Below are 216,346 nucleotides of genomic sequence, written 5' to 3'. Positions count from 1 at the left end.
GTAAATGTTTTTAAAGTTAATTTATTTACTTACTTATGAAATAATAAACTCTCTGGTGAGTCTTTTAACTCTAAAATGTTATGATATTGTGTGGGACGGCAAGTCCTAATCCAAAATGACTACTCAGAGATATCTCAAAGTGAAGAACAGAAGAACAAAATTCATGAGAAGTGGACAATCCACTCACTGAAGTCTCAGAGAGAGGAAGGTCGGTTTTACAAAAGTGGAAAGATAATTTAAATGGTCAAAAAAGAAAAAAAATTACAGAAACTATTCACCCACCCATCTCCTGTTAATCCTCCCAAAATCATTGGCAAACTTAACCTTTATTCCTTTATTTCTCTGGAATATAGGTGGGCTTTTTTGTGGCACTAGCATCTTGGTTAAGCAATGCCTGTTTCAAAAGAAAGAAAGAGTCTGTTCTGCTTCTAAGGTTAATAATCAATTTAGAGATTTCTAGGGAGACTTGGTTTTATCTCAGGCTTTTCTCAATCAACAATAGAAATTAGCCAGTTGGTAGACTTTTCTGATGGCTATCTCCAGGCCCTTAAATAGTCAGATTCTTCTCTAAGAGGCTATCTCTTAAATGTTTTATTTTGGAAAGTCTTTGTTCCTCTTCCCAGAGCCTAATGATTAAAGCCTTGGTACCCAGTCTTATTCTGAAAAGTCCTTAGTTTCTCATTTCACCCCTGGTTGAAGTGTTATAAAGTGTTATAATGTTTCTTACATTCCAGTTTTGTTACAATGCTTACTCAAACCTATATAGTTGACTTATTACAAATGTTTGCTCAAGTTTAAGTGGTTACAATACTTCACTGAAACTATTTTAAGTTCGTTGTCATGATATTTATACAAAGAATTTCATTTCCTGAACCCATCAATCTACTTGATACATTAAAATCTTAATGGTAGATTCAGTCTACATTAGTGATTTTATGAGAAACCACATAATCCCTCACAATACTGATGATAAGTTTTTTCAAATAGCTTTGTAATGGATTTTTAACACTTTTACCTATATGAATTCATTTAGCCTTCTGATTTCTTGGGGATCTTTGTTAAAGCCTCCTCTCTGCAGCCTTCATGGTACCCCTCAATGAGTGCAGAATCCTCCCTTTCATTTTACTTTATGTTTTCCTGTCCGTGTTCATACCTTCTATTATAGTCACAGTATGGCATAGTATTCACAGTGAGATAATGTTTGTAAAGTACTTAGAACAGTGCTTGGTACTTAATAGCTACTTAATAGATGCTTGTTCCCTTCTTGAATATGCTAAATTATGAATCAAGAAGACCTGGATTCTAATACTTTTTCCAGCATTTGCTAATTGTGTGGCTTCAAGCAAATTATTAAATCGTTCTGAACTTCCATGAGATGGATAACACCTATGATACCTATCTTGTAGGTTTGTTATGAGACCCAAATGAAAATCTGAAGAATGTTGCAAACTTAAAAGTGCTATACAAAATTCATGATTATAATGATGATGATGCTTAAGGGCAAGTACTATTTTTGTCTTTGTTATTGCCAGTGTTTAGCATAATTATCCAAGCAAATAGATATTTAAAAATCGTTAGTTGGATTGGATATCCTTGGATATCAGTCATACTCTCTGACCTCTAATAAAAATTTCACAGAAACTTCATTTTGGATATTTTTTCATCAGAGATTCCAGGGCTCCATTAAGGAACAATTGCAAGTAGTTTACTTGCAATTGCTAATGTAAGTTATATTTTCCAAAAATGTTTTGGACATCTGCACAGGACATTATTGCTCAGAGATCTGGAAAAATTTACAACAACCTTGCCATGTCTGAAAGCCACGCAGAGACCTTCTTTATTGTGAGTGGCAAGTTCCTATGAGGAGAGATTAGGAAATTCCTTAACTTATAAAAATTCTCTTTAATCCTAGTATTTTTTGTTTCCTTTTCAAATTATACCTTATAAATCCACAGTTATCTCAGCTGTTTTCTGTTTCTCAAGCCAAAATACAGGACTTCACAACGAAAACAAAAATCCTTGGCCTTGAATTAAAATTGTGAAACTATGCAACCCATTGTTCAGATTAAAAGTTTACTAATTGAAATGTGTGTTTGGTTTAATCACCAGGGAAAATGTGGTGAAGAAACTAGTCACTACAACTATCCTAGGTAATCCTTTGATCACATTAGTCACCAAAGTTAGAAATTTTGGTTAGTTTAAAGACTGGGATAGTGGTTAAATGTCAGAAGATGGTGGATGCAGTGAGAATAGGAAAGAGAGACACATGCAGCTGGTGAGGTTTGAAGTTACTTCTGCACCACCAAGGGGAGAGGGAGTGAAGAAGGAAGGAAAATGTGTGTGTGTATGTGTGTGCTTCAGAGAAAGAGAGAGAGAGAGAGAGAGAGACAGTGAAAGACAGAGACAAAGAAAGATAGAGAGAGAGACAGAGGGAGGGAGGAGTGATAGGGAGGGAGAGAGGGAGACAGAGACACAGAGAAAAGCGGGGAGGAAGAAGAATGGAAGGAGGGAGACAGAGAGATAGAGAAACACAGAGAGACAGAGAAAGAGAGAAACAGAGACAGAGACAGACAGAGATAGGAAGGTACAAGCATACATAGACAGAAACAGAATAAGAAATACAGAGAAAGAAAAAGAGTCAAATAAAGATGGATAAACAGAGAGAAACACAGAGACATAGAAACAGAGAGAGACAGGGAGAAGACAAAGAAAAAGAAGAGGAGAAGAAAGAAAAGAAGAAGAAAGAGGAAGAGAAGGAAGAGGAGGAGGAGGAAGAAGAAGAGGAGGAGGAAGAGGAGAAGGAGAGAGAAAGAGAGGAAGGAAGGGAGAAATGAAACAAGGGAGGGAAAGAAAAAGGGAGAGGAGAGAGAAAAAGTGAGGAAGGGAGAGACAAAAAAGGGAGGGAGAGAGAAAAAGGGGAGGGAAGGAAGGAGCGATGGAGAGTGACAGAGAGAAAGAGGAAGAGAGACTGGGAAATCACAGGATTTATTAAAATTTGATATCGGCATCCTTGGAGGCTCCAGGAAGTAGATAGACTCCTGGCATATGACAAAATGAATGACTCAGACCAGCCCTGGTCTGAAAGCATGGTTAGAACAAAATGGGAGAGTCAATGCTTGTAGTAAATAAACACTGGGAATCACTTGCCTGAAAATGAACAGAGGGAAGGAGCAGTTAAACACAGGGAACACAATAGTTGTGTAAAAATGTTTATTAATTGATTGAAACATGATGGCAACAGAAACTCAGGTTATTCTCCTTCCCCAGTGTCATTTGTTTTGGTTTATATGTGGTGATGAGTGTTTGTCTTACTCAGGGTACATGCAACAAACACATTGTAAAATAGTGGGGAACAGGCAGTCAACATTAGCTCAGCAGATGCTTATTTGAATGGTGTGAGCTGTTTTTATTTCCAGTACTGGTCCTAAGAGATATATGGTAGAGGTGGAGCAGGACCTAAATGCGAGCTTGCACCAGAGATACTGTTCTTTAGATCCGGAAAGAGAAAAGTAAAGATTTTGCTTTTTCTGTTCAATTGTTTCTGAAGTTGGAAGAACTTTCTCACCTATTGGTGCTTAGGAAGACATGGTGACTTTATAGTTAGAGAACCTGGATTCCAATCCTAGTTTTGGCACTTGCTAGCTGAAGTGCTTTAGGTAAGTCATATAAGTTTTTAGGACTTTAATTTCCTCAACTGAAAATACAAGGGGGTTGTATAAGATGAAAATTCTTCTGAAATTTTATAATATTAAATTTAGCCTGATGTTCCATCCTATAAAGATTATTTTTTGTCCCTTGATTTGTTAAACTTAATGTCAGCTGTCTTTTCTAGTTTCAGACATGTCTATTAGTCAATTGATCTTTAAACCTTTATTAAGCATTTACTATGTGCTAGGTACTGTGCTAAGTGCTGAGATAGATACAAATACAAATACAAAAAAGAAGGTCGGAGGAAGATAGCACAAAAAAAGAAGCTGAAAGGTGGTGGAAAAGTAAGGAAGATGCTACCTTTTATGGGGAAATGTCAAAAGAACTTGGAAAGAGTGGAACATGAAGAGATGAGGATACTAAGGACTAGCTTAGCCCCTTTCCTTAACTGGAGAGTTTGGTCCTCTATGATTTTACTCAAGTCATAGATAAAAAATGTAAGAGTCCAGGGCCAAGCACAAATTCATGGAGCACTTCACTAGTGACTTACTTCCAAGTGAATATTGAACCATTAAGGGCTACCAAATTCTTCAAGTGTTGCTATATGTCTATGAAACCCAGAGTACCATAGTCTACAAATGAGAAATGCTAAATAGGGATCTGAAGTGAGGACAGCTAGAAAAGTTGTCAAGTTTTCTTTTCCTGATCCTGTCAAGATTTAGCAACAAATACTTTTTAATAAGTCAGGAAATAAAGTATTCATAAGATGCTTACTGTGTGCAGTCTTTTTTTTTTTTTTTTTTAGTCATGTCTGACCCTTTGTGGTGCTATTTGGGATTTTCTTGGCAGAGAAACTGAAGTGATTTGCCATTTCCTTCTCTAACTCATTTTACAGATAAGGAAGTGAGGCAAAATGGATTAAGTGACTTGCCCAAGAAAATACAGATATTAAGTGTCTGAAGCCAGATTTGAATTCAGGAAAATGAATCTTCCTAGGCCCAGTGCTCTATCGATTGCTGTCCTGTTGTGTGGCAGGCACCATGTTGTACCATTCTACAAAGCACTAGGGATACATAAAGAGGCAGAAGATAATCCCTGCCCTCAATCTAATAGAAAAGACATCAAATAGACAAATACATGCAAGCAAGTGATGTGCAGGATAAAGAAATAGTTAGCAAAGGGAAAACTAGAATTAAGAGAGTTTGCTACTGCATTCTGATAACTCTGGAGGAAAGAGTGAGGTTGATGACTTTGCACTGCCCTGTATCTCTTAAATCAATTTATTTGCAAATCAAGACATCACCCTTCTGGTGTCATTGGTCCTCTTCAAGAATGAAGGACAAACAGCAACAGCAACAACAAAAAGCTCAGAGGGAGTTTAACTGGTATCTGAAGGAAGCCGGGAGATTGAGATGAGAAGGGAAAGCATTCTAAGAATGGGGAACAGACAATCTACACAAAACTTTTGACTTTATTGAGGAACATTTTGGGGGACAATTGGATGGCCTATGATCTCAAAATAGCAGGAACGTAGCTCATAATGGGAACCAGAGTGCTTTTCAGTTCAGAATATTTCCCCTCGTCTGCAGAGAATCAAGTCACCAAATACAAGCTAACAGCTTGGTTGTGTATTGATCTCAGAATCTTACAGTATCACAAAAGTATGCTTTGGATCTTCTATATAGAAGGATATTGCTTCCTCATGTGAGCTACGATTTGCCTCTCAGCTTCTCTGTCTTTCCAAGAGAGATATAATGCAGATTCTGTAGTGACAAAGGCCAGAGTTATTGTACGTGGTCCATATAAGTACTTGGTACTTAACTTATATAGTGAAATATTTCTCATTTGCCCATATTTTCTAAAAATAGAAGAAAAGTTAAGATGTGTGATATCAAAACTAAGTGCTCTATAGGTGAGAACAGGAAAAAATTGATATAACAATCATTGAAACCCTCTGAAAAAATGACCCCTCAAAAATCCTAGGCACTTTATTTCAAGAAATAAAAACAAAAAGGAAAATTGCCCAGAGACATTAGAATTAGAAGTGGAGATACAAACAATCCACCATTCATCTCCTGAAAGAAACTTTGCAAGAAAAATTTCCAGGAATGTCACAGTCAAAACCCAGAGCAAACATCTAAGAATTATTTAAGTCTTCAGGTACTACAGGTAGGATGTAGAAAACCTGTCAAGTTCTTCTCTAAAGGGGGGTAATTCAGTATTCCAAAAGGCAAAAAAAAGTTATAATCAAGAACACTTATCCTGCAATGCTGAAAATAATCCTAAGGGGGAAAATAGATCTTTAATGGAATAAATGACTTTCAAGAATTTCTAATGAAAAGACCAGAGCAGAATAGAACTGTGAAATGTAAACACAAGAGCTTAAAGAAAACTAGTAAATTTCTTTGAATAATAGGAAGGGGCTATATAGTGATGGCTAACATTTTAATAAGAGAGGGAGAAACAAATGTCTCTTCAGAACCCACATGTCTTCAAGAGGTATTGAGGGAGTTAAATAAGAAAACTAGAGGACCTTATAGGCAGATTCATTTTGTCCTGAGAGTTTGAAAAAGTGAAAAAAGGGAGGATGACAAGAATATACTAATGTAGAAAAAAGGAGAAATGGGACAAAACTTCCTATTTCTCCTAATTGGAGTATGTGAGGGTTTGTAATCATGAAGGAAAGAGTGGAGGACTGGAATCAGATGTACCCCACTCTTATTTACAATGAAAAAAAAACACATAAATAAACAAGTGTAAAAATACCCAAGTTCAACAGGGAAACAAATAGGGAAGGGGAGGATGTGTGTGTGTGTATGTGTGTGAAAAAGGTAGGTTAATACTAGGGAAACAACAGTTGCAAAAAAAGTAAACTTCCTTGTTCTTGGGAGGACATTTAAAAAGGAAAAAAAAAAACCTAGAATCTAAGTGGGGTCAAGTTGCTTATCAATTGGGAATTGTCTGAACCAATTGTGGTACATGAATATAATAAAATATTATTGGGCCACAAAAGACATAATTTCAAAGAATATTTAGGTGGTACAAATTGATTCAGAATAGAGAAAGCAGAACTAGGAGACCAATTTATATAAAGGTAAGAACACATAAAGAAAAATATTGAAACAAACTCTTATCAGTACAATTACTAATTATGTCTCCAGAGGACCTAGCTTGAATAATAATTAATAATAATAATAGCCAACATTTGTACAGTGTCTACTTTGTACCAAGCACATTACAATTATCTCATTTGATCCTCGCAACAACTTGTTTCTCCCCACTTCTCTACAATTATGAATTTCTTCTCTCCCAAACTACTTTGTATATATTAACTTAGATTGATGATATATGTATGTATATATGTATATATAATGTATGTTTACGTATAAATGCAAGTATATACATACATGCATCTTCATCTATATCTATATATCTATCTACACATAAATCTTCATTATTTACTCCATTAAAACATAAACTCATTGAAAGTAGGGATTGCTTCATTCTTTGTATTTGTATCTCCATCTCCTACTATAGTGCTCAACACATATCATGAGTCAACAAGTATTTATTATGTACCTACTATGTTCCAGACACTGCTAAGTGCTATGCATACAAAGAAAGATTTTTTAAAAAGTCCCTACCCTCAAGGGGATTCTTAATAAAGGAAGAAGTCCCAGATGATCGGGGCAAGAGTTTAGATCTGATGTTAGAAAAAAGAACCTTAAAGAAGGTTTGCTGATGATAGTAAAGCGATGGGCTGCATGTGTCAGTGAGGAGTACGAAATAAGATTTTTAAAAATTTCTTTTGACCCAATGTGTAGTTAGGGAAAAGATGAGGTTCCCCTTGTATTGGAGAGAAAGATCAGTGATGTATTATCTTCAAGAGGGAGGTAATGAGTTTTTTCCTTGGCAAAAATAAGGCAGTGAAATCACAGGGGTTTTATAGCTGAGAGACATGGGAAAGACAGGAATGCAGAAAAGGTAGGTGGAACCTTTCTGCTTTAGTTTACCTTTCATTTGGATTCAAATTCATTTGCACATTAAACCAGAGAGATTCCTGGGGATGTGTAACCTCCCCTTCAGAGGTTACTGATTATCAGTGTTGCCTAATCCCAGGCCTTCAGAAATTCCTGGCCACTGTCTCATATAGTGATTCTTTACCAATCATACCCAATCAGAGGTCTTCAGAGATCTCTGGCCACTGCCTCTCTGAGCAGTGGTTCTCACGTCCAACAGAGCTCCTGTACACAGTGGCTTGTGAGCTCAAGACTTTATTCCATGTGATCACATCCTGCACTACTCCTGCACTCTTACTGAACTCCTACTGAATTCCTCCTACTTCTGATCTCCATTGCTTATATAGGGTTTATGAGGTCACACGCACAGCCAACAAGGGAAGGAGACATCTCTTGTTGATGATGTCAATACGACCAGAGCTTCCGCTCTTGAGGCGGTCCTTACTGGCTGCAGAGATCACATCCGGATGCCTCAAGCATCAAAGTCTCTTTACTTCCTCATTATACTACGGGAGGTTCCTCTCGGACCCTTACAGGAATGCCTAATACTAGATTAGATGTTTTTGAAGAGGACCAAAATGACATCTCTGGTTAGAGTTGAGTTAACTCAGAGTGCTCTGCCATAGGTGAGACACAAATAGTCCCTATGAACATTTGAGGTAGCTTCTCTAATTTTGTGCATCTTGGGTTTCTTCTGGGCTAATTCAATTCTGCTTTGTTCATAGAGCACAGCACCTTCTCTGATGAGGGTATGCCCCTGTGACAGGGTCTCCTATGTCATACATTAAATTCTAAAGTTCTTAAGTGAGACCTTGAGAGTGGCCTTGAATTGCTTTTTCTGACCAGTTTGTGAGTGCTTGCCCTGTGCAAGTTTTCTATAATATATATATATTTTTGGAAAGCATATATTTGGCATTTAAACAGTGTGGCCAGCCCAATGGAGTTGTGCTCTCTGCAGTAGAGTTGGAATGCTTGGAAGTTGAGTTTGAGAAAGGACCTCAGTGTCTGGTATCTGCTCCTGCCAGGTGATCTTCAGAATCTTCCTAAGACAATTCACATGGAAGTGATTTAATTTTCTGGCATGATGCTGATATATTGCCCAGGTATCACAGGCACCAGCAATGAGGTTAGCACAATGGCTCTGTGAACTTTTAGTTTGATAGTCAGTTTAATACCTCTCCTTTCCTACACTTTCCTTTGGAGCCTCCCAAACACCTAATTAGTTCTGACAATGTGTATATCAATCTCATTATCGATGTGGACATTCCTGGAAAGTATGCTGCCAAGATAAAAGAACTTATCCACAGCATTCAAAACTTCATCTTTTAATATAACTGATGGTTCCACATATGGATGGTGTAGTGTTGGCTGGTGGAGGGCCTATATTTTCTTGGTATTAATTATTAGACCAAAATTAGCACAAGTAGCAGAAAATTGATCTATATTTTGTTGCATCTCAGCTTCATGCAAAAAATTTCTATCCAAACATAAGGAGTGGAAAAAATGCTTTAACTTTGGGAGTACCCTGCTTTGCTTTTGTTAGCTTAGTGCACACACACACACACACACACACACACACAGGTTTCCTATTTTTTCAGAGGAAAGGATAGAAAAAGAAAGACAGAGAAAGGGAATAAAAACAAAACCATTGTCATGTGTGCAGCAGAATATAAGGGAAGGTTCAAAATATATGGCAATTCACAAAAGCATAAATAACAATAGAAGAAATTATATTCATGACAATCCATCTTTTCTTTGCTTCCTTGTAGGTTATTCTTTTGTTCTCTGCTGTGTACTTTTTACTTTATTCTTCTTTCTGCTTTTCATTATCCCCTCCTCCCCATGTATGCAGGCTAATATTAAAGATTTGTAAGTCTACCATTATTAGGGTTTTAAAGAGATGGAGGTTGAAGGCTGGTATCAAGGAGTCTAGCAGTTACCACAACAGCAGAGCATACCCAGCAAGATCAGATGAGAGTAGCAAGAGGACATCACCAGAAAATATCTGTTGTCCTTGAGGAACAAAGTGCCTCCATGTTTGGCCACTTGTATTTCCTACTTGTATTTTTTCCTTATATATCATCCCAATATGTGTTAACCCTCTCACTGGTATGTTGATGGGAGAATATGCCTTAAATTTTATTGTGACTTAAAAATTTGCTGGGCTATTTCATTAAATGCCTTTGCCTTGACTGACTAAAGAACAATAAATACATGGGTGATTTCTGGTTTTGAGTGGATATGGACCCATGGAACATTTTGAATAAAGGGTAACTATTTTGTGTTTTCCCATATGTATGTGTTTCAGGGTATCTCAGACACTAATTTAAATAAAACACTTTGATTCATTGTATTTCAGAGACTTTATCTTTGGTCAGGAATAAGTTATGGAGTTATCAAGCTTTACACAGAAATCTATTTTTGGTTCTACCATTGATTCTCTTCATATCATTGGAAAGGCACTTTATATTCTTTTATCTCCATGGTCCACATAAAATAATAATTAAATGACCAAGGTGAAAAGTATTTGAGTGTCCTATAGGCATTAGATTGGTGTCATGAGTTTAAATCTTGGAGTTGCACTTAGAAGTCATGCAACTTCCCTATACCTGTCTCTTCATCTCTTAAATGGACAGGGTAGTTTTTGTGCTACTTTGCTCACAGGCTCATTGGGAGACAGCACTTAATGTATTTTTATATGAATTTGGTTGGTTATTGTTTTCATTCTGGTCAATAGAGATACAAATTCTGCCCAGATTAGGGATTGTCTATCTTTCTTTTCCCAGTAGGAAGGAAGGAAATAAACATTTATTAAGTGCCTATAATGTGCCAAGTACTTTACAAATATTATGTCAATCCTTACAATAACCCTGAGCTGTGAGTGTTATTATTAATTATTCCTCATTTTACAACGGAGGAAACGAAGGTAAATGGAGGTTGAGGGATTTGCACAGGGTCACACAGCTAGTAACTATCTGAGCACAAATTTGTACTTAGATCTTCCTTCCTCCAACTCCAGCGCTCTAGCCACAGTGACACTAAGCTGCCATTTAAGTTTGGGACCAGAAAAAGACTCATCTGGTATAGAACTTTATGAGCAAGACACAAAGGATTAAAAGACCAAGAAGCTAAAGGGAATACTTCTTTATTCGTCTTTCTAGGCTGAAAGATGAGTGCTTTTTGTCCTTCAGCAAAAATCTTTGGTGTAAGCCACGACAGTGATGCAGAAACTACATGGCATAGAGAGTTGGAGTTAGTGTGGGGTTATTGCGCAGCGTTGGCAGAGGGTTACTATTGCCTAATTCTGTTATTTGAGAGGAAAAGGCTCTCTGCTTCCCAAGGATTTTATACACAATAGTGATTTGTACGGATCCTTTCATTCAACTATAGAACTTAGAAGGGAGTGTAAAGGAAACAGCAAAGAAAGAGACCGCTTTGTGAAACATTAGCTAATGGGAATTTTCTTTAATACCCTATTCTCTCAGCATGACCAACAGCAAAACTTTTACTCTTTGTGGGCTCAAATAGGGTTTCAAGAACCCCTTTTGAGCAGCAAGGAAAGACATAACATATGTTCTGTTTTATAAATGTGTTAAGCTAATCCAAAAAAGCTGAATTTTTTCCTTGATACTGGACCCAAGGCTATAGGGACCTAAGAGGAGCCAAATGGATTTTTCCTCATGATGCAACAGAGCTAAGGTGCTTTCACAGCAGGGTCAGGGAGGGTCTTGTTGTAGATTGAGTAGTCACAAGGGATAGTTGTTGGCAGTTTTTGAAGCAATGGCTGCCCAACAATTGCCAATGAGTTGCTGGGTTGAGCTCATAAAGACTAAGGAACCACATGTTTATTGTCTATTGATTGCAAAAAACAAAAAACAAAACAAAACAATCCCCAAATTCCTAAGAAGTAAAACCAGACTGCTCTCCAAAAGGTTGTATTCAGATGTATTCACATGTTAAGATATATATGATCCCTTGATAAACACAATCACAGAGAAAGCTTTTTATTTTTAATGATCATGTCAGTGTCAGTATCCATTGCAAACGAGGTATAAAATTATTTGTTCTCTAAAGATGTTTAAAGGAGTTTTCCTCTACAAAATCCAAATGGAAGGGAGATGCCCTCTAGAGTTGCTGTTCTTAATAAGTGGTCCACCAGCAGCTCCCTGAGGCTCTTTGATGGTCTCTTTGAAGTTAAAACTATTTTTAATAACATTAAAATGCTATTTGTCTATTAAAATGCTCATTCCTTTCTTCAATTCCATATTTATGTAAGGCCAGATTTTCTTCACATATTTCAGCCAAAATAATGTTGCAACAGATTGAATTCAGAAGCAGATCTGAGAATCCAGCTGCTTTCAATTAAGTCAATCATTAAAGAAACTTATAAAAATATGTAAAACAATGCCACTCTTCTCATTACTTTTTTTGGGAAAAATATAGTTTTAAAACAAAAGTATTATATATCAATACTTTATGGATTTATTATTATTTTAAAAGGAATTAATGTACCTTATAAAATCCATAATTTTTTATTTTTAAAATGACAGATATGTATGTAAACACACATATATTTATACATATGTTATGTAATAATGACATTCTACAAATGTCCCTATTCATTGATAACATTATATAGATCACACTGAGACTGATTCTTAGTCAGATCAGCCTAGTTTTTATAGGAAAAAGTAAGAATGCATGTTGTTCAGAGCATGGCATGTAGTTGAGTGAGCAACCCATTGTGAACTGAGCTGAAATGGACAGTACATTTACTTCACATTTATTTCTGGGCAAATAGTATTTATGAGTCAAGTTTCAGATATAAGACCAAGCCTCTGGATTAGATTTGTTTTGTAGCACAAGATGAATTGGGGAAGCAACTTGATGCTGTGGATACAGAGAGCTTGGATTTAGGTTTTTACCACTGTCACTTGTGATCAGTATGACCTTAGGCAAGTCACTTAAGTCTCAGTTTCTTTCTATGTAAAATGAAAGAGTTGACCCTAGAGGTAAGTATCCCACTTTTTTTCTGAGTCTATAAGAAGTTACTCCTTTTCTTCTTCTTCTTCTTCTTCTTCTTCTTCTTCTTCTTCTTCTTCTTCTTCTTCTTCTTCTTCTTCTTCTTCTTCTTCTTCTTCTTCTTCTTTTCTTCTTCTTCTTCTTCTTCTTCTTCTTCTTTTCTTCTTCTTCTCTTCCTCCTCCTCCTCCTCCTCTTCCTCCTCCTCCTCCTCTTCCTCCTCCTCCTCTTCTTCTCTTCCTCCTCCTCTTCCTCCTTCTCCTCTTCTCTTCCTCCTCTTCTGTGATGACCGATCTAGCACCGAAGACACCAGCCAGAATCAGGATAAGCAAAAGTCCTTAGTCTTTATTTTTGGTCTTTAGGGGTAGAAGTGAAAGAGATGGAAGCAGGATCTCTGTAACCTCCTTCTTCCTTGGCCACCGCCAAAGTGACTCTGGCTAGTCTTACTTCACCCCCTAGTTCCTCTTACAATTCTCTGTATACACCAATTATTGAGCCAGCACAGGATAGTGGAAGGGCCCCAAGCACATGCCCATAGAGTATTGTCCAATCAGTAATTAGCCCTAAGTGCTTGAACCGACCTCAGCGCAATGACTCAAGAGTTTCAGCTCTCTACATCTCCTGCTTTCTTTTGTTTTAGAACACAGATGGTCATGCCATCCCTGACTTCTCAGGGAGGTGAGAGGCCTCAAAAAGAGGTGATCACACCCTCCCTGACTTCTCAGGAAAGGAGGTGAAAACACCAAAAAGGAAGTGATCATGCCCCCCCTAACTTCCTAGGAAGGGAGGTGAAAGCACTAAAAAGGAGGTGATCATGCCCTCCCCGATATCTCAGGAAGGGAGATGAAAAGCACCAAAGGGAAGTGGGGATTGCTAGTGGGTTTCTGGGCTGAAGGGTCTTATTAGAAACAGGTATGCACAAACCCATCAGCATGGGAGGTATTACACAAGCACATAGCAATAACGTGTGCGTTAATAGCCTGTGGGCTCTTAGTAAGGACTCTCCCCACAACCAGTGCAGGCTCAATGTGGTGCAACAAACGTGAATTGTACATGCAAATAGTGATACAACAATATAAATCAATAAGGTATTGTAAGAGATTTCCAGAAGTCCTAGAAGGAGGGTATGTAAACAACAGTCACACATACACCTTCTTCAGCAGCCAAGAAATAGTCCAAAAGCCATCTATTGTCCATTGCTTCACGTGTCAGAGAATCCAATGATCCCCACCAGTTTTTGAAGTCCTGCAACAGTCTTTTTATGTGTTAGGGAATCCAATGATTCCTGCAGATTTTGAAGTCCTGCAACAGTCTTATCATTTCTCAGAAAATCCAATGCTTTCTGAGGGTTTTGAAGTCCTACAACAGTGTTATCATGTCTCAGAGAATCCAATGATTCCTGAGGGTTTTGAAGTCCTACAATTTTTGATGTCCATGAGTTAAACACCATAACTGTCATGCTCTTTCAGTGGTGGGCCCAGTCAGCAGCAGAACCGCTCGATGTTTCTTGGGTCTTCTCCTTCATTTCAAGGGTCTGCTCCATCTCTCTCCAATGGACAAGGCGAATATGGCTCGTTGGCACCCATCTGATTCCTTCTCCATCTGTGGAGATAGAAGCAAACCTTTACCCCAAGCAGTCAACTTATCTGGTCCCTTCCATTCACCACTTTTTGGGTCTCTCCAAATCACCTGGAGATTATCTAAAGATAGTGGAGCTGCTTGCACTGGACACTGCCCTTCTGATGGGTTACAGAACCTATCTGCCAGGGCCAGTGCATCTTTGTCAAAAATCAAGAAGTTAATAGTATAAAGAGCTAGATTTAGAAGTTCTCTAGGGTTATCTGTGGCTCCCCTGTTCTTTTGTTTTTGGAGGAGCATCTTAATGTCTCTGTTTCTCCTCTCTACTATTTTGCCTGTCCTTGAGGATTAAAAGGTATGCCAGTGGTGTGTAAAATCTTATACTGTGCAAAAAAGTATACAAAATATTTAGATGTATGCAGGTCTATTATCTGTTTTTATTGCTTGTGGCACACCCATAACTGCAAATGCTTGTATAAGGAATTCAGTGACCACTCGGGCTGTCTCTTTTGCTGCTGGTATTGCAAAAGTGAATCCCGAAAAAGTGTCTACCACAATATGGATAAAAGACAGACAACCAAAAGAATTATAATGGGTCACATCCATTTGCCAAATTTCATTGGGTCTCATACCATGAGGGTTCTTCCCTAGAGGCAGTGTAGGAGCATGGAAAGAAAGGCAAGCTGTACAGGCTTTTATTATGCTCCTAGCTTCCTCTCTTGTTATTCCAAATTGTAAATGTAAAGCTTGAGCAGCCTGATGATATTTACAATAAGATTCTTGGGTTTCTTGAAATAAAGGAGTATTGGCCAGCATGGTTAGAAAGCTATCTGCCTTTGAATTACTATCAAAAATAGGACCTGGAAGTCCACTATGAGAGTGGACATGCAAGATATAAATCTTACCTGGATGCTTTCTCACTTGCTCTTGAAGTTTCTTAAAAATATATTAGAGGTTACAAATTTTATTCCAGCTGTGGCAATTCTTTGTACCACACCTACTAAATAGGCCGAATCAGATATTATATTTATGTCTCCTGGATAATAAGTAAGAGCTAGAATAATTGCATACAATTCATTCTGCTGAGTGGACTAAAAAGGAGTTCTGACTACTCTCTTCATAGTTAAATTATGAGAGTATACAGTGCAAATATTATGTTTGGATGCATCTGTAAAGATAGTTGTTCCTTTAAGATGAACTTTAGAAACCTTTTCTTCAAGAATCCATTGCCAATTATGTAATAGTCTGGTTATCTTTAATGGAGATACGTGTGTAAAATTTGGAGTCATGGTTAATAAAATTTGCCACTTTGGGATGGTTTCACAGCATACATTAATTTGTGCATTAGTATAAAAGGTGTATATCTTGTCTGGTCTTATCCCAGATAATTGTACTGCTCCCTTAATGGCCTTTAATAAAATTCTAGCCACAAGCACTGGGTAGGGAGTAAGGCTTTGTTCTGGTTATGCTGGGAGGTTCACCTACTCTATCACACTATCTCCTTGATGAAGGACTGCTGTGGGTACCTCTTGTGTGGCAAAAACTGATATTTCCAAGAGTTTTTGAGTTACTCTTTCAACCACATTGGATAAAGCCAGTTCAACTTTTCTCAAAGCCTCTTGAGCTTCTTTTGTAAGCTGGCGTGGTGAATTTAAAGCACTATCTCCCCTTAAAATATCATATAACGGTTGCAATTGATACGTAGTTAGGCCTAATACTGGTTGCATTCATTGGATATCTCCTATCAATTACTGAAAATCATTTAAGGTATTTAGCTTCTCTGTTCTTAAGGACAATTTTTGTACTGTAAGCACTTTAGGGTATACTTCATATCCTAAATATTGAAAAGGAGCATGTCTTTGAATTTTTTCTGGAGCTATGTACAATTTGTAATTCCTTAGTGTTCCTATGGTCTTTTGTAGACATGCTTCTAACATTTGTTCCTCAGGTGTACATCCCAATATACCATCCATATAATGTAATAGCATAACTTTTGGAAATGCTTTTCTTATTGAAGCAAGAACAGCAGCAACATACATTTGACACATAATGGGGCTATTTTTCATTCCCTATGGCAAAAATGTCCATTCATATCTTTTAGAAGGCTCAGCTAAATTAATGCTGGGCACTAAAAAGGCAAATCTTTTCATATCCTCCTTATCTAGAGGGATAGAATAGAAACAATCCTTAATGTCTATAACCCAAAGAGGCCATTCTCTAGGCAACTGAGTAGGAGATAGAAGCCCAGGCTGAAGAGTTCCCATAGTTTCCATCTGTTCATTTACCTTTCTTAAATCAGTCAACAACCTCCATTTTCCAGATTTCTTTCTTACAACAAATATTGGTGAATTCCAAGGACTTAAAGAAGGTTGTAAGTGTCCTTGGTCAAGTTGCTCTTGTACTATATCTAATAAGGCCTGAATTTTATTGCTATCTATGGGCCACTGTTCTGTCCACACTGCTGTATCAGTTTTCCACTGGATAGAAACAGGTGAAAGTGTTGGCAGGTCTTCAACAGCAGCCCTGCCTAAAAAACTGAGGTACTCATTTTTAATCCTAATTGTTGTAAAATGTCTCTTCCCCACACATTGATGGGGATTTTTCACCTATAAAAGGAGTAAAAACTCCTGTTTCGCCTTCAAAAGGCGAAGAACCAGGGGGAATACGTTCTAATATATCCAGGAATCCATCAATCTGCTCCCAAGTCATAAATAAGCACTCTCTTTATCAGCCTGAGTATGCTTCCTGCACATCCCATTGTTGAGAAAATCCAAGTCCATCACAGTTGATTAATTTTTTAAACATAAAACTATCATTGAATCTTTCCTGCTTCCTATTGTTGCAAAATTGATTGTTTTGCTATTGAGAGGAAATCTAATGAGAGAGATCTTTATTGCAGTGCATTTGCGTAAATTACTGAGTGGGGATGACCCAAGTTCTAAGGACTAAGGGAAAATATGAGGCTTAGTAAGGCAGATAATTATAGATAGGGAGTTTTAGTTTGTAACAACATTTGAACTGAATTCAAATATTGGCTCTACCATTTCCCACCTGTGTGATTTTGGGTGAGTCACAACTTTCTTAGGACTCAGTTTTCCCATTTGCCATTGAGATAGGGAACCAAGGGGATAAAAGAAGCAGCATTCCTACAACAAATCTGGGCCAAAGACAGATACTGTGGTAATGGAGGATTATACTCTAGGAAATTGCTTACTAAAAACAAATTTCCCTTTCAAAAACTTTTCCTCCTTAGCCTAGCCCTATGTATACTGCTGCTATACTGTAGTGGTTTAAGAACTGGATTGGGAAACAGGACAACTAGCTTTTAACATTAAATGCTTTAATAAACTTAAGCAAATCACTTAATTTTTTCTGAGCTTCAGTTTCTACATATGGAAAATGGAAGGAGATTGGACAAGATGTTTTTAAAATTCCCTTCAACTTTAATTTTTGGTGCTTCTCTGTATCTCTTTGAGGACCAACTCTAGTACTGTTTCAGTTTCCACTACATTCATTGTCAAATTAAGTGAGTTAGCCACAAAGGTAGATGGATCATACAGAAAAAATTTTATGAATAAATCCTATGCTATTAAGAGAAGCCAGAATAAGCATGAATAATGTAAAGTCAATAATAAGGAGTTCTTCATAGAAGAAAAGCTTTATAAGCTAATTAAAGGAATCTAACAGGAAAACTATAATAAAAGTTAGTTCTTTTCAGCTTTGGATAATGAGGCCCTTGTCCTTCTTCCATTGTGAAGCCCCAGCATTCTGGAGGTGGTGATGGTGGCAAATGCCAAATGTAATAGTTTTAATGTACCAGTCTTTGAAAAAAACTGCATTCTATTTTATATTTATTTATTTGGAGGCAATTGGGGCTAAGTGACTTGCCCAGAGTCCCATAGCTATTAAGTATCTGAGATCAAATTTGAACTCAGGTCCTCCTGATCTACCCACTATATGATATAGCTTATCTGATGAGCTACATTTTAAATGATAGAGAGGATTAAGTATTCTTAATTCAAAAACATTTTTTTGTTTTGCTTTGATGCTTTTCTTCTTCTGAGGTCTCAGGATAATATGGAAATGAGCCAGGATTCTTGATGGCTGTTCTACTGGAACAAGTTGAGGTCAGGGCTTGTTAAATTGAAAAACCTTCAAGAATAGACCTACAGGTAGAGCATCCATCTGTTTACAGAAATAAGCCAAACTAAGCTGCTTAGAGAGGCTTATCATGCAAGGCCTGTATACTCCATGATGAACTTTTTTTTTTTTCTTTAGCAACTCACAAAATGAATGCTCTACTAAGTCATGGAGGGATTATGATTTAGATCAGTAGAGGGAGTACCAGTCCTGAAGAAATCTAGGATTCTTGAAATAAGAAATATAAGGCTGCAAAAATATTTCTTTCAAAAGAATTTTATGTAGTATGTGATACTTCATACAGGTGAATTTAAAGGAAAATAATTAATGAAAGGTGATATGAAGAAGCCTAACAAAAGAACAATTGTTTAGTTCAGTGGCCCCATTCATTCAAGGGAAGGACAGTCCCTGCTACATAGTAGTCACTAGAGACTTTGAATGACTTAGAGGAGAGTTTCACAAAAGATTGAGACAGGATACTGGTGGGGACAGTAAGAGGCTTTTATTATAACACTTTTTATTTCTCACAAGACAAGGCTCCAAGCTTAACATGAGATACTTAGAGGATCATTCTACTCCTCCACATCAGTGAAACTCAAAGAGCTTGTGGAAAGTCATGACTTTTAAAAGAAGGGGTTGACTTCATATAAGTGCACACAGCTCATTTCCCATCTCTTAAGTCACTGGCAGGAGATGTAAGAGTGTGCTCACAGAGGTTCTGACTACTCAGGAACAGAACATGGAGTTTTCTAGAATTGAACATGGAAGTACTTAGAAAAGGAGAGGGATATTAGACAGGAGGAGGGGGATACTCAGCAAAGGTTGCCTGCCACAAAAGAGGTAATAAGACAATTTTTGTACTATTGCAGCCATCAAAAGATGCTTGTATTCTTACAGCAACAATGCTAATGTTAATTATGCAAAAACCAGAACAGAATAGCTTTCCTATTACCATCTTTTAGGGATATTTATTAGCAAATCACCATATAGGCATTGCTAGTTCCAGACTAATTTCTTAGTTAATTTATTTTTTGACCAAATTAGTTGTTGAACAATTCAGGACATTTAGCTGATTGTTTATATTAGGATATAAAACTTATATGTAAAAACTTACAACCTTGTTAATTCTGGTGACAAAATATTTTCTCTATTGCAAAACTGCTGTCTTATTTACTTTGTCTGAACATGAATGAAATGACCCTTGAATGAACATGAATGAAATTCCTTGGGGGTAAAATGTACTTGCTTCGACTTTTTATGTTTTAAAATCCATTTGGGGAAATGCTCTCTGGAGAAACATTCCACAATAATCTTTGTATTTCTCTTTCTTTTCTAGGCAATCTTGCTTGATTTCAGCATCCCTACAGCAACTTTCATCTAGCAGGTGCATACTCAACATATGCAGTGCTTAGTTTAAGAAACATCCTAGAAATCAGTGTGGAAATGTAGAAAAAAACATTGGATTTGTAGTTCAAAGACCTGAATTTGAATCCTGGCTCTGCCAATAACTAGCAGTGTAACTTTAGGCAACTTAGTCAGATTCCTTATCTATAGAATGAGGGGACTGGATTTGGTGACCTCTAAGGGCCCTTCTAGAATTAAGTTAGACTTACATCAAATCTATGATGGGTATTAAGTACCCATTTAGCCAGATATTATGCTAAAATGCTTTACAAATGATTATTTTTGGTTCTCACAACAACCCTGCTATTATAAATCCCATTTGAAGCAGATGGAAGTTGTGACTTTTTTATGATCCTGTAACCTGGTTTGAGCATGTCCAGTTTACCTGACTTGTAAGCATCTCTGAGGGGCATTTGGAGCAAGTCCAGATTGCTTAAAGTAGAGGCCTCTGTGTCCCCTATCACATGGGTGAGGATCACTAACTTTGATTGACTATCTGTATTTTTAAAATTGTCCAGACCATTCACAGCTGTTCATTCCTGTAGCTGTGTCCAGTGGATGAAAATCCCAGTTCACATACAAAGAAGTGAATATACAAGAAAGAGGCTTTTCTATTTCCTGTTCCCTCTCATTTACTCCTTCTCTGAGAAATGGGCCTGGGACTATCTCTGTTCTGGGTTGTTTGTTCTCCTCAGTTCCAGTATTTAGATATGATTCTCAAGGGACTGAAGGAGTGCTGCCAGCTGTCTCAGCATGGAAACCCTGAGAAGACAATGTGCTTGGGACTCAAGCCCAACAAGGGTTTTGGACTTGGAACTAGGACTGTGAGCTGTGGGAACTCAGTTAAGCTGTTATGAACCTAGTTTTCTTCTGTTCCCCAGAGTCTGAGTTGAACAGGAGTATACTTCACATAAATTGGGCGGAGTAAATTTGTATATTTATGATTTTGCCTTCTGATGTAAATATTTCTGTGTCAAAGCTAAACTGACTGTTAGTAGCTAAATGGAACTGGGGTCCATGGGACCAACCTCTACAGCAAGGAAATATCATTAGGGGGGGTTGGAACCATTTGTAGAGAATCTAGATTCCCTTCCCTCCTCATCCCCCTAATTCTCATTAGGGTACCAGAGATCTCTGGGGGAAGAGTAAAATCTAACCTATCTAGACTTCAGACCATAGCGGCTAAAGTGCTCTGTTACAATCCCAAGGAAAGGCTTGTATTCATTGCAGTAGTGCATAGCTATACTACAGACAGATTATTCTAAATCTAGGCTTTAGATTGAATAGAAAGCTACAGTTAAATGTTACCCGAATATGTATTAAAATGATGCTAGGATTCCAAAGATTGTGTCTAACTTTAAGAGACTGTGCCTTTTTATAACTATTCAGATACTGAATATGACTGAGAAATCCAGTAATACAGAGAACCTTTGAAAAAAATTTTACATTTTGTTGGGTATTTCAAGGAGATCTGATATTAATCACTCAGGGTTTGTTAACAACTGGTGTTTGATCTTTTAAATTCTGAGCAAATCTCAAGTTCATTTTAGCTGAATGGAAGAATTGGTGATACCCAGATTATCTATGATCCTTAGAGAGTAGTCAATCTTCTATTTCCAACCTCTTATCTTTTTTTTCTATATGACTATATTAATTTGTTATCTAGCATTGTATTTTAGTGTTTACCCAATCAAAACAGAAACCAGATTGCCTAATTCTAAATTGGATATTCTTTCTATCAGATGACATTGTCTAATTTTTAATCATTAAGTAAAGATGATAAATTTAGCTAGTGTATACACACACGCACACATATAAATACACACACATATGCATATATACATATATGTGGCTTTCACCCACCAGATTGTGGCAATAAAATAGAGATTTCAAAAAGCCCTGAAGGACACTGAAAGTAAAACGAATTCCTTCCTAGGAACTTTTGACTAGTCTCAACCATTGGAATGGAGGAAAAGATATTGATTAAGAACTCCATCCAGAGCCTTGTTACTTAGATTACACTAAATTTATGAGTTTAGGAATGACAGTTCTGATTGGTGTGACTTTATTCAGCTCCCTATAATCAATGGTTGGCCTTTATGTAACACTTGTGTTCCTTACAGATCTTATATATTTTTGTAAGGGGAGGTTGGTATAGCAAAATATTCTAGCCTCCTTTATTTCTACCATGAATGAAGAAATCTTTTCTCCTTTTTTCTGATTCAGTATTGTTTGGTATTAACTACACAGTATGAATTAGGCAACTCCAAAAGTTCCCTTTGGCCCTATCCATAATTAGCATAAAGCTTTCCATGAGTATGAACAGACACCAACTCTTTAAGAGTTCAAAATATCCATTTCCATAATATACTCATCTTGCTTAGTTATCACAATTGTGACTCAGGAGTCTTCTGGCCTTTACTTGGAGAAGAATGATCCATTCCTTTGTGATCTTTCCACTGAAACTCCTAATGGAAAGTGAGTGTTTCTACAGACCCAGAAAAGAGCATCCAGGAGGACAAAGTGGTCAATAGAGTCAGTACCACAGGGAGATAAAGAAAGATGATGATGGAGAAAAGACCATTAGATTTGACAATTCATTTTGGAGGGAGAAATTTCTGTTGAGTGATGAGACTTGACATTCTGCACAGGACTGAGGAAAGAAGAGGAAGTGGAAGAAGACTGAATGTTTTTCCTAGGAGTTTGGCTGAGAGAAGGAGGAAAAATAGATGATGATGGATCTAGGCTCTCGTAGTACAAATTCCAGCAAAGTCCTGGACTTTGGACAGGTCATTTTCTTAATTGTATTCATTTATTTTCATTGAGCAAGATATAATGGAGCAGAAATATCTATGTGTAAACCTAGGAAACCATAAAGCTAGATGAAGCATGAAACAAAGGACTCTGAAAAAGCTAATATTTTGTCCAGTCATCTGCTTAGTCTCCTTCCTGCAATGACAAAAGTGTTTTGTTTTAATCAGATCTCATCTCCCTAATGTGGAAGTCCCCCCCTTCCCCGCATAAATTGCAAAGTATTAAGGAGGTAGTTGTCTTGAGGGGGGATGGGAGAGAAAGTCAAGAAGGAGGCTTTGTTTCCTTGACACTGAACCTGTGGTTCATGTCTGGCTAATCGGTAGAAAACAAAACACTATTTCCCACTTGAGCTCCAGGAAAAAAGTTCTCTTATTTTTGTGAAATCAAAGCTACTTTGTAACCATGACAAATTTTCAATGGTGGTGAAGTTTGCCCCTAGGGAAAAATTCTATTTATAAAAACTAGACACAGAATAACTGTTTTATCTTGTCATCCTGGAGTTATCACACAGGTGACTGACTGCTTTGGGAGTGGCAGCACGTAGAACTGTGGGAATGATCTCATAGGACCTGTTAAAGACCTCAGTGAAAACTGAAAGGGGGAAATGGTATATAGCAGTCAAATGTAGCAATTCCTATCCTTTATTTTGTTTAAAAAAAGAACTAAAATAAATTGGAAAATTCAATCCAAAAAAGATTTATTAAGTATTTACTGTGTACATAACACTATAGCAAATTGGAACTGGGTAGTACAAGAGTAGCTAGCTGACACAGTAGATAGAGAAGCTGGCCCTGGAATCAGAAGGACCTGAGTTCAAATCTGCCCTTAGATATGTGACCCTGGGCAAGTCATTTAACCTAGTTTGCCTCAGTTTCCTCATCTGTTAAATGAACTGGAGAAGACAATGACAAATTACTTCAGAATCTTTGTCAAGGAAACCTTAAATGGTGTCACAGAGTCAGCCATGACTAAATAACAACAAATTGGAACAGATCTAGGAAAGGGCAGCCAGGACAGTAAGGGGACTGGAGACACAAGTTCAAATGAAAGAGCAGAAGATGTCAAATTTGGAAAAGGGAATCCATATTGAAGATGTTCTAGTTTATTTGAAAGGCTATGAAATGAAAGAGGGATTAGATTTGTCCTGATTAGATCCAGAGGGCAGAACCAAGAGAATGGGCAGAAGTAGAAAGGCAGATGTGGGATCCATGCAAAGAGGGGGAAAGGCTGTTTCACTGACATTAGGAATCTTTGCTTAAGGAAAATCCTCTAATTAGTAGTAGACATATAATCTACAACTTTGAGTCTTAGAGTCAAAAAGGTTAAATCAGTTATCTAGTCACTTAGTATGTGTCAGCTAGTCATACTAGTCAGCTAGTGTATGTCAGAGGTAGGATTTTAATCTGCATTTTTCTAAAATTCTCCTTAAAGATTACAGCTGCAACAAGGGAGAATAGGCTGCCTTAGGAGATAGTGATTTACTTTTCACTGAAGGGATCACAGTGTAAATTAAATAAGTAGCTCTTAAAGTATGGACCAGAGAATCTTGAGGGTCTCTGAAACCCTTTCAGAGGGTTTACAATTCAAAATTAGTTTTTAGTTCTAATATGGAAAATATCTATAGCTATAACCCACATAAACAAAAATCCTTTGGATCCACAATAGTTTTTAATAATATAAAGGGATAGTGAGAACAAAAGATTGGGAACCACTGAACTAAATGACCACTCACTGGGTATTCTATAGATATGGCTTTTTTTTTCAGGTATGAGTTAGACAAGATGACCACTTTGGTATCTTTCTTGTCTAACACAATCAAATGAATTTTGAATTACTTAAATGTCCAGACTCAGGAATCATTAATGGTTCAATGTGATTTGGCAGGAGGTCTGCAGTAGAGTACTTCAGGGATCTATAATTGGCCATATGCTCTTTCACATTCTTATCTATGATTTACATAGGGATATTGATAAAATGCTTACCGAATTTGCAGATGATGCAAAGCTGAGAGGGATAACTAATACTTTGGGAGACAGAATTGGGATGCAGAAAAGATCTTGATAGACATTAGGCAGAGTCTAATCAGATGAAATCCCATAGGAATAAGTGTAAAGTCATGTCAACTATAAAAGTATGTGATGGGGGACAAAGTATGAGGTAACAATTCCCTGAAGAAAAAAGTGGGTGTTTTATTGGACAGTAAGCTCAATATGATCTGCAATAAGATGTGGTAAGCAAAAAAATGAATATAATATTGGAATACTTTATAGAGAAACATGGGGCAGCTAGGTAGTGCTATGAATAGAATACTGATCTTAGATTAAGGAAGAGTCATCTTCTCAAATTTAAATCTGGCTTCAGACAGTTATCAATTATGTGACCTTGGGCAAGTCGGTTCACTCTCTTTGCTTCAGTTTTCTCATATGTAAAATGAGCTGAAGAAGGAAATGACAAGCCACTCCAATATCTTTGCCTAGAAAACCCCAAATTGAAGGTCTTTATGACCAAAGCAGAACTAGAGATCATTACTGACCACAAAATAGAAAATTTTGATTATACCAAACTGAAAAGTTTTTGTACAAACAAATCTAATGCAGACAAGATTAGAAGGGAAGCAATAAACTGGGAAAATATTTTTACAGTCAAAGGTTCTGATAAAGGCCTCATTTCCAAAATATATAGAGAATTAACTCTAATTTATAAAAAATCAAGCCATTCTCCAATTGAAAAATGGTCAAAGGATATGAACAGACAATTCTCAGATGAAGAAATTGAAACTATTTCTAGTCATATGAAAAGATGCTCCAAGTCATTATTAATCAGAGAAATGCAAATTAAGACAACTCTAAGATACCACTACACACCTGTCAGATTGGCTAAAATGACAGGAAAAAATAATGATGATTGTTGGAGGGGATGTGGGAAAACTTGGGACATTGATTCATTGTTGGTGGAGTTGTGAACGAATCCAACCATTTTGGAGAGTAGTTTGGAACTATGCTCAAAAAGTTATCAAACTGTGCATACCCTTTGATCCAGCAGTGTTACTACTGGGATTATATCCCAAAGAGATTATAAAGAAGGGAAAGGGACCTGTATGTGCACGAATGTTTGTGGCAGCCCTTTTTGTAGTGGCTAGAAACTGGAAACTGAATGGATGTCCATCAGTTGGAGAATGGCTGAATAAATTGTGGTATATGAAAATTATGGAATATTACTGTTCTGTAAGAAATGACCAACAGGATGATTTCAGAAAGGCCTGGAGAGACTTACACGAACTGATGCTGAGTGAAATGAGCAGGACCAGGAGATCATTATATACTTCAACAACAATACTAGATGATGACCAGTTCTGATGGATCAGGCCATCCTCAGCAACGAGATCAACCAAATCATTTCTAATGGAGCAGTAATGAACTGAACTAGCTATACCCAGAAAAAGAACTCTGGGAGATGACTAAAAACCATTACATTGAATTCCCAATCCCTATATTTATGCACACCTGCATTTTTGATTTCCTTCACAAGCTAATTGTACAATAATTCAGAGTCTGATTCTTTTTGTACAGCAAAATAATGTTTTGGTCATGTATACTTATTATGTATCTAAGTTATATTTTAATATATTTAACATCTACTGGTCATCCTGCCATTTAGGGGAGGGGGTGGGGGGGTAAGAGGTGAAAAATTGGAACAAGAGGTTTGGCAATTGTTAATGCTGTAAAGTTACCCATGTATATATCCTGTAAATAAAAGGCTATTAAATTAAAAAAAAAAAAATAGAAAACCCCAAATTGAACCATTAATGAAGTTAGATTTGACTGAAATGACTCAACAACAATAAAAAAGAGGTATTAGTTCCAGTAATAAGAAAGTGATAGTTCCAATGGACTCTGTCTTTATCAGACCATCTATGGAAGATTGTTTTCAGTTCTAGGCACCTTGGATTTAAGGATATCAATAAACCGGAGAGCATGCAGATCAGGAAAACCTGCACCCTAAATCTGTTAAATGAACAGAGAATGCTTAGTCTAAAGAAGAAAAAACTCAGTAGGGAAGGCAGGCACCTACAAGTATTTGAATATTTGTTACTTGTAAAATGGATTACTTGGCTTTTTGACCCCAGAGAACAGAATCAAGTGTATTACATGGAAAATACAAAGAGGCAAACTTAAAACACATACTAATGATTATAGAAGTCTTATCAGTGGAATGGGCTGCTGAGGAAAGCTTGAATTTCTCCTTATTGGAAGTCACTAATGACCATTTATCATAGATGTCATACTATGGAGTTTTTTTGGGGGTGTAGATTGGTTTAGTTGGTCCCTGAGGTCTCTTCTTCTCTAGAAATATGTTGGTTTTGGAATTCTTTGCTTGGGTGAAAAATAAGGTCAGAATAAAGGAGGTGGCAGAAAGAGTACTAGACCCGGAATCAGAAGATTTGTTTGAATCTTGGCTCTGACATTTATTGACCATGTTACCTTGGGCAATTTTCTTAATCTTTGTACTTCAGTTTCCTTATGAGATGGAAGTGATCTTGGAACACATATCAAAGATCTTTATCCTTTCCATTTTACAGATAAGGGAATTGAATCCCCTGATTTGTCCAAGGTTACACAACAATTATTGCAACAAATCCAAAGTTCTCTAATTCCAACTCCAACATTGATAAATTCTTGCCCTGGCATTAAGGATCCTTATAACTTGCCTCCAATCTACCTTTAGACTTTCCCTTTTAATATTCCTCATATTTCCACATTCTATGATCCAAATGGATTACAAATGATTCCCCAAACATAACATGAAGTTTTGGAACTCGGCATTCCTCACAGAATTCATGCCTCAAATGTACTACAAACCCATTGTTAGAATCCAATTTTTCCTTCCAGCCATTTTTTGCCTGATGCCTTTGGATAAAAGTGTTCTCTCCTTCCTTATATAATCCTAAAATATTTTGCATGGATTTGTCCTTTGAATATATCATTCCCTACTTTGTATATATGGTCTTTATATGATCTTCAACTTCATGCAGACCCCTAGATGATAATAGCTCCAAGTGGAGGATGGGGACTTCTAAGTTTTTGTCTTTTTATACCCAGAAACTAGCAGAGAGATTATGATAACAACCTAATAAATGTTTGTTGAACTGGCTATGGAGTGTTATGCAACAGTGAGTTTGTCATAGTTTTGTTCTAGCCACCATGTCTTCTCCCTCGCTCTCTCCTTCCCACCCTCCCACTTTCCCTCCCTCCCTCCTTCCCTCTCTCCCTCTCTCTCCCCCTCCCTCTCTCCCTCCTTCCCTCTCCCTCTCTCTCTCCTTCTCTCTCCCCCTCCCTCCCCCCCTCTCTTCCTTTCTCTCTCTCTCTTTCTTTCTCTCTTTTTATTTATCTATATGCATATATTTCTATCTCTATCTATCTATCTAGTCTCATAGAGTGAACCTACTGTTAAATGCAATAGATCTTGATTATGGGCACATTTTAGTCCACATTAGGAAAGGCTTCCTTTGAAATACCCAAAGGCATGAGGAAAGGGACAAGGGAAGAGAGGTTCAGGACAGAGGATATATTGAGATTGTAGTTAATATCAAGTTGAGTATACAACTAGATTCCCAGAGGAACAGGGAACACTTGCAACTCAACCAGAGGAAACCTGGACTTTGGGTGAGGTGATGTTTAAGCCACAAGATAGGAACAAAAACATCAATGACTTTGGAACAGTATGCTTCCAAACCTTGCATTCAGAATGCAACGGAATCCCTTCTTTCTTCCCAGTTTAGTGCTGGCATCCTTTGCAATACTTGTAAGGCCAGAGGCCCTATGAGGAAGAGTAATGTTGCTAGCAAGTAGCCTGACTGTTTTTCTCTTTCTGAAGTCATAGGCAAGAAGCTAATAAGTAACAGAATTTGTATGGAGTCAGGGACTTTTTTTTTGGTAAAGATATGGAAGACACTAGATATAGACAATTCCAGAAAAGATACTATGTAGGAAGAAAGTCATGAATGTTATAGGAAAAGTTAGGCCCTCAAAACAAAATAGAGTTTTACACAATGGCATTAATATCATTTATTATGAGACATGGTTTTTAATTTCAAGATCTAGGAGGGAGATGTGATGCATACACAAATATTTATAAAACAAAATCATATTCTTTTCTCTTGCATTTACTCCTGATTCTGGACTTCTGTCTCCACTGTGTCCTAGTAATCTTCTCATGTTAGAAAATGCTTCCGTCCTTCAAGCATTCTTACCCCTCTACCTTTCTGGTCTTTTCCTTTGATTGTTTTGCTTGCTTTTAGCGTCTCCATTTTGAGAAAGTAACTGTGACCTATCCTTCCTTTTTTTCATTTATCTCTCTAAACTTCTTTCTTCATGATGACCCCATGAAGATTCCTTCTCTCATCCTCTCCATTTCTTTTATGTATTATTGTCTTCTTCAGAATATAAACTCTTTAAAGGTAGGAACTATAATTTTTTTTTGCTTGAATGCATTTGTATTACCAGTGCTTAGCATAATATTTTGGCACACAGTAACAGATTTTTGTTTTGTTTTGTTTTGTTTTGGCAATTAGGGTTAAATAATTTGCTCAGGGTCACTAGCTAGTAAGTGTCTGTGAATGGATTTGAACTCAAGTACTCCTGACTCCAGGGCTCGTGCTCTATCCACTTCATCACTTAGCTGCCCCTGTAACTGCTTGATAAATGCTTATTAACTTGACATGAAAATTACATTAGAGATGGGTAATCAAAGTGCTATATGAAATCCAAGTTGGGAAAGGTCATTGCTGACTGTATGGTGATGTTGTGTGAGGAATCAGGAAAGCATTTTTACAAAGAGAAAAAATAGCTATATTAGGAGTTTCTTTTTGTAATTTTGGTAAGAGATGCAAAAAAGATAGGGGCTGGAACCCAGCAGGTCTGTTCATGGCTGACAGCAAATTCTGGAGAAGAGACAGAAAGTGGATAGGTGAAGAGAAAGTATAGATAGGTGAATATATTATTAAACTAAAATTGCCCTTGAAACTTACAGTGTTCCAGGATGCCAAAATCAGAGTTGGCCATAAAGGCTTTTCAAGTATATTAAGGCTTTTCATTTTTACCCAACTTGTATCCCTACCTCATCAGAAAATGCCTCCAGGGCTGGAAGGAACTGACAAGATGAGCTCTGGGAATAGATAGAAATTTCCACTCTCAAAGGAAATAATTGCAAGTAAATTACAAAAAGCAGTTGACAACCTTTTCTAAACAAAACAAAACAAGAAATTGTCCCATGCTTGTAATACTTTACAGGATTTCTCTAACCTTATAGTCAGGAAGTTCTATCATAAGCAGGGAGGTGCTACAACCAATTTCAACCTATTTGGGAAAGTTGGTTATGAATTATCAGTTTGAGCATTTACTCAGTAATCATTTATTGAGCAACTATTATATATTCCAGACACTGGGCTAAATGCAAAAGATACAAAGAAGAGTCAAAAGATGTTCCTGTTTTCAAGGAGCTTATACACTAATGGGGAAGACAACACGAAAACAAAAATTGTTATTTTGGTTTGATCATGAATGATTCTTTGTGACCCTATTTGGGTTTTTTAAAAATTAGATATTTTTATTTACCCCCAGTTACATTTAAAATAAATTTTTAAACATTTGTTTTTAAAACTTTGAGTTCTAAATTCTCTCCCTTATCCCTACCTCCAACCCCCAATAAGAAAGTGCATGTGAAGTTATGCAAAACATTTCCATAAGATCTCCCCACCCCTTAAAAAACCCTCAAGAAAAATAAAGTAAAAGATAGACAAATACATAGACAGACATGCAGACATACAGAGAGAGAGCAGAGAAAGAGAGAGGAGAGAATAAGCTTCAATTTGTATTCAGACATACTCCGGGTATAGAAAGGATTTTTCATCATAAGTTCTTCAGAATAGTCTTGTATCACTTTTTGCTGAGAATGGCAAAGTCACTAATAGCTGAACATCCTAGAACATTGTTATTACATTTTACTCAGTACATTTCACGTTGCTTAAGTTCATGGAGGACTTTCCAGGTTTTTTCTGAAAGTATCATACTCATCATTTCCATTTGGGGTTTTCTTGGCAAAGAAACTAGAATGATTTGCCATTTATTCCTCCAGTTCATTTTATGGATGATGAAACTGAGGCAAACAGAATTAAGTGATTTTCTTAAGGTCCCATAGCTAGTAAATATCTGAGGCCAGATTTGAACTGAGATTTCCTGACTACAGGTATATCACGTCATGCGCTGATCCACCTAGTTACCCCAAACAAAAGTATACCAAGTGCGTGCTCTCTCTCTCTCTCTCTCTCTCTCTCTCTCTCTCTCTCTCTTCTCTCTCTCTCTCTCTCTCTCTCTCTCTCTCTCTCTCTATATATATATATATATATATATATATATATATATATATATAATAGAGAGGGAAGGAATTGGGACTTGAAGGGGTTGCCAAAGATTTCTTGCTGAAGCTGCAATTTTTATTGGAACTTAAATGAAACTCTGGAAGTCTATAGTGGGAAATGAGGAGGCACTTGGGGTACAGTTAGAGAAAATGCCTGGGACTGAGAAATGAACTATCTTGTTTTTGAGACTGCAAGGAGAGTAATGTCCCTGGATTGACATATATGGTAGGGAGTAAGGTATTAGAAAACTGAAAAGGTAGGAGTAGGATGCGATTTATCATCTCATAAATCAGTAACTTCTATAAATCAGGGATTGATTTATTGTTTTATTGATTGTATAGACTTAAGAAAGTATTAATACAAATTTAACCTACATCAGTTTATTGATGTCTTGGGGAAGGGAACATAAGGAAAGGAGAAAAATTTGGAACACAGAGTTTTGCAAAAATGAATGATGAAAACTATCATTACATGTATTTTGAAAAATAAAATACTATTGAAAAACAAACAAAAAAGGAAAGTATTAATAATATAGTTTAGACTAAAAAAGATTATGTGCATATGTTTTTCCTCCCTCACAGGAAAACCCTCTTAAAGTTTTTACCAGCATACCCTTGTTTTGCTCTATAAATATTATTTGAGTTTAGCAGGAGTATAGTACCAGATTCAGAGAATGACATCATCAAACTGAAGGCCTGGTGGTAGTTAGATAATAATAATAATAGCTGGAGTTTATATAGTGCTTTAAGTTTACATCCATTATCTCATCTGAGCCTTACAACATCACTGTCTATAGGTCTAACATTCCTCTTGTTACTGTTCTAATCTCTTCCTCTCATGGTTTGTTCTTGTTGGAAATAACCTTTCATGGAATGTGTTATATTGGACTAGAAGTCAGGTTATCTGGATTTTAGTTCCATCACTATCCTTAAATTTTGATTTTGCTTAAATGTTTTTTGTTAACAGTATTTCAATATAATTGTTTTCCTTAATAATCCTATACAATTTATTTTATATATCTAAAAATAGTTTTTTTTAATAAAAGACCCAAGACTTCACCAGCCTGCCAAAGTGCCCAAGACACAAACAAGACTAAGAATCTCAGGAATAATTAATTTTTCGAATCTCTTCCTATCTAGGAATTCTATATTTCTTTTTTAAAATAGTATTTTATTTTTCCAAATACATGCAGAGATAGTTTTCAACATTCACCTTTGCAAAACCTTGTTTCAAAATTTTTCTCCTTTCTTCCCCCTTCTCTTCTCTCCCAAAACAGAAAGCAATCCAATATGGGAAATATATGCAAGAATTCTATAATTCTAAGAATGAAAACCACTATTAAGTTTCCCAAGGTTCTTCACAACATTAACATTTTCCCCATGAGGTAAATTAGCTCAGTTCCTTTAATTTCTCTCAACTTTACTTATTTGATTGAAAGGTAGACCCAAATGAGGGGGCACCAACCTGAGGATTATCTCCAGTGACATACTCAGGTGGTCTAATTTGTACTGTGGTTTAAATGAAAGCAAAAAGCTAGGATGGTCACATTTGCAGATGACCCCAAACAATCCTGACTGATTAGAATCATGGTACAAGAACAATAGTGATAGGCTGGAATGGAAGGCCAAAACAAACAAGATGAAATTTATTAAGAATGATGTAAAAGAATAGAAAAAAAATCAGCTGTACAAGATTGGGCAGTGAGAGAGGGAAGGAAAGGGAGTGTAGAGGTGTGGATTCTGACTTCACAGCAGTTCATGTGAAAAAGATCTGAGAAATAAAAGTTCAATATGATCCAGCAGGGTGATAGGGCTTCTAAAAATGCTCACTGCATTAATAAAGGAATAGTTTCTTAACCAGAGAGAATTTGAATACCTGAAAGGGAGATTAGGTATTATTTGGTCCAGTGAACTTATTTTACAGAAAAGGAAACTGAACATCAGCAAGGTTAAGTGATTGGTCAAGATCTCTCCAGTTAAACAATGAAATACAGTGGAAAGTATGTTGGATTTGGAATCAGGAGACCTGGCTCTGCCAGTGATCAGCCAATGTGGTCCAGTAGTCTTCAGGGCTTGGCTAGACCACATTTAGGGTATGTCTAGGCCTGAAAACTACCATATTGGCAATATGATGAAGACCCTTCAAACTCTATCTTATGAAAAATGGTTAGAGGAACTAAGGTACATACTTGATTATCTAAATACTGTGCAGAAAGAGATGACAAGGGATTCATGTAGAATTCTTCAAATATTTGAAATCTTAAGAGGAAGAGGGCTCAGTTGTAACCTTTTTTAATCCTGGAAATGAGAACTAGACTCATGGAATCATATAATGTCAAAACGGGACAATTTTTTTGCGATTAATCCAATTTTATAGACATGGAAGCTGAAATTGAAAGATGTGAAGTGACTTGTCCAGAGCCCTGAACTAGTCAATGGTAGAGCAGGTATAGGGATGCAGTTCTCTTGAATTAAAGCAGAAGATACCAGTCTTTATCCTCTATCCTCTTTAAGACCATCCAGATAGTCTTAGCAAGTGTTAAACTAAATGAATGGTTAGAAAGCATTCTGAGAGTTATGGCTATGGGAATGAGGGGAGAACCAGTATATGTGGTGAGAATGCTTTGGATTATATGTTGCAAGGAGACTGGACATTGAGGTATTCAGTGACATTGGAGAGTGAGAGGGTAATTTGAGTGAGTGAATGTAGAAAAATAAGAGTAAGTTCTACACTGTAAGAAACTGCTTATAAATTGCGATTACTATCTGGTTCCAATGTCCTTACATGCAGGGGGATACTAATGAATTGGTAGTAATACTTTGATAAGGTAAGATTTTTTATCCTATATAACATATGTGACTTACCTCTCTGCTCCTCAGTTTCCACATCTGTAAAATGAAGAGATTGGATTAATAAAGTAAATAAGCATTTATTAAGTGACTGCTTTGTGACAGGCACTATGCTAAGAATTGAGGATTCAAAGATAAAACAAACAAATAGTCCTTTCTCTCAAGGATCTCACAGTATCATGAGGGAGACAAAATATAAAGAATTGTATACATGATAAATAAGACATGATCAATGGAGAGAGGGAATTAGCATTAAGCGAGACTGTGATAGGATTCTTGTAGAAGGTAGGATCTTTTCTGGGGCTTGAAGAAGGCCAGGGAAGTCAGGAGATAGGGATAAGGAAGGAAAGCATTCTAGACATGAGATGTCAATAAAAATGCTTGGAGTCAGGGGATAGAATGTCTTGTTTGAGGTACAGGAAGAAGGCAAATATCACTGGATTGTAGAATATATGAAGGGAATTAAAGTGTAAGAAGTCTTCAAAAGTTGAAGGGGGTCAGGTTATGAAGAGCTTTGAATGCCAAAAAGGATTTTAAATTCAATCCTGCAGGTAATGGGGAGCATGGGTTTATTGAATAGAAGGGTGATATGGTATCTATATTTAGATAATATGAATGGAAGATGGACTAAGGAGGAGAGTTTCGAGGCAGGGACATTTACTAGCAAGGTATTTTAATAGTCTAGGCATGAAATGATGAGAATCTGTATCAAGGTGATGGCAATGAAAAAAGAGAGAAGGGGAATATACTAGATGACCAATTCTAGGTTATGTTTTTATGAATTCCTTTTGGAACTATTTTGAGAAGAGATTGTCTGGAGGGCACAAAGTAATCTAGAGCACAGGACATTTATGAGTGATATCACTTCCTTTTACTCCAGTTTCAGGGTGCTTTCCCTTTTGCCATACTATTTAGTAAATGATGGTTTTTCCTTTTCATTCCCTAAGGTCAGATGCGCTAATTTTATAACATTACTTGACTACTCATGATTTGATTTACTAATTAGGAAACATGTTTATATACATATATATGCATATATGTGTATATATATGTTGTAAAACATCTTATCTGTAGTAATATTCTAAAGGAAGGGATTAGATTAAAAACAATTTTAAAAATACATTTTTTTTGCCTCATTGTGTGTGGTACAGAGGTGACACTGGGTCTGTGGTAGAAGATCACAGACCCTATAAAACTGGAAAGGTTTCGAATATTGTGGCCAAATTTGGCTTAGGAGTATATTAATTTAGAGCAAACCTAAGGATGATAGACTCATCACCAGAAGACACTGGTCAATGAGTTATGAATTTTTTTTTGTGTCTGTGTGTCCACGGAAATCCATAAAACTTCCTAAGTGGGCTAGATTGTTCTAGTATAAAATAACCTCTGATGTGGCCATATGGTGTCTTCCAAGAAGTCTAGAAGGAAGTTCTAAAAATAAATAGAACATAAAGTTTACCTTTTCTGAAGATTTTGATTCATACTTCTATGAAACTGGTGGGTTGTCTTGAGAAGAGGTATTATATATTATATTTCTAAGTTATACCCTCTCTACTTTGTTGTTAGTTTCTTCTGTCACCAAGGCAATCTGGAAAATAGAGCATTAACAAATGATCATGATGCATGCCAGAAATACATGTCCTTTTTCCAGAGGACTAGACATATTCAATGGGAGGGAATATGAGCAAATCCAGCTAATGCATCTTCTAAACTGATAGTTTCCTTATGAGTTTCATTCCTAAGGTTTGCAACTGAGAGGAGAGGATTAGGTTGGGGTTAGGTCATTGTCCACAAGGCTGTTTGAGAAGCCTAAAATCTCTTTTCAAGAAACCATTAGGGAGATCTACAGAACAGCAGAAAGGATTTACATCAAATGTGGAATTTTTATTCAGACATGACGATTTACTTAGATTCTACATTCCTTGATATGACACTCTTAAGTTACAATGAAAAAACAACAGATTTTTCCAATTAGATATTTAAAGCTACTCTTAAAATAAGGATAGTATTTACGCCTCAGAAGGCGACATAAACAGGTGAAGTGAAGTTGGGGTTAGTGGGGGATCATCTGAATGTAAATTGATTATCCACATTGGAGCATCTGATTTGGTGAGGGAGAATTCACTTTAAGTTCCTGTGTGCAAAAGATTACCCTAAAAAATTAGTATAGTTTGCATGGTCTGCCTTCATGGTCTCAAGCACTTTTGGCTATCTAGGAGTATTTTAATTTAGAGCAAATTTAAGGGTGTTACTATAGAAGTGGAAGAAGATCCTTGGCTCATCAAAATCAAGCCTTCTCAGGATTGAGCTTTTATCTTCTGTTGATAATGAATAAAGTGAAATAAATCTTTTAAAAAAGTTTTATTTTTGCTTTTGAGATCACCATCATTTTCTATATACTGCCTCTATCACTATCCAGTTTTACTTGTACTTGTAGTAAAGAAAAACAATGATTGGTGGAAAATTTACTGGTGGATTCACTGCTTAATAGTATATACAATATTGTGCACCCCACAGTCCTTTACTCCTGAGAACAGGGAACTATGTTTTATAAAATGTGATTGCTTAAAATGTCACTGAGATTTTTGAGATATCCTATATATCTTCCCAAGTTCCTCTAAATTTTTCATATGTATCAATTTTATTGTACAATAATATTTAATTACATTCATACATTACCATTGGTTCAGTTATTCTCCAATTAGTAGTCATCTGCTTTGTTTCCAGTTCTTTGCTACAATAAAAATTGTGGCTATGAATATATTATTACTTCATCATACAAGAAACTCCTCCTTCTGTCTTGGAGTATATATTCTTCAAATATATAACCTTGGATGATGGGATGTGGTATGATTGAGTTTAAGGATATGAAATATTAGTGATTTTTCTTGCTTAATTCCAAGTTGTTTTCCCTAGAAGAGTTGGAGATAATTCTTTACATTTTAAATTAAAATTTTTTTTTAAAAAAAGATAGTCTTCCTCTCTCACTCAAACTGGAAGTATATTATATTATAATATATAATGGATCTGATCCCATTATTGATCAACACAGAAGCTTTGACTTGCTCCAATATTTATCAGGGCCAGTTTACTCCTTTTAGGCAATCTAGTTTCCATCCTCCTTTGACCTCACCATCTCCATTCCTGAGGGCTTACAACATTAATGTTGTAATGCCATACTTCGTGTGCATACCTGAACAGCTCCCCAACAATAACTTAGAATTCCTGAGCCAAGATTATTGCCAGCCTCAGGCTTCAGATAACCAGGATTACCCTTGCTAATGTGCCATTGCCTGTGGTGAGATCATTCTCCATAGATCCATTATGGCTCAGTAGGTTTGGTTTGCTAACCTTAGCTGAAACTTGGGGGAATTTCTAAATAAGGAAAAACTGGATATATGGATCATTTGTTTCCCTGTGTAGCCAATAGGTTTAGATAGTTTATATGCTCGTTTCAACTTTCTGTTTTCAGCCCATTTTGTTTTCTACCTGAGGCTAGCTGAGCTCTCTTGGTTTGAGTGTAGGGTGATTTAGATCAGATTTATAGATCCAATCTCTTGATAGTCTGCTTAGTTTTTTTTTTTTTTTTTTACTAAAAACTATGGCTCCCAATTGCCTCCCCTAAATTTTGCTTACAATGTCATGAATGTATGTTATTATTTTCAAGGAAAACCAAGTACAGGACAGTAGTAGGACTGTCATGACCCTTGATTGGGGAAAAACTCCAAACATATGTCATAGTGATGGTGGGTTAATAACAGGAGTATAAAAATGAATAGCATACTTATTCTGCTGTGGAAAAACTCTTTTCAAGTGAAATAAAAGTTCTGTATTCTTGCTGGCTATAACAATCCATATTTCTAGTAATTTTTGTTTTCTTAATATCAGAACACAACAAAGATGAATATTATATAGTGCATTTTCCACCTGCCCTGTAAGAGGTGCTCTAATAGTGATGGTTAGGGACATTTTGAAGAATGTCTTCTAAGCTTTCAAATTCCAAAGGTAGAGGATAGTTCACAGTCATTACTAATTACCTGTTCTATATCTTTTAAGCATGAATTTACTTCAGTCCTTCTAAAAACTATAATTTTAGCTTCAATAAATTCTGAGGGGAATGAGTTTTATAAATTTCCTTCCTGCTGTGTACCAAAACTTTCTTCCCTTCTTTTCTCACTTGCTCCATCTTTTTTTTTTCTCTCCTTCCCTATTATTCTCTCTTCTTTTCTTCTTCTCCAACAGCTACTCTTCCATCTAATGACACTGACTCCTATTTGTGACAGGAGCAAGGTACATCTTGATTTCAGGCATTTTTCTCTATTTGTTCCCCATGTTTGGAATGCTCTTGTTCCTTTGCTTTGACCACTAACTTCCTTCTTCCTTTAATTCTCTATTAAAATGACATCAAAGTCATCCATGATCTACAGGAAGACTTCTCAAACCGCTTTTAATTTCATTGCCTTCTCTCTATTAATCTTTGTTTGCTTTTCATATATTTATTTGCATTTTGTCTCTCTTACTAAATTGTAAGCTCCTTGAGGACAGGAGCTGTCTTTTATCCTCTTTTTTTTAAATCACCAATGTTTAGCATGGTATCTGGCACATAATAGGCACTTAAAAAATCTTTACTGATTGATTGATTGATGATAGGGGTCAGCATCTTTTACCCCACCATATGGGGAAAGGATGTTTGTGTTTTGTTTTTTTTTTGCTGTAACTTGAAGTAAGTATTCCTTTGTAAAAGCTAAAAAACAAAATAGATTCCTAAAATGTATGAGCTATTCTTTAATTTAGCTTCAACTTTTATGCTTTTAGCTTCAGTTATAATCAAATTATTAACATAGATATACTTCTGTTCCATCAGTACACTCAGTGGATGTATTGTCTTTGGATGAGGTTATCATTGGTCAGTGATCCATGGTTCTGGGAGGGAATAGAGAAAGTAATAATATTACTTATCAGCCAACCAAAAAATCAACAAGTATTCATTAATATCCAATACAACTTGTTCTGAGCACTAGGAATACCACTACAAATATGAAAGTATCTTCTCTTTAGGAGCTTGTATTCCATCAGGGAAAACAACATCTCCTTATAAAAGTATATGAAATCAATACTAAGTTATTTATCAAAATAAGGGAAAATGTATTGACAGTTGGTGAGGAAGGCAGTGAGAATCAGAAAAATCTGCATGTATCTAGTAGCTAAATTGTGATTAGGACTTGAATGCAGGAAAATCTCAGATTAAATTCAGCCTCAAATATGTGCAGGTCTATATTTACTTAAACCTTAGTTACAGTCATATTTACTTAACCTAAGTTGGTGACATTTATGAGTGTTTGATATTTATCGATATTTAGTTTATTACCTTGACCACTGTCGGCTCAATTATCTAAAGCCTGAAGGCCTAAGCCAGAAACCTTCCATTCCAATCTCTCCAGATAGCAACAACCAATTGGATGCTCTCCCCCTCAATGCTCTTTTACTTGTGATGTAATCTCTTAACAAAATCTATAAAAGTTGTGTATATTTACTCATTCTTTGGTCTTCCTGCTGTGAGTACTTTATCTCTCAAAGCTAGACTGTCGGCCTCTCATAAGATGCTATAATAAACAATCTTTCTGCTTTCCAGTTTGAGTGATCTCTGAATAGTCATTTTGGGTAGGGGTCTTCCGAGTCCCACACAAAGAAAACTAGTGACTGAGGTAGAACTGAGGAGCGAGTGTATTTTAGGATTGGGGGGACAGACATTTTGAAGGTAGGAGAGTTGCCATGCTATGTAGGAGGAACAGCTAGAAGAATCATAGAATATATAAAGGGGCCTAGAGTATAACAATACTAGAAATGTAGGTTGTAATGGGTTATCGATGACATGCAAAGGAATTTGTGATTGATCCTGTAAGTAACAGGGAGTTCTTGAAAACAACTGAGAAATGAAATTGTAAGACTTGTACTTTAGGAGAATCTGAGAGAGAGAGGGTGGGGGGGGGGGGAGGGAGGGAGAGGAGAAGGAAAGAGGGAAGAAGAAGAGGGAAAGGGGGAAAGGAGGAGGGGGAGAGAGAGAAGAACAGGGGGAGGGGGAGAGAGGGAGAGGAGGGAGGGAAGGAGGGAGAGAGAGAGGGAGAGAGGAAATGATCCCAAAGCATTAGGTTAGGAAGCACTATTGATGGAAAAGCACAAGACTTTAGCAAATGATGGTTTATCTCATTCAAAATTTCTATCTGATATTTTCTTATTATGGTTGTATGCTAATCTTTTTTCTTCTTTTCCCATCTACATTGGAACCTTGTGGTCCTGGGGACCACCTTTTTTTTCATTCAGAAAGGTATTTATCACATTCCCTTAGCAGTTCTTTCTATTTAAGTTGAAGACTTTCCTGGGACAAATAAGTGGATGAAAACAATTTGTTCCAATTGCCATAAAGACAGCTGAAACAGGTGCTATGCAGTGTTTAGAGTTTGGTTAGACATTAAAGTCATCAAGACCATCCATTGCCAATTATCTTGATAACTCTAGAAGAGAATGAAGAAGAATTTGTGCAACTCTACCTCAAATAAAATTCATGTGTAAATCAAGACATCATCACCTGATATCTTGTATTTTTTTATTATAGTTTTTTATTTACAAGATATATGCATGGGTAATTTTTCAGCATTGACAGTTGTAAGACCTTTTGTTCCACCTTTTCCCCTCCTTTCCCTCACCCTCTCCCCCCAGATGGCAGGTTGACCAATACATGTTAAATATGTTGAAGTATAAGTTAAATACAATATATGTATACATGTCCAAACAGTTATTTTGCTGTATAAAAAGAATCAGACTTTGAAATAGTGTACAATTAGCCAGTGGAGGAAATAAAAAATGCAGATGGACAAAAATAGAGGGATTGGGAATTCTATGTAGTGGTTCATAGTCATCTCCCAGAGTTCTTTTGCTGGGTGTAGCTGGTTCAGTTTATTACTGTTCTATTGGAACTGATTTGGTTTATCTCATTGTTGAAGATGGCCACGTCCATCAGAATCGATCATCATATAGCAATCATTGGTATTTTTGAAAACAAAGGATGAACAACAACAATAAGACAGGCAATTAACACCTCTCTGCCAAATGATATGATTTGAGGGAGACTTCATAGATATGCCTCAATCAGAAAGAATAGTTTAACAGGCCTTTGAGTGTACTAATTATCATAATATTGCTATTATTTTATAAACCCAAACCATCCAGAATACATTAACAATCCCTTTCCATCTCCTAACCTGAGTTTTGATTCCATAATTATTTTTTCCACTGAAATAACGAGAGAAGAAATGTTTGTTTTGTTAATGCTTGGCTAGCAAAATGTTCTATCATTCATTCTGCATGAGACCTCTGGGAAATGACAAAGGAAAGGTTTGGGAATCCATGATTCATTTCAGTTAAAGAGGAGGGCTAGGGATTAGAAGTGGACTTATGATTTCATTGATTTAGGAAACTTAAAGAAAATCACTCTATCAGTGAATGTCAAATCTTCTCTAAAATGTACAGTTTTAGAGAATTGCCTAGAATAGACTAGAATACTGAGAGGCCCAATGACTCATCGAGGGATACACTATGTGTATTAATCAGAGGCAAGACTTAGGTGAACCCAGGTTTTCCTGATTGGGAAACCTGTTCTCTATTCACTGTTTTGTGCTGCATGGAGGAAAGGGTGTGGGGAAGAAAGAGAGAGAGAGAGACAGACAGACAGACAGACACATACACACATAGACAGAGACAGAGACCAAGACAGAGAGACAGAGACAGAGACAGACAGAAGAACAGAGACAGAGAGACAGAGAGAGACAGAAGGACAGAGACAAACACACACACACACATACAGACAGAGGGACAGACAGAGACACAGAAAAAGAGAGAGTAACAGGATATATTTTAAACAAAGAATGCTTCTTTATGATTCATTAAACATCTCTTTGTAACTTACTCTTAGGCATCTGTATGCTGTGCCCTAAAAGCATATGACGTTTGAAACATAAGAATTGATTGAAAAATAAAAAATTTATGTTCTAGAACCTAAACCATGTGGAACTTAATCTTAAATAAGTAAATACTTATTTTAAGGCAATTGGGAAAAAGGCTAACTTATGGCATTAATTTAAGTACTCCCTAGTTGTACAAAAAATTAGTTATCATAGTATAGCATCATATAATATGATATTACTTCTATTAAATATGTTGTAGTAGATATTCTATAAGTACCCAGTTCTTTGAAAGGGAAGAAATTCCTTTTCAGTAACATCTGATTTCTTCACATTGATTACCATGCTGCCTTGCAAGTTCCAAGTTTAGAAATTTACATTTCCTTCTGGATCTTTTAGCAAAGTCTTATGTAATTCTACAATTTCTGAAAATATTGGTGTTTTTATTTCAATGACAGACTGATTATTAAATATTTGGTCCTTGGAAACAGGCAGAGTACATACTGGGAAAGTAACAAGGAAAATAGATATGAAGTCTTGCACTTCTCATTTCACCTATCACTTTCAGAAATGAAGTATAAAGACCAAAGGCTAACAAAAGCAGACTAGCCATCTTGTAGTGCTCAGTAAATCTATTTCAACCAGAAATGAAATTATTCATGAGTTAAAAATTATACAGTGTATTATTTTATCATTAACTCTTTTGACATGTTCCCCTTCCACTCCACTCCCCAGTTTGGGAAATTAAGAAATCTTACATTTTAAAATAGCCTGTTTGTTAAATAAAAATGTCAAGAGAAGAGAATTATTGATTTTAAGTATGCTTGTCTAGAGTAGGAATGTTGGTGGCCACAGATAAAATATTATTTGAAAGGCATCTGGGCAGATTCAAGTTATGTCTTTCTTTGCCATAGTGACTTTAATTCTACCTTTAGAGCTTCTTTCCTTTGTATCAGAGACTTGTTTTTCCTTAAAGAGATTTGGGTTAGAATATAGATATTGTTGAAGGTGTAACACTCTAAAGCTATCAGCAGTCATAAAACCTTATGAAAACATTAACTGCTGCTTGAAAACTAAGCACCATAGGAATGAGATATAGAAAAGATATGGGATTGGAGTTTGAAGAAAGTAGAGAAAGGAGACTGGACATTAGAAGAAAATAATGAGAATAAATAGTCTTTCCTTAATATAGAAAACAATATTTATTTAAATCCAAAAGTAAACATTATTAAGGACCATGCCTAAATGAAGGGGCAGGTCAATTCTCTGAGAGCATCCACAGCTGTGAATCATAAACTTGAAGGAGTTGCAAAGTAGCTTTCACAGATGTTCCTTGTGGATTGGGAACAAAATAAATTGGAGGCAAGAGGGAAGAGGAGAGAAGTCAGTCTCCTTCTATCATCATCATCATCATCATCATCATCATCATCATCATCATCATCATCATCATCATCATCATCATCATCATCATCATCATCATCATCATCATCATCATCCCTTCACATGAAGAGATCCATTCTACAGGTCTACACCACTGGCAGGTGGCTCCTGTATCATAATACATTATATGTAATGGAAAAAAGTTAGAGGCCTTTCTACAGAGATCAGGAGTAAATCAAGAATGTTCTCTATCACTATTACTGTTCTGAACAATGACTGCTATTAGTCTTTGTTGCATTGACTCCTATGTGAGTTCATATAGTTCAACTTCAATCATAATAGTGGCAGTGGAGGCAATAACTTCAGCTAGGTGATCTTCATTATTATTTATTTCTGGGATTATTATATCCTTTCCAAAGCATAATGCTCATTTCTTACTTCTCATGCGAAGATCCCTTCTAAGATCAAAAGAGTCTTTTTATTTTTCAGATACAGACACATTCCCATGCTCCCAGAAACTCATAAAGATAGGTATAAGGCCTTGTATATAATATCTACACTAACAGATACTAATTTCCAATGTCCTACTACATGTATAATCCCTGCTTAGTGATGTAGTGTATATTTATGGCAAAATGTTCCTCAAGGAGGAAATATGCTATTGTAACATTTATTGCTATTTCATTAAATGTTTTGAATTAATTGTATCCTCTGGTTGAATGGAGTAAAAATAAACACACTAATAGGAGTTTTTCAGTTTATGCAGATCCAGAGTATCTTGAAACTGAAGAAGAAATTCAGGGGCTTTATGTTCCCCGGGAATAGGTATGATGGTGATGATCACATGTGCAGCCACTGTTAAAAAACTAGAATAAATTTCATTAAAAGGGATTGAGTTAATTATCACTGGCAGCCTTTTTGCAGAGACTAAATGACTGCTTGCTAAGATTGATGCCTGTTATTTATGGGTTGTACTATATTGATCACAGAAATCCTTTCCAATTTTGACATTCTACCAATTGAACTATTCTCTCTCTTCTGCATAAGGAGTATTTAACAGTGTTCTTGAATCTTTATTATATGACTTAGGGAAAATTATCTCAAAAACCATTCCAGATCAGGTACGTGGCTGGAAGACTGGAGGGGAAGACACTTTGGGTTGAGCTATTTATTTGTTCCTCTAATTTCATGGTGGTACCTTCTTTGTCTAAAATCATTTAAAGTAGTGCTGATGGCATTTACATGCAGGTGGAATGTATTTGCAATACATGTGGTATCCTAGCACTTTGTATATTATTTTGCAAAATTCTGTTTTGGTTTAGGAGATATAGAAATATATTCTTTGAACTGGAAGACTCTGGTAAGTAATGACCCAAGTTATGTTTTCAGTTTTTTTCTTGCCTTGCCATGATGCTAAAGTTAAGAAAGTAAATTTCAAGCCAGAAGAGGATGAAGTAAACCTTGTTGCAAATGAAAATAGTGGCAACTAAAGTAGCAATCTTTAGATGGTTGATTTCTAAACTTACCAGATGAAAGAAAGCAGTTGGTTTGAAAAAGATCTGGAAGTTTAAGTGAACTACAAGCTCCACATGAGTAAAAATGTGATATGGTGCTCAAGAAAGCCAATTAGGATGCATTAAGAGAGACACAATGTTTAGGACTAGAAAAATTATAATTTTATTTTACCTTTCCCTAGCCAGACTCAACTGGATCACTGTATTCAATTCTGGGACCCACACTTTAGGAAGGATGTTGATTAACTGGAAAGTATCCAGAAGAAGATAATCAGAATGACTAAATCCTGTGAATTTATTAGGATCTGGTAAAGATAACTATTTTTTAATAAAGTAAAAAAAATTTAGTTAATTTCTTTTACTTTTGATGTGGCTGTTGCTGCTGATGTTAACAATGGAATTTAGAATTTAAATTTGTATCCCACGGTGCTAAATATAAAGACTATAGCTTTCCTCATTTGATCTTTAAGACTCTAAATATCAATGAAAGCAATTTTTTCCTTCCCATGACAATCACTAAGTTAACATTATCTAGAACTTATTAGTTTTAAGACTCCCCAAATATTCTTTTTTTTCAATGTCTTTTCTATTACTTCAGTTCATGATCTAGTGTTCTTTCCAGTGAGTGGCTTTTGTTATCTTTTTGTTGCATTGAAATATGTTTTGGAGACCAGGGGAAAATGTTTGCTGCTAAAGATGAGGGACTGACTTCTGTTCTAATGGAAACGTGTGGTTACCATGAAGGAAACTCTAATCCACCTTGCCTCAGTGCATTTGTTCCCTGGAGAGCAGGGTAAGATACACTTCTGCCTGTTTTCCAGGATTATGTCACTTACCAAGGTAATTTTCTGTTTTAGTAAGTGATGTTAAGAAACAAGACAACACCCTTTAAATTGTAATCAGTATTAGAAAAGAGAAGCTTCCTTTATGATCGGTCGCTTTGATGTCCTCCAGGGTTCATGTAGGGATTTGTCTTTTTTCTGTTTTGATTGACAAGACTTTTTTCTATATATTTGAGCAATTAAGCAGTCAGACCAATAGCAGCAGGTAGAGAGGCTCACAGGAGCAAATGTGAAAGTACTTCACAAGTGTCCTGCCATTCACTTTGCCATTCTGAAATCTTGAGTGCAATTTTCATCTCTGAAGAAGAGTGGAAGCTGACAAGGTGAGGTGAGATGAGTGCCTTTAAGATGAAGCTTAGAAGGTTGTCCTAGAGTGTTGTACTATATTGGTGGGAAATTTGGGTCTGAATTCTTTAACTAAGAATTTACAAAATATTTATAAAAGCACACCCACCTCTATTCTATTTTGTTTATCAGCCAAGATCCAAAGGTTTGACTCATGTTCTTAGAGAGGACATAGGAAATAGATAAAAAACTATGATGGCAGAAATTTGCAAATTTTTTGTATTCTATTTTAAATATGCCTGGTTTGCCTTACAGATTTTTATTAATTGGTGACAAAGTGCCATAATAGACCAGAGAAAATCCAAATAGAAGGATTTTATTAAGGTAAAGGTCACTGAAAGGTGCTGAATTTCAGAAATATGTTTAAGAGATGTTATTTACAATATGCAAACCGTATGCAATTATTAATATTTTAATGGTATCACTATTCTATTAAGTTATCCAACCTATGAAACTTTTTTTTTAAAGGATGTGCCTTCACTTTTACATAAGTGCAATGTTTTGTTTGAAATTGTATTTCTTCTTGTTAATAACAGTCATAATGCTTAGGGATTTTGGTCATAAGATTTGGAATTGAAAAGGTCCATAGAGATCATAGTTCAGCTTCTTCAATTTGTAGATGAGGGATCTGAGATTCAAAAAAGTTTAGTAAATGAAGCCATTAGATAGTGGAAAGGATATTTGAACCTAAACCCTCTAATTCCCCAAACCAGTAAGCTTTCCGTTCCTTTATAACCATTTGAAAGATGTAATAGACGCCTTACTCTCTCTAATTCACCATCCAAGTGAGTCACTCTTAAGGGAACTGGTTGGAGAAATTCTAGGAATGATTGGTGTCTATGTTAACATGAAGGTAGGATCACACCTTATTTCATTGGGCAAATTCTGGGATCATTTCCAAATTGTCTGATAGATAAGCAATGCACATGCTAAGCATGCAAAATTTCCTCTCATTCCAAGATGCACAGCATAACTCCTCCTGTTGCTAATAGACATTTTATGCTTATTAATCTCATGGGGCAGAAGAATAGAACAAGAATGCAGTTTCACTTTTTAATTAACCCATTTGTCTCTTTCTGTCTTTTTTTTTTTTGCAGGGTCAGCATGAAACTTGGACACATTTTCTTGGGCTTGGTGCCCCTTTTCCTCATGATTCACTGCATTTGGGCCTTTAACACTTCCAAAGGGGATCTCCGAAAATTTGTTGGTTGTGCTGTGAGGGAGTTCACTTTTTTGGCCAAGAAGCCAGGCTGTAAGGGGTTACGGATTACTACTGATGCTTGCTGGGGTCGTTGTGAGACGTGGGAGGTGAGTTGTCCTCTAATAGTGTGTTGGGCAGCAAGAGTAATAATAATAATAATAACCCAGATAATAATTTAAAACTTTCTTACAAAATCCATTCTCTCTCTGAGTACATCAGAGATGTTGGTATGACAGGTAGGTATGACATGTATAAATAGGCTCATTTTGCAGATAAGTATCCCAAAATATTGAATGTTTTGTCCATTTTTACAGATAAGTGCCAATGCTTGAATTTGAATCCAAGTCTTTTCAGACTCTGGGCCTAGTGTTCTACTCATTATATTGTGCTGTACGGAAAGAGTATAGGAATCTGGCTCAAATTCTTGGCTTTCACTCAGTTGTTATTTGCTTTTTGATTAAATGAAATGAGAAATAAAGTGACTGCTCTCTCTTCTGTGTTATAATTTTTGGAAATCCACCAAGCATTACATAGAAGAAATAATGATGATCACATATAGTAGTTTTGTAGTATGATGGTGCTTTGAATTTCTTCATTGATATCAGGCAGTGTCACTTATAACACTGCAAAGAGTTGTTATTATTCTACTACAACTGAGGAAATCAAGGTAAAAATAACCCCTTCAAAGTCTTTAGATAAGTTTTATAATCAAGATCTCCCATTTGTTTTCACTATTTGTGATGACTTTGAATTATTAAATTATTAAATACAAACACAAAATTGTGAAGCTAATGAAGTTTGTTTTGGGGTATACTCAGCTTTCTTGTTTTTTTAAACCTTTGATTTTCTTATGGTGCCCTTTCACCCTGCCCCTTAGACACCTATTGTCTACTTATTCTTTATCTCTTCTCCATTTTTCCTCCTGTTCAAAGTCTACTGTCAGAAAAAATCTGAAAAATCTCTTTAAAATAATTCATGATGTATAATTCATTGATAAAGCTGGTGATCCCTTCCCAAAGAATTGCTTTTTTATGGGAGACAAAACCTTAAGATAAAGGAATAAATATCTTTGAAATGCCAGATAATAGAAAGGTAAGAGTTTCTTGGGTGGGTTGGTGGGAGGGAAACATGTCTTAATATCCCTTAGCATTTAGAAAATTGCCCATTCCACTAGGCTTAGCATTGGTGTCATTGGGATCTTATTCTCCTATTAGACACTTTTTTGGTGGAGTCTGATATTCTACCTAACATAAAATGGAATATCTGGAAGAAATATAGTAACATTTTGGGAAGTTTATGCTATTTAGAAAAATATTCCCTTTATGCAGTAAGCTAAGGAAAAAACCTGATATTGAATAAAAGCTAAATTTCTGTTAATGGAACTGGGCTGTGATGCTCAGTGTTAAAAAAAAAAAAAAACTAGGTTAAAATACTTTGCCAAATTGATTTCATTTTCATATTTATCAGGGGAATAAGGTATACTTGCCAAATGTAGGCAGAAGAAACTTACCTGCTAATGATACCATGAATGTCATTAAATATCATAGCAACCTGCAATAATTTGGGATCTTATATACCCAGATGAGTCTGTTAGATTATAATTTTCAGGCTTATTTATTATTTGGACCCTAGCACCCTTTAGACGTAGTGAGTGTTCTGGGTTATTTTTAATTTAAAGTCAATGTTTCTGAAAATTAAATCATTTTTCTTTCACTCTTGAGAGACAGCATTTTTCATTTAGCCACAGTCATTGCTTGGAAGGCATTCATTGAAGAGACTCATGTCCTATGCCCATTAAAGAATAAATTTACTATTCTTTGTAGTCAATTTTTCACTTAAGGTTTCAGAAAACTTGCTAATGGAAAAATTAATTAAAATATCTAGATCCGTTTGTTTTGTGATTTGAAAATTTGCAAGGTAGAACATATCCATTCCTACAAATAAAATTCAGAAAAACAGGTTCGAAGACAAAGATTTTACTTGGAGTCACAACTTGCGATTTTTGCATAAGGAACAAGGAACAGAAACCACATGAGGGGAAAGTGATAACATGCAGTCTCACTTTAGAAATGGAGGTTCTTTACTATGGGAAAGGATAGAGGCCCTAACACACCATCATGGATAGGCTGTTGGGGAGGCTGCCATATAAAACATATTGAGGACAGGACAGTGTTGGAGAAGAGCCCATCCCAACATTTAACATTATCTGGTAGTTTAAAAAAAATTTAGCAATTATTTTTGCTAAGTAAATGTTAAACTCTGTTGTTTCTATATTACTCAGAAAACACTGCTCTCAGTCTCCTGGGGCAAAGCTATAGTTACAGCTCAGATTTTAATGACACTTGGAGGTTCTGGATCTACTTTTTACATGTTGACACCAAATAATCGTTGTCTATGATGTAGTCCAGGACATGAGATTGTGAAGCAAATTATACATGTGAAATTGTGGGCTTCAGGTGTATGTATGTGTGTTTGATACTTGAAAGACAAGTCTAATTCCATTATTGGAAAGTGAACTGAATATTAAACTAATCACAAATGTGGATGATATTTCATTCAGCTTTTCCTTTTTCTTTTTTTCTTTTTCTTGTATGTAACTACATAGGGGATAAGGATTGGACTTGTGATTTCACAATTAAAAATACTCCTCTATCAATGCAGATAGAAACTTTTTTTAAAAATAACTTATAATCTTAGAGAGCTGCTTAGGGCTCAGGATTTACTCAGGATTTCATAGGCATTATGTGTCAGAGGCAGGATGTAAATACATGTCTTCCTGGCTTCATGGCAGCTCTTATCTACTACAACACACAGCTTTTCCTGTTACAATATACTGTGGGTAATTTTATTTATTTATTTATTTTTACTGATTAGGCTAATACTGGAGAATAGTTTTATTTGGTGAAAGAATGATTGTTTAGATTGGGTCCTCAAACTACCGCCCATGGGCCAGATGAGGCAGCTGAGGACGATTATCCCCCTCACCCAGGGCTATGAAGTTTCTTTATTTAAAGGCCCACAAAACAAAGTTTTTGTTTTTACTATAGTCCGACCCTCCAACAGTCTGAGGGACAGTGAACTGGCTCCCTATTTAAAAAGTTTGAGGACCCCTGGAAGCTTGCAATCTGTAGAACTGGGATTTTTTTTTTTTTTTTGGATCAAAGCTTTACTTGAATGTGGAATTTTTTTGTTTTTGTTTTTAGAGGCAAGTAGGATTATGTTACTTGCAGGGTCACACAGATATTAAGTATCTGAGGATGTTCTCCTGACTCCATGGCTGGTCCGTTATTCACTGTACCGCCTAGCTGCCACTAATCTGGGATTCTTAAAAGGCCAAAAATGCCCTCTTCACTGTTTTCATATTAGGCCATATAATAGCTCAGAGTTTGTCTAGGTACAGATGTATGATGACTTTCTTGTTTTTCACTCCTTATGAGCAGAAACCTATCCTGGATCCTCCCTACATTGAAGCTCACCATCAAGTCTGCACCTACAACGAGACCAAACAGGTGACCATCAAGTTGCCCAGCTGTGCCCCAGGCGTTGACCCTTTCTACACATATCCCATGGCCATACGGTGTGACTGTGGGGCATGTTCTACTGCAACAACTGAATGTGAGACTGTCTGAAATTATCACTGTTGTACACAGCTGCTCCCAAGAAACTAGCTGTTGAACCTTTATTATCACGGGTGTACTTACATAGGCAGTACTACCAGCTACATCTCTTGCATCTCTTTGATTCCAGAACTATTTCTATATAATTGAGCATATCACAGAGTAGATACTGAATGCCCCTTCCCCAGAGATAGGTATTTCAAATAGAAAGAGTCTACACCTGATAAATGTAGGCAGAAAATGCCATTTATACTTTCATAAAAATAAATGTTCATTTCTTATATCTCAGAATTGACATTTATTTACATCAAGCTTTTGAAACCTCCTATTATTTAAATTTCCAATCTGCCAATATTTAAAATATATTGGATATATTGAGGCAGTTGAACTATAATTGGCTAAAATAATAGAATCACATAATTTTTAAATTTGGAAGGAACTTCAGCAGCCATTTAGTCCTACCTCTACCCAAAAGCAATCTCCACTACATGACAATGGTTATCTAGCCTTTGCTTGAAAACTTCTGATGAAAGATGAATTAAATCTATAATGCTATTTAATCCTTGGCCACTTAAATATAAGTGGCTATTTAATTCTGAGATAATGGCTTCTAGAAATGGCTGGAAGGGAACATGCTTTGTTCTTTAAGCTTTCTTTCTGACTCTAGGAATGCTTGCCACAAAGATCAGATGACAACAGATGAATTTAAAAAATGAAATTTACCCATACTCTAAATCTCAATTGGCTGGACTTTGGTGAATTGTTTCATAAGCAAAAACCTCCTCAATGTCCCTTTGACATTACAGTTGTAAAATATATGCAGTTTTTGACTCTAGCCTTCATTTGCGCATAAAAATTCATGAAACTTAAACATTATTTTGCAGGTTTCTATCAAAGCTCTCCAAAAGTGTCCTTGATTCAGTCACTGGAATTATTCTCTATTAAACATATCTTTAATTTAAACTCTAATTTATTAAACTCTTTAATTTTGCAAATATTTGTAAAATTGTATTAGCAGTTACACAGGAACAGCATGTGATATGGGGAGGTTGCTATATCTCTCAACTCAGAAAATAGTCAATTTTCTTCTATTTTTTTCTACTAATAATGACATATATCTGTCTTGAGTTACTTTGGGAATTTGCTGGCTTACATTTTATCTTGGTGTTTTTCAATAACTTGCTTAAGGACAATATATTTTGATGTTTATAGAGCTTGCCCTCTGCTTTTTGAAATTTAATTCAATAATAACCCACAGATCCATCTTTTTAGTTCTTAATAAACTTGAACTTTTAGTGAGAAGTACTTCCTAATTTGTACCCAATGTTAATTTTTCCTTTGTTGTTAATTATGTTTTAAATCATTTAAGCATCTTGTATAAGAAATGTGTGAAAGAGTATGGACTAATGTACTGGGAGCCATTTTCGGAGTCAAGAAGACGATTTCATTTTTTACCTTTAAGACATAGTTGGTCATTTAAATTCTTAGTACTCTAGGCAATTCTTTAAGATTCTACATTGCAAATAGTACACATATAGATAAAAAGGAATTTCTTATACCAGTGAAATCACAGGTCTGGTAGAAAAACAGAATTATAGGAGATAAAGATATCCTCCCTTCCCTTCTCACTCACTTCCCCTCGACAAGGGCCTTTAGAGAAGAGTGATGACAGAATCACTTTGTTTCATAAAGTGATTCTATATGATTGAGATATTTTTTCAAATGTAAATACCTACATTTGCTACAGATGATGTGCAACTCCTCATTTTTAGGTACTGAACCATATCTGTCCCTCCTTGTATGATTTTAGTCTATGTCCTTTCATAAATAAGAGAACCATCCAACATTATGGAAGTCTGTTTCTAGTTCTCTTGACACTGATGTAGGTATGAAAATTATAGGAAACATTTGTCAGTCAGTGCTTACTATGTGTCAGGCACTTATGGATTCAAAGAAAGGCAAAAAATGTTCCTTGTTCTCAAGGAACTCTCAGTCTTATTGGGGGGAAGGGACACAACATGCAAACAACTATATACAAACAAAATATATACAAAATAAATTGGACATTAGCAACAGAGAAGGAGGGTGCTAGTATTAAAGGGATTGGAAAGACTGATTATAGAAGATTTAAATTATGCTGAAACCTGAAGGAAATCAGGGAAACTAAGAGTAATAGATGAAGGGTGACAGTGTGACAGTCTTGGGGAAGAGCTAGTTAAAATCTTCAGTTTGGAGATGGGTTGTCTATCTGAAGGACAGCAGAGTGACTCCTAGATCACAAAGTAAGTGAGGAGAGTGGGGAGGGTTAGAGTATAACAAGACTAAAAAGAAAGGGGCAAGGTTAAAAAGGGCTTTAAAAACCAAACAATATCTGGTAATAGGGAGTTACTAGAGTTTCTTGTGTTGGAAGATGTGTGATATAATCAGACTTGTAAAATAGGAAGGTCATTTTGATAATTAAGTGGAGGATGAATTGGAAACAGAGACTTGTGGTGGATAGTTAATCAACAGTCTATCCTTAAGAAGGATAGATGTTACTTGGTATGGTTGTGTCCTGAGTGAATGATCAGACTATTGATTAGGGCAAAATAAAATGAAATGGGTAAGAGGAACCCCATTGGGAGTGATTAAAGAGGAAAGAAGTTTCAGATCTTTAAATAATTTTAAAGGGCAAAAAATAACACTGAATGAAAAAAATTGAAGAGAAGAGAGGAAAAAAAGAGAAAGTACAATCTGAGTGTTGGAGGTTGTAATATTTAAAACACCCCTCAATGAGATGGCATAGCCCCTTATTGTTAAGAGAATCTGTAATAGTCATTAAATAAGTATTTATCAAGCACTCACAAGCCTTCTACAAGCCTTTAGAAGACATATATTTAAATACAGACAGTCAGGCCTGGCCCTCATAGAGCTTAGAATATCTCAGAAGTGGAAAAAGGCTCCATTTATTAAACAACTAGATTTCTGGTAACCTTACCTACAATGGAATATCATCCCAAACCTGAAAGCAAAGGTTTCTGAGTGAAAAGAATCATATGATTACAGTATTAGAGGTGGGAGGGAACACAGAAGATTTTCTAGATGAAATTTTGATGAAATTTCTAGATGCAATTTTCTATTTTGTAGATGAGAAAATATAGGTATTTAGAGTTGAAGTCACTTGCTAAAAAGGTCACATAATCATAGCTGAGAAAATAGCTGTCACAAAATCCTTGCACTTTATATATAGAAGAATCAAGAACTGACTTCAACTCCCTCTCATATAATTATATGTATAATAGAGCAGCAAACTGACAGCAGTCTTTTATAGCTAGGCCTGATTAGGTTGAATGAGGGATTCAATTAAGTAGTTGAAATATTTGAATTTATACTGGATATTTCTAATAGGCTAGAACCAGTGATTATATTTTATGTAATTATATCTTCAATGTGTACAAATTTATATGCATGTGACCACTTCATGGAATTCATTATTCACCCTAATTGGAACTTTATATATGGACAAAAGGCTGTATGAGCCTCATTAGCCTTTGAGGTCATCATGGTATTATAGTATACTATAAGATTTAGAAAGGGACTTGAAGTTCCTTTGACTTTCAAGGTCTTGACTAAGATCCCTTAACAGGGACCTTAGCAAACTTTTACTTTATGAACAAGGAAACTGATACCTAAAGCAGTTAAATGACTTCCTCACACAAGTAATAAGTAGTAGAATAAGAGTTTAAAATTTATGTTCCTCTCTCTGAATCTAGTATTTCTAGGTAAACCAAGAACTGTTAATGCTTAAAATAATAAACTCCACATCATCAAGAAAATATTAATTTAGATTCAGCACAGTGTTAAACAAGGAAAGGAAATGTATTTACAAAGAGTTCCTTCAGAAATAATCAAAATGAAGTTTTGATTTTAAAGGGACAAACTTTTAACTATCTGGAACATTCAGGTCTAAGGCAAACTGTTTTATATCAAGGACTGCATGTCACCTTATTAAAAGAGGATACTCATCCTTTGATTAGGTACAGGCTCACAAGCTACAGAGAAATACTCTCTGCTTTCTAGGTCTTTAATGTGATAATCCTATTTGTTCTTCCAGGGACCCATTATCAGAATTAACTACTCAAATTTGCAAAAGTAACTTCAGTTTTAAGCCTGATCCTGAGTTAGTCTGTTTTTGCTGGGTAATTTTTTTTTAGCATGTTGAATAATTAGTGGCAAAGAAAATAAGGTCTCCTTGTTCAAAGAATAAGTGTTGTACTTTGGATTTGGCCTTGACCATTATATAAGTCAGGTGACCTTATTATTATTATTCTAATAGTATATTGAAAGAAAATATCTTTTGTATTTACAAGAGATATAAAGATAAAAACAGTAAAAAGTGAATTGATTCATATTTATTTTTTCCCACTCGTTCTAATAAATAGTTTAGTCTGTGACAATATGGGTGGAAGTAATGAGGGGAGTCATTGATCTTTTAATTTCCTAGTCAATATAATGTGGTTACAAGGGGTGACCCTTTAGAGTCATTTAAAAGACACCTCTCCATTGAATGTGGGTATAACCATTAGCATATTGTGAAAAGGAAATGGTAATCTCAAGATGATTGATTGACTATCGATGATCAGCCTTTTAGTGGAAGAGCTATTTTTTCCTGAGTTGTATAAGATAAGATCAAGTCTACCATTTTTTTCTCTTTCATTCAAGGATTTTGAAAAAACAGGCCAGCATGCTATGAATTGGACCTATACTCATAAACAGTTTCCTTTTCCAACCCCAGAGATGTTGATGGCAACTTATTGTAGAAACACATGGCAGAGGTATGTCTGTACTTGTATATGATCTGAAAAAAACATGAACAATATTTCTGAACCCTAACTCCTAAGGGGTGAGGGAGAATTTTGAAATCTTTAAATAACATGATTCTATAATTTAGCCTTATGGCCAGAGAAGGGAGATTTCCTAGATAGCAAAAACTTACATGGATCCTGTCTCTTGTCCCACTTGGGAAGGTCCAAAGGGAAGGGGATTGCTTGATCAGCAACTCCCTGAAGGGAGGTACTAGGAATCTTGGGGTATACAAACATCTGGGAACAAGAGGCTCATTAGAATGTTAAAGAATTGTGGCCCTTATTCCAATCTCAAGTCTGGTTCATTATTGGGGAAAAATGAGCTTTTTGAATACTCTATTTCTTCTTTTCTCTATAGACTTCTTTAACTAAATTTTAGCTTTTGAATTTTCCTGTTAGGAGAAATAAAGGATGTCTTATACCTGACAAATTTAGTATGTTAAAATACTAAAAGTACTTGAGAACTAAATGAGGCAGTTTTTCTACTCACATTTGAAAAACCTAGATGTGAGCTTTACCATATTACTATAGGTTATGGTGGAAAGAATGACAGATTTGGTCTTAGAGGACCTGTGCTCAATTCTGTGATTTTCTAAGTCACTTAACATCCTAGGGCATCAACTTCCTGACTTATAAAGTGAGGGAACTGAACAAAATGGCCTCTGATGTTCTTTTAGACTTTATATACATGATCACAAATCAAAGTTAAGAATTACTGAAAAATGAACGATTAAAAAATCAAGACTCAAAAGGCAAAGGCAATTTTAGAGACAATTTAGGGATAAAACCAAATGGGGACAGAAAATATAATTGGGTTATTTTGAAAATGTGGTTTTTTTTTCCACAGTGTGAAGAAGAGACAATTAGCAAAAGTTACCTCCAAAACAACTAACTTTCTGCTGAGATTTGTTTATTTTATAACATGAGGGCAAATTTTGCAAAAATACAGGCCAATAGGGCCTTTTCTGATATTATTTTTGTGAATTCATATGTTTGTTTCTTAGTATTCTTTGTTTTCAAAAGATGGTGAAGATAAATCCTCCAATGTTATTTTAACTCTGAAGTCAGAATCCTGTTAGTGAGTTGATGTCAGATTCATTATTGTAAATTAATATTTCTTAGGGTTCTGTCTCTTGATTTACATTCTCCTCTCTGAATGACACAATTTATGGGATCTCATAACAAGGTTCTACTTACTATTCAAATTTAATTAGGTTTTTCATGTAATCAAAAGTATCTCAGAGTTGAAACAAATGAATTGAGAGTACTTAACTGAAAATAATGAAGCATTATAAAATAAAGTGTATTCCATTAAGTTTTCCAGCTGTACAGAATAACTTCTCATTAATCCAGGAAAATCTTTCATCAAGATGCTTTTCTTCCAGCTTCTTTAAGTCAAGTATTAAGTGGTCACTTTTATATCAACCATATCTTGTCAAAGATAGTTTTTTTTTATCCTGAAAGTTTAAGTCAATAAAAAGTATTTGTTGGGTTAATAAATTAGTAAAATTTTAATTCTTAGAGCTGTTGAATCTCAACACGAGGAAGTAATTATTCACTAGGATGATTATTATATGGAAACCCCAAATATGATAAGGAAATCTCCTGGCTTCTTCTATAAGTGCTTAAATGGAAGGACTGGTGACTTGGCATTCACTCTGGTATAGACATACAGAAAGATGTTCTTAATATATTAAATGCCTTTGATTATTCCAGTAGTGGAAGATGTGGGAAAATTTGAAGAGAATAATGAGTAATCAATAGGCAAAAAAGAAAAAAAAAGAAACAAGAAAGAAAATATAAGATCTAGGAGAAGCAGGGGCATGGCCCCATAATTGTTATTCTATAAGAAAACCATTCTCTAATTTCAAGAAGTTCTCAGTGAAGATCTGGTCATTTCTGTTGTATTTCACACTGGGCAGAGTCAATAACTGTTAATGATTAAGTAAATGTTGCATTGGGGTACAGTAATCCTTATGCAGGAGAGAAGCAAATTAAGCAGATTGGATTGTAAAAAGCACCAAAATCCCAAAGGTTGAGACTAGCCACTTGCAATCCAATATAATCCCCCAAGTATTTATTAAGTCCCTGCTAAATACCTGGTGCCAGGTGCTAAGGATATAAAGATGATATGAAAAATAATCATACATTAACATGTAATGAAAAAACCAGAAAAATAAAGAATATTGAACCCAAACTAAAAAAAATCAACCCAAAATAAGTACAAAGGAGGAAATTTTGAAAATGAGAGGGGAAATAGATAAATTGGAAACATCAAAAAAGCTGAAGAACTGACAAAATTAAAAGTCAGTTCTTTGAAAAGAAGAGAGAGAAAATACAAAATAATAAATTAAAAATGATTAGGGCCCAATTACAGAACACACACAAAAAATAAACAGAATTTTTAGAATCTACAGTTACAAACCAACCAAACTGAGCACTCAAAAGAAATAGATTGTATTAAAAAATACTTACATTAACAAATTACCAAATGGAAATCTTAATCCAATTTTAGAAAAGGAAATTGAACTTGCCATAAAGAAGCTACCAAAGGAGAATGAATTTATCTAGGGGGGTGATATAGATTAATTTGCAAAAGAATTCTACTAAACTTTTAAAGAAAAATGAACACTTATACTGTTCTAATTATTCATAAGAATTAAGAAGGAATTCTCTACCAAATTTCTTATATGGGACAAATATAATACTATTATTTAAAGCAGGGAAAGGTAATACAAAGAAAGATAGCTCTAGACCAATAGACAAATATAAATTCAAAATTTCAAAATAAAATCTTGGCAAAAAAGACTTTACCAATTTACAGTCAGTCACTCATTATGGTTAAATTGGATTTGTATGAGGGATGATATGATGGTTGAACAAAAGAAAAGCAATGAATATAATCATCAGAAAAACAAAAATAATCTAAAACCACATGATGGATAAAGAATCTTTGCTAGAGTATAACATTAATTAATGCTAAAGATGCAAAGTATAGGCATGGAATGATTTTTAATGTATAAAAGTATCCATCTAAAATCAAAATCTAACATATATGATGGAAAAATATTGCCTTTACCAGTAAATACAAAAGTAAAGTGCTCCCCCTCCTTTCCATACTATTATTTGACAATTCCAGGAATTCCAGAAGTGGTAATAAGAGAAACAAATTAAAATCATAGAACAGTTAAAAAAAAGAAGAGCAAATTTTATCTATTGGTTGATGATATATGATCTAAACACTAGAAAAGAAGCTACTTCTCCAAATAAAAAAAGTAACCAAGAAAATTAAAAACTTCAGTGAATTTGTTGGTTAAAAAAACAAACTTACAAAATTACCAGCATTTCTATGTAGTGATAACAAAATCCAGGAAGCAATAACATAACAGGAGATTATTTGAAGTTATTACAAAATTCATGAAATATTTGGCAGTTAATCTATCAATATACCCTCAGTACTTTATAGGCACAGTTAAATGTTTCTTAAAGAAATCAAGGATGATGTAAATTAGTGAAAAAATCTTGATGATCCTGGCTGGGCCTTCCTAATATAATAAAATTGACAATATTAATGAAATATATTTACAGATTTAGTCAATTTACCAAAGGTATATTTTAAAGAGCTAAAAGAATAATTTAGCAAATCATTTGCATGAACAAAACATCTAGAAAGTGAAGGAATGGGGAACAGTTGGAATGAGAAGGAGAAAGGACTTTCTGACTCTGAAGCGCATTATAAAGCAATAATTATCAAAAGCATTTTAAAAATTTTTTAAAAAGTAGATCGGTGGAATAGAGTAGACATGGAGGAAATCAGAAATAATTGAATTAAATGACCCATTGTTTGATAAACTTGAAAATATAGATTACCCAGGAAAGAATTCTCTGTTTAACAAGAATTGCTGGGAAAGTAATATGGCAGAAATTAGGTTGTAATGAAAATGTTATCCCATATATTATACTAAATTTAAAATGGATATGCAATCTGAATATTAAAGATTATGCTATACAAAGTTAGAGGAGAAAGTGATAATATATCTTTCACAATTATAGCTAGAGAATGAATTCTTATTCAAACAAAGGATGGAGATTATTACAAAAAATAGAATAGATAGTTTCAATTTCATAAAATTGAAAAGCTTTTTCAAGAGGGAGGTTACTGAACCTTGAATAAGAAGGGAAAATCAACTGGGAGAAAATCTGTTGAAATGTATCTGATAAGGATCTGATTGCTAAATGTATATAGCCAATGAAAAGAAATATTTAAGACCAAAAGCTGTTTTCTAATATAACTGATGAAGGATATGAACAATTTTCAAAACAAGTATATAAAAGAATATTTAAGTTCACTAACAATAAGAGAAATGCAAATAAAACTACTCTGTTATTGGTTCCCAATACACTGGAAAAAATAACAAAATATGAGAACAATCAATATTGCAGAGATTGCGGAAAAGATGCGCTGATACATTATTGGTGGAGTTTTCAGAAATAATTTCAGAATTATTGAACCAATTCTGAAAAGGAATTTGGAATTATGCAAAGATTATAAATAAAATGTCTATATTCAGAGATCCCAGAGATTCCCTCAGTTGCACATAACCCAAGAATGTTAGTAATGATAAGAAAGACCCCATATATTACAAAGTATTTATAATAGCACTTTTTATGGTAGCAATTAACTGGAACAAAAATAGATGTCCATTCACTGGGGAATGGTTCAATATAAATGTAATGGATTATTACTGTGCTATAAGAAATAATTATGGAGAAGCATTGAATGATTTTATGAACCAAAGAGAAGTAAGATAAGCCAAACCAAGATAACAATAATACAAAGTGAAATAAAGCAATGTAAATGGAAAGAACAAGAACAAAACCAAAACAATTAAAATGTAATGTTACAGAATTATGATAGAACTTCATCCCAAAGAGGGAATAATTCCCTTTCTTCTTTGAAGACATAGGGTACCATAGAGTAGAACTTTAAATATAATATCAGTTTTTAAAAACTGAATAATTTTACTGAACTTCCCCCCCCCCATCTTTATTTATTTTCCTTTTTGAAAGGAAACTATTGAGATGGCTCTCTTCCTCAAATGATAAATGATCAAAGGATATCAACAGATAATTTTCAGATAATGAAATTAAAGCCATCTATAGTCATATGAAAAAATGCTCAAAATCACTACTAATTAGAAAAATGCAAATTAAAACAACTCTGAAATTCCACCTCACACCTCTTAAATTGGCTAAGATGACAGGAAAAGGTTATGATAAACGTTGGGAGTGATGTAGGAAAACTGGGACTCTAATGCATTGTTGGTGGAGTGGTGAGATGATCTAACCATTCTAGAGAGCAATTTGGAGCTATGGCCAAAGGGCTATAAAACTGTGCATACCCTTTGACCCAGCAGTGCCACTATTGGATCTGTATCTTAAAGAAATCATAAAGGAGAGAAAAGGACCCACATGTACAAAAATGTTTGTAAACTGCTCTTTTTGTGGTAGCAAAGAATTGAAAAATGAGTAGATGCCCATTAATTATGGCATCTAATTGAATAAACTGTGATTCATGAAGGTAATGGAATATCATTGTTTTATAAAAAAAGATGAACAAGTTGATTTTAGAAAGGACTGGAAAGATTACATGAACTGATGCTGAGCAAAACAAGCAGAACCAGGAATAAATTTTACATAGTAACAGCAAGATTGTACAAAGATCAACTATGAAAAACTTGGTTCTTCTCAGTGATTCTATGATCCAAGGCAATTCCAATAAACTTTGAAGAGAAAATGCCATCTGTATCCAGAAAAAGAACTATGGAATTTGAATGTGGATCAACACATGCTATGTTCACATCTTTTTTCTGTTTTTTTTTCCTCTTGTGGTTTTTCCATTTTGAGAATTTTTCTCTCCCAATATGATTCATAAAGAAATGTGTATTAAAAAGTTAATATATATGTATAATCAGAAAAAATAAAACAAGTAAATGATTAAAAAAAGATGGTTTTTCAGTGGGATGGAATGGGGATGAAATGGGTATGATGAGAAATGTAAAAATAAGAAAATTATACATCAGGGGCAGCTAGTTGGTGCAGTGGATAGAGCATCATCCCTGAATTCAGAAGGACCTGAGTTCAATTCTGACCTCAGACACTTAACACTTCCTAGCTGTGTGACCCTGGACAAGTCACTTAACCAATTGCCACTGTCAAAAAATATGCATCAAATTTTGTTTAAATAAAAAGGAAAGCAAAAAAAAAAGCTTCTGTCTTCATGAAATATATATTTTACTCTGGAAATAGAATATATAAATACAAATATACCCATAATTTGAAAAGAATGTAGCAAATCTTATTGACTATAGGGTTCAGGAAATGCTGTACCAAAGGAAAAGATATATACGTTGAATAGGTATTGACTCTACTCTGAGGTGATAAAGAAGTACATTTGGGCCATGGGGGATGACTTATGCAAAAGGCACCAACGTGGAAGATGGAATCCCAATTTTTGAGGGGATAAGTTAGACCAATTCAATAGCAATGAGGATTTCATGATGGTAGAATTATGTACAATAAACCTGGAATGGTAGACTGGGACCAAATGAAGAAGGATTTTAAATAGTAAGCTAAATAGTTTACCAGAGGCAATAGTGAGCCACTGAAGTTTCTCTACCAGGTGAGTGACATGGTTAGACCTGAAGGAGCAGAGATTCAGTTTGGGGCATCAGTAATGGATCAAAAATATAGAAAATATTATAAGAGCTGACCATTTTGTATGGTAACTCATTTCCCGAAAGCTTTGTTCTTTTATCAACTACTTATATTTTCTCTCCCCGCCCCCTAATTAGTAAATTAGTAAATTAACATTCCAATGTAATCCCAGTCTGTTTTTGATATGACCCTTCCTTATTTAGCTATAATATATATGGCAATGATTTTGAACACTTTCATTTTTGTAATTAACTATAGAAATTTCTGGCACAGTGGTTAGAATGCTGGGCTTGGAGTTATAGACAACTCATCTTTGTGAGTTCAAGTTTTATTTCAGATAATTACTAGTTGTGCGACCCTGGGCTAGTCACTTTACCTCGTTTACTTCAGTTTTCTCACCTATAAAATGAGCTGGAAAGAAATGGCAAATCCTTTCAATATTTCTGCCAAAAAACCTCAAAATGGGGTAACAAAGAATTGGACACAACTGAAATGACTGAGCAACAAAACAGAAATTTCCCCCAATTTTAAAAACTGCATTGTTTATTCAAAGAAAAAAAAAGTGCCTTTTGCCCCTCCCCTTTCAGGTTTTACCCTACCCCAGCTGGCAACATTAAATGCTTTTTGACATTTGAAACAATATTTATTTTCTTAAAATATACTATATACACATATAATAAAGGATATCAAAGAATTGTTAATAGTCATTATATCAAGGAAATAGAAACAGAATTATGTATTTAAAATAGAAAGTTAATCCTGTTAGTTTGAAAATTATTCCTATATAAAATAAAGTGATTGAACATCACATTTTTTTTTGTTTTATGTGTATTGCCTCTTTTTAGACCTCAGAAATCTGATACAACATTGAAAAATATTAGAATCAAAATAAAGAGTCCTAAATTTCTAGCCTATATTTATTGGGGCTGTTTCTAACTTATGTCTTCTAACTCACTCCCCTTTGCCCTCTTCAAATTTACACAGAGGATACCTTTGGAATCTATTTGACTCGGTAAAATTTAAAATCCAGTTTCCTTTAAAAAGTAGAATTTTGTTCTTTCTAATTTAAAAAAATATCAATACTAATATCATGGTCCTGGTTTGTTGTAAATTTTTTTCCCATTTTTAATAGACTTTCATTGAAAGCTTTTTTTTTTTTTTTTTTTTAATAATACCTGCATTTCCCTTTGCATCCTTCCCCTCTCTCAGGGAATCATCCCTTATAGCAAAGAAACTTATTTAAAGAAAAAAGAGGAAGAAGAGAAAAAAAATCAGTCAAAATGATCAATACTTTGAAAAAAATTCACATTGTATACAATATTCTACACCTTTGCAAAGGAGTGGATGAGGTATTTTATTTTTTTCTTTGGGTGTAAACTTGTCCTTTGTAATTTTGCAAGATTAATTTATTATTAATTTATTATGGTTATTCTTTCCATTTAAGATGTTGTAGTTATTGTAGATATTTTTTCTTGGCTCTACTACTTTTATTTTGCATCAGTTCATGTAAGTTCATGTTTTTCTGTTCATGTTTCATCTTTGGCTCCTCTTATCACATATTAATATTCCATAACATTAATGTGTTAAAATAACAATAATTTAGTTATCATTTCTCAATAGGGAACATCTATTTTTATGTCCTGTTCTTTATTACTGGTAAAAATTCTGTAATAAATATTATGCTGTATATGGAGCCTTTCATTTTGTCACCTATCTCCTAGTGGTACAAATCTAATCGAGAAATTTTGGTGTTAATGTTCAAAGCTACTTTATTTTAGCTACTTTATTTGTATAATTTCAAATTATTCTGAAGAATGGTTATACTAATTACCAGCTCTACCAAAAATGAACATATTTGTATTTTGTGGAATGTTTTACAATATGAAATTTTGATCACTTTTGGACCAGATCAAGAAGCTAGTAACAAGGCATTTCCTCATTTAAATAAGCAAACCATTTGTCTTTGGATATATCCAAATGCAGATTCTATCATGGTAAATTTTAAATCAAAGTTGCAATATAGAGCCTGATGAAGTTAAATCCTTCTTTACCACAAGATTGAATTTAATACACAACCCTGATCTGTTTGCTGGATGGGAATTTTGGAGGTGAGAATAACTGTGCTAAACTCAGGGATCAGACTTTGGGAATCAAACATTGATGTGCTTAATACAGTAAGAAAATGTTCATTTGAATAGTAGAGCTCACCAGATAAATGAAAAGACAAGTAAGGAGATTGGGAATAAAGCACATGGAATAGGCATGTAATGGGGCCTGTGATACAAAGCAATTCTATACACCAAATTTGTTGCCTCTCTCCTTTTTTCCTTCTGATTTTCAATTGTCCTGAAAAGAAAACAAGCATCAGAAAAGGAAGTAATTGGATGACTACACTGAGAAATCTTATGAAAGACCGAAGACAGACAGATATACTTCCATTTAGTATCTTCTATGAATGCTTATAGGGGAAAAGAAATTGTGGTAAATTTGCCCTATTAAAGTGAACCTTGAGTGAGGGTTCATTTTGGATTTTAAAATGATACTTGATATTTGTATTTCAAACACTTCAGTGTTTGCAAAATGCTTCTCCTATCTGAATGCCACAATAGCCCTGGAGGTGATATTATTATTCCTTTTTTACATAATGGGGAAATGAGGTCAAGGAGGTTAAGTATTCAGGATCTTACAACTAGTAAGGGTTCAACATAAGAGTTAAAATGCAAGGCCTTTAGATTCTAGGATCAAGACTTACATTCTACTATTGTAAATTGCTGAAAATTTTCAAAGAAGTTTGCAATCTTTCCATAGGCAGGGTCTGAACAGTGAGTTCTAAAAGTATTAGGTACTTAATAAATATTTATTGATTGAAAATAAAAAGCTATCCCATGAGAGAATACTTAGTACTTCTTTAAGGAACTGTTTAATGTTTTCTGGACCTGTAGCTAACAGAGCATAGGAATTCATGCTGTATGTCACCGTCATATCCTCGGTTACATCCATTAAAAACAAATGGTGCCTGGACTAATATAATTAGTACTGGGAGAGTAAGTATAATACAAACCATTGTGAGAGGGAATAGACCCTTTAAATAATATATGAGACCCACTATGAACACTCTGCCATACGAATCAGGACAACTGAGACTCTGGTTTTGATGCAGAGATACTAAGATACTGACCACTAATGATCAAGAAAAATTTCTAGAGTCTTTTGGAGTACATGGAAAGAATTACCACCACAGCTGATTAATCCTGATATAGGTGGCTATGTCTTGCTCTCTAGATGTTCCTTACTCACAAAAGGAGTTTAATTAGAGGGCAAGATGCTAGCTGAAGAATCTGACTAGCAACCAGTCATACTTTAAAAAAAATTATTTGTAGAATGAATGAATAAATTGTCAAGAAACTCTGGAGTTGGAGTTACTTCAGGAAGATAATGTCCTTAATACATTGTTCAGAATATGCCACGTTGGAGACTGTCATTAACTTGTCATCCTAGAATGTAGCCTCTCCTGATCCATGAGGTGAATAAGTTTATTCAGCTTCTTTCACTCACTTTTGTTTGGTTCTCACATTTGAGTTTTATCAAGGCTCTCTATAAGACTGGTAGCAGCCTTATTATTTTGTACCAGATCCCGGTGAAAAGAACTTATTATATGCTAGATAGGAAATATTTATTTTTGGCTTGGTAATTTTTTTCTTTCCTTTTAAATAAACATCAGAGAAACTCAATGGCATCTCTGACCTTTGTTTCTTCCAACTTGGTTTCTATCAAAACAATTCTACTTTCTCTTTATTTGGTGTAATGGTCCATGAGAGGTTTGTTTGGTCATTCACTCCCCACTGTTAGATGGGAACTGAGTTTAGCAAGAATCCCAAGGGATAAATAAAATAAAGGAGAACAGCAGTCTTTTAAATTGGCTGGTTTATGTAGTTAATTTGAGTATCAGCCTAGGGAATATTTTTAAGATGTCCCTGTCCAAGCTTCCCTAAGAATGTGTATATGTGGTGACATTTCCATGTCACATAATTGTGTTTTTTTACTGTCTAATCTGGCAGTTGAAAGTATGGAATCTTCAGGTTGGCTCACAGCTTATGACTTTCTGAGAAAAAAAGAACATCTGATATTCCAGAAGAGAAGCAGATGATGGGATCATAAATTTAGAAATGTAAGGGAACATAGTCATCTTCTTCAATTGACTCATCTTACATATGAGAAAACTGAGACCTAGAAAGCAAATGAACTCGCTTGGGCTAGTGAAATCTGGTAGAGGAAATATTGTTGTGTAAAACAAGCTACTTCTTGACAACTTGATGCTAAAGTAAATAAACATTGTGCCAGTGCATTCAATTGTCCTGATGTTTAATTGTCCCAATACATTAAAAAGTCACCACTCTCAGGTTGACCAAAAGAACATCAAATTCTTTAATTTCTTCCCCCAGGTAAGTAAGGTACTTGCTGTGGAAAAATGGTTCAATAGAGTACAAACTGGAAATGCTCTGATTAGATGCTTAATAATAGACTGCATTATTTTAGTAATGGATAGAATATCTACATTTATTAAGTTATAGGTCGTAAAGTAAATACTCCTCACTGAAGGGAAAATCTGGCTGGTTAAATCCATCTTTGATGTAAATAACTTGTTGGTTAGTAAAATTCTGAAAATAATCAGAAGGCCTGAGTTTGTATCCTGTCTCAGTCTCTTTTTGCCTGTGTGAATCTGAGCAAGTTTTTTTTTAATCTCTCTGGATCTCAATTTCCTCATCTGTAAAATGAAGGGGTTGGCCTCTAATGTCCCTTGAAGCTTTAAGTTTATGATTTTTTTCCAAGCTTCAAAAAAAACCCCTTTCTGTTCTGAGAGAATTTTTCTCCTCCTTTCAAAAAAGAACCATTAAGACTCTGAGTGACTAAGGACCTATGGCAGTTTGACGAAGTGTTGACCCTTAGACTTAGTGCTCAGCCATGATACTTTCTCTTATAATACCACCTCATGTCCCATATAAGCAATTTCCTAGGCAGTTACTTCCTTTGACCTCTGCTCAGCACATGAAAGATGGTTGAGAAAACTGTGACTAAAAATAAAACTAAATGGCTCTTGCTTGAACATTAACTCTGTCTTGAGTCACCATCAAATTCAAAATCATATAGTACAGATTTTTCAGAGTAGAATCCGATTAAAAGAAAAAAAAAGGCTTAGTTTTGACTTAACTGCCTTTTTGAGAGAACAAAAAGAAGAAACTAGTTATCCATTAAAGTTTTGTGGTAATTTACAGCAGTGAAATTTTAAAACTGGAATGCTAGCGTATACTTATATTGTAGTTATTCACAAGTGAGCAAGAACCTCTTTGGCAGATTTCCCAAAGAAATTTTCCCCAATTAAGACTGGACAATCAACTAAAGATGGAAATACTACTAAACATAGTCCATGCTTTCAAGGTGGATCTTGTTAGTATTTAAAAGGCATGTCTAATTATTACTCTCCCTGGAGATTTCACACCTTGATATACAATTTTTCATAAGGTTTGCCCAAATCAGCCAGTTTAAAAAGAAAAGATATTCATGCAAATAGATTTTTCCCCAAAACATTCAAAAGCAACCATCCTCAGCTAGACCAAACTTTGACACCTATATCTAGGGAAGCTTTTAAATTACTCAGTTATCCATTTATTCATTCATTCAACTGATTTTATAACTCTGTAAGTTTGAGCTATATATTAACTTGCCATTACTTTGGGAATCACTCATTAGTGCTTTTGCCACTAATTAGCTGTATGAACTTGACAAAGTCATGTAACCTCTCTAAATCTGTTTCCTCATTTGTAGAATGAGGTAGTTAAATTAGAGATGGTCTTTGTGCATATATGTTTAATGAAACACAATGAACCTGGTTCTGCCATTAATTAGGGAACAAGTGATTGATGTTGAAGTGGAGGGATTAGTTCACATAAGCATTTTCAATTCAACTTTAATTGAATTGAAAATTGATTTGAGGTCTGGGGGGCAAGGTTATATAGGGCTTTTCATTCCTTCTTTGGATTTAACAAGAAGCAGTGTGCTTTAGAAGAATTTAGAATGAACAGATCTTGTTTTAAATTCTGATTCTTTTACTTACATCCTCTAAGACTTGAGCCTCCTCTTTTCTGGTCTCATTTTCCTCTGTAAAATCAGAGAGATTGGTCTTATAGACAAGGTGAACTTTGATGAATCTTCCAGCTTTAAATCCGAAGACTGACTAGTTACTTCTTTTTTAAAACACTAAATTCATTTCCAGGATTTGAAAGAATAAACGAAGGCACATTTATACAACAAGCAAGTTAATCCCCATTGCCTGGGTATGTATGTGGATGCAAATCTAGAGAGAGAAGAATAAATCCTGAAAATTTTTTTTCAGTGTAGCTACTGAATGCCACTCCATTTTAAAAATCACACCAGCAAATGCTAATTAGACACTATTTAGCAAGAAGCTAGTGTGCAATATCATAGCAAAACTGGCCAATGATATCTCATTTGTAACCCTGCTAAATAATCATTACTGCACAAACAAGATAAAATTGGTCTCTATGGAGTCATATTTTATAACCTATGGATTTCTAGTTGCAAAAGCTTAAAGTACTTTTTTCCCTCTCACTATCAATATTCCACTTTCAGATTTCCTATTTTTATATAATATAGGCATATGTTAGAGAAGGGATCAGGTAAGAAAATATGGTTTAAAAATGAAAGAAAAGAGGGATGGAAGAGGAAAAGAATAAGATGGAAGAGATATGACAATATTTGATACTTCCTACATATCCAGGCGGTAATATGAAAAGATAGATCAGCTTTGTAGGGAAATTCCCAAGTAACAAATGATCCTATCCTCTGCAATTTGTTTCTGTCCTTCTCATGTGACTTTATTTCAAGTCTACTTCTCTCTTCCTATAGCTACCTCATAGACAGTTCTTCCTCTAATACCATTTGGGCCTGGCATTATTCAGAAGTATAAATATTTTCATTCTGTGTCTGAGAACAGACCTTTAAGAAAAAGTAAAAGTAAAATAAATAAAATAAAGATATTCCTTAGGTGTTTCCAGGGTATTTGTAAAATGGATTAATAAGTTTTTATTGTTTCTAATTAAGAGTATAGCAGTAACTTTCTTTATTGTGGAGGAAAATAAAGATTGGTGCCAGAGAGAAGTCTTAGAGAAAAGGTTAATGAGGTTCCATGAATATGGAACCAACACATCTCCTGAAAAGTTATCTGTGATGGTAAGTATAGAGAGAAGGGAGAATCAGCAATAGGAAAAAAATGCATCTCACTCTAAGAAAGCCATACTGAGGAAAGCTATTTACATAGAATATGATGCACTCTGCAACAACCAGGAGAAGCTATTGCAAGTTAGACAATTAATACAAAGTGATAAAATCCTTTCAGTTAAACATGGCTGATCTTTAGAAATTTTTGTCCTAGGAAAGGACTTCCACATAGGTAGAGCAGATAGATAACCCTGTGTCATAACTTTGGATGGCTGGGAATGTCCTGCTGATCCAACAAATAACTCTTATATGTGCCAGTGGATGTTTGAAATTCTGCTGTGGAAGCTTTTTCACTCTGTAGCTTCAGGATGTATCTGCCTAACAGAAACATAACTAGTAATTGTGGTGTTCAGGGCAGGCAGCATGAAACTGTGCCCTTAAATCATCTTTGCAATATAAAAAAGGAAATAATTAAGATAAATCAGTTTGAGTGAGAAAGGAACCATGCATTACAACAGTTCCCAGATGGGTGTTATTTATCTAGTGGCTCTTTATTTTAAATAATTATTCTAGAGAACTAGCTAGATTCAGTTTTTTCTTAAGAAGTATGTTTGTTAATTTTTTTGCATCATCTAAATTTGGGGTAAAGTCATGGTTGCTCTGTCTTATTTAGGGCTCTGTAGCCTATTATAGTCCAATAGCCCAGGGAGAATAGGCAATATTTTGACAGGGTTTTGTGTGGTTAATTAAAATGCTTGGTGAATTTAATTGCATTAAATCAGACCTTTCCAATTCAGGGTGAAGATTTTCAAATTCTTCAGAAGTAGGTTTTGACAAGTGGAAGGACGAAGAGGTGCCACTGTAGGCAAAAAGGGAGAATGAAAATTGAGAAGACTAATTTTGCCCATTTCTAGATATTTCCTGGAACTGTCCCATTTCTCCAAATTGGGTGCAAAACGGAGATCTCTTTGATCCATGAATCTCTTCAGGCAAAGCTCTAAGCCTCTCTGAGCTTCATTTTCCTTCTCTGTAAGATGAAGAAATTGTATTAGGTCATCTCCAGGAACCCTCCTGGCTTTAAAATCCCATCATTAAATAGGTTGACAGTCAAGCTACCCATAAGACTGTAGTATATCTTGATTTATACATAAGGACTTCTGGCAAAAATAAGGGCACTTTTTTTTTTGGTTGAAGTCTGTAAAAATTCCCATAGCTTTCTCTCTTGGTCACAAGCATGACTCTGTCAATGTATAGATAGTCTCAAAGTTTTCTTTGGCTTCATATATTTAGAAGTGAGATTGGAGGTAAATGTTGATTCTGAAGTCTTTGGTGTGAACACTGAAATATAAAATGTTAGTGAACAGACACAGCATAGGCTAATTTAGCAGGATAAATCAGGATAGAATAAGTTTCTTGAAACATTGCATATCTGTGTTAGATAAATGTGGATAGAACTGTAGTTCAAGGGAAAAAAATATTGATTACTTTGTATTGGATTTGTGTATATTGTTAAAGACATATATTAAAGCTGCCAAACTGTAACTGAATTTGTCTCTAAGGTTTGATTGCTTTTGATTTTGTTTTCATTATCAGCAACAGTTGTTCTAACTAATATTGGCTCAGTGCATTTTTTTTTTAAGAGTATGGGACTTGAGGAAGAAAAGAATATTTGGTTTGACAAATGTGAAGTCTCACAGATTGGAGGAAGATCTTGGTTTGAAGTGAATTCCTCCTCTGGTCATGTACTTCCTCTAGGGGGCCCCCAATGGGAGTCCCCAGGATGGACTGGCATCCTCACTCCTATGCACTCTTGGAACAGTATCTCAAATAATCTCATGCAATGGTGCAGCAGCTGTGGCAACACCTAGAACAATGCTGTTTCTTCTTTTTGGGATGAAAAATGGCGAGTATTGCTTCATCAAAGACTGTTTTAAGGCCTTTTTGCGTCAGGGCTGAGCATTCCAAGTAGCACTGTGCTCCAATCTGAAACATAAAAGAGAAAAAAAACACATAGCATCCTATCAAAGGTCCACTTATGGGTTAGATTTGGTGACTACTGCATTTGGATACTATACTTTTGCTGTTTGTTCCAGCTACTGGTTCACACAGGTAGCAGGGATAAATTTGTTTGAATTTTGCTCTTGGGAGTTTTAAAGACAATTTTTAAAGTCAAAAATGACCTTTTTTGTTTATTACTTTCTTGACCCCAAGCATTATGGGAACTGGATAGTCCATGCACATGTTTTCTACATATTATTTTAAATATATTGATACCAAATAAGTAATAATGGATATAAAACTAGTGAGAAATGACAGGGTCATATAATACGATAATGATACATATAATAATCACAATAGATAATATATAATCTATATACATGTATATATATGTGTATATACATATATACACACATAAAACCAATATTGTAGAACACAGAACATTGCACCCATTGTGGTTATTGTTTACTTTATGTCTGACTCTTTACCCTGTGGACCCTACTGACAAAGATCTTGGGGTGGTTTGTCATTTTCTCCTTACTAGCTGTGTGACCCTGGACAAGTCACCTAATTGCCTTGCAATAAAAACAAACAAACCACAAAAAACCCCAGAACAAAAACAAAAAAGAAATTAATAAAATTCTTTTAGTCAAACATAGCTGATCTTTAGAGACTTTCTGAACCTTGATGTTTAGCAGTCTTGGGAACGGATTTCCACATGGGAAGTTAAGTGGCTTGACCAGGATCACAGAGCTAAGTTTCTGAAAATGGATTTGACCTTGGGTCTTTCTAATTCCAGGCCCAGCTCTCTATTCATTGAACCATCTAGCTACCTTTAATATAGTATTAAAGAGATCTAAAGTATGTGAGGTTCGAGTGACAAAGTCATTACAAATGGGAGGGGGGGATTTGTAAAGACTTCATGTAAGGAAGTGAGATTTTAGTTGCTCTTTAAAGAGAAGGTAATATTCAACACATGAAGACAAGGGAAGCCATTAGAGATCTGGGGAATAAAGTGAAAGCTTAGGGGAAGGACAATACAAAAATGTTTATCTGAGGGACAAAGTTTAGTCTGATTGGAACATGGAGTTCATGGAGGAACGTTATAATAAGGGATTGGAAGATAGGGTAGTACCAGATTGTGCAAGGTCTTGAATACCAGAAATTTTGACTTTACTCATGAGGTGTAAGGGAGGCACAAGTAATTTCTGACCATAGTAATGGCATGACCAGTTCTATGTAAAAAGATTAATTTAGCAAAGATATGAAGGTTGGATTATAGAAGGAGAGCAAAAGTGGGAATATCTACTGGAAAACTATTGTAATAATATAAGCAAATACAAATGAGAACTTGTACTAGGATAACAGTAGAAAGAACAGAGAGGAAGGTATAGATAAAAGGCATAAATAAGTGTAAATAAGAGGTACAGAAAGGAGGCAGCTAGGTGACTCAGTAAGTAGAGTGCTTAACCTGGATCAATTCAGGCCTCACACTGAGTGATCCTGGGCAAGACACTTAACTCTGTCTTAATCCAATGGAGAAGGAAATGGCAAATCGCTGCAATATCTTTGCCAAGAAAAATCCATGGACGTTATGACCTATGGAGTTACGAAGAATCGGACACAACTGAATATAGTGAACAACAAACAATAACATCGATAGGAGAGATGTGAAATAAAATTAATAGGCTTTGGTAACAGATTGGATATACAAAGAAATGGAGAGGAGGGAAAGTGCCAATAAAAGCACCACAGTTTTGAGCAGAGATCAGTAAATGGTGGTACTACTGACAGAAATAGTACAGTCAGAAAGAGACAGAAAGAAAAGATGGTATAAGGGAAAAGATAAGAAGTTAATTTTGAGATATGTTAAGTTTAAGGGACTGGTAGGAGGGCTGCCATGTACATGGAGATGTTCTTCTGGGTCTCAGAGAAGAGTTAAAAGCTGATATCTACAATGGTAGTAATGGTAGTCATTTGTAAAGTTGCTGTAGCTATGGGAATAATGAGATGGTTAACAGAGAAATTTGGATATAAAATTGGGATGAAGAAATGTGTAAGTGCCTCCTATATGCCATGTACCATGCCAGGTACTGGGGATAAAAAAATAAAAGGGTAACAGTTTTTGCCCTGGACAGCTGATATTTCAATAGGCAATACAGAATGCCAAAATTAGAGCTTTGGGGAATAACCTCATTAAGTGACAGGGAATATAGTATTGATAAAAATTTCTGTATCCTTTATAAAAGATACCCTACATTTAGAATCTGGGAAAAATGTTGCTTCATGGTAGAAAAATACCAAAGGAAAGGATGTTACATGTTAAAGGTTAGAGCTATTTTTAAAATGACTCATTTTCCCCCCACTAGTCTTTGCAAGGGCACATAGCTACTTTGTAATTAAAGAACACAGTTGGATACAAGAGAGAGAGATAAAAGGCAGAGACATAAATTCCCTAATTATGTCACAAAATATGTTATCCATTTGTTTTTGGATTTTGCCCAAGTTTATTTTGTTTGATTTTTATCAACTCTTGAAAGCATGATAATCTAATTAACATTTCAGTCTAATAACTATTTGCCATTTAGTCACTCCTAACAGTCATCTTGGAAAATACCCAAAGAAATTTCTAATTATTTTATAGTTAGTGTTTATAACTATTTGTAATTTATTCTATCAGTGATTAAGAACCTTCAGGTTGCTGTGATTTCAGAAATTATATGTGGTGAGCAAAGTCATCTGAAGACTCTGAAGACTGAGAAATTTATCAGTTAGGGAGTTTGGCACTGTTAAGTCAAGTCAACAAGTATTTATTAATCTTCTTCTATAGATCAAATGCTGTGAACACAAAGAAAAATAAACAATGGGCCCTTCCATCAGTTTAATGGGGGAGACAACATGCCAACAGCTATATATAAACAAGATATAGTTAGGATAAGCTGGAGATGACCTCAGAGGGATTATAGAGGACAAAGGTCTTCTTTCAAAAAGTAGGTATTTAATTGAAGTTTTTAAGGAAGCCAGAGAAGCCAGGAGAATGAAGATGGGCCTGGAAAATGCCTAGAATTAGAAGATGGAGCATCTTGTGAGACAAGTAGCAAGGAGGTTTGTCATTGCATCATGTAATATGTGGAGAAGAGTAAGCTATAAGAAAGCTGGAAAGCTACCTGGTCAGGTCTTAAAGGGGTTTTAAAAAGCCAGAGAGATATTTTTATATTCGATTCTGGAAATGAGAAGAAACCACCAAAGTTTACTGAATGGCAGTAAGGGAGTGAAAATGTACTTTAGAAAGATCAATTTGACAACTTAATGGAGGATGGACTAGAGTGAGGAGAGACTTCAGGTATGGAGATTACCCAACTATTGAAAAAATCCAAGTTTGACAGCACTTTCTCTGTCTCTATTCTGATTTGCTATATCTTGCCTTAATACAGTCTGGGAAAAGCCTGGGATTTCTGGGCTTCCAATTCAGTTGGAAATGAAAGTGTATTCAAGTATAATATAGTGTATTGTATAGAAAAATGAGGGCAAAATCCTTTGGAGTGGAAGCACCTTTTAGATTAAGGGTTCTTCCATGCCCAAAGAACTATGAAATTATGAATATTCTTTGATCCAGCAGTGCCACTACTGGGTTTGTGTCCCCAAAAGATCATAAAAGAGGGAAAGCAAAAATGTTTGTAGCAGCTCTTTTTTGTGACAGTAAAGAATTGGAAAATGAATAGATAACTATCAATTGGGGAATGGCTAAATGAAAGTAATGTAATATTATTGTAACATAAAAAATGATGAAAAGGCATATTTTAGAAAGACCTGAAAAGATTCAAATGAACTGATGCTGAGGGAAACAAATAGAACCAGGAAAACATTGTATATGCGATGATTAACTATGATAGACTTGGTTCTCAGAGTTTCAGTGATCCAAGATAATTCCTATAAACTTTGGATGGAAAACATCAGCCACATCCAGAGAGAAAACTATGGAGACTAAATATAAATTAACACATGCGATGTTCACTTGTGATTTTTTCCTTTTGTTGTGATTTTTCTCTCCCAACATGATTCATAAGGAAATGTGTTTTAAAAAATGAATGTACATGTATAAACAAAAAATTTTGTTTTTATGCAACTAGGGAAAATAAAAAAAGAAAAAAAATGAGGGATTCTTAACCTTTTTGAGTATGTATCCTTTTGGTAGACTAGTGAAGCCTTTGGATCTCTTTTTTAGAGTTATGAATAAAGTAAAATACATAGGATTACAAAGGAAACCAATTATGTTAAAAATAAACATCAAAAATACAAAAGTACAATAAGCACAAAAATATCTTTTAAAAATTTAATTTCAAAGACTTTGAGTTAAAAAATTGATGTTAGATGGAAACATTAATGGATTCTTTGGACCATTTATATAAGAGGATGGCCATCAGAAGTAGTGAATCTTTGTTTTAGTTTATATGATTGGGACAAGACTTAAGTCTCCTTCTTAGATGATCTATTATTAAAAAGAGAATAAAGAATAGTAGTCCTATTTAGACCCAAGGATTAAAAGAAATTTAATTGCCAGCAGTTAAAGGATTGTAGATTTGGAAAAGGACTCAGAGGTTAATTGGTCCAACCTTCCCATTGTATACCTGAGGAGACCCTGAAGAATTCTGAGAAATAGAATTTGAGCCTCAGTACCCTGCCTCCAAAGCCAGAACACATTCTTATTTTTCCCCTGAGGCAATTGGGGTTAAGTGACTTGCCCAGGGTCACACAGCTAGGAAGTGTTAAATGTCTAAACTAGTTTGAACTCAGGTCCCCCTATCTTCAGGGCTGGTGCTTTATCCACTATGCCATCTAGCTGCCCCATTGAACATATTCTATTAAACCTCAAAGTTTTTCATGAGAAGACTTCACTCTACTTTTAGTTCTTCTACTGGCCCTTTGTATGATCTTTGTTAGTCACTTTATTTTTCTATTTTTTGTTTTCCTTATCTATAATATGAAGTGGTTGTATTGAAAGTCAATTAAGCTTACTATGGACTGGGGACTACCTCTCATTGAGGTACCTCTGATTGAGGTACTACCTCTCAATCTCTCAATTGAGAGATTACCTCCCAGTCCATGATTCTTTAAATGAGTTCTCCTGAGAATAAATGGTCCTACTGGGAAATGCCAACAGAGAATGAGGATGAGAGAGTGAGTTGATGAAAGAAATATGATACCAATTGAAACTGGCAAAAGGTAGAGAGAGACTGTTGTTCATCCTTGGTCATCAAAGAGGACCAATAACATATCTTGACTTGTAAGTGAGTTGGATTTAAGTGAGGCAGAGCTGCACAAAGACATCAGCTTCACTCTCTGCTCTAGAGTAATTAGGAATCCGATGGCAAGACATAGGTCAAGATGACTGGTGATGGCCCAGGATGCAGTGGAGATCTTGGTCCTTTTGAACTAAGGTCTTCCTTGGGTTTCAGTTTGTATGAGGCAATACTCATTCATTAGTTAAAGAGCAGATAAGAATTAGAGTAAAAGATGGCCTGGTTTACCTTCACAAAAGAATCAATCAAGGAGGGGGAGACCCTCAGAGTTTCTGGACATAATAGCTATAAACACAATTCCCATGAAATCTTGTGGGAAGGGACATACCACCAAAGGAATGACAGGAGGGAAGAACCATAAAAGTCTAAATGTGTTGAACTCAAAGCTCCTCCCCCAAAGTTGGTTTTAGAAGAATAATGAATATCAACTGCAAATGAGAATCCTGAAGAATGAAAATGGAAACGAGTTAACAATTTTGAAAAAAAAAATTGAATAAAAAGAGGAAAACATAAAGAAGGCAAAGAACTGCACTTTGTCTATCATACACCATGTGCATTATAAGAGGAGAAGAGAGAAGAAGGAAAAGTCAAAATAAATAAAGCCATGAGGACAAGAAAGCAGAAGAAAGTTCCTTTGAAGGAAAAAAAAAGTCTTGTGGTAAGGAATCACGCGTAAAGGACAAAGATAGGTTCTCTGTAAGAAATTATGTGTGAGGGACTCCTTAAATTGGGAGGATTACAAGTGTTATACTTGTGATAAATTCTGGGGAGTAAGATGACATGTTGTCTACCAGCAGAAACTATGAATTGATTTGGAGCCTATATTGTGGGAAAAAAGAACTACTATCTGTTGGGACAATTCCTGGCTTTTCCCTAGAGTTTGCCAAGGCTGTCCTGAATGATGAAAAATGAATGAAAAACATTTATTAAGCATTTACTATGCATCAGGCACTACATTAAGTTATGAGTATTAGTATATTTTTTAAAAAAGAAATAGTCTTTGACCACAAAGAATTTATATTCTGATAAGGAGAGCCCATACATATAGAGGAGGGTGTTTTGCTCTGGAATAGTAGAGAGGACAGGCAGAAATGGTGCACGTAGAGTCAAGTGAATTGGCCAGGTTTGATGACTGGATGAGATGCAATATGATCTGGTGGATAGGATTTATTTTTTCCTATTTTGCATTTACTCATCACCAGTTAACTAGATTGGGCTATAGGGTAAGAGCTAATGAATATATTAACAATTTCAATAAAAGCAATAGAAGGATTTGAGACTTAGACAAGTGAAAATAAATATGAAGTAGAATTCTGGGGGAAAGAACAGAGAATTTTTCATTAAGAGACAAAGAAAAGTTATAATATTTATTGTTGTTTTTGAAGCTGTAGATATGGCTCAATAAGTTATCTGAGGGAGAGAGAGCAAAGGAGAAAAAAAGAGGATTGAGGACAGAACTTTGAAGATTTTCTGAATGTAGAGGATAGGGAAAGCAGCCACTAAAAAAACAATAAAGGAATATCTGGAGAACTAGAACATGTCAGTAGGAAGCCAATATAAGAGAAAGTGTCACTAAAGATAAATCAAGTAGAAAGAAACAAAAAGATCATTGGATCTGATGCTAGTGATTCCTAGAGAACATTTTTCAATAGAATAATATATATAGAAACAGGATTACAAGGAATTGAGAAGAAAGTGGATTAGAAAGTGGTGGCATTATGGCATTTCTATAAGTTTTACAGTAAAAAGAGGGAAGAGACGAAACAATAAATCAAGTAAGTAGAAGAGTCAAACAAAGGTTTTTTTTTTAACCTATAAAATGGAAAGAGCTCTTGGAATAGTGGTGAATACCTATAGTTCCTGTGACTGGGTAGGTGAGGATATTGGGTTGCCTGAGCTTAAGAATTCTGAGCTATATAGTAGAGCTAAAGATGATTAAATGTTCATACTGTCTGACACCGATATGATGGGTCCCTAGCAGTGGAAGACCATTAGACGGCTTAGGGAAGGTTGAATTTGCCCATGTGGGAAAAATTTGCTCATGTGGGTAAAAGCAAGTTAAAATTTCCATGCAGATTAGTATTGAGAGCCAGCCCATGAGTGGCTGCTACACTTCTAGTTCAAGTGAACAATTTAGAACAAAACAAAACAAAATAAAGAATAATAAATAAACAAAAAATGGAAAGAGCTAGTGCAGAAGGAGACATTAAAGAATAAAGAGAGAAGATGTGTAAGATGTTTGGTGGTGTAAAGATTTGGAGAAAGTTAGAGGGGATGGATGGCAGAAATTTCCATCCTCCTTTCCTTCCTCCCTCATTTCCTCTCCTTATCCCTTCCTTTCTTCCTTAATTCAAAAGGACTCATGATGAAATATGCTTTCCATCTCCAGGGAAAGAACTGATATTGTCTGAATGTAAACCAAAGAATACTATTTTTCATTTCCTTCCTTTGCTTCTTTCCATCCTCCATATTCCACTCCTGCTCTCTCTTTTCCTTCCTTCCTTCCTTCCTTCCTTCCTTCCTTCCTTCCTTCCTTCCTCCCTTCCTTCCTTCCTTCCTTCCTTCCTCCCTTCCTTTCTCCCTTCCTTTCTTCAGTATTTTTCCTTTCTTCTGAAAGAAAAGAAGAAAGGATGAGTGAAGATAGAAAAATTTTGAGTACGAAGGAGGGAAACTGAAGGGATTCATGTCAGTTAATCTCAGTGAATAAGAAGCAAAGTTATCTTCTTGAAATGTAGGTGCAGTAGAGAAGAGGGGTAGGTTTGAAGTGTGAGAAAAGTGGAAAGGGTTCAGATTAATATTTGTAATGAAACAAATCAATGATGAATCAATGAATATAAATAGCAATATAAATTTAATATGAATACAACCAGTTATGTTTTGTAAATTTCTGTAATCTTGGTGAAGAACTATCATAGAACTAATAGCTTTGTTCACTGTCAATGGAGAAGTATGATTTGACTTATAGAAAAATTTTCAGAAGTGTATCTTCTGTGTACAGTGTATACACTGTATACAATGAAGTTTGTCTTCAATGTGTGAATTTTGGTATCAATTTTAGGCAGATATTTGCAGCAACAGGGAGACATAGTGGACATGAGCAGAATTTAGGACTTAACAAATACTTTCCCAAATGCTTTCATAACCAAATAACTATTGCTGCCAAGAAAGGATATTTAAAAAACAAATCCAGCTGTGAGTATGTTTTAAGTCCCAGAGAAAAAGTTAATGTTCTTGCTGTGGTTATTTTTTGTATTTTTCTATATTTTTAAAAATTCCCAGTGGCATAGATTCTCCAAGATGATTGGACACCTTAGAAACCTTCTGGTACAAAAAACTTCATTATACAGATGAGGAATCTGAGGTCCAGGGATCATAGAATTAAGAGACAGGAGGAATTTTTAAGATCACCTAGTGCAACTTTATTCTTTACAGATAAAGAAGCTATGGCCTGGAGAGGTTTTAAATGATTTGCCTAAAGTCATACACGTGACAGATTTGGGATTTGAATTGAGGTCCTAGGATTCCAAATCCAGCACTGTTTCCAATGTCCTATATGGTCTCCCAAGTTAATTAATCTACTCCTTATCAATTAAATAGTGCTAGAAATGAATCCAGATCCAGGACTCATTCCACTATGTCAATTATTATAAAAATTTTGAAGTGTTAAGCACACATTAACTTATAAATTCTAGTCTAAGATTTTCCCAAGACAACCACAAAATGCCTCTAGAGGCTAATTTAAATGTCTCACCCATAATGTGCAGTGAGCTTTACAAATAAAATGGATGAATGATTTTATTATCATAAAATGCAGCAAACAGTAATCATGGAGGTTGTTAAATCAAACAATAAGAACTTCAGATGTTTTAATTAATCAAATTTCCTTCTTATTAGGGAACAGACAATCCCATGTGACAACATGTTAATCAATTGAACCATTTTCACAAGGCTTCAGAAAAGAAGTTAAATCCTATCACATTTGTTTCCTTTCCACTCACCTAGTTCAAGCCTTTCTCATCCCTTGCTAGACTAACTGCAGTAGCCCTCTAACTGGCCTCTCTGTCTCCAATTTCTTCTCCTATGTGGCCTCCAGTTGATATATTGATTGCATACATTGCATCTTGTCACTCTAAAAATTTCAATCACCTCCAGAAATAAAAAAAAAACAACAACAAAAAAACTCCTTTGGCTTTTAAAATCCTTCATTATCTAGTTCTAACCTGTCTTTTTAAATGGTTCTTACTTTCATACACTCTAGTTTCCAGTTAAACTGGTCTACTTTCTATTCCCTGTTCAGAAAATTCCATTGGCTCTTTTGACACTAATACTCAAGCTGTTCCCCCTCTTCCTCTCTCCACTCCTCTCCCTTGGAATAATTTTCCTTCTCAATTTCAACTCTGAATTCTCATCTATTAAAGGATCAGCTCAAATTCTCTTTCCCACAAAAAACCATTTTCTGATCCCTTCTCCTCTCCCCTGTTGTTAGTGCTTTCCCACCCCCAAATTACTTTGTACAGTTATCCATTCCATGGGGAGAGCCATAGGGTCACAACATCCCCATGGTCTGAAAAAAACATTTTTGCTATTACCTTTGTATCAGAGAAAAATTCTGAATTTTTTCTTTTTCTTTTAAACATAAATATATGTTTACAATATCTTATTGTAAAATCTGGGTTGATATTGTATACTACTATAAACATATTTTATACATTTCTGAATTTCTAAACTTTTTCTGTGTTGTCTGCTGTTTCTGCAAAACTTCTCAAAATTCTCATTTAATTTCTTATGTTAATGAATGATATATCTAAAACAGAATGGGGAAAGTCTCAATGTGGAAGGGAAAACTGTAGTTCCTTACTTTCATATATTTGCCCTAGTTGAATGTAAACTCTGGGAGGGCAAAGTCTATTTCAGTTTTATCCTCGGTGCCCAGAACTAAATAAATGTTTGTTGGAATTGATTTAAAAAGAATATTAGAAAAAGCATAGTAATCTTTCTCTTCCTGTCAGGTCCAAAGCACTCATATTTAACATTCCAAATTGTTCTACCAATATAAAACTCAAGTTTTACCATACCGCCTTGGCAAGCTTCACTCCATGCTCATAAGTGAGGGGTTTCTCTTTCATGTAGAACAGCCTAGCCAATGTTTTGGGGTCGTCCCGAAGATCAATCTAGCAAAAAGAGCACACATGGCAAACTCAGTTTCCCCCAGATTATAGTAGATGTTTATGAAATGATATTATGAAACAATAACAAACATATTACAATAAATTTTTATCTGGGAAATGAACTGTCACATTCATGGTTTAGGATCATAAAGTAAGAGAACTGATTTTTAACAACATACACAATGTACATATTACAAATAAATGCTATCCTTCCCAAATGTCACTTGAGGAGTTCATATGCTAAATGCCTATAATGTTGTCTGTTGAGCAAACATTACTGAAATTGTCTTCAGTGACAGTTAATGAACTCTACAACATAGTTTTGTTATTTTATAACTTCATATTTTTTCATCCCCCAATTCACATTCCTTTAGCTTATTCACCATAGTTATTTCCCAGTCTCTTTTGGCCATTTCTAAAAATCAAATACACCTTTATAGGATGAATATTTGCTATTATTGAGCATATTCAAAAGAAAAAAATTCTAAAAGTATTTGTAACAAATAATAACAAGAACAGTGAAATAAATACATGGTGTCCCTAAGTGACTACTTTAATATGGATAACATTCTTTTGGATGGATAAGTTTGGACATTCAAGTTAAATGATGTCATATCATATTATAGTCATATCATATATATTTTTTACATATGGGAGTGATGGGGAATGTTGGATTTTTTGTGGACTTTTTATCTGAAGAACACAAAAACAATAAGTGCAAAATTTTAAACCTGATTATACTTGCATTATTGATCTCTAACCAATTTCTTGCCTTGATGAACAACATCAGTACCTCTCAGTAAGCAGTACTGATATTAAAATATATAGGATGATTGAATTTTATATCTATTATTTTTGTAGTGAACACCCAAGTTCACTGCAACACTGCAATGTTTGGATATTTTTCATAAAAACATAATTATAACCACAGTTTATAAAGAGGATATTTCTTCTTTTTTGCCTGTTTTATTCAAATGTAGACAATTTACTACATTTAAATATATACAATCACATATAGCTTGTTCATTTTTTAAAAGGCAACATCTATTTATCCCTTTGTAGATTTTTTTTCCCTCTCCAATTTCCTTTGTAAAACCAGAAATCAAATAAAATAATATTGAAGGAAACCTATGCCTGTAATCCTAATACTATCAGTTCCATTCAGTGTTTATGTAGTTTTCTATCTGCAGACATAATCATTTGAGTAAAAAAGAACAAAATCTAGGTAAATATGCAAAGATCAATGCCATCTTTAAATTCTGTTTGGGTGAGCATGGAGGCAACTATTTTAAAATCATCCATTCAACAAATATTTATTGAGAACTTATAATGAGCAAAATATTGTGTTAGTAATTGTGGAGAATAGAAAGATGAAGAAGACATGATTTCTTAAAAAAATTTTTTAAACAGTTTACAGTATCATATAAAATATTTCTTTTAAAAATACTAAAATATTCATGTTTGTTGATAATTATCAAAATTATCTTAAGAAATCCAAAAAAGATTTGTAGGATTTTAGATTTAGAGCTGGAAGGGAATTTAGAGGCCATTTATTCGAACCCCCTCATTTTATAGATGAGGAACAAGAGAGATTAAGTAACTACTTGACAAAAGTTACATAGTGAGTAGCAGAGCTGGTATTTGAACCTACATTCTTTGACTACAAACATAGCACATTTTCCAATGCCTTTTCTTCAATGATCCAATGATCCTGTTATAGGGATATCTTCAGGAGGAGATAATATTTAAATTGTTCCTTAAAGGAACTTCTTGAGAGGTGAAGGTAGATGGGTAGCATTGGGAAAGTAGGGCATCTTAAGAAAAAGAAAATGTCTGCAAAGATAGGGAGGCAGGAAGGAGCATCAAGAAGCCCATTTTGGGAAAAGGAGGGGAAGAATATATAAGGAATAGAAGATGACAGTGGAAAGAGAGGTTGAAGTTAGATCCCAGAGAATCATGGATTCTAGATTAAGGAGCCTGGACTTAATTCAGGAGGCAGAGGGGGAAGTATTTATGCTTTTCAATTAAAGAGGAACATGATTAACACTATTGCTTATTTATAAAATATTTCTTATATTTGTAAAACCTGGTTAGTTTATTAAAAAAACTTTAAAAAATTCTATAACTACCATTTTGTTCATACAATTTTAATGAAATATTACAGTTTTATCTTCTTTTCCAAGATGGCATTAAGGAGATTCATGTGTGTGAAGACCATTATCGAGTTTAGTTCTTCATCTTTTTTTTTTCATTGACTAAATGATTATGGCTAGGTTACATAAAAGATTCTGTAGCATTTGCAAAGGTAATATTTCTATACAATACTTATTAGATTCACAAGTTAATCAGCTTTCAGAGATTTTAAAAGGCTCCTCTAACTTTACACACACACACACACACACACACACACACACACACATGCATACACATGCACACACATACACACAGAGGGAGAAAGAGGGAGGGAGAGAAATGGAGGAAGAGATAGAGAAGGGAGGGAGGAAGGAAGGAGAGAGGGAGGGAGAAGGATAAAAAGAGAGAGATCTGCATCTTAGGTTTTAACCTGTGTTCCTATGAGGACAAAAGGGACATGAGGCATACAGCCTTTCAGTTCTGGTACCCATTCTTCCTGGACATTGTGATAAGAGGCAGGATTTACAACAGAAAAACAGATGAGAAATACATCGGTATTGGGGTAGGAGAGTGGTCTCAGTTGGTTGTAGTCCTCCTGTGGAAAAACAAAAGAAAGAGTTGAGTGCTCGGTTGGCATGCTTTAACTTAATAGTAGAATGTAAATAAAGGCATTATTTATAATTATATTATATTATTATATTAGAACTTTTAGCCAAATATTGCCATAAATATAGAAGCCAATTTGAATTTGACTTGATGGCCTATTGCAAAATCTAGGTTTTTGCTATCAGCTGGGAGACATTTTTGTTTGTTTGACTAAGATTTTTTTTTACTGTATTATTCAAATCTCATTAATATGAACTTCAAGGAATTGTCCAAATTCTTATGAGACAGTGTAATACAGTAGAAAGAATGCTGGATTGAGTTAGGGGATCTGCCTTTTTATTTCAGCTGTTATTTGTCTGACCTTAGGAGAGTTATAATATTAGGGTCTTTGATTAGATGATCTCTAAAGTCCCTTTTAGCTAAAATCTATGATTCTGAAATATAGAACCTTTGTTTTATTGGATATTACTTGAATTAGTAGACTATTCATGGGGGATAGTAAAGAGAGGGGAGATTTGTTTTCTTATAAAGATGTTTATTATAATGGTATTTGATTTTTTGATATGAGCTTATTAGAATAAAAAAATAAAGAGTTCATACTGAATTTTACTCAAACCTTAATATTTACACATTAGAGTATGTGAGAAATTGGTATTATAACTGCAAGCCACAGTGGATGGAATGTGCTAAGTATTTAACAATTTATACTTTATGACAAGACTTTTCAGAACAAAATCTGTTTAGGTTTAGATGGTCTCTGAAGAAATAAAGAGTCTAGTAGACAGAAGTGAGTGAAATATAGCACTATATCTCCTCAATAGATAGCTCTGTTGTAGATGAAGAAAAGGAAGAAACCCATCTGAATGCTCTCCAAAACCCTCCAAACACCTTCAAATAATACCATAAAACAATTCCTGGAGCAGCAGAACTCACAAAAAAGTAAAATATTTTTCTAGCCAAAGACAATTTAGGTTAGCAGGAATAGTCTGTCACATTTGAATGAGTGTAGAGCACAGTCCAATACAGGCCATGCCAATAGAGTTCCACTTCCAGGAAACCAGGACTTGGGAGCCACTGAGTCAATAGCAGTAGCAGTAGTGGTAGGGCTTCGAAAGCTCTCAATCCACAGACAGTAAATAGGTTTAACAATTGGTCAGAAAACAATTACAAGGGTGTCTTTCCTAACACTGAGACAGAACCCCACTGCTTTGTTTTTATTAGGCTCGGTCTCAGGGTGAGGATTTTGAAAATCAAATATGGAAGGCAGAGGAAAAATTGGGAAGAGAAATGAGAGTGATAAAAGAAAATCATGAAAAATGAGTCACCAGCTTGGTAAAGGAGACCAAAAGATACTGAAGAAATTAACACCTTAAAAACAGACTAGAGCAAAAGATTAAAAAGACAATGAGGAGAAATGAGAAGAAAATGCCTTAAAAAGCAGAATTGGTCATATGAAAAAAGAGGCACAAAAATTCAGTGAAAAAAAAATTTCTTAAAAAGTAGAACTGGCCAAACAGAAAAGTTTCTTAAAAATTAGAATTGAGTAAATGGAAGCTAATGACTTTATAAGAAATAAAGAAACAATAAATTAAAACCAAAAGAATGTAAAAATAAAAGACAATGTGAAATATCTCATTGGAAAAACAATTGACCTGTTAAATAGATCCAGGAGAGATAACTTAAAAATTTTTGGACTGAAAGCTATGATCTAAAGAAGAGCCTAGATAACGTCTTTTAAGAAATTATCAAGGAAAACTGCTTTGATCTTCTAGAAATAGAAGGCAAAATAGAAATTGAGACAATCCACCAATCACCTCCTGAAAGAAATACCAAAATGAAAACTCCCAAGAATATTACAGCCAAGTTCCAGAGTTTCTAGATCAAGGAGAAAATACTGCAAGCAGCCATAAAGAAACAATTCAAATATTGAGGAGCTACAATCAAGATTATCCAGGATTTAGCAGTTTCCACATTAAAGGATTGGAAGACTTGGAATATGGTATTCTGGGAGGCAAAGGAGCTTGGACTACAACCAAGAATCAATTACCCACTAAAACAGATAATCTTTTAGGGGAAAAGACCGTCATTCAATCAAATAGGAGATTTTCAATCATTTCTGATGAAAAAACCAGAACCAAACAGAAAATTCAATCTTCAAGTATAAGACTCAAGAGAAGCATAAAAAGTATTATGCTAAGTGCTAGAGGTGCAAAACCCAGAAGAAAATATACTCTCTACTCTCAAGGAATTATCAGTCTCCATATGAATACTTCTTCTGAAGGTGAACTTAACGCCTCCTTGGGCAGCCCATTTCATCTTTGGACAGTTCCAATATCTACATTGTTTTCTATTTATGTTGTGGTTAAGTCATTTTTTAGTTATGTTCAATTTTTTTATGATCCCACATGGGGGTTTTCTTGGCAAAAGATAATGGATTAGTTTTCCATTTCCTTCTCCATCTCATTTTATAGATGAGGCATCTAGCTAATAAATTTCTAAGGCTGGATTTGAATTCATCTTTCTGGCTCTAAGCCCAATGTTCTATCCACTGCCTCTACCTATAGACTCTCATTAATTTCATTTCACTGTTTCTAGTCCTGCTCTCTGGAGTCAAAAAGAATATATCTAACCCTTTTTCCTATGACAAGTCTTCAAAATGACTATCTGCCTCATCCAAATATTCTTGTCCTCAGGCTAAAATATTCTTTTCCCAACATATCATTATATAGCATGATACCTAACTCTTTGCCATTCTAGTTACTATCTTTTGGATGAGTTCCTGTATGTTAATGTATTTCCTAAAATGTACTACTTAGAAATGAACATAATACATTAGATGTGGCAATAACGAGGTGTGACTCATCACTGATGACTAATTATCTCTCTTAATATAGCCTGAGATCCCATAAAAAAGAAATCTATATTATCCTATAGGAAAGTAGGAAGGGAAGGGGATAAGAAAAGGAGGGGGTGATAGGAAGGAGGGCAGACTGTGGGAGGGGAAGTCAGAAGTAAAACACTTCTGAGGAAGGACCTGGTGAAAGGAGAGAGAATAGCATAAACAACGGGGAAAAATAGGATGGAGGGAAATATTGATATAGTTATCAATATTAACTGAAAAAAATTAAAACAAATTTCTGTTTTCAAACATATAGAGAACTGAATCAAACTTATAAAAGAGCTGTTACCCAATTGATAAATTATCAAATTATATGAAAAGTTTTCAGATGAATTAATCAAAACTATTCATATGGAAAAAATGCTCCACCTCACTATTGATTGGAGAAAAGCAAATTAAAATAATTCTGAGGTGCTAATCTATTAAATTGGTTAATAGGACAGAAAAGAGGATGACAAATGTTGGAGGGGATGTGGGAAAAATGAGACATTCATGCACTGTTGATAGAATTGTGAACTAATTCACCCATTCAGTAGAGCAAGGGTTATAAAACCATGCATATCCTTTGATCTAGCAATATCATTATTCTATATCACAAAAGAGATAAAAAATCATATATATGCTCCAAAGGGCATATATGTACAAAAATATTTATAGCGTATCTTTTCTGTTGTCAAAGAACTGGAAATTGAGAGGGTGCCCATCAATGGGGGAATGGGAATAAATTGTGTCATCTGATTATGATGGAACACTATTGTACTTAAGAAATGATACTCAAGATGCTCTCAGAAAAACCTGGAAACACTTACATAAGCTGATACAAAGTAAAATGTGTACAAAGTAACAGCAATATTGTAAGATGATTAGCTCTGAATGACTTATCTATTTCAGTAAATTCAATGAACCAAGACAATCCAAAGAACTTATGCTGAAAAATACTATTCACCCCCTAAAAAAGAACTGATGATGTCTGAATATAGATTGAACCAAATTACATTTTTTCTTTATATTTTTAAATTTTCTTTTCTTTCTTTCTTTCTTTCTTTCTTTCTTTCTTTCTTTCTTTTTTTTTTTTGGTCTGTTTTCTTTTACAACATGACTAATATGGTAATGTTTTGCATTTTCATGCATGTATAATGCATGTATAATCTACATTGAATAGATTGCCTTCTAGACAGGAGGTAGGGACTGGAGGGGAAGCAGAAGGGAAATAATTTGTAACTTAAAATTTTAAAAAGAAATGTCAAAAATTGTTTTTACATATGTGTGGAAAAATAAAATACTAAATAAATTTGAAAAAAAAAAACCCAAAGAGGTAGTTCTTTAAAACTAGAGTTAGAAAATTTCTATGAGGCATATTCAAAAATATATAGTATACTTGGGGGCAAAAGTTGTGGTTTATTTTTATGTTTTTATGGGTTTCCATGGCAGTTAACACTATTAAATTCAAAAGAACCTTCATGACAAGATTAGAAAATTATAGTTGGAAGGGACTATTAGATCAGCTCCCTCAATTTATGGCTGCTGATGCCTGGAGATGTATGTGGTGCATTGAAACAACTCTGCTAGAGTGGAAAAAACACTATATTTGCCACCAAGAGCTTGAGTTTTGAATTAGACTCAATTGATTTGCTAAATTGGTGACTTTGGTCAAATCATTTAATTTCATGGTTAAAATGGGCCCTATAAAGTGCCAGGACTAGTTAGAAAGCCTCATCTTCAAGAGTTCAAATCCAGTCTCAGATACTTATTAGCTGTGTGGCCTGGGCAAGTTACAATCCTGTTTATTTCAGTTTCCTCATCTGTAAAATGAATTAGGAAATGTCAAATTGCTCCAGTATCTTTACCAAATAAACCCCAAATGGGATCAGACAAGACTGAAATGACTCAACAACAAATTACCTCATAATGCCGTTTCTGAATTCTAATGAGATAATGGATATGAAAAAAACTTTCTAAGAGTACTATCCTACAGAGTTATTTTTACCTCCTAATAGACAACAGGCAATTGTTTCATGTTTTAAGTATTTGTTGATACACACTTGGGCAGCTAGGTAGTATAGAGTACTAGATTAAGAATCAGGAAGACTCATCTTCCTGTGTTTAAATCTTGCTTCAGACACATACTAGTTATGTGACTTTGTGCAAGTCACTTAACTGTCTTTGCCTCAGTTCGTCATCTGTAAAATGACCTGGAGTGGCAAATCACTACGTATTTTTGTTAACAAAACGGGGATCATGGAGACTTGGGACATAACTGAACAACCAACAATGCACACTTGTGTATATCAAATATTTCTTTTGCGGTAGAGAAAATAAATACTTTATATACTACTTTGTCCTTGAATACAAAGAGATGCTATTAATTTTTATGAAAGATGTTCTAAACATGAATCTTGTTTATGGGATTTTCCTTGGAACTCTGGCACAAGAACAATAAGCCAGAGAATTTGAAAAAAACCTCTAAAATGAAGAAAATCTGCCTGAATTTAAATCCCCAGCTGTTTTTTTTTTGTTATTATTATTATTTTTTAAGATAAGGAGTGGTAGTAAACTTGAGCTTCAGGTGAAATTAGATTCTACTTTAGTAATTCTTAGCTCCAAGATCTCTTTAATTACTTTACTGTTCTGGAAATTTCTTATCAAAATAAATCCAAAATCCATTTAGATTAAAATACTAAGATTATATTCTAGATCAGTGTGTCCCAAACTTTTGACATATGTGTAGCCCTTCTATAATTTTCGTAAAGCTGACAAATGGATGTATTTTAATAACAATCAAAATATATTTATTTTTTCTTTTTTTGGTATATACACAAAATAATAAATGAAAAATAAAATTATTCCTAATAAAATATAATCCATGCCAGAAGGTTTGTCGCATGTGAAAGAAGAGCAATTTTTGGAATTGGCTTCAGATGGATTCTTGAAAAATAAACATAAGGAGTGTACTTTAACATCATTCTGGTTAAAAATGCAACATGTGTATCCTGTTTTAACAGAACAAGTTCTGAAATACATCTTGCTTTTTCCAACTTCATATTTATGTGAAGTTGCTTTTTCAGCATTTGTAGACATTAAGTCAAAAAAAAGGAACAGACTATTGGATGTGGAGCCGTATCTCAGATTAAAATTAACAACCAGGGAACCAAATTATGACGATCTGTTATCTCAGCACAAACAATTTCATCCTTCTATATAAAAATAATCAAAATCAGTGGGACTTTCTAAAGAACATAAAAAACCTTTCCTATAAGAAAAATCGCACAAAAGCTAAAAATACACAGGCTCCTGGAGAAGCCACTAACTATTAACGAAGTAAGTTGTTTCTGTAACGAAGTGCTGTATATTCACATTTTGTCACATCTTGTCACACCGGACCATCTCATACCTCACAAGATCCTCTTTACAACTTGACTCATGAGAACATAGAATTAGGCGCAGCTAAGCACAGTGCAATGCATATCCCCAACAAACTCTGGTGCAACGAGTACCCCCACCAAACTCTTCCCCTACCCCTGGGGGTATGTGTACCACACTTTGGGAAACACTGTTCTAGATAATACTTTCACTTGAGGATCAGGAATTTGGAGCTAGAGTGTAACAAAACAGTGAAACAACCATCATTTATTGATTAGGGAAAAGTTGGGAATCCTTGCTCTAGAGGGCCAGATCAATGGGTTTTCTGGGATGAGGATGGGAGTTGCATTGAATGCTCAATAGTGTGTAGGTATACAATAGAAAAAAACATCAGATCTTTAGGACATATACGAAACAATAATAATGAACAGTCACATTGCTCAATATGAAAAATCCCAATATTTTGTGGTTCTTTCTATTGATGCTGTGCTCATAACATAGTATGGGCCTGAAAGTTTTTTTAAGTACTGTTTAAAATGGATTGAAGTGTGGTTATGACAGAGAACTAGTTGACTTTTGATTATTTGAATGCAAATTATCTCCAATATGATTTATAATCCCAGAAAGGTTTTGTTCTACCTCTTAGTAATTTCTATCAGCTGGCATGTGCCAGGAGAATGCAAATGATGCCCAGTATTAGCTTGAAACCAGAAGGAAATAAAGAAGACAAGTATATAATTGCTTTAAAGTTTGCAAAGTGTTTTTACATATGTTATTTTATTTAAGACTTACAACTTTGTGAGACAGGTACTTCTTTTTGGTTTTGGACCTGTGATTTCATTGGTGTAGGAATGCCTTTTCTACCAATATCAGTGGGAGACAATGAGATATTAAGAGTTTTGCCTAGGGATACACAGACAGTATATGTCAAGGAAGGGACTAGAACTCTAGTAGATGATACAGTAATTATCATTCCTATTTTATAGAAGAGAACATTGAGACTCAGAAAAGTGTAAGTTAAATGACTTCCCCATATTTATAAGGTATCAGAGAAATGTTTTGAAGCCGGATCTTCCTAGTCCCCAAACAAGTATTCCAGCCCTTGTACCAAATGGCCTTTTTGGAGTATTCTCCAAAAGCACATTGCCAAGTAAAATCCAGTGATAAATTTTTGAGTAAAATGAATATGATTTTGGATTATGGTTTTCTTGGGATAATCTACAGAGCTTTCATGAGAACAGATAGTTGTGGACACATTTGGCAGCAGAGCTGAGTCTGAGCTCATTTAAATGGACAAGGATAAAGTTACTCTGCATTTCTTTCTCTACATGGTACCTCTGTCCATATATCAATTGAACCTTTTGCAGCTTTGAACTTTTTCTTTTTGGATTCCTTTCTTCCTCACCTCCCTCTAAGATAAGGGTTCCTAGGTTGGGGTTCACGGTCTTTCTCTGGTCTCTAGATTGATGTCAAGGAGTCTATGAACTGGGATGGGGGGAAATTACATGTTTATTATTACTAACCTCCAATTGAAATGGGACATTTCCTTGAATTATTTAAAGACATGATTCTGAAAAGTGGTCTGTCCATTTTAGTAGGCTGCCAGAGGAGTCCATAATACACAAAAATGTTAAGAACATCTACTTTAAGGCAATAGTTGTAAAGAAAGTAAATCAAACACCAAGTTAAGACTATAAGCAAGTTAATGAAAGAGTCTGTAAAGGATTCGAGACCAAATATTTTGGGGTGGGGAGACAGGAACTGGTACCATGATGATTTCCTTTACAATTTTGTACAACACTTCAGCTCATGGTAAAAATTCAGTAAGATTGATTGGACTAACTAGTTAGGAAGAACTAAGAGTCGATTGTTACATAACTGGTTTCCTAGAGCCATGGATTATCAGATTGCAAAAGATTTAGTATGGTTTAAATGTGTGAAAATATGTGATCAAAATCTTAATCCTGAAATCTTAATTTAGCAAATTATTTCATCTGAAATTAAAGAGGAGAAAATGTATTAGAACCATTTGGATAATATTCTTTGGCATGAAACTGCTAAGGATGATCACAAGATGGCAGCAGATACTGCATAAAATTAATTTCAAAACTAAAAAGGAATGATGCCCTGTAGATTCAAAGAAGTGGCAGCTTTGGGTGGAGATCCTATTATGGTGAAACAGTGTAATAGAACTTTTGAAAAGTTTATGATTACTTGATCTTTCACCCAACAGTTTGCAAAAAGATTCCTGATGTAAACTATGCTTCATGTTGATAATGACATACTGAGATAGGGGGTTATCACTCTTTAGGCAGCAGAGAACATTGTGAAGGAGGAAAGGTTTCTTATCTTTCTCAATTTCCAGTCAAGACACTCAATGGCCTCAAGCTAGCTTCCTCTTCACCACCACCCGCTTGCTCCCTTCAAATACTTGTACTTGATGTTCTGATGTGAATATTTCTTCGCTTTGACAATCACCTGCTCTGAACAATTCAACAGATTTTAGGAAAGTCTCTTTTGGAAGACTGTTCTGGGCACAATAGGGATGGCAGACCACAAAGGAATGGAAGATAAGACACATGGAAAGACTGATATGGTCCAAGAAGTTAGCGGATGAATGATAATGAGTTAAGGTAGGATGCTTACTTAGATAAGGCTGTAAATGTTTTGAATTGTGCTAGGTAATCTGAGTGAACTAACTTAAAATTTAATTGGGAAATATTCAACAAGATAAATACAAATAGAATAGGTTTAGAAGAGGTTAATATGTGGTTTTCTAAGTTAATATGCTGTGATCAGGGATCCTTATGCATGGTTTAGTGGTTCCTATTTCTCTTTAACATCTCTGATCTATTCCAATTTGTTCATTTTACAGATAAGAAAACTGAGGGTAGAGACATGAAAAATGACATGTCTACAGTTATTGATCATGGAGGAATCTACACCAGAACTTCACTAACCACAGTCAACCAGCATTTAGTAAGCACTTATTATGTATCTTGCACTATTAGGTATTGGGATTACAAATAAGAGACAGTCCCCTGCCTCCACTTTTCACAAATCAGTGCATGCTGGATACATACAAAATAAATCAAATACTGCAGAGGTTGGGGTATACTTATGATTACAGGAATTGGGAAAGGCCTAAAGGAAATAGCATTTGGGTCTGAAGAAAACTAGGGATTCCCAAAGGTAATGATGAAGAGCAGAAAATTCTAGGTATGGGAAATAGCTTATGTAAGGAGAAGCATGGAAGACAGAGATGGTTAGTAGGATATAAGAAACAGTAAGCAGGTCAATTTAAGCTGGAGCATTAGATATATAAGGGGGGGTGATGGCTCATCAGCTTGTAAGTTTGGATTGGAGCCAGGTCTTGATGACTCCCAGCTTTTTCACCACACCAGTGGGTACAAAATTGGTGGTTGGATAGATAGGGCTTAGAGTTTTCAGATTGGTAATCTCCTATGTAGCCTATGACTCAGTCTCTGGACCTATCCTCTGGACATAATCATGTCTTATCACTATTGGTTGCTATTATGAACTATTTCATGAGAGATGAATTGAGGAAAAGACATTATGGAGACTTCTGGGAGGACTTGATCTTGTGTCAGCTCCTAAAAAAAATCTTTGTTAATTGTACCCATTAAATACAGTCCTTTACAATTGAGACAAGGTAGTACAAATGCATTTTAACTGGGATTTTCTGCCAATCAAATGCTTGAAACCAAAATAATGAGACACTCAAATGATGGGAAATTGAAATGCCCAGGAAGGAAAATGAGGGACATATAGAGGTAATGATTTATGTGCCCCTTAAATCACAGCATGTCAAGATTTTTTGGGTGGTGTTCATGAGTGTGAACCCAAAGTTCAGAGGAAGGATAATTAAACCCACCAGAACCACTTTTGGATTAGACTCATTGTGAATGAAAACAGCAGAGAGTAGAACTAAGAGGACTAAGGCTGGGTGGAGGACAAGCAAAGTCCATTTGACTTTGCTATTAAATATAAGCATAATTTGGACATTTGAATATAGTTGTTTTTTCTTCCCAAGCTACTCTGAGTTTTGACTCTTCTGTCAAGGAAAAAATACAATAAAAAGACTTCAGCTTGGAAATAGCAGCACTTTGCTTTGGAGTTCCTCCAGATCCCACTTCAGGGCTTCAGGGGTCAAATAAAATGTTTTCTCTCTTCATTCTTCCTCCTCTCCATGCCAACCATGGATGCAATTTCCAGCTCTATTTACTCACGCCCACTAAATAGCAGGGCCATATTTGAAACTAGATCCTGCCATAGTTGCCTAGAACAGAAGAGTCATCTGAACCCAGAGCCAGTGATGTGATTATAGGAGTGTTTACAAACTTAGTCCCCAAACACCAAATCAGTATCTCACACATCTTTATTTTCTCACAGTTGAAGAAGCAAGATCATGCCTTTTAAGTTTACTGAAGCTGCTTAACACACATAAAAGCCCTAACTTTCCTGATTTCACAGTTTGCAAGTCACAATTATGACTTGAGAGATGAGGAAGTCCACATTGCCAGCTGAGGAAAAACTCGTGTTCTAGGTTTTTAAGGAGTTTCTATGTGAAGTTTGAAGTCAGATTTCTTGTTCCAGATGGCTTGTTTGGTGGAGCCAAAAGAAGAGGGAAGGGCTTGTTGCCTTCCAACTTGACTCTGGGTTGCTATTAATAAGCCCCAGCTGTACTTTGCCTTTCGTCTTGGCCTTATGCCTCTGCATCCTTTGGAAGTTAGAAGGGACTTGGAAACCAAGGAAGGCATTAAACCTTGAGGTGCCATTGAGCTGGGCAGAGAGCCTGGTCCAATCGAAATCTTTTCTAACTCTAAGCTACCACAGTCTTTAGTAACAGCTGAATTACTGCAGGCTGTTAGGATGGCACTGTTCTAGTGAGAGATTCTGCTCAGTACCTTACATGTGTAGGGAATGAGGTTTCTGGCTAAAAAAAAAAATAGCATTAAAGCAACAGGACTTTCCTGTTGAAACAATTTATAATAAAAGCAAAAATTCAGATGAAGTTGGTAAAAAACAATGACCTTGCCTACTTAGCTTACTTTTACTCGTGGCAGATAATTGCTTTGCATGCTAAACACAGCAGGTCTTCTGGGACCATTCTCCCAAGCTGCTTTTGTATTCATTGGTTAGCTTCCCCAGAGTATTGGCTAACTGCCTTTCTCCTCAGAATTCTAGAGGCAGTTCTGGGGACCTCCGGTTCCAGTATCTGTGAATTCCCCAAGTGTATTTTATTTTAATAACAGACCAGGCAGCTCACTTTTACTACTTACTAAAGTGGTATCAAAAGAACGATAATTGCAAATCTTCCAGATTAGGGGGTGCATTCTCTGTTTTCACAAAATTCTAAGAGAGAATGGGATTAAATTTAAAAGTATAAAGGTAGTACACATACAACAAAAGGTTCACAACTTCTGGTTACTGGAAGCTTTTTTCTCCCTTTTATAGCATTCTCACAAAATCCCCCTAAGTGTAACGTTCTGGTTCAAGAGCCTGTGTCTGGCAATTCTCTCATGAGGTCATGCTCTCTGAAGATCATTTCTCTCTCAAGTGATTATCTTTTTGTTTTTGTCTGTGTCCATATTTGTGCTAGGTATATCTACCACTCTCCCACATGGGATGTCTTCTCCATTATTAGTTCATTTTCTCCAGTATTATAATCAGTGAGGAGGGGATGTAAAACATTCCCTCTGGGCTCACTCTTCTCCCTTCTCCCTTGATGCCCTCTAGTATAGCTGCAAGGTGGCCTCCTCAAAGTCTTCTGAAACCCGGAGTCTTCAAAAGCCTGGCTATTATACTGCTGGTTTGTTTTCTGTCAAAATTCCTCCAGTTATTTTAAAGCCTCCAGAGGCACACTTAGTTTGCTTGATTATTTGCTTCCTTTAATCAAAGAGGTTAACAACTGTAAAGAATGTGTTTACACATTTAAAATTTTATCTATCCTTTTTACTGATTATCTTACACTGAGATAAGCTTGGAAGGCAATCTCCTTCTATAGCAAATGAGAATCTTAGGTAGTTATTAACAATTTCTGGTTGTACCTAAACATGGGGATTAAAAAGAAGGGATTTAACAAGCACTCTGCTTGATCTTTCTTAACTAGAATCTGTTAGCCTATTCTTATCAGGAAGAAGTTTTTGTCAGTATATTCTAGCAGAGTTTAGTTTGCAATGGAAGTGGTCCAAAAGAGATAAACCCAGAAACTAGTAGCAGGGAGCAAAAGACCCAAAGGAGATTCTCCATCTCTTAACCATCACAAGATCAGCAGAGAAATACTCAGCTGAGATTATAAATCTATACCTAGTAGACAAGAGGGGCCCAGTGAAGTGATGCTTAAAGGGGAGCAGCCCCTCCAAGAGCAGAGTAATGACATTACCAGATTTTAAAGTTTTGGAAACATGTCAGCCCTCCTCACGTGTCCATGTGTTTTCTGTATAACTCTCAGATGTGATCCCATGCTTGTTCTCTCTCTCTCTCTCTCTCTCTCTCTCTCTCTCTCTCTCTCCTCGGGAAGCGTGTATTTGTGGATGAGAATGCCCTAGATTTATATAGAGAGTATGTTCTATTTTGCAACTTTTTTTACTACGCTATTAAATGCTTTTGCTTTGAACTAACTGTTCTCTAGCTAACTAGAGAAAACATTGACATGATAGAGCCACACAAATTAAAGTTTTGAGTGGAAGGGGATGCATAGAGTGTCGTTAACTTCTTAATTTTTGATCCTACAAATATTCTTGGTGATCCACATGTGTATGTGGGGGGCTCTAGGTGCCTTGCAATTACCTAAAGAACCCAAATCTTTGCCTAGATGAAGTTGAGCAAATCTAATTCTCTCCCCTCTGCAGAGACTGAAGTGAAAAAGAGGGAGGATATGATTCCCTAAGATGTTAAGGCAGGAACAGATGTTGATATATGTTTGTTCTTGCTATACTTTTGGAATAAATATTTCTATGTAGAAGGAACACCCCTCTCCTCTATCAATGCATATATATGTTTATAATGACAGAAAACAGTTCTCAGTGGTATAGAAGTATCAACTTTGTTATAATTCAAATGTTCAAAGTGAAGGTTCAAAACCTCTGGTGGATAGTAATCCACTGGATGCAATTTTTAGACCTTGACAAAGATGCATAAAATCTTTTCTCTGTTCTGCTGGGGTGCTCTATGTAGACTACTAAGAAATCAAACTAACAAAATCTGAATAAAACTCAGTCACTGTAGGTTAACCTCTAGGAAGAAGATTGGGTTTAAACCTTTTAAGCCTTTAAACCCTGTTCTAAATAGAATTGATCATAACTTCTGATTTAAAGAAACAGTTGTACCAATACATGTTTTTAATCACTTGATGTACATGGATGACATCGTCATATCTTCACTGAAAAACACTAAACATTTTTATCTTGTTGAATCTTTCTTCAATGATATCAAAATGATATTGGACTCAATAAGTCTAAATTATTAACATATGCTGAGGAACGATAGAGACTACAGGCCAAATTTAGCTAGTGAGTAAAGGTAATACTCATATAAATCTTGGTGTCCTCCAGATTAGCTATACCAAACATAAAACTCTCAAAGAGAATGAGCTCTGGTTGAATATGTTAAGAGATATATCAACATAGTGAAATAAAAGCCCAGTGGGAAAATGTATTTAAAGAATTAACATATATGCAATATTAGTCTTAATGTACATCTTTGGAATAAAAAAAGAGTATAACAGATTTGAAAGGTGTCCTAACAAAATTGTAATAAGAATAGTAACAAAATATTAACAAATGAATGTCATGAAGATTTATATATGAAAATGAAGGGATCTATATAGACAATTCAGATTCATCTCATTGTCATTAGAAGATACAGAAAAGTTAAAAACCCAAACTAATTGATCAGTAAATATTATGCAAAAATAGACAATATTAACAAAATGTAGGGTCCATAACTTAAAGTTTGCTGTAGAAAGACTAGTACTCTTTCACTAAAAAGGAGGAAGGAGATTGACAAATACTCTCAAAACATTTGACAAATTTATAAACAATTAAAAAAATAATAACTTTTTATTTTCAAAATATATACATAGATAGTTTTCAACATTCACCCTTGCAAAACCTTTTTTTCTCCTTACTTCTCCTACTCCCTCCCCTTGATAGCAAGTAATCCAATATGTGTATAAACAATTTTTATCTTAAAACAAAGATATCACTTCACCAAACACCAATATAAGTTATAGGTTTGTGTTGATGCATTTTTTTAATGTAACAAGTTGTAATTTATTTCCAGATGAAGCCTATGAAATAGTTGAGATTCAAGAATGGAATCAAGAGACCATGGGTGACATTCACATGAGCTTAGTCAATAAGAATCACTGAGCAAATGACTATCATGAAAATTTACATATGGAAATGAAGGGATCTATGCAGGTAATTCAGGTTCATCTCATTGTCATCAGAAGATACAGAAAAGTAAAAAACCCAGACTAATTGATCAATAAATATTATGCAAAAAATAGTGGTGACTATGTAACATCTCACTGCAGCTTGTAAAAATTGAGCACATATTGAACATCTAGCAAGATATAATCTAGTGGCTATAATTACACATCAGAAATTGAATATCTTTTAAATATTAATTGACACTAAATTGACAACAATATTGGACAACAAAATAACTGATAATTTATGCTACAAATACAGACTTCAAAATATTCTTGAGACCACCACCTGAACTGGTCTATTATAATAGAATGTTGATCCACATAGATGGGCCAATATCAAATACTCATAATGTTCAAGTTACATGCAACTTAATGCTTTTGAAATACAAAGACAGCTGAAGAAAGCAATACTTTTATAACAGAAAGAGATATTTTTCACCACTCTACTTTCTACTGTCTGCTACTGGGATTTCACCAAGGACATTTTCAGAAGCAGGAGCCTATAGAAAATGAAGAGATACTTTTTGTTCAAATACAAAAAACAATCTTTTATCCACTTGTGTGAACATTAAATGGGATTAAGGATTGGAGCTATCATTTCATGTGTATTGTGAACCCCTGGATGAGAAAACTGTCTCTTGACAGTTTATGGTTTTAGAGAATTGTTTTGAACACTGAGAAGTTAAATGACTTGCCTTGAGTCACGTAGACAAGTAAATATTAGAGGCAATGATTGAACTCAGGTCTTCCTACCTACAATGACAACTGTTCCTCCACTGGAGCAGCTAGGTGATACAGTGGATAGAATGCTGGACCTGGAAACAGGAAAAACCGAGTTCAAATTTGGCCTCAGGCACTTACTGGCCATGTAATCCTGTTCGAGTCCATGTAATTATTGTCTGCCTCAGTTTCCTTATTTATAAAATGAAGGTAATAATGGCACTTTATTTCCAAAGTTGTTGCAAGAATCAAAATGAGATTAAAAATTATTAAAGTGCTTAACCCAGTGCCTGGAACATAGTAAATGCCAAAGGAATGTTAGCTATAATTATATTACATTATACTGATTCTCAGAACATTATATATAAAAGAATAATAGCAGAGTAAAAAATAGTCCCAAGACTATTTAAATCTGAAATCCATCATATAAGAATGAATTTTCTATAACAATTATGGGAACAAATAACAATTATTAACAAGAAGCAGACTCAGAGTCAGAAAGCTCTAGACTCAAGTTCCACCGTTCACATATATTGGCTATGTGACCTTGGGCAAGACTCTCAACAGATCAGTGCACTCTAAGTTGCAGAGCAAATGCTGATCTGATTTGGTAAAGGGAGTTTCCTCATTGGGAGTTTAGGATAAGAACAAAAGTCCAAAAAAAAAAAATCATGATTCATATTGTTAGTTTCATTTCATAGGTAAAAGAGGGAGAATGAGAAAAAAAAAAGTCATTTGCTCAGTTTCCCAATCAAGAAGGGGCAGAGCTAGGACGTAAGCTAGCTAGGTTACTGTCCCATTATGACATGTTGTCTGAGATATCACATTGGGAGGTTTTGGCTTGCACTACTGATCTTAGAATATTGTCTCAAGAAAGAGGGGATAGCAGGGAGACTCAGTTTTGGATTCAGTGATCAAAGTCCATCACATTTCTTCAGCTCTATGAGGATCATAGTAGTTTGTCTCTGTGCAAGAACCTTGCTTGTCCTTTTTTTAGAATTCTTTGGTTTTTAGCCACTAAAAGGCCAACCATTTCTTATGTTTTTTGCCTATTCCACCCCCACCAACACATTCCTCTCTCTTCTCTAGTTCACCATGCATACTCTGAACAAATTTGCCTTTACGTCATGGAAAAATCAACTTAGGAAATTCTTTCTATAACTAAGCCAAAGATTGGTGCTCTGGGAAATTCTGTTAGACCATTTCCAAGGAGCTGGATGGTCCCAAAGGACTAATCCCATGTCTGGAAGACTGAACTCAGAGTTAGAAAGACCTATGTTCATATCACATACTATTTAGGTAATCCTGGGGAAATCATTTTCTTCATTTGTAAAGTCATAATAATAACACCTCTCCCATAGGGTTGCTGATAAGATAAAGTGAAATAATGCATGTAAAACAGTTTTGATTAAACAACTAGATTCTAAGGTGATTTGTTGGAGGATCATTATTCTTTGAAAGGAAAATGTTTTCAGAATATTCACACTAACCCAGGATTTCCAATTTTGGACACTGAGCTAAGGACTAATTAATTCCTTTGGAAAACAGGAGGACATAATTGAGAATGATAGCCTTGTGTCTGTTTGAAATATAAATGTCCCTTCTCATGTAAAATCAGTCCCCAGCCTTAAATGACCTTCATAATGGGGTGTGCTGGTAAAATTTTAACAGCTGGTTTTCTAAAAAGATAGGATACACTTGAAGTTTAAGATGCAACATTAATATTTTCTCCATCACATTCATAAGTCTAGAGACAATCAAGAAAACAATAAAAAAATTTCTGATTTGTAGTATTTGATCATTTATGAAATATAAATGCTCACATTGAAAATTTAACAATTGGCTCTGAAGAACTAGTAAGAACCCTGCGCATAATAGATACTGAAAAGTCTATGTATGTGAACATACATAAGGTATGTTCTGTACTCAGAACTTCCTTGTTCTGTACTCAGAATTCTGTAATTGCACTCAAACGACATCCTAAACATACATAGGGAAAAATATAGGGTAAAGGTTCTGACAATTTCATCCCCAAGAAAAAACCTTGAACTAGATTGACTCTGGGAAGAGCAAATGAAAGACTGTATTATGGAACAGGGGAAACTAAGAAAACAGCAATCTGCTTGCAGGTGTATTTAAGACTAAAGTTGTTGTATCTCTTTTTCTTTTTTCTCTCTCCCTCTTTGCAATTTTGTAATATTTCTCCCCTCCTTCAGGTCACCTCTCCCCTGCCAATTTTTTTCCTGTGTGGTCCAAATCTGAGGCATGATCAGTATAAAGAACCTCAGTATGGAAATATCCTATCTATCAATGCAAAAATCAATGCATCAACTACTCTGAATTTAGAGTCTTGGAGAGTTACCTGAAGTTTTGAGAACTTAAGTGACTTGTCCAGAATCACACATACCCAGTATATGTCAAGGGAGAAGTTGAACCCAAGTATTCCTAACTATGAGTCTGGCTTTCAATATGTTCTGCCATGTTACCTCCTTCCCCATTAGCCTATTTATCTCGGTCTGTTTCTTTGGTATTATTAACAGTAAATAGCCATAATAGCAACAATAATAAGCATCCTGTATGGACTTCAGTAGCCTCCTGATGCTATTAAATGAAGAGACCACCAGGGAGTCACCCCATCAAAGTAAAGCCTGCATAATGGCTGAAAGTCTCTTTTCCTATTGGAGGAGATTTTGAATATACACTAGCTGCCGTTTCCCTAGAGTCTTACTCCCAGAATGAATCAATACTAGATTCTGTATACCAGATCTGGGCTCCCTATTCACTCCTCCCAATGCCAAGTCCTGTTTATTCCACATAAGAACCTTACAAAACTCCTCCAGTTTTTATCAGTTTTTAGTTCCTTCCTTCCACTGGAGATTACAGCAGAACCTGGTCTATGTCCAACCTCCCTGACTGCCTTCCATCCCTCTCTTCCCAAGAAAGCAGGTTTTTTTCACTCTTTCTCCCTCAGCTGGTTGCAGCTCATGCTGTCTTCTGTCAGCTACTTCTCTGACCTTGCTTGTTCTGTACTCAGAATTCTGTAATTGCACTTAAACCACATCCTAAAAATAAGGTCCCATGCTTATTTCAGAAACAGTAGGATAGCAGAAAAGATGTAAATCTATGAAAATACCTGTAGGAAATCTGGGTAAGAGGGACTAGAGATTGAGAGAGGAATCATAGCAGAGGCACTAAAAAGAGAAGGCATCTTGTGGATATCCATTGGAAAAAAGTGTGGTTGCTTGTGGTAAGGGATGGGAGTGAAGGGCACAGTTACTCTAGTAACACAGAAGTAAATTTGAATCTTGTATCCTTGTTTATCTTTGAGAATATTTTCACATTTCTTTAATTCATGAAGGATCTGTGATTTTGCTGGTATGGGTATTCCTATGGTGAAAGGCCTCAAGATCATGCTACTATGGTATACGAGACTGGGCTGAAAGAACTGGGTATGTTTAACCTGGAGAAGGGAAAACTCAGGGAAGAAATATTTTCTAGAATTTATTAAGCAACTATTATGTGCCAGGCATTGTGCTAAATGCTAAGGATAAAAAGGAAGGTAAAAGATAGTCAAGCAGCATAGAGTTTAATGAAGGAAACAACATGTAAACAATTATATAAACAAGATATAGATAGGATAAGGAGTAGATAATCAGTAAGCAAAAGGCATTAAAATTAAAGGGGATTACAAAAGGCAGAATTTTTGCTGTGATGAAAAAGAAGCCAGAGAAACTGAGATGGAGATGAAGAAGGAAAGAGTTCAAAAAAGGTGGGGATAGTTAGTGAAAATTCCCAGAATCAAAGTAAAATAAAAATAAGAGTAGCAGCAACAACAGTAATGACTAGCATTTATTTATTTTTAATTAATTAATTTATTTTTTATAACTTTTTATTGACAGAACCCATGCCAGGGTAATTTTTTTTTTTTTTACAACATTATCCCTTGCACTCACTTCTGTTCCGATTTTTCCCTTCCACCCTCCACCCCCTCCCCTAGATGGCAAGCAGTCCTATATATGTTGAACATGTCATAGTATATCCTAGATACAATGTATGTGTGCAGAACCAAACAGTTTTCTTGTTGCACAGGGAGAATCGGATTCAGAAGGTAAAAATAACCCAGGAAGAAAAACAAGAATGCAAAGCAGTTTACATTCATTTCCCAATGTTTTTTCTTTGGGTGGAGCTGCTTCTACCCATCATTGATCAATTGAAGCTGAATTAGGTCTCTTTGAATGACTAGCATTTATATATACCTTCTACATTCTAGGTACTGTATTAAGCACTTTATATATATTATCTCATTTGATACTTGTTGTTTGGAAAGACAGTGCTTGACTTGTTGGGACTTGATAAAGAGACTAATGATATGCTATTTTCTTATCTGATTCATTTTAAAGAGGAAGATACTGAGGAGAACAGGGTAAGTTACTTTGCCAGGTTCACAAATCTAATTAGTGTCTAAGGCCAGATTTGACCTCAGGGAGATGAGTTTTCTAACTCCAGATCAAGACTCTTACAGATAAGGAAACTGAGACCTTGGTAGATAGTTACTTTTTCAGAAGTCACATGGATAATAAGTATCAGATGTTGAATTTGAATTTAACCTTGAAACTATGTCAGTTCCTTAATCAATTGCAGTGGCTCCTTGTTACAATCTTTGAGATTATTCCACTTCTGAGATTTTGTGATTTTGTGACTTGGTTCTTTAAGAGTTACTTTGTTAGATTTGGTAAAGCTTTTTTAAAGAACAAATATCTCTTGGAAGGGTAACCTCATGCTGTTATTAATAACCTTTAATCACATTCTGAAATTTCATGAAGTTTGTGGTAGGAAGGAAAATAGAAATATGCTCCATCATTACTTCAAGTTTTAAAGATATTTACATAATATCTGGTCATGTAGCCTGAATACCAAATGTATATTTATCTACAAAATTATTTTACACAGAACTTACAATGCAAGTGCTCACACGGAAATCTGGAAGAAATGTTAAAGCATACTCTTAAGGTTCTCTGAAGAACTTTAGTATTGATTATGAAACATGGAAGACACTGACACAAGAATGCTTTGCTGGGCATTCTTGTGTCAAAAAAGGCACAATTCTTTATGAGCAAAGCAGAATTGTGGTAGCTTAAAAGAAATCTAAGATGTGCAAATTTAGAAACATTTCCATTCCAAATATTCAAAAAGATAATTTGTGCCCGACTTGTAGAAGAGCTTTCTGAGCTTGTATTAAATTGATCAGCCACCATCAAATTCACTATATTTGGACTCCAACATCATGATGTCATTGGTTCTCTTTGAGTATGAAGAATCAGCAACATTTATATCCTTAATTACTGTGCAAATAATGAACTATTTTTCTGTCAAAGATAATATGATGCAATGGAAAGATGAAGACATGGAATTAGAGAACATCCATTTAAATTCTAATTGTGATGGCTCTTACCTGGCCAGTTGTTTTACCTTCTTGCACCTCAGTTCCCTCAACTATAAAATGGAGGGATTGGATTAGGTGGATCCTAAAGTCTCTTTTAATTCTGAGTTTATTAAAAACTATTTGTCTGGATCTGATCTGTCATTATTTGTATCTGTATCTAGGTTTTAGGATACATTACTATAATTAACTTTGAAATTTGTGTGTAGAGTAAAAGAATAAGAAGAGGAAATCTTTGATTAATTGATTTAATGCTAAAGCTTGGTTTACTCATTAAAAAATTCCACTAATCGCAATCTGACAAAACTCTATAACCAGAGTTAGGGACTACTGATTTCATTTAATAATTCTGGTTATTTGGTTTTTAGGTTATCTCAGTTTCTTCTTAAAAGCTTTTGTTCAGAGCTTTTAGTCAAGAAGGATATAAAAATTATTGGCTTTAAATTGGCTTTAAAGTTATTGGCTGTAAATGAGACATTTAGATTCCTTATCGATGTCACCAATTCACATTCCCTTATCCTTATGACCAAATAGAATTACTTCATTTTTGGAATTGAGACTTCAATGGAAAAAAATCTAAAATCCTTCATCATTTTGGTGATCACACTGAATCCTAACAGGGGACACTTGGCTAGTCAACATAGTTTTATTGCTTCAATTGAGACGTATTTTAAAATTTGTGTACAATAGCCATCTTCACCAACTGCCATCTGCAAAGCAGACAAGCCTGACTAGATGAAGGAGATAAGGTTTCTGAAATAAAGACAGAAGGCTGCATGTGCCGTTCAAGTAACATTGCTATCACTATCTTGACTACCATCTGCCCTCAGATCTTGATGGAGAAAGCCCAAGACCTTGAACCCAAAAGGGAGGAAGGAAGGAAAGAAAGAAAGAAGGGAAGGAGGGAGGGAGGAAGGAAGGAAAGAAGGAGAGAAGAAAGGAAGGACAAAAGGAAGGAAGGAAGAAATTTTATAAGGTACCTATTAACACAGTGCATGCAAAGTACTATGCTAAGAACTAGGGACACAAATAGAAATTCTTTTGCAAGAATTTTATTTTCCAGATCTTCAGTAACTATGGCTAGGGATTCTAGCCCCTGCAGAAGCAATTATCAGATTGCATTTCCACAGGAGGTATTTTCTGGAATGATTGGTTTCAGGGGCTGAATTGAAAGCAAGGCTAGTAGTCTGGGAGGTGCTGCCAACTATTTGGGCTTTTGTACTTACCTGACTAAAAATCCCTAGTTTGATTTTTTTGACTAGGCAAAAGAAGTCATTCTCTATTTCTTGCCTGTCTTTTATCACAGAATGGGCAGTTGCTTTTCTCAAAATAAGACCTGTTAAAGACCTTGCTTAAAAAAAGCCAAAGTCTCCCACTGTATCCAGGGCCATCTCCAGTCATCCTGAATTGTATCTTGCTACTGGATCCAGATGGCTTTGGAGAAGAAAGTGAGGCTGATGACTTTTCACAGCTCTCTCCTCACTGCAATCCAATTTACTTGAAAGTCAAGGCATTACCTCCCTTATGTTACAGTCCTCTTCCAGAACAAAAGGCATTGAATGAATGGTGGTAGCTGATATGGGAACTGGTAAGGAAAATAATCCCCCTTGGGATTCAGGGTCTTGGTTTTTTTTTCCATCAAGATCTGAGGAGAGGTAGTGGTCAAGATAGTGTAGAAAATTCCTTCACCAATTCAGATCACTAATTGTCTATAATTTATAATTTTAGAGTTGTTGAGAGATATTGAGTGGCTAAATTATTTGATTAGGATCATGGCACAAATATCAGAGTTAGGACTAGAACACATCTGTCTGATTTCCAGAGAACTATGCCAAACAAGTTATTAGAGTGATTTATGTACCTTTGACTCATAGATAGTATAGTGAACTAAAAAAAGCCATCAATCAGGATGCAAGACAGATCTGGATCCAAATTTCAGCTTTGTAGGACTTTGTAGGTCATATCACCTAATGCTCTACTCTCAGTTTTCTCATCTATAAACTGGGTACAAGACTGTTTATACTACCTACCTCACAAGAGGAAAGTGGTTTGCAAATATTAGTGTGTTATATAACATAGGCATGAATATCACAATCAATTAATAAATAATACATGTAAGTATTAGGATTGTAAGACTTGACTTAGTCTTACTGTTTGCCAAAACATTATAATTTCTGAAACATAAGATAGTGTTTGATGTTAAGTTAGACTGTCTGAAAGTGGGCCTGTTTCAAAAATTTTAGGTCATAAGCATTGGTAATAAACCACTGGAGGTTATCAGAGACCAAGAGAACTCTCTCTTCCACATCCCTTTCCTTAAAGCAGGATCATATTTAACCACCCTGCAGTTAATTCTATTGTAAGACTTCTAGAGAATGATCCCATACGTTCCTTCATCAAATCACCAATCATTTTAATAGTCCCTTGCTGCTAGCCTCAGGTCCACCTGCTGTAATTGAGCTCATTTCTCTTGTCCTGTCTTCATCTGATTCATCACCCTCCATGAGGCACTCCTTTGGACCATAACTGACTTCTCTGCTTTTCCCTGCAGTTGTGGAGTTCAGAGATGAATTCTAGAAGTTTGGAATTTGTTGGTGGTAGAAATAAGGCAAAATTTCCTCAGATTCTCTTCTTTTTTTAAACCATTGTTCAGCCCCTTTGGGGCCAGAGGCTTAGTTAGGCAAGGCAGCTGACAGGGAGGCTTGATGATACTTAGGGAATACCACTTTCTTTGATTTAGGATTTAAGGCTATTCTTACAGCAATAGTGTATGTGAAGGCAGTCCTTTATAGTTTTTAGTATGGTGTATTGTCTAGGGTCATTGTTGCTACATTTCTATGGCCCTTTGGTAAACCTGATTCAATTTATCCTTGAATCAGATTTAATGTCCTTAATGCTTCTATCAATGAAAACTTTATTCTGGAATTGATGTTGTCTTACTGATAAAGTGTACGTTTTTTGCTTTGTGCTATGTATTTATCACATGATCACTATAGAGATAATGAGTTTTTGAAGGTTAATGTGATTTATAACTTGTTCATGCACCTGTGACACGTCCATCGGACTTGACCTTTTAAAAAGGAATCTTAAAACTAGGGAGAGACAGGAACTGAGGTAGAGATGAGCTGTGTATAGAAATATGAACTCAGTTCCCTGGAGGGCTGTGAGAGCTGGACTATGAGGAAATCTGCCGAAGCAACACTTTCGAATTGAATTAAATTGAAATAGTGCTGGAAAAGACTTGAGAGTCCCTTGGACAGCAGAGATCCAATTAGTCAAGACTTAAAGAAATTAATTCAGACCATTCACTGGAAGGATAAACACTGAAGCTGAAGCTTAAATACTTTGGCTACATAATGAGAAGATGAGGCTCTTTGGAAAAGACCCTGATGTTGATAAAGATTGGAGGCAAAAGAAAAAAAAGAGGATGAAAGAGGAGGAGATGGAGTGATGCTATTGTGGAAAAATGAAATGTGAACAGATTAAGAGGGATAGTAGAGGATAGAAGAGCCTGACATGCTATGGTTCATGGGGTCATGAGGAGCTGGACATGAATGAATGACAGAACAACAATAATGCTAGAGGAGTCCTTCTTGTCTATGAAGACCCTCCAGAGAAACATGTGACTTTCTATGAAATGAGGAGCTATTACATAGCTCCAGAAGCAGAAAAACTAGAATGACAAAGTGTTCTTGGGCCAAATTGGGAAATGCCACAATACATGCTAATAGAAGTAAAGCAGTGGGAGGAGAAGAAAGAGAGAGAGAGAGAGAGAGAGAGAGAGAGAGAGAGAGAGAGAGAGAGAAAGAGAGAGAGAGAGAGAGAGAGAGAGAGAGACAGACAGAGGGAGAGAGAGAGACAGATATAGAAATAGAAGCTTACAGAGATAGAGGTAGAGGGATAGATACACACAGAGAGACGAGACAGAGGGAGACAAAGACAGAGAAACAGAGAGACTGAAATAGATAGAAACAGAGAGACACTTGTAGAGAGAGACACTCAGAGAAAAATAGAGTCAGATTGACAGAGACAGAAAGATAAATATATACACAAAGAGAGAGACAGAGATAGAGATAGTGACAAAGAGATAGAAGTAGAGAGACTGAGAATGAGACAGAGAGACAGACAGAAAGAGACACACACATTGAGAAACACACACACACACACACACACATAGACTGACAGAGCCAGAGACACACACAGAGAAGAGAAAGGGAGAGAAGGAGAAAGAGAGAGAGAGAGAGAGAGAGAGAGAGAGAGAGAGAGAGAGAGAGAGAGAGATACTCACACTGAGATGGGGGAAAGGGATTCAGAGAGAGAGAAAGAGAGACAGAGGGACAGAGACAGAGACTGAAAAGAAACAGAGAGACAGAGAGATGGAGACAGAGACAGAGTGACAGAGATAGAGACAGAGACAAAGCAATAGAGAGACAGGACAGAGGCAGAGAGAGAGACACATGCAGATAGACACACAGAAAGAGATAGAGACACACACAGAAACAGAGAGAGACACACACACATAGTCAGAGAGCAAGACAGAGATGAAGACACAGAGATAGAGACAGAAAGACAGAGAAAGAGAGGGAGAGAAAGAGACAAAATACTTAGTTATAAAGGAAAATATGATGAAATTTTCAAGATTATTTAAATTTATTAGTAAGTTTTAAATAAAGAAAATCCATAGGGAAGCACACAGAAAACAATTATACTGACTAAAATGAGAAAAAAGTGACAGAAGACTTAAAGAGGAAGATGCGATCCTAGCACATGGACAGTTTAAAGCAATTTAGAATTGGGGACACAAGATAAAGATATTACAAATTGATTGTGGCTTGTAGCATTATAATTTTTAAACTAGCCTGTAATAAGGCATTCTTAAGACTATCTAACAAATATATTCTTTGGGTCTGATTTTATCCTATAAACAGTTTGTTTATACATATAGAGTTATCTTCTCTATTAGACTCTAGAATTGGGAATAACTTTTCCTTTCTTTGTATTGCCAGCATTTAACACAGTGGCTACTACACAGCTGAGACTTGATAAATGCTTATTGATTGACTGATTGATTGAATATAAGGCTGAAAATAAGATTTTTTTTTTGGCGGGGAGGAGGAACTAGGTCTGTGATGGTGAGGAAACTCACTCTGTCAATACAGGTGAGTTCTGCCAGTTGCAGCCTTACAGAATTGCCTAGGGGCACTAAGTGTAATTGATGTGACTCTTGTCACCCAGTCAAAATATGTCAGAGGCAAGACTTGAACCCAGGCCTTCCTGAGTCTAGCTCTACCATCCTATCTACTGTCTTTTACACCTTAGAAATCAGCAAAGGCTACAATTCAGAGCTCCATTTATTGTTTTGTTGATTGTATAGACTTAAGAAAGTGGTGGGGAAGAGATACATAATGAATAATAAAAGAAATAAACTTAAAAGTGCATCCTACAGGGCTAGTTGTTAAATATTTACCAACACAACCCTCCCTTTGGGCACTACAAAGAAAATAGGTATTCAATTGAAATTCTTAATAACTGTTCTACTGAGTTAGAGTAGGTGTTCTTCCATTCAGAGAATCAAATACTATTTTCTGCTAAGTATATGAACCTTGGAACCAAATGGGAAGTTCCACAGTAGTCACAATTATTCTTTAGGGAATATACATATTTAGTCCCTATGCAATAACTGCTGAGCTGGGAGGATTCCTTTGTCTTTTATCTTCCCTGCTTTCTCCCTTTTGCCATTCCCCTCCATGGGAGTGACTCACTATAGTAGGGGTTGGTGCCTTGGGAGGACTATTGGACTTAACATTCAGAAGAACTAGATTGGGTACCTCATTGGCTGTGCAATTTTAGGCAAGTCACTTCTGTCTTTGGGGCCCAGGTTCTTCATGTACAAAAAGATAAGCTCTAATGTCTTTTCTCACTCTAAAGTTTCTACACATCTGTATGTCTGTATCCACTGTTCTTTGGATTTGTGCACTTCATTCAGATTTCCACCTCTTTAACCATTCAGGATGCCTCTTGATATGGTTCTCTTCACAGAATGGATACGCAGGTTTTAATTGATGTCTCTTTCCTCTTCTCCTAAGAGACTTTATAGTGTGAGCAGAAAAAAGGACAATACTAGCTAATTGTGAAAACAAAACAAAACAAAACAAAAGCCTGAGATAACTATATAGGAGACTTCAAATAACAATTACCAGGGAACTCTCAGTGGAGGAAAAGCATGGCTAAACACTTACTCCAAAGGACTTAAGATGTATGGATTTGGACAGACTAAATAGCCTGATGATTCTGACCTAAATAAGTGACCCAGGACATACAATTAAAAACAAAACAAAACAAAACAAAACCTAAGCTAGAAATTGGGCCAGAGCCATAAACTGCTTTAAGTGAATTAAATTCCTTCTCTGTGTTCTCTCTATTACTTCCTCCCTAGTGTCTCCCTTCCATTCTCCTTCAATACACAGCCCTTTAACCAAACAGTTAAGAAAAGAGGTATTTCTTAAAAGAGAGTCTGAAATTTACAAATAGTCAATACAATATAAAAATAAGGAGGACTTTTGGATGTGTCAAGTTAGATGCTAACATGAAAAATATACACACCTATATGTATATATGCATATGTGTGTGTTTATATGTGTATGTATATACATAGAATGTAATTTTTTGGGGGGAGGCTGGATTTGAATTCAGCTCCCTTGACTCTAGTGTCAGTGTTCTATCCACAGCATCATTTAGCTGCTCTGCTAACATTAAATATTATTGTTTCTGGTTTACTTCTGGTTCATCCTCAGTGATTACAATAATACCTGGCCCCTGAAAGGTGCTTAGGAAATGCTTATTGACTGAGGGTGGGAAGAGGAAGTCAGATCAACATCAAGTGCCTGTTATGTGCTAAGTAGCTGGGATACAAAGGAATGTAAGGGGTACACAGACAGTCCTGCTATCAAGGAGCTCAATCCTTGGGGAGATGACATGAAAACATCTACAAACAAGTTATACATACAGACAGTTACACAGGAATTTATCACTCACATACATGTACACACACATCACACACAACACACACATACATACACACCACATATATAAATGCATATACAATTATACACAAATAGCATATATGCATACATAGACAATATACACACGCACATATACATGCCATATATAAAACACAAGCATATACATATACACATGAATATATCACACAGTCTGCAACACACTATATACACATACACACATATGTACCACATATAACCACATATACATATATAATTATGCACACATACCATATAAACATGTATATGTAATAGATATATGCAATATACATACCATATCTACAAACACAAGTACATACACACAAGAACATACCACAAACACACATGCACAATGCATATACACAAAATATATGCACATGACTATATCACAATTCATATGTACACATGCATGTCATATACACATGTACTATATACATACATATACCTTTATATACACACTACATAAACACATATACACTATACACACATACATGCCATATATTCAATACAAAAATATACACACATATATGCCACATATAAATACAATAATATATAATTATATATACAGACTACATATACATACACATATAACATATAAATTCACATATGTATATCCTATATATTAAAGAGCATATACACCTGTACATATATATAATATCACATACACACATATATAACATAAAGGATTTAGAAAGGTTTCTTGTAAGATATGAAATTTTAGATCAGGAAAGTTAAGAAGAAGAGATGAGGAGAGATAAAATTCTAGGCCTGGAGCACAGCCAAGTGAAAATGCCTGCAGTTGGGGAATGGGTTGTTGTGTGAGAAAAAGCAAGAATCCAGTGTCCTTGAATCAAAGTATATAACAGAGGGGATATAATAGAGAGGGAGGGAAGCAAGTTATAAAGGGATTTGAAAAGCCAGAGAATTTTATATTTGATCCTGAAGGCAATAGAAAGCCATGGGGATTATTGAATGGAGTGAGAGTCTCAAACTTCTACTTTAGCTGAGTTTAGTTGAGTGGAGGAAGGTGGGTGGGAAGAAACTTGAGGCAGGAACAGCAACTAGTAGGTTATTGTAATAATTCAGGCATATAGTGATGAGAGCCTTTGTACGAGTGATAGCGGTGTCAGAGGAGAGAAGAAGGCCTACATGAGAGAAATGTTATAAAAATAAAATCTATAGTAATTGGTGACAGATTGGATATAGAAATGGGGAGGGGGGGGAGAGTGTGAGGAGTAAGGGAGACGAGATGATTGTGGTAATTCTTACCATACTATTAGGAAAGTTAGAGAGAAAGCTGCTAGTGGGATGGGATGGATAATGAATTCAGTTTTGTAAATGTTCGGTTTGAAATGTCTTCAGAACATCTAGTTCAAGATATTCAAAAGGCATTTGGAAGTATGTGGATAAAGCCCAGCTAGGGAAATCTGGGAATTATCTGTAGAAAGAAGATAATTGAATCCATGGGAACTGATGCAATTACTAAGTGAAATAGTATAGAGAAAGAAGATATTCTGTGTTAGTGAATATGACCTGATTAAAGATCTGGGAAAAGAGTTAGGATAGTTTGACAAAGAGGAGCAGAACCAGGAGAGAGAAAAGTTATGAAAACCTAGAGAGAAGAGAAAATATCAAGAATAAGGTGATCAATTGTGTCAAGAATTGCAGAGATGTCAAGAAGGATAAAGACTGAGAAAAGTTCATTAGATTTTGTAATTAAGAAATAATCATTAACTTTGGAAAGAGCTGCCATCATTAGTTAAGAAAATAACAGTTGAATTAAGGAGAGAATGAAAAAAAGGAAGTAGAAGAGCTAATTGCAGACAGCCTTCTCAAGGAGTTCAGCCATAGAAGGAGAAGAGATATCGGACTATGGCTAGTAGGGAAGGATGGATCAAGTGAAAGTGTTTTGAGAATAGAGGAGACATGGTGTGTTTGTAGGCAGTAGGTAAATAGCTAATAGATAGGAAAAGATTGAAAATTTATGATAGAGTAGGGACTGATAGGACAATATGCTGAAGGAGAGTGGATGGAATGTATTTGTGCATGCAGAGGGTTTACCTATGCAAGGAAATGGGCCACCTCTTCATATGAGCCAAAAATTAAGGAGAAAATAGCACCTGAGTGATATGAAGTGAGAAGGAGGGATAAAGGAAGATAAATCCAAACCAATCAAGTTCACTCTGTTCTTAGCTCTAGAAAAAAGTTTTGGTAGCAGAAGTCCATTACCAAATAATCTTCTAGTATTATCTTTGGATTTCATGTATTCATTCTTTTTCTGCCCATCAGGCAAAGAACAATATTCATTTACCAATGAACACATGAGATGATCCAAAGTAATTTATCAGAGTATTAAATAGTATTAGTTATTTCTTTTATTTTGATAAAAGGATATCATCTCATAAGAATGTTCTCCTTGGAAGCTATGATGGGACAGTGAAGTTAACAGTGGATTCTATTTTGTCTTGAAAGAACCTCGATTTGAGTCCCAGATTTTTTGCCTAGTTTCTATTTTGTGAGCCTCAATTTCCTTATCTATAAAATGGGGATAATAATATTCATAACACTTCCTCATGGGGTTGGTTTTTTAATGATGCCAGTGGGATTGATTCTGTAATATACCAAATGTATTAAACTTTTGAGGGTGGCCTAGAAACCTAGAGGAGGGTGTTTCCAGTCACTCCAGGGGAAAGGAGTGATGGTCCACGAGGATCATTTCCTCACCACTTTTTCTGACAGCATTTTCATCATCTCCTCCACTTCCAATAAATGAAGGGGGGCTGTGAGTCAAAATATTCCATCTCCCTTTCCGATCTTATCTCTCTTTTTTCTCCAATGTTCTTCCTTTTTAAAAATTCAATAGTATTTAATTTTTCCTATTATATGCAAAGATAGTTTTCAACATTAATTTTTGTAAGATTTTGAGTTTCAAATTTTTTTTTCCTTTCCTCCCCCTTCTGCAAGACAGCAAGGTTATACTTGGACGATATTTCCATATTTTTCATGTCGTGAAAGAAAAATCAAACAAAAGGGAAAAACCATGAGAAAGAAAAAGCAAAAAAAAAACAAACAAACAAACAAGAAGGTGAAAATAATATGTTTCAATCCCCATTTAGTCTGCATAGTTCTCTCTCTCTGCGGATAAGGATGATGTTTTCTATTCAATGTTCTTCCTGGATGGGAAGGCAGGAATGAGGCTGACTACTGCTCTCTTCTATTCATTATCCCTACCTTGCTTTCATTTATATTTAGCATAAACAGCAAATAGCCCTCTTCACTTAGTTTCCTGACCCCAATCTTAATGATCTTGGTAATGTTATTTGTTAATAAAGACAAAATTTAGCCAGCAAAAACCAAACAAACAAAAATGCTACAATTTCAAACATCCTTTGTGAGCACTAGCTTTCACAGTTCAATTGAATAAACATTTGTTAATTGTGTGCAATGTACAAAATATTTCAGTAGGTGCTGGGGATATAAAGGCAAAATGAAAACAGTCCCTAACTCTTAATAAATTTATTCTCTACTAATGGAATACATGTTCATAGATAAGTGTATACAAGAAAAAGTAAGGAGATGGAAAGGGCACTAACAAGGGCATCAGGAAATACAAATCATATTAATCATAACAACAACAATAATAATGATGGTTGGCATTTTATAGTGCTCTAATGTTTGCAAATAAATATTTCATTTTTATTCTTACAATAAATGCAATCATTATTCCCATTTAAGAGATGAGAAAACTGAAGCAAAGAAGGGTTTAGTGACTCTTGCAGGGTCATATAGTTAATAAGTGTTTGCAGCTGGATTGGAACTCAGGTCTTCCAAACTAGGGATCAATGCTTTACCCACTACACTGCTTTGTTTGCCATATGAGAAATACTTCTTATAGGAGATGACAGCATGAAATGAGTTTTGGAGAGAGGAATTCCAAGATGTGGTAGGTGAGGAGGGAGTGCATTCCAGGCATGGTAGACCACCATTGCCAAGGCACTGAGATAAGAATTTGCCTACAGCAAAGAAGTCAATACATAAGTAGCAAACTGAAAAAAAAGGTAATATCTACTCTTTTTTACCTTCCTTGGAAAGGGCTGTCTGTACTTATGTGACTAATAATGGCATAATTCAATCCTTTCCCCAAATAAAGAATCAAGATATTCAAATATACCTGTCCTGCTGTGTCATACAGTCCAAGTAAGTGCTGCTTGCCTCCCACTGTCACAGTAACTAAGGAAAAAGAAAAAAAAAAAAGAATTCATAAAATTAAGGCACCAATCAGCAGAAATTGTTTTTCTATACCAATCTCTTTCCAGGCATGCAGAATAAGCATATACTTTACCCATGTATATTTTAAATTGAGCTGACAGCAGTAATCTCAAATGAAAGGCATCCTTGAGCTACAAGTGAGAGCAGATAGTCCTAGGAAAGTCCAACCTTCTCAACCGAGGAGATGAATCTTACTGGTACTGCCAACCATCTAGGGACCCTCAGGAGGCCACTGACTGACTGATTTTCATTAGTCACTTCCTGCAGGAAAAACTTTTGGATCCTGAAAGCTTTATATTGATGGTTTTTTTCCTTTCCTTTTGTTTTACTTGTTTGGTTCAAGAAAACAAGAAACGGCTTGAATAACTTCTATATATGATCTAGAGCAGAGCGCCTTGCTTAAGCAAGAAACCTTGCTTAAGGGGTGGGAGAAAGAATATAATCCAACAAAGGAAATTCAGGAGTACCATGGAAACAAAGGGAGGACAAGATATCCAGGAAGGAGATATGTGTATGTATGACTGTATGTGCGCTCATAGGTTTTGTAGAGGATCAAGAGTGATGAAGAAAAAGAAAAGGTCATTAAAAAGATATTTGAGTAGTATGATGAGGTAAAGAGGAGAAAAATCAAATTGTAAGGAGATGAGAAGTAAATTGGTGATAATGCTTGTTGATACCCATAGTCTGTTTTTGAAAGGAAGAACTGATAAAGAACTGTAGTTTAAAGGGACGTGAGGCTCAAATGAAAGTTTTTTTTTTTTTTTTGAGGATGATAGAGAATTGGGCATGGTTGTAAGACAACTGGGAAGGGCTCATTAGATAGAAAAAGATGGAAAAAGTATAGAAAAAAGAGGGAAGGCTTGATAGAAGTAACTCCCAGGATGGGAGGAGATGGGATCAAGGGCACATGTAGAGAAATTAGCCTTGTCAAGGAGATCTTATACAGCTCCTTTTTCAGTAGCTACTTTTCAAATTCTCTAACATTTTCTTCCTTTACTGCTGAACTTTTGAGCATAATTCCATTTGTATTTTAATAGTAATGTCTTTTCTTCCCTTTGGTGCTGTTGACATGACTTCAACTTGCCACATTTCTAGATCAAAATGCTTCATAAAAAACAGTGGTTTTAGCTCTAGATCAAAGCCATGTTCCACAGAACCATTCATAATGTCTAAATAGAATGATTCTTCAGAGGTCTATGGATAGATTTCATGGAGTCTGTGAATGTGGATGGCAAAAAATTACATCATTAATTTTACTAACTTCTAAAGAAAATACTTAATTTTTTCTTCAGTTATTTGAAAATGTGATTATAGGAAACGGTCCATAGGTTTTGGCACATTGTAAAAATGGTCCATGACACAAAAACATTAAGAACCAATGAAATGCCACAGAAAAAGTTGAGTACTATTCCCATTCTATCACTTATTTGGCATGTGACCTTGGAATAATCATTTCATCTCTCTGGGCCTATTAGTTAAATAAGGCAAATTTACCAGATGCACTCTCAGGTTCCTTCTAGCTCTGATATTCTGTGATTTTATGATTCTAATTTTATATTTTCATCAGACTTTATTGATTAGATTATTCTTTATAATACTCCATGTGACAGTGCATTATGATTAAATTAAAATAAATTAAAATATGGTTTATTATAGAGATAGTAAATTGAAATCCAACCTAGACTTGTAGTTCTTGTAAGATTATGTGATCTCTAAGGCCCCATCCAGTCTTAAAAGCCTTATCTCCAGGATTTAACATGGGTTTACTCTCAGAGGGTAAAGGCTGTGATACTTGCTTCTTGTCTTTGGAAATATTAGAATATTATGAGTATAAAATGACAGATTCAGCACCATGAGACCCAAATTTGAGTTTATACATTTACTAGCCGTGTTATCATGGGTAACTTACTTCATCTGTCTGTACGTCAGTTTCATCATCTGTAAAATGTGAATATTAATAGTTGGATTGTATACCACATAAGGTAGTTTTGAGGAAAGTGCTTTACAAACTTTAGATTGCTTTAGAAAGGTAAATTTTTATCATTTTGCTCAAAACCTCACTGTTTTCACCCCTAGGGTTTACCTTATGTCCAATGGCAAGAGAGCACCCAAAGTTTAGTCAGGCAGAAGGAACAGCATCAGATTATAGTGAAATGAAATTTGAGCAATCTGGCACATTGTCTTCAGAGAAATCAGAGGAACAGACAAAGCTGGCAGGCAGAATGACAGATTGCAATCCCAGATCAGCCCCAGGCTCTTAGAGCTATTAAAGTTATTTTCTTGCTCAAGTTGGTTTTGAACTGAAGCGCTCTAATGGCCCACTAATGGCAATAATGGTTCTTGCAACAAAGTGTGAAGCATTGTCTGAGACCTGTTAAGTATGTAAAATGAATGTTTTCCTTTCAATCCATTAAATCCTATCTTTCCTTCTGTTTCTCTTTTGGTTCTGTGTGTTTTCTAGTATTTGACCCAGAGGGTAGATGGGGTATATAGCTCAGGTGCTTGGTCCATGTTGCCAATGATAATCCAATCACAAAGTTGAATCTATAAATTGATTGTATTGGACTTCATACATCTAAGGTTCTTTACAACTTTAATATTTTTTAAAAGAATGTTTTTATTTTATTTTTTTCAATTACACATAAAGCAATTTAAAAATATTTTAAAATAATTTTCCAAATTCCCTCCTTCCTTGACAAAGCAAATACTTTGATATAAACTTTACACATGCAGTTATACAAACCACATTTCCATATTAACCAGGTTAAAACATAATTGGGAAATATTTAACAAAATAAAAATACAATAAAACATAGATGATGTTAATATGTGGTTTTCTAAGTCAATGTGCATGTGTAGGAATCCTTATGGTTCAGCAGCCTCTGTTTCTATTTGAGTCTGACATCACTGACCTATACATTGCCTGTTCATTCATTTACTGTGATTTTATCACCCTACTCATTAACCTTCATGGCTTTTCCATGTCTTTTGAATAAAGTAAAATCTCCTTAATCTTGCACCAAGATTCTTTATGATGTGAACCTAACTTATCTTTCAAACCTTGTTTCAGTTATACAACAAACATTTGTTAAGCTCCCATGATGAACCAGGAACTAGGCTCTGAGAATACAAAAAAAAATAATTTCTATTCTGAAGGAATTTATATTCTGATTGAGGAGAGAAGATATACATGTATCTGCTATACCCATATGGATCCTACATGCACAAACATTTATATGATTATATACAGAATTAATATAAAGAGAATAAATAGAAATAAATGCATAATAGTTAAATATAAGATGTTTTGGGAGGGAAGACATTAGCAATTTGAACAGGGATCAGGAAGGAATTCATATAGAAGATGGTGCTTGAGCCTTGTCTTGAAGAAAGAGAGTAATTGTAGGAGGTAGCAATAAGGAGGGAATGAATTCCATGCATGGAAAACATGCAAAGGTATGAAACTAAGAATGGAATGTATATGTGAGGAAAGGTGTGAAAGTGAGTTTGTTTGAGTAGTACAGTGCAGTATAGGGGTGGAGGGTAATGTATAAAGAGGCTGGAAAAATTAATTGGAGCAAGGTTGGCAAAGGAATTAAAAGTTAAACAGAATATTTTATATTTGATCTTAGGGACAACAGGAATGGAGCCATTGGAGTTAATTAAATATTGAAGTGAGATTATCAATTCTGCATTTAAGAAATGTCATTTTGGGAACACTGTGTATAGGAAGACACTTGAGGCTAATTAGGAAGCTTTTTTAATAGCCTTGTGTGAAAAGTGCTGAAGCCTTACACTAAGGGTGTTTCTGTGTAAGTAGGTGCAGATATCTGGTTTGTTCAGTGGATGGAGCACTGAAGTTGAGGTAGGAAGTTTTGCTTTTTGTGAGTTCAAATGTAGCCTCAGGTGCTTAGAGCTGTGTGACTCTGGGCAAGTCACTTAACACTGTTTTCCTCAGTTCCTCATCTGTAAAAGGATCTGGGAAAGGAAATGACAAACCACTCCAGGTGTAAGAAATGTTGAGGTAGAAACAGCTAGCTTTAACAACTAAGATTGGATATATGGACAGAGGGATTGTGAGGAATTGAGGGTTATGTTGAGTTTGCAAACCTATAACACTAGAAAAAATGTGGTAATGGTCAACAGAAATAGGGAAGTGTAAGAGAAAAGGGAAGAGAGAAAAATAATGAGTTGTGTTCTTCATCTTCCATTATTTCTCTATGTACATCTCATACTCAGCTAAACATAGCTCAGTTAAAATATAACATGAATATGTTTTCTGAACCTTTGCTTGTGTTCTTTCTTCAACTGAACACTCATTTCCTTATTCTATCAGCAAAAATACTATTTGTTCTTCCAGGCCCAGTGCAAATGCCAATTACTTTAGTTAGCCTTCTCTTTATTTCTGATACAGTCTCTCCTTAATATGAACTTTCCTGAGGTTCAGATTAAGATATTTGCTTATTTGATTCCTCTTTTACAGCATGAATCACAGTCTACCTTGCATTTATTTTGTTCAAGTTATTTGTGTTTTAGTCTCCATTCTTAGATTGTAAACTCCTTGATGGATAAGATTGTGTCTAATTTATCTTTTTGATCTTCCTAATCCTATGTTTTGTGCAGCATTTGCTGAATTGAATGGAACCCAGCAGCCTTGAGTATGGAAACATCAGTCCTCTTTTCCCCAATCTAACTTAAAAGAATGATTTAGTTTCAGGTCTGATGTGAAAAGAAAGGTGATGATTAGCTTGTCTAGAAAAAGTGGTGTATATACTCCTCATGATGTATATTCTTACAAATTCTCCTTTTCCATATGCTTCCCCAAATACATTTCTCTCTGACCTCTGCCAATACTTGAATGTAAAGCTGAGAAGGCTTTTTTTTTCTTCCTTGCAAAAAGTCTCTGAGTAGCAGATGTTTGTTATTTTTTTTGGAGGGGTAAAAGCTGCCCTTTGATATTACAATATAAGCTCTCACTTCTGCAGAACAAGATTTGAAAATAAAACCTGACAGTTTCCTTGTGGATGCATTTCTTATCATGAGCTGAGCTCAGTTCCCATTGGCCTGAGGTCTACACATCCCCCTGAAGCAGCTGAATGTCTGATTTAAACAACTAAACTTAAGTTAGCTAGGCAACTCTCCACCCTAATTTCCCTTGTTTTCTCATTTATATTGCATAATAGTTGATGTTTTTGATGCATCTGTATGGATTTTTAAAATTGTATCTTATTTTTCCAAATACATGTAAAGATAGTTTTCCATGTATATTTTGTAAAACTTTGTGTTCTAAATTTTTCTTCCTCCCTCACTTATCTCCCCCCTTCCCCAATATAGCAAACAATCTGATCTAGCTTAAATGTGTGCAATCCTTTAAAAAATTCCATATTTGTCATGTTGTGCAAGAAAAATCAGACCAAAAGGAAAAAAAATCCAAGAAAGAAAAACACATACAAACAAAAAGGTGAAAATACTATGCTTCTACCGACATTCAATCTCCATAGTTCTCTCTCTAGGTATGGTTGAATTTTCCATCCCAAGTCTATCAGAATTGCTTTGATAACCACATTGTTGAGAAAAGCCAGGTCTATCCATCTGTGTGGATTTTTCACAGAACTGCATGTCATTCAGCAACTAATTACCCTACACAGAATTTATCATGGAAAAATAGTTTTTAATATTCCATAAACTGACCTAGACCCATGGTTTTCATTGCAGTTTTCAGACTTTGCCTACATCTATTTCACATTAGAATTGTATGTCCAGAAGTCAAATGTTCCTCCATCTAAAATAATGAGGAAACAGAACTATTCAAAGATTTTTTTCTATTCTCTACAAATGAGAATAAATTCACCCTGAGAAAGTAAGAATATTGAACAAAATGGTGAATGATATAACTTGCAGTTGAAATATATAATCTAATATTACCTGATTCAACAAGCATTTGTTAATCTACTCTGGTCAAGATACTTTGCTGTGTTTTAGAGATATACAGGGAAAAAGAACACCAAACCCAAAACATATTGCAAAGGAGCTTACATTTTGATAGGAAAATTCAAAAGTTAAATATGAACATATAAACATGTTAAGTAGGTTGCACGCAAACATCTCTGCAAGTAAGGCTCTAAGACAAACTATTTTAAGTTAAATCTACTCCTCGAACTCTCTACTTAAAAACTGCATAGCTCACATTCACTAATATATTTGCTTTTCATACTCAGTCAATTGGCACAAGTAGTTACAAGCAAAGACATCTAATGAAATCATAGACTAAGAAAAATTAGCAGTAGAATATTTTTTCTGTAAATCTTAGGAATATTCTTCCACACACTGAATATGAAGAACGAATACATCTAGGGAGCATGTGAGAAGAGAGATATAGGTAAGAAATGAGTGTGGCTAGAGCATACAGAAGGAAGAGTAGTTCTCCAATAGAGTGGGGTCACTGATGCTTTCTGGTGACAGGAGCACACTATTGCTTCTGGGCTTGTTCCCTCCCCCTGGTCTCAAGTGGCACGTAGTTTTGGCCAAATAAATAGTCTCTACTGGGTATGTGGACTTGATTTGTAAACTTTGCTTGGTCAATGCTCCTTGCAGGTCTTAGGAACCAGTACTTATGGTACTCTGCTGGTCTCTTAGCAACTGATCACTTTCTGTCATGGGTCCATACTTCTAGGCTTGTCATTGTGGAACTTTTCTCTTTCTCATAAAAGGTGGATTGAGACTTGTCATTTCTCTTCTGACTTCAAATCTAGAGACTTAAATGTCAGCTGCTTCAGAAAGGCAAGATTTTGATACTGTTTTCTCTTGAAAGGACAATACTATCTTGAGGAACCTAGTTCCTTTGAGATACAGAGTAGCCATCTATCTCAATAGTAGCTATAGATAAAAAAAACTACTTTTGCTTACTTTTATTTTTTGACTTTCTAATTTAAACTTAACTTTCTGCTTTGGAACAAGGTCTCTGTTTTAGATATAGAAAGTCTTTGTAATTCCTGTTTACAATTGCCAAATTGAAGTGCTTAAGAAATGTTGTAGAGATTTCCCTTTCAATGAACTGTCAAGAAGCCTTCTGTATCTGAAACCTCTCAGTTTTCTCAATCTGAAATTATTTTTGGATCTCTTCTTGATGCTAAGTGGAAGAAGGAAAGACAAAGGAACAAAACCTGTATAGATAGAGCTGCTAGAGATGCCTCTCCTTTTTAATTATTTGTTTCAAAATCTTGACCTTATTATTTATATGTTACCAGATATGTTTCATCAGATTTTAGGGCACTATATAAAGCCCTTCAAATACACACACACACACACACACACACACACACACACACACATTCAAGTTAACAAATGAGAGGATCAACTTAAGGTGATCAAGAAAAGTTTCCTGTAAGAGATGGTTGAAAAGTCTTTATTGTATCCTGGAGGTAATAGGAAGTTATTGAAGATCTTTAAACATTAGATTAACATGGTTTGATGTGCTTTAGAAAGATTATTTTGACAGCTGTATGGAGAGATGAGAGCCTGGAAGATAGAAATTCAATTATAAATGACACTGTTAGTAGTATACTAGTTGTACTTAATATTAGGTCACTATATACAAAAGAACAGTATGTTGGGAAACTCAATGAACTCATAGAAGTTATTGCTGTCAGTTATTTTTTTGGAAAAAATGGTGAATTTAAGAGGTGTTTCAGGACTGGAAACAGACAAATATTCTCTTTTACTCCATCTTTCCCTCCTTTCCTTCACCCCCTCTCCCTTCCTCCCTTTTTTCCTCCCTTTCTTCCCTCCCTTCTTCCTTAAAGATATGGCTGGTTGACCTTGACTTCAATTGACTTCAGTTCCTGTAAAGATTCTGTGATGTATTTCTGTTGTTGTTAGTCAGTTGTCTGAGTTATAACTGACTCTTTGCATCCCTGTTTAAGATTTTTTCAGCAAATATTATAAAATGATCTACCATTACCTTCTCTAGCTCATTTTACAAATGAAGGAAACTAAGGCAAACGAGGTTAAGTGACTTGCCCAGGATCACACAGCTAGTAAGTATCTGAGCTGGATTTAAACTCTGGTACTCCTGATTCCACAGTTTGCATTCTATATACTGTATCACCTAGCCTCCCTGATATATTTGGTGATGGAAAGCTTTATAAACATTGTTAAAGGGAAGACATAATCCTATAGAGATACATCAGAAACAGACCCTGCTAGACTATAATTTACTTTTTTTGACAGTTTTTCTAGAATAAAAAATCAAGGGAATGTAGAAGAAGGTTACTTCCATTTCAGCAAAATATTTGACAATCCCTTATGATCTTTGTGTATGAAAGGTAGTGACATAGGCCAGATTATAGTCAAATGATGGTGTTTTCAGAGCAGGTTGGATGGCTAGATCTAAAGAGTAATGATTAATTGGTTACAGGTTGCTTAAGCATCTGCCCTTGATCCTGAGTTGTTCAGCATTTAATTAATGATGTGAATAAAGGCATAATTTTTATGCCCATAAAATTCTGAAGATGATATAGAGCAGGGAGAGATAATTTATATGTTAGATGAGTCAAGATCCAAAAAAGATACTGATTGGTTAGAATCATAGGCTCAATCAAATAGGATGATGTTTAACAGAGATAAATGTAAAATCTTACACTAGAGTTAAAAAAAATCAATTTCACTATTATAAGATTGAAAAGGGAAAGCTTAGATAATAGTTCATCTGAAAAACATTTGCAGTTTTAGCATAATACAAATTCAATATGAGTACGTGGTTTTTATGAAAGCCGCAAAAATTAATGTACTATTACGTGGATTCAGTAATGTTTAACAACTGGCTCCTTGGAGAAAGAATAGTACATTTTTCAGATTAATCTGCATTTCTAACATTTTCTTCTTCACTTTCTGGACAATAAACAAAACAATAAATTAAGCCTTAATTTGTAATGTTTGCTGATTTCTGTCTGTTCATGCTGAAAACTGAACAATTGGTTCTCTGAAGCTAATTTGACCTGGTTCTAGTTTACCATTGTTTAGTAGTACATAGTTAAAGATGAAAGGGGCCTTAGGGCCTTACATTATCATGTAGAACAATTTTCCAATTTTATAGATGAGGAAACTGAAGTTTAGAGAAGTTAAATGACTTAAGATAAAGGACTGATTCAAATCCAAATTTTCTAGCTTCAAAAATCTTCTTTCTATTCAACTATTTTGCCTCTATTGAGCTATAATATCTATGACAAGGAAACTGAGAGTTCTAGTGTACTTTATCTTCTTCAGACTATATCTAGAGAACTTGGTTCAGTTCTGGGCATGACATTGTAAGAAGAACATTACCACAATGGCACGTATCCTATAGATAGCAGAAAGATTATTTATAAACCATGCCATAAGAACACTGGATGAAGGGAAGAGAATTTGAGGGAGGGACATGATTGTTATCTTCAAAAGGAATTAAATGGATTCTACTTGTAGAAAAGTTGTAGAAAGGTAGATTTTGACTTAGTATGAGAAAAATACTTCTTTATACTTAGAATCATCCAAAAGTAGAAAATTCTGCACCAGAAGGTTGTAAGATCCCTGGACCTACAGATGTTCCTACAATGACTTTATGACCATCATTCAGAGATGTTGTGGAAGCCGTTATAATTCAAAGGAAGATTAGACTAAATGACCTCTTAGGTTTCTTTCTAGTCTATGATTCTTTGATCCTAGGATATACTCAGGAAAAATGAGCCTTCTCTTTTGTATTCTTCTCTCAAAAGGCTTATATTTTCATTATATCTCATTTACCAAAAGTTCTGATTTGTGGCAACTATCATTACCTAGAAAATGGTCACAACCAAGATATGTGACAAGGCTTCTGAAGAGTCTATAAACATTTTAGATGCAAATACTTATTATTAATTTATATCCAAGTATTGTATGAGGCACTAAAAAACTATTTACTTTGCTTCAAGTGAAGAATCATCAAGATCTCTGCCCAAACATATTGATTTTTTGTTTAACACAGAATTTTACCAAGTTTCATCAACTGTTTCTTTTTTATTCTCAGCACACTGGAGATAGCAAAAAAGTATGAATAGATCCAGGAATATTACTAAATGTAGATATGGTGATTGGAAAGAAAAGTGGACAAAGATTATAGCATGAACGCTTTCTGGTTGAGTTTAGATTCCCTCAAAAAACTCCAGCAAAGATTTCAAAGACCTTCAGAAGATGCAAATATCCAATTAGAATCAAGGAAAATCCTAGTAAACTTTTTTTAGGATTTAAAAGAAAGTGGGGGGCAGCTAGGTGGCACAGTAGATACAGCACCAGCCCTGAAGTCAGGAGGACCAGAGTTCAAATTTGACTTTAGACATTTAACACTTCCTAACTGTGTGACCCTGGGCAAGTCATTTAATCCCAATTGCCTCAGGGAAAAAAGAAGGTGGCTGGAAGCCTCTAGGTGTTCTGAGTAGAAAAATGCAAAGGGATGGGGGGACTGAAGCATGTGTAATCTCCAGTATGTGGTTTGAAGCTTGTTGCAGACTGTTGGAGCTGCAGCAAGGGACAAAGCCTTTTTTTTTTTTAATAAGTGACTGTAAAAAGGTACAAATTGGAACAAAACTTTGAGCTAACTCACAGTGGGATCCTCCAAGAAGCTTGTATGATGATCTTCAATATTAATTGGAAACTTTCAAAATCATAGAAGAAGATAGAGCCAGCTCTTGGCAAAAAGAGGGACAAAGACATTTTGGTCAGTCTGCATTGACATCCTGCAGAAGACCTTTTGTTGACAAGTTTTGTTTTTTACTACAAACATTTACAGATTACTCCTGATTCAAGGGAAGTCTCTTATAACAAAAGAAAATAATTAAGTAAAACTAACAATATAGTGTCATCATCTGAAAGTTCATGCATCATCAATACAAAACTGAACAGAAATCAATTTTTCTCAGTCCCATATCCCCTCTTACTGAAAAAGAAAGGTAAGAACTGCTCCTTCCCTCTCAATTTCTCATACTAAATATGTTTACTCAAGGAAAACAAATTCCCCCAATGACAAGGCAGCTAGGTGGCTCAGTAGAGAGTGTCAACCCTGCAGTCAGGAGAATATGAATTCAAATCCAGCTCTAGATACTAGTTATGTGACTCTGGGCAAGTCAATTAATCCTGTTTGCATCAGTTTCCTCATCTGTAAAATGATCTGGAAGAAAAAAAGTGGCCAACCAATTATCTTTGCCAAGAAAATCCCAAATAGGGATAAGGAGAGTTGGGCATGAGGAAAACAATTCAGCAACAAGCATGTGTGTGTGCACACACACACACACAGATAAATATCCATATAAATCTCTCTATCACCTATTGATCTATCTCCATATAAACCTATCACCTATGTGTAATGTGTAATCTTTTATTCTTGGTCTTCTGGAATTATGATTGCCACTATATTGGTCATAGTTTTTATAGCTTTCAAAAAGTTTTACTTTTACAATATTGTTTTATATAAATTGTTGTACTGATTCTGCATATTTCACTCTTCATTCATTTATAGAACTCTCAGAATTGTTCATTTTTATAATATTGATTTCATAGTATAACTTATTCTTCTATTTCTGTTCACATCACTCTGTATCATTTCTTTTTTTTTAATAGCCTTTTATTTACAGGTTATATGTATGGGTAACTTTACAGCATTAACAATTGCCAAACCTCTTGTTCCAATTTTTCACCTCTTACCCCCCCCCAACCCCTCCCCTAGATGGCAGGATGACCAGTAGATGTTAAATATATTAAAATATAAATTAGATACACAATAAGTATACATGACCAAAACGTTATTTTGCTGTACAAAAAGAATCAGACTCTGAAATATTGTACAATTAGCTTGTGAAGGAAATCAAAAATGCAGGTGGGCATAAATATAGGGATTGGGAATTCAATGTAATGGTTTTTAGTCATTACCCAGAGTTCTTTTTCTGGGCGTAGCTGGTTCAGTTCATTACTGCTCCATTGGAAATGATTTGGTTGATCTCATTGCTGAGGATGGCCAGGTCCATCAGAACTGGTCATCATATAGTATTGTTGTTGAAGTATATAATGATCTCCTGGTCCTGCTCATTTCACTCAGCATCAGTTCGTGTAAGTCTCTCCAGGCCTTTCTGAAATCATCCTGTTGGTCATTTCTTACAGAACAATAATATTCCATAAAATTCATATACCACAATTTATTCAGCCATTCTCCAGCTGATGGGCATCCATTCAGTTTCCAGTTTCTAGCCACTACAAAGAGGGCTGCCACAAACATTCGTGCACATACAAGTCCCTTTCCCTTCTTTATAATATCTTCGGGATATAAGCCCAGTAGTATCTGTATCATTTCTTATGTTTTTCCGCATCTTGACATCATCTATCTGTACATTTTTTACAATAAAACAGTACTTCTTCATGACTATATATCTTGTCATAACAACATATTCTGTCATTTCTCAATTGTTGAATATCCTTTTAATTTCCAGTTTCTTGTGGCTGGATACACCCCCCCCCCCATTTTAAGCAGAGCACACTTCCCCTTTGATTTCTTTTGGATATTTGAGAATCTGTTTGGACCTATCAGGGCTGTACCAGGTACAAAGTCAATTTTTAGTAAATTAGTGAGTAAATATAAGGACAAGACAAAGGTCCAAGGCCAATGCCTCCATTGAACCACCTAGAGACAGAGGAAGAAGCAAATGGTTGAAATTAGGGGTATCTCTGGCTGAGCTCCCAGTTTTAGTCTAGGACTATAGTAAAAGGCAAGAAGAGAGACCAAGAACTAGCTGTCCTATCTAGAACTGTGGCAAGGCAGAAGCAGTGGCATACAAATTGCAGTGACACTATAGTCAGGGTTTAATTACTCCATTCACATGCATGAAAGGGGAAGAGTTTGGGCTTGGAAAAATTCCTAATTAAGGACTGAGACTGGAGACATCAATAAACTAAAGAAACCTCTTAATACACTGACAAAATATTATCAACTAAGATAAGTAAACTCAAGAGAGAAGAGAGAAACCCCAAATCTATAGAAATTAAACTTTAGAAAAAAGAATGATCTGACCATAAGGACTCTTAGGATAGATGGAAGAAATAAATCAAGAGATTAAAAAATAATTAAAGCTACTGAGGTAGATTTACAGAGGTAAAAGTTTAGAACAAAAGTTAGAAAAGATTCTTTAAGCAGCGAATTTCCTAAAAAACAGAATGGAACAAATAGAACTAAACGATTCAACAAGAAATATTAGAAGAAAGTAACCAGATAAACAATTTAGAATATGGAAGATACCTATTATCAAAAACACTTATCTGGAAAATGAGATGATGAGAGAAAATTTTAAAATGATTAGATTCCTTTAAAAAGATTAAATTAAAAACACACATTTCAAGAAATCATAAAAGAAAATTAACCATAACCCTTAGAATAGAAAGCAAAATGAAAGTGGATAGGAGCCCTGGATTTCCTCTGGAAAGAAACTCCAAATTGAAAAAAAAATTAGCAATGTCAAAACCCAAATCTTAGACTTCTGGGATGGAGAAAAAATACTGTAAATAGCCAGAAACAGTTTAAATATAAAGGAATCACGGTTGGATCACATAAGATTCTTCAATGAGTATTATAAAAAGAGAGGAAATCTTTGAATATATTAGGCCAAAAGGCAAAATAAAGAAGTTTACAACCAAGAATAACATCTTGAAAAACTTAATATATTCTTCCAGTGGGGAAAGAACTTTAATGCAACGTAAGTTTTTTAAAATAATAAAAAGCACAGGACTAAATTGAACTTTAATTTAGAAAACTGTCTTTATCTAAACTAAGAGCCAGCAATATTTGTAATGGAGAAAAGCTAGAGCCTTTCCAATATGATCAAACACAAAATGAGGTTGTCCATCGTCATTACCATTACTTGTAGAAGAACTATATGATTTGATGAACAACTATTATAATTCTAGAAATGCTAGCTATTGTAAGATAAAGGATTTAAGAGAATAACCATAAGCAAAGAAGAAACAAAATTATAACTTTTTGCAGGTGATATGGTGATTGCTTAGAGAACAATTTAACTGTACAATTAATTGAAACCATCAATAATTTCAAAAAAGTATCAGGATACAAAACAATTTCACAACAAAATCAGTCTTTCTGTGTATTACTAGAAAAATTAAGCAGAAAGAGGTAGCATAATGTTTTTCAAAAATATTTATCAAAATAGTTGCAAATGCATAAAATGCACACTTAAAACTTTTTTGAATGAAACCTTTTCTAGAAAGAAAGGAAGACAAATAATTGGAGAGATATTAATTGCTCACAATTGGACCTGAATAAGGTAATAAATATAAAACTAACACCTAGTCTAATTTAAAAAATTAAAATAAAAAAAATCTTTTAAAAAGGCAGCCAGATCTATTCTTGAGAAAATTGTGAATCGGTTCACCTATTTTGGAAAGCAATTTGGAACCATAATGCAAAAATCTTTAATGTATATATCCTTTTGATCCATGGATGTCAGTGCGCATTTATTTAGAACTATAAAGAACCTTAAAGGAAAGCTAGTCTAACCTGATTTTATAACTGAGGAAACTAAGGCCCAGAGAGGTTAAATGATAGTTCCTATCTCTTGGTTAAAGGTGATAGACTAGACGTATAAAATGAAATATCTTTTCAGAGAGGGTCAGTGTGTATACTTGTTTTGCTTGACTATACTCTTTGTTAGAAGATAGGGCTTCTATTTGGGGAAAAGATTGATAAAAGGAATAGAAGTTGGTGGGTGCTGATAAATGTGAAAAAAAGAATAGAAAGAAAATAGCATAGATGAAATATGTAAGTGATGCTCTAAGTACTATAAGTAAATAAATATGTGGAACTGGTTGGATCTTATCAGGTAAGCTAAAGGAAAATATTGCTCATGAGTCAGTACTACAGATGTCTGTGATGTCCTTTCTCTGATTATGACATGATGGATACTTTGATAACATAATTTATTGAACTTATTTAAAAAAGAAAAAAAGGAAGAAACAAAATAAGTAAAGTGTCTCTATCTGGAACCATCTCCTAGCAGTTTTAGCAGTCTCCTAAACTTTTTCCTGATTTTCTTCCAAGATTTTTGGAGGGATAGAAGAAATTCTTGAGCAACCTGCACGCAACTCTTGAAAAAAGCAAACAAAAGGAGCACTTTTTTTTTTGTTCAAGAAGCTTTCCCAGTATCACAAACTATAATTGTGGGAGAGAGGGGAGAATTATGGTAATGGAAATTAATTGTCCCTTCCAATAAGAGGTGTGCTGGAGCCAGCTCTAATGCACTTCTGAGAGTATATTCTTTCAATGTGAATATTTATACTTCAAAAACAGTAAGCATTGAAAATCAAGGCTTGATTTATTTTTTGGTAGATTTTTAGACTTAAAGTGCTATTAATGCAGATTAAACTTAAAAGTGTGTGAATGTGCATTTATTATATGAGTCTGGTATTTGCCAGTACACCCCTGTATTGTTTTATAAACATTGCTTGAATCTACTTGGGATGTAGTAGGCTCAGAGAATTGTCATTGCCAGACTGTAACTTGGTGATAGTACTTCAGAGTTTCACAAAATGCTTTACATCTATTATCTCATTTCAGCCTCCACTTCACCAGTCCAATAAGAAATCACAACAGCTGGCCGTTTCAGAACTCAGAATAAGAATTCTATAACCTGAGACAGTACCATTAGCTTCTTCTCATCATTTATCATCTCATTAAAGTCCATCTGAATTATATATATTCTGATAGCCATTTATTTAAGGTGCAAATGGAAGAGGGAACTATTTATACAGTGAAAATTACAGACATTTCCTAAATTACCAATGATCTTAAGGACCAATTTTTAGTTAATTGTTTCAAACTCTTCTCTACTGTACCTATTATCTTTAAAAAATCATTCGTTGCTTAATGACTCAACTGGATGACTTCTAAGGTCCTTTTCTAACTTTATAATTCTATATTCCATATATGGGCATTATTCAGCATACCTCACCTTATCTGATTAATTGGTGTAAATAAATATTTGGAGAAATTATAGAGAACAGTTATTTCCACAAGACAAAGTTGACATTGAATGAAATTGAATAAAATAACATTGAAATAGCGTTAAAACCAGGGTCCACTATTTTAGGCTGGAGCTTATTTGATTATAATGAATAAGTGACAATATTATATATTGGCCTTGAGTGGGGCAACCTTATCTGTATATCATTATATTCATTATATACTTTATGTCAGTAATTGTGTGGATTGGCTGGCTTTCCTAAAACATAAGTGATTAGAGGAAAATAGGGTTAGATGGATAGTTTGGTGGGGTAGGTGAGGGAGATGATGTTGGACTTTGTCAGTAAGGATATTATTAAAACTATCAAAAAACTATCAATGATCTAAAATCTATATACTTTAATAATATTAAAACAAGAAGTTGTTTAATTTTTTTTTTATTTTTTGGCAGATGAGAGAATTAATATTTGGTACATAAAGATAAATGAAAGCCAGATGGTCATCATCAGTAACAAAGAAATATCTTTTGAACAGCTTGTGATGAAATGGCTTCTTTTACTGTGGGTGGATATGATATGCATTATAATAGTTCTAGGCCAGTCATAATCTTTCTGGGCCCCAGTTTCCACATCTGGGAAATAAAAAGTGTTGGATGAATTGATTTCTAATGTACCTTCTAGCTCTAAATCTTGCATTCTATTTTTTACTCTATACTTAAACTATTTGTGATACTATAAAGCTGTACAATGGAATTGTGAAAAAAAGATTATTCCCCTAGAAATTTCCAAGGATGAGTCAGAAAAGATAACATGAGAAATTGGGTGAGGTTGTTAACCTGTTTCAGGAAGGATATAGAACATTTTAGTGGACAAAGGCCATATGATCTATTGTATCTGTCATCTGGGCTCTGCCAGTAAAGTAATGACTAGAGTAAAGACTAGAGTAACTACCTACATCCCCATTACCAGAAAGTGGAAAATGCAGCTTAGTGGGAATTCTTGCATTGGGTGCTAAAACAGGAAATGGGTTGGATAAATGAGTTTCAGAAGAATTTTGACAGAGAGAAATAAGACAGGACTAGAATGGCAACTAAGATTTCTTTTGTTATTACATTAAGGATATTAGATAACTAAGTGTGGGCAATAGGCAGAAGTATATTGTTAAATGTTTAACACCAAACATTCAAGGGGTAAAAGAAGCACATATACTTAAATTTAATTTGTCTTATTAACACTTTTAGTCTAGACACCAAAATGACAAATCAAGCTCTGATTTACCACAATTATTGAGATATGAGGTATAAATGCTCGCACTGAAAATTTAACAATTGGCTTTTTCTTAAGCTTATTAAAGCTGATATCAGTACACTCTTGTAGACAACAGGTCTTAGTGCTGGATCAACTTTTTCTCTTGTTTTCCCACAAGAGCTCACCCAGTCCTCTTGTCCTCTTTCCAACAAAAGCAGTAACACAGGCACTAAGCAAAGACCAGTGTAGGGAACATCTGGCCAGAGGTATGGTGTCTCCTTACATAAATCTGCTTCCTATAGGCAGACTCATAATGGGAAAGGGGTTGGTGAGCTCATCAGGGCTTTTGGCAGCAGGTGTGAGCTTTTACTTTCACAGTTTAACTGTTTTTCCTTCCTGACTATGGGTAACATATCACTTCTCCTCAGTCTGTTTCACTTCATTATTTTATCTTTTCCCTTAATTGCCTAGTAAAAATCATTTTTGTAAAACTCTCAGTCACATACTGATTAATTTAAAGGAAGAGGGATTAGGTTTAGGCCAGAAGAATTAGGGGATTATGTGTTCCCTAAAGTCAAATGCTGATCTCCTAAATTGGTGCTGATCAATTAACTCTAGATGAAAGTCTCAGGGTATAAGTGAAATCACTTCCTTCACAATGTGCTTTCTCATCTAGACAATGTGTATGAAACAATGTTAGTTTCTAGAATGTTTGGATCAATTCATAACTCTACCAAAAGCATATTTGTGTCTGTCCTTCCATATCACATCCAATTGTCATTTTCCAATTTTGTTATATTTGCCTTTCTCATGGTTTGAAGATTAAACATTATAATTGTTTTAATTTGTATTTTTCTTATTATTAATGATATGGACTTTTTTCATGTGGTTGTTGATAACTTGATTTCTTCCACTGGCACTGCCTGTTTATATCCTTTGATTATTTCTCTTTTAGGGATGACTGACATTTTTATGGACATCAGACTTTGGCAGAAAAATTTGCTGCTTTTCTCTTTCTCTTCTAATTCTTTTTTTTTTTTTTTTAAATTTAAGTGACTTGCCCAGGATCATATAATTAGTAAGTGTTAAGTATCTGAGGGTAGATTTGAATTCAGGGCCTCCTGACTCCATGGCTAGTAGTTTACCTACTGTGCCATCTAGCTGCTCCTCTCTTCAAATTCTAAGTGCGTTGTTTCTGTCTGTGAAAAACTTTTCAAATTTTTTTTTTTGTAATTAAAATTGTCTAATTTTTCTTGTAGGATTTTTAAATTCTTTGGTAAAAAGCATTTCGCCTAATCATGGTTGTAAAAGTTATCATCTTCAATTTTTCTTTTATTTGTTTATGATATTTTCATTCATTTCAATATTATAAATCATCTTCATACTTATTGTGATCTATGGCATGAGCTCTTATCCCAATTCTAATTTCTATTATTTTACTTTTCAATTTTCCTAGCAGTTTTTGTAAAATAATGAATTTTTACCATAACATTTTGAAACTTTTGCATTTATATAATGCTATATAGTGTTTTATAATATATAAAATTTATATGTGTTTATATAAACACAGTTTTAGGGGATAGAAATGGAGCCAAGATGGTGAATAAAATGTAGGAACTTGTCTGATCTCTCCCAAATTCCCTTCTAAATTTTAAAATAATGCCTCAAAATGAATTATGGAGTGGCAGAATTCACAAAAGGATGTAGTGAAATAATTTGTCAGCATAAGACAACTTATAAGGTTGGCAGGAAGGCTCTGTCCCACCTGGGTGAAGTGGGACACAGTGAAGTAGAGACAATGTATTGGCAAGCCAGCAGAAAACTTTGGAGGTATCTGAATCAGCAGAAGTAGTTTCTGGAACTCTCAATTCACAGATGGTAAAGGAATCAGACAATTTGTCAAAAAGAAATTACAGGGGTTTCTTTGTTGGCACTGGGTGCAAGACTCAGTTGAAATACTTATACTTGGATCTGGATCCTAGACCTGTGTCACTTGAAGAGGAGCACTATCAAAGTGTAGCTCAGGGTTGTAAAGGAGTAGGAATCCTCGTCAGAGTTTCAGAGTGGAAGTGCTTGTGATTGTTCACAGACCAGAGCCAGGTCGAGAGATTGGTAAACACATCTCTCCTTATATCATCCCAACTTGGGAGAACTGAAAAAATGCAGGAACCCTGTAATTAAAATTGAAAACAACTGCACAAAAAACATGAAGCTTGGGAATGTGACCCCTTCACAATGGAAGCAGAGCACAACTTTAACATAAAGTTAAAAGTCAAGAAATAAGCTAGAAAAATGAGCAAACATCGCCACTACTAACAACAACAATAACAAAAACAACTGACCATAGAAAGATACCATTGTAACAGGGAAGATCAAAACACAAACTCAGAAAAAAGAGAAGAATAAAAAAATGTTATATCCAAAAACTCAAATGAAAAAATTTGTGAATTGGTCTTAGGAACAAAAAGAATTCCTGCAACTGTTCAAAAAGGATTTTAAAAGTCAAATAAGAGAGATAGAGGAAAAATTGGGAAATGAAATGAAAGTGATGCAAGAAAAAAAATGAATGGGCAAAGAAGAAAGAACCCAACCATAGAAATTTTCTGTGGGAAAAGGGAAGATTGGAGTTCATCTTTAGAGGAGAAAAATGAAGTAAAAAAAAAGACTCATCTACCCCAAAGAGTAATGTTAAATAGCTCCCTGCCCAGAGAGAATTTATAGAAGAACTCAAATTTTTTTTTAAAAAAAATCAATGAGAGAGATTGGGGAAAAACTAAAAAATAAAAACCATCCAAGAAAAATGAGAAGATTATGAAAAAAAGGTAACCAACTAGAAAAGGAGATACAGAGTCTTAAAAAAGAATATAATTCTTTGAAAATTAGAATTGGGCAAGGGAAAGTCAGTGAAACTACAAGTGATCAAGAAATAACAAAATAAAATATAAAGAATAGAGCAAATAGAACAGAATCTGAAATATCTTATAAGAAAAACAATAGATATGGAGAAAAGAACAGGAACAGAAAATATAAGAATAATTAGACTATCTGAAAGCTGTGACCAAAAAAAAGAAAAAAGAACCTTGATACAATAATGCAAGAAATAATCCAAGAAATAATTTTCTATTAAAAATAATGAACAGGATATTATCAGAAAAGCAGGGAAAGATTTACATGGATTCATGCAAAATGAAATGAGCAGAACCAGGAAAACAGTATATATGTATAAAGATATAGATATATATCTTTATACATATATATGTATATATATATATTTAACTATTCTCAGCAGTATAATAATTCAAGACAATTCTGAAGGATTCATGATGAAAAATGTTATTCACCTCCAGAGAAAGAAACAATGGAGTCTGAATGCAGATCAAAGCATACTTTTAAAATTTTTCTTTATATTTTCTTGTTTGTTTTTTGTCTATGTTTTTCATGACTGCACACATATCTCTATTAGATTGCTTGCCTTCTCAATGAGAGAGGAAAGCAGAAGAGAGAGAATTTGAAATTCAAAATTTTGAAAAACATGTTAAAATTGTTTTTACATATAATTGGAAAAAATAAATTATATATATCATACTTTACATAACTTTCAGTTTTTTAAAATCAACTTTTCTATTTTTCTAGCTACTTTATCAATCCATCCCCCCTCTTTCATGGTTATAGATTTATAGTATAGTTTGAAATTGAGTTCTGCTATACTTTTTTCATTTCTTTACCCATTTTAAAATAATTTTTTGATATTTTGTTCCTTTAGTTAAATTTTGCTATTTTCTCTAGTTGCATAATGTTATTGCTATAGCATTAAATAGATAAGTTAAGCAGTATTATAATTTTTATTTTATTAGCATGGTCCAACATTAGCAAGTAGTTTCACTTGAATTATTTGTCTTCTTTTAATTTTTAAAGAATGTTTTATAGTTATCTTCATATGATTCCTGTATAGATCTCTGAAAATGGACTGCCATGTGTTTTATATATACTGTAGTAATTTTGACTGGAATTTTCTTTCTAATAATTTATTTCTTCTGAGTTTTGATGGAAATACAAACACTGTTGATTTTAGTGATTATTTTTGTTTCATAATCTGCTGCTTCATGAAATTGTTTCTATTAATTTTTTAGTTGTATTTCCAGAGTTCTCCAAGCAACTATTACATCATTTGCAAAAATTGCTAATTTTATTTCTTTTTTGCCTATTGTTTTTCTCTTATTTCTCTTTCTCTGCTTCTATAACTAGTAGTTCTAGAACTATATCAAATAATATTAATGGCAATGGACATCCTTGCCATTGTAAAAAATGGTATATTATTATTATTTCATTTGTGGATCCATATGTTTTTTATTTTTAAATTTTCCTTTGAGAGTTCATTTGTGGTCTTTTCAATTCCTTTTTCCAAGATTATGTTATTTAAATTCAATTTTTGATAGTTTGATAACCTGGAAATCTTATATATTTGTAAATTATTTATCTATTTCATTTGAGCTATCATTTTTGCTGGCATATAAATTGGCAAAATATTTTGCAATAGTTTTCTTTATTTGATTTTTTATTGTTCTTGTTCATTTTTATATCAGAAATTGTGAAAAAATCAGATCAACTAATTATCTCTTTAGGTTTTTTTAACTACTTTAGTTTTATTTATTAATTTAGTAGTTTTAATTTCAATTTTGTTGAACTACTTTTTTGATTTTCAGATTTTTTTATTTAGTTTTTTTAAATTTCAGGTTTTTCTGGCTTTTTAAAGTTGCATTTCCAGTTCATTGATGTATCCTCCCTCTCTCTCTTTCTTTCTTGAAAATGTTTACAATTGTAAAAATTCCCCTACGGACTACTTTAGCTGCATCTCAAAATGTTTAGTACATGTGCTGCCAAAACAAGCACTCTCAGAAAGATTAGTGTGTTGTTTCACTGTTATTTTCTTTAATGAAATTTTCTCTCATTTCTTTCAAATTATAACAAGGCTACAAATGGTGGGAAATGAGTTATAAAATGAATATTTCTTACAATATCAAGTTTAAATGATATAAGAATGGTTTCATTTTCACAAAACCACAATTGTATGGGAAGGTTAAGCAAATGTTAATATGATGAAAACGTGAGCTTGCTATTAACATTTACATTTTAAAGCATGGCTCAAATTGGTCTTACAGTATTAATTTCACAAATAAGCATGAATTCTTAGGAACCAGATGACTTCATTTCCAAGTCCTTGTTTTCATTGTGATCAAGAAATCAAAAATATTAATGGGCATTAGTGACATTTATGTGAAATGAATCTTCACTCATATGCTGTGAGTTTTCCTTGTATCCACAACATGTTAGCACAGAGCTTCAGACAAAGCTATCAATACATTTAACTGAGGATTTAATTATTCTATAGGTCCAATTCTAATAGATAATAATTGAGGTCTTAAAAGTACTTTTCACTTATTCCCAATTGATTATGACCATATAATCGTCAAACAGAATGCTATAGATGTTACCATCTCATTACAGTCAGAGAAACTAAAGCACAGAATAGTTAATGATTTCTTTGGGGCCACAAGCTCTTTAAATGTCTGAGGAAGGATTAAAATATAGGTCTCTTTGATTCCAACTTTTGTTCTCTGTCCATCGTGGGAGATGGAAGACAGAGAGCAGTACTAAAAATTGGCCCTGAAATTATGTTGTTTCAGAAGTAAAGGCTATAGTCCAACACCCCCATTTCTCTTGAAATTTTATATATATATATATATATATATATATATATATATATATATATATAAATTATAAAAGAGTACACATGCTTTTATAACCTTGGTATGACAAAAGCATAGGGCAAAGGAACAGCAGTTAGAATGGAAAGAGCAAGGAATTAATCTGGCCTTAAAATGGATGGGATGTAGAAAATTCATATTTTCCATAACACTGAAGTGTCAGGGGAAGCTGATTCAGACTTAAGGAATGTAAGACAGTGAGTTCCCAAACTGCAAGGCTTTATTTTTCTTTAGCTTTCCAAATATTCTACTGCTTTGAATCATTTTTACCTTATCATAAATTAAACCAAATTTGTGTTTTTGGAATCACTCCATCAGTAAAAGCAAATATCTACATGTTTTCATACATCCTGTTGATGACAAAACACCTCCTCAAGGGGCTTTCTGGTATGTTTTTAACAATACTACAATATATCAGGGATACTAATAATATTTTAGTTAAGCACACGAGGACAGGAGTTTAATGGATTTAGAACTGGAGGGGACTTTAGAGGTAATTTATTTCAAATCCCTTATTTTGAAGATGAGGAAATTTAGACCCAAAATATTAAGTAGCATAAGGAGGATTTAAGCCTATGGCCTCAGGCTCTAAATCTAGCATCTATGTCCATTGCACCACAATTCCTCCCCAAAAAGACATGTTACTAATGACCTCCAGTCCATGTCCCAACGAACTAATTCAAGTGTGTAAAATATTTCACTTTACTTTAATTCAGTTCAAATCACCAAACATTTGCTCAAGCAAAGACAAAAATGAACAACAGTCCCTTGTCCTTAAGGACCTTATATTCTCAGGAGAATCTTTCCTTCCCTCATTCAGCACATCCAATCAGTTGTCAGTCTTGTTTTTTCCTCCTCCATAAAACCTGTTTCCTTTCCTCCACTCAGATCTCATATCAAGACTATTATAAGCTCCTCCTAACTAGTTGAATTTCTCCCTTTTACTTTCCCCTTCTCTGAACAGCTGCCAAAATCATCTCCCTAAAGCACAAACCTGATCACATCATTCCTCTGTGCAAGAAACTTTAGCAACAAATTACAAACTTCTCAGTTTAATATTTAAAACCCTCCACAGATTTTTGGTGCAATATATAGAGTACTAGATTTGACGTAAGGAAAATCTGTGTTTAAATCAGACTTCCGATCTTTACTAGCTGTAAGACCCTGGTCAATTCGTTAACTTTTGCTTGCCTCAATTTATTTATCTATAACACTTTTTCTTAGATTGCTCCTCTAATCAACATTGTCACTGGGAAGTAGGGTCCTCAAGAGGATATGTTATAATAACACTTGTGTGTGTATGTGTAGAAATGTATACACACATATACATATATGTCATATATGTGTGGTATGTATGCACACAGATGTATATGTATATATGTACAAACAAAATATATAAACAAATATACACATATCTCTATATACACACAGATATATTAGTATTTGTATATGGATATATCTATATCTATTTGTATATAGTTCCATATGTATTCATATTTATCTATCCAGCTATTTATCTATATATATTTGTATTTGTATATAGATATAGATACATCTATATCTATCTGTACATGTCTCTCTATATATTTGTAGCTATATATATTTATATCCATATCTATATCTGTATCTCCCTATAGGAAAGTGGGAAGTAAATATAGAAGTCAGAAGAGCCAAGAGAATAAATCTACTGTTCTCACAACATGAAAAATTCAATGATAGATTTTGTGCTCTGAAAATTCAGGGAACATTGTGAATAGATGATTCCTTTGGATTTATTGATCTAGAAATCTAAAGCATTTCTAGGGTTTTGAGGTCTGCTATCTGTTAAGGACATTTTTGCCCATTCAAAGTCATAGTTTAAGAACATTAAGGAACTTAAGATGACATAGAGTGTAGGAAAAAGCAGCCAAGTGACACAGTAGAAAGAATGCCAAGTCTGGAGTCAGGGAGACTCCTCTTCCTAAGTTCAAATCTGGCCTCAGACATTTCCTAACAGTATGGCTTGGGCAAGTCACTTAACCCCATTTTCTCATTTGTAAAATAAGCTGGAGAAGGAAATGGCAAACTACTTTAATCCTTTTGCCAAAAAAAACCCATGAAGATTTGGAGGCAATTGAAAAATGGCTAAACAACAACAAAATTGGGATTACTTGATAATCATACTAGGGATGTCCAACTCAGATCTTTGTATTGGCTTCTTTTTGTTGGTTTCAACAACCATGTGGTCTGCAAAACATCTGGAAGAGATATGGAGAAGGAAGCTGAAGACAGCTTGGAGTATTCCCAGGCAACAGTCCATGTAAAGTATCACAGCTGGATTTCTCCATGAGGCTGTCATACTCTCTAGCTGGTGATTGCCATAAACCATGAAGGAGGAGGGATGAACTGGAGTATAGTGTGGCAAGCAAAGCAAGACACTTTGGCCTTTTTTTTTTTTCTGTGAAATGAAACTGAGGGTGCTGGGTAGCACTTATTTATGGAGAAAGGGCTTTGGATGTATCTGTTAAAAGCTAGGGCACAGCAAAAATGCTTATAGCAGCCCTTTTTGTAGTGGCAAGGAGCTGGAAACTGACTGGATGACCATCACTTGGAGAATGGTTGAAAAAACTGTGGTATATGAATATTATGGAATATTATTGTTCTATAGGAAATGATCAATAGGACGATTTCAGAGATTTCAGAGAAAGACTAAAATGAACTGATGCTGAGTGAACTGAGTAGAACCAAGAGAACATCACACACAGCAATAACAAGATTATGTGATCATCAATTCTGATGGAAATGGCTCTTTCCCATGATGAGATTATTCAGGTCTGTTTCAATAGACTTATGATGGAGAGAGCCATCTGCACCCAGAAAATACCCTGAAAGGTATTTCCTTTGAAATACCTAAGAATACTGCCGAGACAATATAGATCACAACATAGTATTTTCACCTTTCCTGTTCTTATCTGCTTGCTTTTTGTTTTCTTTTTTTTCATTTTTTCTCCTTTTTGATCTAATTTTTCTTGCACAACATGAGAATTGTAGACATTTGTAAAAAACTGTATATGTTTAGCATATATTGGGTTGCTTGCTGTCTAGGAGAGGAGGTAGGGGAAGGGAGGGAGAAAAATTTGGAACGGAAAGTTTTGCAAAGGTGAATATTGAAAACTATCTGCATATATTTTGAAAATAAAAATCTATTATTTCAAAAAATGCTAGGCATAGAAGTTTGTTTCAGCTGTTGAGTATGTTAACATGTTTTACTTTCAGTTACTTGTTAGTAAATTCTATTTAGTTGATAAGCGTTTAAGTGAATGGATTCTTTTGGACTATGCTGGGAAGGAAAACAATAGTAAAAGACAGGTGCCACAATGAACTAGAATCAGGAAGACTTGAGTTCAAATCTGGCCTCAGAAAATTAACTGCTATATGCTCCTGGGCAATTCACTTAACCCTCTTTGCCTCAGTTTCTCATTGTAAATGGGTACAATAATTGCACCTATCTTCTAGGCTTATTGTGAGGATAAACTGAGAAAATATTTATAAAGAGATGAGATAACATTTATAAACAAGTAGGTGGAAACACACAAACAAATGTATTGATTATTTTGGGAAATTAACCTATTTGGTTGTTGTTGTTCAGTTGTTTCCAGTCACATCCAACTCTTCATGATCAAATTTGGAGTTTTCTTGGCAAAGATACTAGGGTGATTTTCCATTTTATTCTCCAGCATATTTTACAGACAAGGAAATTAAGGCAAACAGGGTTAAGTGACCTGTCCAGAATCACACAGCTTGTAATGTCTAAAATCAGATTTGAACCCAGAAATATGAGTCTTCCTGACTCCAGGCTCAGCATTCTATCCAGTGCACTCCCTAGCTGTACACTATCTATATCTCTGCATATATAAATAGGGAAATTAAGGTATCAACTAACTAGTTTTTTTTTAATTTTGCACATCCTGGCATGATTCAAGTTTTAAGTGTCATTTGATGGTCTGTGTAGTCAAACCAAACTCCCACCATATGAGACCCACATTGGCCCCCATGTGGCATGTTGAGGGCAAGTTAACCCCAAAAGCAAAGTCACCTGCTTAACCTTCAGAGTTCCTAAGAACTTGTTTAGGTCTTTGGCCACTCCTCCCTCCCCATCACCCACATGAATGCTTAATCTAGAGATTGTTTGTCATTCAGTAGTTGAATTATTGAGTCTATTTCATTGTGACTTTTGAAGTCCTGATCCTAGCCTAGTCTTAGTCTTAGTCAAGCTAACTAGGTAATCCTTAAAAAGTTGGATTGTATTCCAAAGACTGGATTGGAAGCTGCTTTTTGAAACTATGAATCAATTTTCCTTTAGTCTAGTCCACAATAGCTTATTTAACTCACCAATTAATTGAAATATTGTGCTTCTATGGATACAAGAGATCCAAGGAGATGCTATCACGGAGTTCATGTTAGTTTTTTTTTTTTTTTTTTTTTTTTTGAGAATTGTGGGAGAGAAAAGCCAGAAGAAGAGTTTATTCCTCCACTTGTAGATAAGAAGGAGTGAGTGGTGCATTTGATCTGATCTCCTTCCTGCCCTCTTCAATTTCTGAGACTTCAGAGGGATGTTGCTGGGTGGAATGGTTAAAATATTGCCAAGAACTGAGAGTGTAAGTCAATTCAATCACCACCATGAGGCTTCTTCTTATATCTCTATCTCCATTCTGGTTGAGACTGAGGGTAACAGCTAAACTTCTGTGGCTTCTGTCTATCCTTTTCTTCCCATGAGAAGACAGAAAGAGAAGAAGCTAATTCTAGTTCTGTAGCTGGTTGTATGAGTGCCAGATTGTTTGTATTTATCTAACTTCTCTTCTTTTCTATGAGTCTTTTCCGTGTGCTTCACACCCTTCCATCCTGGGCCCCTTGTTTCATTGCCCTTTCCTAATAATCATCTTATTTCTCTCGATATAAAAAAATTCAATGGCTACCAAATTCTTGTCAGATGAGAATAATGCTCGTGAGGTGGGTAAGGATTAGAGGAAAAGTTTTGATTGAATCTCCTTAGAGATCTTAACATTTATAGGCCCCTCAGGAAGGCTGGTAAAGTCTTTTTCAGACTAAGGTGCTTAAATGCATAAAATAAATTAGACAGGACTACAAAAGAAACCAGTTAAATCAAAGTGTTCGTATCAAATTTAACAGTATATAAAGCTAAATGCTTTATGACCTAATGAATATTATAGGGTGTTGGGAAGAAAAAAGTAAAACAATGCCCATTTTTTTCCATATTTCTTTTTTTATAGGGTTGCTAACCTGGTAGATTAATTGATATAATTTATCTAAATTTTAGCAAAATAACTGATTCTTTTCTTCATGAAGTCTCTGTGTCTTGATGGGTGGGTAACCTTGGTTTTGAGTAAAATGCTTGACAACTACTTTTCTTGCATGCTAAATGCTTTTTGCCAAAGAATTAAGATTAAGAGAAAGCACCCAGGTGGCTGGAACCCTAGGAGCAGTAGCCAGCATCTTTCAGGGAACTCTACCTGTCAAAGCCAATGGGAATTAGGCAAGTGAGTGAAGAAGTGCTTTAGACTATGACAGAAATATTTTATATTTAGCATTTCTGTGGACATAGTTGAGATGTAGCTGAGAAGGGCTCAATTGTGTAATTTGTAGCTTTGCAGTGATTTGATTCTTCTCCAGTATATCACATTACAGGCATCTAAGCCTGGATTATTTAAAATTTTAAGTTTGCTTTGAAATATCTAAGTAGCAATAATTCACAAATATTATAGCATGATGCTTAGGTAAATTCTGGGTAAGGCTCTTTACTGAAGTATTAAATGAAGGGAATCCAAGCATTGATTTCTAAGTATAACTAAAGGAAATACAGTTTTCTATTTCTTTGGGATGAAAATGAACTTTTTCCATTTTCTACAACTCTATGCAGCAGCAAGGGAATTAACATTTTTTGTTTTAGTGAAGATTCAGAACATAACACATTAAGCTAATAGTGATCTTTTTTAATGGCAAACAGGAATACTTTTGAAAACATTTAAGACAGAGTTTGATTTTTTTCTTTATGTCTATGAAAATAAAGTAACAATTTTTATTCCCCAAAATTAACAAAATGATTTTTTTTGCTTTATTACATATAGTTTTAGTTTCACAATTGGCATATTTTTCTTTTTTCTTTTTCAATGATATTTGGTGGATTAGCCTGTTTTTTTTTTTTTTTTTTTTTTTTTTTTTTTTTAGGAAATCCATTCAGTAATATCAATTATACTTTTCTGTTTCCACTTCCTTTTCTTTTACTCTCCTCTAAGACCTCTGCAATCTGGTTTCTGACCTCATCATTCATTTGAAATGGTTTTTTCTCAGTCCTTATCCTTCTTATTGTCTCTGCAACAAACATTTTACACTATTGTTCATGTTTCTTGGATACTTACTATCTCTTGCATATTTTCCTCTCTGAGCATTTATGACTCTACAATCTCCTTTGTTAGAATCAGTTTCATGCCTAATAAATGTGAACATCCCCTAAGATTTTGTCCTGCTCCCTCTTCTCTTTTTGTTCTATACTATCTCATTTGGTGATTTCCTCAGCATCTACAAATTAAATTATCATTCCTATGTAAATGATTCCCACACCTATATATCTCACCCTTTTTATCTGGGGCTAAAATCCATATTACTAATTGCTTATTGGGCATCTTGAATTTAATAGCTATAGCTATTTCAAACCAAACCTTCTTCTTCAAAACTTTCCTATAACTGTTGAGTGTATGTTTGGTATGGTTTTTGACTTTTAATTGTCATAGACAAATTTTGTTGTTTCTGCCTTCATAATATCCCTATATTAAACAACCTTTCCACTCACAGAACTACTACCCTCATTTCCTCTGCCTTCATCATTGCAGTAGATCTATAGTTTGGTTTTCCTGCCTCAAGTTTTTTCCTACTCAAATTCATCTTCCATTCATGTGCTTAAAGTGACTTCTCAAAACATATGTAGCCCATATAAGCTCTGAGGCATCCTTAGCCAAATTCCAACTTCTTCTATCAAGACTTTAGAGTATTTCTGCCCTCCTCCCAAGCTATTGTTTGAGAATTATTTTAGTCAAAACAACCTAAGTAGTTTTTAAGAAATAGACATTTACTTAGATGGTACCATTTACTTAGATGGTACCAATGATGTAATTGGTACAAAACATTATGTATTTGCCTCCCCCCCAAGTATGTGACACTCTTCCACAAGTATATACTGAGTTTGGATAAAGTGGGCTCAAATTTAGAAAGCATATATGACAAAGGGGTCATACTCTTGTTTACTGAAAGTCTTTTTAACATTTGTAGAATCCTTAGCAAGTTCCCTTTAAGCATGACAAATTTGCATGACTTTCAATGAAGACAGATTAGCAGCTGATCTGTTTGGAAGACAGGAAATTTAATACCCTCCAAATGAGAGCTTTTTAACTTGGGACCTGTGAACTTGTGTTTTTGTTTGTTTGTTTGTTTGTTTTTGTTTTGTTTTGTTTTTTCTTCATAATTATATTTCAATATAATTGGTTTTCTTTGTATTACTATGCATTTTATACATTTAAAAACATTATTCTGAGAAGGGCTCCATAGAATTCATCAGTCTATCAAAGGGGATCATGACATAAAGACTACTTTATAAGAGTACCAGCCCTGAATTCAGGATGACCTGAGTTCAAATTTGGCCTTAGATATAACACTTTCTATCTGTGTGACCCCGGGCAAGTCACTTGACTCCAATTGCTTCAGCAAAAACAAAACAAAACAAAACAAAACAAAACAAAACAACCCCCCCACTTTATAGTTCATAAATTGGGGTGGGAGAGGAGACCCAAGATGAATTAAGGATTCTTCACTTCCAACCCCCAGGGTTCTTTTTTCAGGGTGTTTAGTTGTTAGGGTGCCATGTCTTATTTCCAGTTTCTGGAAGGATCTTAGTTTTAACTTTTTGGGGATAATTCATAGATGACCTCTATCCATGACCAAATAGCCTTGACCTTTCTGAATATCATGGTTGTATAACATCACTTCTGTGCTAAGGACTTTTCACACCTAGTTTACTGCCCAAGATGATTTAATAATTTTTTTTATTCTTCTTACACTTTAATCCCCTCTATGCATTCTAGTGTCCAATGGCACTGCTTTATTTGTTGTTCCTCACATATGACACTCCATTTCCCATCTCTTTGCCTTTGCATTTATTCCATATACTTTCTCCTCACTTTAGCTTTTTAATTTCCTTCAAGACTCAACTCAAATCCCACCTTCTGTAGGAAAGTTTTCCTGTTTCCTCAGGTGTTAGAATCTTTTCTTCTGAGATTAATTTTCATCTACACTGAATAGCTCTTGTATGCACCTAACAATTTGGCATGTTTTCTCTTGAGAATCTGGACACCTTGGAGGTAGGAACTATAAATTGCCTTTCTTTTTATCACCTGCACTTAGTAAAGTGACTAGCACATATTAAGTGGTTAGTAAATGCTTTGTGACTGAGTGACTGGCTTTTATAATTTATATAATACTATATATCTCTAGTCATATCTATTCCACAATTATAGTCATATTATCCAGATATAAATATATTCACATCAATAGGGTAGTTATTTGTATTAACTATTTCTATGTTCATATTTCTAGGGTCTTTAATACCCTCAAATTTATATTCACAACATTTTCCAAATCCATATACTATTCTGATTGTTAATAATATACTCTTTCTATCCCTTTTACTTCACTATTAGATCTCTATAATAATGCATAATTTATTAATTGGTTTCTTTGTCTCCTTAAACTATGCTTCATACAGTTGCTAAGATAATCAATAATCAGAATTATTCATGTCTGATCATCTCTTTCTCTTCTGCTCAAATGCCATAAGAGGTTCCTATTGCCTTGAATATAAAGTATAAATTCCTAAGTCTCATATTCAGAACCATTCACAATATGGTTCTAGTCTCATTTCAATATATTCCCTGTCAGACACTCTGTGTTCCAGCCAAATTGGACTATAAGCTATTCTTTGACCTTATGTTGCCTCCTTACATTCATACTAATTACACCATGTATCTGGAACATATTCCCCTCCCCCCCCCCCCCCCCCAGCTCCCAATCTCTGATAGCTGAAATCCTTTCCCCTACTTAAATATCCAGCTTTGGCACCAATTCAGCTTTCTCCAATATTTCCAGGTGAAATCGAAACTCTTCCTCTTCCTATTTCTTATAGTCTTTGTCTAGCTCTCCTTTGCATTTATAGCAAATATAAACCCTGTCAAATTTTGTATAAATGTTTTATCCATTAGATAGCAAGCTACTTTAAGAAAGGAATACTATTTTTTATCTTTGTATTCTAGTTCCAAATCCAGTGTCTATCATATAATATCTTTATTGGATTTTTCTGAACCGAAATGTTCAATATTTAATAAACAAATATATATTTAATGAGAGGCAACTTTGTGGGATAGTGAACTACCTTCAGAGACAGGAAAATCTGGGTTCAATTCAATTTTTACATACATTTAATACACATTAACTGTGCCAGTCAACATTTATGAAGTCCCTACTATATTCCAGGTAGTATGCTAAGTTCTGAGTATGTGAAGTGAAAAAAAGTCCCTGTTCTCAAGGAGCTATAGACTAATGAAGATAGACAATACACAATCAAGCTCAATAGAAGATAAGTTGGAAACAATCAACAGAGGGTAGGCACTAGAATTAAGAAGGATCAGGAAAGGTGAGTCACTTAACCTATTTTTCTGTAGATCTTTCTCTAAGACTAGAGAAAATGCCAATGTCTGATCTACATTTGTAAAGGGAATTTCTTCATTTGGTATTTCCCTCTACCAGTAAAATCACAGATCTAACCTGTTTGTATTCCCATGTATTTATAATCTATGAGTCAACATTCCTTGCTTTTGGTTTACATGGATTGGGTCCAATCTTGGGGGGAAAACCCTCCCCACTTCAGCCATCTTTCTTTTTGGCTCATTATATCTTCAGCTCTGGGAAATCTCTAAATATAGCTCATGTTTAGGTCTCTATAGACTTGAGGAATAGGGTTCTCAACAACCTTATAAATACTCAAGGTAATATTTATGGGGGATGGGACAGTCTTTAGTCCAATCCCACAGGAAATGTAACAAAGACAAATAATTTGTAGAAACCCATAAATAATCAATACAACTCTTCATCTCTTGTGATGTCCACTTTTCTTCAAGGTTCTAAAATCTTCCAGATGTGGTTTAGATTTTTCTCAGAGGGAAACCAGAGAGACAATCTGGAGAGATAATCTCACCATTCCTTTACCATTAGACATATACTGACTAAATTTTGGAACCAAGTATTATCTAAGCTTCATATTTCCCTTAGCTCTGAGCACAGTATTCAGCATCAAATGTTTTTCAATAAATAAATATCTAGATTGGTAATAGAATTGTCCATATATTCTCATAGGTACTGATTTTTGTAGAACAAAGATATGGAAAAAAACTTGTATAATCATAAAATTGAATCCACTCATTTTACATTTGAGGGAAATGACTTTTCAGATTTCACATAGATAATAAGTAGTGAAAATAATATTTGAATCCAGGTTATCTACTTCTAAATCTACTGCTCATCCTGAATTTTAGCTTGCATGGGAAAAGAGGGAGGGAAAATGGGTATTAATTAAGTACTATTCTGCTCCTACTAAGCACTTTACAAATATTTTCTTACTTGAGTCTTACAACCATGGAAGAGAGGTGCTAGTATCATCCCTATTTACTATTGAGGAAACAGAGACAGAGAGAAATTAATGACTTGTTAAGCGTAACACAGCTGTGAAGAGACTGAGTTGGATTTGAATTTGCTGATTGCAGGTTCAGCATTCTATCCAATATACCACCTAGATGCCATGGCTAATCACATTTAGCCTGCTTTAGGAAATCAGGTATGGCATATACCATATATAAGCTATTTAAGTTTCCATTTAAATCTGAACTTGAGGTTCAGTGCCTGCAACACCACTATCTTTTCTTTGGGTCTATTGATTCCTCTTTTTTGCTCTTGATAGGAGTTCTTGGATTTGCTAACAACATGGCTGCCCATAGGATGTGCTAAGTGAAAGTTATTACTTCAAGATTAATAAGAGACTCTCTTACACATTGTTTAAAGTAGGATCCTTAACACTTTCTGTGTCATGGGTCCCTTGGCAGTTTGCTAAAGTTTATGGCTCTCTTCTTAGAATAATGATTATAAATGAATAAAATAAAACAGTAAGATTACAAAGGAAACTGAAAATTAGTGAAAATAAAGAATTGGTAATTTTTCTACTCCACATTCAGACTCTCTGAAATCTATCCAAAAACCCTTTGGTGGGGAGGGAGACTTGTGGACCTTAGATGGAGAAGCCCTGGTTTAAAAGAATAAGCAAAGTCCAAAACTTTCTAAACATCTAGGGTAGTTAACATATCTTTCTTGAAAGACTTTGTTTTTAAGCAGTTCTGAAGTGCTCTGCTAACTAAAATACTGCCATCATCTAGCTTTCTAAATTAGGCCTCTTTTTCAGGCAGAATGAAATATTGGTCCTCAGAGTCATAGAAAACTCCCTGAGTTCTATGTCAATGCTTCCTTCCAAAGAATAAGAAGAACAGAATCAACCTCTCCAGGTTCTTGTGAGCTTATTCCCATTGAAATGAGTTTAAAAAATAGCTGCCAGTTGGGAAACCCCCAACAATATGAGAAAATATGTTCTTTCTTTGGTGTCTAGATGGCAATGTTTGTTGCTATTAGTAATATCTGAAAGGCATATTTAAAAATAATTTTCTTTGAGAGAAGTTCTCTATGAATTCATTTCTTTCATCAAAATTCATTAAGATAAAGTTCTGGATTTTGTTTCCTTTGCCATTTTAAAGATTTCTGCATTCAAATTGTGATTATTTGAACTAGTCTGAATTCTCATTATAGACTTTCAGTACTTCAGGTCATATTTTATACTTGACAATGGCATAATCTTAAGACAGAAAAGGAAATGACAAATGTTGGAAGGAAGGAGGAAAAATGAGATATTGATGCATTGTTGGTGGCATCGTGAACTGATTCAACCATTCTGTAAATGAATGTGACATTATCCCCAAAGGGCTATAAAATCACGTATACTTTTTGACCTAGCAATACAGACTATATTCCAAAAGAGAAGTAAAAAAGAAAAGTACAAAAGTATTTATACTCAGTTCTTTTCTGGTGGTAAAGATTTGGAAATTGAGGGAATACTCTCAACAGTTGAAGAATGACTGAATAAAATGTGGTATGTGATTATGATGGAATATAATTGTTCTATAAGAAATGGTGCCTTACATGAACTGAGGCTGAGTAAAGAAAGTAGAACCAAGAGAACATATAATAGTAACAACAATATTGTGAGGATGCTCAGCTATGATAGACTTAGCTCTTTCTCAGCTATACAATGATCCAAAATGATTCCAAATGACTTTGGATAGAAAATACTATACAAATTCAGAGAAAGAACTATGGAACTTGAATACATATTAAAGCAGTTCACTCTTTTTAGTTGCTTTTTTCATGATTTTTCCTTTTTTGTTCTGTTTCTTCCTTAACAACATGACTAATGTGGAAATATGTTTGACATGTTGCACATGTATAACCTGTATCATATTGCTTGTCATCTTGGGAAGAATGAGAAGGATGGGAAAGGAGATAGGGAAGAAAAGAGGGACAACAAAACCTTGTAAAATATGAATTTTGAAAATTATCTTTACATTTTATTGGAAAAAATAAAATACTATTTAAAAAAGTTTACCTCAAGATTTTTGCTGCCAAAAATGTTGAAATGAATATTTTTAACATATGCAACTTTTCATTTGTCATTGACCTTAGAATATAAACTTAGTTGTGAAATCACTTGGTCAAATATTATGAATAGTTTGACTTTATTCATAGAATCATAAATTATTTTCAAGAATTATTGGGCCTGTTTGTAATTCTCCTAAAATATATATTAGTATAGAAGAGCCTTCCTTTAAAAAGAACACACATAAACCTATAGGAAAAAACTAATGTTTCCATTATTATTAGAATAATCCTTGGTCCTTCGACTAGTGTGAGGCTAAATGGACCTCTAGCATGACCTTCCTACTTCTTAATTCATAGGTCTGCCTACATTTAAAAAGTAAGAATTACCTTGGCATTTTGCTTCACATTCCAGTGAATCTTTAGATGAGCAACCCCAGTTTATGGTGCTGAGCTTTTCAGCTGGTCCTTAGTGTCTGGCTGTCCTGCTTTCTATATGGTTCTAAGAAACATGACTAACTACTCTGTAAAACTTAGTGAATGTTGATGTCTGCATCATTTGTGAAGCATCTGAAAACTCATAAACTAAGTTAATGTGCCTGGATTAGCCTGTCCTCTTCTCTTTTGCATCAATAAATCCGACTGTACAATGCAGTTGCCATGAGCTTCCAGCAGTCATTTTTCCACACGTATTCACAGAGACAGGGAGAAAAAGGCTTCTCCTTATTTTTAGGATTTGGACAAATAAAATTGGCAAAAGTAATAATAGGTTTAGAAATCTCAGTTCTCCAGTTACTTTTCCTTTTGCTTAATACCTCACTTAGGCACTTTAGGTCACCTGAAAGACTTAAATGGGAATGATTTTTCACTCCAGGTTTCACAGAAATCTCAGAATGGGGAAGATCAATAGTCTTTTGTTGACAATAAATTCCTTGACTCAGCGCTTAACAGCTTTTATTTTGTGTGTAGCTCCACTGACCATGTAATACTCTTCTCTTTCTGTTCTTGAACTTTTTCTGCACATCATTTTTGATTCAATAATAATGATGATGATAATAATGATAACAACAACAATAATGATAATAATAGCTGGTATTTCTATATAGCTTTAAGGTTTGCAAAGCATTTTATGGATTATCTTATTTGATCCTCTCAACAACTTTGTGGTGTAAGTCCTATTGTTATCCTTACTTTGCAGGTGAGGAAACAGGCAAACAGAGGCAAAAAAGAGAGCTAAATTCACAAAGCTAGTAAGTGTCTGAGGTAGAAATTGGACTTGGATTTCTGATTCTAATTCCTCTAAAACAATTTTCTTCAACAATGTTATTTATAGTTGGAAGTGCTTGCTATTTCTTGGTACCATTTTTAAAAAATTGAAAACTGTGATAGAATCCTATGACATGACCTATTCATGGAGAATTGTATATACTGCAGATGAAATAAATCCTTATCATTTCCCTTGATTTCTATGACAATTAGGCAAGAAGGAGAAACAGGAGGGAGAATTGACAAGGGCCAATCCAGAAGGAAAGGGATAGTCAACAGAGATCAAGGAAGATGATAAAGGCTGAAGAAAGGCCATTGGATTTTAGTCTCATTTTTTTTTTTATCTGTAAAATGAGGAAATTGAACTATATGTTGTCAGAGTTCCTTATAGTTCTAGACATGTGGATCATAGGATGGTAAAAATTGGAGTGAGCACTGCAGTGAATGAAGGATTCAGAAGTTTGATCATAAGCAATTGAAATATGAAAAAAAAAACAAATTCAACAAGTAGTTAAGTACTAGGTTGGCTGACAATACCAATGTAATATATGGAGCTATTGTATACAGTTTTATGGTATTGAATGTTATCAACATAAACAAATATAAGAGGGAAACTAAGTAACCAGATGGTCAAAGGCTTTGAGTCCATGAAATAGTTTAATTTGAAGTATCTAAGCTTAGCCTAGAAAACTTGACTTGGGGGTGGGAATAGGGAACATGACAATTATCTTGAAGTGTTCAAAAAGCTAGACTGAAGGAGGTTAAGCTTGTTTTGTTTGGTCCCAGAGTGAAGAATCAGCATCAAGAGTAGAAATTGCAAAGAAGCAGATTTAAGGTTGTTATCAAGAAAAAAAAAACACCCTTAATGAGAGTTTTCCAAAAATAGATTGAGTTATTATAGAGGTGGTGAATTTCCTGTCATTGAAAGTCTTCAAGCACAAGACAGTCAAGAATTTTATAGCAGGGATTCATTTCATGAATGTGATAGACAAGGTGAATGGCCCCTAAGGTCTTTTCCAATACTAAAATTTTGTGATTCTGTTAAAAATCAATTTAACTAATTATTTTTGATTAGTGCAATAATTTATACATCAGGCAAGGAAGATCTGAATTAAAATATGGCCTCAGAAATTTATAAGCTGTGTGACTTTGGGCAAGTCATTTAATCTATTTCCTCAGTTGCTCATCTGTTAAATGAGCTAGAAAAAAATGATAAACCATTCCAGTATCTTAGCCAAAAAATCCCAAATGGGATCACAAAGAACCAGCCATGACTGAAATGATTCAATAATAATAATAATTTTATATCTTAGAACATATTCAGTTTCTAAGGCAATGAAATCATTTAGATGAGACCTTGAGGTCCCACCCTCAAGCAAATAATTATCTACTGCAGTAAAGATTCAAAAGGAAGATAATTTCTTGGCTTCTGCTTTATCATCATGAATTTGCTTTTCTCCCTTATGTATACATGCATTCTCTCTTATTTTAGCTTAAATCCATATTCCTTTACAGGATAGAGGAGAATAGTTGATTTCATAACTCATCTTAACATACTTTCATACAATGGTAAATTTTTCTCAAAGTGTGTTTGAAATTAGTTTTCTGAAGTTCAAAATATGTGAGCAACACAATTCCTTTATTTTCTATTAATGAATTATCAGGAGCAACTTTTGTCCTTCCATGAAGGATTTTTTCTGTAACTGTACAAACTGCAGGCAGAACTCACAACAAAGTAGATGATCCCTACTGGAGTAAATGTCTAAACTGTGCATGAAGTTGGTCTGAAATATAACTTGCCAACGGCTGGCATCTGTGTTGACATCAGGGAAAAGCAAGGCAGTAGAACATCCAGGCTTAAATGGCAAAAAAAATTTCTTTCCTCAGGTAAGTATCATTTGTCAAGGATTCAAACAGAAAATCCCTGAATGTGACGATTTTTTTATTCAAATTCCTACTGGCTGGTAAGTGGGGTAGGAATAATAGGGTTGCTACTAGCCCTACCTTATTTTCTGATGCTTTGTAGTACACCAGAGAGCAGACTGATGGAGTTTGTTCATTTTGAACACAATACAGCTCCACTTAAAGAGAGACAGCAACATTTTCATTAAGATTTTTCATTTTGTGCAAATTAAGACAACTCTGAAGTACTACTTCACACCTATCTGATTGACTAAGATGACAGGAAAGGATTATGATAAATGTTGCAGGGGATGTGGGAAAACTGGGACACTGATGCATTGTTGGTGAAATTGTGAAAGAGCACTTAGAACTATACCCAGGGGGTATCACACTGTGCACACCCTTTGATCCAGGAGTGTCACTTTTGGGTCTGTATCCCAAAAAGATCATAAAAGAGGCAAAAGTGTTTGTAGCAGCTCTTTTTGTAGTGGCAAGGAATTGGAAATAGAATGGATGACCATCATTGGGAAATGGCTGAATAAGTCATGTTATATGAATGTAATGGAATATTATTGTTCTATAAGAAATGAACAGGCTGATTTCAGAAAAGCCCCAAAGATTTTCATGAACTGATGATGAGTGAAGGGAGTATAACCAACAGTGTACATAGTAACAGCCAGATTATATGATGATTAACTGTGATGGACTTGTCTCTTCTCAACAATGCAGTGATCCAAGACAATTTCAATACACTTGGGATGGAAAATGACTATTATTTTTTTAGCCTCAAGAAAGAACTATGGAGACTGAATGTGGCTCAAAACATAGTATTTTCACTTCTTTTTTGTTTGTTTCCTATTTCTTTATCATCATTTTTCCTCTTTGGTTTGATTTTTCTTCTACAATATAACAAATATGGGAATACATTTAAAAGGATTGCTCATGTTTAGCATGTCAGATTGGTTCCTGTCTTAAGGAGAAGGGAGATAAGAGAAGGAGAGAGAAAAAAATTTGGAACACAAAGTCTTACAAAATGAATGCTAAAAATGCTCTTTACATGTATTTGGAAAAATAAAATTCTATTGATTTAAAAAATAAAATTAAATTAAGATAGTATAAATCTTTTTTTTTCAATTTTAGGAAATGCTGAGGTACAGTGATTTGCTCAGGGGCACATAACTAAGTGTCTAAAATTACATGATTTTAAAAAAAAGAAGAAAAATTGGCAGAGAAAATGCTCATAGCAGAAATGTGAACTTGCTTTTCTATCATGAGGTTCCAGAAATGATGACAATCCAAAGTCAAAGTTGTAGCAATTAACTACGATCAATAACTTTAACAAAAACATAAAAACTCCTTCAAATCAGGTATCAAGACTGATTAATACTGTACTAATATAGTTGACTAAATAATAGCTAATAGTTAGATGTGGTATATCGTATGATTATAGAATAATGGAAGAGACCATAAAGATCCTTTACTCTTGTGTGAAATATCCTTATGAATGCAATTAGATATTATTGTGTAGTAAGAAAGTACAAATATGAGAAATATAGGGAAGTGTGTATGAATTGATCAAGAGTGAAATAATCAGAACTGAGAGAATAATCTACATTATGAACAATGTAAATGAAAAGATCATTAAAAGGAAATTGGAAAAAAATCAATGGTGGTGTTAGAGTATAGATTATGTAACTTATTTTCTCATAAAAGAGAGGAGGGACATTATTAAGAAAGAATAGAATACTGACTTGTGCTGCATTGTCTCTGTGTTAGATACATTTGATGAATAGTTTTTATATGTCACAGAAGATGGTTCAATCTGGGGATGAAATGAATACAAAGCGAATCTATCATATAAATATTATATTTATGTTTATATGTAAAATTTATATACATATATCAATCAGCCAATATCTAAAGAAATTAATCCAGGTTATTCACTAGAAGGTCAAATACTTAATACTTAAATACTTTGGCTACATGATGAGAAGATGGGAATCATTAGAAAAAATCCTTATTTTAGGAAAGATTGAAGACACAAGGAAAAGGAGAGGGAAGAGAATGAGATGGATAGTGTCATGAAAAGAATGAATGTGAACATGTTTTTGTGAGGCATACTTAGACTCAGCATGCCTTCCCATGGGTCTGTGGTCCATGGAATTATGAAGAATTAGACACTACTAAATGACTGAACAACAAAAGAGTAGTCTTCCTGACTCCAGGTCTGACACTTTATTCATTTGCCACCTAGTTGCTCTAATATGAAAATATATTGGGAATATATGGTAATATATATGGAATATAATGGGAAATATAATGGGAAAAAATGAGACCATTTTATGTTGACCCCAGTAGATAGTTGGGTAATACATTTTCTATTTTTGAAGGTCTTCAAGAAAAGACTGGATGACCATTTGTTAGGTATGTCAAAGGAGGAATTTTCATTCAATTTTGTATCTAAAAGAGACTGTAAAGTCTCTTTGAAATCTGAGATTCTGTAATGTTGATGGACAGATAGTAATCATCTCAGAATCATTGTTGGATGTAATTAGATTAATTGACTCATTGGAGAAAAGGTCAAAGTAATCCAAAATTAGATGAAATCATAAAGATAACAAGACCGTGCATATGAGACCATTTCAACTCTCACCTAACCTATTTAAACAAGTCATTGGCTTTTAAATATGTGTAATGAATAAAAATATCATTAGTGATTTTGCCTATCATCATTTCTTAGAGAAGTTTAACCAAATGTAAAAGTTGCTGCAATGAAGTGGCTGAAAGAGTCCAGAAATTAGTTCACAAAGGTTTAATCTTCTCTCCCAAAGGAGAGACATGACAGTCAAGGGCAAGTTTAATCTATAAATTTATTTGCAGAATATAATGGAGGCTGCAAAATTCAAAACTGTGGAGGATACAGGGAGTTTTCAGATTGTTTACTGGGAAGGTGTAGCTAAATTATATCATCAAGTCAACCTTTGTAGATGAAACTTTTAGGAAGAAAAATTGATTGGAAATTCACCCACTCAACAAATAGTCAATGACTCTAAGGTTGTTCCCTGATGCAAAATTCATAATTTTTAATACTCTCCTAATGATACTGAATAGTTGTAAGTTATATACTATCAGCATCTTAGAAGAATCAAAATTACACTTAACTCAAGAAAAATGGAAAAATGAATGGTATCTGTAAATTGACAGCAGCATTTTACCAAAGATTAATCATATACAAAAGTGACCTAAAAGATAGCAATAAGAATAGGTATAATGGAAAAAGTAGATAGACTGATCAAGTAGTGAGAATGAGATAGCAAATGGCACTATTATGATATCAAAAGAATCAGAAGAAAGCTGTTAAGCAAGATGAGTGATTCCTCTATGTAAGTGTTACAGAAAGACTTAGATTAGAATCTCCTAAGATGAAGGGTAATAAGAATAGAGGAGTATCCATACAGTTGTCTCACACATCCATCAAAATAAAACATATGCTATGTCACAAACATTTAAGTGGATAACAAATCCATATTTTTTCATAGCTTCGATCGATAGCTTTGGAACTATAACTAATAACTTCATGGTTTTTTTTTTTTTTTTTTTTTTTTTTTTTTTTTTTACAAAATGGCATCTTTGGGTTTAAAATCATAAAAGAACATATTGTTGAACATGATACTTTGAGTAAATTAAGGGACCTCTTTGAGGAATTAATAAGATATTACAACTGTTAGTGGGTAATTAAGAGAGAATTAAAAAAAACCATGCTGTCTATGAACATTAATCCTATTAGATTGACATAGTACTTCTCAAAACAATATAACTTATGAAAACATCAGTATTTTGAAAATGATTTTAAAGTGAAAATTATTTGATCCTTCAACAAGTATTTATTAAGCATTAGAGACATGGGAGACATAGCAAGGGACTATCATGGTGTGCTCACTTCAAATAAGGCATTGTACTCTATGAGCAAAGTAGAATTGTAGTAGCTCAAAAAAAAAGATGAGATAAGCAAATTTAGAGACATCCAATTCCAAATGTTCATATTGGTTACTTATGCCTGACCAATAGTAGAACATTCTTTCTTCCGTCTCTTTATCTTCCCTCCCTCCCTCCCTTCCTCCAGCTCTCCTTTCCTTCCTTCCTTCCTTCCTTCCTCCTTTTGTTCTTTCCTTTCACTTTTTCTGAAAAAAAAAAAAAGTTTTCACCAGTCACTTTTCATGAGGAGTTAATTCTGGCTCTACTTCAGGAAAATAAGCTGTTTTCTTCTTATTGGCTGTTAGAAAACATTCCATATCACAGAGGGATTTTGGATAGAATATCCTTAAAAAGTCATTCATTGAGCTACATTAGTCCAGCTGGTTCACACTAGTAGGTTTCTTGGAAAAAAGACTTCTGTCCAAGTTAATTATATAATTTCAAATGATTTCTGAAATTGCCAGCCTCTCAATAAGTTAGATTTTGCCAGACCATTTAGGAGAATATGTGAGAGAGGTATTGTGGGAGGAGGGCAGAGAATGAGAGATTTTGTAGGCCAAGAATATAAGATTTCATGAGTATTGGGGACTCCTGGCAACTCCTTCTACAAATAGCTCATAGTCTCTCCTTTACTTAGTAGATGATTACTTGAGCAGGCATTCTTAACTCTCTCATTCTCTCTGTTTCTGTGTGTGTCTGTCCTTCTTCTTCTTCTTCTTCTTCTTCTTCTTCTTCTTCTTCTTCTTCTTCTTCTTCTTCTTCTTCTTCTTCTTCTTCTTCCTCTTCTTCTTCTTCTTCTTCTTCTTCTTCTTCTTCTTCTTCTTCTTCTTCTTCTTCTTCTTCTTCTTCTTCTTCCTCCTCCTCCTCCTCCTCCTCCTCTTCTTCTTCCTCCTCCTTCTACTCTTTCTCCTCCTCCTCCTCCTCCTTCTTTCTTTTTCTTCTTTTTTCTCCTTCTTCCTTCTTCCTCCTCCCCTTTCTATCTTTCTCTCTGTGTAACAGGCTCCATTAGTGATCTAGTGAAGTTTAGGGATCCTTATTCAAAAAATAATATTTTAAATACATAAAATAAAAGATAGAATTACAAAGGTAACCAATCCAAAGAAACAAAAACCAATTTACAAATCCAGTTTCAAATAGTTTTTCTAGAGAGTTATCTAAGGCAATCAAAGTTAAATGACCAAACCAGAGTCACACAAGTAATGTGTGTTAAAGGCAAGTTTTGAATCCAGGTCTTCCTAACTTTAAGCCCAGAACGTTATCATCACACTCTGTACCAATGTACTTATATATAAAAAATCTTTTAAGTATTGATTATGCTGCTGGATGAAATGTTTCCATTTAAGAGTTTTTTAAAAAAGAATTATCCATAGTAAATAATACTTAATCAATGAAGATACATTTTAGTGTGTATATATATGCATGCAGATAGAGGCAATGCAAGAGAATGGCTATAAGAGTTAACCTTATAGACAGAAAGAACTGGGTTCAGGTACTGCCTCTAACTCATACAGAGTGTGTCACCCTACTATGCATGTTGTTTTTCCTGTTACATTTTAAGCTTCTCTCTTTCTGTCTCTCTGTTTCTCCGTCTCTATGTCTCTCTTCCTCTCTCTTTCTCTCTCTCCCTTTTTTCCTTCCTCTTTCCCTTGCCGTCTCCCTTTCTCTCTCCCTCTCTTTCTCTGTCTGTCTCTATCTCTGTCTTTCTCTCTGTTTCTGTGTCTCTGTCTCTCTCTGTCTGTCTCTGTCTCTCTCTATCTCCTTCCCTCCCTCTCTCCCTTCTTCCCTCCTTCCCTCTCTCTGTCTCTCTCTTTCTCTCTCTCTCCCTCCCCTACTCTCCCACTCCTTCCCCATACTCCACATCATGGTATTAGCACTTGACACATAGTAGGTATTTGATATTGTTATATTGAAAGAGTGACTGGGAAGTTGTTGGTGCTATTATTATGCCAATTTTCCATTTGTACATTGTTTTGTCCAGCATCAAAGATAGTAAGTGTCTGAGTCTAAATTTGAATTCAGATCTTCCTCAGAGTCATTTCCCTGTTAGTACTTTACCTAGCTGCCTAATATTTAAACAATACAGGAAGCTGATTGTTCATTTTCTTTCTGAGAATCTCCTGTAGCATCAATCTCTGCTGGCAGCCCATCCTCATAGTTCTTTACCCTAATTGTGATAGCCTTCTTCCTTTTGTCAAAGCCATGTTTCTTCTGCCTCAACTGAATCCATTTCTTCTTATTTTGTCCTTTAAGGACTTAAGGAATAACAAACATGTATTCACCTTATTAAAAAAGTTGAATTCCTTAAGAAAGTATTTTAGTTATCTTTTTTCTCTAGAAATATGTCTATAGAATAGGAGGGCAAATTATATGTTAGACTAAAATATTTTTTGTTTGAATAAATGAAGGAATGAAATGGTATTCATAAGCACCTGTGTGCAATGCATAGAATTAGTTTCATGGGTTACAAATACAAAAATGAGACTTTTTTTTGTCCTTGATGACCTTACATTCTAATGAGGAGAAGCAATAGATATAGGGGAGTGGATATAGTGGCCATAAAATTGAGTTTTGTTTCGGAAAGTCACTTAGTGGCTGATATATATACATACATACACATATATATATATAATAGTCAGACCACTATGGACATTATATTGTTTCTTAAACCAAATGTCCAATTTAGGTGGGACTTGTGCCCACTCAGGACAGATAACTTCGAATATACTTAGGATTATTTTCTTTACTGTGTTCAAGTAAAATATTAAAAAAGAAAAAAATACACCTTTCCTCTTTTGCATATAATTCTTTCAACAATAAGGCCTTAATCAATAACCTTAAGCTTAGAACTACATCTGTAATGTGGTCAACTTCCCATAATATTCTGCACCCCCAATTAAAAGCCATACTCACCCTATGAACTAAACTTTTTCAGGTGAACTGGCCTTAGAGTAAAGATATGAAAACCATTTTCTCTATAAAGCACTTTTCCCTTAATTGTAGAGGCAGCATGGAGAGTATGGACTTCAGAGTCAAAAGTACCCAGTTCAAATGCAGCCTCAAATTTATTATCTCTGTGATCTTGAGGAAGTCACTTAACCTCCTCAATTATAGAATGGGGACAATACAAGTACCTACCTCCCAGAGCTGTTGTGAGGATCAAATGAGATGGTATTTTTAGAGTTTAGCACAGTACCTGGAACATAGTAAATGCTTTATAAATGCTTTTTTCCTTCCTGCTTGCCTCTAACATACTGGTTGCATGAACCTGGGTAAGTCATTTTATCTCTCAAGGCTCTGGACTGCTTTGTAACACTCGAAGTTTTAAAAATGATGCTGACCTGGTTTAGTGGAGACAGGAATTCCCTAATGAGCAATGAGATTGAAGGTTTTGTCCCTATCCCTTCCTTTACTTCTTGGCAAATCTCAGGGAAAGCACAGACTTCTGCAACAAAAGTATTCCTTCTATGCAATAAATCCCCAGACATACAAGGAAAGTTGAGAAGAAGATTTCCAGAACTGCTTTGAAAGCTACAGCATCAGCAATCTATCCAGGATACTTTGGGAGAAGGGAGATTACTACAATAGCTCAAAATAGAGGAATTTGCAGTTCAAGGGAGAGATGCTAAAGGGAATTAAAAGTTAGAACACAAGCTAACAGACATTTTTCTGGTTGTTGATAGTTCTACCATTCCCTCCCTTGCACAACAAACTTTCCTATCCACTTCTATGGCTCTCTTACTTGATTTGCCACCATGCCCAGCAACTCATTTAACACTCATCCGATTTTCTAATGTTGGATGAAAAGTGGAAAAATTGGGACACTAATTCACTATTGGTGGAACTATGAAGTGATCAAATCATTTTGGAGAACAATCTGGAATTATGAACAAAGAATTATTGAACTAACTATACTCTTTGGCTCAGCAATATGACTACTAAATCCAAAGATGATTAGGGAAAAAGGAAAAGAATTTGCTTGTTCTAAAATATTTAGAGCAGCTTTCTTTGTGGTGACAAAGAGCTGGAAATAGCAGGAATGACTGTCAGGTGGAGAGCAGATGAACAGGTTTTGTTATATGATCATAATGAAATATTACTGTGCAGTAAGACATGGGACACTCTCTTTGTTACATACAAGAGAGATAAACCCTATACCCTTTATCCCATCAATGGAGAATTGGAAAATTGAAGTCAGTGGTTAGGAGAAGGTATGTCAGACTCCTTAGGATGATCTGGTCCTTGTCCCAGTTAATCACACTCAAATATGACTGTGGATCACAGGAAAGTCACTTGTGATAGTGAAGAACATTATGTGAAAGCAACATCCCAATATTTTCCTGTATCTTCACTCAGTCTGACATTTACCTTCCCAGAGATGGTATTATGACTTATCTTTACTTTTCACATGCCATTTTCACCACCCTTGCCTCACAAATGAAAATTCCTATTTATGGCTCAGTTCCTCCCTCCCTCTTCCTTTCATTGACATAGTTTCCTGTTGGTGTGTTCTTCTGTTTGTCAGCACATTTCCTTATCTGTTCCCCTCCCAATTTTTCTGTAAGAGTTGTTGAGGTATTCCTTTGAAATATCAGGGAAAATTCCTAGAACTTTCATTCCCTCAAAATAAAGCAAGAAAGAGGCAAAGAGGTAAAATGTTACTGCAATGAAGCTATATGCCCATGATTAAAGTAAAACAAAGCTATAAGGAAATAAAAACGATCAGTGTTAATAGCCAATTCAGACAAATAAGATTAGTTCTAATCTTTATCTCCAATTATATTTCTTTATTTATCATTTCCCACCCAACCCCTTAACTTGAATCTTTCCATTTCCCCATTTTGAATCCTTTCTTTACATATACATTACAATACAGTAATCATGCACAACTTCCCATGGCCTCATTTGTGATTTTCTGGGCAAAGATACTGTAATAGTTTGCTATTTCTTTCTCTCGCTCATTTTATAGATGAGGAATCTGAAGCAAACAAGGTTAAGTGCCTTGCCCAGAGTCACACAATTAATAAGTATCTGAGATCACATTTAAACTCATGTCTTCCTGACTACAGTGCTGGTGTTCTAGACACTGTACCACTTAGCTGTCCCTTTCTTTCAGAAGTGAAATGTAAAATGGTGCCTTCTCAGGCTATTTCTTAAAAATTAAACCACAAGTACATTTCAGTAAATATTTTATAAGCCCTTACATTCAGGAGTCTCAAGATATAAAGAGGAAACATGATATAATCCCTGGCTTCAGGTGGCTTTATATTCTAATTGCAAAGGATAGATCAAGAGCTGGAGAAGGAAATGGTAAATTCCTCTAGTATCTTTGCTAAGAAATCTCAAATGGGGATTCAATGGAATCAAAAATGAGTGAAAAGATTGAACAACAGCAAATCTGAAAGAAAATGGCTCATTTCTTCTTGTCATGCAAAAGATATTGTTACTATGGGGTTTTTATTTTATAAAGTAACAAAACAGATTACAGTGAAACATTAAAGATAGAGAGCTGGTCTCAGAGTAAAACAAGAGCTGGGTTTTATGTCACCTCTGACACAAACTGGCTGTATTACTATCAACATGTCACTAAACTTTTTGCTGCCTCAAGGTACATTCCATGCTGTAGGACATAAATCAGTGGAGGGAAGTTCCCTTCCCTCCTCCCTCCCCGCGGCCCTCAGTGAAATCACAGGTTTGCACAAAAAAATTCAAATGAAAATAGCTGAAATAAAAGTTACAAATTATTCAATTTAAGTGTAAGAGGGGTAGGATCTAAATTTAGGAAAGGAAATTATTTGTAATTTGTGACGTAGATCTTCAGTTCTTTCCTAAAAAAAAGAAAAAAGAAAGAAGGAAAATAAGGAAAAAAAATAGGGCAAATATAGGACTTAGACCTGGGAAAGACCTTATTTTACATTTGTGAATTGCCAAGGTCATACAAGTAGTATTTAGCAGAGTATGGAGTTGAGATTGACTTCTGAGAAATTGCTTATTTTCCTCAAGTCTTCTATCACTCCACAAACAATGCAAGATTTTATATATGATACTGTGACTCATGATCTCACCAAAGAAGGTACTCACATGAATAGAGTGAATGACAAACCACATCTTGATCATCTTTTGATCATGTCCTCTCAGAAATCTACCATGGAAAATCCACACAATATGCTGGGGGCCTTACAGTAGCTCTTCCAATATTGTATCGATGTTTATAAGTCTTTTTATTGATTATTTCCCTCTTTCTACATGGGTGATCTACCACTTTTTTCTTTCATAAGTAATAATTGATACTATCTTGAATGATGAATCTGGTTGTAGACTCCACCAAGTGTCCTTCCATTGATATCAAGGTAATCTATAACTTTATTTCTTCAGACATCAGAGACAGTTAGATGGCACAATGGAGTCTGGAGTCTGAAAGACTTTTGTTCAAGTTAAGCCTCAGATTTTACTAGTCATGTCATCTTGGGAAAGTCTCAACTATAGTTGGTTTCCTCAACTATGAAATTGGGGTAATAACAACACAACCTCTCAAGATTGTTTTGAGAATCAAATAATATAATATTTGAATAATATTGAATATAATGTTTGACACATTGTCTATATAAATGCTTATTCCTTTCCCCCTTCATAATACCTTACTTCACCAATCCCCATTTTATTATTTGGAGACATTTAGCATCATCAGAAGAATATTGATATTTTGTTTTGGCCATTACATGTTATTTAGCACTATGCATTTTTCTAATATAGTCTTACCTATTTTTTTGATGTGTTCAATTATAGATTCCATTGTTCATACTCCATGTCTGTTCAAAGAACATTTACCGAGAGACCAAATTTATAGTTACATTCAACTGTATATCATAGTTTAGACAGTAGGAATTACTTATCTATTTGGATTTTCCTATATGGATCATTAGATAGAACTTTTTGAGTGATTATGAATTTTGCTTAGAAGACAAACAATGATGGGGTAAGTAAAACTTAAGGCAATTCCTACAGAAAGAAGAATGTGACTATGATTTGTCATGAAGTTGACATGGGCCATATCTAAAGAGAAATGGTAGTGAGGGCCTGAGAAAGACAATGGGATGATAGAGATATATTACTGCTGGAAGAATCTAGTAAAAAACAAAAGCTGAAATCAGAATAAAGGCCACAGACTTTTTCTGGTTGGACATAGCAATATATTAACTATTTTTCTGAAGGGATCTAGAAGAGCCCTAGATTTTCTACCAAATGTTAGTCTAACTATATTATCATACTTTCATCGTACAAAAACAATTATGTCATTAGAATGGAGTGCTCTAATAACCACACTTCAAAAATTGTGAGTCTTTTTAAGGTCATAAAAATAAATTTCTGTGCATATTAGAAACAATTTTTCTGGCCTGAGCCAGGGAAATGAGTGCTGCTGAGAACTGCTCTCCCCTGTCCCCCTTCCCTCCCTAAAGCAGCTGCTGCTCTGCTAGGGTCAGCAGGGACTGAATTCTAAGGCATTTCTGTTTATTGAAGAGTGAGCTCTGTGTAAGTGTTACAGAATCCATGAAGCGTAGACTAACCCTGAGCTCTATTTTTGGCACTCATGCACTCACGCTGTTTATGAATGTGTGATGGGAAGAGTACCAATTAAATGTGCTCTTAGAGAGATGCTATGTTGGGAAAAAAGCATATCTTTGGTTCCCTACCAATTCTATGCCTTGCAACTAATTAAATCATGCCTTGTGCCTGCCTTATGGCATGTTTAATGCATATACTGATTTGTTTTGGGTGTTAAGAGTTTTATGGTTCATTGACTTACAGGCACCTGATACATCATATGGCAAAAAGGGTAAGCTGGTCTGAGGTGTCTAGTTTCAAATTTCAGAATCTGTGGTTATAAAAATAGTGGTAGCAATTTTAATCAACTGTATGCTTTGAGAAAATCTTAGAGCGAGGGGAAATTGAACTATGAAATTAAAATAAGCCATCCTCCTAAGCTTAATTTGGGAGAATTCTCATTTAATCTTTGTTGGGGATATTGTTCTAATTATTTCCTTAAAAGCAGCACTGATTTGGATAGAACTTGACTTACATAAAGACCTAAACTCCTAGGAGTTATTATGAGACACAAAGGATATTGTGCAGATAAAGCACATATTAAAGCACATTATCAGGAGTCACTATTCGTTATTTTTCTCTTAGATCAACTTAGAAATAGCATGGAGCAGCTAAATGTGCAGTGGTGTGGGACCTGGAATCAGGAAGACTTATCTGGTCTCTGACACTTATTAGCTGTGTGACGCTGGGCCAGTCACTTAACCTTGTTTGCCTTAGTTTCCTCATCTGTAAAATGAACTGGGGAAAGAAATGGTAAACCACTCTAGTATCTTTGCCAAGAAATTCTCAAATGGGGTTACAGACAGTTGGACAAGATTAAAATGATTGAATTACAAAAAGATAGAAACCATTCTGTAACAAGTCATCATCTTGCCTTTGTCCATTTTATTTGACATTCTGTGTTAAAATGGCTTTTTTTTTTGGTTATTAAATAAAACTATTAGAAAGTGAGCTATTTTCCATAGCCTTATTGAAAATACCTTTGGGGCAACTCTAGTAGCAGGCAGGATGGTGGACATACCTCCTGTTACACCTACACATCTTTCATTTCTTCTTTTATATCTATATTTTAAAAGTTTTTCTTTATACTTTAAACATTTCTTTTTATTGAATTTGGAGATTGTGACTTTGTTAAAGTGAAATCAATTAAAGCATTTCTCAAATTTTTATGGATCGACATTATTCTGGGGAAATTGTGAACAAGATTTTTGTTGTGATAATGATCTGGCTTCAGTATAGGTACATTATTGAATTCTCATGGATTTTTAAAGCCGAAATTTGTAATATGTGGGTTTAGTGTCAATTTTTGAAAGGTTACGAATTACTGTAAATCTCTAGTAACCATATCAGGTCGCTCTAAATATTTGGGTAAATGGTAAATTTTTGGAATCTTCAGTGGATTGCTGCACAGTTTCAAATTTCTGTAATTCCCTTGTATAATCTTTTTCAGTTGTTTGACTCTCTATGACCCCCTTTTGGGTTTCCTTCACAGAGATACTAGAGTGCTTTTTAATTCCCTTCTCCAGCTCATTATACAGATAAGGAAACTGATGCAAACAGGAGGGTCAAACAGTAAGTGTCTCAGGTTGGATTTCTTCTTGATTCCAGCCCTGGCACTCAATCCACTGCATCACTCAGTTGCCTCCATCAATCTAAATTGATCAATAGATCTAGGGTCCTTAAATATAATCACCTGTCATTTCCATTAGCAATGACTTGATCCTGAATTGACTCCATAGATCCCTTTATTTCTATAAGCAATCCTTACCATTATGCCATTTGTTGATGTATTATTGTATATAATTGTATAATTAATTAATTAAATCCATGTGGAATTTAAGATTTATGGAGGACCTTTTAAGTCTATTTTTATTATTAGTTTGGATTTGTGATTTCATTAGTTAATTTCATGTGAAGAAATTCTTTCTACTAAGGCAGATCAATAATAATCCTGCATTTTATACTCTTTTATGAATTACCTAGGCTAGCATAACTATTTTTAGTAGCTGCTTGAAGCACTGAGAAGTTAAATGACTTGTTCAGGATCACACAATCAGCATATGCCAAAGGCAGGACTTAGGATCTTCCTTTCAGGTTAGTACTGTACACCCTGAGCCACACTGACTCTTGTGTCTTTAATATAATAATGATGTAACTAAAAGAGTCCTTTAGTGTTATACGAGATTCGTAAGGGAATTTCTTGGTCAGAGAATTGATTAGAAAATAAAATTTTCCATGATGCAAATATGAAAGAAACTTTATTTATTTAGTCTGAAGCACAGAAATATGAAAAATGATTGAACTGTCAAATGCATGAAAAAGTCAGAAGATGATGATTAGTTATCTCTACTCTTTGCTGAGGATAGAACAAAATGAAATGAAATGAAATATTTAGCTAAAAGATAGAATTTTTTAGTATTGAGAACTGATAAATAGGCTACTATCTTTGGAGGCTTTTTGGAGGTTTTGAAAAACAGTTCTTGTCAGTATAGGATGAAAAACATATAGAAAGTTGATATTGATGTAGAGTTACCTCCGAATCAGTTGTCTATGCATATCTGACATCTCATCTGATGTAGGATCAAAATTTGTTTAAAAAAATAAAAACAATGAAAAAGTGGAATACAATTAAATAAGTGAATGCTGAATAAGTTAAACAAGTAATTGCGACTCAAAAATGGGAACTGGACAACAGAATTGACATTTATGCTGACTGTAATAATTTTATTCAGAAGGTTAGCTGGTATGAATTAATTCCTACAACAAGGTGATAAAAAGAAAGTCTTTGAGTTAACAAATATCTTATTTACTTGTCAAATGGAGTCATCACTTCCAAAAGCAATACTAGATTAAAATATTAACTAGAAGGATGATGGATAATTATGAGCACTATTCTTTCACAAACCAGAAAGCAGCAATGAAGGGTAAAATCAATTTAAAGAAAATGTAGCAAAATATTAAACTAACCAAAGATATCTCAAGGATATTCAAGGATGTTAATGGAAGGACTACAACAGAAGGAGGAAAGATCTTCAAAAGTCATTTTAATAAACAATTTTCTCCAATAAGGATACTGGAATCACTACTCTGGGATCCATATTATCAGAGTGATGAGGATCTGAGTCATTAGATAGGGTTGGCAGAGTACTGAATAAATACTGATAAGATTACTCCCTGGGGCAATCAGGAAAGGTGATCAGCTCACCCTAACAGTCTCACTCCCTGTGGAGGTCTTGGACAACCTCACCTTCCTGTAGCCAAACAGAAAGCCAAGTTAGGTCAAACCCCCAAGGTTAAATTTTCTCTATAAATCTGTCCATGGTCTATGATATTTTTGCTGAATCCCTTTTGGGTCAACCTGTCAGATCATTCTGCCTCATGGGGTCTTTCTTCTTGTTATAGCTAATTAACTCTTGTAGGGGGGCTAAACTCCTCTATGGAGTTAGCTTGCCAATTAATGACATATTACCAACTCTTAGCATATCCCTTTTCTCTTGGTTAATTGTGAGTTCCATTAGGAAACTTGTCTTTTCCATTGTCAATTGTTAAAACTTCTTTCCTTGCTAACTATATGCTCTCCCAAATCTACTTCATATTTACCACTGCTGCTGTCTACTGTATCTCTTCATTTTTATCTGTAACTTCTTCTTATGAATAAATGTACCTTTTAGCAAAGAGAAAGGCCATTGTGAATCCCTCACATGACTGAACATTTGGGGCCTATACAAGTCTCACCATTTGGTGCCAAACTCTAACATTTGGTGCTGATTGTTCCCTATTAGAGGACTAGTACCTTTAGAGGAAGCCAAAATTCTATTGGATAATAAAGATGGGGAAATAGGACAAATATATATAGTGCTAGAGAGAGTACAATCATGAAGATATGAGGGATCAATTGGTGGCTAGATAAGGGGGTGATACCAAAATAATTGAAAATAATCTTGGCCTTGTTAATGCTAAAAAAAGTCATTAGTAACTATTGGCCTATATTATATATGTATATATTTATGTGTGTATATATATATATATATATATATATATAAAATATATAATTCTCCCATCTGTACAACATTTTTATGTTATAGGTTGACTATACATGGACAGAAGGCATCTTCAGTGAGGGTATTAGTATGGAACAATCAGGTTTTCACAAATGATATTCAACAATGAACCATATTTCTACCATCTCAATATTAACTGGAAGATGGGGAAAATATACAATCCCATTGCACTCATTGGTGCTTATGAAAAAAATGGATTTAGAAAAATAAAACTCTGTCTTTCTAGAAATATGTCTTCTATTATATATAAAAACCATTCAATATTCCTTGGAGGATTAACAACAGAAATAACACTGCTCAATGATTTTTCTGATAAGAAATATCAAGTGAGACTTAAGACAATAGTCTTAAGTCTCGCCAAAAGTATTCACTGCTGTGATAGAGGAGATCCAGCACAGAATTCAGGTTGAAGAGGATTCCCTGTGGAAAGTGAAGTACTTCAGATGCTCCTATTTATTGATGACATTATTCGATTTGCATCAAGCTCCAGAATATTACAGAACATTCTGGAAGTCATCTATATAATTACTTTAAGGAGTTTGGCCTGGTTGTCCACATGGGATTGACCAAATGGATGAAAGTCTGATTTCAATATTTGGATGAATAATGTATAATGTTTGACTAGCAATATGCATGTCCAAGAGAAAAAGCACATATAAACAATGAATTGGACTCAGACTTGAAAAGGAAAAGAGTTGCCTGCTTTGTCTTTGGGAAATTATATAGCTCTTTTACAACTCCACGTTTCCCACAGGAGCAAAACCCTACTTTTTCAATACCACTATTTTGTTTGTCCTTCATTCTCAAAGAGAATCATGATTTCACGGAACTGATGCCATAACATGCAAATGAATTGGATTTAAATGAGGGTGGGCTGTGCAAAGTCACCAGTGGTAAGATATAGATTAGGATGACTGGACATGGCTTTGAATGCAGTGGGAGGCCTTGCCCTTTTAAAATTAAATTTTTCCCAGATCTCAGTTTGATTGAGGCAATGTCCATTCAATCACAAATGCCCTCTTTTGCCTAGTCAAAAAGAAATCCAAACAGGGAAGGGAGAAGCCTCAAGGTTTTTTCCCCAAACAAAAACAATTGCTATTTACATACCTTCTAAGTCAATCAGGGCCCAAACCATGACCAATTGGGGCTTGATCTGGGGCCCCTTGTTGGCCAACCAATGAGAGCCAGAGTGATTCAGGTTTAAAGTATGATCCTTAACAAAGAAATCTATATGGTAGACCCCAAGATATCTTGGGAAGTTTCAGCCATTAAAAAAAAACAGAACCCACAAGTGAGGAAAGGATACCCTATGTGTACAAAAGGAAGAAAAACAAAAAAAGAAAGAAAACAAGAAAGGAAGAAATGAAGGAAGGAAGGAAGGAAAGAAAAAAAAAGAAAGAAAATAAATAAAGAGCTATTGCCAATTGATCAGTTGAATTGGGTCGCTAATGGGGTAGATCTATTCACATAATGTCCTTCATTCTCAAAGAAGACCAGGACATCAGGGAGATGATACAGTGGCACACAAATGATTTGGATTTTAGTGAGGGAAGACTGTGCAAAGTCACCAGTTTCATTTTCTCCTCCAGAGCCAACTGGGTCCAGTGACAAGATATAGATCAAGACAACTAGAGACTTTCACATCATTTTACTATATTGTTATATGTCAGTAAAGTATTTTTGAGCACTGCTTTATAAGAATCAAAAATCATGATCACATAAAAGGCACTGGAGAATGCAGAGTGGGAAACATAAATAGTAAGGAATTCTAAAGAACAAGGAAAAAAAGACATCATCCTGTATGACAGGAAGAGAAGATGGGTTGGTTATATGTCAAGAACAAGGGATGAAAGATAAATAGCCAGAGTGTTTTATTGATATCTTCATGAGTCAGGAAAAATTAAGGAAGGCCCGCAACACATGGATTGATCCCCCTATCAAACTTTTGAATGACATGGACAAGAGTTGCAGACAATGGGCAGGTATGGATGTTTTACAGTTTGTATTACTAAAGGAAATTTTAAAATTACTCACCTTACGCAAATCTATCTGAATGTCTGAGTAAATGTGGAAGATGAATTAGATATATTTTAAATGTTTCTTTTGGACCTATGAATTTATAAGTTAAATAGAAAATTTACAGACTGCAAAAATAAATTTATTGTTTAATATTAATATTCCGGATTTTCAAATATAACTTTGGATTCTTTTGAGAATTTCACATTCCGTCATTCAGCAACTTTAACATGTTGCCAATAACATTAAATAGCATTCCAATGTGGTTGCAGGGATAATTACATTGATCTAGTAATATAAGATCAAAAGATTTGAAATGGAAGTATATATTTTGCTAACATAATTCTTACTTTGACAAATGAAAATTGCCCATTATTAATATATACAGACATGTTCATTGCATCTCCTGTGAGCATACCAGATGAAAATTGATGGCTTTTTTTGATAAATAGATTGTTATATTTTATAACCAAAATTATTCACATGTTTTAGTAGGTTAGCTCTGGGTTTGAAATGCATTAAGGAAATCACTTGCTTTCTTCTTTTCCTCTTCACTGATCTCATTGTTGTTGATGTTAATGATATATATTATATGAAGATATTATTTTAAGGAAAATAATTTTTCTATGATGACTTTACTTGCAATATTCTTTTCTGATGTTGTGGAGGTGACTGTATGTTCTTGAATGCTATGTGAGGAGAGTGAAGTAGATTTAGGTAATATTAAGAATAACTATTATAGAATTTTAAGGTCAAATGGTCTTTAAGAGGAAAAAAACCATAATACTTCATCTTTCTACTTAAGGCTTATTTCCATATGAAAAGGACAACTAATATTTTCTAATATTTACCCTGCAGATTATCACAGTATACTTGATGGTAGGTTCTGTGAACACATGACATGGTCCATGATTTATGCAAACTTTAACTTTCAACCAGGGTAGCCTCAGGTAAATGGATGAGGATCTGCTCTTTTTATTAGTTTCTCTGAGATCCTTTGGTTCCTACTCAGAGGAGGTGGCTATAAATCTCCTTTAATAATCCACTGCTATGGCTAAAGATCCTGATGACTACTTTCCCCAGAGTACAATGTTAAACTCTTAGTGAATTACATTCACAATGCTCTCTGTCAATTTTACCCATGCAAAGGCAGCGTCTTCCAAAGTCCATGTATCAATATTTCTCCTTAAAAAAGATTATATAGCCCCAATACATCTTATATAAGTTATGCAAATAATTTTTCTCATATTTCTTCAAATAATGAAGTTGTTTTAGTTTTTATAGCAGCAGAAATCTTAAATATAGAATAAAGACAACATTAATTTGTACAAATATTTGTTTACTGATGAAATTATTTAGTTTTCAAGTTTATAATATGAAGTAACTATAATAAATTATTACTATTAATGTTTTAAGTGGTCTTTTTTTACTGCATTTCCTTATTATGGGGTATCTCTGATGATATTACTACTCATAATTATTTTTAATTATTAATTAATTGGGATATATTATCTTTATAACAATTACAGCAACCCCCTTTTGATAGTTAATAATTGATAATAGCTTAATTATAACTAATTAATAATATATGACTCAGTGATTAAAATCATTATTCTATTTCATTTATTGGATAGTTTTTTTAAAGATTGGGAAGCATAGGAATAATTATCTCTAGCTCAAACTTTTTTAGAAATGTGGTCATTTTATCTTTCTGGATCAGAGAATGAATTTGAAGATTTAGAGTTTTTCAAAAATATCTCCAAAATATAAAAAAGTTTCAGTAAGAAAAATTATTGATATAAAATGCATTTGTTTTTCTTCTATTATCATCACAAAGACAACTGGCAATTCTTGGAACTTAAACATCTTTTAAGTATTTTGGCAAAAAAACTCAGCATGTTCATAATAGGAAAGAAGTGTTTTATGATCTGCCTCCACATCATCACAAAACTTTGCAAAGAGAACTTTTTCATGAACTATTTTTAATAAAGTTAAAGTATATCTGCCAAGGGAAAGTTAGGAACTATATGAGCAAAACTATAAAACACTTTCCACACAAATAAAGTCAGATCTAACCAATAGGAAAAATATTAAGTGCTCTTGGATATGTCGAGTGAATATAATAAAGATGACAATACTACCCAAACTAATCTATTTATTTAGTGCTATACCAATCAGACTCCCAAAAAACTATTTTAATGACCTAGAAAAAATAACAGCAAAATTCATCTGGAAGAACAAAAGGTCAAAACTTTCAAGGGAACTAATGAAAAAAAAAATCAAATAAAGGTGACCTAGCTGTACCAGATCTAAAACTATATTATAAAGTAGCAGTTACCAAAATCATTTAGTATTGGATAAGAATTAGACCAGTTGGTCAGTGGAATAGGTTAGGTTCACAGGACAAAATAGTCAATAACTTTAATAATCTAGTGTTTGACAAACCCTAAGACTCCAGCTCCAGCTTTTGGAATAAGAATTCACTATTTGACAAAAACCTGCTGGGAAAATTGGAAATTAGTATGGCAGAAACTAGGCATTGACCCACACTGAACACCGTACACCAAGATAAAGTCAAAATGGATTCATGATCTAGGCATAAAGAATGAGATTATAAATAAATTAGAAGAACATAGGATAGTTTACCTCTCAGACCTGTGGAGGAGGAAGGAATCTGTGACCAAAGAAGAAATAGAGATCATTACTGATCACAAAATAGAAAATTTTGATTATATCAAATTAAAAACTTTTGTACAAACAAAACCAATGCAGACAAGATTAGAAGGGAAACAATAAACTGGGAAAACATTTTTATAGTCAAAGATTCTGATAAAAGCCTCACTTCCAAAATATATAGAGAATTGACTCTATAAGAAATCAAGCCATTCTCCAATTGATAAATGGTCAAAGAATATGAACAAACAATTTTCAGATGAAGAAATAGAAACTATTTCTAGCCATATGAAAAGATGCTCCAAGTCATTATTAATCAGAGAAATGCAAATTAAGACAACTCTGAGATACCACTACACACCTGTCAGATTGGCTAGGATGACAGGAAAAGATAATGCTGAATGTTGGAGGGGATGTAGGAAAATTGTGACATTGATATATTGTTGGTGGAATTGTGAATATATCCAGCCATTCTGGAGAGCAATTTGGAACTATGCTCAAAAAGTTATCAAACTATGCATACCCTTTGATCCAGCAGTGTTGTTACTGGGCTTATATCCCAAAGGGATATTAAAGAAGGGAAAGGGACCTGCATATGCAAAACTGTTTGTGGCAGCCCTTTTTGTAGTGGTTAGAAACTGGAAACTGAATGGATGCCCATCAATTGGAGAATGTCTGAATAAATTGTGGTATATGAATATTATGGAATATTATTGTTCTATAAGAAATGACCAGCAGGATGAATACAGAGAGGCTTGGAAAGACTTACATGAACTAATGCTGAGTGAAATGAGTAGGACCAGGATGATCATTATATACTTCAACAACAATACTATACGATGATCAATTCTGATGGACGTGTCTCTCTTCAACAATGAGATGAACCCAATCAGTTCCATTTGTTCAATAATGAATAGAATCAGCTACACCCAGTGAAAGAACTTTGGGAAATGAGGGTGAACCACTATATAGCATTTCCAATCCCTCTGTTTTTGTCCGTTTGCAGTTTTGATTTCCTTCTCAGGTTAATTTTACCTTATTTCAAAGCCTGATTCTTCTTGTGCAGCAAAATAACTGTATGGATATATATATATATATATATATATATATAGTATTTACATATATTGTATTTAACATATTTAACATATATTGGCCTACCTGCCATCTGGGGGAGGGGTAGGGGGAAGGAGGGGAAAAGTTGGAACAGAAGGTATTGCAAAGTCAATGCTGAAAAATTATCCATGCATATATCTTGTAAATAAAAAGCTATAATAATAAAAAGTTAAAGTATATTCTAAATGCTAACTATCCGTTTTAAGTATCAAAAGGATATTTAAATTTTTAAGAATTAGAAACAATAGAAATGACAATTACACAAATGTAATTTTTGAAAATTGTAAAAATTTTGTGTAATGATAAGTAAGTCATCATATCTTAGATAAACCGATAATTTTGCTACTTTTTTAGCTATGTTTACTTCCTCAATTTTTTTCCTTTGTCTTATTGAGATAGTGAACATTTCAAGTACTATGTCAAATAGAAGTGATGATAATAGGCATTCTGGTTTCACCTCTGATTTTATTCTAGTTTATCTGTCACATATAAAATAACTCTTGGTTTCAGAGATATAGTGGCATATATACTATATGCCAGGTATAATGCTAAGCTACGAAATAAAGAGAGGAAAGGTCTCTTTATTTCTTAGCTTAGCATTATACCTGGCATATAGTAGATAATTAATAAATGCTTGTTCTCTCTCCTCTTTAATAGAAATACACATTATATTTTGTTTTATTCCTGATTTTCTTGTTAAATAGATTTTCTTCCACAACTAGTCTTGTCCTCCTGCCTCCTTTTTCCTTTATTAGTGAAATCCAGCAGGAAGAGATAGAAATATATTTCATTAAAAATAACTACAGGATGTAAAAGATATTTGGGAGAACCAAGATTTACGTAAGAATGTCCCAAATCAGTACTATGTAGAGAAATGTGAACTAATGTGATTCTAAGATTCTACTTCATGCTTATTATATTGGCAAAGATGGAAAATGACAAATGCTGGAGGGTCTATGGAAAAATAGGTATGCTGATATACTGTTGATAGACCTATGAATGGGTACTGTCACTCTAGAAAGCAATTAGAATTACACTCAGAAAGTTGCATGCATACCACTATTAGACCCCGCCCCCCCCCAAAAAAAAGAAATAAGAAAAAATCCTATATGTAGAACAATATTTATATGTCTTTTTAATGGTTCATGCTGGGAACTAAAGAAATGTCCCTAAGTTGAAGAATGGTTGAATAAGGTGTGACATATCACATACAATAACAACAAAGTAAAGACAAACAATTTTGAAAGCTGCAAAATCTATGATCAAAATAATGATCACCTATGATTCCAGAGGACTAGTGAGGAAACATTATTCATCTTCTGACAAAGAGGTGGTAGATTGAGGAACATATTTTTGTACATGGAAAATGAGGGAAAAAATGTTTTGCTTCACTATGTCTATTTATTGCAAGGAATTTGTTTTGTTTTCTCCCCCTTCCTTTTTCTCTCCCTCAATGGAGTTGGAGGTAGAAGAGAAAGAAATTTTTGTTAATAAAACAATTAAAAACAGAAAGCTGGGGATAATGCTACAGATGTGAAAAGATAAGGTCACTGTTGTGAATTTTGCTGATATACTTTTTTTGCATAATAATCCTTTAGAGTTGGGTAATTTGCAATGTTTCTAATAGAAAAATAAAACACACCAATAAAACAAAGTCAAAAAGAATTGCAGATATTTTGGAAAACTGGTTTATCATGTAGTATTTGCCAAAGTGGATGAGATTGAGAAATATAAGAGATAGAATGGTACTTTGCTAAACAAGTATTGTTCAATTTTGAGTTTGTGCACTTTATATTCAAGTATTTCAGGTCAAGTAATAACAGAATTCATCTGTGTAATGAACCTATTCTCACTGATATAAACCTCCACTGAGATTTCTAACTTTATCAAATACTGGCTTATTGAGTTAGTTTTTCATTCTTGAGTCTCTAATTCTTTTAATTCTCCAATTGTTCCATTGATCTACTTTTCTATTTGTTTAAAGTAGGATTAAATAATTTTGATGAATACAGTTTTATAATTTAGCTATTTCTTGTTCATTCTTTCCTTTTGTTTTCATTATCTCCCTTGATATTTTAGACTTTTGTTCTTTCCAAATGAATTTCGTCATTATTTCAATATGTCCAATCAGGTATCCATTTAGCAGTCTTTTTGGGTATAGTTCCAAATCTGTAAAGTAATTTAGGTAGGAACGTACTTTTTATACCACTTATATGGCTCAAACATTAGCAATGATTATTCAAGTCATTCTTTAATTCTAGAGAGTATTTTATAATTATCTGTTTTAAATTTGTTTTTATAGATTAACTCACAGATAATTTATGTATTTTGAAGTCATTCCAAATAATATTTCCCTTTCTATTATGTCTTCCTAGATTTTCTTACTATCTTACTTTTTTGTATAGTTATTTTGTATCCTGCTACTTTACAGAACCTGTTAGATATTAAGAGAACCAGTACAACATAATTAAAAAAGAACTAGCTTCAAGCTAGGAAGACCAGGGCACAAGTTCTGCCTCCCATTCTGGCTGTGTGACCTTGGACAAATACCTTAACTTTTTCTAGTTCTACAATATGGCTCAGAGAAGGAGAATGATTGGCATTATTGAATGGAATGTCCTCCCCTGGGAGTTCCTTAGAAAAATGAAACCACACGACTAGTATCTATATCTATTCTCTCAAATATTTTTCTTATCATTCATTTCAATGTAAACCATCATGTCATCTGAAAATAGGAATACTTTTCTGTCCTTTGTCAATATTTTTACCTTTAATTTATCTTGCTTTAAAGCCATTGCTAGAATTTTTAGAATTGTGTCAAATGACAGTGGGGATCAAGGGATCCTTGCTTTATTCCCATATTTGTTAGGTTGTTATTTGTCTTTCATTCTTGAAGAGGATCATAATATCAGGGAGGTCATGCTATGACATGCAAGTGAATTGGATTTATGGGAAGGAGGACTGTACAAAATTGCTTGCCTCACTTTCCCCTCCAGAACCATCTGGGCTAGTGGTGATATATATATATATATATATATATATATATATCAGTAGCTAAATAGGCAAGATAGATGATTGGAGATGACCCCGGATACAATGGGAGACATTGGCATTTGTAAGCTAGTGTCTTCTACAGGTCTCATTTTGGCTGAAGTAGAAATTGAGGCAAAAAATGGCCAGGGAAGACCCTCAAGGGTTTCTGGCTAAAATAGAAATAACAGTTTTCTCAGAGTTAATCGGGACCCACTTGGGGTTTGACCTAATGTTGGCCAATCTATGAAAGTCAGAGTCCATATTTATTTGGAAAGCTTTCTCATTGAACATAGTATTAGTTTTGGGTACAGAGTCATGCTTTTTCATCATATTAGATTGGTCTCTCTATGTTTATGCTCTGTAGTTTTTAAGCATAGTTTGACCTATTTATTAAAAGTTATTTTATTTTCTTTTTAGCATCTAGTCATATAATTATATGATTTGAGGTGTTTTTGTTTTTAATGTGATTAAATTACTTAATTATATTACTAGTGTTGTGGCATCCTTCCATCTCTATATAACTATAACCTGGTAATAATGAGGCAACAGATAGAATGGTAGGCTTGGAGTCAGGTAGACTCATATTCCTGTGTGTGATCCTGGGCAAGTTATTTAAGCCTGTTTGCCTCAGTTTTCTCATCTGACAGATGAGAAACAAGCTGGAGAAGGAAATGTTAAATTACTTCACTATCTCTGCAAGAAAATCCCAAATAGGATCACAAAGAGTCAGACAAGATTGAACAATAACAAAATATAGTGAATAGTTTGGGGATATATCACTCAGGTATTTTATTAGTGTAATTAGACTCTAGAAAGTGACTGCATTTTAGTCCAAAAAGACAACACTGGTAATTCTTATTTGGAGGAAAAACCATTTTGTCCCAATGAACTTCAATTTCCATAAGTCTATACTGTCATACTTTGGAATCTGACCATACTATGATCAATTTTCAAATTTTGAATCAATATTAATTAGTCATATTGGCTTATGGTTCTCTTTATCTTCTTTATCTCGACTTAGTTCAGACATTTGATTCAGACATTTGTCTTATAAAAGATATTGAATAGGTTTCTCCCCCCAAAAATCTTTTGAGAACAATTGATATAGCATAGACATTAATTGTTTATTTAAACTTATGAAAGGGTTCAGGAAATCCATTTGAATGATGAGTTTTTTCCTTTGATAGTTGCTTTCTAGCTTAATTAGTTTCATTTAATGATCTCTATTTCATGTTCTGTTAACTTGAGTTTGTAAAAAATTGTAGGGACTCCATGTATTATTGAATTCTACTTAAAAATAATTATCTTTAACAAGTAAGAATACTTTTATGATTGAATAATTCAATCAGAACTGAATGTGGACTGGATCTGTACTCATCATTGAGTCAATCAAAGCTATTATTTAAGAGATTTTGTCCCACCCTGAAAATCTTGTTGAAGGAGTTATCTCAGCAATTACTAGGGTTCAGAAGGAGGGAGGGAATGACATTCCCTGGAGCTAGAAAGAATAGGCAGCCCATGAACAGCAAAAAGAGAAAGAAATGGTGGAACTGAGCTGTGTTGAAGAAGAGAGACATATTGAGGAGTACCATTGGTCTCATAGACATACAAGAAGAGAAAACTCAGATTGCAACCATAAGTTTTTCATATTTATTCAAGGATTGAGAAAAGACTTGCTTCTTTCCTCAACTTCTCCTCTTAATATCTATAGATATCTATCTATCTATAATATAATCATTACCTAAACATTTCTGGAAAGTTGAATCTTGCTTTTACAACAAAGAAGCCAAATAAAGTACAAATGTAATTTTAAAAAGCACCAGATCTTTGCTTAAATATTACAAATTTTCCAAACTGTGGGATCAGAGATATGGTTGTATTTATATATTCTTGTGTAAAATAAACTTTTAAAGTCTCACATGAGGGAATCACATGATATCATTATATTGTCTTAAGCTTAAGATGAGCTAATTATTCCAACAGGGCTTTGAACGTTTTTGTAGATAAAACTCCATTTATTTTAAATCCTCCATTTTGCTAGCATTTGATTGTATAGGTTATGTTCTTGATGAGACTGAGGTCTGGCACCAAATTCTGGGGTTTGGCATCAGATGATGGAGTTCGGTAGTAATCCACATGTGAAGAATTCACAAAGGGGGTACATTTATTTATGAGAAGTTATAGATAAAATTAAGAGGTAAAATAGATATTAGGAGTGGAAAATATGAAATAAATTTTGAGAGACACATAATTAGCAAGGAAAGGGGTGTTAACAATCCATAATGTGAAAGACAAATATTCTAGGTACTTAACCAGGAGAAAAGGAATACATCATTGACTGGCAGACTAAATCTACAGAGGAGTTAGCATTCTAAAAGAGGTAATTAGCTATAACAAGGCTTAAGACACTACAAGACAGAATACTGTGGTAGACTAATACAAAGGGATTCAGCAAAGATGGGGACAGGCCATGGACAAATTTATAGGAGAAATTTAACTTGGGGGGGGGGTTGACATCATAACTTGGCTTCCTGATTGGCAATAATAAGGTGGGGTTATCCAAGACCTCCACAAGGGTGAGACGGCAAGGCTGTGCTGATTCCCATCAATGCCCTTCCCTGCTTGCCATCTTATTTGTCATCTGTCAGGTGTTTAATAAATACCCAGTGAATTGAATGTTAATAGTACCATATGAACATAGGGGAATTCATATTGGAAGAATGAAGTTCTTATAGGTTTCTTAGCAGCTATAGCTTTTGCATTTTAAAGTCTATTTTATCAATCCAAACAAGAATAGTAGGAAGGTCACAGTGCTAAAGGGTGTATATTAGTATACATGGATCTATGAATCTGGTCCATTTTTTATGTTCAAATTGGTCATGTTCATGAAATATTTTTTAAAATGATATTTTGCTCTGGAGTGTATTAGAATAGATTATTGTCAAATCCCAAACTCAGCGTATCCCATCATTTTCTTTTTTAATCAAGAAAACCTGATAAGATTCAATTGCATTAATTCAATTTTCCATCTGAAAAGACTGACTTTCCTAACCTTTTTTTTCTGTGACCTACAAAATGTGACCCATACTTTGTCTTGATCAACACAATTTTCCTAGGTCTATTTTGCCTACTATTTTTTTAAACTATATACTTTTCCTCACTGAATTACAGAGGGAAGGAGAGAAAGAGAGAAAGAAGGAGAGATGAAGAAAGGAGAAGAAGGGAGAAGGAGACATAGGGGAAAAAACCCAACCCAAAACTAGAGACAGAGGGAAAGAGAGAGAAAGGGACAGAAAGAGGGAAAGACAAAAGACAAAGGGAGAGAGATAGAAATAGAGTGAAGAGAGATGAAGACAGGAAAGGGAAAGGAAGAAGGAAAAACAGAGGAAAGGGAGGAGAGAGGAGTATAAAATTTGATTGCAACAATATTAGTAATTAAATATTATTTATCTGAAGTACCATTATATAATTGTTATATAGTAAGATTGAAGGCAGATTTCTTAGGGGGAGGAGAAATGCCAGTAGGATTGCAGAGAACAAAGATGCTTGTTTGTAGAGGATCTAGCCTTTCAAGATTCGATTGGTTATGACAGTTGGCTTGCTGCCAAGCTAAAAGCTGGAACACTGGACAGACAGGTCATGAACTCTAGACACCTTGAGAACTTTTTTTTTTTTTTTTTTAAACATTCTCTGTAAAGTGCCACTCTGGTCATAGATAACTATTTTTTTCTGCCTTCCTATCTCTCTCTCTCTCTCTCTCTCTCTCTCTCTCTCTCTCTCTCTCTCTCTCTCTCTTTTGTTGCTATATTCCCACATGAAAAGAATTACTCTTCAGTACAACCACAAATACAATGTGGTTTGGCTTCCTGAGTGCCCATTTCCCTTTGAAATTATTCTCACAAGAGGTTGGATATCCAGTGTGGCTGAAATTGTCAATATGATTCTTACTGCTGCCCACTGCTATACATCACTATTTGAGCCCAACAAAACCAACAACTATAGAAAGCAAGCCTCAGATGCACTATATATTTCCTCTTCTGAAAATTATTGGTTTTTACAAAATCACTGTATTTTCAAGAAATCCATAGCCTTTCATTGAATAGGGGTTCTTCCCCTGCACCAAAAAAGAAAGAAAGAACATCGCAGTTTTTAGATGAAAGTTAAAAGCAGATGGTTCAAACCATTGCCATAAAAATATTAGACTATTAGGGGACTTTTGGCTGACAAAAGACTGTAATAAGTAGATTCAGATAAATCAAAAGTGAAACTCTAATAGAAATATTCCTTAAATGATAACAATAAGTTGCACTTTTATAATATTTTATGTTTGCAAAGCAAAGTACTTTACAAATATTATCTATTTTGTTTCTCATTGCAACACTAGGGGTTAGGTGCTATTAATATTCCCATTTTAAAGATAGAGCAATTGAATCAGATAACAGCAATGTGATTACCTTATTACATAGCTAGTAAGTATCTGGACCAGAATTTGAATGCTATTCCTTCTGACTCCATATGTAGTGATTTATCCACTCCAATACCTAAACTCCTTACACAACTTACACACTCCTTACTCCTTTGTTTTCATCTAACCAATGGATTTTTTTCTTTCTTGTGGGTATTTATTGCTATCTGTTCATGATGCTTTGATAGGTAGAATGAAGCTACCATGATGTTTGCACTATCATTAAGTTGGAAGTTAAAGAGTTAGACAAATAAAGTTTTAGCACTGGAAAGTATTAATTGAGAGAAAAGACCATCAAGTACATTAGGTAGAATGTACTTTATAAAAGTATATTAACTTTATAAAAATAATATTAACTTTATAAATTTATAAAAGAATATTAACAAGAATGGTACCAGATAAGAAGGTGTAGTTAGATTTCAACTTGTGTGGTGGAGAGTAACCAAACATATGAGATCAAAAGTTGTATGAGGAATTGAAGTCTTTTCCCCATTCTCTTTCTATGTCTGGTAATGTAACTGAATTTTAAATTTTATTTTGTTTTGTTTTTGAGACTAGGACTTCCTCTCTTTTAGATGGCACAGTGAATAAAGTGCCAGGCTTGGAGTCAGGAAGACTCATTTCCCTAAGTTAAATCTAGTCTCAGACACTTACTGTGTAGTCCTGGGCAAGTCATGTAACCTATTTGCCTCAATTTTCTCATTAGTAAAATGACCCAGAGAAAGAAATGGCAAACCACTTCAGTATCTTTGCCAAGAAAACCCCAAATAGGGTCACAAAGAATCAGACATAATTGAAAAAAAATTAAATAACAACACATGCTCTCTCTTGCTCAGGCTGGAAATGCATCAATCATTCATGGGCTATAACTTGCTCTATTTCCAACTTGAATTAATTTGTTTGTCTTTAGGTAGCCTGATGGTCATCTACTCCCTGGGGCTCACCATTTTAAGGCTGGACTTAGTCCAAACACCCACTTGATTTCACCCTAATTATTACTCAGGATTACTACACTCAAGTGATCTACCAGCCTCAACCTTCCCTAAAGCAGGGACTACAGATGTCTGTCACCATCTGATAAATTTTAGATGTAAATGTCTAAAATATAATGGTTGTGTTGTATTATGGAGAGTGTTTGAGTTTGCCAGGTATGTGCCTCAACAAGTTTCCAAATTAGATAACTCATGCCATAGAATCTCAAGTGCATGATGTTTAAAGAGAGAAGCCAGCTCCATGCTAGTATTCTTTGAGGTAAAACCAATTCTAAAATGAAGACCCATGAATATTGTGATTTAGGTAAATAGCACATGAACTTTGGTGAGAACTTAGGTCAGTTGACAGAATCTAGAAAAAATAAAACTTAAAACAAAAAAATGAAACCAGATGACTTTTGTATCACGCTTGACATTAATTGATGAGGATTCTTTAATAGTGAAATATTTAATGAAAAATTCAAAGCTAGGGTAGTATGTGAAAAGAAATATGGCCTTGATAAAACAGTACAAAATGCTTTGAAGTTCATTATGAGCATCTTACATTCCCCTTGGAAGTGCATAGAGAATTGGATTCAGAGATGTACAAGGAGAGATCACACTTGGAGAACATATGGCAAACACTTTCCACATTAATCCATTTGTATTCAGAGTTTCATTCTCAGCCTTGCTCTGGTTTGACATCCAATGGGATAAGAAAATTATTCTGACTTGGGGTCCTCAAAGGAAATTAGAAGAATTTTAAAATCTAAATCTAAAGGTCTAGATTGTTTGATGCTTTGACAAATAAATTTTGACTATAAAATTAGTTTGTTCTCATGGATTATTCGGATTGCCTCCATTTATTTTCATCTACAGTGTAGCTACATTATATGGTAGATTTTCCACTTCAGTAATAATTCAGAGGAGGATCACCAATAATGGGTAGAAATAAGTAATATTCTCTTCCCCCCCCCTCTTAAAGTAAAAATCTAAGATTTTGAAATTACTTTTGTACCATCTTTCCAACTTCATTATTTTATGAGAAATTAGAATCATAAATTCATAGAACATATGAATTGTTTGATGGGTAAAACCTTATAAAGATAGATAGTGAGAAAGGACAACAGACAGGACTCAAAAAACTTCTCTCTCTGTCTTTATCTCTGTCTCTGTTTTTTTATCTGTCTGTCTCTCTCTTTAGCCCATCCTAGAGTTGACATCAATGTGGTTTTTCTAGTGATTTGTGCAGAATTTTTGTATATTATTCAATTAAAATTCTGACTCTCTTACTCTAGGATGACAGAACAGATTTTTTAGCAATCAATTTATTTTATCCTATGCTTGCACTTGTATTTTTAATCTCTTCTGGTTAATATTTAAGGAATTATATTTTCTAGTAACTTAGATTCTATATGATACAACATTAAATCTTTTTTTTTTTTTATTCCAACAAATGTTTATGAAGTTCTGGAAAAATCTTTAAGATTAGCAGCTCTCTGACTAGCATGTAGGCCTCTCTGTCAATTTTTCAATTTGCCTGAGGGCTAATAGAATTTAGAAGGGTGGCTCCTATTTAGTGATTTCTTTATCACTGAACTAGAAATTTTCAATGAACCAGAATACACAGAACATTTGAACTGAAAGTTATTTTCTTAAAATGAATCAACAAGTTGAGCACAAACAGATATTGTTTCTATGTAATTGAAAGGGCTGATATTATCCTGTTATAATGTATAAAGTTTAGTGTGACTTTGGATAAAGACTCATGCTCAGTCAGATGAAGGGGGCAGGTTAGGAATGGAGATTGAGAAGAAAGAAGACTGGGTAATAGTGATTATAATTCCATGAGGGATCTGGGAGGCCTCCATTGAGTCCAACTAGGTAAAGTGGAGGAGAACTTTTAGATCAGAAATTAACTTTGGAAATTTATTTTATCTTGTATTGAGAATTTGAATGTATAGATGTAGTATGAATATAATTAATAATCTTTGTCATACTTTTTGAATTTACAGAATTGATTATATATCTTGGCTGTCATCTTCTAACCACCCTCATCTTATAATAAAAAAAAAAAAACTAATTCATACTTGGCTCAATTACAAAAGCAGAAATCCTCTATTTGGAGTCTCCTCAGGAAATAAGAATGCTTTCCCGAGAAGGGGTAATTTTGGCCTTAGAATGAGAAGAGGCATTGGGAAGATTTCTCACTACCAGCAGACAGTTCCAAAACTAAAACGCTCTTCAAAATCTATTTTTAAAAACACATATGATTTGGAGATTCTCTATTTAGCCACTTCCATGTTTAATGATAACCACTGGTAAAACCTTTCTAATGACTAACTGACAGCTTGTGTGTTCTACCTTATGCCTATTTCATTCGCTGTCTTCCATTTCATAGCCACATATGCTTTTCCAGTTCACATTCTAAATAAAGACTTGGTGGTGGTAGAAGAAACATCTTCATTCTAACAAAGAGGGGATGATGACATTTTAATGACAATACTCATGGAATTATTATCTCATCCCTAGGGCAAAGGTTCCAAATCCTTTTGGAGTTGTGATACCCTGTTGTTTTCTGATTTTGCAATATTTCTTTCCACCCTCCCAAATGTTGCCTGGAATTTTGCTTTACAATTTAAAGTGAAGTTAATATTGTGTGAGAGTGTAGCTGAGTTTCAAAGATGAAATCAGTCCCTGCTGCTGTGGAATTTACAGGCTAAGACTGTTATCAGTGTCCAATGGGCTTTCTTTATAACTGAACACTCCATTTCCTTTCCAATCATCATCATCATAGATCAAAGATGTAGAGTTGGAAAAAATCTTAGGGCTAGCTAGTCCAAGCTTTCATTTTATGGACAAAGTCACTAACATCTAGGGAAGTTAAATAGCTTGCCCAATGTGATATAAATGGTGAGAGATGGGATGTGAAATCAAGTCATTTATACATCAATTTTTAACTCATCCTACTTACTTACTGAAGTAAGCACCACTTGTCCATATGTATGATTAAAAGGCTAATACATTTTAAAGGAGACACATATCTTTATTGAGCATTTATGATATATAAGGGGGCATGTAGGGGGCACAATGGATAGAATGCTGGAGCTAGAGTCAGGAAGTTCCAAGTTAAAAAGCAACCTCTGAAACTTATTAATTGTGTTATCTTGGGGAAGTCACTTAATCCTGTTTGTCTCAGTTTCCTCATCTGTAAAATGAGCTGGAGAAGGAAATGGTAAAATATTCCATTATCTTTGGACATTTGGACATTACTGAAAAGTGATTAAATAACAACAAAAACTATTTCTAGGATGCTGGTCTAAGTGCTATATTTCATTTTAGAGGTAGCTAGATCAGCAAACCATGGCATGCACAATGATATTATTAATTAATTTATATACCACTTTATAGTTTGTAAAAAAAAATTTTCAAATTTCAAATTTTTGTCCTGTCTTCACAGTTGTTATTATTATTTCCATTTTACAGATATGGAAACTATGGCAGATAGACGTGAAGTGATTTGGCCAGGATCACATAGCTAGTAATTATTTGAGACTGAACTCAGAGCTCCCTGACTCCAGATTCAGAGCTTAGAATCATTATAGATTTGATAGAAAGAATTATTTATCCTAATGATATATAATTTTATATTTTTTTGGTCATTTCTATTTTTTCAAATCTGTCTCTGTCTTTCTCTCTCTCACATAATACTAAGGTGGTAGGTTGACATTTAGATATGATTTTTATAAATAACAGGAGCCTCTTTCCTCAGTGTTTGATTTTTGTAGCTTTCTGAAAAAAATTCTAATCATTTTGGGTCTTCTTGAAGCAAATAGGAAGTTTGCCTCAACTTAGTGGGGTGTAGACTGTGAGTAATTTTCTGTAGATATATGGCAAAGTTTTTGCACTCAATTTGTTAAAATTACTTATGTTGTAAAAGTGATGATGTACCTATTCTTTTCTTTATGTAATTCTTGTTAAAATATTTTTTGGGTGCTCATATATAGTAACTATGATTTCAGAAAGGATTTAGAGGAATCATGAACATAGTCTTATTTTTAGATTTTTGCAAATGTAGCAAGACTTCAATTGGGAAATGATCAGTTATTTTCACTGTGGCTTTGGGGAGATGGGATTGGGGAGGAATGGATTGTTTTTATCTTCTGCATAATACAGGGACCATAAACCACATAAATGGAGGTGGAGGAGGTGACTTAGGTGATTGTTTATTTCTCGAAAAGAGGCTACTTCCTATGGAAAGAGGGCTTCAGTTGGTTATGGAGCAAACCAAACAATTACTCAGGTTTCCTGTTGGCTATTTCCCTTTTTGCTAAAGTTGTCTCCAAGCCAAGGTGCACATAGATAAGTTTTCTTTCTATTGCAGAATTCCAAATCTCCAAAAAGATGTTATCATGAGAATATTATTTACAAGTAGTATTCTAAGGGATTGAAGGTTTTTTGATAACCTGGTTTTCAAGCATCTCATAAGATCTAAGTTTCCTTGAGGCTCTCAATCCTAGATCCTATGATTTGTTATGGAATACTAAATTATAAGGAAATGTAAGCATCTGAATATAAAAATTTAAATAATATTGTAGTCATATCTAATTCAAAGGAGTTCACATCCACACTTCAGAACATCCTGAAAATCAGAAATCAATCAAAAGAATGACTTTTTAACTCAAGCACTTCCAGAATATAGATTCAGATGTACTAGGAACTTTAGAGAGGACCCAAATTTAATCTATTGCCCAGAGCACACAAGAAGTAAGTGGCAGAAGCCATTCTAATAAACAGCCTTGCAAATGGCTATGTTTTTGTAATTCTTTTATTTTCCCATACTGTTGTTTCCTGCTTCAAAAGATCTTTCATTAATTTTGAATTGATCTGCTTTGCTTTTCCTATCGAACATTCTAGGCTTTTATCATAGGCCTATAGATTTAGATTATTTATTTATTTATTTATTTAACTTTTGGCTGGGGCAATTGGGGTTAAGTGGCTTGCCCAGGGTCACACAGCTAGGAAGTGTGAAGTGTCTGAGGTCAAATCTGAACTCAGGTCCTCCTGACTTCAGGGATGGTACTCTATCCACTGCACTAACTAGCTGACCCAAACTTGAGATTTTTAAGGGACTTTGGGAACATTTAGTCCAATTGCTCAAAAGGAGAAATTAAGTTCCACAGGTAAGTCACTTGCCCAAGAATTTTGGTAATAAAGAGCAGGAGCAAAATTTGAACCCAATTTGTTTAACTTGAAAAGCAGTGCTCTTTGTACTATGAGTTGATTATTAATAAAAAATAATATTATTTCTTTTGTTTCAAGATATATGGTAGCTAGATGATAGCTCTAACAACCGTTTTTATTTTAATATACACCAATTCATATGGCAAAATAAAAGTTTTGGGTTGCTGATGGCTGTGATGGAAATTTGAGTCCATTCCATGATAATGTTCATAAAATTTTTCTTAACATTGACAAATATTTAAATGAATAATAATATTTATATTGTGATTTAAAGTTTTTACACATATATAATGTCACTTGAAAAAAATGTTGCAGGGTGAACATACACGAAACAGATGGATAAAAGCCTTTTTTTTTTTTTCTGTTTGTGTGTGTATGTATGAAATGCTGTCAAAATGATGTTGGGTTTTTAAAAATATATTACCCTTCAAATTTATGTCTATGGTCTAAGAACCCAAATGAAAATTTAGGGTATTCCCCTTCACTATAAAGTTGTTTTGATTAAAAAAAAAAAGGTTGTGACATAAATTGATTTACTTGTTCTCCTTGGTTTATCAGGCTAAAGGATCTTACTTCCTGTCGTGAATCTCATAACAATCTAAGAAGTAAGACTGATCTCTTTGAACTTTACTTTGGTAATTTGTCTGTCTCTCCTTCCTCCTCTTCATTAATCCTTGCATCGTCAGTTAAACAATTACAGAATCGTGGCTGAAATATAATTGTTTGAATAAAGCATTTACCTCCTCCCCCCTTTTCAATTATTTGAGCAGAGATAGTCATTGTGTATTTTCTGCATGTCATAAAAAGTTGTACTTACCTGCATAGTGGTCAAACACAGTAGGAACGTACTCCTCTGGGAAGGCGTCATTGGCGTAACTCATCAGTAAGCAGGTTTTCCCCACTGCACCATCTCCCACCACTACACACTTTAGTGGTTTCTTTACGTCCTCGCTGGGGCAGCCACTGTGCTCTCGGTCCTCTTTGCAGTTCATTCTTACTGGGACTATTCCTTTTTCTCCAAGTTCTTGTAGGAGCGCATGAAGAAAAGCCGAATGAGCGCCCAAGTTCCGTGTTTACCCTCACTTAGCTGGGTACTCTTGGCTGAGATTTGACATTTTCCAGGTTGCTGCTCTTTGCCCTCTCACTTTACCATGCTGGTTAAGAAAGAGAATGTCCACTTTGAAAGAAAAATAAAATAACTTGTTTTTCCCCTGTCCGTTTGAATTAAGACTCTCTCATTTTCCTAGAGATCTGGGAGTTTACTGTGATCTTGAAAGATAGTAGCCTGAAGCTTTCCCTCTTTCCTCCCTTTCTCCAACTTGGCTGGAGACACCAGGGATTTCTTCTAAATCCTTCCCATTTTCCATTTCACATCTAACATGGAGGAAAGCCGGGATTTTTTTAAAGTGGAGTTTTTCCTTTCTTTCTCCAGCTTGCTAAGTGTCAGGAAATCATGGGTTTCCTGCTGCATTCCATATTAGGATGAGTGGGCTGGTGAAGTGCTCCAAACAATGAGCAGTCTGTGTGTGTTTGTACTTCAGAGAAACTGTGCCAGGACAGAGAATCAACACTAGAGGTCCCACTGCAGCCAGAAGTTGAGCCATTTCCTTTTTCTTCCATGGCTGGAAGGGGGTTGCTCATTCTCCTGGCTGAAAAGTAACTGATGAGAACAAGCAGAGTGGGGAGTGTGGTCTATGTAGAAAACAAGGGAATCAGCTTAATTAAGCGTGAGAGAACCACAGCATCAAGTATGAGATAACAGATGACATCATCCCAGTATTGACTTATCCTGAAAAGTTTGGCAGATTAAAAAGTGGCAGTTCTTTAGGCACAACTCAGAAACCTTAAACTTTCCCTCTCCCTTGCCATAAAGAGGAAAACTCTTCAGGGTTATAATTGTTTTGAAGGAAAACTTCATCTTCTCCTCAAGCATCATAGCTCGTGTGTGTGTGTGTGTGTGTGTGTGTACCAGTTTTATAAATTGTCACACTTGGACTTGAATTAAAACTTCTTTCAGATAAAAAAAGTTTTATAATCAACACACATAAGAAATAGATCATTCAGCTGAACTCATCTAAAAAGTAGCTGGCATATATTCCTCCTTATTAGTGAATAATGAACATGTGTGTCACACACATTTAACCCATTTGAAGAATAGGTTTTGGATTATTTCAAATTTTAAATGTTGAGATTTTACTTTGGCATGCTGATTCTGGATTCAGTTAGATAAGAAAAGCATTTATTTAGTGCCAGGTGTGTGTGCTTAAGTGCTATGAAATAAAGAGACGAAAAAGAAACATTTCCTGCATTTCAAGAGATTATATTCATTTGGGAAAACAGCACTCATATTTATAATCAAATACAAAACATGTGAAAAATAAATGCAAAGTTATTTTGAGGGCAGTTGAGTATAATGCTAAGAACAAGAGGAGGGATTAAAAAAGGCTTCATAGGAATATGCATGTTCCTGGCATATAGTTGGCTCTTAAATGTTAATTGATTAATTGATTGAAAGGAACAAGGAGATGGTGAGGAAGAGCATTTTGATCTTGGGAAACAACCAATGTAATGAACAGATAACAGATGGAACGTCTCATTTAGGGAATCACAAACTGGCCAATTTGGTTGGAACATAGAGTTCATGAGGAGAAGTATGTGAAATCATTTTGGAAAGATAGATTGAAAATAAATTGTGAAGGACTTTAAATGCTAAACACATTTGTATTTGAGTCTAGAAGACATAGGAAGTCATTGGAACTTCTTGTGCAGGGAAGTGATCCATGCTTTAAGATTATCATTTGGCAACCATATGGTGGATGGATTAGAGAATGAAGAGACTTAAGGCAAGGAAACTAGTTGGAGAATGTTATGAGAGGTAATGAGGGTCTGAATTAGAGTGGTAGTCATCAAATGGAGAAAAGGGAATAGATGTGGGAAATACTATGGAGGTAGTGTCAACTTAATTGGGGGAGGAAGATAGGCAGGAATCTTGAGTGAAGAGTCTTGAGTGAAAATGACTTCAAGGCTGTTAACCTCAGTGCCTGGAAGGAAAGTTGGATTCTTAACAGAAATAGGGAATTTAGGAGTTGGATGAATTTTGGGCAAAAAATGATGAGTTATGTTCCCGACATATCGAGTTTGAGATATCAGTGGGACATATACGTGAATATTGGAGGATTCACATATGAGCCTGAAGCTCAGGAGAAAGACTAGGCAGGATATGTAAACTGTGGAGATACATAGAGAAGATAATTGAACCTATGGAATCAATGTGTGTGTGTGTGTGAGTGTGTGTGTGTGTGTGTGTGTGTGTATGTGTGTGTGAGAGAGAGAGAGGGAGAGAGAGAGAGAGAGAGAGAGAGAGAGAGAGAGAGAGAGAGAGAGAAGGAGGTGGGAGGGAAAGGGAAAGAGCACTCTCTGGGGTAAACCTGTTCATAGGGGACAGGATATAAATGAGGATCCAGCAAAGAAAACTGAGCTTTGTGGTTAGAGAACCAGAACTGAGCAGTGTTATGAAGGAGTATCCTGGGAAAAGAGAGCAATCTTGATGTACTGTTGTAGAGAAGTCAAAAAGGATGAGGACTAACAAAAGACAATGTAGTTAACAATTAGAAGGTCTTTAGTAACCTTAGAGAAATCTGTTTAAATTAAATAGTGAGGCAAGAAATCAAATTATAAGGATTTTAATCCTCTTCTTTTTAGGTCAACCCCAGACTTTCTTAGTCTTATCCAAATCAATAGCCAATGTGGAGATCTGCTGGAGTATCTTAAATGATGCCTCCTTTCTCTCAATAGCTAATATACTTGATCTCATATGAGAAAATAAATAGAACTCAAGAATGACCTCATCAAAAGATTTTGATATCTTTTTATTCTTTAACACTTTTCTTTGAAATTTAATTTTTAATTGAGTTATTCTTTTAGCTTTATATATGTATGTGTATATATGTGTGTTTTGTCTGTTATTTAGTACCTATAAATATTCATTTTTTTCTATCTTAACATTATGCTACAGCAGAAACTATTAAAAATGGCTAAGAATTATCCATTATTAATATTTTGGTCTGAAAAGGTCAATATGCTGATTTATGAGGTTGTCTTTAAAGTTACTTATATATTAATTATAGTTAAAGTTAGTTATATTGACACTCTTGCACACATTCATATACTTGCCTCCATTAGGATCCCAAAGCCTGGCAGTGGCAGGTCTCATGGGCCTAATCCAAGGAGAATTTCATTGCCTGGGTTCATGCTGTCCCAGAGTCACTCAGAGTGGGATGCCCGCCCACCCAGCAACAGACCTGCAAGGGATCATGGGCAGTAAATGTTGCATGGGCAGCTTTCTAGGTAGACAGAAACTCAATTGTCCTCAATAAATATTTAAGTACAACACTTCACACATAATAGAATTTAAACGGTACCTTAAAGTTTGTAAAACATTTTACAAACCTTGTCACATTTGATCCTTGCAACAACCTTGGGAGGTAGGTGCTATTATTTGGGTATGACTGACACAACTGAACAATAATAATAGCAACACCCTAAAGAGTTGCTTCAGCAGAGCTAGAAATAGTACCCAGAGCCACATATTAATACATCATGAATTAGATGACTGCTTTTTTTTTCTACTTGCTCTTGGGGCAATAAGAATAATTGCTATGATTTATGTACTGTACACATGACTGTTCTTTCAAATAGTTGGTTTTTCACTTAATACACAATGAAGGGCTGTCCTACTTGTTTCATTGTATGCATATTTACCCAGGCTCTGAAGGAAGTCTTAGTTGCAGTTTTCTGGAGTTCCAGAGGAATCAGTTTCCTTAATGATTGCTCTCTCTCTAAGTGCTGGCTTCATTTGAACCTCCTCATATACCAATCATATATTTTTGCCTAGAATACTGATTCCTGTAGTTGCTTTCAGTTTTGATAGAATATCACTAGAAGTGGTCTTTTGTCTTCTGTACTTGAATTCAAAAGTCTGACACAGAAATAAGACAACTGGGGCAGATGTTCACATTCTTCTTCAATTTCTCTCTTCAAGGGGCTGCTTTGGGTTCAGACCTAAAGATATGGTCCTATTTCCGGATATCAAAAGGGTGGGTATCATAGAGGGAGAGATTTGGGACAGAACAATTCTGGTGATAATGTGCAACTTCAAAGCCTCCCATGTAAACTTATTGACTCTTTGAGTACTTCAGAGACCCATTGGTATACCCCAAAGTAGACTTGAAGTTCTTGTTTAGTTGTGAATACTTTTTAAACATATAATGGGAGGCCAAAGTTGGAACTGTTACTTTTCTTTTTTTTTTTTAAAGCTTTTTATTTTCAAAACATATGCATAATTTTCAACATTGCAAAACCTTGTGGTCCAAATATTTTCTCCCTCTCTTTCTCCCATCTTCTCCCCGAGATGGTAAGTCATCTAATATATGTTAAATATGTGCAATTCTTCTATACATATTTCCACAGAGCTGCACAAGAAAAATCAGGTGAAAAAGGAAAAAAAATAAGAAAGAAAACAAATTGCAACCAAACAACATAAATTATTTTTCTGAGAACAAATTTCATTCAAATATATTTTTGTCATATCAGATTATAACCCACTTTTTTTAAAAAAATAAATTATTCCTTGTTATATTCCTCATATATTTTTGTTTAATTCTGAGAATCTACAATTCCCTGCCCCTTTTTACTTTAAAATTTCCTTTCCTTTTTGTTTTATTTTTGTTTTGTATTTGGTTTTCTAGGTAAGAAAGTCTTAATCATTACTTAGTTATTAGTTACCTAATAATAATTCCACCAGAAGCAAACCCACTTTCTGTTAAAATTGTGGAAAAGATAGTTATATAGAGATTGCTTGAACTTGTGAAGAGAATACAGTTTTATTATTGTATAAATTTGTGTCTATATGATATGGTCAGATAAACAATGAGGTCAGAGGAGCAATTTCTAGTTTGAAATACAAGGCACATGTGATAAATTCATAAGGGCTTTCTTCTTATCAAAAGATACCTTCTTTAAGAGAAGAGGTTACCACCAAAATGAGGAGGCAAAATAGGCACTAGGATTTGCAATAGATTTGGGACACCAATAGATAGCATAATTTCAAAGAATATTATAAAAAATAGCATAATAGAGATTTGGTTACAATTCAGTCAATCTGAAGAAATCAAATCAGGAGTCTATCACAGATTACAAAGGGATATTGACTTATTTATGTGTATAGGCTTAAGCAATTACAATTACAATGAATATTTCCTTTATCTGTGTGCATATTATTTTTATACATGTTCTACTATTATGTAAACTTACTTATGTTATTCATTTCTTTTAATGTACATTCTCTTGCATGGATATTTATGTATTTCAATGGTATGTTCATGTAGTAAATCCTGCATGTAATTTAGACCTGTGCTCACAGAGAGATATTGAGAATTTGAGATTAATATGTGCAAGCATATAGCTGATATTTTGGGTAGCAAATGTTTAACTAGAGGGAGAATATAAAAGAGTTGGTCTTTCACAGATCCAACCACAGAAAAGAAACTTGAAGTTTTATGTTAAAGATGCAGCCATGAATGCCAGGTATAACTTATGGATTATAAGCCAGTCCATTGAAAAATTTAGAAGGACATCATCATCTAAACAATGGCTGGACATATCTTTGGGTGACTTTTTTCAAAGACAATAGAATGGTCTGATAGTGAGTCAGTCATAGTGAGTCGAGGGTGAAATGCCATTCCAAATGAAACAGAGTTGAAGAAGAGGAAGTTGAAAGAAGCTACATGAAATTGGGAAAGTAGAAACATAGGAGGAAAGAGGAAGCATAGCTACCACAAACAATGGGAGCAGGACTCTAAGAATGCAGTTCTATGGATCAGTCAGGGCTGAGGATAGATATTATATTGCTAAAGGAGTCTTCTCTCCTTGACTATAGAACCCTAACATGATAATTCTGTGTCTTTTATTTCTTTTTGGATATTTCAAGGAAGCTTGAAACATTTACCTTTGGGCTCTGTGATAATCTGTTTATATTTCCTTGTTTTAAACATTTACTTTTTCTTTATAAACATTGTTAACAACCAAACGTTCTCTAGCTTGAGTATATCCATTGGACGTGCAGCTGGGAGAAGGTAGTTGACAGGGAAGCAGCCCTAGAGAAGAAAGATAGATAGATCTATCAAACACTGAGGTATTTTGACAGAATACTGTCTCTAAGTGGGTACTCAGAGCAACAAAAACAACAAAAAGATAGAATAATGGATCCTTTTGTTATAACTTCCAAGAACAGAAAAGAAGCATTTGTACTTGGAAATACATGTGGATACAGAATCAGTAGTAGGTGTATATGGGAATCAAACAGGAAGGGCCAAACAATTTTGTTTATCACTCCAACACTACTATAATAGTTTATATTTCCCTAGCATTTTACATTCCACTCTTTGTATCCATTGTTGGATTTGAGCCTCAGAATAACCCTAAAATATTGAGTATCATTACTGCCATTTTACTTTTGAGGAAACTAAAGCCAAAATAGCTTAAATGACTTGTCCAAAATTACAGTTTTGACAAAGCACAGAATCAGAATTTGAATACATGTTCTTTTTTTTTTTTTTTTTTTTTTTTTCAAAATCCGGTATCATTTAGGTAATTGTAGAACATCAAGGAACCTCTACTGCTTTCTTAGGGCCTTAAGATCTTTGGTGTTTCCACTGCACCACTCTATCTCCCTTTTCAGGGCTTCACAGTTGGTTTCTTGTGCTAACAAGATTAAGGTTTTGAGCTTGCTTTTTGTATATCCTGATTCTAATTAATGGTCAAAGATCGCACCACAAGATCTTATAAATGGATCCTACTAAGTTAACTATTTGGAAGGGTATGTATCCTGTTCTGTTCCTCAAGGAAACTGTGTCTGGGGAATCATATGGTTCAGCTTTGAACCCTTGGCGCCTTCTTTCTAACACAGCTTAGAACAGCTGGTTAGATAGTTGTGGATGCTTTGGCAGTCCAGAACCTGGTTTCAGGTTCTGTCTAAGGTAGTGCTAACTTAATTTCCAATGTTCACCTGGGAGGGAAAACAACACTTCCTGGTTCATTGATGCAAAGGAATATGTCAAGCAGAGGTATCTTTCACCTTTACACAAACAGTAGAGAATTTATGCCCCTTAAAATAAGGAGCAGGATAGGAACAAAGTTACAACAATTAAAACGTGTTGGCTCAAGTTAAGAAGGAGGAAGTTTGGGAGCACTTTGCTGATATGGATCCAGAATTTAGAGGAGGACTTGAATGCTGGATATATAGAGGGTCAAGTTATAGGGTTTTTCTTGACTGGGGGAACCAAATGGAGGTTCCTTTGCTTCCTTGAATTCTGTCTATGCATGCAGGATAGTTGCATCCTAGTTTTAGTTACCAAGTAAGAGTAGAGAGAGAACTGAAAATAATTCAGTCTTCAGCAGGATACAGAGAGGTAGGTTACAATTCTGAATGTTTACAGTATCCCTTAATATTAACTCTTAAAGAGCAGAGTCATAGAAAAATTACAACCCTGGTAAATAAGATCATTGGAAGTGCATCATTTACTACTAGGAAAACTCACTGAAAAGATACATTTTACGAGGGTAGATGGGGGGTGGAATCATCATATCTAGAAGGCTGTATTTATAAATTGGTCTATTTGCAGAAAAACAAACCAGGGTTATAGCAACAAAGACCCAGGCTCTATTGCAGAGAAATATTGCGGCAGGTACTTAACGTGGTTATCTTAGGTATAAATTTGAATTCTCCAGGGAGCAAAGGAATTTAGAAACAACTCCCTGTCAATGAAATGCTATAAAAGCTGAGGGCAACTTAATTTGCCTCCTATCTACTAATTAGTTCAGTTCTACTATTTGAGCAGCAGCCTATTTGCTAATTAAATTACAGCTTTCAAGCTTAGTATTAGAAGTAAGCGAAAAAGAAAAAAAAATTGGGGTATAAATCAAATCAAATTTTTCTAGATCTCAGTTATGGTGTTATGCATATGAAAGAAAGTACTGTCAAATTTAAATTCAAATGCATTAGGATTTAGAATAAGAAGGGATTTCAGAATTAATCTGGGGAGAGGGGATGAGTAGTCTAGAACAACTCTTATTTGTCAGATAGGGAAATTGAGATCTAAAGACTTAGCCAAGATCATAGAGTAAGTGGCAGAACTGAGATTCTAATCTAGGTACATAGGAGTTCCAATCCAGGTCACATTCCTTTATTAAATAACTTTGGAAACAAAAGCTAAGCCTTTATACCTTCTCCACATTTTAATATATGCTAAATATGACACTATGAAGGCAAAAAATTCTTTATGAAAGGATTTTTGAAAAATGAAAGCTGTTAGTTCTTCATGGCTTCCTGGTCTGATGACCTAAGAAACAATCTTCATTTTATTGGCAAGAACTACTTCTCCTGGGAATATTTTTTTTCCTTTTTGTGGGCTTGTAACATTTCCTGATGTTTCCTTCATATCATTTCTCCTTACTCAGATATTAGTATGTCAATGTGGTAAAAGTAGAAAATGTGTGGCATAAAATTTATCTCATTTAGTGCAGAAAAATCCAATTAAAACAAATTGTTATGTGGACACATTTTTTTTTTTGTTATGAAAGTCTCTCTTCTTGAATATTGCATAATAAAGCAACAAAGTCATTTCCTAATAACTCGAAAAAGGGAAAGAAATTTGGCAATATTATTATAATGAATTTGTCCTTTCAAGGAAACCATTTAACCAAATCTTCACTTTCTTTTTGCATTCTGAAAGGAAAACAAGACTTCTAATATGTCCACCTATGTAAAACATTAATGAAAAATTCATAATCCATGTTAACCGAAGCACTTCTCTTTACATGTAATCTTGAATGGGAAGCATTCATTGGCAATATATGCCTATTCTCTGGTTCTCTAGAGAATTATTTCAATTGCACTCTCATTTTTATTTGTATCCACATTTAAAACTCTTGCCTCATGTTTAACTAACTCATGTTGAACACTTCTATTTATTAATGGATGTATGAGACAATGGGACAGTCCTTTCATTAGTGAAAATATTAACCATCTATGTTTTCCTCTTCTGTAATCCTTATTTATGTCTTTTTATAAATACTCCATATTACTTTCGCAGAATTTACTAGATTCTTATCTCTGATTCTTTTAATATTTTGTAGGCATCAGACTATCCATTTATTATGCCTCAAATACATGAATGGAATACCTCCTTGCATCCATCCATCCATCCATCAATCTATCTATTTATCCATTATTTATCTGCTAATCAGCTCCATAGGTCAATGAATAAACATGTTGAATGAATAAACACCAATATATTGATGATAATTTTTTTCTATAGTTAGGCTAATTCTTGCATTATATGCTATTTCTCACTGAATTTACTAAAATATTTTCCAAATTGTTTGAATATAACAATTTTTATAGAACAGGCATAGTCATTGAAAATTCAGGGTCATTTCTATGCCTCAAAAAAGCATCAGAATAAGAGTTTCATGAAGGATGTAGATGACCCAAAAAAGAAGGTGAACCAACTTCTGAGGAATCATCAGAGTGAAGAATAGCAAATAGAAAATCTGAGGTTGCAATGCTAAGTCAATAAAAGGTATGGCCCTTTTGGTATTTGGTACTTTTTTGTTAGAAAAAACAGTAAAAGGACATTTATGAGTAAAACATTGGTAGAACTGGCTTGAGAATAAATAACCTATATATAAAAGGAAAGATACAGACTGTTCTGAAAAGAGTTTAGAGAGAAAGGTTTCTCTGAGAGACAAAAGACCTTATTGAAGGAAAGGATGATTATATGACATACATATAATTGTTTTCCAAGTCTGATATAACTAATAAAGTAAAAACCATAGAGCTAATTGTGAACTGTGGAAAATATGTATTATGTGTTTATGCCATAACTTATAGAATTGCAGCTTTGGATTTTTTCATCCCAGAAACTTGAGAAAATCTGAGCACAGAAAACATCAGAAGAATTCAGGTACTGAAGACATAAAACATGTTATGAGAGAAATTTGCTTTTATTTTATTTTATTTATTTATTTATATATTTATTTATTTTGCTGAGGATTGGGGTTAAGTGACTTGTACAGGGTCATACAGATAGGAAATATTAATTGCTTGAGGTCAAATTTGAATTCAGGTCCTCCTACCTTCAGGGTTGATACTGTATCCACTACACCACCTAGCTTTCCTGAGAGAAACTGTTTACAGAAAATTGACAACAGAAACTGAGAGGAGCCTAAGCACTATAGTTTTTTTAGAAGGGAATTTTTTTTGCTATTTAAAAGACATATTGCTTTTTAATCCCACTTGTAGCTTGAGAAAAGGAAAACTTGCTATTTATTGCCCCTACAACTTAAGAGAGGGGAAAGGAAAAGGAGAAAAAGGCTTTTCAAATATTTGGTAGAAACTGTGCTTATATATTTTTGTTAAAATAGCATAATTTTTTCTTAGGATATTGCCAAGGATAGCTTTGTGCGAAAAGAGGATGACTGTTTTAACAGCCTGAAAGTGGTAGTTAAGTGTTTTTTTTTTCCCTAGGGGAAATGGAAGGAACAGAGGGGAGCAGATAGATTAATAATTTTTCCCTGTTGCACATATTATTTTCTAAAGAGACAAATGATCTCCAGGTCCACAGTCAAAAATTGTGAATTGTCCCAAACACAAAGGTTCCTATGTTTATATGTGCTTTGCTGGTAGGTTTTGTGTGTCCACTCTTCCCCTCAGACGCTGTTTATGCTGATGGGAGTTTGTGAGTTAGATTTTTAGTGTATTGTTAAATTTTGATTTTCCTGTTTTTGGTTTCTATTCAGCAAATATTATGATTATTCTTGATTTTACCTTCACAATTAACAAATGACTTATGTTTAAGGATTAATGTTGTCATTATAATTGATTTTGCATAAATAGAAACATTAATAGGAAATCAGGAGCTATAATGATAATTAATAAGAATGTATTTTCTCCCATCAGGATTACCACTAGGATTCTGAAAGTGAGTGGAAGCATCATGGTCACAATCATGGCCATGGTTATTCTTGCCCTCACCTTTTAACCCCCACTCTGAGTTTTATATTTAAAAGTCAATAGACAGAAGGGGGATAGAAATAGGTAGATTACAATTATAAATAAGAAATTCTAAAAAGTTACTCCAGCAAAAATATCATCAGTAAATATATGAGTAAAAAAGAAGATGGACTGATCAGTGGTGAGAATGAGAGATAAGAATAGTCTCTGAGCTTCAATGTTAATACATATACAAGCAAGAAATAAAGAAGTGACAAAGACTCCTAGTACATAGGATATATATATATATATATATATATATATATACATAATATATATATATATATATATATACATAATAATATATTGTAATGGGCTGAGGCTTGAGTTGATGCACTGAGGTCCCAAGCTTGTGAGGCTAAATAGTAATAGTAATAGAGTAATACTCTATTAATATACATGCTTGGATAAAGAATGGCCCCCCGCCCACTCTCTGTGCAAGTTCTGATGTGTTGTATAGGAAATGACGATTTTGGTGGGTGGAGGCAGAGAGACAGGAAGAGAGGCTGGGAGAGATTGGCCTGGGTTCTATGCTTGTAGCTGCTGGTCATGTGGCTGCTGGTCTAGCTTGCTTCTTGACTCAGCTGTACACATTGCTATTGTCCATTCTCTTCCACCTCCGATCTTTCTTCACTGAGAATAAAGATTGATGATTTTCTCCTAATTTGAATTCCTGACTCTGGCTGATTTTAAAATACGCAGTCTTCACAATATATATAATAATAATAAATATATATATATACATACATATTTTTGTGTATATATATACACGTATGTATGTATATATATATATTAGTAAACTTATGTGATAATATGGACAAGAGTTGCCCAGCCTTGTCAGGCAAAAATAACTGATGATCGTCATTGTAAGCAATATCTACAATATCACATTAAGTGTGTGCTTTGCATTAAAAAAAATCACCACCTAGTAGGCAATGTTCTGGTGTTAAATCTCTTTATATTTATCTAGATTATTCCTCAGAAAGTAGACAGAGAACCTACTAGAACTTACTCTCTATAGATGTAGCCTTTTGAGTTCTCAAGATCACCTCTACCACACTGTATGAAACCCTAGAATGTTGTACCCATTTGTGTATGAGGGACTGCAGATGATTCCAGTGCTTAGAAATTATGTGAGGTGCTACTGTCTTAATTATCTTGCTCTTTGATTTCTGGCTCTTACACGTACTACTAATAAAAATGTTTTCATGGGATTGTAGTTCAGTTGTGATTTGCACAATTGATTAGAAAATGATACCAAAAATCATCATCATCATAATCATCATCATCATAGTCATCATCATCATCTTCTTCTTCTTCTTCTTCTTCTTCTTTTTTTCTTCTCTTCCTCCTCTTCCAATTTTTTAAATGCACGCCGTTTCCTAAGCTTACTTGTTTTATTCGTTAATTAAAATATATTCATTTTATTTAACTTAACTATTCAACTGTCTATTCTAATTTAAAGTGAATACATTCCTTCAGCCTTTCCCATAGTATATGTTGACTTTCTTCCCAATCCTGCTCCCCAAAAATATCTCTCCTTGTCTTACTCCTTAAGACTGTGCCATTTCAGGTCATGTTGATGAACTGTTCCACTCCATCTAATTTTCTTAAATTTTATCTGGCTTCTCTACAGGGATTGATAAGGGATGACTATTTCCCATGAGTTCCCTATTCCATCTGATTCCAATTCAAATCAAACTGGTTCAAAGACCTGGAAAGCTAATTGATAAATTTTTTGTTGAGAGAATCTATACCTTAGAAAATGACAAATAGTTCAAAACATGGCTTTTGTCGATTGTCTAAACTCAAGAAAGTGAAGGAAAAATGTTAATAATACAGATTAAACTTAAAAAATGTGTCCTGAATTTCTGGAGAACAAGTTATCAAATATTTACCTGCACATTTTTTTATGTAATCCAACCAATATCTGTATAGCATGACTCTCTTAACATAACCTAACATTGTGTTAGCTTTTGATTTTGGCTGCCAGATCACATTTTTGATTCTTGTACTTATGGTGCTATAAATACCCAGATCTTTTATAGATTACCTTCTCTCTAGTTTTCATATCTTTTAGCCTGTGAAATCAAATTTTTGAACTCAAATGAACACAACACATAAAATTTTCATGATATTTTAATATAAACAAGTGATAAAGAGCCAAATCAATGTGATAGCTAGTATGGTATCCTAAAGATTTATCATCTTCTGTAATTGCTTTCTTCTTCCATTAAATGGCTTTATCACACTGAAGCAGTCTAATGTGTTATTCTATTGTTCAAAAAAGTCAGGAGCTATTTATACCCTGTGGGATAGAATAATCTTAAATTTTAGGCTGCACTCAAAATTTCTCTCCAAACTACATTAACAACTTGATTTCACACTCTTTTTTTTTTTTTTTTTTTTTTTATGAACTCTATATCCTGGTGAAATTGATGAATTAGCCAATGCCTAATTTTGCTATATGTTCTATTTCTCTGAACATTGAACATTTTCACAGTCTATTGAAGCCCTTCTTTTTTATAATGGAGTCACTAAATTCATTTAAGGTATTTCCTATAATATATTCCAATATGAAAATGGTCTTTATTAATATTTTCCTAGAGTGTTTTGAATAATTACTTGGCCACAATGCATTCTACTTTGTATCATGTTAGTGTATTTACATTTCATTTCCAAGGGGTGCCCAATTACTTCCAGTATCCAAAATAAACTCCTCTGCTAAACGTCTGAAGTCTTTCATAATCTGGCCTCAACTTTTCTTTCTTGCACGTTTCACAAGTTTCCCTTTACACATACACTAGAGTCTCACTAAACTGCTTTTGTTGTTCCTAATACAGAACACACTAATACTTGTAATGCATGGTTTCCTGACTGCAGGTTTTAGACTCTGGCCCCATCTGTGCTCTCCTCACTGTATTATGAATAATAATAATTTTAAAGGAAAATGTCAATAATTATACTAGTTCATTGTTATAGCATGATAAAAGAACATGATAAGCTTTTGTAACTAAGAGGAATACTATATTGTGAATTTAAAGGAAAATGTCAATAACTATACTAGTTTATTGTTATGACAAGATAAAACAACATTAGTTTTGTAACTAAGAAGAACCCATTTCTCAGGCCTCCCCCCGAAACACCTCTGTTAAAACAAACAAAACTCAAACTGAAACAACAAACAATAAAAAACTCTTCTAAAATATTCCCAGAAAGCTGCTTCTAGAAGATTAATCATTACGCTTAATGAATGACATAATTGATTTTGATTAAACTATTTGATTAAACTATCAGCTTTAATTCTTTGTAGTTTTATTTAATTAGCATAGTAGAGCTATTTAATTTTTTTCATCTAGAACCCATTCATTATTGTTATTAGGTCAGGCAATGGGCAGTCAAATCAATACCAACATTTTCTTGACTTTGTTTTAAGTCTTGATTGTCTTAGGTATTAAGGAATATCCTTATGATTAGGTAAAACCTCATTCTCACAAAGACCAGAAAGGCAGACAGGAAGAACTGTTATTGAGATACCCTTTGCCTTTCCTTTGTTCCTGATCAAATCTGAACAGCTCAGACCTGACTGAGATGGATGGATGGGAAGAGGAACAAGCCTGCACTTGATGAGCTAGGAGTCAAAAACTACAATCCTTCTGGTGAGATAAAGGATATTAGTTTTTCTTCCCTTTGTCCCTGATATTACATCTTGTATTTATCTCAACACAAGATCTCAACAGCTGAACTGAGGATAAACCTTCAAGGCCCTTGGGCAGTATCATCTGACTTTCTAATGTCCCCTTAGGACTTCTGGTCTTTGCTCTTTCCTTCTCCAGCTAAACTCTCTTATAAATATTGTCTCCTCAAATTTATGTGAACTAATCAAGAGCAGGATATGTCTTGCTTTTTCTATTTGCACCCCCCAGTATTAAACACTGCAATTGCTATGTGTCAAGCACAGGGGTATAGGGTGTGTTTAGAGAAAATAAGTACTTCTCATGTGAGGACTGCCAAGCCCTTTTCAGATTTGCTTTCCACCTTTGGTGCCCACCTGATCCACCAAATTTTTACCTGTGTGTGGCTCCAAAAAACTGTAGCATGCACAGTGGCCACACCTTGCTAAACCATTTTTTCAGATTGGCTAAAGCAGAATGAAAGTAATGGAAGCGTCTTAAACCTGTGGGTGAGTTAGTAGGGTATCTACTGCAAGCATATGAAGACTTCTCTTGGTGGAATGAGTGGATGAGAATAATGTGTTCCAAAGGCCATGAAGGCAGCTGAAATGGGTACTGTGGAGTACTTAGAGCTTGGTTAGACTAAGACACCAAGGTCATCCATTGCATCTTGAGCCATTACCAGTCATCTTGACTCTGTCTTGTCTTTGGATAGTAATGAATCTGGAAGACAAAATGAAGACAATGGCCTTATTCAACTCTTCCTTATTAAATCTGATTTATGCCCAAATCAAAAGACATTACCCATACCATTTTAACATTTCTACTTATCTTAAAGTCTTATGGTAATAGATAAGTGATGAAGCAGCAGGTGCAAATGCACTGGAAGATATAGTCACAACCTTGCCTACAGTCAGCCTAGGCCCTAGGATTATCTTCTCACTGGAAGCAGCATGAGATTTGGCAACAGCCTGAAATCTGAGAAGTATTTTAAGATTGCACTGTTCACCTCTTTTTATGAGGAAAGGACTAGAAAATGTACCCCAAAAATTGTCCACTCATCCAACTGTGCTCTGTTTACCACAGGTGAAAATACAAAATAAGGTACAAAAACTTCTACAAAGTTGATTTCACTCACCATTAGTCCATAGAATGTAAACACACTTATAGACAAAAAATAGACCTGAAAGTTGATTAGCTCTTGTTGTGAGAGAACCCAGCAGGTATCATATTTAAATAGCAGCCCTGAGTGAAACAAGGTTGGCAAATGGTCAGTTTAGTGAAGTTGGAGTTAGATCCATGTTTTTCTAGAGTGGCTACAATGAAAGGGAATGTCATGAAGCTGGTGTAGGTTTTTCAAACAAAACTAATGTAGTCAACAAACTTGTAGGGCTACCAAAAGGAGTGAATGACAGGTTCATGACTATGCAATTGTCACGTGCAAGAAAGTGCTATCCCACCATCACCAATGTTTATGTTCCCACCATAATGAATCCTGATGAGGTCAATGAAAAATTTTATGAAGATCTTGAGACCCTTATTATCAACATGCCAACAGATAAGCTTATGATTCTAGCGAATTTAATGCAAAAGTAGGCACAGGCTACCAGACATGGCAGGGAGGCCTTGCGAGAAATGGAATTGGAAACAGCAACAGTGATGGTTATTTACTGATGACTCATGCATCTCAGATCTTATTACTAACACCATCTTCCATTTATCTAAATTCAATAAAATTTTGTGGATGTATTCTTGCAGTAAACATTGACATTTAGTAGATTATGTGATTGTAAGGAAAGACAGACAAAATGTGAGAGTGAAGAAGGTGTGTAAGAGAGTGCTGAACTGATCATACATATCCTCTCCAAGCTAAATATTTGAATTCAACAAAAGTAACACCCCTAAGGCAAAAAGATCAGAAGAATTAATGTCAACAGATTGGAGAGCTTCTCTATGTAGGAACATTTTGTTGTTAACTTGAAGAGGGCCAGTTATATGGCTCTGGGATAGCTAGATGGTACAATAGATAAAGCACTAGCCCTGGAGTCACTTAGCCCCAACTCTCTCTCTCTCTGTCTCTCTGTCTCTGTCTCTCTCTCTCTCTCTCTCTCTCTCTCTCTCTGTCTCTCACACACACACACACACACACACACACACACACACAAGAAACTTGAAGAGAAAGCTGAACCAATGCCCAATTGGTAACAGTGGAGTGCAAAGGAGTTTTCAGAAATTTGCAGTACAACACTACATTTGCTCATCGGGACAATTTGCTCACTTTCTTAGAAAGCAGCATTTAATTTCCTCAAAAGTAAAGTTCAAGACAAGTTTAGAGATGCAAGATTCTTGACTCAGGAAGGCAAATTAAATTCAATTTTCTTTTCTTTAAAAAAATTTCATTAAAGCTTTTTATTTTCAAAACATATGCATAGATAATTTTCAACTTTCACCCTTACAAAACCTTGTTTTCCAAATTTTTTCCTTCTTCCTCCCACCCGCTTCCCTAGATAACAAATAATCCAATATATGTTAAACATATGCAATTCTACTACACATATTCTCACAATTATCATGCTGCACAAGAAAAATCAGATCAAAAAGTTAGAAAATGAGAAAGAATACAAAATGCAAGTAAATAACAAAAAGAGTGAAAATACTATGTTGTGATCTACACTCCTGTGTTTCCACAGTCCTCTCTCTCTGGGTGCAGATGGCTATCTCTATGACAAGACTATTGGCACTGGTCTAAATCATCTCATTGTTGAAAAGATCTACAACCATCAGAATTGATCATATTATAATCTTGCTGTTGCTGTGTACAATGATCTCCTCGTTCTGCTCACTTCACTTAGCATCAGTTCATGTTAAGCTCTGCAAGCCTCTCTGAAATCATCTTGCTGATAGTTTCTTATAGAACAATAATATCCCATAATATTCATATACCATAAATTGAATAATTTTTCAATTGATCAGCATCCTCTCAGTTTCCAGTTTCTTGCCACTACAAAAAGGGCTGCCACTAACATTTTTGCACATGTGGATCCCTTTCCTTTCTTTATGATCTCTTTGGGATACAAGCTCAGTAGAGCCACTGCTGCATCAAAGAGTATACAGGATTTGATAGCTTTTTGGGCATAGTTCCAAATAGCTCTCTAGAATGATTTAATCAGTTCACAACTTCACTAACAATATATTAGTGTCCCAGTTTTCTCATATCCCCTCCAACATCCATCATTATCTTTTCTTGTCATCTTAGCCAATCAGAGATGTGTGTGGTACCTCAGAGTTGTCTTAATTTGCTTTTCTCTGATCAATAGTGATTTAGAGCACCTTTTTGTATGACTAGAAATGATTTTAGCTTCTTCATCTGAAAATTATTCATATCCTTTGACCATTTATCAATTGGAGAATGGCTTGAATTCTTATAAATTTGAGTCAATTTTCTATATATTTTAGAAATGATGCCATTATCAGAACTCTTGAATGTTAAAAAAAAATTCCCTGGTTTATTGCTTCCCTTCTAATCTTGGTTTTGTTGTATAAAAACTTTTTAACTTAATATATTCAAAATTATTCATTTTATATTCAATAATGTACTCTAGTTCTCTAAGGCTACACATTTCTTTCTTCACATATCTGAGAGATAAACTATCATTTGTTCTTCCTTGCTTATAATATCATTCTTTATGTCTAAATCATGAACTCCTTTTGGCCTTATCATAATATAGAGTATTAAGTATAGGTCAATACCTAGTTTCTGACATACTAATTTCCAATTTTCCCAGCAATTTTTGTCAAATAGTAAGTTTTTAATCCCAGAAGCTAGGGTCTTTGGGTTTATCAAATACTAGATTACTATGGCTATACTATTGTATCTTGTGATCTAATCTATTCCACTGATCAACAACTCTACTTCTTAGCCAGTACCAAATGGTTTTGATGACTACTGCTTTATAACAAAGTTTTAGATCTGGTATAAAAAATTGCAGGTTTTTTCATTAATTTCCTTGAAATTCTTGACCTTTGGTTCTTCCAGATGCTAAAGTTGTGAATTGTTTCTACTATTTTTTTAGTTGATTCTCTATGGTTCTCTAAGAAAACCATCATATCATCTGCAGAGAGTAATGATTTGGTTTCCTCATTACCTACTCTAATTTCTTTAATTTCACTTTTGTCCTCTTAATGCTAAAGCTAATATTTCTAGTACAATTTTGAATAGTAATGGTAATAGTGGGCAACCTTTTGTCATCCCTGATCTTACTGGTATGGTTCTAATTTATCCCCATTACAGTTGATGCTTGCTGATGGTTTTAAATAGAGGCTACTGATCCTTTTAAGGAAAACTCCCTTTATTCATACTCTCTATTATTTTTAACAGAAATAGGTGTTGGATTTTTTTCAAATGCTTTTTCTGCATCTATTGAGATAATCATATGGTTTTGTTAATTTGGTTATTGATATAGTTAATTATGCTAATACTTTTTTTAATGCTAATGCTTTTTTGAATATTGATCCAGCCCTGCATTGCTGGTATAAATCCTACTTGATCATGGTGTATTATCTTGGGGATAACTTGCTGTAATCTTTTTGCTAATATTTTATTTAAGATTTTTGCATCAATATTTGCTAGGGAAATTGGTCTATAGTTTTCTTTCTCTGTTTTGACCCTATCTGGTTTAGGTATCAGCACCATATCTGTGTCATAAAAAGAATTTGGTAGGGCTCCTACTTTCCCTATTTTCCCAAATAGTTTGCATAGTATTGGAATTAATTGTTCTTCAAATATTTGGTAGAATTCACTTGTAAACCCATCTAGACCAAGACATTTTTTTCTTAGGGAGTTGATTAATAGCTTGTTTAATTTCTTTTTCTAAAATGTGACTATTTGAGTAATCTAATTTCTCTTTTGTTAATCTGGAAATCTATAATTTTGTAAGTATTCATCCATTTCACTTAGATTATCAAATATATTGACATACAGTTGGGCAAAATGGCTCCTAATTACTGCTCTAATTTCCTCTTCATTAGTGGAACGTTTTCCCTTTTCATTTTTGATATTAACAATTTGACTTTCTTTCCTTTTTTTGATCAAATTAACCAAAGGTTTATTGATTTTGTTGGTTTTTTCATAAGTTAACTCTTAGTTTTGTTTGCTAATTCAATAGTTTTCTTGCTTTCAGTTTTATTAATTTTCCCTTTTATTTTCAGCATTTCAAATTTGGCATTTAATTGAGGTTTTAAAATTTGTTCTTTTTTTTTTTTTTTTTTTTTTTTTTTTTTTTGCTTTTTTAGTTGCATGTCTATTTCATTGATCTTCTCTTTCTCTATTTTATGCAAGTAATCTTCTAGAAATATAAAACTTCTCCTAAGAATTGCTTTGGATGCAACCCCAAATTCTGATATATTGTCTCATTATTGTCATTCTCTTGGATGAAATTATTGATTATATCTATGATTTGTTGTTTCACCCACTCATTATTTAGGATTAGGTTATTTAGTTTCCAATTACTTTTTGGCCTATTTTCTTCTGATCTCTTATGGTATATAATTTTTATTGCATCATGATCTGAAAAAAATGCATTTACTATTTCTGCCTCTCTGCATTAGATTTTGAGATTGTTATATGCCCTATTACATGGTCCATTTTTGTAAAGGTTCCATGTACTGCAGAGAAAAAAGTATATTACTTTCTGTCTCCATTCAATCTTCTCCAAAGTTTTATCATATCCAACTTTTCTAGAATTCTATTTACCTCCTTAACTTCTTTCCTATTTATTTTGTGGTTCAATTTATCTTATTCTGAGAGAGCAAGGTTGAGATCCCCCACTAGTATAGTTTTGTTGTCTAATTCTTCTTGCAGCTCTCTTAACTTCTCCTCTAGGAATTTAGATGCTATATCACTTGATGCATATATGTTTAGTATTGATATTATTTCATTATCTATGTTACCCTTCAGCAAGATGTAGTTTCCTTCATTATCTATTTTAATTAGAGCTATTTTTACTTTTGCTTGATCTGAGATCAGGATCACTACTCCTGCTTTTTTTCTTTTCTTTTTTTTTTTTACTTCAGCTTGCAGAATACTTGCATAATAGATTCTCCTCCAGCCTTTTACCATCATCTGTCTGTATGTATCACTCTGCTTTAAATGTGTTTCTTATAAACAATGAATTGTAGAATTTTGACTTTTAATCCAGTCTCCCATCTGCTTCTGTTTTATGCAAGACTTCATCCCATTCACATTCACACTCCAAATTGCTAACTCTGTATTTCACACCATTTTGCTTTCCCCAAGTTATACTTTTCTCTTTCCTTTCCCTTTTCCCCTCTTCCCCAGTATTTTGCTTCTGACCACCACTTCTTTCAAACAGTCCTCCCCTTTTATAGCTCTTTCCCCTTATACCTTATACCTTTTGTTCTCCCTTTTATTAGCCTCCCTCTTTCCTTTCCCATTTCCTCCCCTAATTCCCTGTAGGGTGAGACAAGTTTCTTTGTGAAGTATTCTGATATTCTTTCTTTGAACTACATCTGAGAAGGATAAGATTCACACAATGCTCATGCCTGCTTCTTTCCCTCAATTGTAATAGGTCTTTTTTGCCTCTTGATGAGATGGAATTTATCTCATTTTAACTCCATTTTCCTCTTCTTCCAGTAGAATCCCTTTTCCATCTCTAATTTCTTTTTTATATCATAACAATAAAATCAAATTATACCTGTACCCTCTAAGTATATTCATAACAGAAATGCACATCTCAAGAGTTAAACATATCATCTTCTCATATAGGAATGTAAACTTTTTAACTTTTAAAAGAAATTTATTTTTTCTTTCTTTTTTACCTTTTAATGCTCCTCTTGAGTTCTGGATTTGAAGATCAAATTTTCTGTTCAGCTTGGTCTTTTCATCAAAAATAAATGAAATTCCCTTGTTTTATTGAATGTCCATTTCCCCCCCTGAATAATGCTTAATTTTGTTGGATAGTTGATTCTTGATTGCAATCCAAGTTCCTTTAACTTTCAGAATATCAGATTACAGGCCATTTAGTCCTTTAAAATGGGAGCTGCAAGGTCCTGGGTAATCCTGATTGAGGCTCTTCAATATTTGAATTGTTTCTTTCTGTTTGCTTGCAATATTTTCTCTTTGATCTGATAATTCTGAAATTTAGCTATGATATTCCTTGAGTTTTCATTTTGGAGTCTCTTTCAGGGGTGATTGGTGAATTTTTTCAATGGCTATTTTATTCTCTGGTTCTAGAACATCTGAGCAGTTTTCCTTGATGATTTCCTGAAAGATGATGTCTAGGTTCTTTTTTTTATCATGGTTTTCAGTTAGTCTGATAATTCTTAAATTGTCTCTCCTGGATGTATTTTCCGTAAGTTATTTTTCCAATGAAGTATTTTATATTTTCTTCTATTTTTTCCTTTTTTCTTTTTGGTTTTGTTTGATTGATTCTACAAGTCTTATTGAGGTATACACTTCCATTTGTTCAATTCTAATTTTTAGTGGCTTATTTTTCTTCAGTTAGATTTTTTATCTCTTTTTGCATTTGGCCAATTGAACTTTTAAATGAGGTGTTTTGTTCATTGGATTTTTCCACCCACTTCACAAATTTTGTTTTTCAATGAAATGGTTTCTTTTTCAAATCTATTTTATAAAGAGTTATATGCTTTTTCCATTTCATCAAATCTATTTTATAAGAAGTCATATGCTTTTTCCATTTCATCAAATCTATTTTGTGAGGAGTTTATGATTTTTCCATTTTACTAAATCTATTTTATCTGAAAACTCTTCTGACAATTTTTGTGTTTCCTTTTTGTGTTTCCTGTCCTGCAAAGTTTTCATTTTCTTTCCCCATTTTTATTCTAATTCTCTTTTAAGATCCTTGTTGAATTCTTTCAAGAGAGCCTTTTGAGATGGGAACAAACTCATATCACCTTTTGAGTCTTCATCTGGAGACAATTTGTCTTTAGTATTCTCAGGGTTTGAAGTCTGTTCTCTATTTCCGTAAAAGCTATCTATGGTCAGGGTTCTTTTTGCTTTTTTGCTCATTTTTAAAAGTTGAGATGTGCTCTTATGGAAAAGGGGAGATTGTCCCAAGCTTCCTCTACAGGTCCTTGGGCGTGGTCAAGTCCTGCATTCTTCTGGGATTCGGGGGCTCATTATTTGCCATATGTATTTGTGTTGGATGTCTCACTGCCAATCTGCTGATCCACTGGCTTCTGAACCAGGAATTGTTGCTAGCACTTCTGTATTTTGACTAAGATCCTCCTGGTAGATTCCTCAAATGCCATACCACCTGAAATCCTGTGTTGTACCTGCTTGGCTGCCTACCCCTCTTTCCTCCCTCCTGCCTAACTGAAACAGACCTTTTTTGAAGTTCTTCCAAAATATCTTCTGCTGGAAATTTGTTACACAACAAATATTTGTAGATTCTGTCACTCCAAACCAGTTTAGAGGCTTGATTTGGTGTTCATCTGAGGGATACCCAAAAGAGCTCAGACAAAGACCTGTCTACTCAGTGCCATCTTTGCTCTGGAAAAATTCAATTTTCAAGAGAAGCTTAGAGAGATGCGGTATTCTTGACTCAGAAAGGCAAATGAAATTCATTTTTATCCTGATAGTAACACACCAAAGTATTATGATGCCATGAAGATTATTTATGAGCCAAGGACTTATGATGCATCTTGACTTCTCAGTGCTGAGGGAGCCATATTAATTAATGATAAGGGGATGATGCTAAAGAGATTGGCTGAACAATTCCATACTATTCTCAGCAGACTGAAGTCTCAATCAATACTGAAGCTATTGACTATTTACCTCAGATTGAAGTTAATCTCTATAGAGGAAGTTTCAATTTAAGAAGAGGTTGAATGCCATTAGGTTTCTTTCATGTAGCAAAATACCTGGTGCTCATTCTATTCCAGCTATGATTTAAAAGGTGAGGAGCCCACTGTTTACACAAAAGTTGACTGAAAATTTCTGGATTATATAGCTAGAGGAAGCAATGCCCCAGGAATTTAAGAATGTCTCCATCATCCATCTCTGTAAGGGTAAAGAAAATAATAGACTGTCCTATAACAATTACACAGGGGTCTTTCTGTTCATTGCTGGCTAGAGTCTTTCCAAAATTTTATAAAATAGGCTGCCCCTCCACTTGGAAGATAGTTATCTACCTGAGAGCTACTGTATCTTTGAAGGGGCCAAGAAACAGTTGATAACACTTTTTGCTGTCTGACAATTCCAAGAGAAATGCCTGGAGCAGAACAGAGGTCTGCTGTATAGAACAACATCTGTAGTTCTGACCTAGGTCTTTGAAACTGTCAATCATAAAGGCTTATGGAAAATTATGTCAAAATTTCACTGCCCAGAGAAGTTCATCAGTATTGTACATCAATTTAATGATAGCATGCTTGCTTGGATTCTGGCTAATGGACTATGCTTTTATGCTTTCCCAGTCACCAATGGAGTGAAAAAAGGCCATGT

General features: G+C 34.6%; 2 protein-coding genes across 2 annotated transcripts; one reads left to right on the top strand and one right to left on the bottom strand.

Moving 5' to 3' along the window:
• Positions 1 to 45,408: 45,408 nt before the first annotated feature.
• GPHB5 (glycoprotein hormone subunit beta 5) lies at positions 45,409 to 50,757 on the top strand. Its single transcript, XM_012548636.2, has 2 exons — positions 45,409 to 47,235; positions 50,569 to 50,757. The coding sequence occupies exons 1-2, from the start codon at positions 46,888 to 46,890 to the stop codon at positions 50,755 to 50,757; spliced, it is 537 nt and encodes a 178-aa protein (XP_012404090.2). The 5' UTR covers positions 45,409 to 46,887.
• Positions 50,758 to 70,862: 20,105 nt separating this feature from the next.
• RHOJ (ras homolog family member J) lies at positions 70,863 to 192,567 on the bottom strand. Its single transcript, XM_003756339.4, has 5 exons — positions 191,897 to 192,567; positions 116,836 to 116,894; positions 84,572 to 84,736; positions 81,916 to 82,011; positions 70,863 to 71,525 (listed from the first exon to the last, which is right to left on the bottom strand). Exons 1-5 carry the CDS (start codon positions 192,069 to 192,071, stop codon positions 71,376 to 71,378), a joined length of 645 nt encoding a protein of 214 aa, XP_003756387.1. The 5' UTR covers positions 192,072 to 192,567; the 3' UTR covers positions 70,863 to 71,375.
• Between the last annotated feature and the right edge of the window lie 23,779 nt (positions 192,568 to 216,346).

The sequence above is a fragment of the Sarcophilus harrisii genome, chromosome 2 (assembly GCF_902635505.1).
Source record: "Sarcophilus harrisii chromosome 2, mSarHar1.11, whole genome shotgun sequence".
Taxonomy (NCBI): Eukaryota; Metazoa; Chordata; class Mammalia; order Dasyuromorphia; family Dasyuridae; genus Sarcophilus; species Sarcophilus harrisii.
This window is presented reverse-complemented; position numbering and strand designations above follow the sequence as displayed.

Bases quoted from the DNA above. Each gene is read 5' to 3' on its own strand.
- RHOJ (XM_003756339.4), bottom strand. From the start codon at position 192,071: ATGAACTGCAAAGAGGACCGAGAGCACAGTGGCTGCCCCAGCGAGGAC. The intron at 84,737-116,835 runs GTATATTTGAAT...GTTTTTCCACAG, and splicing joins TGTATGACACAGCAGGACAG to GAGGACTACAACCAACTGAG. The intron at 82,012-84,571 runs GTTAAAACCTAA...TCTTTTTGCTAG, and splicing joins TTGTCCTCATAGGAACACAG to ATTGATCTTCGGGACGACCC.
- GPHB5 (XM_012548636.2), top strand. From the start codon at position 46,888: ATGCACAGCATAACTCCTCCTGTTGCTAATAGACATTTTATGCTTATT. The intron at 47,236-50,568 runs GTGAGTTGTCCT...CCTTATGAGCAG, and splicing joins GTCGTTGTGAGACGTGGGAG to AAACCTATCCTGGATCCTCC.